Source organism: Heteronotia binoei, chromosome 8 (genome assembly GCF_032191835.1).
Source record: "Heteronotia binoei isolate CCM8104 ecotype False Entrance Well chromosome 8, APGP_CSIRO_Hbin_v1, whole genome shotgun sequence".
In the NCBI taxonomy this organism is placed as follows: Eukaryota; Metazoa; Chordata; class Lepidosauria; order Squamata; family Gekkonidae; genus Heteronotia; species Heteronotia binoei.
The window spans coordinates 7,900,709-8,189,066 of record NC_083230.1 but is presented as its reverse complement, the minus strand read 5'-3'; the positions used below and the strand labels follow the sequence as shown (position 1 = coordinate 8,189,066).

At 43.4% G+C, this 288,358-nt stretch overlaps 4 protein-coding genes and 1 non-coding gene across 10 annotated transcripts; 3 read left to right on the top strand and 2 right to left on the bottom strand.

Annotated features, from left to right (window-relative positions):
• Nucleotides 1–835: 835 nt before the first annotated feature.
• Nucleotides 836–61,718, bottom strand: CDHR3 (cadherin related family member 3). The gene is made up of 18 exons (XM_060244539.1): nucleotides 61,525–61,718; nucleotides 53,763–53,931; nucleotides 51,812–51,906; nucleotides 44,365–44,456; nucleotides 43,882–43,986; nucleotides 39,720–39,871; nucleotides 29,903–30,092; nucleotides 27,131–27,299; nucleotides 22,447–22,546; nucleotides 22,232–22,330; nucleotides 20,776–21,005; nucleotides 16,633–16,804; nucleotides 14,624–14,868; nucleotides 13,599–13,780; nucleotides 7,731–7,744; nucleotides 2,931–2,962; nucleotides 1,769–1,817; nucleotides 836–1,185 (listed from the first exon to the last, which is right to left on the bottom strand). The coding sequence occupies exons 1-18, from the start codon at nucleotides 61,714–61,716 to the stop codon at nucleotides 836–838; spliced, it is 2,637 nt and encodes an 878-aa protein (XP_060100522.1). The 5' UTR covers nucleotides 61,717–61,718.
• Nucleotides 61,719–85,838: 24,120 nt separating this feature from the next.
• On the top strand, nucleotides 85,839–246,701 carry ATXN7L1 (ataxin 7 like 1). Of its 3 annotated transcripts, XM_060244733.1 has the most exons (11): nucleotides 85,839–85,970; nucleotides 122,106–122,210; nucleotides 169,825–170,047; nucleotides 193,733–194,016; nucleotides 197,337–197,419; nucleotides 209,776–210,032; nucleotides 210,699–210,891; nucleotides 218,453–218,574; nucleotides 220,198–221,131; nucleotides 225,240–225,314; nucleotides 244,062–246,701. In XM_060244733.1, exons 1-11 carry the CDS (start codon nucleotides 85,952–85,954, stop codon nucleotides 244,101–244,103), a joined length of 2,337 nt encoding a protein of 778 aa, XP_060100716.1. In that variant the 5' UTR covers nucleotides 85,839–85,951; the 3' UTR covers nucleotides 244,104–246,701. The 3 variants fall into 3 exon arrangements, with proteins under 3 accessions (XP_060100716.1, XP_060100718.1, XP_060100717.1); XM_060244735.1 differs by lacking the exon at nucleotides 122,106–122,210; XM_060244734.1 differs by lacking the exons at nucleotides 85,839–85,970; nucleotides 122,106–122,210 and adding an exon at nucleotides 162,240–162,386.
• Nucleotides 128,821–128,891, top strand: TRNAL-GAG (transfer RNA leucine (anticodon GAG)). The gene has a single exon. It is a non-coding gene; the product is annotated as a tRNA-Leu (tRNA).
• An 8,816-nt stretch (nucleotides 246,702–255,517) lies between the features above and the next one.
• On the top strand, nucleotides 255,518–260,232 carry EFCAB10 (EF-hand calcium binding domain 10). Its single transcript, XM_060244719.1, has 4 exons — nucleotides 255,518–255,645; nucleotides 257,944–258,105; nucleotides 258,693–258,777; nucleotides 260,120–260,232. The coding sequence occupies exons 1-4, from the start codon at nucleotides 255,549–255,551 to the stop codon at nucleotides 260,154–260,156; spliced, it is 381 nt and encodes a 126-aa protein (XP_060100702.1). The 5' UTR covers nucleotides 255,518–255,548; the 3' UTR covers nucleotides 260,157–260,232.
• Nucleotides 260,233–261,456: 1,224 nt separating this feature from the next.
• RINT1 (RAD50 interactor 1) lies at nucleotides 261,457–283,558 on the bottom strand. Of its 4 annotated transcripts, none has more exons than XM_060244717.1 (16): nucleotides 283,521–283,558; nucleotides 282,703–282,764; nucleotides 281,255–281,337; nucleotides 279,794–279,989; nucleotides 276,647–276,888; nucleotides 275,794–275,967; nucleotides 275,561–275,713; nucleotides 273,820–273,976; nucleotides 273,005–273,115; nucleotides 272,687–272,912; nucleotides 270,720–270,857; nucleotides 269,722–269,921; nucleotides 268,913–269,127; nucleotides 263,461–263,641; nucleotides 262,734–262,852; nucleotides 261,457–261,686 (listed from the first exon to the last, which is right to left on the bottom strand). In XM_060244717.1, exons 3-16 carry the CDS (start codon nucleotides 281,332–281,334, stop codon nucleotides 261,467–261,469), a joined length of 2,412 nt encoding a protein of 803 aa, XP_060100700.1. In that variant the 5' UTR covers nucleotides 281,335–281,337; nucleotides 282,703–282,764; nucleotides 283,521–283,558; the 3' UTR covers nucleotides 261,457–261,466. The 4 variants fall into 4 exon arrangements, with proteins under 4 accessions (XP_060100700.1, XP_060100699.1, XP_060100698.1 ...); XM_060244716.1 differs by lacking the exon at nucleotides 283,521–283,558 and adding an exon at nucleotides 283,336–283,505; XM_060244715.1 differs by lacking the exon at nucleotides 283,521–283,558 and adding an exon at nucleotides 283,412–283,498.
• Between the last annotated feature and the right edge of the window lie 4,800 nt (nucleotides 283,559–288,358).

Here is a 288,358-nt window from a genome sequence, read left to right as displayed (position 1 = left end):
CAATTTGCTGTGAATCCAGTTTCACTACTATCTGAACTCACCCCCTCCCCGCACACACATAACTCTGTGTGATAGTTCCCGTATCTTCACCACTTCCCTTCCACCAACACAATCCCTGACATAGGAGGAGGTCCAACCTCTGCTGCCCTTGCCCCTGTGCAACTGAAGCAGGATTCATACAAAAAATTGTCTTGTGGTTGTTAGAAATCCAAGCTACATGGGGGCTGCTCAGTACAGCAGTTTTTCTGTGTGTAGCCTTTCACCACTGTTTACCACGCAATAATGCTAATAATTTTCCTTAGACTGTGTAAGACACACGCCTGTTTCACAGGATCTTTAGGAAACCTGCGAATGATCAAGACTCTAAATTTCCATAATTTTAGCAAATTTATGTATTACACAAGTATAAAAGTCATAGAATTCATTTTGGGAACAATACTTTGTGGCAACAGCAATTCCAATTTGGTTCATTGTTAAATGGCCCATAATTTTTGAAAAATATGTTTAAAAATATCAGCCAGTCTTCCAGAAATAAGCTGTAAGTCTCAAATGGAATTCATATCCAGTTTTTCTAGCTGCAGGCTAGCACCTTGCCCCTCAGGTTAGGAATGTCAAAGCAGCTGGAAATTTATCAAGCCACTCACACACCTCTTGTGTATCTCAGATCATTGCAATTGACTGCACTCTGAACATGCCATCCGAATTGGAATTGTTACCCGCAACAGGCTGTGGTTTAACAGTGTCCCTTTTAATCACTAATTCAAAAGGGTTTAATTAATAACAAGAAAAATGTGTTCACATTACCTCTCTGTTTTTGGAATATCAGTAAAGAGTTTTAAACTTGACTTTGATATTTAGGGTATATTTTAGGAGATGGGATGGGTGACCTGTATGGGGGAATTGCTGACCCATTAACCAGAGATTTTTCTTTTGGCACCTGTAATTTTTGATCATTATCCTGTTCAGAAATCTCAGTCTTCTTTTCTAGGGGTGCTGACGCCATGCTGTCTTCTCGTCCCTTCTTGCTGACAGCTTCCTTTCTGCTTAGATTCCCTCGACCAGGGTTTGTTTTAGTAGCCATTACCTGTGCCACTGGATCCTTTGCTTCAGATTCAGGAGGCACATTTATATTTTTCCATCTGCGAGCCCCAGACTTTGAATTAAATTCATACAAGTGGCCAGTGACTATGGAAGAAAACAACAATTCAGCTACTACTCCTTTTCACCGAAGAAGAGGCTGGCTTTTGTGAGCTTAGCAACAAAGCATGAGAATAATATTTGCCTAACTAAATTGTATAATTCACTGCCAGTGGAAATAGAGATGATCAGAAGCATAGATGGCTTTAAAGGGGGGGATTATAAATAGCTTAATAGAGGAGAGGTTCATCAATGGCTAGCAGTCAAGGCAACTAAAGGAAATTTCCCCATATAGAGGCTGCAAGCCTGTGAATATCAGCATGGGAGGCAACATCAAGGAAAGACCTTGGCATTTATGCCCTGTTCCTTGGCCCTCCAGGGCAACTAGTTGGCCACTGTGTGAAACACAATGTTAAACTAGTTGTGCAACTGGTCTGATACAGCAGGGCTCTTCTTATGTTCAAATCAATGAGTGGATTGGGGCCAATATGTATTATTACTACGGTGCTCCACTCCTGCTGCTATTACAGTGTGGCTTTCCTACTTGCATTGGGAATGCATCTGTCTCACTAACATTGCATGTTTCAACAGAAAGAAAAATTCTCATTCTTGTAATTGTTAGTGATAATACCTGGATCTCTTGCTTCTCCATCAAAAACAGCATTTACATTGGTCATCTCCTAAAAAGGGAAAGAAGATGTGGATTTGAGCCTCCCTGTTAAATTAGGGGGTGAGGTGCAATTGGAAATATTGATCTAAGCTGTGTTATAGCAGCGCAAGTTTAATTAAGAGTGGCAAGAAAGCCACTGATGCTTCAGAGGCATGCAGATCCCCTTTAATCAATACGATTAAATACTTAAATAAACTTCCCCTTCTTATTTCCTAGCTTAGGTGTCAGCTCCTAGAGCAGCCCTTGTGCGCATGCCACCATTTTGATGATGTCATTTCTGGGTGGTGTCATCGCACCAGCGACGCAGGGGGAGGTTCCCCCCGCTGGCCCAATGTGGGCCGGCGGGTTGGGAACCTCTGGGGTGGGGGATTCCCCGCCCAGACCAGGGGCTTGGCAGCCTTACTGTAGCAGGAGGGATCCCTCATCCAAGGAGGGTGGTGAGTCTGTTGGCATTAGAGGAAGGAAACATTTAGTTTGTCATGTCAGGGCTGTTATTTTCTTGACTATTCCTACTTTTAGTGTTGCACTAGTAATAAAACTCACATGTTTTGAGCACTTACAATAAACTTGTTATTGGTATACTGCCTGGGTCCTCACATCTCTTTAGTCCTGGATGGAAGGTGTTTTGTTAAGAGGGAAGATGGGTGTGTGGGTGCTCTGGACTTTCTTAGACAGATCCTCACCAGAGTGGTGGCAGCCAGTACAAAGCCCTTCCTGGTCCCTTGCTCTCACATGCCACCTGGGGTTCTTCTAATTTTAGGCTCTGTATATATGCAAGATTACTGCATGCGTGGATTTGGTGGGATGGTAGGCAAAGCAGCGATGCAGTGACAGTGTCTCTTTTCATTGGTGGGGATAAGTGATCATGGATGTGGCTCTCTGTGAGCTGTGGAGTGAGTCCCACTGAGTTGTTTCTCATCCTTGTAGAGCTGATACCAGCATCTTTTTTCCTAAACAGTTTCTTGTGTCTCTAACCAGCAGCATGGCAGTCTGATGTAAGTATTTCTGTCTTTCCCAACACTCTCCATGATAAAGAAGACCAAAACCTAATGAAAAACTGGTTATATTTCCTGAACCAATTATCAATTTGGTTTTTCCCATTTTTATTTTACAGAACACTTACCCAAACTACTTCTTTCTTAACTTTCTTCTTCTCTATAGAGAAAAAATACAGAGGATAAAATTGTTTTTCCTAAATATATTCCAGATTATCCATACATGATTAGTGGCTGTAAAGGCTGACTTCGGGGGTTCTGAAAGAAATCTTTTTTTTAGTCAAGAGGTGCTCAGGAGGCTTGTTTGAAAAACATTATGCTCCATTAAATGCTACTTGCTATTAGGGTTGCCAAGTCCCTCCACTGCTCTGGCAGGAGACTCTTCTCTCACGCGCAGACAGGCAGGGGAAAGACTGACTGACAGAGAGAGAGAAGGAAGAAAGACAGGGGAAAAGACTGACTGAGAGAAAGAGAGAAAGAAAGAGAGAAAGAAAGAGAGAGAGAGAGAGAGAGAGAGAAAGAGAGAGAAAGAGAGAGAGAGAAGAAAGAAAGAAAGAAAGAAAGAAAGAAAGAAAGAAAGAAAGAAAGAAAGAAAGAAAGAAAGAAAGAAAGAAAGAAAGAAAGAAAGAAAGAAAAAGAAAGACATGAAATGGCAGCCTGGGAAAACACGAAATGGCAGGGCATTTCAAGCTTCTCCCACCCCCCCTCGCTCTACTCAGATTAGCAATGGCAAGGGAGGGAGGGAGGAGGGAGGGAGGGAGATAGGCAGGGGAAAAGACTGACTGATAGAGAGAAAGAATGAATTAAAGGGAGGGAGGGGAAGAGAATTGGAAACAAATAGAGAAAATAAGAAAAAGGAAAAGGGAGGGAAGGAGTGAAAGAAAGGAGGGACAAAAGGAAGAAAGAAAGAGAAAAAAAAGGAAAAGAAAAGAAAAACAGAAAGAAACGGGATGGGAGCAACTCACCTTTTAAACTGCTGACTCTTGCCATGCAGCTGACTCTCGTGGCACAAGCAAGACTGGGTCCCCTGACCTCAGCTGGTCAGGGGGAAGGTCAGGTCTAGTTCCTGCGGCTCCTCCTTCCCCTGTGCCTCCTCCTCCCTCCCTTCCCCACCCCAGGTCAGTTTCATGCTGGTTACGGTGCCCCTCCCCACCGCCCAATCACGTGACCGGCGGGAAAACGGCGTGAGCTCTCACTCAACATGGGGGGGCAGGCCAGCAGCAGGTCAAACGAACGGCGTCCAAATAGGGTGCTGCTGCTGCTCCCTCCCAGAAGGAGGAGGAGGTGTGAGAGGGTGCAATGCCATGTGGGGGGAGGAACGGGGGCGCGATGCCATGGGGGGAAGGTGTGGGGGATGTCAGGCCACCGGGGACCCCATGACCCGGCATTGAGGCCTCCGTGGCCCAGTGCCAGGTCATGACCCTGCTGTTGGGAAATGCCGCATTAAGGTCTTCTTGTGGTTGTAGCACAATCTGTTAAAGATTCAATTTGTGTAATACCACCCAGACTCTGCCCCAGAAAATCTGGGCAGTGTTTTAGAAGCCATGTCTGGGTGGTTACAACAGAGTTGGCTGAAACTTGATCCATCAAAAATGGAGGTCCTGTGTCTGAGCCTGGGCAGGGTAGGTTCAGGAATCAGGCTCCTAGTTCTTGGTGGGGTTCCATTTGGTGCTAGCACCAAGTTTTGTTAGTTAGTTAGTTTATTCGATTTATATCCCGCCCTCCCCGCCAAAGCAGACTCAGGGCGGCTCACAAACACAAACAGTTAAATTAAACATTAAAATAAACAATTTAAAACAGTTTAAATAATTTGCTTCTAATTTGGTTCCATATGATTTAGGATGGCATTCAGTGTTCTTAGGCATCCAATTGGATCTGATATTGCGGTGGTGGTCGTCACCTAGGGGTGATCCTGGATGCCTCGCTCTCTATGGACGCCCAGGTCACCACTGTTGCCAGGTCTGCCTTTTACCATCTTCAGTAGATCAGGCAATTGGTTCCTTATCTCTCCACCCAGGATCTGGCCACAGTGACCCATGCAATGGTTACTTTCAGGTTAGATTACTGTAAATGCATATTACCATACCATACCAAACCTTTAATGGCATAATAGATTCAGATAAAAATACACAGAATATAAAAATTTAAACACTGGAGATAAAATCAAAATAAAACCGAGCTTACAGATGCATTCAAACATGGTCAGAATTAAATTTAAGGATGTCAGCCAGAAATTTTGCCACAGCCTCACTAACCACCCCCTCAGTATCACTCAATAAATAATAACAGGGTGGCAGAATGGACAAATCTGGAGAAAAAGAAAGCTTGCCAAATAAATCTTTACGGAGGTTATGGTATAAAGAACAATCAAGCAATATATGCTGGATTGAGTCAGGGGTATTTGCTCCACAGGCTTATCCTTGAATCTGATCCAAAAACTTCAGATGCTGCAAAATGCAGAAACTCGCCTACGGACTGTGATGTCTGTGCAGGCACCCATTCTGCCAGTGCTCTGCCAGTTGCACTGGCCACTAACTGACTATTGGATCCATCTCAAAGTGATGGTACTATTTAAAGCCCTGAGTGGGCTGGGACTGATATATCCAAGGGATCATCTCTCCCCATATACCTTCCCCAGAGAGCTTTGTGCTCCACTGACCAACAACTACCGATTATCCCTGGCCCAAAGGACATCCAGTTAGTCTCAACCAGGGCCAGGGCCTTCTTTGTCCTGGCCCTCACTTGGTGGAACACATTCCCCACCTTAGACCAGGACCCCGTAGGGCCTATTACAGTTCTGCAGGGCCTATAAAATGGAGCTGTTCCACCAGGTTGGGTTGGTGGACCAGGTTGAGTTGGTGGACGTCCAATCATAAGGCCTCCCTGCTGAAAGTTGCCCTGCTACATCTGCCCATGCAGAGCATTGGTGCTGTTAATCTGTTGCGATGCCTGCTTCCCATCTATCCAGCTGTTAGGGTTACCACCTAAACTATACTTTGTCATCTTTTAATTGTTTTAAAGTACTTAATGTAATGACTAGGAGCGTTTTCGCACTTACCTTAAGCCGGAGCGACGCCCCTCTTCACCGCGCAGCGTCTGCACGGTTTTTGCACTAATTGCAACGCAGCACCTGGAAGAGCCGCAAAGTCCCGCAGCTTTTGCGTCGCAAATGTAAACTGGTTTTTGGCGGTTTACATTTGCGACGCAAAAGCCGCGGGACTTTGCGGCTCTTCCAGGTGCTGCGTTGCAATTAGTGCGAAAACCGTGCAGACGCTGCGCGGTGAAGAGGGGCGTCGCTCCGGCTTAAAGTAAGTGCGAAAACGCTCTAGGTTTTTTTAATGTTTTATAACTTTTGATGTTACCCACCCTGAACCTGCTTGTGGGAAGGGTGGGATATAAATTTAACAAATAAATAATAAAAAGGGGAGACATGCAAGAAACATGCAGGGAAGAGGCATTCCTCCCCTTTGCTTCCTTCTCTCCCCTTCTCTGTCAATGTACTCTCCTGTCTTTCTGCACACACCCTTATCTCTCAACCTTCCTTCCTAAGTGCCCAGCCTGATGAAGCCTCCCCCTTGACATAGGCAATAGTGGCAGAGGCCCCTGCAGCAACTCCAGGGCCATGTTGCTAGGAGGTCTGAGTAAGAGAGGAGAAGAAGGGAGCCAGTGGTGGGACCCTAGGAGGGATCCACCAGCAGCAGTGTCTCCCGTGCAGCTCTGTGGGATACTGGGGAGGGAGCATGGCTTCTAGCCACCCAACCCATTGAAGCCTCCCCCCCAGTGGAAAGAGCAACTCCGGAACCATCTCCCTCACCCATGGCTGCATCAGGCAGGCATGGAGGGAACACAGTTCCATCATTAAGGGGACAGCCCTTGTGGTGGCTTCAACCATAGTCCTGGTGGTGACGGGGATGGTCCTCACTGCTGTGGCTTCACTGTTGGCTCTGGTGGTTTCCCCTGTAGTCCTTGAGGCAGCAGGGCTCTCAACACTGTGGGTCTGGTGATGGCGTCTGCCTTGGCCCCCTAATGGTAAATATGTTCTCTGTGCATGCACAGGGAATGCAGTTTTAGTTTTGGGAGGATTTAAGTATTCCAGGGTACTTTTTAAATGTTTCAGATTCTTTTTTCTGCCAACCTGGAGAGTCCTGGGAACTTAAAGGCATCACTGACTAGTTTGATCCCTTCCCATCTTAGTTAATTAAAAGGTACAGATAGAGGGTGTTTGTCTGCTGGGTAATTAATACCTCCTTGCTGCAGGGCTGTTTATCAAACTAATTGAAGGAGGTGATTGTTGAACCTTTTTTAAAAAATAAACTCTGTCCACCGAGGGAGCTTGGACAAACTACGGATCGGTTTTTAAGCTTCCTTCTTTGGTGGGAAAGAGTGCCGCCACAGCAGGCTCAGGGATATCTGACTGAAGCTTCTCCACTTGATGCTTTCCTGTCTGTTTTTTAGTCTGGTTTCCAACTTAGTTGGAACACTAGTGGCTTTGATAGCACTGGGGGATGATCTTTGGCTGCCGCTCTCCAGTGCCAGGGCATCCTTGGTATTATTTAGACCTATTATCCATCTTGTTGGGCCAAAGACTGAGATTGGAAGTATTTGGCATCTGCTCTGCTCTGCCATATAAGACCATCCCACTTCCAATGGCATGCAGGCCACAGATATAATGGGCGGGGCCAGTGGTGATTGATAGCGCATACATTGTAAGGGCACTGCTGTGCACTACTGCCAGAATTATATATTATTCTGATATCAGGTGCAGTCCAGCCCATTTCTATCCAATCATTTCACTTTCAATGGAACTTTAGAATGAGTGACTGGATTGGCTTCCATCGGAAAAATACAGAAAGTCTAAAAAAAATCTCTCTGATTTAACAGTGGAATAATTCCAAGGGATAAGGAAAGCACAGAAAATAGGTACATACCTGGGGTCTTTATCCTGTTAAATAATAAAAAAGAAGATATATTAATATATTTGACCAGTCACTTGGCAATGCAAGGTTATCATCCTTTAATGAAGAGCATGTCAATAATGATTCATGAATCATGACTGGGGGGAGTGACACCAGCTTACGCTCAACAACCATCGGACAGAGCCACAACAGCACAATCTGGTGCCTCTGGCAAAGAGAAAGAAGAGTGCTCCCAAGCACTATGAGCATGATATAAATGTTTATTGTGTTTTTATTCTCCAGCAAGAATGCTAGACTCAAGATTAAAATATCCCTATTCTTATCTCACACCTACTCACTTTCCCACCAGTTTTGGAGACAAGGGTTTTTCCAGGCAATTGCTCTATGATGCAGCAAAATGCTCACTTGCATTTCCTCATTGGTGCACAGGAGCCCTTCCAAGAAGTATTTATTCTGAGGGAATATCATATTTCCCCAGATTTCCAGTCATAATGTATGATTGTTATGTAGAAGACCTGCCCGAATCTGGCAGATCCTTGCCAGTAGGGAGCACTGTGCACCCTCCCACGACCTTGAACATATGAACATATGAAGCTGCTGAATCAGACCTTTAGTCCATCAAAGTCAGTATTGTCTTCTCAGACTGGCAGCGGCTCTCCAGGGTCTCAAGCTGAGGTTTTTTCACACCTATTTGCCTGGACCCTTTTTAGTTGGAGATGCCAGGGATTGAACCTGGGACCTTCTGCTTCCCAAGCAGATGCTCTACCACTGAGCCACTGTCCCTCCCCAGACCTTCAGACTGAACAAGGTTTCCTTCTCTCTCATTAGTTACTTTTCTCCTGACCCTGCTTCTGTCAACTTAAGGAGCAAGAGCCAGCAGCATATTCTCTCTGGCTAATTTCCCTTTGCCCTAGAAAGGGCTTGGCTCATCCTGGGCCCATCCCCTTTGGAAGTTTTGCCCTTCTGGAACTCCCTTGGGATATGAGCAATTCCTGTGGAGGAACTGATGCCGCCCTTGCACTCCAAGTGTAATACATCTCTTTTGTTCCTCACCCCTGGAACAGGCTGCATCCCAGGTGATCATCAGGAAGTGGTCTGTTCAAGGGCCAGTCCCTATCAATCACTGGAGCAGCATGCTTTGCCTTACAGGCACCACATAAATTACCACTTTGGAGCATGGACACGGAGGGTGGGTCCCAGGATCCCCTCAAGGTCAGCAGCCCTAGAAATTGCTCAGGTCCCCAAAATAATGAGAAGAAAACAAAAAGCCGCGCTCTTTTGGAGCAAAGAGTTGGAAAAAAAACAATGGTGCAGTAGAAAGAAAATTTTATTCCAAAATATTAATACCCCATGCATTTCACATTAACCTTCCTCCGGGGGATCTGTGGAATATAACTGCAGCTATGATGGTTTAGAGTGGAAGCATTGCTGCATTTGTATTCCACAGATCCACCTAAGGAAGTTTAATGCAAAACACATAGGGATAGTAATATTTTGTAATAGAATTTTTCTTCCAATGCACCATTGTTCTGTCTTCATCTCTTAGGGAAAAAAAACCAAGCAAGACCATCATAATTCAAAGTTCTGTACGAAATGGGCTGCTCAAACACTGTTAATACAACTGCAACATTTCCCCTCTGTTCTCCACCTTCTGAGGGCTCTGTGGGTCTCCTCTGGTGCTAGAAAGACCTTTGATTATCTGCTACTTTTTGTGTTTTCATTGTCAGGATTCCATATTTTTCTTCTTCCTCCAAGAAAGCTAAGGGGCAACCTGACACCAAGACCAAAGGCTCAGTATGTTATCAGATACAGTTTACTTAAGACTTGGGACTTTTTAAAAATGAGGATTAGTCCAGTGACTTTGCCAATCATGTCTCCATCAGATGTATTTTGTGACAAGCATGAGAGAAGACTTAATGAGTTTATAACTTACTACGAGATATTGAATTCTCAAGGGGAGATTAAATCATTGCAAAAAATAGAAGAAGGGAAATCAAAAGGTTGACATATTTTTAACTAACTTTGCACAAGAAATTACTGTTCAACATGGTTGCTGTTTTTTGTTTTTGCCACTGTGTGACATAAGAGTGTTGGACTGGATGGGCCATTGGCCCGATCCAACATGACTTCACTTATGTTCTTAACTTAAAGACTCAAGGAAGCTAATCATGACTGTAGAGGTTGAATGAGAGACTTAACTGATTTTGATACCATTTGCTGGGATGTATTTATAAACCTTTACTTCAATATAACAGAAACAGAACAAGTTAAATCATACATGGCGCACCGATACCAGAATTTTGGACTAGAAATTACTTTTCAACAATGGGAAGTTTTGTGGATGAGAGCAATTGCATTTACTGCATGTCATGTACTAAGAGAAAATTGGTATAAAATGTTCTTTTTATGGTATATAACTTCCAAAGGTATTAAGAAGATGGTTCAGAGCTACCTAGGTGCCTGCTGGAAATGTAAAGAGGTGGAAGGCTCTTTCTTTCATATGTGGTGGACTTGCAGAAGAAGAAGAAGACATTGGATTTATATTCCACCCTCCCCTCAGGGTCAAGAGAGGCTCACAATCTCCTTTATCTTCCTCCCCCACAACAAACACCCTGGTATATGATTGGATGGTGAGCTTGGGGGAATCCAAAGCAATAATCATGAGGATCCATGAGGATCCGTGGTTTGGAAACATGTTTTTCCTCTGTTGTGACACCACAGATTGGTGGAGGCCTGATTTTTCTGGTGCTGCCTATAGTCTAAGACAGGATCTACAGCATAATGTTTTTTTTTATTTCATTTCACTGTAAAAATCAAATGAATTCATGAGGATCCGTGCTTTGGAACCCTGTTTTTGCATTGGTGAGTCGCCACGAATCTGTGGAAGCATGATTTTTTATGGTCCTGCCTACAGTCTAAGACAGGATCTACAGAATAATAGTGGTTTGATTGCATTTCAATGTAAAAATCATATGAATTCATGAAGATCCGTGTAGATCCGACTTTTACCTTTTTCCCTAAAAACTTACTCCAGTGCAAGTCAATCACTGACTTCTTTGAAACTCTCCTACCAGCATGTCCACGATCTTCCCTTCGGGCTTGTTGGCTCTAAGTCTGGAAAGGGTGGAGGGACAGGGGGTGGGGATCTTGGAGAGAGCGAGCGGGTCTTGTTTACAGAAGAATCCCAGAGGTGGAATAGAGAAAGCGACTCTTCTTTTTATTCTCTGTTTCGGTAGCAGCAAATGGTCAGCCTGGATTTTTTTTCTCACCTGCTTGACTTTCTGATCTGCGGGAATGAACTGCAATTGTCAAACTGCTGGCAAAGGGCTTTTTCATGCAGAGCAGAAGCTGGGGTTTTTTGTGGGGGAGGAGATGAAAGCACTTCTGAAGGGGGAGAGAAGAAAAGTAGCCGAGAGGGAGCGATTCTTGTATTCCTGTATTGCTGCAGGTGAGGCAAGGGAAGGGATTCCAGCGAGCCGGGTGGCGGTGCAAAAGAACCCGATCTTTCTCCCCCCCTTCCTGGGGGGGGGGGGGCGCCCCCCTGGCAGCGCCAGGAGCAAAACACCCCCTTTACCCCCACCCCCACCCAGATCCGACTCTGTTTCTATCTTTGTTATTCTTCCTATGGATGTCTACCAAAGGTCCCATTTGCATAGAGTTTATTTCTTTTTATTTCCCATTTGAATAAAGTTTATTTCTTTTCTTATTTCATATTGTGCCTGCTGCATTTGAATCACCTGAGCTTCCATTCTGTTTTGGCAGTAATACAAGCCTCCTGGGGGGAGGCGATTTTTGGAAACTCTGGAAAAACTTCTCTCAGCCCATGTTTATTTTGACTGGATTAATCTGGATTTTCAATTTTTGTAGTGGTCTTTGCTGCAATCCAGTGGAATTCACAACTATCTGCAGTGGAATTTACAACTATTGCTGAACTTGCCTTCAATAGGTTCATGTTGGATGTTTGTATTGATGCCAAGTGAAGATTTGAATGCCAAGCCCTATATAAGGTAATAAGTACTCAATACAAGAACCCAAATTCTTCAATAATATTAACAAAAAACTAATGTAATATGATTTATTCTTTATGTGAAATGGTCCTGACAAGAGAGTAATTAATAAATACTAATTTTATTAACAGATTACCTTAATTTAGCATTTCATATTGTATTTAACCCTATCTTCTTTTTATTTTTACTATCTCTAACGTTTCTGTAATCCTTCTTTTAATATAACTATAAATTAGTGTTTCTGAAATACAAGTTTCTTGTTGTTGAATATTGAGATACAGTTTTATTTGACATTGTTTTATATTATAAACTTAAGGTTTAAGCTTAATTGTTTTATTGGTGTAACAGTAATTAAATTAAAAGTTTGATGTAATAAATTAATGAAAAATCTCTATAGGCTATATAGACATCAATAATGTCAACACAGATGAAAGAAAGGGAGGGAAAGTTTGAGGAAGAACCTGATTCGGAAATGCCTGAATGGTTGTAGAAACTTTAAGATAACTTGGCTACACAGTTGAACTCAATTGTAGGACACACTCTCCTTCAGTCAGTGGGCATTGTTGAGCTGTTGCCTGATGTATTGTGAACTGAAGCCTCACCAGAAAGTTTTCATTGCACTGGGTGAAATACAGGGACCAAGTGGAATTCCAACTGAGCATACTGTTACCTTATATGATTTTTGAATTGTGGAAGCTCAAGTGGAATCGACTCTGAGGGAGGAAACTTTTATTCTGAAACATGGTATATATCTGGAATACGTGTATCTATTTGGTGGATTCTTCATATGGATATATTGCCTTTATGCTGTTTTATTGACACTTTATGCTTTATTATTGAAACTGTTATATTTGTGAGATTATTCAAGAAGACTGCTATGTTTGTTACCATTTAATGCTGTTGTACTTTATTAGTGCTTTGTGATCACAGTTTATTATCATTGATTTTTTCTTGCTTCACTGTGATCTTCCTGCTTTGTATTTCACTGCCTATGGGCTATGCCAGGGGTGGCCAAAGGTAGCTCTCCAGATGTTTTTGCCTACAACTCCCATCAGCCCCAGCCAGCATGGCCAATGGCTGGGGCTGATGGGAGTTGTAGGCAAAAAAAATCCTGGAGAGCTACTGTTGGCCACCCCTGGGCTATGCCATTTTCCTTTGATAGCATAACTTTCCACTGCTGTTGGGGGATATTCCCGGGCTGGAATGGCCTACATTGACAGGCAGAAGTGGCATAGAAGTGCCAGGGCACTGTATTGGTGCATATATTACTTAAGCCAGCTAATCTACAAAATATGGTAGCATCGTAGTTAGTGGGTTCCCTGAAAACAACCTCCCCACCCCCCGCCGCCGCCCCACCAGGATTCCAGTCTGTTATGGGTCATGTCAAAATTACAGACTGCTATAAAATATAAAAGCATACATTCCATTAATTATATGAGACTCAAGATATATTTCCATGAAAGAGGAATATTGGGAAGTATCCTACTATAGGCTGAAAGATGTTCCTCCAGTTTATAGAATTTTTCTCCAGTCTAAGGAATCTTCATCCAATGGAAGTGGCTGTTCCTTCAGCAGAAGAGCCACTTAAGTTGGAGGAAGTTCCCTTTAGCTAGAAGAAAGTTTCATACATAGCTTTGTGTAATGGTAAGATATAGGATGTTATAAATAGAACAACAACAACAAAAAGTAAGTGGTTACTTGATGACAGACCTTCTTTTAAGATTCTCTTGCACTTCCACAGAACCTTAATGGGACCACTGAAGAACCAGTGAGTCAAAGGGATACAACCACTCATGTCATTTCAGGAAACTCACAAATATACTGATATATCAGGAAACAACGCTAGGTATATTGTTTCTTTCATATTACTTACAATGGCATTTTATTTTCTTTGGGCTTTGGCCAGCAGTTGGTACGGATATATCTTGCCAGCAAGAAGATCAGATACCCAAGAAGTCCAAGGAGGAGCAAACTGCCAAGACAGACGATGAAGGGCACATACCAAGCCGAAACAAAATAGACGTTTTCTCTGCTGGTCAGAAGGGTAACACCTGGCTTGTAAAATGAAATCCAAAAAGAAGTTTCTTGATGATCAGTGTTTCAGTAGGTGTGTGTATGTGTATATGTGTGTGTGTATGTATACACACACACCGATATAGGAGAACAAAATTGTAAGCAATGGCATTAAAAATTATGGCATTTGCATTTACATTTGCATTTACCAGATTTAACTGCATCTATCAGGGTTTAAACTGAGATGACTCACTGTACTTGTTGGAAGTGGAGAACAACATATCTCTTTGCACCCAGTACACCAGAAGGGCTGGGCCAGCTACTAGGTAAATCTAGGTGATTGCCAAGGGCATCAGAGTTTGAAAAGCTTGAAAATGTTGAGGTGAACCTCCTTTACTGGCTTGAAGGGGAAATTTGGCACTAACTGACTTCTACAATCTCCATATCTGTTAATTCTGGCATTCTATAGCAGTCATGGTGAAGCATATAGGACTTTCGAAGAGCTTCTCTATTTTTATATTGTTCATTTTAAATGCCCAGTAAATAAAACATGCATTCTGGACTTTGAAAATTTATTTCTATTGAATTGTGGGGGGAGCCAAAATCATAGCTTGCCTAGGGCACTAAAAAAACCTTCAGCTGGTCCTATACACCAATGCTGTGGAGGGAGCAGTAGAATTTGGAAGGTGAACAAGTCAGAGCACTCTGTATCCTTTCCTTTTGTCAGTTCTGCTTCTCTGTTTGCTATTCTTAGGGAGTTTCTTCCTTTTGGCATAATGTCCTCCTTTGTTTCAGTGAGAAAAGTGGATTATAAATAAAGCATGTGAATAAATAAATAAACCAACACCAGTCCACATTCCGTGTTCAGTGTTCTAGCAGACTTACTGTTGTTGGGATCATGGTGGTTGGATTAGGAATGACTTGGATGGTTAATGTCACTGTACCCGTTTGAACAAGGGCAGTAGATCCGTTTGTCACTGATAACAAATTATCATCTGTTATGAAGACTTCCAGCCTATATTCCCAGACTCTATCTAGTCCTCTTTCATAGTCAAATGGGGACACAAGAATCAGCCGCGAGATACTGGAGCCAGCACTTGGCGAAAAAGTGAAATGATTATTCACATTACCTAATAGTAGAGTCGGAGAAAACTCAGAGTCAACAAGACACATAGGATAACAGAGTCTGAAGAAAATCAACTGTATGGATAGATTTATGACATAATCAGTTTCCATGGGTATTATTGCATACGTTTTTTCTTTATTGAGAAATACTGCTGCATGTGAAGAAAGGTATTTCTGTCAAGCAATGTTTTATTTTACCATAACTGTCTATGTTTATCAGACTATAACTGCCATGCTGTTACTGTCACTAACCCTGAAACAAAGCTGGGCACATCAAAGTAGAAAGTTAGCCGGCACCTCTTTGGCTTTTACTAACAAATGCAGGGATTTGCTCTTTGAAAATAAAGCCTCCAGGGATATTTTCCCAGGCCAAGCCTGGACCCAGGAAGTATAACCGCAGGGAGATAAAGAAAGTACTGTTTGAATTTTCACACGTGAATACAGGACTGTTTAGTAATTGTAGCTTTGTTGATAGAACCTTTGATGTGCCATCTTTAAATATGCATTCTGCTATTACTCTGTATCAGTTCCAATTCTTGGTTCAATAGAAGCACATGGATTATCAATAAACCTATACTTTGTTTCAACTCAAGGACTGGTTACTTTGAGATCCGCTTGCTTGACAATTTCTCTCTTATACTTAGTACATTATGACAGATTCAGCTAGCCAGATGAAATTATAGTGCAAATCCTAAACCCCCCTGCATTTAGATGGGTATAACTGTTTAGGTTTGCACTGTATGGTTATCATGGGATGATTGCAGCCATCCCCTGATAATTGCAGGACTGACAGTCATATCATCCCAAGCCATTTGCCTTTGTCTATAGCGTTTTATTATATTTCATGGCTACTGTTAACAATTAAGTATGCAGTCAATTAAAAACCCTAGACAATTACATATGGCAGTCTGGAGCCACTGGAGTGTTTCTGCAGTATTTTTCACCTTCCTCCTTCCACTGCAGCTCCCAGGTACAGCTTTGGTGGAACAGTTGAAGCTGTAATGGGAGGTGAGAAAATCATCCTCTGCAGACAGAAATCCTTCTGTCCATGGAAGCACTCCAATGGGTCCAAGGCATGAGTCAGAATCTGTGACTCTAAAAGATAAGACATGACGAGGACAGTGTGGCAGTTTGTTATTCTAACGCTTAAGCTGTTACATACTTTAAATCTGCACCTTACATTTTTTCACAGACATTTAAAATATTTTACACTCACACACAGAATGTTGATGTACTAGATAGGGAGCCAAGAGTTGGATGCAATGCCTTCTTGCTTATGCAAGTGGTGGGAAAACACATTTGCCATTGCACATTTACACAATTACCATACTGTGGGGAACAGTCCTTAAAGAGAACTGTGATGTGAAATCTCTTCTTACCATACAAACCCACCCAAGGGAAAATACATGAAGCAAACCTTTAGACTGATAGATGCGAGCACCAGTAGATTGAGAGAATTCCTGTGTATTAAATGGATGATTGACATTGTCATGACTCAAGACTCTCTGTCCTTGCTGCAAGCTTATGTAAGTGGACAGAACATCTTGGAACCTGCCCACCTCTGCAACTGTACATGTAGGTGAAGGTCAGTAATGATAAGACAAGCTATTTTTTTAAAAAAATCCCTGTTACAACTCACAACCCAGGTATAATTTTGTTATACTATATACCTACTTTGCAAAAGTCTAACAACCTACAAGATTTTCTGCATCCAACAGCTTCTGTTGTGGGCCATGATAGTGAATGTCAAGAATCCAAAAGCGTAGTACCTGAGTTAATAAAGTAACGGAAAGTTCTGGGACTCGAATCCTGATCGACACATGATATGTAGAGGCCGTCGATATTGGTGCCCGAAGTCAGGCCGACAGGAACCTCCAGCAAATGTGAGCTTGAGGAACAAACTGGTTTTTCATCATTTTCTTCAAGAACATTCACTGTTACCTGAAAGATGGTTTAAAATGATTCATTAAACCAGAAGATTGCATTTTTTTATTCAGTGGCAGTTATTGATCTTCTTTTGAGCAAGAAGAAAAAGGCTTGTTCTGCTAAATCCTATTTGTTTCTTCAGATTTTGAGAGATAAAAGTTTAAGGTCTTTTAAGCCAAAGATTTTTAAACATACAAAGGAACCAGTTTTACAGAACACGACAATTAGCCATTCTGTTAAAACACACATGGGAGGTGTGGTGCCAGTGCCGAGGAAGATGGCTGCTTGAGTAGAGTAGCTCTCTCCCTCGATCTTCCCTGAACCACTGATACAGCATTTAAAATCAGTTCTAAGACTCACAAATAATGGGCAAAGGTAACTTGAAAAAAGCAGCTTCCAGTTCTGCTAGAGGTAAGGCCATTTCAGCTCCCCCCCCAACAACAACAATCTGCTGATAAAAACTTTGAGCCTGATCTCTCTGAGGAGAATGACATGGTGACGGAGGAAGCGGCCATGGGCCCAGCACTCTCACCCTCTCCGACCCAGCGCTGGCTTCTCTGCTAGCTTCTATGGAAATCCGTTTAAAAGACATTATGGCAGCCATTGATTGAGCCAGCCATTGACTGATTCAGCCATTGACTGAGCAATTTAATGATTTTAAACAAGCACTCAACATTGCAAATCAGGGGCGAAGGATCTTGGGCTTGCCCTAAAGGAAGCGTCAGGGTTCTGAAGACAGAAAATGGTGCCCTCCATGATCAGATCTTATTGCTTAAATCCACAGCACACCAAAACAATGTGAATTTTGTGGCTTTGCTGAACAGCTTACTTTAAACACTGACACTGTTCTTTTAATCACTAATTGGCTGAAATGTGAACTAGATCTGTGTAAGGACTTGCTCCCCTTTATCTCCAATGCTTACTATTTGGGGCAGTTTAACAACCTGGCAAGACAGGGGCTGCATGATATTGTGGCAGTAATCCCTGAGGCATGATTAAGAAAAACAATCCTTGTAGCGGCCCATGCTAATGGCCACTTAAGCTACAAAGGAGAACAAATCTTTGTCTATCAAGAGCTTTCCCTTGAAGTCCTTAGCTGCTGCTGGAGCCTCAAACCAATAATAGATGCTCTGCAGCAAGCTCACATTCGCTGTAAGTGGAAAAACCTTACACGGCTGCAGACTTCTTTTAAAGACAAACTCTGTTTAGTGGAAGACTTAGCTTCGGGCTTTGCTCTACTCAAATCTCTTCACATTAAAATGCCTTCTGATGCTTCCAAATCTAACCAGAAACATCATCGCCCCTCCTCTTCTTCTTCTAACGAGGGATAAATCTACAGTTTGCATATTTCACTGCCTTACCCTAATGCCCAGTATAGCCATTCAGAGTTAGCTTTGCAAATGTTTTAGTTCTGATAATTGTATTATGTCATCCTGTTCTCAGAGCTTCTATTATCAAGGTGGGGGGTGGGGGTGGAGTTCTCTTAAATTAGCCCCGTGTCACCAATAGTCTCCTTCTAAGGATTTTATTCCAGTAATTACTGGGGGGGGGGGTGTTCCTTTTCCTTCTCCTCAGGGATTACATGAGACTATTTGCCTTATTATTGTTGCACTTATGTAGAATTTTGCATTCAGCTTATAGTCATTATTGGGTTATACAGTTCTTAAAACTCTGTTTCACACCTTGCTTATTGTTGAAACTTGATTATTACACTGTTAACGTCCCAAGCAGTTTAGATTGCTTATAGTTACTGCAGCATGCATGGAACATCTCTTTTCCAATAATAAATTGTCATAGCACTACTGTTTTTATTATTGTTTTCTTACATAATTTTATTGAGACCCTAGCACTTTACTTTTATATTAGCTCTGCTATTTTATGTTTTTGAAAAAAAAATGAATATTTGGTTTTAGCTGTCTCAATTGAATAATTTTAGTGACTGTTAATATATTAATGCTATAAGAATTTTTCACCACACTGATTGTTATTAATTCATAATAGTTTGATCCAATATTTTTAGCAAATTAATTTTCTCACTTTATTATTGCATTGGGGGATATTTCAATTAATTGATTGTCAATAATTAATTCACAATAGATTGACAATATTCACAATAGCAGTCCGAGCTGCTCCTAATAGAGCGTTGCCGAAACCAGAAGCCTAAGTGTGACTGATTTCACACTCACCTTACACTGCTCTCACGTATTCTCAGCACAGCTTCCTTCCGATTTCACACTATCTGCCCCAGGACTGTAGCAAGCATCGGCGTTTTTGCGCAGCAAACAGAAACTGCTAAAAACCAGTTTCTGTTTGCTGTGTGAAAACACTGCTGCTTGCTGCAGCCCCGGGGCAGATAGTGTGAAATCAGAAGGAAGCCACATTGAGAAGACGAACATGAGAACAGCGTAAGGTGAGTGCGAAATCGATCTGAATCTCTGTAAGCTGAGAATGTCTTTCTCTCTCTCGGCTTGGCTTCGCGAACGAAGATTTAAGAAGGGTGAAATAGTCCACGTCTACTGCAGGCTCGCTGGTGGCTGACAAGACCAATGCGGGACAGGCAGGTCCGGCCACAGCGGCTGCAGGGAAAAGTCTGGTTTAGGGTTGGTGCTGTAGGGAAAGTTGTGGCTAGATACAGGTGCAGGCAAGGGGGAAACTGACAATGCAGAAACAGACAGCTTTAGGGCTGAGACAAAAAGAGGTTTTCTGATTGCAGGGAACTGTATAGAAGAGCTGTTTTGAACAGGCTGAAAATAGTAAATTTGTAACTAAAGGGCCTCAGTTGTAGGTTTAGGGCCTCATTGTAAACATTCAATTGAAGTGAAATATTATTCCTTAGAGAGAGCCAGTTTGGTGTAGTGGTTAAGTGTGCAGACTCTTATCTGGGAGAACGAGGTATGATTCCCCACTCCTCCACTTGCAGCTGCTGGAATGGCCTTGGGTCAGCCATGGCTCTGGCAGAAGTTGTCCTTGAAAGGGCAGCTGCTGTGAGAGCCCTCTCCAGCCCCACCCACCTCACAGGGTGTCTGTTGTGGGGGAGGAAGGGAAAGGAGATTGTGAGCCGCTCTGAGACTCTTCGGAGTGGAGGGCAGGATATAAATCCAATATCTTCATCTACCTCACAGGGTGTCTGTTGTGGGGGAGGAAGGGAAAGGAGATTGTGAGCCGCTCTGAGACTCTTCGGAGTGGAGGGCGGGATATAAATCCAATATCTTCATCTACCTCACAGGGTGTCTGTTGTGGGGGAGGAAGGGAAAGGAGATTGTGAGCCGCTCTGAGACTCTTCGGAGTGGAGGGCGGGATATAAATCCAATATATTCATCTACCTCACAGGGTGTCTGTTGTGGGTGGGGGAGGAAGGTAAAGGAGATTGTGAGCCGCTCTGAGACTCTTCGGAGTGGAGGGCGGGATATAATATCTTCATCTACCTCACAGGGTGTCTGTTGTGGGGGAGGAAGGGAAAGGAGATTGTGAGCCGCTCTGAGACTCTTCGGAGTGGAGGGCGGGATATAAATCCAATATCATCATCTTCTTCTTCTTCTTCTTTCCTCAGTGTTTTGTTCTTATAAATAAAAGATTTCTTGTTTAATTAACTCCATGGGCTGTGTGTCTAATGGAAAGAAGCACACAAACACACAATTTAACCATTTGTGTCTACATGCCTATATTCCAGGATATGAATGAATGGTGGTAGCAAGTGATTGGAACAGTGTTTGAGCTCCAACCCCAATAGCTCTGTATGAGTGAAGGCTGAGTATTAAAGGGGGTTTGGCTACCTTGGCTGTAGATGCTTCTGGGAGTGAGAGAAAGGACCTGAGGTGTGAGATGGTCATAGCTCTCTGTAGATTTTAAAACAGACAAGAAGGGTGACGTGTGTGACATCCTGACCTACTTATAAATCATAACCTGAAGAAAAGAGGTTGTAGAGGGAGGTTGTAGTGGATGAGGGGCATTACAGCATGTTTGCATAAGGATTGGCTTTTACTCACCTCTACAGTCTGTATCTTGCCATCGTTGTCAGAAGCCTGCACGATGAGAAGATACCTCTTAGTTATTTCATAGTCTAACTGAGCAACAATTCGTACAGTGCCCTCCTTAGGATCAATCCAGAATATTTTTGAATAATCCAGGGTGCCTCCTCCAGCCACAATTGAGTACGATATTCCAGTAGAGGGTATATCAGCATCTGTTGCGGTCACTTTTCCAATTCCGGAATTCACTAAAATTAAGCAGTATTTGAAAGTGATTGTTAGATACACAAGTCCAAAATATGAGCATATAATCCAAGTCTCCGTAGGGTATCACCGAGACAAATCATGTGGTGTGGTGATTAGAGGGTTAGAGGTCTGGACTAAGATTCAGGAACTTGCTGGATGACCCAGACCAATCATTCTCTCTTATCCTACCTTGTCTCACAGGGTTATTTTGAAGATAAAATGGTGAGAAAAGAAGAACCATGTATACTTCTCTGAGCTCCTTAATGGAAGGGTGGGATTAAGAAGAAGAAGAAGATATTGGATTTATATCCCGCCCTCCACTCCGAAGAGTCGCAGAGCGGCTCACAATCTCCTTTACCTTTCTCCCCCACAACAAACACCCTGTGAGGTGGGTGGGGCTGGAGAGGGCTCTCCCAGCAGCTGCCCTTTCAAGGACAACTTCTGCCAGAGCTATGGCTGACCCAAGGCCATTCCAGCAGGTGCAAGTGGATGAGTGTGGAATCAAACCCGGTTCTCCCAGATAAGAGTCCACACACTTAACCACTACACCAAACTGATCAAGAAGTGTTCTAGATCAGGTATGTCCAGATCAACTAATTACAAGGGCTAGAATGGTCTTAGTTGGAGCTATGCAGGCTGCAGCAGGCCCCCCCCCTTGACATTATCCAGATGAATTTATTTATTTATATCTTCGATTTCTAAGCTACCCTTCCCACAAGTGGGCTCAGGGCGGGTAACAACAAGTAGCATAAAAACATCACAAGTCATTTAACAATAAAAATTAAATATCAATTAAAATTATCAAGATGGCGACCTAAACTATTGTCCCACATAAAGGCAGATCAAATAGAATCACTTCTGCATGATATTAATAGTCCTTTGGGCAGAGAGTGGGGCTGTTTTGAACAGGGAGGTCAGATGGTATGGTGTCCACCACCTCAACCAAAGGTCTGGTGGAAAAGTTCCATTTTACAGACCCTGTGGAATTGCATCAAGCTCTACAGGGCCTCAATATCCAGTGGGAGCTTGTTTGACCAGGTAGGGGCCAGGACAGAAAATGCCCTTGGTTGAGGCTAAGATATACCCTGGCCTTGGTTGAGGCTAAGTGAACCTCTTTTAAATCATGAAGGGGATTTGAACCCAGGTTTCTCCAGTCCAGCACTCTGTAGATAGATGTGCTTAGGACTGCTGTCTTACAGAGCACATTCTCAGTATAGGCATTACTTACCTGCAAGTGTTTCTGATGCATTGAATACATATGAAGAGCTACTGAAGACCGGTTTAAAATCATTGACAGGGAGTATTCTAACAAAAATGTAGATATTATCTGTAAATATAGCAATTAAGACAAGCATTAAGTGGGAAACACCGCTGCACATCCTGTTTGAAAGAAACCTGTTCTTTCTCCAAAAGAATGTCAACAAGACTAAAAGGGATACTTGCTACGATAGAAAGGCGAAGCGATATCTTGCACTGCAATGTTCAGAATATAGTCCTCCTCTGCTCTATCAGTTCCATTTTCAAGATCCACATTTCCCACCAGCTGCATTAAAACAGATATAATTTCATTTAAATGTAAGGTTCTTTTTTTTAAAAAGTCCTTGAGCTGCTTACAGTCAACATTATTTGTTTATTTAATGGTATTCATATCCTGCCCTCCCCTTCAAGCAGGTTCAGGGTGGGTTACAGTAAGCAAGTTAAAACAAATAAAACAATTCCATAATTTCAATTTCCCTTAAAACCAGCTAATAGCTACAGGATGGCAATCCATGATACAACAGAGTCCCAAGTGCATTGTGTATAGGGTTGCCAAGTCCAATTCAAGAAACATCTGGGGACTTTGGGGGTGGAGCCAGGAGACATTGGGGGCGGAGCCAGAAACAAGGGTGTGACAAGCATAATTGAACTCCAAGGGAGTTCTGGCCATCACATTTAAAGGGACAGCACACCTTTTTAAATGTCTTCCTTCCATAGGAAATAATGAAGGATAGGGGCACCTTCTTTTGGGGCTCATGGAATTGGACCCCCTGGTCCAATCGTTTTGAAACCTGGGGGGTACTTTGGGGAGAGGCACTAGATACTATACTGAAAATTTGGTGCCTCTACCTCAAAAGACAGCTCCCCCAGAGCCCCCGAAACCTCCAGATCAATTCCCCATTATACCCTATGAGAATGGATCTCCATATAGGGAATAATGAAGTGCTCAGCAGACTCCCCCCCCCCTCCCCCGTTTCTGGCGACTATGAAGTGAGGGATTGACCTCTCTACTCACGAGTTGCAGCCAATTTCTTCCAAATAACACAGACACCCCATTCCAAGAGGAAGCCTTTCCAATTGGAGACTGGAGCCTCCAGAGGGGGAAAGTCACATGATGGATTTGGGGGCGGGGCTTCTCCCCCACCGGCCAGCTGACTGGGGGCGGGAAGGAGCCTGGGAAAGCAAAAGAACCCCCGTTGGGATCTGGGGATTGCCAAACCTAATTGTGTACATGCCCATAAACGGAGTATGTGGAAGAGGAGCAGGGGGGTATAGTACCATCTTAATATTAATTTGTAGTTCTGCTGAAAAATATTAAGTGAAACAGGTGTGAAGAGCATCCAAGGCCCAAATGGAATCCCATTATCCCAGGGGATAACGTTACGTTGCAGTCCCTATGCCACTGAAAGATACAAGAAGGTCAATCAGTGCTCACCGCTGTCAGCAAGATTTGATAACATTTGGAAATTAGGCCTTTATTGGATTTTTCAGAGTGCGATATCAGATGTTCAAAGTTGGTGGTCAGCCCAAATCTGGCCTCTTTAAAAAGTAAGTACTTTAGTTGGTGATGGATTTGAAAATATTCAAACCACAGTAAAGAGAATGGGGCTTTCTTGTCCAATTAGGTATGATGTCATGTTTGGAAATGATATCAAACAAATAAACCACTGAGCAAGGGGAAACCAGGGCTGACCCGTGAAGGACGAAAGTAGAAAGATATCTGGTGCTAATCAGCTTTGCTCAATGTCCCAAACATTTATTAAGTATTTTATAAATGGGTTAACAAAATGCCAATGTAGTCTTTTCTTCTTCTTGAGTCAAAGGAACTCATTATAAGGCATAAAATGGGCTTCTTCAATTCTTGCCCAACCAGGGAGGAGGTTAAAATAAAGCAGCCTGACCATGTTCTCCAAAATTGTGGCTTTATAGTACAGCAAAATGTCACGATAAGCTAAGCCACCTTTGAGTGTAGGTCTGCAGACATTAGAGAGCTTAATTCTAGGGTTCTTGTAATGCCATATGAATTGAGTTAGTATCTTTTGCCATTTTTGTAATAAAGAAACAGGAATGTCTGTAGGGAGTACCCTGAACAGATACAACAGTTTTGCGGAAATAAAGGATTTGATCACATTAGTGGGTTCTAACCAAGATGAAATTAGTAGGTCCCAGTGTTTGTGTTTATTATTTCTTGATAAGCTGTACAATAATTTACTTTAATAAGGTCAGTGAGCTGTGAAGGAATGAATATGGCCATGTTTTGGTAACCCAGAGGAATGAATAAAAGGAAGGCGGGGCTTGTCAGGTATTGGGAGAGATTTTTATAGGATATAGAAGTGACTTGGAATGACTAATTGATAGGCCTGAGAAACTTCTGAAAACAGAGAGAATTTGTGTCAATTGTGATAAGGAATGTATTGAGTCTGCTAAGTATAGAGCAATGTCGTCAGTGAATAACGAGATTTTGTAACTGATTTCTTGGATAGTGATACCTTGGATTATAGTGAATTGCCTGATAAAATTTACCAATGGTTCTGTAGCGATTGCAAAAAGGATTGATGAGAGAGGGCACCCTTGATGGGTGCCTCTCAAGAGTGGAAAGTCTATAGTGTTAAAGCCATTTACACAATGTTGAGCCAAGGAAGAAGAATATAGAATGCTAATCATGGTCAGAAATTTAGTCCCAAAACCCATTTCATGAAGAACAGATAGCAAATATGATGGTTCCACTTTATCGAAGACTTTTTCGCTGTCTAGTGCAAGGATACAGGAATTGTAGGGCTGATAAGTGCCATATTGTTTAATATTCAGGGTTTGCCTAATATTATCAGTATTTTCTCTGTAAAGGATAAAACCAACCTGATTTACATGGCTGTAGTTTCCAATTAAGCAATTTAGTCCGACTGCCAAGATGGAAGGTGAAGAATTTATAGTCATTATTGAGCCTGATATGAGGGGTGATATGATTTAGGATTCAAAAGGTCTTTTTCTTTCTTGGGGATAAGGACAATTTTAGCCTGTTTCCAGGTGTTAGGCATTTGACCAGAATACAAAATGTAGTTACAAATATCATGGGGTGGGAAAACAATTGGGAAGAAAATTTCTTATAAAACTCTGAGGGTAGACCATCTCATCCTGGAGTCTTGTTTAGTTTGGAAAATTTAATAGCAGTGAGGACTTCCTAGAGCATAATAGGAGAATTCAGAAAGTGTTTGTGATCTGAAGTAATTTTATTTACTATATCATTGTTCTTAAGGAAGATATAGATAGCCTCAGGGTCCGGATTGTCAGACTTTGGTAGAAATTATGAAACACCTCAAGAATCCACTTGGTGAAAGAATGGATTTTGCCTGACTGATCTCTAATGAGATGGATTTGTCTATCTGCAATCTCTTTTCATAACAAGCTGGACTGGGTTCAGAGGAGGGCAACGAAGATGGTGAGGGGTCTGGAGAAAGGATGAAGGAGCTAGGTATGTTTAGCCTGAAGAGGAGACAGCTGAGAGGTGATAGGATCACCATCTTCAAGTACTTGAAGGGCTGTCATGTAGGACATGGTGCAGAAATGTTTTCTGTTGCCCCAGAAGGTCAAACCAGAACAAACGAGTTGAAATTAAATCAGAAGAGTTTCTTGCTAAACATTAGGAATAACGTCCTAACAGTTAAAGCAGCTCCTCAGTGGAACAGGCTTCCTTGGGAGGTAGTGGGCTCACCTTCTTTGGAGGTTTTAAAAGAGAGGCTAGATGGCCATCTGGTGGCAATGCTCATTCTGTGAATTATCCAATAATGGTCTTCTTCTCTTCAATAAATTGCTGACTAAACCACTATTTCCAACTCTATATTTCTCAAAGAGGCATAATTCATATCATCTTAAACATTCCAAAAAGAGCATGTGGAATGCAAGCAACTCAGCAGGATAGTCCTTTGATCTTGGAGTCATAGCTCCCAAGCAGTATTACTGGCGCAACACCATCTTCAAGACTGAGTGATGAAGCAAGCCAGGTTGCCAAAAAGGTACAAATCTCTTGTTCTTCCTCCATGTGCTTCATTATTCTGCAGAACTTGAGGTTTCACTCCCTAATTTTATTGTCAAGGTACAAAACTTGCCATTGACTGGATATCTATTGCCAATTTAGTCTTCCCTGGGTTTTGCTTACCCATTTTCGGGTTGAAGTCAGAGGAGATATGATGGGGGTAAGAGCGATTATTGTGAGGAGGAGAGTGGGAGCTGTACACTCAAGCGTCCGTCATGTAACGCGTTGCTCTGCCCTCCCCGCTACAAAACCTAATGTAGTTCTACAGGGTCTGTAAGGCAGAGATGTTCCATCAGGTATTTGGTTGAGGGCAGCAATGGCTTCCATCTGTTCTGGTATGTCTGTTTGGTGCTCTTGTTCCTTTCCTCACCTCACCCCTCTTGCAGGGAAGCGGCACAATCTGAAGTTGCCTAGCACCATCTAATCAGGCCAATTGATGTATTGTTGTATTTTTATTGGTTTTAACTAGGATTCAATTTATGATGGTATTTCATTTGTTGTACACAACCCTGAGCCCTGTTTACAGGGGAAAACAGTCTATAAATTTAATTTAATTTAATAAATAAATAAAATGTATGATTTTGAATCCAAATGACCATAGTTTATGTTCAACCATTATATGTGTGGAAATTTAAATGAAAACTTAAATAAATAAATAAATAAATAAATCTATATCTATATCATATCTATCTATCTATCTATTAAAGAATAGTGTTAGCCCTTAGTTGTCCTCAGTTCCTGAGTGTTATCTGACCTGGAGGCTGCATCTTCTAGCACTTTATGGGGTTTTTTTATTGCAAAATAATCATCATCATGGAAATCATGGAGTATATAACTGACCGTAATTCTTCCAGAGCCAGGTGGGTTCTGTGCAAATTTATGACTTCCTGGTCCTGACAATCCAGTGAAGTTAAACAGGTTGTTTGGTGCCACAGCATCATGGTCTGAGCAGACATTTTCCAAGTCCAAAATAACTGTTCCTACACTGATGGTTTCATAAAATTGTTCTCTGTTGGAAAGAAAGAAATTACCTCTAATGGGTGTTCCAGGCTTTCTGGTACTTTACATTTGTACTTGCTATAAGGCCTGCTGTGGGGGGAATGCGATGGGCTCTTGAAAGAAGCTCTGGGCAAGTGCCCCCCACCCTTGCTGTCTTCCCACCCACCCCAAATCTTTGCATTCACTGCCCACCCCCACCCCCCGTTGCTGTCTTCCCACCCACCCCTAACTCTCTCAAATGAAGGCATTTGCTTCCCCCATCTTACTGTCTTCCCACCCACCCCCAATTCAAGGAGATCCGTCCAGAGACTCTGCCTGGCTCCCCAGAGCCACCCCTGCCCAAGGCAGCCTCCCCTCTCCTCCAGACTGCTGCCTGCGGTGAAGGCTGTCCAGGCAGGGGAGGGCAGGCATAGTAGTGGCAGCAGTGACTCGGCACCAGAAGTCGCAGCAGCCCAGCTGACAGGAGAGGCTCAGCCAGGGCCAGGTTGCTGCTGCTGCTGGCTGGGAAGGCAAGCAGCAAGATGGCTTGGAAGCCTGTGGCACTTCCACTCCTGCCACTGGGGGCTGCTGCTGCTGGAGCCGCACTGGGGATGGCAGCAGGGTAGGAGGCCATGGCAGCCTGGGGCCTGCCTGGTGGGGGAAGAGGCTGGCAGGTGGGTGTGGAAGGGTTAAGTGGGGGTGGGGTTCTGAGATGATTTCTTCTGGAGGGGGGATGAAGAGCTGGCAGCAGCGGATGGCAAGGAGGGGCCGGCCAGCCCCATCAGCCCACTGGGAACATAAGAGAAGCCATGTTGGACCAGGCCAATGGTCCATCCAGTCCAACACTCTGTGTCACACAGTGGCTACAAATTTTTATACACACACACACACATATATATATACACACTGTGGCTAATAGCCACTGATGGACCTCTGCTCCATATTTTTATCTAACCCCCTCTTGAAGCTGGCTATGCTTGTAGCTGCCACCACCTCCTGTGGCAGTGAATTCCACATGTTAATCACCCTTTGGGTGAAGAAGTACCTCCTTTTATCCGTTCTAACCCAACTGCTCAGCAATTTCACTGAATGCCCACAGTTCTTGTATTGTGAGAAAGGGAGAAAAGTACTTCTTTCTCTACCTTCTCTATCCCATGCATAATCTTGTAAACCTCTATCATGTCACCCCGCAGTCGACGTTTCTCCACGCTAAAGAGCCCCAAGCGTTTTAACCTTTCTTCATAGGGAAAGTGTTCCAAACCTGTAATCATTCTAGTTGCCCTTTTCTGCACTTTTTCCAGTGCTATAATATCCTTTTTGAGGTGCGGTGACCAGAATTGCACACAGTATTCCAAATGGAAGACCACCCCGGATGGAATGGAGAAGGTGCTGCCAGCTCTTCCTCAGCTGCTTAGCTCACTGGCTTTGCCATCCTCATCCTCCTCATCATGTTTGTCATCCTCCTCCTCTGCTTCCTCATATTCCTCCAGGCTCACTGGTGGGTAGAGCAGAACCCTTCTGCTGCCTGCCATGTCCTGCCCACTGCTGGGGTCAAGGAGCAGCAGGTCATTGGCATGGTGGCAGCAGTGCCTCTGTGGGGGAATGCCTTGTGATGGGCACAGTGGCAGAGGTCTTTCTTCTGTAATGCGTTATTGACACCTTTTCCTGTTGCATTCAACCTTGCAGCTTTTAGCATCAGCATATGCTTTTGGCCTGGCCTGGTTGTGTTATGGTATACCATAGAGAATGTACTTCAAGGTGGCTGTTTTCTGTAGGGGAAGTGATCTGACTTCAGCTTTCCATCTCCTCCCCACCCTGCAACCTCTACCTAGGAAAAGTACAGTCTTTCTCCACAGTGCAGACCAAATTGGAGGGAAGTGACCTCAGGAGGGTATAATGACACAGAGTCCACCATTTGCTCCAGGCAAGCTTATCTCTGCCATCTGGAAAGCAGTTGTAATTTTGAGTGATCTCCTGCCCTCACCTGGAAATTAAGCAACCCAAGTGGTAGCACAGTAAGAGACCTGGATAAAAAATATACCAAACAACTGTGCTAGAAAGAAGTAACTATCTCAAAATTCTAAATATAAACAATGTATAAACTACAAATAACAATAACAAGCACCGCACCAAAAATTGTGTGAAGTATATGGCTCCCAAATTTCTCCTTAATCATTTAATATTAAAATATCTGTCCATTCTTCAAGGGAGTATTAGGAGTCCAGATGGGTCCAAGTGAAGAAGTCGGCTTGAAGGGTAAAAGTTGTCCTTCATGGGATCGCTAGCTGGGTCTCATGTTTCGCTATATATTAGCTTCTTCCAAAAGCCAAAATACTTACATATCTGTATCAAAGCACAAATTCCACACGCCAGTTTCTTAAGGATTCTGGAGGGGGTGCAGCCTAATATGCAAATGAGTTCCTGCTACAAAAAAGCCCTGCTTACAACAAATGAATAGTTCATCCCTGGTTTGGCATGTATTTTTTTTTTAAATTTCTACTGGTTAATAATGCATTCTTTATACAAAAAGAACCACATCCCAGCTACTTTCTGGTGAGGAAGATACAATAGCCATAACTAGTGCTGATGTAACTATCATACGAGGAATCGGTTAGAGCAGAAAAATATTCATACCTGAAAGTGTATCTCTGGCATTCTGGTGGGTGGTCATTTATGTCTTCAACGGTTATAACAATTGTAATGCTGCTATTTCGTCCATGGCTAGGACTATCTTCAACGTGAATTTCCAAAGAAATATTGGGATTTTGGATTAATGGTACAATATCTCGATCTATCGTTCTGGCCACTTGTATAACTCCATTGTCTACAAAGACAGAAATTGAAGGAAGAATGCCTGTGAAGTAGTTCATTTGCTCTCTCTCCCTCTCCCAGCTGAAAATAATCACTGCAAAGTTAACAGTGAGGTTGTTTAATCAACATACTTGAGTTGAGTCAGGTAAAAAAATTAATATAAAGATGATGAAGACCAAAAGATAGTTTGTTACAACATGTAGTTATGCATGGGCTATCCAAGAAAGAGGCTGTGCTGGACTCTTAATCTGATCTTGGATAATCATGGGGAGTGAGGACTACTCATGTCTGGAGTGTATGTGAAGAAACAAGCAAGATTTGCTGGAATTTTTTGGAGATGAAATCTCTATTATTTGCTAAACTACTAAAATTGCAACCATTATTGATTTGGGTTGTTAGCTGGTATCACACACATGAAGCTACCTTATAGTGAATCAGACCATTGGTCCATCATGGTCAGTACTGTCAACTCAGACTGGCAGTAGCTCTCCAGGGTCTCGGGCACATGTCTTTCACATCACTCATTACCCAATCTTTTTAACTGGATATGCTGGGAACTGAACCTGGAACCTTCTGCATACAACACAGAGGCTTTTCCACTGAGCTACAGCCTCTCCCCATCCTGAGCTGACAAAGCATCTATTCAAGTCTGGAATTCCCTGTGATGAGGCTGTAGCTCTGTGGAAGAGCCTGTACTTTGCACACAAAAGGTTCTGGTTCAATCCCTGGGATCGCCAATTAAAAAGACCAGGCAATAGGTGATGTGAAAGACCTCAACTTGAAACCCTGGACATCTGCTACTGGTCTGAGTAGATAATACTGACCACAATGGACCAATGGTCTGATTCAGTATAAAGCAGCTTCCTGTGTGCTTAAATCTCTTGGCACCCATGAAAGGCATCTAGAGCATGCCCCTTCCTCAGCATATACTCAGAATAAACTAAAGAAACTACATAGTTTATTTCTTTTTAAATGAGCAATACTTGCAAATTTCAGGACACGGTTCCCAGAACTTTGGTCAATGACTGCAATACCACAAGACCTGTAGGTAAGATTCTGACTTATAGGGCTATATTTGCACTTTGGATATGGTTAATATTTTGAAACTGAGTGACTTCTTAGCAGATGACGGATATTATTTAGACTTACTCTGTTGTTTCTTTAATCTTTAAACAATATTTTTGTTTTGCTCTGGCCAAGATGCATGACTGGTAACTAACACCCAAACATTGCCTGGGTGAGGACTTAAAAGCAAGAAATCATGATGGGGGGGGGAGGGTGTGGTTTCGGTGTCGAGGAAGATAGCCACCTAACTGAACAGCTCTCTCCCCCGATTTTTCTGGAACCTTTCTAAAAGCATTCAAAATCAGAACCGGGACTGTCTGATGATGCGTAAAGGAAACCCTGAGAAGGCAGCTTCCAATTTGGGCAGTGGTAAGGATATATCATCCTTCTTTCCAAAACACCCGACCGATAAAAATCCTGAGCCTGTCATGTCAGAGGACCACAATATGGCGACTGAAGAAGGGGCCGTGGGGCCGTTACAGGTGCCTACTACTGATTCAGCTATTGTAACTCTCTTTGCCTCTATGGAGCTTCATTTGACTAAAACAATGACTGCTCTAATACAACCTTTACAAAATCAATTTAATGACTTTCAGCTAGCTCTTAATACAGTTCAGCAAACAGCTGAAGGGGCTAGAGATCTAGGGCTTTCTCTGAAGGAGGACGTAACTACTTTACAAACAGAAAATGGCATCCTCCATGATCGTGTGTTACATTTGGAATCAGCAGCGCACCAAAACCATATTAAAATTAGAGGCTTTAATGAGCAACTAACAGCAGACAAAGACATCTCCTCATTTATTGCTGAATGGTTAAAAGTGTTGGAAATATGTATCTGTTTTGTATGTCCTTTGCAATGTTCTAAAGTTCCAGTCATTATAGGGTTAACACTGTGCCTGATTCCCTATTGTCTGCATGACCTGGGAAGAAGATACTGACTGCTGTCAATCAAGGTCTAGAAGCAGGAAAACCTGTTTTGTCGGTTTGGTCAGTTAGTCAGGTGACTTCCTCTGTTCAGGCAGAGAGTTCAAGAAGGAGGAGGAAGTAGTCTTCCACATGATCTTCTAGTGTAGTGTTTGTTATTTTCACCTCCCAGTACCCTTTCCCTGTAGAAATAAATACGTTTTTGCTTTTTCATGTTTAATGCCTCTCAATGATTATTTGATCCAGTGATCCATCGCACTGTTTGAGATAAAGAAATAGAATTTCAAACAGAATTCCCTAACAAAAAGATGAACTTGATCTTGCTGAAGCCCCGGTCCCATTTATTACTGTTTTTCGGATGGGGCCATTGAATAATCCGGCTCGCCGCGAACCAAGGGACATAATAGCAGTCATCCTGGACGCAAGGATCAGAAGGGTGATTTTTGAGGCTGCAAGGGCTAATGGCCGTCTAAGCTAAAAAGGGGAACCGATCTTTATTTATCAGGACTAGCCTCCAGAAGTCCTTAGTCAATGCAGAAACCTCAAGCCTATCACAGACGCACTGCAGCAAGCCCACCTTCGTTACAAGTGGAAGGCCCTGACGCGACTCCAGTTTTCCTTCAGAGACAAACTATACCTTATTGAAGATGTGGCTTCTGGGTTGGCACTACTCAAGACACTTCACATTAAGAGTCCCCGGATGGTGCTAAGGCAAATCAGCAACGTTGTCGCTCTTCCACCTCCTCTTCTAATGAGGGATAGCCTCTGGGTTTTGAGTACTTTCACTTTTGCTTCCTATTGTTGCTTCTCAATGCTTTACCCGTTATGCCTCTGTATTGACTGGGTTTCTTTTACTAAGTGCCTTCAATAAGCTATATAATGTTCAGACTCTGCATGGTGCACTATCTTGGTTCTGGGTACGGGGGAGGGGAATGTGTGTTCATGATTTCCCCTGGTATTTGGAAGTCTCCTAAGAGGATTCAGTTCCTGTAATTGCAGGGGGGAGGCATTCTCTTTCTCCCCTGGGATTGCGTGGGACTTCTTGTTTTATTATTGACTTACTTTCATGACTTTGCTTCCAATATAGAGCCACTAATTTTATTTAAGTTTGAACAATTATATACAACGAGATTTGATTTGATAACTGATATACGGCATTGCAATTCATTTTAAGATAAGCACTTTTGCATTGTAGCTATAGTGTTAACATTAAGGTTCACTTTTACTATTAACTGTCTTAGCTAATCTTTACCAGTGCTTAGTAATTGCACACTTATATTAGTGGCCTCAATAATTACATATTAGCGTTAGATTACATAATTAAGACAAGGTGTTTATAGTTGCTTCTTGTTGCACAGCTTCTGATTCCAGTCACATTAATTGTTGTTCTTAGGTGATTATTTATTGGTTTAATTTTATTGTTAAGCTTAAGAGTCTATTTAACTATGATATAGATGATTAATTCATTCTTAATAGATATTTATATCTTAGATAAACTTGTGCTTTAGCCTTTTCCTTATCTGTCTCTACTATTTATTTTATCACTGTAGGACTATAATTAATTTGTATCATGCCTTGATAAATTTTATTATATCCTAATCAACTCTATTAATCTAAACTATTATTATGATCTCCATCAATTGTTTTATATCCTAATTAATTTCATTATTTAATCAATTTTATTATCTTAATTGTACCACCTTAATTATATTATACTAATTGCATCATATATCAATTAATTCAACTGCATTTCATTTTCAGCTGCATTGCACTAGAGATTTTAGTGTCTTATACTCTTTTTAATGCTGAAGTATATCCAATCTATTGATTGTGTACCAGATATTCTAGTTTTTCTTCATAAGTTCTGCTGTTGTTGTTGTGTCAGTCCTTTCTCCCTGTTTCTCTTCTGTATTTTTGTAATTTATTTATTTATTTATTTTAGGTGACATTCTAATTTTTTCTCTCCTTCCTAATTTTGTTTCCGCTTCTGTGCTCTTTCTTCCCTTCAACGCTTTGTCTTACTGCACTTTTACTCTGTCCTTCTCTACTTCCTCTCGAGGCTTCATCTCTTTCAGACTACACTTCCCCAGTTTGGTTCAACATGGCTCCCACCTGGAATATCACATCTCTGAACATGTGTGGCCTTCATAACCCTATCAAACAGAAACGCATTCTATCTAACCTCTCCAAACAATGCTCTGATGTTATTTTACTGCAGGAGACCCATCTAAGACACCCAACTGAAGATTTGCTGAAAGCCTCGTGGATCCAGTCTCAATTTCATGCTTCCAGTAGCTCTAACTCTAGGGGTGTTTCCATTCTCTTATCTAAAAGAGTGAAATTCCAGCTACAGACACTACAACGAGACCCTAGGGGTCGCTTTATTTTTGTCAAGGGCTGACTGGATGATGTGCAGGTCACCATCGCATCAATCTATGCACCTAACCAGGACCAGAAAGATTTTTTGGAAGACACCCTTAACTCTCTTCAAGAATTCCAAGAAAGTGTGCTCCTTATAGGTGGAGACCTTAACCTCATTAATTATTACTTTCTTGATCGCTCACATCACTTATGTAAACTTCCCCTTCACCGGAAACACTCTACAAATCAAGATGAACTATTCAGAAGATTCCACTTATCAGACATTTGGCATGCACAACACGGTAATGAACGTAACTACACATAATACTCATCACAATTTGATGTCTACACTAGGATAGATTACATCCTCCTTTCTTCGGCGGCAACAAGATTTGAGGTCACCTGATTTCTTTATCATCATTACTGAAAAAACGCGAAGAAGCTCTTAAAACAGAAGTACTATCCAGGATACGAACTCTAGAAGCTCTCCACAAGGAACGAGGTGTCAAAATATATATATATAAAATTACTTATGGAAAGGAAAATTTTGGAATCATTGGAGAGCTCCCAAATTAAAAAAAAAACCCTTTTACACTAAACAAAGACATTGGTTCACTTCATCTAAATCATTGAGGCTTCTAGCCTGGAAAGTCAAGGACAAGTTTGCTTCTCGTTATGTTCATGCCTCTTGGCCAAAGATGGCCGGCTGTATAATAAATCTATGGACATTATAAAAGTTATTTGGAATTCTTTTGGAATCCTCAAACAACCCTTCGATGAGGTCGGTCTCAGACTTTCTTTCCCAGCACTCTCAGATCCAACGTCTGTCGCATGAACATCGTGAGTTTTTAGACCGCTCCTTCAATGCTGCTGAAACCCGCAATGTCATCAAAGGTCTGAAGAGCAACAAATCCCCGGGATCCAATGGCTTCACACAGAGTTCTATAAGAAATTTGTCAATCTCCTGGATCAACCTATCACTGATGCCTGCAATGAGATTCTTCGGACAGGATCCCTACCCTCTACCTGGTATGATGCATCTATTATTGTGTTGCCCATACCTGACAAAGACCTTACTAACCCTACTTTGTTTCGCCCCATCTCGTTATTGAACTTAGACTACAAGATTTTTACAGCCTCTCTTACTAAAAGACTTAACTCCCTAATAACTGGTTACATCCATCCAGATCAAACAGATCAGAGAGATTACTGACAACGTCCACACATTGTATCCCACTGCAAACAAACCAATTCAGCAGCAGTATGACTTTCTCTTGACATCGAGAAAGCCTTTGATTCCTTAGAACTGTCTTACTTATTTGCTGTAATGGATCATATGTCCTTCGGTGATAACTTCAAACAAGCCATTAAATCGATATATTCTAGACCTACAGCACAGATCAAAATCAATGGCCAATTATCTGAAAAGTTCACGCTACAATGGGGAACAAGACAAGGGTGCCCTCTGTCCCCAGCTTTATTTGCACTAGCAATTGAACCTTTGGCAGTTTTAATACATAACAATGACAACATTAAAGGGATCGCCTGCGGTTCTCACACCCTGAAATTCAGCTTGCTTGCAGATGATATGTTGCTCTACATGTCCGCCCCAGTTTCTTCCATTTCTCCTCTGCTCGATTTACTGGCATCTTTCAGCTAAATATCAGGTCTCCACATTAATCACTTGAAATCTAATATCCTTCTGATCAACCTTCCTATTGAGGAGGAAAACCTGCTTAAACAACAATATTCCTTCAAGTGGTCCTCGTCTTCAATACCTTATTTGGGAATTCAAGTTCCGAATGATCTGTCTCACAATATCTCTTCACTGCAAAGTTCAAATCCATTTGCTCAGACTTTGTTAAGTGGGATAAATTGGCTGTTTTCTTTGTAGGTCCCATGCTCTTTAACTTGTTCATAAATGATTTTGAGTTGAGAGTAGGCAGTGAAGTGGCCAAGTTTGCAGATGACACTAAATTGTTCAGGGTGGTAAGAACCAGAGAGGATTGTGAGGAACTCCAAAGGGATCTGTTGTGGCTGGGTGAGTGGGCGTCAACGTGGCAGATGATGTTCAGTGTGGCCAAGTGCAAAGTAATGCACATTGGGGCCAAGAATCCCAGCTACAAATACAAGTTGATGGGGTGTGAACTGGCAGAGACTGATCAAGAGAGAGATTTTGGGGTCGTGGTAGATAACTCACTGAAAATGTCAAGACAGTGTGCGATTGCAATAAAAAAGGCAAACGCCATGCTGGGAATTATTAGGAAGGGAATTGAATACAAATCAGCCAGTATCATAATGCCCCTGTATAAATCGATGGTACCGTCTCATTTGGAATACTGTGTGCAATTCTGGTCACCGCACCTCAAAAAGGATATTATACCATTGGAAAAAGTGCAGAAAAGGGCAACTAGAATGATTAAAGGTTTGGAACACTTTCCCTATGAAGAAAAGTTAAAATGCTTGAGGCTCTTTAGCTTGGAGAAACGTCGACTGCGGGGTGACATGATAGAGGTTTACAAGATTATGCATGGGATGGAGAAGGTAGAGAAAGAAGTACTTTTCCCCTTTCCTACAATACGAGAACTCGTGGGCACTTAATGAAATTGCTGAGCAGTCGGGTTAGAACAGATAAAAGGAAGTACTTCTTTACCCTAAGGGTGATTAACACATGGAATTCATTGCCACAGGAGGTGGCGGTGGCTACAAGCATAGCCAGCTTCAAGAGGGGATTGGATATGGAGCAAAAGTTCATCAGTGGCTATAAGCCACAGCATATTGTTGGAACTCTCTGTCTGGGGCCGTGATGCTCTGTATTCTTGGTGCTTGGGAGGGGCAACTGGGTGAGGGCTTCTGGTGTCCTGGCCCCACTGATGGACCTCCTGATGGCACCTGGTTTTTTTGGCCACTGTGTGACACAGTGTTGGACTGGATGGGTCATTGGCCTGATCCAATATGGCTTCTTTTAAGTTCTTAAACATCATTTTTTCATTCAAGCAGGTCATCGGAATCACTAAAATATTTAGGAGTGCAGATTACAATTGGTTATCACAACAGTTCTGGTATAATTATGGCTCATTGGTTGAACATATTAATAAAGAATTGAAAGATTGGTCTAGGTTAAGCCTGTCATGGCTTAGAAAAGTGGCTACAATTAAAATGATGGTGATACCCCGCTTTTTATATTTGTTTCACACTCTCCTGATAATGATTACAAATCCTTTTTTTTTTTTTGCAAAACTAGCAGAAAAAATATTTAAATTTTATTAAGAATCAAGCCTCAGATTCAACAGGAGCTACAGGAGTGCAGCTCCTGAACCTTTCTGATCCCCCACCTCCTTTTCCTTCCCAACCATGTCCATTGAATAGTAGGTGCAGCTGCATAGCAATCCCTGGATTAGGAGAGCAGGCAGCTAGCCAGCCACCAGGGGCTTTGCCACGCCCCCAGCAGCCCACATTAAACCATGGAGAAGCCCATGCCACCCTTTCTCCACTTCTGATGTGATTTTGTGTGGTGGATGACTTGCTGGCCTTTTGACTGGGGGGGCGGGGTGGCCCAGGGAGCCCCAGGCAAGTGGGACCTGCTTGGGTTGACTGGATCTCTAGCCAACCCAAGCAGGCCTTGCTCGCCCAGGGTTGCTTTTGGCTGGTGGGTGTCACCTTGTATGCCTTGAAGTTTGCTTTATTACCTGAAGTGTAATTACCTGAAGGGGTGGTGGCATATGCTAATGAGTTATGCTAATGAGCTCCACCATCTATTTTTCTACAAAACAACCCCTGTAATAATAAGTGACTTTGAGTCCAAGCTAGAACTCTATATAGAAATAAATAAATGGGAAAATAGCAATGCCAAACTTGCTGTATTATTATGATGCGTCACAGTTGTCCCAAATATTAAAATAGGGAAAGACCAATTCTAACCCTTTTTGGACTGAAATAGAGAGATATCAGGTCTTTCCCATATCACTGGAAGCCGTCCTATGGCAAACAAAATCACAAAGAAGCCCATTAATGTATAATCATTTAATAATTGGTAATATTTTAAAATATGGGATAAATGGAGGAAATATATATTTTCAGGAACGTCACTGTTAACTTGGTTTCCGCATCAGTTATTCCATGAAAATTTGTCACCAAATCATTGTTCTGAATGGACAAAAGCTGTCCTTAAAATATTATTGGATCTGTATTGGTATAAAAAAATTACCCTGGATAAACTCCAACAATTGACAGGAGATGTGAAATTACCATGGTTGGTACAACTACAGGTTACCAGATCATTAACATAATTGTTTCAAAATGCTGAAACTACAATTACTTCAAAATTGCATAATATTCTGTTAAAAGAAACACAGAAAATAATAGCATCATATATGAAAAGACGGGGGGAAATAGCTAAAATTAAAAATTGCAGAGGAAGATTAGCAGACAATTTTCTTAAATGCTTTCAATGTATCTTTATGTGTTAATATAAAAGAAAATATTATGCCCAAACTTCTCAGTTTTTTGTATTTAACCTTGTTATTGTGGTAACAATGGTTTAACCTGGTCAAAGATTATGTTGTAAGGGATGTTCTGAAGACTGATTCATGCAAACATAAAGAAGATCATTGGATATGAGCCATGTTTTGACACAATGACAATTTTGGTAGGATATATAAATGATGGACATGTGATAAACTCTTACAGAAAAATAATCCAGAATTCATTAGCATCTCCCTGTCTTGACAATACACAGCATTGTAAGAACCAGAATCTCTATCTAAACAGAACTGAATTCAGAAAGTTTGCAACCTTATCGTTATCGATAAATTGTCACAAGACGTCAGGGAGGAAAAAAATAGAACAAAGTTTTGGAAGAATGGTGGCCCATCATCACATTTGTTGGAAGAAAAACCTCTAAATTGGGAAAAAACCAATAAAAGACAATATTTTATATTGATGTTATTAAAATATTTTGACAGCAATGTGAGCAGGCAATAGGATGCGGGGAGGACAGAACTGGATATTTGTAGTGGTTGTAGTAGATTTTCTCATTTTTCTGTTTATACGGTTAATGAAAAATGTGGGTGGGGAGTTTTAAAGAAGAGTGTATCCAAGAGTGGATCTTTGAACTTTGCTGTGAGACTTGTTTTACACCTCACCTCAATCTCCATGCTCTGCTCCACTGATACCTGAAATGGCGCTCTTACCAGAATATCTTCCGGTATATAAACTGTGGAGAGAGCATAGCAGATACATGTATTGCCATTTATTAACTTCCGGGAATTAATGCAATTCAATTGCTTACCAGGATTTATTGAGAAATAAGGAATTCCTTGAGGAGCAATAATGCTGTAGTGGAGGCTACTAAAGTCTTCTCCATCTGGATCCACAGCTGTTATTGTGGTAACAATGGTTCCTGTCCTTTGTTCTTCTTCAATTCTGAAAACTGTTTTTGTTCTGTAGTGAAAAGTAAAACCACATGTGTGAATGGCTGGTCAACTGTTCCTTATGTTAAAACTGATTTTGCTGTGAGAGTTAGAAAGTGAAGCTCTGGGTAAGTGATCTACATTTTTCCCAGTACCAGTATCCACATGGGATCTGCTCTTCAAGTTTTTCATTCTTTCTCCTACTCTCTGTTCCTATGACTTTCAAACTGATGAAATGTATGTGTCACCTTTCCCACATATTTACTCACAGCAATTTTAATGTTTATGTTATAATGTATGGTGTGCTATAATTAACGGTTTATTTTTCCTATTCCCAATATGCTTTTAAGAGCGGAGGTCTTAACATTTCCAAGTTTATTTAAGATATCAAATCTTAGGAAACTCTTAGGAAACATGCATAGCTGTAGCTGGCATTGTGGCATTCTCCATTCGACTTGACTAGCTGCAAGACTCGTAAGATCAGTAGAGAGAGTGGCACAATCCACAGAGGAAAGAGACATATAAAATCCGGTGCCAAACTCATTTGTTACAAGGGCTGGATCTGACATAAATGTCACTTTATTGGACTAGGCCATGTGTGCCATAAAACATAATGTCAGGTACCAAAGATATAAGCCGTATAAAGGACAACAGCTCGTAAGCTCTGAGTTGGTGTATCTTCACTGCAAGGCTCCATGGGCTGGGATGGGGTGTAGCGGAAAACCCACATGGATGGACTGGAAAGCCAGTGATGCAACAATGGGCAGATGCTCCCACACGGCTTGACTGTTGCAGACAAGGATGTTCCACCATGCTGAAGCTACAACCAGAGTGGTTCCACCCACCTCCCTCCCCAAGCAGTCTTCTGTTCTCTCTCTTGCACCAGTTGTTCACAGGCGGCATAAGAGCCCTAGATAGACCAGTTCTGTCCTCCAGGCCTTATGTTTGACACCCCTTATCTAAACTCTTCCCCCACTTCAGGAGGTGCTTTCCATACTTCCAGTTTGTGCTAAAAGAACTAGTTGGTGCATACAGTCAAGTGTCGCCCTTGAACTAGCAAGACGGGTCCAAACTCATAAACAGATACAGGCTGGCCTTTGGTCAGATGTTATCTCTTAACCTAACTGTACTGAGAACCAAGTAAGGAAAGTTCAATTTGCATACTCCTGTCTTTAGAGAAAGGTGCAATTCAAACGTGATCAAATAAGTAGGGAGTTCAGAAATATTAATTGTAAAAATGCTTCTAGAAAACATGCTTCATCCCCTTCTGGAGTATAGTTTTATTCATACACTAATTTCTTAAATAAATTAATTGATCAGCTACAACTATGTTTGTTTGATCAGCTAAGATTTCAGAAGAGGAGGGGCAAGAAGAGGAGGAGTTGGATTTATACCCCATCTTTCATTTGGAGTCTCAGAGTGACTTAAAGTTTCCTTCCCTTCCTCTCCCCGCAACAGACACCCCATGAGGGAGGTGGGGCTGAAAGAGCTCTGAGAGAACTGCTCTTGAGAGAACTGCTCTGAGAGAGCTGTGACTGGTCCAAGGTCATCCAGCAGCTGCATGAAGAGGACTAGGAAATCGAACCCAGTTCTCTGGATTAGAATCTGCTACTCTTAACCACAAACCAAACTGTCTGTCAGGATAAAAGGCTTCAAAACATCTCTACCACCAAGTATTTGAATAAATGATATGATATTTAATATATAAGGTCCACTGTTATATAGTAGGGTTTCCAGGTCCCCTGAAGCTAAGATTCTGAGCCACAAATAGTTGAGCCAAGAAATTAAGTGGGAGCTCCTCAAAGAGCATAATCAGTGGGCGTTTTCGCACTGACCTTACGCCAGAGCGACGTCCCTCTTCACCGCGCAGCGTCTGCACGGATTTCGCACTAATTGCTCCGCAGAACCCGGAAGAGCCGCAAAGTGTGTGGGTTTTGGTGGCTTACATTTGCGACGCAAAAGCCGTGGGACTTTGCGGCTCTTCCGGGTTCTGCGGAGCAATTAGTGCAAAATCCGCGCAGACGCTGCGCGGTGAAGAGGGACGTCGCTCCGGCGTAAGGTCAGTGCAAAAACGCCCAGTGTCAATTAAAAAAAAAAAAAAGCATAATCAGGACCAGCTTATTTGAAGAACTGTCTCTCCTGTGTACTATCTCAAATCCTCACAAGGCTGCTTTCTGGTGGAATCTTCCCTCTAGTATATCCAGTCAATCTGTCATAGTGATGGCCTGGCCTTTCTTACAGAGCAATCCTGAGCCACATCTGTACTATGGCAGCCAGCTGTGGTACAGCTGTGGCACCGCTAGTTGCCAGCCTAAGGGGATAGTTACATGCTGATGGAATGGGGGGAAAGGTGCCCCAACAGTGTTGCCAAGTGCTGCTGGGGCAGCAGCCCTGCAATCCCATCCTGCTTTGGTTGCAAGGCAGGGGAGGGCGAGAGAATGGGCTGGGAGGACTAGTGGGAGTCCAGAGTGCAGGGAGCAGGCCCACTTGGGCTGTCACTGATAGTGGGCAGAGAGGGGCAGGCCACAGGAGCGACACCTCACCCATGTCACAGCCCCCCCCTTAAAGAGACCATTTCCTGTTATGACACCAGACCACCAGTCAGCGGAGAGGAGGTATCACCCGTCAGCCTCATGGGCACCTCACAGTGGGGCTGAGCACACAGAGCATGCAGTGCTCCAGGTGGTGACGATCAACAAGAATGTGGATGTGTGGGCACCCTTTGCTCACCTCTGGCTATGGCAACCATGGTGTCAAGAGTGTCTCTGTGCCAACCCGATTTCTATCACTGTTGGAGGCATTGCCGGAGGAGGGGTGGCGGGCCCCCTAAAGAGTCTTAGACAGGTCCCCCAGCAGCTTCTTGATGTGTCCCTATCCCTCACTCTCATCCCTGGCTAGGGCAAGACGCCTCTCCCAATGCTGACAGCCCCTCCATCCATTGCTGCCTCCTCAAATTGGCTTCCTACCACTTGCAATGGCTCTCCAACTGCCCCTGCTTGATAGTCACCCACACGGAGGACTTGACAATGTCCAGGATCCCCTCCTTCCTCTGAGCCACCAGCACCCACAACACCTGGCCCGTGAGAAGCTGCTCCACCCTGTCTGTCCTCTGTGTCCTCTGCAGGTACCAGGGATTCTGGCAGACCTGTAGCTATGGTAGGGACCCCAGAGTCCCAATCCCATCAATTTTGTGCCATTGTAAGGGTGCAGGCCACACCACTTACCACCCCTGATCAGCCTCCTTGGCCTTCTCCACTGCTGCCACCAGTGAGCTCAGATTGCCAGACACTTGGTCTCTCTCCACCCTTTCCCACCCTTGTCCAGCAGTATCTGGAAGGTCAATGACATGCTCCTGGGTGCTTTTGTGTGCATGTGGCAGCACTCCTTCTTCCCAGATCTGGTGTCTCCCAGCAGAGAAATCCTTTGCTGCTCTCAAACATACAGATGGGGCGGGGGGGGGGGCGGGGAGAGCGGTGGAAGTTGCTGAGGCATTTTTGTCTCCCGCTGAGGAACTCTGTGCATCTCATGAACTGCCGCCTGTCTCTCACACTTCACCCCAGGGTCATTTCTGTACCCTGCCTTCCTCCCCCAGCCCATTTGTCAAGTTGCGGCCACATGTCACTCAACAGCAGCCACCACCACCTAGACTCCTTCCACAGCAGCCTGGTCTCTCAGGCACGGAGCAGGAAGGATGCGCTGGTCATCTCTGTTGCTGTGGTCTTGTTTGGGTTTCAGACAGGGACTCAAATCCCATGGATCTGAATTGAGGCGAGGGAAATGGAAGCTTCAGTGTAATCAGATGCCCGTTTTCTTATATGCCTCACCAAATTTGAAATCTTGTGTAGAACAGTTTTTTGAGGGAAAGGCATACCATTTCTTCCGTTTCAAATGCTGGATTGTTTGATAACTGCAGATCAGGATTTTTGTAAGCTGCTTCAAGCCATCATGGTACATGGGAAAGGTGGCATATAAATATGTTAATAAAAATAAGCAAAATAAATGATTATATATGTTTTGATGTAATGTGAATTTTTCACTTACATGGTAAAGTATGGTGATTCATCATTGATATTTATGATATTGATTATCACTGTCCTTGACGTACTCAGACCCTGTCCATTTGTAACTGTAATGTTTAACGAATAGCTGTAAAATCAAAAGACAACTCAAGAATGACTGTTTTTCATACACAATATATTTCTACTAAAGGGTAAAGGTAATCCCCTGTGCAAGCACCAGTCATTTCTGACTCTGGGGTAACGTCACATCACAATGTTTTCATGGCAGACTTTTTATGGGGTGGTTTGCCATTGCCTTCCCCAGTCATCTACACTTTCCCACCAGCAAGCTGGGTACTCATTTTACCGACTTCAGAAGGATGGAAGGCTGCGTCAGCCTTGAGCCGGCTGCCTGAACCCAGTTTCCGCCAGGATCGAACTCACATCATGAGCAGAGTTTACAGTACTACAGCTTTCGTAAAATTTGGGCTTGCTTTTGAGGAACTTATCTTAAATATGTACCTACCTATGTGGATCTTTCTCATAATCAAATTCTTTTGAAGAAGCAATGGTTCCAGTTGAAGAAACAGAGAATGGTTCTCCTGGAGCCGCTGAATACTGAAAGAAATGCCATGATTTGGGATATGATGACGCAATCTGTCTCACAACTGGTATTGGAACATGTTGAACAGTCTGCATTACATCCCAGATAATGCTCTTGATTGGCAGCGAACTGTCAGGTTTCTTTACTAGAAATCAGATTGATTATTACAGAAGTGCCGTCCTGCAATTGTTCAGTCTTAACAGGATGCACCTTACCTCCGCTAGGAAAACTAAGACATAAGGCAATAAATAAGGACAATTTTTTTAGAAAAAGTATTCCAAAGAACGCCAGTCTAGACATAACTCCTAAAATACTTTTGTGTGGACAACCAACACTCTTGTTACCTATGAGTATTTTTTCCACCTAATGCTTATTTTACTTGTGCAAATGCACTACTCAGATGTGCTGATAGCCATTAACTCTGAAAAATTCAGAGTAATGGAGGCTAAGCCTGTCAACAGCTACTAGCCATGACAGCTGCATAAGAATTCTTTAAACATCAGATTCTGAGAACAGAAACTGCTTGCAACCCATGGTGCCTCTCTCTTGTCTGGCAGCACTAAGGAACCTGGGTAAGAAAGGACCCTGTAGTGTACTGGGAGCTTCAAACCAAGACCCTTTGTTGGAGAGGCTCCTTGCAGCTGCATTCAGATTGGCCGCCCTTGCTGAGCCAGTGGATTAGGTAATATCCATTTGAGTGAAACCTATGCAAATAAGGGTTCAGAGTACCTATTTTTTCTGTTGGGTTGTTTATTGCTGGAGGTGTGTTTTGGCTGAAGTTTCTGTGTATATAGTTGTAGCTGGCCCTGAGTGTTTTCAGTTGGGTTTTTGCTAATAAAAGAGCGATGCTGGAATCTCTATTGTGTCTGACCCACTACTTTTAACTGTTGACAAAGGTGGGATGTTATTTGGGCATGCAGCCCCAAGGACAGAGCTGAATCACTGAGCAGAATCACTTGCCAGCAGTGAATTGTCACCTCGTCCAACTAGCACCGAATTCCTCAGTTGCTTCAGTAGGATAGCCAACGTGACCGCCAAGGGCCATTTCAAAATGTTCAACACTGCTGTCAAGGACTCGGACTTGTGCATCTCTGATTCCCGTTCCATCTCATGGCAAACCAGATAACTGATGCTGAGTGTGCCAAGGCCATGTTCCTCAGCGTCTGCAGGTGAGCCACCTTCAAGATTGCCCGAGCTCTCATGGCACTAGAAGAACTTGACATGGTGTCCTTTGCCATGATCAAGACCAAGCTCCAAGGCCACTTCTTGCCACAGGCTTCCAGGGTCACCTGCTGCCACGCCTTCTACAAGCAGAACTAGGCTCTTCGTGACCACACTTAGGAAAGCTGCACACCCGTGTGAGTTTTCCAATCTCAAAGAGGCTCTCGTCCTCACTTGCAACGCCTCACCGTATGGCACAGGCCATCCTCAGCCACAAGATGCCCAGCAGACAGGAGGCCCCCACTGCCTACTTCTCCAGGATGCTGTCGTCTGCAGAGTGCAACTATGCCCAGATTGACAAGGAAGCCCTTGCCATCATTGCAGGAGTCAAGAAGTTCCATGACTACCTCTACGGCCGGAGCTTCATCATCACCACAGACCACAAGCTGCTGCTGGGTCTCTTCACACCGGACTGCCAGATGCCACAGATCTTTTCACCCCAGATGCTATTTTCCTGTTGGCCTACTCCTATGACCATTTTCCTGTTGGCCTACTCCTATGAGCTTTGGCATTGGCCAAGCAAGGCGTTGGGCCATGCCAATGCTCTCAGCCACCTTTCACTTTCCAACCCTATTGTCAACCCATCTCTGGCCCACCGCATCCTCTGATCAAGGACCTGGCTTGTCCACCGCTCCACACCTCCGACATCGCGGCACACTTAGCCTAGGATTGCATTCTGGTCTGTGTGCTCAACTGGGTGTGGAGGGGGTGACTAGAAGGCCACATGGCTGAAGAGTTCCAGCCCCTCAGCTCCAGGCAGCACAGACTCTCCAAACACAAGTGCTGCCTGCTGAGGGTGAACATCATTCTGCCCAAGCTGTGGCAGCAAGTTCTCAAGGTGCTACACGTTGGCCACCCAGGCATCATGTGCATGAAGGCACTCACCCGCAGCTACGTATGGTGGCCCAGCATGGACAAAGCCGTCAAAGAATGAGTCTGTTCCTGTCAACCGTGCCAGGAATATCAACCGTCCCCAGCTCAAACTCCAGTACATCCATGGGAGTTGGTGTGTGCACCGACTTCACATAGACTTTGCTGGTCCCTTTCATGGTTCCTGTTCATGGTGGACTCTTTCTCCAAGTGGTTAGAGATAGTTCTGGTATCCACCATGTCCACTGCCATTGTTGTTTGTGTGCTCAGCCGTCTTTTTGCACAGCATAGACTTCTGGACACCATCGTATCTGACAATAGGATCCAGTTCACATCAGTGGAGTTCCAGCACTTCATGGCCGACAACATCATACAGCATATCACTTTTGCTCTGTTCCATCCCTTGACCAATGGGCAGGCAGAGAAAATGATGAGGATGATGAAAAACAGTTCCCACTGGATCACCCAGGGAAACTGGCATGCCCAATTGACTGCTTTCCTGTTACAGCAGCTCATCATACCCCACTCCACAATGGAGCACAGCCCAACAGAGCTGCTAATGAACAGAAGGCTCACCACAACTCTTGATAGACTGCACCCGGATCTATTACCAGAGGAGCCACCGCAAGCCAGGGAAGAGGTGAAGGCATTCCAGCTGGGAATGTGGTCTACGCCTGCAGCTACAGTGAAAGCCCGGCCTGGGTGCAAGCAACAGTGGAAAGGGTGACCAGACCAGTGTCCTACAGAGTGGCTACACTTGATGGCTGCGCGTTACAGCACCACCTGGATCAGCTTAGGCACAGATGGCCAGAGAGGATGGCTTTATCAGGAGGCAATCCTGTGACAAGCGCCCAGGAACTTGCAGAGGCACTCAGGACAGAAGAGACAGCCTCACAGCTGGTTCCAGTTCTGTCAATGACACTGCATCCAGAGGAAAGCAACGTTGCCAAACCTGCCAAGGCACCAACACCAGTGCAGACAGCACCACCTGATTCTTGCCCACCTACAGATAGCAATGGACTTTCTCAGCAGGTGTGGGCTCCACCTCGCTATCTGCAGGACTATTTATGTAATTGGGTTCAACCCCTGTCTTGGGGGGAGGGGTGTAGTGTACTGGGAGCTTCAAATTAAGACCCTTTGTTGGAGAGGCTCGTTGCAGCTACATTCAGATTGGCTGCCCTTGCTGAGCCAGCCAATCAGATAATATCCATTTGAATGATGCCCATTGTTTGGCAGGCTCTTTGCAGCTTCACTCAGAGTAGCTGCCCTTGTTGAGCCAGCCAATTAGGCAATATCCATTCGAATGAAGTCCATGCAAATGAGTGCCTGTTTTTCTACTGGGTTGTTTTTTGCTGGAGGTGTGTTTTCAGTGGCGTTTCTGTGTATATAGTTGTGGCTAGCCATTTATGCTTTCCGTTGGGATTTTGCTAATAAAAGAGCTATGCTGGAATCACTATAGCGTCTGACCCACTATTTTTTGAACCCTTTTCTGTGCTTGGTAGTGGCTTTGGTTTTGATGGGTGCGGGGAAAATGGAGGGAAGGGGTTCCAAAGTACCCGGGCTGCCCTTTCAACCCTGGCAGACAAAGGCATAGACCAAAGGGGGTGGCCCCTTTGCTTCCCAGAGTCTGTTCCACTGGGAGCTCTGCCTTCCCCACTTAGCATAGGTCTCTGTCCTCCGCCCTGCCCAGGACCCTCTTCCTCCTTTTCACAGCTCCATCTGAAGAACATCATCATATTTACAGGTAAAGACGTAGGCAGATGCGGACCACAGGCCCAGGCCTCTGCAGCAGGAGAAGAGTAAAGGACTAGAGAAAGGGAGTGTGGGGGGGGGGGGTCAGCCTTACCCAGCAGCTGCAATAACCCATTATTTCTGTGCCTCATTGCGGGAAGCACTAGGCTGACATGATCTCAGTCACCAGCTCTAATTGTTTCACCCACCTAGAGAGGGGCTCAGAGACTGGCACAGCTGCCAGGCTTCGCAGAGTGCCCAGAGCCATATCTTTTGGCTCTCAAGGGGAAGTTGTATGGCTAATGAGACAAAAACTTACTGGGAATGAAATGTTGTTGGTCTTAATTTAATGGAGAGCAAGTTTGGTGTAGTGGTTAAGTGTGCGGACTCTTATCTGGGAGAACCAGGTTTGATTCCCTACTCCTCCACTTGCACCTGCTAGCATGGCCTTGGGTCAGCCATAGCTCTGGCAGAGGTTGTCCTTGAAAGGGCAGCTGCTGTGAGAGCCCTCTCCAGCCCCACCCACCTCACAGGGTGTCTGTTGTGGGGGAGGAAGGGAAAGGAGATTGTGAGCTGCTCTGAGACTCTTCAGAGTGAAGGGCGGGATATAAATCCAGTATCTTCATCTACCTCACAGGGTGTCTGTTGTGGGGGGGGGGAGGGAAAGGAGATTGTGAGCTGCTCTGAGACTCTTCAGAGTGGAGGGTGGGATATAAATCCAATATCTTCATATACCTCACAGGGTGTCTGTTGTGGGGGAGGAAGGGAAAGGAGACTGTGAGCCGCTCTTCGGCTCTTCGAAATGGAGGGCGGGATATAAATCCAATATCTTCTTCTACCTCACAGGGTGTCTGTTGTGGGGGAGGAAGGTAAAGGAGGTTGTGAGCCGCTCTGAGACTCTTCGGAGTGGAGGGCGGGATATAAATCCAATATCTTCTTCTTCTTCTTAATTTAGGTGCCACTGGATTCAAACTTTGTTCTGCTGCTTCAGACTAACACAGCTACCTCACCTGGATCTTTATTAATTATTGTTAATGTTTTAATATTGTTAATTTAATAATTCAATAATAATTGTTAATTGTTATGTTTTAAGCAGGTCTTTGCTTAAAGTAAAAAATAATTAGAGTCTTATCCATTCTTGCTTTTAGCACTGCCTGCACTTAGTCCAGAGTTATGTAATGCAATTAATCTTCAGGTTTTTTTGGCTACAGTCCTGAAGCCTCTTTCTCATTCTCATTCCTTGACAATGGAGGCACAGATAGCAGCCACTGCTAAAGCCGCCTTTTTCCATCATGGCGACCTAGCAACAGTGATCCATGCAACGGTCACCTCGAGGTTGGACTACTGTAATGCCCTCTACATGGGGCTGCCCCTGTACCGAACTCAGAAACTGCAGCTGGTGCAGAATGCGGCGGCCAGGCTGCTAGTGGGACTACCTCGGTGGGAGCACGTGCAGCCTAGGTTGCGGGAGCTGCACTGGCTGCCAATTGTGTTCCGAGTTCGTTACAAGGTGCTGGTTATTACCTTTAAAGCCCTATATGGCCGAGGACCTGTCTACCTTAGGGACCGCCTCTCCCCATATATTCCCCAGAGAGCACTGAGATCTAGCTCCCAAAATCTCTTAAAAATCCCTGGACCAAGGAAGGCCAAACTGAAAACAACTCGAGAGCAGGCCTTCTCAGTAACGGCTCCTCATTGGTGGAATCAACTACCAGCCAAGGTTCGAGCCCTGTGGGACTATAATCAGTTCCGCAGGGCATGTAAAACTATCCTTTTTCAAATGGCCTACAAGATTGAATCCTAAATGACATCCAGCCATCTGATATACATCATTTTGTATTATAGCACCTTACCTGTTGTGGTTTTAATTAATTAATCAATTATTTATTGTGTTTTATTGTATTTTATCGTATAATGTATTTACTGTAATTCATGGCACTTTCCATGTTTGTGAGCCGCCCTGAGCCTGTCTTGGCGGGGAGGGCGGGATATAAATAAAAATTATTATTATTCCTTCCCTCAGATGCATGTATCTCATTCCTCTGCTTATCGACCCTTTGACTTCTATCAGCCCTGCCTCTGGCCCATTTGCTCCTTAAGATCAGTGGCTGTTACGATGGCTACAAGCATGGATGGCTTTAAAAAGAGATTAGACAGATTCATCAAGGATAGGGCCAACAATGGCTGCCAGCCATGGTGACCAATGGAACCTTTGGCATCCAGAAAGCAGTAAACCCCTGATTAGGAGGCAACCTCAAGGGGAAGCCTTGAGCTCTATACCCTGGAGAGCCAGTTTGGTGTAGTGGTTAAGTGTGCGGACTCTTATCTGGGAGAACCGGGTTTGATTCCCCACTCCTCCACTTGCACCTGCTGGAATGGCCTTGGGTCAGCCATAGCCCTGGCAGAGGTTGTCCTTGAAAGGGCAGCTGCTGTGAGAGCCCTCTCCAGCCCCACCCACCTCACAGGGTGTCTGTTGTGGGGGAGGAAGGTAAAGGAGATTGTGAGCTGCTCTGAGACTCTTCGGAGTGGAGGGCGGGATATAAATCCAATATCTTCGTCTACCTCACAGGGTGTTTGTTGTGGGGGAGGAAGGTAAAGGAGATTGTGAGCCGCTCTGAGACTCTTCGGAATGAAGGGCGGGATATAAATCCAATATCTTCTTGTTTGTTGGCCTTATCCTTATTTACTCAAAAGGGAGACAAGTCTGAATGTAAGACAACTCCCTTAAAATACATATACAAAACAAAATGTTATTGGACAAATATAATTTGTATGTGAATGCAAGATGACTGCTGTTATATGGCATACTTACAAAAAACGTAGTATTTGGATAAATACAGAACTTTTTACAGACTCTCAAAGAACTATGATAGTTATGCCTGTTTTGGCCCGTAGACTCCCTGATTTCTGGAATCTCCTGCAAGTCAGCTTTCCCATACTTAGACTGCCCTGCACAGTTCCTCCATCCATCGCGACTATACAAAATTTCAGTTCCAGCCCAAATGAAAATTCCTCTTTATAGCAAACATTAAACAAGTATTCTGCTACTGAATTTTGTTTCGCAAGTGTCTGAGGCTTCACCATCTCAAATATAATCAGAGGCGACCCATCCACGAGGCAGACCGAGGCAGCAATAGGGCTTGGGCCAGGGTGGCACTGAATTGGGCTCTCCCCCACCACCCCTGCCTCCATGGTGATTGATACCACCCGGGAGGAGAGGCCCTGGGAGCCAGGAAGAGGCCATGTGCTGCCCAGCTGCCTTTGTGGTGCCCGCCGCTGTGAGCAAAGCCGGAGGGAGTGCACGATGGCATGGCAAAGAGCAGAGAGGCTGCATGCTTCCTGGCCACCATCGCTCCACTTCTCTGTGCTGCCAGGCACACCCTCCCCACCCTCTGGCTTTGCTTGTGGGGGCAGGGGGGCCCCTAGGGTGCCAGACACCCTAGGGCTGCCCCATAATTGGTTATTGAATTCAACACAGAGAGGTTTTAACTGACTTTTTATCTACTAAAGTGAGTTTCCATCTCAGCATTATTTGAATTAAACTTACAGAGAGTCTTGTAGATGTTGAATTTTCAGAACCGACTACATGAAGCTGGTAAATAACTCCTGCTGGTGTGTTTTCCAAGATGTAGACCATGACGGCTGGGTAGACAGAAATATGATCGACATTAATTTAAGCAGGTTAGGAAACATACCATTCAAACAGATATGAATAGACGTAACTGAATGAATTATGAGTCGATACCTATATAATATCCTAATAATGTAATATTGCATAATAAATGACGCTGATCAATGCTTGCTAATAAATTTAAGGAAGAAATAATGTTTAATACCTAAGAAAATGTAGACTGAGGGTGGATTTTTATCTACATTAAATTTGACCTACAACTGCCGCTGAAAGCAATATCAAAGATACCTGAAGAAGTGAACAGTGACTCAAAAAAGCTCATACTCTACCACAAATTTTGTTAGTCTTTAAGCTGCTACTGGACTCTTACTCTTTTCTACTTCTCCTAACACAGCTACCCATTTAGAAAGCGATATATTGAGAGGTTCGGGTTTTTTAATTTTTATTCCTCCTGGTTTTCACTTTTTTCATGTTGAGGCGTTCCCATCTTCCTTATTTTTAATGTATTTATTTAAAATACTTGTTTCCAAATTCTCTAAATATTGGACTGGCTTACAAAACAAATAAACACCCGAACACATCCGCTGAAATAATTTTAAAAACTACCTATTGACAAAACATCCATAATGATTTTCGGTATTCTTACTGCTAAAACAAGCCTATAGGCAATCTTGACTGAATCCCAATTGGGGTTCAGCAGAAAAAATGCACTAAAACAAAAGTGTAATAAAAGTAGCTTTGAAAGTGAAGGTTACAGAAGTAAACCAATGAGTTTCTTGCATTGATCACTGGGGGGGGGAGGGGGGCATAGCCACCAGAAATGCCATACGTCTCCTGGAGGATAATTGTATCTCCTGAGAGGACACTTCCAACTAAAAATGTTGGACCCAGTTAGTTGGTTTCTGTGGACAGTTTGTAGTTGCGATGCAGAACAACTACCCTATATCCATTGAGATGTTCAAAAGAACAGTGGCACTGGATTTCTGTTTTGCTTTGCTCCAATGCACTAACATGGCTAACCCACTTTCCCTGCTACCATTCCACATCATTGGCCGCTGATCGTGCAGGTGGAAGAATGTACAGCCTAATGAGACCAGATTATAGGTTATCGATACAGACGGCTCCTGTTACTCTGGTGGATAAGCGCCATTTAAACGTGAATAAGGGCCGTGCTTCTTTATTATTCCTGTCAGATTTGTCTGTGGCCTTCAACAACAGCCCGTCATTGAATGCTACTTACATGCTTACAGGCTGAGGAGAGTGTGTGTTAGAACAGAATGGCATTTGTTTAAATCTCTTCTTCATGACTGTGTACTAAAGGTCATTGTTATAGAAACAGAACCAGCAAGCTGGAAACCTCTCTCATGGTGTTTCACAAGCATTATCCCCAATGCAATGTTAATGTAAAGTCTTAGGCAAAGGTTATACACAATTTGGGGTAAGTTGGTACCATTACATGGATGACATTGCCAGAAGTAGCTGCTGGGCTCTAGATGTTATATAATCAGTCTGTACTGGGAACAGGCAACCTTGCTGGGTCTCTGCAGCAAAAATGGTTGTGTGTATCAACAACTCTTAGTACATGGCACTGCAGAATTATTTGTCCTCAGTAGAGATCTCCTGTGTATATCATGGCTGAAGAATCTTCTCTTTCCAATCAGGAGACACATCCAAGTCAGTTTCATACAGAAAATATATACCGGGGCGGGGGGGAGGGGGTTTGTCCGCAGAGGGGGGCGGGTTTAACACTTATGCACTTTAATGTTTAATGCACTTATGCACTTTTCACCATGTCTCAACATTCAGTTCATAAAGAATGTGCATCAGCTATCAGCCATTTGGACAACATCATAAGCAGCTCTCTCACTTTGGGTTGCAAGATTGCCTTGAAATACCGGAGGTTCGTTTTCATCAAGCACCACAACAGTCAGTATTTGTATGGCACGTGTTCCAGAGTTGTTAAGAACAAGTATCTGCAGTTCAAATGTGTGGGGCATAGTTTCATAATCTAGAATAGGGTCTCCACTGGTGACAACCTGAAGTAAAAAGGAATAATAATCAGGAACAAATTTAAATCTGTAGTTACAGTACAAAATCAGTACTTGTAACAAATGCTTTCTAAGTTTCAGGATTCACTTTGGCTTCCATTTAATTTATCTGTTATTGAGAAGTAAAATATTTGGGCACTGTCCTGTCAAAGTTAAACATATTTCATTCCTACTGGTTTTTAGGGAAAATACTTGTTTAGTTCTTTCTCATTGAGATCAATGGGATTTAATGCTAGGCTGAGCAGTTCTCTCTAAAATTCATTTAGGACATTTATTTTATTCTACTTTTCTTCCAATGACCTCAGGACAGTGTAGGGTTGTCAGCTTCCAGGTGGGGCCTGGAGATCTCCCGCTTTTTCAACTGATCTCCAGCTGGCAGAGATCAGCTCCCCTGGAGAAAACGGCTGCTTTGAAAGGTGGACTCTATGGCATTGTACCATGCTGAGGTCCCTCTCCTCCCCAAACCCTGTGTTCTCCTGGATCCACCCCCAAAGTCTCCAAGTATTTTCCAACACAGACCTGGCAACTCTAGAGCAGTGAGCAACAGGCCTCAGTTTGAGGTGGAGCTGTCTAGAGCGTTGTTCTGGAAGCTCTAAAGCAGGGGGTGGGTGTTTTTTCAAAAGGCGGTGGCCCTGCTGGTGATAGCCCTCAATCAGGCTGCGCGGCAGAAGGGTAAGTTGGGGGTTGGGTCTGGGTGGTGGTGTGGGCCGCTCCAAGTGGGAGTCGTTTTGGGAAAAGACCACAGAGACTATGGAAGTCCTCCGTCCGCTCAGCAACTGGCCAGCGCTGCAAGATGCATGCGTGCATGCATGCATCTGTGTTTGTGTGACTAGAGTGAGTGTTCGAATGAGTGAAGAGTGGAAGTGGGGGGGAGGCCACGGGAGTCCTCCTTCCCCTCAGCAACTGGCTAGCTGGCCACTGCTGGAAGGTGCATCTGTGTGTGAACCCCTCCCTTACTCTTTTCCCTCCAGGAGCTTTTAGTAAACCAAAAAGTTTAATTTTTTAAAAAATGCATTACTTTTAAAAATTAAAAATAATTTTTTTTTCCAAGTAACAAATGGTTTATTTGTAAAAATTCTTAGTACAACTATCACGTGAAGTAATACAAAATTGCATATATCTTGATAGGTTTGAACAATTAAAATCGACAAAAGGATAAGAAACCAAAATAACAACAAGATTAAGAACAAAAAACAAATATCCAACCGTGAACAATACATTTTAACCAGCAAAAGTTATGTAACCAAAACAAAAGAAAAAAAGGAGAGGAACAAGCCAATGCCAAAATTGTGTGATCAAAAAATAATTTTAAACAAATGGCTTTCAGCCTAAAGCATATTTAAAGATATATTCCAATTCCTCTCATGCAGTACTGGAAAAAAGATTCTCTGGGCTGCTTTCTTGTATGTTTATTTACTTCATGCATTTATATTGTGCTTTCCCCAGCAATGAGGGACCACCAGCGGCTTGCCTCATTTCTCCTGTCTTCTCCAGCTCCAGGTTGGGAAATTCCTGAAGATTTGAAGGGCACTGCCCGGGGAAGGCAATGTTTCAGGAAGAACCTCCAAAGCTGCCATTTTCTCTAGGGGAACTGATCTCTGTAGTCTGGAGGATCAGCTAGTAATTCTGGGGAATCTCCAGCTCCCACCTGGAGACTGGCAACCCTACATCCAGGTTATATCACTAGCCTTTGAAAACTGTCCAGAAGTTTAAGCTGCTCCAAAACGAAGTGGCCAGGCTACGGTCACATGAGGGATACAGTGAAGCTGACACCCCATCAGTCAGTAAGCTTCCATGGCAGAACGAAGATTCGAACCTGGGTTTCTCAAATTGTCATGCTGCAGTCTAAGCACTATAGGACACTGACTCTCCCATCTAGGGCCTGGTTAGGTTGCAAGCAGTGTGTGCTGCCTTGGACTACGGGTTGTTTGTTTTTTTTACTAGCTGGGGGAACAATCCTAAGTAGGTCAACTCAGAAGAAAGTCCCATTCTATTCAGTGGGGCTTACTCCCAGGAAAGTGCTCTTAAGATTGCAGCTTCTCAGTGCCCAGTTCTGGCAGCTTTGTACTGGCTAGACATCTTAGCTGCATTAATTGTTGGATGACAAAGAACAACTCTGGCACTAGGGTTGCCTACTCTGAGTTGGGAAATGCTGGGAGATTTTTTGGGGTGGAGCCAGAAGAGAGTGGGGCTTGGGGAGGGGACACTGCCATTGAGTCCACTTTTATGTGGCCATTTTCTCCAGGTGAACAGATCTCTGTTCCCTGGAGTTCAGTTGCAATAGCAGGAGATCTCCAGCCATCACCTGGTCCGGCCCCCATATACTAATTCAGAAACAGTGGACTCAAGCCACAAACCAAATGACATGATTTTTATTTCCTTTTATCAGAGTAGTAAAATTCTGTTATCCTTCCCATTAAAAGTGAGTCAGGGGTTCCCAACATGGTGCCCTCGGGCATTTCCTGGCATCCACCAAGTGTTTTGAGAAAGAGGGTGTGGCGTATGCAAGTGAGTTATGCTAATGAGCTTCAGCACCTCTTTTTCTACAAAATGACCCCTGGTGAGCATCATTCTTTCGTCCTCCATTTCGTCCTCATAATGACACCATGGTGTAGTTACGCTTACAGGCCTAAGGTCCTCCAGCAATTTTTGTGATGGTGTGGGGCTTCCAATCTAGGTATCCCAGGTCCAAGTCTATCTTCATGAAACTTGTGACTCAAATCAGGTTGGGAATCCCCAACCTGACTTGCAGCCACATATCTGACTGGGAGACACCCTTTAAAAAATGTTTTGGAACTGGATTCTGCTCTGAATCCGGGCATGGGAGAGGACGGGCTTCAGCCTTCCTTCCTGCACCATTTTTATTCATGGGAATGGTTGTGGAGAAGCTTTGTTTGTCCTGCTGGATAGGTGGACCCTGGCAATAGGGCAAACAGAGTCCCTTGTGGCCATTTTCACTCATGAAAATAATGCAGGAAGCCCCTCCTGCCGTACATGAAGTTCTGGAGTAACTGGCCAGACATCCCACCTCACCTGTGACATACATCCTATGTAGATACCAGTGTGATGCAGTGTAAAGCCAGAGTAGTGTAGAGGTTACAATGTCAGACTAGGATCTGGGAGACCCAGGTTTGAATCCCCACTTTGTCAACTAAGTTCACTGAGGGAACTTGGACCAGTCATATACTCTCAAACTAACTTTCCTTACAAGGTTATTGTAAGAATAAAATGGAGGAGAGGGTAATGATGTAAGCTGCTTTTTTTCCCCAGTAGAGAGAAAGGTCGGTTATAACTGAAGTAAATAAGTAGGCAGACAGACTCCAACAGTCTAAGCATGATTCCATCCACATCAACAGTAAAAAATTATTACACTCCAAGGAATCGTCTGACAATCATTTCTTCAGAGTAACAGATTAAAATAAAGGGTTGACTGATGTATTACGGAATACACAAACTGGGTCTCTTTGTTGGTCTTAAAGGTGCCACTTGACTTCTACTTTGTTCTGCTGCTTCAGACCAACACGGTTGCCCACTCGGATCTATCTATTCTGGGTAACGGGAAGTTGTGAGATGTTGGCTTCCAGGTTCAATTCAAGAAATATCTGGGGACTTTGGGAGCGGCGCCAGGAGATATTAGGGGTGGAGCCAGGAGCAAGGTTGTGACAAGCATAATTGAACTCCAAAGGGAGTTCTGACCATTACATTTAAAGGGACGGCACACCTTTTAAATGCCTTTTCTCTATGGAAATAAGGAAGGATAGGGGCACCTTCTTTGGGGGCTCATAGAATTGGACCCCCTAGTCCAATCCTTTTGATACTTGAAAGGTGTTTTGAGGAGAGGCATTGGATGTTATGCTGCAAATTTGGTGCCTCTACCTCAAAAAACAGGGGGTCCCCAGAGTCCCAGATACCCACAGATCAATTCTCCATTATACCCTATGGGAATTGGTCTCCATAGGGAATGAGTGCCCAGCAGACATTTCCCTCCCCCCTCCCGCTTTCTGATGACCCTGAAGTGGGTGGAGGGCCCCCAAACTGGGGGATCCCCTGCCCCCACCAGGGGATTGGCAAACCTATGTGGATTATCTCAAATTTCTGCACACAGACTGCCTGCTTCAGATTGGGAATAATGTGAGAGAAGGGGCTTCAGCATCCATCTGAACTTTTTTCCAGACCTCAACTAGTTTGGTGGCGTGCAATGTGGTCTGTTGGGAAAGCCCATTAATTCCCTGGGATTAGGGTTGCCAGCCTCCAGTGGGGCCTGGATCTCCCCCTCTATTCCATTGATTTCCAGACACTAGAGATACTGTAAGTTCCCCTGGAGAACATGGCTGCTTTAGAGAGTGATCGCTATGGCATTGTACCCTGCTGAGGTTTCCTCCCTCCTCAAACCCCAAATCTCCAGATATTTTCCAACCCAGAGTTGACAACCCAACCTGAGATACACATGGGTTGCTCCCACAGACCAAATTGCACCCCATGGGATCTTTTCAAGTTGGGAAAACATTGCAGAGAAGAAGGCTAAGGCCTTTCTTCACATATTTAGAAGCTGTAAAAGGTAAGAAGGACTCCTTTAAGCGGTGGAAAACCAGTCCAAGTGAGATTAATAAAAGGGAACACAGGCAGTGGCAAATCAAATGCAAGACTGTGATCAGGCAGGCAAAAAGGGACTATGAGGAGCATATTGCAAAAAACATAAAGACCAACAATAAAAATTTCTTCAAATATATTAGAAGTAGGAAACCAGCCAGGGAAGCAGTGGGGCCCTTGGATGACCATGGGGTAAAAGGATTACTGAAGGAGGATGGGAAAATGGCTGAGAAGCTGAACGCATTTTTTGCCTCCGTCTTCACCGTGGAAGATGAGAAGTGTTTGCCCGCCCCAGAACCACTAATATTGGAAGGGGTGTTGAAAGACCTGAGTCAGATTGAGGTGACAAAAGAGGAGGTCCTACAACTGATAGACAAATTAAAAACTAATAAGTCACCGGGTCCGGATGGCATACATCCGAGAGTTCTGAAAGAACTCAAAGTTGAACTTGTGGATCTTCTAACAAAAATCTGTAATCTTTCATTGAAATCTGCCTCCGTTCCTGAGGACTGGAAGGTAGCAAATGTCACCCCCATCTTTAAAAAGGGTTCCAGAGGAGATCCGGGAAATTACAGGCCAGTCAGTCTGACTTCAATACCGGGAAAGTTGGTAGAAACCATTATCAAGGACAGAATGAGTAGGCACATTGATGAACACGGGTTATTGAGGAAGACTCAGCATGGGTTCTGCAAGGGAAGATCTTGCCTCACTAACCTGTTACATTTCTTTGAGGGGGTGAACAAACATGTGGACAAAGGAGACCCGATAGATGTTGTTTACCTTGACTTCCAGAAAGCTTTTGATAAAGTTCCTCATCAAAGGCTCCTTAGAAAGCTTGAGAGTCATGGAGTAAAAGGACAGGTCCTCTTGTGGATCAAAAACTGGCTGAGTAATAGGAAGCAGAGAGTGAGTATAAATGGGCAGTCTTCGCAGTGGAGGACGGTAAGCAGTGGGGTGCCGCAGGGCTCGGTACTGGGTCCCATCCTCTTTAACTTGTTCATAAATGATTTAGAGTTGGGAGTGAGCAGTGAAGTGGCCAAATTTGCGGATGACACTAAATTGTTCAGGGTGGTGAGAACCAGAGAGGATTGTGAGGAACTCCAAAGGGATCTGTTGAGGCTGGGTGAGTGGGCGTCAACGTGGCAGATGCGGTTCAATGTGGCCAAGTGCAAAGTAATGCACATTGGGGCCAAGAATCCCAGCTACAAATACAAGTTGATGGGGTGTGAACTGGCAGAGACAGACCAAGAGAGAGATCTTGGGGTCATGGTAGATAATTCACTGAAAATGTCAAGACAGTGTGCGTTTGCAATAAAAAAGGCCAACGCCATGCTGGGAATTATTAGGAAGGGAATTGAAAACAAATCAGCCAGTATCATAATGCCTCTGTATAAATCGATGGTGCGGTCTCATTTGGAGTACTGTGTGCAGTTCTGGTCGCCGCACCTCAAAAAGGATATTATAGCATTGGAGAAAGTTCAGAAAAGGGCAACTAAAATGATTAAAGGGCTGGAACACCTTCCCTATGAAGAAAGGTTGAAACGCTTGGGACTCTTTAGCTTGGAGAAACGTCGACTGCGGGGTGACATGATAGAGGTTTACAAGATAATGCATGGGATGGAGAAAGTAGAGAAAGAAGTACTTTTCTCCCTTTCTCACAATACAAGAACTCGTGGGCATTCGATGAAATTGCTGAGCAGACAGGTTAAAACGGATAAAAGGAAGTACTTCTTCACCCAAAGGGTGATTACCATGTGGAATTCACTGCCACAGGAGGTGGTGGCGTCCACAAGCATAGCCACCTTCAAGAAGGGGTTAGATAAAAATATGGAGCAGAGGTCCATCAGTGGCTATTAGCCACAGTGTGTGTGTGTGTGTGTGTGTGTATATATATATATATATATATATATATATATATATATATATATATATATATATATATATATATATATATTTGGCCGCTGTGTGAATCAGTATTTCATATCTGTTACTTGGGATGGAACTCCCAGACCTGACCTGCATACGCCAAAAGTGATTTGGCAACCCAGACTCTTTCTTGCCAGCTTTTCCAGTGATGAAAGAGTGTAGAGGAGAAGTGTCGAACTCATTTGTTATAAGGGCCGGATCTGACATAGATGAGACCTTGTTGGGCCAGGCCGTGTGTGTCATAAAATGTAATGCCACGTAGCAGAGATATAAACTTTATAAAGGACACAAACACAAAGATTTTTTAAAAGCTTAAAATAAACCATGCTTAAAACATTAGCACTCATTGGTCTTAAATGTGCTTGCTTTGTATCTCTCCCATGGGATCCAGGGAACTGGGCAAAGGAAGCTCCAGCTCTTTCCTTCCTTCCCCTGGGGACCAGGAGGGGGAGGAGCCTCAGCCAATAGAAGGGAGAGAGGCATGGTTCAGTAGCTCTGCTGTAGGATTGAGAGAGCCTCGCAAAACAAGCTGTTCCTCTCCCCATCTTCCCTAAGGCAGGAGCCTCAGCCAATGGAGGAAAATAGAGGCTTTGTAGCTTCTGTATGATTGAGCAAGTCTGGCAAAGGAAGCTGTGATGCAGAAGGAAGCAAGAGAGAGGGAGAAGGAAACAGATGACAGCCAGTTGCTCAGGGGCCTGATAGAAGCCCTTCAGGGGCCTGATTCAGCCCCTGGCCACAAGTTTTGACACATCTGGAGTAGAGGGTGTCTCATCTGACCACCGTAAAGGCTGTGCCACAGACTATAAACCTGTGAGAATGAAAGCCACATGGGAACATGGCCACAACACAGAGCGGAAACAGAAGAGATCGAGTATAAAAGCTGGAAAGACCTGACCCTTCATTTTTACTCAAGTACAAAACATAGGAGTATGAGCATATTAACTTCCCCTCAAAACCTCATTTCATATCCTATCATTAAAGGGAAATCTTATCATCCAACAGTATCCTGAAGAGCAAGGCACAAGAGTTAGTGGGGAAACGTTTGCGATCAAAACAAGGACTTACATTGTACTGAAGCAGAGTTACAGGGTTGATCCTGAAAGCCTTTGTGAGTGGGTTTGAGTTTGTAATTAGAGGACCTCTTGCCACTAGAGTATCGGATGGTGACAAAGTTACATTGAAAGTATACACCCAAACACCAGCTTGAGAATTTTCTCTAACTTTACCAGTACCAGGCAAACCTGAAAAAGATAGCATTCTTCCTCCTGCAGAGTACAAAAAAAAAAAAGATAATTTATACTGTTAATCATTCATATCATTCAAGTAATACTTAGGTCAGCAATATACACCTCATGATACTGATGTCTGCAAACAGAAAAACGGCTTTGCTTTGTCTAGACTCTTTTGTTGTGGTTGTAACTGTTGTATAAGAGTTTCTCCAGTAAGGTCTGGAGATCTCCCAGACCAATTCTCCACTGGCCTTGTTCTGGTCAGTCTCATTGCTCCTTTTCCCTCAGCGCTTCTGCTGGATTTTGCACAAGCTCCCGCAGGGCAGCAAGTCGGCCGGCCTCTTTCCAAGATCCCTCTGCAGAGGCAGAAACTGGTTTTCAGAGAATCCTGCCTGCCGTGGAGGGAACTTGAAAAAAGGTGGGCCAACTCATTACCTCAGGACAGCTTGCGCAAAATCCAGTAGAGGCGCCACGGGGAAAGGAGTAACGAGACCGAAACAAGGCGAGTGGGGAATCGGTCCCAGATTTACAACTGATCTCCAGACAACAGAAATCAGTTCCCCTGGAGACAATAATGACTACTTTGAAGAGTGGAGTCTATGGTTTTATATACTCTGCTGAACTAGGGTTGCCAATCCCCAGGTGGGGGCAGGGGATCCCCCGGTTTGGAGACCCTCCCCCCGCTTCAGGGTCGTCAGAAAGCGGGGGGAAGGGAGGGAGATGTCTGCTGGGAACTCTATTATTCCCTATGGAGACTTATTCCCATAGAAAATCATGGAGAATTGATCTGCGGGTATCTGGGGCTCTGGGGCTCTGGGGGGCCTGTTGTTTTGGGTAGAGGCACCAAATTTTCATTATAGCATCTAGTGCCTCTCCCCAAAATACCCTCCAAGTTTCAAAAATATTGGACCAGGGGGTCCAATTCTATGAGCCCCAAAAGAAGATGGGGAGGGACGGTGGCTCAGTGGTAGAGCATCTGCTTGGGAAGCAGAAGGTCCCAGGTTCAATCCCCGGCATCTCCAAAAAAGGGTCCAGGCAAAGAGGTGTGAAAAACCTCAGCTTGAGACCCTGGAGAGCCGCTGCCAGTCTGAGAAGACAATACTGACTTTGATGGACCCAGGGTCTGATTCAGTATAAGGCAGCTTCATATGTTCATATGTTCATGTCCCTATCCTTCATTATTTCCTATGGAAGGAAGGAATTGAAAACGTGTGCCGTCCCTTTAAATGTGATGGCCAGAACTCCCTTTGGAGTTCAATTAGGCTTGTCACAGCCTTGATCTTGGCTCCACCCCCAAAGTCTCCTGGCTCCATCCCCAAAGTCCTCAGATAGTTCTTGAATTGGACTTGGCAACCCTATGCTGAACTCTCCCCCACCCTCCCTAGACTCCAGCTCCAAATCTGGAGTCCTGGAATCAGCAACCTTAGTTGCAGCCCACCTCTGTTTACTAAGTGCAGAGCAGCTGGGGCTGGAGATTAGACAGTAGTATAAGCTTATATTTACTACTGCAAATTCTTACAGAAAGATTGGTACTAGTCAGACTTGAATTCAGCAGGAGCTCACAAGAGCACAGTCCTGAACCTTTCTGACTATCTTTATGTGAATTGGACCTTATGCTTTGAAGGAACAGGTGTTCCACTTTTCCTGTCTAGTTCATGTCGAAGTTCTTATGGAGAGAAAGCATTTTATCCACATTGCTGTGATTATATGATTGTATAGACATATTTCTTATGTGGATATTTTCTGATGCATATTATTTTGTAATTGTTGTTGTTTCATCTTTGCAAGGTTTTATTTTGATCCTGCCTGGAGGTTGGCAAATTCACCTGGAGAACTTTTATTTTATTTTATTTTGCTTAAAACATGGTAAAATATAATAAACAAATAAACCTGTAGAAATAGCTTTGGGTTTGACCAAATAGTACTAGGGTTGCTATCCTTCAGGAGCTGCTTCGAGATCTCTCAGAATCTTGACTGATCTCCAGAGATCAGTCCCCTGGAGAAAATGGCTGCTTTGGAAGGTGGACTCTATGGCATTATACTTCCTGATGGTCCCACCTCTCCCCAAACCCTGCCCACCCCAAATCTTCAGGAATATTCTAACTCATAGTGGGCAACCCTTGAGCTCATCTTGGTCATCCAGAAATATGTTTATCCTTTAGATCAATTAATTCCCAGCCAAACAAGCATTCAAAGCAGCTTACAGTAAAATGAAATGCACAATTAAGAATACAATTAATATCAACAGTGGATAGCAAAAAAATAAAAAGTAATGTAGCATCATTATTAGAACTGCTGATATATTAGCTTGGGAGAGAAGAAGGCAGCCTGATCTGGTTAAATCTCAGAAGCTACGCAGGGTTGGCAGCTGGAAAGGAGACCAACAAGGAAGATTCTGCAGAGGAAGGCAAAGGCAAACTACCTTCGCTTCTTGTTTGCCTTGAAAACTCCTTGCTGGTGTTGCCATATGTCAACTGTGACATGACCACACTTCATATACACCATGTTAGCTTAAAGGCATTGGAAACAGAAATACTTTTCACACTTTCTAACTTATCACAAAAGCAGAAGGGTTTTTTTTTGCGGGGGGGGGGGTTGTCCTTCAGGTTCATGTTGCTGACGGTCACTACCATAGGCCAAACAATCTGCACAATACATTGTAGTCATATCATAACAAAGGTATCCCAGCGAAAAGGGTACCTACTTTTGCTTCCCCATATTTGCAGTTGTGGACTTTGGCCAAACTGAACAGTAAGGAGTCATTTTCTCCAGGGGTGAGGAGCAGATAGGTCATTGGCCTTTTTGGACTGCTGGCCTATTTTGGGAGGAGCCCCCGGCATCTGCTGGTTGCTGGGATTCTTGCAGTGAATTCTGGACTAGATGGGGCTTGAGTTGATCCCACAAAACCAAGTTCTTTGGAGAAAACATCAACAATACTGTGTCCCATAGGTAGTACGTTAATAAAATTGCTCTCTTACCAGATATTTCTCCTAGCAAAAGAATGAGGCAGAAGCACCACATATTCTTTTTTTCTTAGAATGTGGCCATGTATGGTCAGGATTGGATACGTTTCCCTCAGCCTACATCAACCCAACTGATTAATGTCTTCCTTATCATGCAGTAAAAATCACAACTCAAACAAAGGTTTTGCTGTAGCTAAGGCAGTTTCTAAAACATCAATCTGTTTGCCCTCCCATGAATGACTCACTACAATCCTTCAACATATGAAAGTTAATACATTTTATTTAGTAATACTGAGGGGATAAAATAAGTATCTCTTTTTCCACAGATATAAAGGCAATAGTATTTAATCAAATGCAACACTAGATTTTATTTTATTTTTTGTTGATATGCCGTCGGGGGGGGGGGGTTAAACTGCATACAACATACAGCTATGTTTAGTAATAACCTTTTTGTGTAATAACCTAACTGCCTTTAACAGTTAACTAGCTTAATTTGGATGAAGTCTTGCTAAATCTCCAGCCATGAGTCAGGCTGGTTTGGATCATTACAAAATATGTGAAGTTGGAAAGATGGAAACGGAGGATCTGTGCAGGGTTACCAGCTTCCAGGAGAGCCCTGGGGATCTCCTGGAATTAAACTGATCTCCAGACTACAAAAATCAGTTTCCCTGGAGGAAATGGGTGGATTCTATGACATTATACCCTGCTGAGGACCTTCGTCTCCCCAAACCACGCCTTCCCCAGGATCCACCCCCAAATCTCCAGGAATTTCCTGACCCAGAGTTGGAAACCCTCTGCCGTAAACTAGGTTAAGGCTCTTTTCTGGATAAAGGAAATTTTCCCTGGCAGGCACTCAACTCTGAGACAATCATTAGGAATTTAAAAAGTTAAAATCTCAATCATTTCAGCTCTACAGATGAATGACTCTGAAAAGTGTAGCATGTAAAAACTATATATGCTCAACCCCTTAACAGGAACCACTATGTAAACGACCCTGCAAATATTATCTCCTTCACTCAATAAATTGGAACAGAGAATCTCCCATCTCCTGCTGATGCACTTAGTGTGGGGAGACAAAATAACTCTTGAAAGGACCTCAGTCAAGATTTTGACCAGCCCTTTTTAAAAGGTCATGTGACTTGCTCAAATGCCACAGTGTTGGAAGTGGAGTGCTGGGCTCACATTCCTAAATCCAAAACCATGTGTCTCAATCGCTGCTCTTGTAAAGAGGAATAAATTTAATGATAGAATTGCCAGGTCCTCCCACCCAGTTCAGAGGAGGGTTGGGGGGGGGGGCATTCTGAGGGTGGATGGGGACATTTCATGATGTCCCTGACATGATGGCATCACCTGGAAGTGTCATCACATCGGGATGTTGTATGAGGGATGCTCTGGCTTTTGCGTAAATCCTTTTGTTAAATTGGGCTTAAACCAGAGTGTCCCTGTTTAGGGGGAGGGGTTATCCCCACCAGCCAGCTGGTTCACAGCAAGGAGAAGCCCCTGAAATTGAGAGATCCCCTGCTGGGACCTGGCGACTGGCAGCCCTATTAATGCATGGCACCGTTTAACAAAGGCACATCACTGCACTACAAAAAAATTAATTTTATTACCATCTTAATGGAACATGAAATTTAAAACTATCCCACCCATAAGTAAAACAGTTCACCATAACAGGTAACGCACTGTTGAGTTTAGATCTTTTTCTTTAAAAAGTGGTGTGCATTTTTTCCATAACACACAGTGCAAAGGAAGGTGGGAAGCAAACTCAGTCAAAACTCTCTGCAGGGAGTTCTACTTGATGTCTCAGTCTGATGTATAACTTGAGAAGAGATTAAATTAAGTGAGCAATTAGATCTTGATTTGTCTCAAGACAAAAGTCCACTAAATGCATTTGGCAGACTGCAGAACGTATAGTGTATTTACTTGCTAGTTTACACGCCACTGTATAATTGCTCAGCCTTCTGAGTTGACAAGATTGGCTAATATACAAATGTCTGTTTGAAGTTGCAAAGGGGACAAAGGAAAAGGAGTTGTTTCACATACTGTTGAGGAAACTCTGAGGTTGCTATGCACACAAGTGAATCTATCTACAATACTAAGTTCCCCACATAATTTCTTAAAAACGAAATGATGAAATATTTTCTGGTAGTGATAGCATTGCAACACTACAGGAATAATTTTGTCCCCAACATTAAAGCAAAGTCGCAGTCCATTCCTGGTTCTGTCATCTTTGGTGGAGAAGAGACTCCCTGCTTCCACATAAGCTAGTTTTGGAGTTGAATGCATAATTTCCTCCAAAACACACTGGGGAGCTTCCATTGCAGCTTGTTATAATGGATAAACACATTTTCTTAAAACTGGGGGTGGGGGGGGGGGATCAGAATTCTTCTTAGTACTTCACCATAAGTGCTTACACTACTCTCAAATATACGAAAGCAATTGATCCATGATAAACATGGATGTTCCTGGTGAAAAGGGGCCTATACTTGAGAACATAACTAGTGTGTGGAATAAGTGTATGTTGCTGCAACACAATGGCATGTTCATGAAAAGAGTGACAGTGGAGAAATTTGTAGTGGTTGGATGACTTGGCAGATCAGAAAGGAGCCCGAGGAGAAAAGTAGTGTAAGAGTTCTACGGGGTGAAGGGAGTGACAAGGTATCCCGGGATGAATAGGTCAGAGAGGAAACTCCAGCCATGGTTCATGAGAACCTACATCAGTCAGTCAGTGGGCTAGAGTTGTTAGGCCTCTTAGTGCTCTAGTGTTGAAAGAGAATGATACGTTAATGCCCAGCTTCATCTGAGGATCATGAGAGTAATTTAAGAAAATTATAACTTTTTGGACACTGAGAGGTGCTGCAGAGTGAAGCTGAGTTCTGGAATTCCTTTCAGTGGCTTAGTGGAGCATCTGTCCCATTTAGGCTTCCCAGTCCCCAGGTCCCAGCAGGGGATCCCCCGGTTTTACAGGCTTCCCCCCTTCCCCAGTCAGCTGGCCGGCAGGGAAGCCCCTCCCCCACAGCCAGCATGTACCTGTAGATCTCTAGCAGGACCTGCAAGCAGGTCTGGTTTTAAAATGTGTGTGCGCCTTTAAATTGGAGCAGGAAGTACTTCATAGGGAAGGGTCAGGAACAGCAGACGTTGTCAGAGCACAGCTCCTCTGTTTGTTTTGCTTTCATTTCAGAGCAAGTTAGTGTGTGTGTAAAAGAGAACAGCTGTAGCCCTTGTACTTTTCAGACCTCAGTTGTGGAGGCACCAAAGACAGTTAAGTGTGTGTGTGCGAGAGAGAGAGAGGGGGGGGAGGTCTTTGTAGAGCCAGAAAGAGGGTGTGTCTTGCATTGTTTTCAGAGTCTTTGTATAGGAACCTGTTTATGTAGGGTTGCCAATCCCCAGGTGGGGGCAGGGGACCCCCCCCCCGGTTTAGAGGCCCTCCCCCACTTCAGGGTCATCAGAAAGCGGGGGGAGGGGAGGGAACTCTATTATTCCCTATGGAGACTTATTCCCATAGGAAATAATGGAGAATTGATCCGCAGGTGTCTGAGGCTCTGGGGGGGGGGCTGTTTTTTGAGGTAGTGGCACTAAATTTGCAGCGTAGCATCCAGTGCCTCTCCCTAAAATACCCCCCCAGGTTTCAAAACGATTGGGCCAGGGGGTCCAATTCTATGAGCCCCAAAAGAAGGTGCCCCTATCCGTCATTATTTCCTATGAAAGGAAGACATTTAAAAAGGTGTGCTGTCCCTTTAAATGTGATGGGCAGAATACCCTTGAAGTTCAATTATACTTGTCACAGCCTTGATCTTGGCTCCACCCCTAATGTCTCCTGGATCTGCCCCCAATGTCTCCTGGCTCCACCCCCAAAGTCCCCAGATATTTCTTGAATTGGACTTGGCAACCCTTGTCCTATTGTCCTTTGGGGCAGGGGTCTCCAACCCCCAGTTCCGGTCTGTGGCCTGTTAGCAGCCGGGCCTTGAGATGTATAATTATTTCATTATATATTACAATGTAGTAATAATAATAAGACGACATTGAATTTATATTCCGCCCTCCACTCCGAATCTCAGAGCAGCTCACAATCTCCTTTACCTTCCTCCCCCAGAGATACCCTGTGAGTTGGGTGGGGCTGAGAGAACTCTCCCAGAAGCTGCCCTTTCAAGGATAGTTCTGTGAGAGCTATGGCTGACCCAAGGCCATTCCAGCAGCTGCAAGTGGAGGAATGGGGAATCAAACCCAGTTCTCCCAGATAAGAGTCTGCACACTTAACCATTACACCAAACTAACTGAAATAAAGTGCACAATTATATCATCCCGAAACCATCCCCTCTCGCCCACCCGGTCCGTGGAAAAATTGTCTTTCACAAAACCGGTCCCTGGTGCTAAAAAGGTTGAGGACCGCTGCTTTGGTGGATTTGTGCCCATTTGAAAGCCTATGTGAGTATGCGTGTGTATGGGGGGAGAATTAATACCTGTATTGTTCATGAAGATCAAGAGATAGGAAAATGGAAAATTAAGCACCATATCAGAAGTGGGGGTTAAGAACATAAGAGAAGCCATGTTGGATCAGGCCAACGGCCCATCAAGTCCAACACTCTATGTCACACAGTGGCAAAAAATTTTATATACACACATACACTGTGGCTAATAGCCACTGATGGACCTGTGCTCCATATCTTTATCCAAACCCTTCTTGAAGGTGGCTATACTTGTGGCCGCCACCACCTCCTGTGGCAGTGAATTCCACATGTTAATCACCCTTTGGGTGAAGAAGTACTTCCTTTTTATCCGTTTTAACCTGTCTGCTCAGCAATTTCATCGAATGCCCACGAGTTCTTGTATTGTGAGAAAGGGAGAAAAGTACGTCTTTCTCTACTTTCTCCGTCCCATGCATTATCTTGTAAACCTCTATCATGTCACCCCGCAGTCGACATTTCTCCAAGCTAAAGAGTCCCAAGCGTTTCAACCTTTCTTCATAGGGAAAGTGCTCCAGCCCTTTAATCATTCTAGTTGCCCTTCTCTGGATTTTCTCCAATGCTATAATATCCTTTTTGAGGTGCGGCGACCAGAACTGCACACAGTACTCCAAATGAGAAATCATCATTACCCTCCCCCCATTTTGGAGTGCTGGGCAAGCAACTAAGAGCTTTCTAAAGCCCAAAACATAAACTCTTCAGTGCTTCATAAAATTCAGCCTTTCTATTACTTGATAAGCACTGCTGTTTCTGGACTGGGGGTGTGTGTGTCACCAAGCGTACAACTGCACACAACCTTTTTGAAATTTCTGAAGGGTGGATTCTACCACCTAAAAACCTGGGGGGGGGGGGGGTGAACAAAACCTGGGGTGATAAACATTTGCTGCATGGGGTGATGTAGAGTAAAATTTCTGGAATAATTACCCTTAGTCTGGCTCTGAGACAAAATAGTGGTCTAAATACAAGAGACCTGAGGGAGGACTGCAGTGGATTTCACATCTTATATGTCTGGGGCTGTTCTCTCTCCCACAACTTTGCTGTCCTTAGAACTGGGGAATAGTGCCACCTAGTGCTGCAAAGAATCCCAACTCCTTGTGTAGAGAAAATACAAAGCATGGCATGGAAGTTAAGAATCCTATTTTAGCAATGTGTCAGCCACCATTGCTGTTACCAGAAAGAGCGGAGGGCTATATTCTGCTTTTATTCATTTGTTACTTTTCAAGAATAAACCATAATGATAAAATCTATATTCCATCAAAATTAACGGCAAAAACTTAGACCAATTTAATGGGCAAAGATTGCACCTTGAGAGTTTAAAAGGTAAATAGTGAGGGTGTTATTTAATTCAAATAAGCATACCCTGTGATCCTTAATACGTTTTCTTGAAGGTTCTTTTGCTGGCAATACACCATATATCTAAAAGTACTAAAAACCTCATCTCAAGCAAGGGGAGAGAGGGAGCAGGTGTAGGATGCTTGCTCATGCTTACCTGTTAGTGCAAGGGTGCCCCTGTGAGCCAAGCCTCTGAAGGTGGGGTACATATGAACATATGAAGCTGCCTTATACTGAATCAGACCCTTGGTCCAAAAAAGTGAGTATTGTCTACTCAGACTGGCAGCAGGTCTCCAGGGTCTCAAGCTAAGGTTTTTCACACCTATTTGCCTGGACTCCTTTAGTTGGAGATGCCAGGGATTGAGCCTGGGACCTTCTGCTTACCAAGCAGATGCTCTACCACTGAGCCACCGTCCCTCCCCCTAAGTACCTGTTAGTGTTTTACAGTGGGAGAGGTTAGCCACACAATACAGAATTTGCTCTCTTCCTTAGATGTCAAAGTGCTTGCCCTGTAGTGCTAAGTGCCCTCTTTGTTGTTTCCCACCACCAAAGTGCCTCACCCTTCGCTCTAAGTTCACAGCATGGAGCCCAGAGAAGAGTCGTGTGCCATACGCCTTAACAACTGATCTGTATGAGGTCCTCACAGATGTTTTGTAGGATAGAGGTGGCGGCTATTGGGTGCTGGTGAGTGGGCTTGGTTACCCCAGGGAGAGAGGGGATTGGTTGAACCTGTAGTAGTAATCCTAAACTCTTCCAAGGCTAATGGACAGGGATTCAGAAGGAGCGGAGGACTTTATTTTCACATTCCATGGGTGCCTATGGGCTACGCCACATTTTTTGTTGTTATAACTTTCCGCCTCTTGAAGGGAGCATTCGCAGGCTGAAAGGACTCAGGGAGCTGACTAACTCCAACACTGCTGGCCTGGGGCCTACACTTCTGTCACACTGACGGTAGGCTACTGTGCCCCAGCGGTGGTGCCCACACGTGACAGGGTGCTGCAGCAGCCCTGTACTGTTGTAAAAGTTCCATTTATGTAACTGGAACTTATGCCAATGTGGAGGTAAATTGGCTCTCGTCCCCTCCGGATTGTTAGAGGTATTCTTTGGAAAATTAGTTTCTATATCCCAAACAGTTCAATGGATTGCTGGATCAAAATGAGATCGAGAGCCTTTTAGTATAAAAGCAAAATCATCACTTTATTTTTACAGGGATGCGGAACTGGGATGGAAAATAAGAAACACTATAACCTACATCTTATCTCTAAGAAAGTCACATTGCTAAGATGGAGATTCCTCTGTCTCCTTGACCTCTTGCTATTTAGACAAAGGAAGTCACCTGACTAACTGACCAATAGCTTAAACAAAACAAACAGTTCTTTTGCTGGCTTTCTCTTCATTGGCAGACAGCGAAGTTTCTCTCCCTAGGTCAGGCAGACAATAGAGAAACAGGTAAACATATTTAATCTTATAATGATTGGAACTTAGATCATTGCAAAAGACATGCAGGACAGGTACAGAATTGCAACACAGATCACGCTGCAAAAAACCAATTAAATGTGTTACATACCAAAGATATGCACAAGTTAAACTTTATGAAACAAAATTATTTTGAACATGCAAATAAACTAAGATTTTTTTGCTCACTGCTTAAGAAAAGAATCTGAAAGAAAAATGATAGGCGTTAAAATACAAAGTGGAGTTACACACATAGGAAAAGAAATACACGAGAACAATGTCTTTCTTTCTTTTCATAACTTTGCAAGAAGGAAAACCTAACAGAAGGAGGACTTGAAAAATATATTACAGATGCATCAATTCTAAAGTTCTAGAAATATTTTGAATTAAAATATTACAATACAAGACATCTCACAAGCAATAATAAAAATGAAGAAAGATGAAGCACTGAGCCCAGATGGTTTAACAGCAATACATTACAATTACAATGCATTACAAATTTCTGGGAAGAAGAAATAACGTTGCCACTTCAAAAGGTAATTAATAAACTAAGTTATTACCTCAGACATGGTAGGAAACACACATATCCCTGGAGCAGTTGGAATCCAGATCGGCCAAGCAAGCCTCTGTAGTAAAACTGACCGTCTCCACTCAGCAGCAAGAAATGCTACCCACCAAGCCTCAATAAGGTGGTGGCCCCATAAGCCAACAGCATTGTTTGCACAGTCATTCCTGCATGGGTCATCAGCCCATACGGGTCCCCTGGGCTTAGGGACCCCCACCAAGACTGATCTATTAGGGAATACTGTGAGGCAAAGCGGCAGTTTGCCTATATGGGGCTAAGCCATAAGATCAAGTGTGGATGCATGGCCAGTGCGTGGGAGTAGGCCAAGCAGGCAACTGCCTAGAGCATGACCTGGCCTAGGGGGCACCGCTAGAAGCCCCCTCTCCTCACACGCAGGCTGCCTTCACCAATGGAAAACAGGTTCCATGGAGCGCAGATGCTGCCTGGCCAGTTTCAAGTTCCCCGGGTCTGTTACAGATAGGGTTGCCAATCCCCAGGTGGGGGCAGGGGATCCCCCGGTTTGGAGACCCTCCCCCCGCTTCAGGGTCATCAGAAAGTGGGGGGAGGGGAGGGAAACGTCTGCTGGGAACTCTGTTATTCCCTATGGAGATTTATTCCCATAGAAAATCATGGAGAATTGATCTGCGGGTATCTAGAGCTCTGGGGGGGGCTGTTTTTTGGGATAGAGGTACCAAATTTTCAGTATAACGTCTAGTGCCTCTCCCCAAAATATCCCCCAAGTTTCAAAACGATTGGACCAGGGGGTCCAATTCTATGAGCCCCAAAAGAAGGTGCCCCTATCCTTCATTATTTCCTATGGAAGGAAGGCATTGAAAAGGTGTGCCGTCCCTTTAAATGTGAGGGCCAGAACTCCCTTTGGAGTTCAATGATGCTTGTCACAGCCTTGATCTTGGCCACACCCCTAATTTCTCCTGGCTCCACCCCCAAAGTCTCCTGGCTCCACCCCCAAAGTCCCCAGATATTTCTTGAATTGGACTTGGCAACCCTAGTTACAGATCTGGAAAACGCAAAAGCAGATGGTGCCTGCACAGTGTGCTCCTTGTTGCTCAGCAGGGAAAAATTAACCAATTGTAAAATCTGAAGAAGAGCCAATCACAGTTTCTAAAAATTGGCTCCTGTTGAAGTTGTCTGCTGCCACTCCTCCTTCCTACTCTACTTTAACAGAGCCGTGGGGTGGGAGCCATAGCTCAGTGGCAGAGCATCTTTCTTGCATGTACAAGGTCTTGTCCCTGGCACCTCCAGCTAAGAGGATCAAATAGAAATGGTCATGTGTTGTCCCTGACACCGCCAGCTAAAAGGATCAAGTAGTATTTTCACAATTTTAATTGCTTAATCTCACAATTTTTTTAAAAAAAATTAAATTTAAAATAAACAACTGCAAATTAAAAATGTAAATAGTTTCAAGTTCATTTCTCCTACAATGCTCTGGTTTTTTTTTTTTAAATTTTTTTTGGGGGGCACTAGTGGGCAGCTCGCCTAGGACACCAAAAAGCCTCGCACCAGCCCTGTGCCGTTGTTGATCCTTGGCCACAGCTGTGCCTATCAAGAACAGCTTTGGAGTTATGAGTATTCACTTAATGGAAGACATTCTGAAAAGACCTAAGGCATGGGCAAAGCTGATTGGGAGATATTCTCACCTGATTGGGAGAGGAAAGAAGTATATTTTGATACACCCTCCCACAGTGGTAATTCCTGACTGGAGCAACCAAGAAATGGTTGCCCAGGACTTCTGCCTGATAGGTTGCTGGAGGAAGGGCCATGCTGCTTGGAGGCATGAGGTGAAGAGACTTTATTTTGCTGCGCACTGATAGAAATATTGTTTTAGCCTAGCAAAGATAGTCTTTCTTGGTTTTATGTTTGCTTGTTGTTGGCCTAATGTATTTTGTTTACCTTAGCGTATAATAAAAATATATTTTATATAAAAAGTAATTGAATCTAGTCGTTTGTGCACTCTCTCCCTGAGTGACCCAAAGGTTTGGCATCTCTCCTGCTTCACAAACACCCATGGCATTTGCATCTGTACTTGCTGCCATGGCAATATGTCTCCCCGCCAAGTGATTTGAGATAATCCATGGGGCAGTCCTGCAGCTTTTGGGTCTGCAATCTGTGCTGTTAGCTGGGGGGGGATGATGGCCTGTCATGTAGCCTTTCCTTCCTACCCATTTGTATCTGCTGATGTGGCAGCATTATAGTCAGGAATGGGGCCCTGCCACTGTTTTGTGTGCAAGGACCATGTGACTTGCATGGCACCCCCACATGCTCTGACATCCCATAGTCCACAACAAACACCAACTCCTGGGACGGACACAATGGATAAGTTTTATTGAAGGGAACCTGGGACAACAGAATGGTATGCTGGGATCGCAACATTGACATTCAGATCCCTACTCGGGGGGCATGGGGAGGAAAGGGACAGGAGGCGGGTTGTGTCAACATGCTCCCAATACCTGGCTTCTGGTGCAAGGTGGGCACATGATGAGGGTTTGGCTCCATGGATGGGTGACAGCTCTCCCTATTGGATTGGTACCTGAGTACAGGGAAAACACACAGTGGAGCAGCCACGGATGTTCCTCCTTCTCAGCTTGTAGGGCAACTGGCAGTGGCAAATGCCCCATCTGGCACTCTGATGCTACAAGAGGGACCCAATGGGTGGTGAAATTCAGATCCACTACTGATGTACATACGAATCTTTGTCTTTTCATTCTGTCAGACTATGAGGCTGGAAGAGGAATTGCTACCTGAATGACTCCCCTGATCCATTGTGCAACAAGATGAGAACACTGCAACAGCCAAGCATGGGTCTGAGGGTTTGTGCCCCTCCCCCATTGGCTGTAGGCATTTCTGAATCCACTAAGAAGCTACAGGTGAGAAGGTAAATTCTCTAGCTGCTCTGGTCATTAAGCAGATTGTTTCTATAAGAACGCCACAGCCATAATGCACATCCCAAGCAGAGGGGTTACAACGGCAATGATTAAGTTTTGCTCTGCGAGGGCAAGGAAGGGCAAAGAATCTCTGTCAGGTTCCAGCTGACCTCTGCATCAACAAAACTAGAACATTAGGGTTTGTAGAGTCTTTCGGGCTCAAGTGCCGTGTTCTACTGGAGAAAGTTTTCCTTCCAGACGTTTCGCTCTCAGCTGCGGAGAACATCCTCAGTGGCGTTGCAGCCGGAGCAGGCGCTCAGACCTTCTTGGCTGCTGTGCATTGAGTGGGGCCAGGGCTGCTGGAGAGCTGCTATTTCTAGGCTGGAGGGGGTGTGATGAAAGGGCAATTGGTTTGTGGGTGTGCCCATTGTTTGGTGGGGCTTCCTGGAAGGGTAGTGATAAGGAAACTGGCTGTTGAATGTGACCATTGTTCCGTGTTAATTGCTGGGAGGGTTGGAAGGGGGCTGAAGATAAGGAAGATGGTTGTTGACTGTGCTGATTGTGCTGATGGTTGTTGACATAAATAGAGTGACCTGACCCCCTAGGCCCCACCATAGCTATGGGCCTGCTGCCACCTACCACCATGCCTTCTGGTGCACAGTTGCAGAAATGTGTCTAAGTTCTCATGGCCAAAGGTGTTCTTTACAAGCGGGCAGTGGAGAAAGGTCTGCCAGGAGTGAAGGCCATCATGCGAGTGGTGATACCCCCATGGTAGTGGGTGGCTGCAGCATAGAGGTCCTGTGTGTTGAATATCATGACTGCTGCTACCACCTGGCCCCAGCTGTGGGGACAGGTCCTGCCACCCACTGCCTTCAGCCCCCTCAGTTGTCCTGACCACTGCCCCTCCACCCTGCAGGCAACTCATAGCGGAGGATGTTGCCATGGGTCCATCCTCTGAGAATGGTGAGGAGGGCCAAGGACTCAGTAGCGGCCAGAACAGATGTATACCAACTCCTGCGTCCATAGAGGAGAGTGACTCCACCATCATGCTTCCATCTCCACAGCTGGGATGCTTCTATGACACTCCCAGGACCTCTCACCAAGAATCCCACATGCCTAGCAAGATGAAGCTGAGTGACAGGAAGAGGGACCAAGGCAGGAGCTCAAGTTCCCACCTGGGAACTCCCATGGACTGTCTGATGTGTTTTCTCCCTGTGATGTGCGCTGCTGATGTTGTGGGCCAACTACACAATATGACCCCAAATAGGTGCACAGCAATGGCAGCCTCCATGGTCCTGCAAATGCTTGGCATCATGGGGTCCTTGACCCTGGTGCCTGAGAAGGTGATGTAGAAGGCAGACTTGACATCTTCAGATGGCATCAGCCCTGCCCTGGCAGATAGAGGGGGTGGGGGCAGTGACAGGGCTGCTACCCCTCGGCCAAATGTCATGGCTGCTGGTGACCCTTAGAGGGGATTCTGCCCCTTTCCTGGGTCCCTGGGCCTGGAGCCCACATCTAGCACAGCACAATCCATTTATCATTTCCTCCATGCGGGCAGCAATTGAGTAGGAGTAGCTGGAGAGCCACTGTGAGCGGCTGGAAGCCTTTTCCAGAGGGTGGCAATGGATTGAGGGGCTCACAGCATCTGTAACCGTAGCTGCCAGGCACCTGGAGGGGCTTCTTGTCATAGTGAGGGATGTGAGTGAGGGACGGGGGAACAGTGAGAGGCCAACGGGGGACCTGAGTCCTTCTGAGGACCCCGGCACCCCTGCCTCTCTTCCTCCATCAGGAATGGCAAGCAAGTTGGTACTGGGATGCCCTTGACGGCTTGGGTTCCATGCTGCACGCTACAGTCAATGGTGAACCGGGGCACCCTCACGTCCACATTCTTGTCCATCGTCACCCTCTGGGGCCTGTGGGCTCTGGGTGTACAGCACCACTGTGGAGTGCCTGCCGGATTGGGAGTGACACCCTGCTCCCCACTGACAGTTGGCTGGGGCTTGTAATTGGAGCTGGTCTCTTTCATGTTGCTCACCCATGGCTATGGCCAGGATTTCTGATTTGGTGGAGCACACAAACATGATTTTTGCTTTGGGGGACCAGGGAGCTGCCAATAACCCTCTCCCCACAGCAAAAAACAAACCAAAAATCCTGGCTATGACCCTGGATATAACAGCATCCCCTGAAGGTTTCCTTGGAAGCAAGTAACCCTCTTGGGTTCCATGGTGTCCCCCACCCCCACTCAAGAGTAATCCCAGAGAGCGGCACTCTGCAGATGGCTGGACTCAGGGCAGACCCCAAGTATGCCACAGGCAGAGCGCCATCAGAAATCATTGAGGATCTGGGCCATGCCTCATCTCCCGGAGGTCTCCTATGCTAGTCCCACCTCCAACCTTGCAGGTTCTAAAGGAGCTGGTTTTGGGTCGCCCAGCCTGAGCCTACGCCTGTTTCCTCAGAAGTCAAGCCTCATTGTTTGGATAACCTTAGGGAGCAAGCCTAGAAGCTGAGTCTACTCAGAAGTAAACCAATGTTAATCAATGAGGCTTGCACCCAGGAAAATGTTGTTAGGATCGCTGCTGGCATGGTTCCAAAGGGCTGGGACTAGAGCCGGAGGTCACTTTGCCCAGGGTGGCACACTACAATCCTAGGCACCAGCTAATGCTCCTGACCCTCACACCAGGCCTAGACATGGGGAGCCCCAGGGGTGTCTGGCAGCTCCCGACCCTGTTACTGTACCAAGGGCAGCTGTGGGCCCCTTAAGGTCCCAGGCAGGTGGTGCACATGGATGCTGGGGCTTGGCTTTTCAGCCCATCTGAGCCAAAGGCAGCTGCTCACCCCCTTCGTCACAGCTGGGAGGCAAAGAGCCACCATCCACTGGGCCACTGCCCCTTGCTGCCTGGGTATGCCGGAGAGGCCAGGAGTTCACAGGCATGTGGCAAGGTAACAGCAGCAGTGGTGCCACCCCAGACTTGATGGGAGCAACAGGGAGTGATGGGGGCCTCGGGGGCCTGAGATTGGTGAGGCCAGAAACTCTGCACCCCACCGTAGCCACAGGCCTGGGTTCACCCTGCCACTCCCTGCCAGTGATGAATGACTCATGACACCCATTGGTCCTGCCTGCCCTATCATGCTGCCCCCGCTTTGCAACAATGCTGAACACACTGCTGATGCGGGATTGCCATGGATAGAGCTGCAGCAGCACCTGGCAACACCACTGGGGCGCCTTTTCCCCATTCAGGCACTGTGTGACTATCCCTTTAGGGAGGCAACCAGCAGAACCACTGGCTCGCTCTGTCTATCCAACTGAGTTGTGTGAATTATTCCCCAGTAAGTATGCAGTAACCTCTCATGGACTGCTGCCTTGATGTGGTGAGAGGGCTTGTGGGTTCAGTGAGGCTGTGGGCTAAGCCATGCAGGGCCACCCAAGACGGACAGGCCACAGCTGAGAACCAAGACAAAATGTGATCCACTGGCGAAGGAAATGGCAAACCACTCCAGTATCCTTGCCAAGAAAACCCCATGGACAGTAACAAAAGGCTAAAAGATATGGTGCTGGAAGATGAGCCCCTCAGGTCAGAAGGTGCCCAATATGCTACTGGGGAAGAACGGAGGGCAAGTCCAAGTAACCACAGAAAGAGTGAAGTGGCTGGGCCAAAGCCGAAAGGATGCTCAGCTGTGGATGTGTCTGATGGTGAAAGAACAGTCCAATGCTGCAAAGAACAATACTGCATTGGAACATGGAATGTAAGATCTATGAATCAAGGTAAGCTGGATGTAGTCAAACAAGAAATGGCAAAGCTGAACATCGACATCTTGGGAATCAGTTAACTAAAATGGACAGGAATGGGTGAATTTAACTCAGAAGATGTATTAATGTGGGCAAGAGTCCCGTATAAGAAATGGTGTGGCTTTTATAGTTAACAAGAGAGTGAGGAAGGCAGTAATGGAATACAATCTCAAAAATGACAGAATGGTCTCAGTCCGTATCCAAGGCAAACCATTCAATATCACAGTAATCCAAGTCTATGCCCCAACCACTGATGCAGAAGAGGCGGAAGTGGACCAGTTCTGTGAAGATCTACAACATCTTCTAGAATTAAAACCCCAAAAAGATGTCCTTCTCATCATAGAGGACTGGAATGCCAAAGTAGGAAGTCAAAAGGTAACCAGAACAACTGACAAGTTTGGCCTTGGAGAACAAAATGAAGCCAGGCAAAGGCTAATAGAGTTTTGTCAAGAGAACAAACTGGTCATAGCAAACACCCTCTTCCAACAACCTAAAAGGTGACTCTACACATGGACATTACCTGATGGGCAACACAGATTGATTATATACTCTGCAGTCAAAGATGGAGAAGCTCCTTACAGTCAGCAAAAACAAGACCTGGAGCTGACTGCGGCTCAGATCATGAGCTACTCATTGCAAAATTCAGGCTTAAACCGAAGAAAACTGTGGAAGCCATTAGGCCATTCAGGTTTGACCTTGATCACATCTCTTATGAATATACAGTGGAGATGAAGAATAGGTTTAAGGTACTAGAGTTGATAGACAGAGTGCCTGAAGAACGATGGATGGAGGCTCGTGACATTGTACAGAAGGCAGCAATCAGCACCATCCCAAAGAAAAACAAATGCAAGAAAGCAAAGTGGCTGTCTGATGAGGCTTTACAAATAGCTGAGGAAAGAAGGAAAGCGAAAGGCAAAGGTGAAAAGGAAAAATTCACCCAACTGAACGCTAATTTTCAGAGAACAGCAAGGAAGAAGACTGTAGATTTATATCCCGCCCTTCTCTCTGAATCAGAGACTCAGAGCGACTTACAATCTCCTATATCTTCTCCCCCCACAACAGACACCCTGTGAGGTGGGTGGGGCTGAGAGTGCTCTCGCAGCAGCTGCCCTTTCAAGGACAGCTCTGCAAGAGCTATGGCTAACCCATAGATCAGTTTATATTCCAATCCCAAAAAAGGGTAATGCCAAAGAATGTTCAAACTATCGCACCATTGCACTCATTTCACATGCCAGCAAGGTCGTGTTAAAGATACTACAAGCTAGGCTTCAGCAGTATGTAGATCAGGAACTACCAGAAGCTCATGCTGGGTTTCGAAGAGATAGAGGAACTAGAGATCAAATTGCCAACATTCGATGGATTATGGAGAAAGCATGAGAGAATCGGAAAAACGTCTATTTCTGTTCCATTGACTACGCTAAAGCCTTTGATTGTGTGGATCACAACAAACTGTGGCAAGTCCTTAAAGAGATGGGAGTACCAGACCACCTCACATGTCTCCTGAGAAATCTGTATAAGGGTCAAGAAGCAACTGTCAGAACGGGATATGGAACAACTGATTGGTTTAGAATAGGAAAGGGGGTTCGACAAGGATGTATATTGTTGTCACCCTGCTTATTTAATTTATATGCAGAGTACATCATGCGGAATGCTGGCCTGAATGAAGCACAATTAAGATTGCCGGGAAAAACATCAACAACCTCAGATATGCAGATGATACCACTCTAATGGCAGAAGGTGAGGAGGACCTAAAGAACCTCTTGTTGAGGTTGAAAGAGGAGAGCACAAAAGTAGGCTTGAAACTTAACATCAAAAAAACTAAGATCAAGGCATCCGGCCCCATCACACCTTGGCAAATAGAAGGGGAAGACATGGAACTAGTGACAGACTTCACATTTCTGGGTTCCAGGATCACTACAGATGGTGACTGTAGCCATGAAATTAAGACATTTGCTCCTTGGGAGGACAGCTATGGCAAACCTGGGCAGTATAATAAAAAGCAGAGACATAAGAACATAAGAGAAGCCATGTTGGATCAGGCCAATGGCCCATCCAGTCCAACACTCTGTGTCACACAGTGGCAAAAAAATTTTTATACACACACACTGTGGCTAATAGCCACTGATGGACTTCTGCTCCATATTTTTATCTAAACCCCTCTTGAAGGTGGCCATACTTGTGGCTGCCACCACCTCCTGTGGCAGTGAATTCCACATGTTAACCACCCTGCCAACAAAAGTCTGTATAGTCAAAGCGATGGTATTCCCAGTAGTAATGTATGGCTGTGAGAGCTGGACCATAAGAAAGGCCGCGTGCAGAAGAATAGATGCTTTTGAGCTGTGGTGCTGGAGAAGAATCTTGAGAGTCCCTTGGACTGCAAGAAGATCAAATCAGTCAGTCCTAAGGGAAATCAACCAAATGAGAAACCAAATGAGAAAAGGGAAACCACCAAATGAGAAGGGAGCGTTCACTGGTGAAGATCCTGATGCTGGGAAAGACAGAAGGCAAAAGAAGAAGGGGACGGCAAAAGATGAGATGGCTGGACAGCGTTACTGATGTAACAAACACAAATTTGAGCAGACTTCGGAGGATGGTGGAAGACAGGAGGGCCTTGCATGATTTTGTCCATGGGGTCGCAAAGAGTCGAACTAAACTGTGTGACTGAACAACAACAGCAAGTATGCTTAATAAATAGGAAAATACATAGTTTTCTCATGGTAAGTAAAGACAAACATTTAATATTCCAGAAGATGCTTTTGTGACCTGGAGAGCGCTGTTTCAGATACTATGAATGGATTCTTGTTGGGCAGTCATTGCATCTGAAGACTGTGGCTTTTGTATACACAACCTTTCGCTGGAATTAAATTTTGTTTAGTTTTTATGGAGCCAAAATACTCCTATTTATTTAGTCTTTAAAGGAAATCTAAGGTCCCTGTGTTTATCTTTGAAAGGATAAAGCATAAAGTGAACAGGAGTCTCACTTTAATGTCCATGAATATTTTAGACATTTTTATTCTTGCATTGTTGTTATATTACACCACATGTCTGCCAATGTCCTTTACACACACACCCAAGAATACACACATACAACACCAAATGAATTTCCTCCTCCTCCCCCATCATGGAAATGTCATTTGTACTGTATTATCAGGCGTCCCCCCCCAAAAAAATGGTTTCTCCCTCCCCCTTTCACGGGGCAACAGATTTAGTCCTTTCTAAGCTCACTGACTTCAAGGGATTGTACTCCAAGTGTGTTTATGCCTCTTTCTCTATCAAAATGAGATCTACATATGGATGGCACTCTCTGTTTAAGTTTGCATTTATGCAGGGCATGTAATTTTTTTTTATCAGATGGCAACAAAGGCATTTCCATCTCTCTGAGCCCCCTTTATGCACCTGTATGTCCTGATCCCAAAAGACACGAAGGGAAGCATGCTGCCAATGCCATTGCCCAGCACTTCCTACCAGGGGCTTAGACTTTTCAATTTCCCGGGGGGGGGGGGGGGGCTGGAGCCCAGCCAGAGACATTTGATCCAGTGACATCATAGGGAGGAGCCAGTGACATCACAGGGAGGGGCCTCCATTATCACTACCTATGAATTTATAGAGAAACTCCCTCCCCATAAATTTAGGGAGCACTCCCCCCAACAATGCCCATGGACCGGGCCAAACCCAGAAAAAGGTGGGAGTTGGCCAGTGGTTATAGCGGTATCTCAGAGGTCTCTTGCTGTGTCCTGTTTTTGAAATTCACTTTTAGAATAGTCACTTTGATCTGCAAATATACATATCATGTGCATAGGACAAACTAATGGTCACAAATTTGACAGTAAAAGGCAATACAGAAAAGCTTTAGGGGAACATTTCCCCTGAAGCACCATCTCCTTTACCCCCCCCCCCCACCACAACCCCAACAGACACCCTGTGAGGTAGGTTGGGCTAAAAGAGCTCTTACAACAGCTGCCCTTTCAAGGACAACTTCTACAAAAGTGATAATTGACCCAAGGCCATTCCAGCAGCTGCAAGTGGAGGAGTGGGGAATCAAACCCGGTTCTCCCAGATAAGAGTCCGCACACTTAACTACTGCACCAAACTGGCTGTCACCAACTATATGTTGGGTTCAGTATATGCTACAGTTTACAGCTGCTGCTGATACCGGGGCTTGACACCTAAATCATTCAGTTTTCACTTATATTCAGAAATCAAACTTTCATTTCATTTCATGTATTCAACATATCCTGCCCTACCCACAAAATGGGCTCTGGATGGCTCACATCATAAAACCAACAGCAGCAAAACAATAAATAAGATTAATAGCAAAAAAAAGGCTCATGTCAGATAAAATAAGTGTGTGTGCAATCTAAATGCAGCAGTGTACATGCACACAAAAGCTGATGCCCAGAATTAAACATGGTTGGTTCTTAAAGGTGCCACTGGCCTCAAATTTTGTTCTTAAAGGCCTCTGATCTTCATGGCCGCACTCAATCTCACTTTCCCCCAAATGTAAATTGGAACCAAGGAAGTATTTTGAATCCACCACCAAAGAGAGCCTGCAGTCTGACTGTTAGTGCATTAAAAGTGGAGGGGGGAAGGAGTGTCACTATTATCTTGACAACTGCTGCCCTATCCAAGGCTGATTGGTTCATCATCTTTTCCACCTCATGAGACTTTCAAGGCAAGAGACAAGCAGAAGTGGTTTGCCACTGTCTTCTTCTGCAGAGCAGCCTCAGCTTTCCTCCAAGCACTAACCATGGCCATTCCTGTGTAGTTTCCAAACTATGATGAGATCTGGCTAGTTTGGGATATGAGGGCTGTGACTTCTTTTTGTATTGAAGGACGTCTGTAGCTGAAGATTGACACCTGGCCTCTGGCGTGGGGGAAGCTCAGTTAGCATTTCTGAGGAGCGGAGCTTGGGTTGTAAAGTCATTCATAAAGTCATTCACTGACTTTGAAGCTCAGAGAGAAAATCACACAACAGCCTTTATCACCCCATTCACGCCTCTGAAGCCCCAAGTCCTGTGTTGATTGCCCGGAGGGGGCTTAGCCCCTGGTGGAAAAATCCCAAGGGGGGGGTGGGGCTGCAGCCCCCCAGTCCTTGCATACTTTGCGCCTATGCTTCCTGCCGTCTTTGCTTGCCAGGGAGCTCCCTTAACTTCACTGGATAGGATTGACAACAAGTTTCCCGCAGGGAGAAAAAAAAAAAAAAAACATCTGTCCCATTAACAGAGAGGCTGCATGCTATTTACCTACATGCCAGGACTAACTTCAGCCGCCCATTTCCACATATCTGTTTTCCCAGGCACGTTTGCAACCTGCTCATGGGATTTATGAGGGTGTCATCCTGTTCAGAGTGTTCCCAGCCTTTCTTTCTCTCTCTGTAGAATTGCGCCGATGCATTCATTAGCTGTCCCTCGAGCCCACTGTGCACGTGCGCGCTGCCCGGGAGGAGGCGGGACTTTCCCCCCCTCCTCCGCCTTCCCGGCGCGCGTTGAGGGCCGCGCGGCTTCGCCTCTCCCTTCCGCGCCTGCGTGCCAGGAGCCGGCGCGGCCGCTCTGATAGGGAGCGGGCAGGGCTGACACGACCCCGTGGGGGCGGCGGAACGTCCCGAGGATGACGTGCGGCGTCCTCGAATCCCGTCTCTCGCTCGGCGCTCTGGAAGGAAGCGGGGGAAGGAGGAGGAGGCGAGGCGAGCAGCAGCACGAGCCGCGAGGCGCTGCAGGGGCGGCCTGAGCAGCAGGAGGAGAGCGGCGCTGCCCCGCCATGGCGGCCCTCGAGCGGCCCGTGCCCAGCCCCGAGGCCTTCCTGGGCCAGCCGTGGGCCGCTTGGGTCCGGGAGGCCGCCCTGCCGCACAGTAAGGGCACCCGAGGGAGCGGGGAGGAGGCCGGGGCTGCCCGGTTCACACGCACACGGGTCTCCCAGGGAAGGAGGCGGCGGCTTGCGTGCCCTCCCTCCCTCCTCCCTTCCTTCCCTCCTTCCTGCCTTCTTTCTCTCCCCCATCCATCCATCCCTTCCTTCCTTCCTTCCTTCCTTCCTTCCTTCCTTCCTTCCTTCCTTCCTTCCTTCCTTCCTTCCTTCCTTCCTTCCTTCCTTCCTTCCTTCCTTCCCTCCCTCCCTCCCTCCCTCCCTCCCTCCCTCCAGCTCTCAAACATCTGATGGTTCTTCTATGTGTCTGCTATGTTAAGCCTCCCTCCCTCCCTTCCTTCCTTCTCTCTTCTCTCTCTTTTTTCTCTCTTTCTTTCTCTTTCATAAATTAGAGGAGCTGCATTCTGTTATCTTCTCTCTCTCTCTATATATATATCCTCTATATATGTATATTTATATAAAACCTTCCTTCCTTCCTTCCTCTCTCGGGTCCCTCCTTCCAGGTTGCAGAGTGCCAGAGAGAGAGACCCACCCACCCACCGCCCTCCCTCTACCCATGTGCCTTCTTGCCACAGGTCTTGCACACCTCTGGATGCATGAGGGGGAAAGAGGCTGGCTGTCAGGGGCGGGATCTGGTGGGGGGGGCGGGGTCATGGGATGGGATATTTCATGAATTGGACCAAGGCCACGTGAGGATGCTGTTGCATGAATCCAGGATGGTGGGACTAAGGAGGATGCCGTTTCCCCAGGTGGTGTGTGGTGATCTTGGGTTTTAAAAAAATGTTGTTGCCTAACTTTTCTGAGCTCTTTCCTTGTGCTCTCCCCCCTCTCCCCCATGTGTGGATATATTCACATGCACATATTGTGCGTTGCTTTGGTTTTCTCTGACTTTGTTTCTTTTCTGCAGGTATAGAGCTAGAAGAGACTGGAAAAGAGGGTGGAAAAAGCAGGGAGGTGATGAGGCTTAATAAAGAAGGTAAGGGGGCAGAGAGCTGACGCTTGAGTCCATCTCTGGTTTGGACCTTCCCACACAAGTACTTCTGGATGGTTTGGCTAAGTAAAACTACAAATAAGGCTTTTTGGGGTCAAGTGTCCACAGGTTACTGCTAAGCGTTAGCTTGATTTCATGTTCATATATCATTGGACAGCTTGCTCTTTTTAAAATCCTGCGAGTATAGAAAGGTACCTTAAATTGCTGTTCCCAATATTCATTGTAGGGTTTTTTCTTTAGCTTCTTGTTAGGTCATTACTAATTTGAATCACTGTCTCTGTTCCAACATGGACGTAAACGTATTAGTACATTTGCTTTTCAGCTTGCTAGAGAGATGTTAAAAAGCAAACAACTAATCACCTACTGCAGTTGGAAATGCAACTGTTGACTCAGCAATCCCAAATTGCCTCCTCTTTTGATTGTTTTGGACTTGAAGAAAATAGATTTTTAAAAATAACCCAAGAGTTAAAAATGGGCCCGGACTATGTTTTTAGATCTTTTTTTGTAGGGACAAAAGAGAAGAATTTAGCGCGCTCCTAGTAGAATTTAGGCATTATGCAATAGCTAAATGTGAGTTTGGTCACTGAAGATCAGTATATAATGGACATGAATTTGCGTACCACTTGTGCTGGTGGACCCGACTTGTGCTGTTTGTGACCCTACTTGTGCTGAAGAAAGGAATTCAGGCAGTTCACTTTGACAGATTTATCTTGTAAATGATTTGTAGCCTGGCACTGGATTTTGCAGCTGTGTACGTTGGATTTCATATACATTGGACAATCTGGGGGTTTGTGATGATGTGAACAGGGATCGACAAGCTCCTAGCAAACGCATGCGCTTTGATAAACGAATTCTTTGCTAGTGAATTAGGACATGATAATGGCCTGATCCCATAAACAGCTATGCAGAGGCAGTGGTTTAGCAGATCATATATATGCATCCCCTGAGGCATTGTGGGAGACCTGCTCATTCTTGTACCTTCTTAGCCCAAGCTCTGTTGCAATACCATCTGTTGGTTCATCTTTGCAATTCCACTGGACTGTGCAAGAACTTTTTCATGCTGGTGGTTGAGTTGAAGTGAGGCAGGAGGCTATGATAATTTTTCAGGGGGCTCCTGTCTATGCAGTCCTAATAATATTTACTCAGAAATGTTTCAAGCAAGTGTGCATATACAAGAACTCGTGGGCATTCGATGAAATTGCTGAGCAGACAGGTTAAAACAGATAAAAGGAAGTACTTCTTCACCCAAAGGGTGATTAACATGTGGAATTCACTGCCACAGGAGGTGGTGGCGGCCACAAGCATAGCCACCTTCAAGAGGGGTTTAGATAAAAATATGGAGCAGAGGTCCATCAGTGGCTATTAGCCACAGTGTATGTGTGTATATAACATTTTTTGCCACTGTGTGACACAGAGTGTTGGACTTGATGGGCCGTTGGCCTGATCCAACATGGCTTCTCTTATGTTCTTATGCATAGGTTTTGTAGTATAAGGGTTAGTTTCCTGATCAGGAGCTAGGAACAGCAGAGTGTAGAAATGAGTTTCTTAAAACTAATTGGGCAGAAAACAACATTTCTGCTTCAGTTGTTAGATTATGATGTCGAATTAGGGATTTTGTTTTTGTGGAAGTGAAATCAGATTCCTAAAATTGATATTTGTGTAATAATTCTTAATAACAGGGTTTCGTGTGTGTGTTGATACTCAGTGGTTTTGTGCATTGGAACTTTTTGTGGTTCTGTGCATTGGAACTATTATATGCTGTGATGTAAATGTGTGCTGAACTCACTTTTTAATTTTAGTATCTGAACAGTTTCTTTTTATGCATCTTTTAAAGACTAGGGATAGAAAGCAATTTGTGATAAGAAAAATCTCTTTACAATCTCCTGTCTTAATCTTCAGTATTTTGGCACAGGGGATTAGATCCTACCAACTTTTTCCACTGGTGTGAGAGTGAAGAGGGGTATCTGATCCAATGCTCCTTCTTACTGTAATCTATGTTGCTTTCTGTCTAAGCTATTCTCACAAATCCTGCAAAAGCCAGGTGTCAGAACAGGGAACCCCGCTTGCTCCAGTGGAATCCTGGAGAAACCCATGTAATAAATAATTGTACCAGCAACCACTTATACACAATTAAATGCTTATTAAAATTGCAGCGCGTTAGTCTGGTCCATTTCACAAGCAGCATTTGTAACCGCTAATGTGAAATTGTGAAATGGATCAGACTAACGCCTCAATTTGAATGAGCATTGGTTCCAGATATTGGAAATAAGTGTGTCAGGCGAAGGCTATTGAAACACGACTCAAACTGGAATCGTGTCACACTGTATCATTGCTGAAACATGGAATTTTTGCTGAAGAATGAATTACTAGCAATACAGTATCCTTGGTGGAATATTGGTTTTGTTACTGAAGAAAAATCAACGGCATAGCAGTGAACTGGTGTGTATGAAACCACTCAGCACTTTCTTGGACACAGCACGAATAGGGAGCTTATCGCTTTAATTTGTGGACTCTTTGCGTCGTTAGGTAGAAATCGGTGTTATTATATAATTTGTATTCAATTTTGTGTAGAACTAATGTGTTGGCATGTATTAGGTCATTATGTAAATTGTGCACAAGGGGTCGCCGGTACAATTGTTTATTGCACGGGTTTCTTCAGGACTTAACCTTACCATGTTTTTCCCGTTGTTTGCCATTGCTCCAGTAGAATAGCTAGTAGATCCAACCTTGAAAGCATGTTTTTAAAAATTGTATATTAGTTAAATTAATTGCATATTGTATATTGGTTAAATTAATAACTGTTAATCATCCCTCTGTAGAGGCCGGTTGAGGAATTTGTGAAAAGTTGTCGGGCAAGGGAAAGTCATTGTCAACCTATCCTAAATGTTTTGTTGTGTGTAGTGGTGGTCATTTTTCTGATGTTGCTTTTGTTATGGATGTTGAGGCAATCCCATCCTGAGTATTTATATGCTAAAAGACAGAATTAGCTTATTCTCATTTGGTTGGGAAGATTCACCTTGATGATCTGTTTGGCAAGGTGGGCTTTAGAACTGTGAAGTGCCACATACAGGTGCAGAAGAATCTTAAAGAAATAGTTAGAAAGGTTAACAGCATGGCAGGGAAGTTTTGCCTGGTTGTCTTGTGGGTCAAATGTTGGTCTGGACCTGACATCCTAGAACAGCAGCAGAATCAGTTCTGACATCTTGATCTGAAAATACTTACGTAATGCTTTTTGAAAATCCAGAATACATCATGTAAATTCCTAGTAGCCTTGTAAAGTAGGCCATTACCGGTATCCACATTTTAAGAGAGAGTGTGTGTGGAAGAGATGCTGGCTTGTGTAATGCCATTTAAAGGTTCAGTTCATAACACAAAACTGCAATTTGTTTTAACGTTGATTAGTTTATAAAACAAAGATTTGACTTGCAAATAAAAATTCAGATGGTTTAAATGCTGGTTTCATTGCCTGGCATCTCCGTAGCAAGGAGTGAACAAGAATAGCACAAGTATTGAGAAACAAACCAGGATATTTGCGTTCTTATATCACAAAAAATCCTATATAATGTATGGCAAGAATCAGAGTGCGAGGAAGTAAGATGGAGAAAGCAGTCTGGGTTTAGCTTCTTTCAACCACGTTCACACACAAAAAAAGATCCCGCCCCCCCTAGCTTCAGGTGTAGGAAAGGAAAGGTCCCCTGTGCAAGCACCAGTCATTTCCGACTCTGGGGTGACGTTGCTTTCACAACGTTTTCACAGCAGACTTTTTACGGGGTGGTTTGCCATTGCCTTCCCCAGTCATCTACACTCCCCCCCCCCCCCCAGCAAGCTGGGTACTCATTTTACCGACCTCGGAAGTATGGAAGGCCAAGTCAACCCGGAGCCGGCTGCCTAAAACCCAGCTTCCACTGGGGATCGAACTCAGGTTGTGAGCAGAGTTTAGGACTGCAGTACTGCAGCTTTAACACTGCGCCACAGGGCTCTTATCAGGTGTAGACATGTCTGTAAATATGTGTGGGTCTATTGGCTCTGTGGCGGATGCACAGGCTCATGGCTTATGTTAGAATCTATAGACTGAGCTCAGACTTGAGTGTGTGTGTTGCTGTTCCAGTAGAGTACAGAGTGACTCCAATTTGAATCCTATCTCATCAAAGGATAAAATGAAGGATATAAGCTGCTTTGGAGCTCTGTTGGGGAGAAAGGCAGGATATAAATTAAACAAATAAAATCAAAATGTGCTTAATGGAAGTACAGTATTTTAAAAACGCTTTTTTCCCTCCAAAGAATTATTTTGGATTTGTTATTTTTTTAATAGAAAGATCACCCGTGTACTTCAGTATACTAAAGTAGAAACCTCAAGGGGGTTGTCTGAGTAAACTTTATTGCCAGGTAGCAACAGCAAAAGCAGTTTCAACAGCTGTTCATTCATAATTGAGACCCCTGGCTGGTACAAAAAACAACCAGACAGCATTTGTCACATTGTGTACCCTTAATGCAATTACTGCTGCAAACAGATTAATACCAACGATGGATCAGTATGATAGCATTATAGTGGGTTGGAGGCAGAACAGGAATCCACATTATAATCTCACTAGGTGGCATTGGGCAATCCAGCTTCTGATACTGGCTCTTCTGCAATATGGAATCTTGTAGACCAGGGGTGACCAACTGTAACTCTCCAGATGTTTTTTGCCTACAACTCCCATCAGCCCCAGCCATTGGCCATGCTGGCTGGGGCTGATGGGAGTTGTAGGCAAAAAAATATCTAGAGAGCTACCATTGGCCACCCCTGTTGTAGACCATGGGTGGCCAAACTGTGGCTCAGGAGCCACATGTGGCTCTTTTGCACATATGTGGCTCTCAAAGCCCACACCACCCCATTGGCCAGCTTGGAGAAGGCATTTGTCTCTTTAAATCACTTCTCCAAGTCAAGCCAGCCAGTGGCTTGGGGAATGCATTTAAAGTTGCTTTTCTTCTACCTCTCTCTCCCCCATAGATTTTCTTTCCTCCCTTCCTCATCTGATGTTCATGTTTTACAGCTTTCAAACATTCTGACATTTAATTCTATGTGGCTCTTAAATTAGACAAGTTTGGCCTCCCCTACTGTAGACCTTACCTTACCAAATTGTTTTAAGGATGGGTGATGGAGACCGTGTCTGCAAAACACTTTCATTGTTCATTTATTTAACATGGAGAAGTATTCTGATATGCTCCTTAGAAGAGCCCCGTGGCACAGAGTAGTGAAGCTGCAGTACTGCAGTCCAAACTCTCTGCTTACGACCTGAGTTCGATCCTGGCAGAAGTTGGGTTGAGATAGCCAGCTCCAGGTTGACTCAGCCTTCCATCCTTCTGAGGTCGGTAAAATGAGTACCCAGCTTGCTGGGGGGGAAGTGTAGATACCTGGGGAAGGCAATGGCAAACCACCCCGTAAAAAGTCTGCCATGAAAATGTTGTGATGCAACGACACCCCAGAGTCGGAAACGACTGGTGTTTGCACAGAGGACTACCTTTACTTTTTTATGCTCCTTAGAGCAAGGATGCCGTGACATGACTTCCCTGAATGTTTTTGGAGTGCTTTACATGAAGAACTTTTAAAGCCCAGCATTGGCACAGTTATGGAATCTCTGTCTGGAAGGGCAGAAACTCACCTGTGGGTCAGTGCGTGAGATAACTGAATGGGTAGCCTCTGTGGGCTTCATTAAGGCTGGAAGGACTGATTAAACTTTTTTATATATCTGTATCGGGAACTTATGATCTAGTTGGTCCTTAATGCAAGTATGCTGTGGGGAAAAATCAGGCATATGAACTAAGGCTATAGACAACTGCCTACTTCCCCTAATAGTTTTGAACACACTTCTTTATCTACCCTTTTTCTTAAGCATCATCTTCTCATCTGTTCCCTAAAAACTAACAAACTGTTATAGTGCGGTTGCCTGTTAACTACCTGCTCAGTTATTATAATATGATGTTGAAGACTGATTTTCAGTGGAATAGATGTAGACTTTGACTGCTTTGTTACTGCTTAGAAAAATTGGACAAGTGAAAGCCCAGGCTCTCCTACCCTCTCTTGGGTAGGGATCTATTTGAAATTGGTGTTGTATAATAGGTATGGGGTGCAGGATAAGGTGAGGTTAAGCAAAATATGGACATTGTCTCTTAGGAATGAATTCCAAATTTTCATTTCAGCACTGGAAGGGATTTGGGTAGGGGACTAAAACTCCTAGTGCTTGCCAGAGGAAAGTGTTTAGGCTTGAAACTGTAACTGTGCAATTGTGGAGGGGGAGTGGATCTTGGGGGATGGTTGGATCCACCCAGTATCCCAAAGAATAAAAAAGGATCCAAGGAACATTAATGCTTCTGCTTAAACAAATAGGCTTGTAGTTATTTTTTGGTGACCATTGCAAGAAGGTATTTTGTTTTTTTAACCTGGCGAATGCGCAGCTTGTTCAGACTTGAAAGGTGAGCTCGGATATGAGAGGATATACTATGTATAGGTGTAGTGATGAGCAAAACTGATTAAGTCAGGGTATTTTTTACAATGCCTAACACTTGAATGGTGCTGCTGGACCTCTCTGTGTTTTTGAGTTGGTCTCAGTAACTTCCTTCCTTATGATTGTACAGTAAGCCCGCGTGTACCTTTGGAATCTAGCAATGGGTGAATAAGTAATGGCATTGTTTTTTAACATGATGTATTTGATGTACTTCAGTGCATCAGTATAAAGACAGAAAGATTTGAAAAGGCACGCTCTCATTTCTGTCTGCTGCACTTACGATTCCCTGGCTTGTATATTATAAGATAAACCATTTGTGAGGCAAGGGGGATACTTACATTTAACAATACAGGGGTCCACACCTTTGGAGTTAATGGCATTCTGTGATATTAAAACACATGCATGCACAAACACACACAATTTGACACTGAAACAAGGAGAAAGCAGTTGAGAGGGGAATGCCAGCATCTGCTTCTTTGGTCATTCTATGTAAACACTAGAAATAGCAAAGTTTTGAATCATTTGGTTTAGACTTTTTTCAAGTTATTGTTAGCATCTCATTTTGTGTGATTTTGTGCAGTCCTTCAGCCATGTTTCTGCAAATCAGTGAACATAATGACCGTTTTCGCACGCAGCTTACCACGCGGTCACGTTCCTGTTCTCTCTGCAGCGTCTGTTGGATTTCCCATTATCTGTGCCGGAGTTACAGGAAGTGCCGTGGCTTTTGCGTAGCAAACGGAAACTGGGTTTTAGCGGGTTACATACATATGAAGAGTGGTTTGCAATCCTGCTCCTTTCCATGTTTGGATAAATAATGGTAGGTTTTTTCAAGCATGAACATTTATATGCTGGAAGAGCCAGTTCGCTTTACTGATAAAGAAACAGGAAAACATCTCTGATTATCTTGCCGCTATTCACCACTATAAAAACTTTTAAGTGTTTCTTTTTGCTTAGTTTGCATGCAGCAATTATTCATAGTCTGCCTTAAAGGAAAGCATGGAATGTGAAAAAATGTATACTTTTAGAGAATTTTATGTACTTAGTGAAGTGATTCAGTTGAGTGGAACTGTGAAATCGCTATTGAGCTATAACAACAAAAAGCTTTCGAATTTGCTGGTAAAAGGTAAATTAGTTTTAGGTTGGGTTCTGTTTTACAGTAAAGGAATATGGCATACATCTATGATGCTCCCTTGGTTTTAATGCTTTTATTAGACATTAAAGACAAGCTTGTTGACAATAGATGGAAACTGGATCTCAATGAATCTGAAAAGCGTGTTGGAGCTGCTTGTTCTGATTTTTTTTTTCAGTAAAATGGAAAAAAGCCAAAAGAGTCCCTAGGCACCTTAAAGATGAATTGATTTGTTGAAGATAAGCTTTTGTGGGCTTCATCAGGAGCATGGAATGAATTCTTAGGCAGTTATATAAATATGCATACAATGAAGGTTAAGCAAGCTGAGCAGTGGGTTTTAATAGGCCAAGAAATGGAGGTGGTAAAATCTGTCACATGTGTGCAACAGTTTACAGAATAGACAGAACGATCATTCACAATGGTAGTAATTGGTGACAGCACTGTTATTTTATTTTATTTGTATCCCGCCCTCCCCGCCGAAGCAGGCTCAGGGCGGCTGAACTACATTAAGCACTTTAATATCTGTGGTAGCTAAGGAAGTTGCTGGCTCCATTTCAGCCCTTGTTAATTCAAAATATATTGATCCATTCAGATCCAGTAATTTCTTGCTGGAATCTACCTCAGTTTTAAAAATTGTGACTTGCAGGGAAGCAATAGAGCGTGGCCAGAGAACATTCTTCCCATTTCTGAAGGCTGCTGTTTTTGACGTCTGTGCTTTGCTTTGAGAGGAGTCTGACCCATTGTCCTGTGTAAATCACAAAAGGCTTCCATCATACTTGTAGGTGAAGGAACCCCCTGATGGTGCAACTCATGGCACTAGGTCCTGTAATGATATTGCCTGAGTGCAAATGGGGGTGGAGATAGCATCTGGGACTCATGTGAACATCTGAATCTGCCTTATTCAGAGTGAAACCGTTCACCTCTCCCAAGATCAGTCTTGTCTGCACTGACTGGCTGCAGCCCTCCAGGGTCTCAGAGGTCTTCCTCAACTGCCGTTACCTGATCCTCCTTAAAATGAAGATACCAGGGCTTGAATCTGAGATCTTCTGCATATAAAGCTGTTTCTCTCCCACAGAACCATGGTCCCTTCCCTTTTGGGTAAACTGCAGTTGATGATGATTAATAAAACAGGTTCTGTAATGCCTGCAAATGAATCACTTGTTAGGATGATACATTGTACGGTTCTGGAAGTAAAATCTAGAATTTTACATTTATATAGTACATTTTTATTTTGCCCTCCCTCTCCTTACTGCAGAGTGATGTATGTGGTTCTCCCCACCTCTTTTTAAAATCCTTGTGGTAAACCCTGTGAATTAAGTTAGGCTGAGAAAGAGTGACTGTCTCAGGGTTGCTCAGTGAGCTTTGTGGCTTGAGTTGGGAATGGAATCTGGGCCTCCCAGGTCCCAAGCTGATATTCTAATTACCACACCGGCTGATAATTAGTAGCACACTATGTATTAACAAAGCAGAATGTCTTGGTGTGGATGTGCTAGGATCATGAACAGAGTAGAGAGCAGATTAGGAAATGTTTTCTATTGATGGTAGAGACCTCTTACCTTTGCAGTCCCCTCCCCGCAGACTGTGTGTTGTGTAACAATTCTTGCTGCTTCCATCCTCTCCAAGTGGTTCCAGCATTTGGTGACACATCTTTCACTTATCTATACTACCAGGTAATATTCCAGTAATAGAGAGATAATCTTGAGCGGATATGGGTTTGTGGGGAGGGGGGGAGGCTGAACCCTCCCTTTATGTTCTGAAGTAGCTTGTAGGACTGGATGAACTTGGCTCAGAGGCCAAGAGCTTGTGGACTCAGATCTCTCTTTCTCTCTGGGATGAAGACAGGCTGGGCTCTCCTTTGGGCCTTTGCAATGATGGTAAGTCTGGAATAGACAATTGGTCGTAAGAGAGTCTCTTGGGCTGCTTCCTTCCCCAAAGCAGTTGTTATTGTATGGGGTTTGGAAACTGCAGAGGAAAAGATTGGGGAGAAGATGCTTTCCCCCCTTTTTCTTTTCCTCAGTGGCTTAACCTTCGATGAATTTTTGGAGACCCTTCTTAGCCTGTGTTTTTGTGACTGCTACTTATATGTGATTTTGGAGTGATATGTGAAGAGCATAATGAATTCAAGTGTTTTAGATTTAGATGGTGATTTAACCAGTCAGTTCAACTCTTGAGTATTAGTCAGAGTTACGAGTAATGTTTTAAAAGTGTTGGATGTGGTGCTATAAGATGCCAAGTTGATAAGTAAATGAAATTATGTTGTGTTTGAAATGTGAATTACTTGGGAGAAAGATAAAGTATTAAATTAAAGCATTGTAATCTGTTAACTTTCTCATCTAGTTGTAATTTTAACTTTTTAGGGATGCCCACACAGTGAAATGTAATTTAAAGAGGCATGCAAACTTTTATCAAATGATTCTTAGTATGTAAGTGGCTTTGGCATAGCATCATTCTTGTGTTTTCTGCTCTAGTTGAAGAGGGGTAAGAACAAAGGAACTACTGAGTGCTGGGGAAAGCAGGCCTCACTTGCCCAGGGCTCTCCTTTCCTGCATTGGGTTGCTTTTGGCTGAGGAGGGGGCGGCATATGCTAATGAGTTATGCTAATGAGCTTCGCCACCTATTTTTCTACAAACCCCCTGGCTGCATTAGTCTGTTTTAGCTGAACTTTCATGTTCCAGAGTTCAGTTTCTTGGTGGGTTTTGTTTCACGAAAGCTTGTGCCACAACACAATTGTAGCGTCAGGGTTCCACTGAATTTTGTGTTGCTTTGGCTAATGTGCGTAAATGTTCAGAACTGAAAATGTTTCTGATGCTTTCCAGAGCAGCTGAACCCAAGATGTGCCTTTATTTCTACAAATTATGTACCTTGAATGACTTGAATTTGCAGGTACCATTGGACAGAACTGAGGGATCCCCCCATTTTGTGCAGCCACTGCCTCATTTGCCTTTCTGTCTTGGATGCTTGCTTGGGGTGTTTATCACTATTCTGCCTGAGTGCCTCACAGGGTTTAATCTCTCTGTCTCATTTACTCTGTGAATGGGCACTTCTGAGGTGTTGTCCTGGGCAATGATTACTGAAGAGCTTGACAGGTGTCTAGTGGTTTGTATTTGGCTTGAGTATAAGGCTACTTCCTTGTGAGAAAATGATGCACTAGAGCCCTGAAACAAACATATAGTAACCCTTGTAGTATTGCATCTTCACTTTGGTTGAAGATGGTAAACCCTGGCATCATCCCCTGAAATTATAAAAAGAAGCAAGATATATGAGACTCAAGTATATAATAACTGATCATTTCGTTCTTATCCCTTTATGGTAAATTTAGTGGAGGCGTGATCATCTAAATGCTGACTTTTCTCTGCTGTTGCCCTGCCTTCCTCATGAACTGTTCATTTGTCCTTATCAAACGTGTAGCATAATCAATGTGGAATACTATAATTACATGTTTCGTTTTATGTATTAATCCTATAAAAATAAATCACCCATAGCATCACCAACATTTAATTATGATCTTGAAACTACCAATAATTATTTAGAAAAAAAGTTGAGTGGTTGTACAAATCAGTAGTCAAATGCAGTCCTTCCTCCAAAAATCATAAAAAGTCCCCAGGGTTCTGAAAAAAACTTTTTTAAAGTTTGGTCCTCTATCAGCCTAATTTTGAAACCTTAGTCATTTCACAGATTTTGTATATCCAGAATGCTATAAACAGTGATCCAGTGCTTTCCCAACCTTTTGTGACTAGCATTTAGCTACAGCCTTTTTTGTCTTTGTGAACTGTTCCTGTGGGCTGAAATTCTGAGTGATGCATGATATGTTGTGACAGCATGCAAGGAGTTAACAACTTTGCCTTTGTTTGGGAGAAGGCTATAAAGGGGGTCTCTGGTGGTACAAAGGATGAGTGTCCCTGGGAAAGCAGTGGTGCTTAATTTTATATATATATAAAATTATATATATATGAGCCCCGTATATTATATATAAATATGAGCCCCGTATATTATATATATATATATATGAGCTCCGTGGCGCAGAGTGGTAAAGCTACAGTACTGCAGTCGGAGCCCTCACAACCTGAGTTCGATCCCAGCAAAAGCTGCTGTCAGGTAGCCGGCTCCAGGTCGACTCAGCCTTCCATCCTTCCGAGGTCGGTAAAATGAGCACCCAGCTTGCTGGTGGGAAAGTGTAGATGATTGGGGAAGACAATGGTAAACCACCCCGTAAAACGTCTGCCATGAAAACGTTGTGAAAGCAACGTCACCCCAGAGTCGAAAACAACTGGTGCTTGCACAGGAATTGTTCACTGTTCTACTGCAGCTATTTTCTACTCTTGGTAGGGAGGAAGATTGAGGGAAAGCAGCTGTTACTGCATGATATGGGAACTAATTTGTACAAATTAAGCTTTTAAAAATCCATGGAAGAATGGTCCTTGAACATATATTCAGTATTGCTTTTCTGTTTCCTTTTCCTTTTGCACAGATTTCATAGTGTTGTATTTACAGTCTGAGACTTTTTTGAGGTGGAAAAAATGCTAAGGCTTTATTTTAAATAATGTAAATGCGATCTGTAGAAATAGTCTGATGGGGCAGTACTTTCAAAATAAAATCAATGGCCTTTTTTTTTTGATTTTGTCATAAACAGTGGCTTGGATTCATTCATGTGGAAGCAGAAACATAAATGATTTAGTGTGGTTCCGCTTGCACGAGATATTGCACGATATCTAGAACTTTCTTCCATATATATTATAGTGCCCAGAAATTGTTTGCACATCATCTTGTACAAACAAAAACACAAGTGGGTGTACAAGAAGTTTGAATTAGTGCAGGCAGCTTCCACAGTCTTTTTCCTGTGTTTCCTCTTGCATGAGAGTTGCAGTGCAAGTGGAAATCTTTGACTGGATTCAGACCTATATCAGAAACACAAGCAGTGGTCCCTCATCCTGGATAAGTGGCCTTTCCCTTCTGTCTCTTCTGTGATCCCTAATCTTATGTAGTCTTGGCGTGCAGTGTGGCTGATGGTTTCAGATTGTGGAAGGTGGATCTTAAGCATTTTTCTCCATGCCATTCCCATTATCTATCTCAAAAGCATTTCCCCTTCAGCCTGTTTCTATAGATTCCATTTTGTTTCTGAACTTTGTAATGTGTGCTCCTGAATGTGCAGAAGTGCTCCCCAACTTTCAAAACAGACCATTGTTGGCATCCGTGTTAAAGAACATTCAAAGCTACTCATACAGTTCCAGGTATGGTTTGGTCATGGTGTAGCCATTGTGGTGTAGTGGTTAGACAAGAATCTGGGAGACGTGGGTTTAAATCCCTACTCAGCCCAGAACTCATTGGGTGACTGACCCAGTCATGCCATCCTTCACCCTTACCTGCCTCAGAGGGTGGTTGTGAAGATTGGTTAGGAAAGGAGAACCATGAGTGCTTTTCTGAGCTTCTTAGAGAAAGGGCAGGATGAGATTAACTGATGCCACACTTAATGCCTTCTAGATCCATTCCACATGCACATTTTCACAGATAGGGGCTTGAACATATGAACATATGAAGCTGCCTTATACTGAATCAGACCATGGGTCCATCCAAGTCAGTATTGTCTTCTCAGACTGGCAGCGGCTCTCCAGGGTCTCAAGCTGAGGTTTTTCACACCTATTTGCCTAGACCCTTTTTTGGAGATGCCGGGGATTGAACCTGGGACCTTCTGCTTCCCAAGCAGATGCTCTACCACTGAGCCACTGTCCCTCCTAAACTTGAACTTTTTAAATTGAGGACAGAGCTAATCAAAGTGCCTAAGTTCTGGATGTCTTGATCAAATGTAATGAATACTTGGCTTTTGAGAAAGAGTTTGTTTGCAGCAATGGATTATGGAGATTGAATGGGAAAGGAGGTCAAGTTTAAGAATAATAAATGGCTGCCTGCTTTTGCAGGTAATGTGTAGTCTTTGCTAGAGCACCTGCAACATTATGTTGCTTTTGGAGAGCCCGCAAGTGAAATAAAGGAAGCCCCCCCCCTTGCACTAACAGTTCTAAATATGAAACAGCATGGCTTTAGAAACTAAATTAACACCCTTCTGCTAGAAAATGCTACATCCCATTGAATGCCATTGTGCTGGTCACAGAGGCTGTTCTAATAGGGTCGGAGGGTGGGGAGACAGTGGGTTCTGCTGGCAGTTTTCCACATTGGCCTCACAGTCTGAGTACACTGCACAGCAATGTGAGGGCTGCTGGTTTTTGAAATGGGGCTACAAGGACTTTAGATGATGATGTCACTGTTTCAGGTTGGAAATTTTTTTTTCTAGAACTGAGCTCTGGCCCGTCCTGGTTCAACTACATCCCTACCTTTGGGATGGAGTAGGACCCACGGATCCCAGATGATATCACTGTTCAAGGTTGGGATCCTGAAACTGAGCTCTGGCTAGCTCTGTACAACGGCAGCATTGCTTTTTGGGTACAGCATGACAGCCACTGTGCACATTTGCTATGGATTGCCTGTGTCGTTTAGTGCATCAGCTGTTGAAGTTTAAGGGTGGTGATACTATTGAGAATGCTTGGGTGTCTGAAGCCTCGTCTTCACAGAGGTGGCAAACTTGATGGTGCCACTTAGGATTGTAGGCAAGAGCCCACGGGAGGTGAATAATAATAATAATAATAATAATAATAACTTTATTTTTATATCCCGCCCTCCCCCGCCGAGGCGGGCTCAGAGCGGCTAACAGACATGGAGATCCCATGATTCATGTAAAACAATGTAAACAATTTTAAATATATCAATTGCATAATAAATTATTTAGAATAGATAAAATGTATAAAATGGGTGCTAAAAACTGTAATCATAATATCCTCAAGATGGCTAGATGTCCACACGTCAGATTAATCGGGTTCTATCTCGAAAGCAAGCTGGAAAAGAAATGTTTTGCAAGCCCTGCGGAATTGGTTCAGGTCCCGCAGGGCTCGCACCATCTCTGGAAGGTGGTTCCACCAACGAGGGGCCATCACTGAGAAGGCCTGCTCCCTAGTAGCCTTCAACCTAGCATCTCTTGGCCCAGGGATTGTTAGTAAGTTCTGAGAGCTAGATCTCAGTGCTCTCTGGGGCACATATGGGGAGAGGCGGTCCCTTAGGTAGGCAGGTCCTCGGCCATATAGGGCTTTAAAGGTCATAACCAGCACTTTATAGCGAACACGGCACACAACCGGCAGCCAATGAAGCATGCTCATGGGGACAAGGCAGATTTTCACACACATAGAATAGCATATGAGGGAGAAGACCAGGCTGCATCCCTATTCTTAGGCCTACAGCTGGGAATTTTTCTTTATAAGATCACCCAATTTGATTAACTGTCTTGCAACCTAAAATCATACAGACAGGGTTATCACTTCAAGCGTGAATTAGGCCTTAATCTCCGAATGTGAAATCTGTCTATAGTTTGTCAGCAGCAACAGCTTTGATTGCTGAATGCAAGATATATCTCTGTTGCAGCTCTTTTCACTTCTCTGAGCTGCTGAAGAAATCCTGAAGGCAGCTGCTCAGAGTGCTAACACTTCTGTCCAAATGACTAGATTGCTTGAGGCTGCTGCTGAAGAAAGCTGAAGGGACTGGTAACTGTGGGATGGGTGGTGGTGGTACTTGTCTGCCGGCCGTTGAATACAGCAGTCTCTCCCCATAATAAAATTCCTGCACTCGGCAAGCTAGCAGACAAGCCAGCAAAAGGGGACAGGAGGAGAAGGATTGAAAACATGTAGTATGACACTTTAAATTCTCTACTGCAAGGCACCCTGTATACTCTTCTTCTTGAGTTCCTTAATAGAGATGAGATTGGCCTTATTTGTATGTTGCATCTGTGGCAAAACTCACTAAGTGTGTTAAGTGATAGGGTTTTTTTATTTATTTACATTTATATCCTTTCTCCACAATGGGGACCCGGAGTGGCTTACATAATTCCCCTTTCCTTTGCTCTTATCCTCATAACAACCCTGTCCAGTGGGTTAAACTGAGTGTGTGTGACTGGTGAGTTTTCATGGCAGAGTGGGGATTTGAAGTTGGGTCTTCCAGATCCCAGATTGACACTCTAACCTCTATACCACACTGGTTTTCATCTATGATGGCTGTGATAGTTCTTAAAGCTTAGGTGGGGTGAGCATCCTTTCTAGGGTTAGAAATGAGCCACCTCTTCAGATTGTGGAGTTTTGCAAAAGGAATGTGTGTGTCACAATCAGGAGAAAGTTCATCTTTTCCTAGTAAATGAGAACCATTTCTTGCCTTAATCAACTAGATTAAGAGCCAGTTTGGTGTAGTGGTTAAATGTGTGGACTCTTATCTGGGAGAACTGGGTTTGATTCCCCACTTCTCCACTTGCAGCTGCTGGAATGGCCTGGGGTCAGCCATAGCTCTTGCAGAGCTTGTCCTTGAAAGGGCAGCTGCTGTGAGAGCACTCTCAGCCCCACCTACCTCATAGGGTGTCTGTTGTGGGGGAAGAAGATAAAGAAGATTGTAAGCCGCTCTGAGACTCTGATTCAGAGAGAAGGGTGGGGTATAAATCTGCAGTCTTCTTCTTCTTCTTCTATTACTTGAGGTGTCTTAAATTATTTTGCAGCTTTTCTCTCCCAAGTGAAATTTCACCATAGCTCCATAGGTAAAGCAGCTTTATGTGCATTTATTCACACCATTTTGGTGGTTTGTTGCCAAATGATATTTGTGATGGAAGTAGATTTATTGTGCAGTGTATTCTTTTGAAGTAGCTTACATTCATGTGGTATTGGATGTATGGCTCGTTTGCTTCAATAATTTTCTTCTTTCCTTCATAACCTCCCTTTATCACAATGTATTTCAGAAGAGAACACTTCTTCCCTCTCATAGTCACAAATAGGGATATGCATTCAGATCTACCAGAGCTGAAAATATACTCGAAAAATACCTTGTCAGTATTTTTGAAGTATTTTTCAGCTTCCCAAATATATCTGAGTTTTCTCAGGAAAACTGGGAAAAAATCAGAAAATCCTGGATATATATTGGGGATTTTGGGTAGATCCGAAAACAGCTGAGAGCCATGAGCAGATTGCTCCTGTCTCTCAAATGTTTGTTGGACAGGCTTATGTAATTCCTTGATTGAATTCATTACAGTCATTTGACCATCCATGTACATAAGAATTGTAACAGTCTTATAGAATCATAGTTGGAAGGGACCTCCAGGGTCATCTAGTCCAGCCCCCTCTACAATGCATGAAATTCACAAATACCTCCCCCCCCCCACCACCAGCGACAGCTGATCCACCAAACTAGAGAGCCAGTTTGGTGTAGTGGTTAAGTGTGTGGACTCTCATCTGGGAGAACCGGGTTTGATTCTCCACTCCTCCACTTGCAGCTGCTGGAATGGCTTTGGGTCAGCCATAGCTCTCGCAGGAGTTGTCCTTGAAAGGGCAACTGCTATAAAAGCTCTCTCAGCCCCACCTACCTCACAGGGTGTCCTTTTGGGGGGGGGGGGGAGGAAGGTAAAGGAGATTGTGACTGCTCTGAGAGTATAGGGCGGGATATAAATCCAATATCATCATCTTCCATGCCCAGAAGATGGCAAACCCCCCCTCCAGGATCACTTAGGTATACAATTTTTTTTAAAAAAACCAAATGGGCCACATTATAGTATGTACAACTGATGAACATGTGCTCTAAGGACTTGAGATCCTTAGAGAGCATGTACAAAGCCTTTCTGAATAGGGTTTTTCTTGTACCTGCCCTCCAGAACTGCAGAGGGGAGTGTAAAACTCCTTGCCAAGGTGAATGCCCTTCTAAAATTATTTACTTCTAAAATTATTTTATTTCCAAAGAAGCCAAATAAACTGCCAGCTCAGCAGTATTTTTAACATTTAGGAATGCATCAGAGTTGGAAATGTGGGAGATGTCAGATTGTCGTTCTGTGTCCTCCGCTCTCTGTTTGACCAGCTTTTTCCACAGGATAGAAGAATCTAGGACAAAAAGCCAATTCATCAATAAACGTTTGAACAGCTTTAAACCAACTGGATTGAAAGTTGTCTTAAAATATCAGGGAACAAGCCTTGAGGGTTGTCACCTTTTAACCACATACAGATGGAAAGAATGCATACCCAGGCTTCAACCTATATAATGCCTGTCTCAAGTCTTATCCAGGTATTTGATATACATCTGGGAACATGTAAAATAGCTCTTAAAAACTTAGGTAGTACTTTTTCATGGGGTGTAAAGCATGAGAGAGATGGGCCTAGTTCCATATAGCAGGGGTGGCCAACGGTAGCTCTCCAGATGTTTTTGCCTACACCTCCCATCAGCCCCAGCCATTGGCCATGCTGGCTGGGGCTGATGGGAGTTGTAGGCAAAAAACATCTGGAGAGCTACTGTTGGCCACCCTTGCCATTTAGCAATTATGCCAAAGTATTGGCCTTGTACAATTTTAAGGCTGCAAGAATAAAATGCCCTCATGAAGTCAATGAAACTTCACTATGGTGTTTGCTGATCTTTCTTCTTGTTTGGCAACATATTTGTTATTGATTACCCCAGAACCTGAAGCCTGTAAGATTACCCCAAGATTTTTAAAGCTATTAACTTGCTTAATTTGCTGGCTGTTTATCATCCATGTCCTGGATTTTGAGCTATTCCCAAAAGCTACAATTTTAGTTTTCTGGCAGTCGATTATGAGGAGCTTGTCATCACAGAACATGGTGAGCTTCCTGAGGGCTCCCTTCAAACCAGCAGGGGTTTGTATCATCAGCATGTAATAGTGCTGTTATATGATAATTTACAAATTTAGGAGGGTGAAGTTATCTGTATAAAAAATAAACAAAACATGCTAAAAGGCAACCTTGTCTAACACCTCTGGAAGTTTTAATAGGATCAGTTAGATGACCTTATCTATTGCATCTAACTCTTAGAAAAGTTTGGTCATGCAAAGCCCGAATTAAATACAGAAGTCTTCTGTAAATATTTGAACTGAAGAACTTGAACCAAAGCCAGGGTCTAGACCACAGATGTCAAACTTGCAGCCCAGGGGCCAGATCAGGTCCCCAGAGGTGTCCTATCAGGCCCGCAAGCAAATCAAAAGTAGGTTTGCAACTTACAGATGCCCTCTTGAACAGCACCTGAACAGCATACTCAAGATTGCTACCGCACAGACATTTGTCTTCCCTTTTTGATGCAGTAATTCCGAACAAGAGATGTCCGTTATCAGAGACATAAACAAAATATTGCAAGAGTGCTAATGTTTCAAGGTTGTTTTATTTTAAGTTTTTAAAAAAATCTTTAATTGTGTTTGTGTCTGCTACCTGGCATTACGTTTTATGACACGCATGACCCGGCCTGACAAAGTCTCATTTGTGTCAATTCTGGCCCTCATCACAAATGAGTTCGACATCCCTGGTCTGGACGCTGAGTTAAATGAGGATTTAAGATCAACAGAAGCAGCATAAAGTGATATTACACCTCTTACTGAATATTTCTTAATATGGTGTTATAGAGTTAGGCAATGGTCATGTAGATTTTCTTGCTCTGAAGCCCACCTGCTCAACTGTCAGGATATTTTGTAATTCTAGGCAATCTAATAATTTGTCCAGATGTCTTGCATAGAGTTTGCTTATGATATTCAGAAAGCTAATTGACCTATAGTTAGACTGATCCTCCTTTTTACCCTTTTTATGAATGGGAACTACTGTGGCCATATCCCAAGACTTGAGGATATGGTCTGAATTATCAGTGCATGTAAAGAGAGGGGCTAAGAAAGAGGCCCACCAGTTCTTATTCACTGGAGTCGGTGAAGTAGGTGGCCACCTGGGGCGCCACTTCGCTGTGGGGCGGGGGCAGGCATCCCCTCCCCGCCCCGCTGACCCAAATGTCCCTTGCCCAGCCCTTGCCTGCTTCAGAAGGAGCTGGGAAGAGGCAAAAAAGGACACGACCTCTTTCCAGATCCCTCTGAAGCGGGAGAGGGCTGGGTGAGCTGAGCCACATGTTCTTGAAGAAAGAACATGCGGCCTGCCCCCTCCCCTCGCCTGCCCCTCTCCCACTTCAAAGGGAGCCAGAGAAAGGCCGCTTTCTTCACAAGAAAGAAGGAGGTGGCCGCTTTCCGGGTCCCTCTGAAGCAGGAGAGGGCCAGGCAGGGGCAGGCCGCACTCTCTTTCTTCAAGAACGTGTGGCTCGGCTCACCCGACGTTCTCCTGCTTCAGAGGGACCCAGAAAGAGGCCACCTCCTTCTTTCTTCGCAAGAAAAAAGGACGCAGTTTCTTGCCAGCTCCCTTTGAAGCAGGAGGGGGCAAGCTGAGCGTTTGCAGGTAGCTCGCACAGCCCAATAACGTCACTTCCGGTGACATCATTGGTCCTCAACGCTCTTTGCACACATTAGAAGAACCATGCAGGGGGCACAGGCATGGGGTGTGGGGTGCCAGAACCCTTAGTGCCGGGCCTGTCTGTGTTGTATCAGCAGTTTGTACTCTTTTTTTATGGATCATCAATAAGGAATGAACCTCATGTTTAACCTTCTCACCAGCAGTTCAATATTGTTGGAAAATCCTATTCAATATGTTTTTTGTTATGCAGTTCCTTTAAACTTTAAAAGGACTACAGACGTTAGCCTGAGGATAAGCCAGGGTAGGGGGGAGCTGAGAACCCCATGCTGCCTTGGCTGTGGCTGGCTTCTCTTGCAGTGCAGCAGGGGAGAGCAGCCCAGCCAGGATTGGCTATGTCCATGGGGAGCCAGTCACTGTCTGCAGGTGCAGTTCTGCTCTGCCTTCTCTACTGCTTGGTGTAAACAGGGCAGCAGGAGAGGGCAGCCCAGCCTTGGACTGCTGTGCTTGTGGGGGGAGGGGAGGGGAGGACAATCTATCACTCCCTGCAGGTGTAGCTCCGAGCTGCCTTCTCCTGCAGCTTGGTTTAAACAGGGCTGCAGGAGAAGCCAAGCCGGCCCCATGATTGGGCTGATATTTTTTACTGATATTTTATTTTTTACTGTTTTTTTTTCCTTTTGTTTGGGTCTATTGGACTCTAAAAATTTTGGGGGTTTGATAAAATTCCAGATGTGAGTACCATACTGGTGTTTGGATCTGGGATTTTTTGGGAATGCCAGGACTTTTTAGGGTGCAATAGACTTGAACCAAAAAATACTGGTTAAAAAGAAATTGCACACCACTAGTCACAAATGTATAGTTTTCTGAGCCCTCTTACCCTTGTATAAAGTGCTTTATTAATACAGTACTGGGATTAAGAAGACCCCAGTTAAGTTGTAACTTTAAAATGAAATGTGTCATATCCAGTATACTGTGGATATGAATGACTTTAATATTAGTAACACAATAACTACTTTATGTTGGTGCAGTGGTTTAAGCTGAAATTATTGAACTTTAATACATGAGTGTGGTATGAAAGTTCATAGAAATTAACAGTGGGAGTTCTGTATTCCAATCCCTGTTATACCCCATCATAAACAATAATCCTTTATACAATTTCAGATTTTTACATTGAATTCAGCACATTGTCAGACTCTCATTCCTTCCCCCCATTAACTTTAATTGGGGATTAACAGGCTACACTGTTGTTCTAATGAAACCCTCAGGTTTTTTGAGAGGAGAGGTTTCTTTTGGAATTTATAGGAGAAATACCTCAGCTTGCATTTTGTGGAAATCTCTGATTATGGAAGGATTCCGGCCAGTTTAGTGTGGTTTTTCTGTCCTCATTCCCAGAATGCCCTCTGAAATGCTGTTCCTGGGAGACAGGAGACTGGCAAAGATTGGCCTGCCCATCATATTTGCAGGATGCACCCGATAGATAGAGTATGAAATTAAACCGGTTGGAGGAACAAGTTTGTTCCTTTAATGATGTTCTGCAGTAAGACAGTGAAAGGAACAGAGCCCTCTGTGAAACTTTGCCTCTCTGTTGAACTGTTTTGACTTAATCTGTCATTGTCTTGCATACATACTTAAAAGAGATTTGGGTTTGCCACCCTTATTGAGCATGTCACATTTTAGTGTGGATGCATTCTGGCATCTTTCTGCTAACAAAAAAATCTTGTGCTAGGCAAAATGTGAAAATAGGAAAAGGGGGATAAACTTTGCAAGCCTGCAGATTACTTGGAAGAAGCTAATATTTTGTTTTAAAATGAGACGGCACGATTTACTCTGTGTGCTTCTAAGCATGTTTCCTTTGACGGCCTGGCAACTTGTGTAGGGTGAGTTTTTAAACACTTGTGTTTAGGATTATGGATTTGGTTTGCTTTGTTGTACTATTGCTTTTGTAACCACTTTGGTTTTCAGATACCAGAGCTCTTTTGACATTTTCATGGAGTAGATGCCTGTGAATACATATGCTTTAATTGTGACACTCTCTAGGATGTCACTGGGCTATCTTGAGCCCTCATATGCTGTCCTGTACTTTGCTTTGCGTGATCAGATACACTTTTGCCGTTTATTGAAAAGCTCAGCCCATAAAGGAAGTTAACAGTACAGTTTTTAAAGTACATGGAAAATTCTGTATTGCCAGAGTCACTTTACACATTATGTCTTTCTTTCTTTCTTTCTTTCTTTCTTTCTTTCTTTCTTTCTTTCTTTCTTTCTTTCTTTCTTTCTTTCTTTCTTTCTTTCTTTCTTTCTTTCTTTCTTTCTCTCTCTCTCTCTCTCTCTCTTTCTCTCTCTCTCTCTTTCTTTCTCTCTCTCTTTCTTTCTCTCTCTCTTTCTTTCTCTTTCTCTCTCTCTCTCTCTTTCTCTCTTTCTCTCTTTCTCTCTTTCTCTCTTCTCTCTCTTCTTCTCTCTCTCTCTCTCTTTCTTTCTCTCTCTCTCTCTTTCTTTCTCTCTTTCTTTCTCTCTCTCTCTTTCTTTCTTTCTTTCTTTCTTTCTTTCTTTCTTTCTCTCTCTTTCTTTCTTTCTCTCTCTCTCTCTCTCTCTCTCTCTCTCTCTCTCTCTCTCTCTCTCTCTTCTTTCTTTCTTTCTTTCTTTCTTTCTTTCTTTCTTTCTTTCTTTCTTTCTTTCTTTCTTTCTTTTCTTTCTTTCTTTCTTTCTTTCTTTTCTTTCTTTCTTTCTTTCTTTCTTTCTTTCTTTCTTTCTTTCTTTCTTTCTTTCTTTCTTTCTTTCTCCAATGATGTGTGCATCTAAAAATGCAAAGTGTGGAAGTGACAAGCCAGTATTTGCATAGCTGTGAATCATGAAGGAGTAATAGTCAGGGGGCCATGGTTGGGTGCAGTTTTGCTGTTGAGTTTATGCCCTGTAATGTGCGAAATGGTCCACAGAAAACCTGTTTGAGTCCTCCGTCTTTTCTTGGTGCAATTTTAGCTTTAGTGCTTTGCTGCTTTGGTTGGAATTCCTTAGTGAATGTTAAGTAATTCAAACACAACTCCTAAGAGAATATATTCTTTTGCCAAAAGTCTTTTAGAGACTTGCTGTGTTTTCTTATGTTCCAGGTGTGATTTTAACTTAAGAGCATCCTTATCTAAATTGAATTATTTTGTCTGGAACAGCCTCGGGTTATAGTTGGAGGGGTTTTTTGTACTGATGACAGTGGCTGGTATGCTTTCTTCCTCTGATACCCAAGAAGACACCCCTGTACTTATTCCCAAGCCATGCACCCCTGGAATGTGATATTGCAATGTAACCCTAGAATATTAATTGGATACAGCAATGCCCATTTGAATTGGAATGGTCTTTCTTGCACATAAGGAGACAAATCCAGTTCCTTCTTGACCCCAAAGCAGGTCTGTAATGTGATTCTGGTTCACAGGCCAGAACAACATGATGCCAGCTGAAAGGTTGAGAAGCGTCCATCTTTCTGCTCCTGGGAGTGAAAAAGTTTCGAGCTCAGAGAGGTGGTGTGGGCAGTGCCATAAAAATTCCTTCACTTTTGGCAGCCTTTAAAAGTCCTGTTATCAAAGCATAAGGAAATAAGAATGACCCAGGAAACCTCCAACACAAATAAATGGCTTGTGTCTGTCTGTTAATCCTCAGGACAAGACAGCAGGAAGGTTAGAGGCTAAGCACTCCTTTTGTTGTGAATGTGTGGTATAACCTGTAAACTGATCTCACATTCTGACTTTTAACAAAGTTTCTATTTTTCTTTAATCAATTGCTAAGGCCATCAAAGTCAGCCAGTCCCTGACCACTTGATGGATGCCCATCCATGGTTGACACTAAGAGAGAAATCTATCACTTTTGGGAGCTTCAAAGGAACCAGTTTTGGAAAAAAAGGCCATAAAGTCATTTGGCCAGTGTAATTAAAATGCCTATGTTGGGGTATGGATCTATGATACGAATGGTCTCTGATTGGATATTACACACATGACACCCCGACTTTCCATTGGTGTGACACTCTGCCCCCTCATTGGGTAGGTTAATTGAGTGATGTGACGTAATTTTCCCTAGAAAACAGACAACCCAACCTGTCAGGTTAGGAAAAAGCACAGCACAGGAAAAAGGGGCAGCGCAGCGAGAAGCGTGGGAAAAGAACAGGAAAAAGAGAAGCGAGGGAAGCACGGGAAGAGAGGGAAAAAGGGAATCCCTTCATCCTCTCCTTCCTCCACCCCCTTCCTACCCCAAACACCCCCCCCCTTCCTCTCAAGAGAAATCTCCCTCCAGAAGCCTTGCATTTTCCTCTGACTGAGTCTACCCTGCAAAGATCTAGGTATTGTATCACCCTCCCCCATCCTGCTTATTCAGCTAACCTCTTGTAATTCCTCTTGTATGCTTGAAATTGTTTGATTGAGATGTAACTATTTGAAACCCTATGCTATAATAAAATCCATTATTAACCAAAGGATTTTCAGTGGTCTATCTCCGTAGACAAAGACATAGATCCCATACACCTCACCTCTCGTAGGCCTACCATTTTGAGCTAAGAAATATTAATATTCCCCAATAAAAAGTTGTTTGAGGTGTAACACCTCTTCCCTTGCAAATAGAGCAAAGTTGTATTTTTTTTTTTAAGAAAGTCTTCAGTATACTCACAGTTCTAATTTCTAAATTCAAGCACTGTAACTCTTGAAGCTTCCCCCTTCACTTTTTTTTTTTTTCACACCAACTGTAATTTTAAAACAGGATTAAATGTAAGACTTCCTTAACGAGGTGGACTTCCATCTCGGCTGTTTGCCCGAGTGAAGGAAGGCAGGGACGGCATGTGCTTGATGGTAAACTAGACTTGTTCTCACCTGGAACAAACAATTGACTTGTTTTCAGTGTCTGTTGCCTTGTTAGGGTACCAAACAGCTTTGTGAGGTTATCTGTCATAAATGATAGTGTCCACCTGTCTGCTTGTACACATTTACCTCACTGTACTACTGTGAGATCTCTTTCAAAATCAATGAATTGGAGCAGTCAGTATATCACAATTTTAGTGGTTCGGGAATTTTCTACTTGGAAATTTTAATTCTGTAGGGTTGCCAGGTCCAATTCAAGAAATATATGAGGACTTTGGGGGTGGAGCCAGGAGACTTGGGGATGGAGCCAGGAGCAAGGTTGTGACAAGCAAATTGAACTCCAAAGGGAGTCTGGCCATCACATTTAAGGGAGCGAACACTTTTTAAATGCCTTCCCTCCATTGAAAATAATGAGGATAGGGGCACCTTCATTTGGGGCTCAAGAATTGGACCCCCTGGTCCAATCTTTTGAAACTTGGAGAATATTTTGGGAGAGACCCTGGATGCTATGCTGAAAATGTGGTGCTTCTACCTCAAAAAACAGCCCCCCCCCCGAACTCCAGATACCCATGGATCAATTCTCCATTATAACGTATGGGAATCAGTCTCCTTAGGGAATAATGGAGTGTCCAGCAGACATTTCCCTCCCCCACCCGCTTTTTTATGACCCTGAAGCAGGGAGAGGGCCTCCAAACTAGGGGATCCCCTGAACTGACCAGGGGTTTGGCAACCCTAAATTCTTGTGATTATGAGTGATTCTTGCTAATGTCAGTGGAAAATCATACAGCTAAATTGGTGTATTTCTCTTGGCAAACCTTGACTTTATTTAGAAGACAATGATGGGATTACATAATTCCATTTACTGAATTTTAATGTTAGGCCTGGATGTGTTCTTTCTGTACATTTGTGTACGATGATACTACTTTTCCGTGCAATCTTTACTTAAGTTTAGGATTGTGAACTTTTATTTCATTTCTCCTGAAAGTGCTATAGTTTTATCTGGGACTAGTAATGTTTAAAAAAAAAAAAGATAATTCCTGTGTTGTTCAAACTTCCCAGGGAAAAAATCCCCATAAATGACCTTGGAATGTAAACACCATTTCTGAGTCAGCTGTCAGAGGGGGGGAAATCATATGTATTTGATAAGTTTTAAACACTACCTCTTTAAAACTTTTCTTGGTAAATTATTGCCAACATTTTAACATGCTGTCTGTTGTACTCTCCCTTTTCAAAAGTCAATGTTGTAAGTTTCTCATATAAGCAGTTGCCTAGTCTGCTATTCCTCTGTTTTTACATGCTGTCATCACCTTTTCTAGACCAAATTGCAAATTTTGGTGGTGGTTGATAATTTGGTCTGTTGCCAAGTAGATGCACAGTGTTGGGGGAAAAACGGGATGCTGATCTCTGGTGTTTCAAAAGTGATCTGGAGCTTTTATAGTCCCACTTTTCTCCCTACGACTTTGAATGAAGATCATGTATCTTAAGGCGTAATAAAATCTCATGGATTTGGGTTAATAGAGTAGGTTGCTTGAATTTGAGTTTAAAATTCTTTAATTCAGTTCAAAGACCTTTATTGGAATATCTACAGCCAAAGTAAATAAAGCATTGTAACATAGCAATAAGGTCCCAGGAAGATTAAGTGCATTTAAAAGTAGTACTGTTGGGAATTTTTAAAATTCCTAAGAAAATTGGCAGCATATAAAACATTGAGCCGAGGGAGTCAGATCTAGGATTCCATACAGATAAGTATAGTAAAGAACATTGCTATCTAAAATTTTGAATTTTAAGAACTTCTATAAGAAATTTGTCATCATCATTAGTAATCTCAAGGACCATATCATTTAAAAGAAATTAACATTTTGACTTAGTATTCAGATACCTTTTGGGATAGAGCCAAGTTAAGGGCAGTTTTTCATGGGGTAACTCATACAGAGGACATTCCACAATTATGTGCTCTATTGTGTCCAGACAGTTAAGACTACAAGGACTACAAGTTCATGTCTTGAGATCTGAAGGTATCTGCCTTAGAGCATTCTAGAGGGGAATGCGTTAACCCTTGCCAGAAGAAAGACCCTGCGTTGGAGAGGAATAGCAGATTATAAAAATATTGGGGCATTTTCCCAAAGTGATTAGTGAGACCGAGCATAGCAGGAGAACAGATATGGGTTAATAGAGTAGGTTACTTGAATTTGAGATTAAATTAATAAGCTCCCATCATAAAGGAACACAAAATTCAACCGTGCACATGAGGAGTAGCCATTTTGGATATGTAGGTCAGCATAAATTGAAGAGTTGTGGCAAGACCTCCTGTCAGATTGGGTGCTGAAATTCCTTAATGTTGTGTGGTGGAACATGCAGTTCAATGACTGATTCATGTGTTTTGATTCTCTTTAAGGTTTTAAAAAGGAATGAGAGACTGTTGTTGAATGTGGAATAACATTACACAAAGACCACAATATAAGTACTCCTCTGTGGACCTTCCAAGTGTGAGTGAGATTGAGGAGGCTTTGCTCCCCTCTGATCAAATCATTCCTTATTCTGAGTTACATTTTGCAGACAAACTGGTAATTGAGTAAAATGCATTTTTTAAAAAAACTATTTTTCTGCTTTATTTTTTGTTGTAATGCAGCTGTGTGGTAGAGTTTTCTCCCCCTAAAAAAAGCTAAAAATTATTGTGTGTTTTAACAATTTATTAATAACATACGGTTACAATGTTTAGTTATATCTTTTCTATCCCTAACCCATATGATATTTTCAATCCCCCACCCTCCATTATTAGACTTACCCCGAAGTTATGTATTTAAATCCGAATATAAAGGTAACCCAAACCCATCAAAATACAATGTCTTTTTCTTCTCATTCATATTAAAAAATTGTCCAATGTCTTTTTACGTTCCACTCTAACTCTATATATTTTTTAAATTTCTTCCACTCCTTTTTAAACACTTCCAAATCATAGTCTCTCAAAGTTCTTGTTAATTTATCCATCTCACTCCACGATAAAACTTTCACAATCCAATCCCATTTCTCTGGTATTTTTTCTTGTTTCCACAACTGCGCATACAATGTCCTAGCAGCTGAGAGCAGATACCAAATTAAAGTCCTATCTTCTTTTGGAAATTTTTCTATTTGTAATCCTAGCAGAAAAGTCTCTGCAACTTTCTTGAAATCATAACCCAGAATTTTAGAAATTTCTTGTTGTATCATCCGCCAAAAGTTTTTTGCTTTTTCACAAGTCCACCACATATGAAAAAAAGAACCCTCATGGTGCTTACATTTCCAACATCTGTCTGACATCTTTTTACTCATCTTTGCCAGTTTCTTCGGAGTCATATACCACCTATACATCATTTTAAAACAGTTCTCCTTGATATTCTGACATGTTGATATCTTCATCGAGTTCTTCCAAAGGTACTCCCAAGTATCCATTTGAATTTCTCTGTTTATATTGATTGCCCATTTAACCATTTGAGATTTTACTATTTCCTCTTCTGTAGACCATTTCAATAGTAATTTATATACTTTTGATATTAATTTTTCATTGTCTCCAAGCAGAACCTTTTCCAATTCTGTTTGCTCACGTCTAATTCCATCAGATTTCATATCATTTTCCATCAGACTTTTTATTTGTTGCATTTGAAACCAGTCATATTTATTATTTAGCTCTTCTGCAGACTTTAATTCAACTTTCCCACCTTGAATCTTTAACAATTGATTATATGACATCACTCTTTCTTCCTCAGATTCAGCTGTTATTTTTATTACTTCTGCTGGCACTATCCAAAGCGGTTTCCTCTCATCACCATATTTCTTATATTTTATCCAAGTATTTAATAAAGTGTTTCTAATATAGTGATGAGAAAAAAACCCATCCATCTTGTGTTTCCCATAATACAAATACGCGTGCCAGCCGAATTTATTCCCATGAGCTTCCAACCTTAAAGGTTTTTTATCCAACAGCATTATCCAATCCTTAATCCACGTCAAGCAAACGGCATCATGATACAGTCTTAAGTCCGGGAGCTGAAAGCCTCCTCTCTCTTTTGCATCTGTTAAAAATTTTCATCTTAATTCTTGGTTTCTTCCCGGCCCATACAAAGTCAGAGATCTTCCTTTGCCACTTATTGAATTGTTTGCTATCTTTCACAATCGGGATAGTTTGAAACAGATACATTATTCTTGGCAAAATATTCATCTTAACTGCAGCAATCCTGCCCAACAAAGACAAGTTAAGTCTGTTCCATTTTATCAAATCTTTGTCCATCTTGCACCAGAGCTTTTCATAATTGTTTTTAAATAAATCAATATTCTTCATAGTTATTTCTAAGCCAAGATATTTAACTTTAGAAGTAACCTTACACCCCGTCAATGCCTGCAATTCATTCTGTCTATTTGGTTGCATATTTTTACATAAAAACATCGACTTCTCTGTATTTATATATAGTCCTGAAATCTCTCCATATTCTTTTATCTTGGTTAAAAGCAACGGTGCTACTTGAATCGGATTCTCTATAATAAACACAATGTCATCTGCAAAAGCTTTATATTTATAAGAGCATCCTTTAATTTTTAATCCTTCTATTTCTTTGTCGTCTTGTACTTGTTGTAATAAAATTTCAAGAGTCATTATAAACAACAATGGTGAGAACAGACATCCTTGTCTTGTACCTTTGCTTACCATCAATTCTCTTGTAAGATCTGCATTTACACACAATTTTGCTTGCTGTTCCATATATATTGCTTTCGTCATTCTTATAAAATGTTCCCCTAAATTAGTTTTTTCCATTACTGCAAACATAAAGTCCCAATTCAAATTGTCAAAGGCTTTTTCCGCATCTACAAAAAATAAAGCCGCTTCTTTTTCTGGATGCTTTTCATTATATTCCACAACATTAATGACAGCTCTTACATTGTCTCTTATTTGCCTTTTAGGAAGAAATCCAGCTTGATCTTTTTTATAAAGTTTATCAGATATTGCTTCAGTTGTTCTGCCAAAATTCTTGTGTAGATCTTGTAGTCATTATTTAATAATGAAATTGGTCTATAATTCTTTACATTTGTGACATCTTTATCTTCTTTAGGGATCAATGAAATTACAGCTTCTTTCCAAGTATTTGGATTTACATCTAAATTTTATAAAACCCTTAAAGATGAGATAACACCCAAACTGCAGAAATTGATCAATATAATAAGAGAAAAAAGCTAAAAATTGTTGACAGTTCAGTGTTTATTATATAGTTAATTCTGAAGCTGATACCATGGTGCAGATCCAAAACTATGCACAATGGGGTCATGTACAAATAGAGACGATTTCTTCAAATGCGGGAAGCACCATGTTTGCAGAAAAATCTTAAATCATGAGAAGGGGTTAAACAGACATTGTAAGAGAAATTCCTGTGCTACATTGCAGCTGTAAAAAAAAATGCAAACACATCTTGTGAGATTGACAGCCATTTTGGAGTTGCTAAGCAATGTAAAATAATGTTGCCAGTGGTAGTGGGGAGACAGAAAAAGATAAAAAAGAGGGAACAAAATAAGGTAAATGAGGCTGAAATTGGGACTGGAAGTTATGCTGAAGATGGGGTGGGGGCAGAAAAAAGATGGGTGGGAGAGAAGGAAAGTGGAGAGGCTGCTAGAGTTGTCATGTTCAAAAGAAAGTGAAGACAATGTGAATCCTGGGGGGAAATGAAATTCTTCCCTGTAATCTACGGAATGATCCAGTGCTATTCTGATTTCTTACTTGGCCCTGGAAAATCCATCAGTTGTTAATCACTTCCTCTTCCACCTGCAGTGTGTGATCTTGCAGTGTGGCTGTTCACTTATAGTTTTGTTTTCCACAAAAACTGTAATTAATGGGAAATTATCTACATTCCTAGCATCTCTAGCATTTTAAGATCTAATTAGCTTGTGGACCAGTGAGGCAACATTCCATTCTGATTTGTCACTCTAGTCTTTGTTGCCACCAATGTCAGCCACTTGCAGCTTGTTTCTGCCCTTTGAGACCTTGGTTTTCCTGATATGATAGCATCTGTCTACTAGAACTAGGAATTAAAATTGACTTCTAACCCACATCTTTGCTTCACTCTGCATAGGGCCTATCACAATCCACAATTGAATTATGAAATGCATCGATTAGGGAGGAGAGAACCCTGTCATGGCATTAGAGTTTGAAGGCTGAGGTTCCAAGGTCCTGAGTAGAATGGTTTTGATGTCGCTAGTTTTTGGAATGGGAAAACTTCCTGTAGCCATGGGAGTGTCTGTGGATTGTTGCCTTCCTTATAGGAAAGCTGCATGCTCATAATCCTTACAACCTGAGTCATTTATTTTAATATTCTGGCATGAATCAAACACACCTATGGTCTTAGAGAAAATGGTCAGTCATGGTTTTTATTGTATGTTTTGTGACAGGAAAGACTTGGCTCTTTATATTAATCACTTTGAACATCAGGGGGAAAGTATTGTAGAACAGTTTAAAAAAAAAGTGTAATTCTAGAATCTAAAATTATAAAACAGCCATTCTGTCCGGTTGTTTTCTTGCACATTAGCTCATGTAACAGTATAGGTTTTTGTAACAATGAGTTAGCTTTTGTACTTCATCTAAATAATGTTGTTTATTTTTTAATCATATGACAGTCTTCTTTTTGATTGTTGTCCTGTTATCTTTAATGCTTCTGCTTATCCATGTGTTAAGGAAGTTCATTAAAAACTGTTTGGTATCTTTGCTCTTAGGAAATGGATGTGTTTATTATGTGATACCTGCACTGTGAAATAGAAAAGTTTGGGATCTTGCTCTGCCAAGTGTATAAGATATGTGAGGCTCATCTTTTGTTATGTGTGTACATATAAGTTGACATGATTACCCCATGGGACATGGGAGAACGTAACCTGAAAACCAGGTGGAAATGAGAGTCAGCAATCCTGATACACAATAGCAATTTTATCCAACTGCTGTTGTATGAATTGCTGCAGAGTTAGAGTCGTGGTTTGCTTGATTCACATGAGTGCAGCGTGGATGCTGAGAACTTTGGTAACTGCTTACACGTGCCAAAAAAAGTTTTTTATATTTTGTTGTAAGTGCTGAAAGGACAGATGTTGTAGTACATGTACTTGTAGATGCTGGCAGCACACTGCTGGCTGAAGTCACTGAAATTTGAGGCATCGAGTGTGCATTTTGATCTAGCCAACTTTCTCCCATTTCTGCTAAATTCAAATGATGACTACATCCTGTTCTCTTCCCCACACCTTGCATCTTATCCTGTTTCTTTAATTATGGGATGGTGATCTTTTTATTCAAGATGAACTTAAAGAGCAATGTAGAAGACTTTGTAATTTTAGTTCTGTTGACAGCCACCATCTTGCCTGTTCCTTGGTTTTTAGCAATAAACTCTATTTTCTCTTGTCCTCATTTATAATGTGCCAGCTCAGTTTCCCCTGGCCTGCCGGATCTTACAGTGGAAAGGTGCTTGGGCACTAGAGTGGGGAGGAAGGATAAATCTTGTTAGGAGGAGCATTGGAGCCTGAAGATGAACTATAGCATGGCATATTAACCTGTTTGCTGTGCCTCACTTGCCTACGTTGCCAAAGGAGGCCTTCCAGTCACCAGAAACAAAATAACATATACAGGCTTATGGAAAATGATGGATGTGGTTACTTATATGTGTTCCCCAGGACCAGAATTGCCATCCACCAATAGACTTTCAGACCTCAAGGAGTTAGAGCATCTTGTTAGTTGTTGGGGCTGCTGATGGTTCCTAGTTTGGGGGAAATAGAATCCATTGTTCCTTCAGGTATCTCTCTGTTGAGGGTATTTATCCTTTTTCTGGCTGGGGTGGCTTGTTACATTGTCAATTTCCTGGTGGGCATATGCATGCCATAACTGTACTCGGTACAATCCCTTCTCCTCCGCCTGTGCCTCAAGCTCCCAAATGACTTCCCTTTCACTAGCTTTGCGCAAAGCCACTTGAAAGGTTCCCGGGTGGTACAAGTTGATAAACGAAATGACATAAGTGAATTTGCTTAAGCATTTCTTAAAATGATAAAAGTAACTTTCTAATTACTTTATGCGTAGCATGCTCAGATTGTTTAGCTGTTGCTTTATAGTGCAGATTATACCGCGCTTTTTCTGGGAGGGATTAAGTGGGAGGAGGATTCTTCAAGTTGTTTGTTGTTGAAGTGAACCTTGTGCCTGTGTTTGCCTGAAAAATAAAATCTTATTCTGCTACGTTGCTTGCACATGTCACTACACCATAGGACTCTGGGGTGCATGTCACTGTTTTCTAAACTTAAAACCTATTCTTTCCCCTTAGCGTATTTTCTAACATGCAATCTAGCTATGATATAAAAATTTTATATAAGTTAAGGGCCATCTAAGTTTCATTGTACTCAGTAGGATTTCAGTGTACACTTAAGTTATTGTCCCAATACTTCTCTTGTGTAGTAGGAACGTTCAGCCCTTTCTGGATCCCACTTTTAGTATGTTAATTTGCAGTTTATGGCAGTGTATTTAAGCCAAATAGATGTATGGGATTGTCAGAAGATCTGATGGTATGTCTGATCAAAGTATCACTCAAAAATGCCTATGGACTAATGCAGCAGTATCAACCATGGGAAAGGTGATTTCTGTGTTTGCGGGACCCACATGAGTTGATAGCCATGTGGCTGGAGAGAGGTGTCCTGAGGAAAGGGAGAGGGTGCTATTCTCCCCCTCTGTCCTCTTCGTGCCAGCTCCACAGATGTCTCTCCTTTTCCTCAAACTCACATAGCTGTTAGTCCACAGAAGCTCAGGAATCAAATTTTCCAATGTCTGAAGGAACTGCTGGGGATAGGGGAATGCAGGAAAGATCCATGACTGTCCGCACATTCTGCTGACAGCTCACTGCCTCCAGCCCCACAAATGTGCAGTCATATATTGCATGCGTTGAGTGACCACACTGATAGCTTCCTGTTCTACCTCTGCAGCTATTACATTTATTGCATAAGCTTCCATTGGTAGGAGGAAAAATAAGCATTTTGGAATGAGTGGTACTGGCCAATAGGAATACATCTATGTAATAAAACAAAAATGAGGAACATATTGCTTAAATTAAACTTGTTCTTCAAGGATTTTTACTTGCGTCAATGGGATCCTTCTTTCTTCATATGATAGCTTTTCATGACATTCTGATCCAGCTCACTACAACTCATTATCGTGGTTGCAGTGTTGCAACTTGTCTGCAATTGACTGAGTCTTCTGGATCTTACAGCATTGCTTCTTTATTGACCTTTTAAATGACAAAACGTTCTCTGTTTGCCTATCTTTTCCTTCAGTTTCTTCATTAAGAACTGCTAAATAACTCTAGTTGTGTTGCTCCAATTTATTAGTTCACCACTTCAGGTAGCACTGAGTGATTCAAAAATACAACCACCACCAAGTTGAGACACATTATCAGACAATGATTTTATTTGTTCAGTATGGAGGAACAGTGTTGCTGATCCTTGTACTCAGAGAGAGAGCCCGTTTGGTGTAGTGGTTAAGTGTGCGGACTCTTATCTGGGAGAACCGGGTTTGATTCCCCACTCCTCCACTTGTACCTGCTGGAATGGTCTTGGGTCAGCCATAGCCCTGGCAGAGGTTGTCCTTGAAAGGGCAGTTGCTGTGAGAGCCCTCTCCAGCCCCACCCACCTCACAGGGTGACTGTTGTGGGGGAGGAAGGTAAAGGAGATTGTGAGCTGCTCTGAGACTCTTCGGAGTGGAGGGCAGGATATAAATCCAATATCATCATCTTCTTCTACTGAAACAGCTATTTCATTTTAAGTGAAATAGACTATCTGTTTTAAAAATTACAAATATGCCCACAGGGTTTTTTTTTTTTATTTAAAGTCTTACGAGACAGTGAGCTCGCAGATATTTAGACTGGCTTGTTCTGGTGTTAGTATTGTGCGTAGCTTTTTAAATGTCAGATAATTAGACTAACAAAATTAGTGGCAGTGTATGAACTTTCATGAATTACTACTTACTTCTTCAGATCTGAAGAAGTGAGTAATGACTCACAAAAGCTTGTACCCTGCCACAAATGTTGTCAGTTTTAATGTGCTACTGGACTCTTGCTCTTTTCGACAGACAGACTAATGACTACTCATCAAATAAAATAATGGTCTTCCGTTATTGAGACTAAGGCTTGTAGTTGACTTCTCTTTCTCCTGATGTAGAAAGCTGGGAGTGAAAGGAGCTAATTATTTCTTAAATAGGTCAGGAGTTCCCTTAGATTATTAATGGGAAATATCATGCTGGGACATGTCATGTTGATTATTGCTGTTCTTCATCCCTAGGATGGAACATTTAATGAGCAAAATGGGGGCTGTTCCCTAGGAGCCTCTGCTTTGCAAACGGACAAGGAGAATTGGCCAAAAGGTTTGCTGCAGAAGGCCTTGCACAGGAGTCATTCTTGATACGATGAGGGGTTCCAGCTAAGGATAATCAGTCAGCATCTTATGTTTCCCATGACCTCATTCCCCTCCCCAACATGTCAGGTGGCACTATTGGTGTGGTTCTTTTCCCTTTGTCCCCCCCCCCCTTCCTGTTTAAAAAAGGCCGTTTTCCCACTTACCTTACCCCGGAGCGACGTCTTTCTTCACCGCGCTGCGTCTGCGCGGATTTCGCACAAACTGCTGCGCAGCACCAGGAAGAGCCGCGTAGTCCCGGGGCTTTTGCGTCGCAAATGTAAACCGCCAAAAAGCAGTTTACATTTGCGACGCAAAAGCCCCGGGACTGCGCGGCTCTTCCTGGTGCTGCGCAGCAGTTTGTGCGAAGTCCGCGCAGACGCAGCGCGGTGAAGAGGGACGTCGCTCCGGGGTAAGGTAAGTGGGAAAACGGCCAAAGTCACTAAACATTTGCAAGCTTGCCATCTCATTTAGACTCAATAAAGGCTTCATTAGGAGTGAATGTTTATGACTTGGAAAATTACAACAGATTGAATGGAGGAATATGATTATTTTCCTCCTCACCCCACTCTGTTTTTACTTGAATGTTTGTTACCTACAATCCCAGAAAACCAGTGGAAACCCATCCCTCTTCTGAATGGAGCTTTCTCTGGAGGCAGGATGTTCCGTTGGTGGCAGAAGAGCATCTTGTGTTGGGGAGAAGCTGTTTCTGCTGGAGGAAAGTAACTCTTCTAGAACAGTGGATCCACTGGATCCAACAGAGATGAAAAATTGTTTCTTGTGTTTTGAGTAGTCCACATAAGATGTCCCATTCTTAGTTTATACAAAAAATGGTAGGCAGAGTTGGAGATGCATATTCCGTTCTTCTTTGTAGCGACTCTGACTTTTTCTTAGTGTTTTTTAAACTTTTTGAAAAATATTTTTTTGAAAGGACAACTTCTAATACTTGTATATATATATTTTTAACTCTCCCACAGATATGCACTTATTTGGCCATTATCCAGCTCATGATGATTTCTATCTAGTAGTGTGCAATATCTGCAATCAGGTAGTCAAGCCACAGGTTTTCCAGTCACACTGCGGTAAGTGAAAACTTTTGTTCCTGGATTATGGCTCAGTGTACATGTCCCATAAGAAATGGTGCGCAAGGAGTAACGTTCTTTTAAGACAAACTTTTCACCTTGGAACTTATTAGTTATTTTCCTGTGAAGACTAGAATGTGAATGCACTTATATTTGTAAATATACACACACCTGTCGGCCTTCCAGGTGGGGATGTAGATATGTGTTCTGTGCCTTTTCATTCTGTTCTAAGACCAGCCAAGACATTTTGCCTACCATCCAAACGGCATCTCCCTTTCTCTAATATGTATAGGCCCTAGGAGATTACCCTATGCAACCCACATCAAAAGGAATGGTAGGTAAACAGTTTCCCACTCCAGTGTGCCAATTTTGGATAACTTTCTTATTCCTCCATCCTCTTGGTGGGAAAGACTGCAGCCTCCCACCTGTCAGGGATGCTTCTGGTTCAGCGAGGTGTGCAAACATAGAACATTTGCAGTGGAAATGTGCATGCAAAATCCAATGCATGTAGGCCTGAGCTGTACAACTGATATTGTGCATACAATCTAGGAATCTACTTCATGATTCATACTTACATGCATTTAGTTTTATGCAAATAATACACCTATAAGTAAATGTTTTATTACCCAGAGGTGAGAAAGGAGAACCAAGGTGGGGGTAGGATAGTTCTTCTGCTTCCATTACAAGTAGCCCCCTATGCAGAACAAAAATTATCCAAATGGGCCTCACATCACTTTCTCTCCTTATCCTCAAGGTTATGACTGCCTTTGTTCCCTCTAGAATTGGTTGGAGGCTGTTTACTATGTTAATCCACCTCTCCACCTATCTTTCCATACCACAAGGGCAATGGGAGCTTGACTAATGGAAGCCTGAACAGTCACATGATCGGAGTTGAAGTCTTTGCGCCTCTGAAAGTGCTGCTGTATTTGCAGTACTTGTTTTAGCACTGTGTTTTAGAACAACAAGCATTAAATCAAGACCATGGAAATTCCCATTCAGGCCACTGATATTTACTTTCCAGTAAAGCATTTAGTTTTAAATTTTTTTGATATACCCATAGTTATAGTTGTAATCAGGAGAAAGATTCAAGGAAAAGTCTTACTGAACTTATAGTCAGTAATATGAAAGGGAACCCTGCTAGGAGATGCATTAATACTGAAAATACGTCATATAAATACTGTCTATATGCAGCTTTTCCCGAGAAATGCCTAGTTATATGTACTTTTCACTCTGATAATGCTGTTCGCTCTACCTGAAGGTAAATTTCTTTCTAAGGTATTTGTTGTGATCTCCTGGCTTATGTGCATTGGATCTCTCAGCACACTTTGTGCTGATAGCCATGAGCATTTGAACACAATTCACACTGTTGCGGCTTGTACCTTTGAGTTATGGGTTAGCAACCCCCTCCCCTTTGGGGGCACTGCTACCATGAACACTTCATGCTACTTTGACTATCTCTGATTGAACCAATTATTAACTGCTGATTTATTAACTATTCTAATGTGTGAAATCGAAGGAGCATTTGCAGGATTCAGTTGAAATGCTTTTGTCTTCCTGCTTTATCTGTATTCAGTGCAATTAAACTAGATTTTAAGACGACTGCTAGTGACTGTAAAGTAGTTAATGTTCAATTGTAGGTACTGAGTTTTGCAGTGCGCTCAGAATTACTGTTGCTTATCTGACATTCTGGTCAGTCTTTTAGAAACAAATGGTGTAAGAAAGTTTTAGAGTAAATATATTTTCACAACAGGCAGCTGACAGGTAAACATTTTATCCAAGAAAACAATATGAGAGAAAATTGACAGTACCATCACTAGAATACTAGGTACCGGCTTTGAGTGTACTCTTTGCTTGAAAACACTGTAAATGGAAGTCTAAACATCGTAAATGCTCTAGTCTAAAACTTGGGTTACCAAGAAGAAAAAGTTCTAATGCAAAAATTCAAGAGGGACAGTGGCTCAGTGGTCGAGCATATGCTTGGGAAGCAGAAGGTCCCAGGTTCAATCCCTGGCATCTCCAAAAAAGGGTCCAGGCAAATAGGTGTGAAAAACCTCAGCTTGAGACCCTGGAGAGCTACTGCCAGTCTGAGTAGACAATACTGACTTTAGGGAGGGACAGTGGCTCAGAGGTCGAGCATCTGCTTGGGAAGCAGAAGGTCCCAGGTTCAATCCCTGGCATCTCCAAAAAAGGGTCCAGGCAAATAGGTGTGAAAAACCTCAGCTTGAGACCCTGGAGAGCTACTGCCAGTCTGAGTAGACAATACTGACTTTAGGGAGGGACAGTGGCTCAGTGGTAGAGCATCTGCTTGGGAAGCAGAAGGTCCCAGGTTCAATCCCTGGCATCTCCAAAAAAGGGTCCAGGCAAATAGGTGTGAAAAACCTCAGCTTGAGACCCTGGAGAGCTACTGCCAGTCTGAGAAGACAATACTGACTTTAGGGAGGGACAGTGGCTCAGAGGTCGAGCATCTGCTTGGGAAGCAGAAGGTCCCAGGTTCAATCCCTGGCATCTCCAAAAAAGGGTCCAGGCAAATAGGTGTGAAAAACCTCAGCTTGAGACCCTGGAGAGCCGCTGCCAGTCTGAGAAGACAATACTGACTTTGATGGACCGAGGGTCTGATTCAGAATAAGGCAGCTTCATATGTTCATACGTTCAAGAGCTCACAAATAGAGAGCATTTGTTGATCTAGGGGGAGTGGCTGTCTCATGCATGGGGCATTCAGGCCCTGGCTAAAAATACGTGACAGTTGGAGGTTTGTTTGATTTCCTCAGTATGGAGAAATACAGTGTCCTTGGGAAGTTTTGGCTATACAGAGCCTTTACCTTTAGCGTTAACAAGTTTTTCTCTCTCTAGCAGAGAACAAACAGGAGGGGAGAAATCAGTTGCTTTCCAGGCTTCAACCAGCAAGGCTTTAGAAATGGTAATGGCCTTTCTGGACAATGGAGTGTCAGCTCACACCTCCAACTTAGAAACTGACACCTAGAAATGGACAGAAACTTGGGAGATATCAGAGGCTAGAATGCACCTTCCGAGAGACTTCAGGAAAGGCTTCTTTGATGCACGGGTGCGTGTATATGTGTGCGGACTAACAAATGATAAAATCCCTTGGCACAAAGTTTTTTTGGTTGATTCAAAAGAAATCTCACGTTTGGGCTCCTGCTGAAGGCTGCCATTTGCCTGTGGAGGTCTGTCTGCCGAAACAAAGACATCAAAGTAATGGGAAGCTTTTAGATCAGAACATTGTACCTTCTAAGTTAAAAAATGTGAAGGAATAAGATCAGCAAGGGCATATACAGAATGAAGGAGAAAAGAACTGCATTAATCTGTTGCTATGCTGAGTATGCGTGTGGATATCTTATCTTTAATAAATACTTATAATTTTGAATGCTGGTAGTCATTGTCTGTGTCACATTAGACCTTCACTGTTGGAACATGGTATTTAAAATGGGCACCAGGAGAAAGGGTGTGGTCAGTTGGCAAATTGCTAACCCCCCAGCGGTGCACAAGTGCAATAAGCTGTCCCCCTCATAACCAGTCATGGGTAGCAGGAGATGCAGACACCAGGTGGGGCCTTAGAACTGCAGTTCAGTGAAAGGAATCCAGGAGCCATGGTTGTCTGAGTGGCTAATTCCTAAAAAGGCCAGTTAGTGACAGTGGTACTGAAAGAGGGAGAGGAAATCCTTCTGATGGTCAGGAAAGCTGGGATAGTGACATGTTGCCCGGTGGAGACTTGGATAGCTGCTGACCGCACTGTTAGATCGTTTTCTTGTTTTAACTCCTGTAAATTATTCAATGTATTTTAATATTTATTAACCTTATTGTTTTGAATTTGTATGTTGTAAGCCGCCCTGAGCCCGCCTCGGTGGGGAGGGCGGGATATAAATCGAATAAATAAAATAAAATAAATGCTTCAGAGGTCAGAATGAGTAGTGACTGTAGGTCATTGAGGCTGTTCCGCCACAGCCAGCATGATAGCATCAGCTGCTGAAGAGACAAAATAGGAATTTGGTTCCTCTTTTGGGTAACATCTATAGTAAAAATGGCAAGTGAAGTTTTAGATAGTTTGGTTTTCCCTTTTCTGGACCTTACTTGGGAGATTTGAGAACATGTTGTTGTATGGTAATCTGTTCTGCACTACTTGTGGTTTACCTCTGTATACTTTGGGGTTGTTGTACTTTCCAGGCACCAGTCTTGAGGCTGGAATAAACGCCACTGGCCATATTCTTTACACACATCATGACCATCTAGAAATTATTGCTTCACAAGTTATGAAACCCACATACTTTAGTATTGGTCATTGGCAAGAGGGGCATGGTGTTGGAAAGATTTCTTTTAAAGTACGTGGGTGTCTGTCTTTTGTCCTAGAATGTGTGGTGGTTGTAAATAGTTGTACATAAACACAGAGAATCATTACTGCTGTTGCTTATATGTAAAACTGTGAGGCATTTTTAATCACTCCATGATTGATTTTTTTGGTGTTGTACCAGGTCATGTGCTTCACTGGAACCATAACAGAACTATGAGGGATTCATCATTGCTGTCTTAGTTCCATATGTTGTTTCAGTGCTCATATCACTGCCCCACCTGCAAGTTGTGTGGTCAGCTGTGCATAGGGTTGCCAAGTCCAATTCAAGAAATATCTGGGGACTTTGGGGGTGGAGCCAGGAGACTTTGGGGATGGAGCCAGGAGACACTAGGGGTGGAGCCAAGATCAAGGCTGTGACAAGCATAATTGAACTCCAAAGGGAGTTCTGGCCATCACATTTAAAGGGACGGCACACCTTTTCAGTTCCTTCCTTCCATAGGAAATAATGAAGGATAGGGGCACCTTCTTTTGGGGCTCATAGAATTGGACCCCCTGGTCCAATCTTTTTGAAACTTGGGGGGTATTTGGGGGAGAGGTGCTGGATGCTATACTGAAAATTTGGTGCCTCTACCCCAAAAAACAGCCCCCCCCAGAGCCCCAGATACCAGCAGATCAATTCTCCATGATTTTCTATGAGAATAAGTCTCCATAGGGAATAACAGAATTCCCAGCAGACATTTCCCTCCCCTCCCCCCGCTTTCTGATGACCCTGAAGCGGGGGGAGGGTCTCCAAACGGGGGGATCCCCTGCCCCCACCTGGGGATTGGCAACCCTAGCTGTGCAGATCATTATCAGCACAAATACTGTACAAAGCTACTGGAGAATCAAGGACATGAATGCATTATTAATAGGTTGGCTAAACTGAAGTAGCCTTTTACACAGCAATTGCCTTGAAGATCATGGGATTTAAAAGCTATATTAATTGAAATGCAGAGCCTTAATACAGAATTTTGGCAGGCTAGCGGTCAAAATGTGCACCCTAGAAAAGAACATATTCAGTTAGGCTATGTTTGGAAATGAGATAATATTTCCAGCTTTTTAGTTTGATAGGTGGCTATCAATCTGGCCCTGGACAGAACATTTACATCATTAAGTCTGGATGAGTGGAAGCAAACTCTGTTAAGCCACTAGAATTCATAAGACTGATTTTGGAACATTTGTTTTACTTCTTAGGTAACTAACCAGAAACAATGGAATCTTCTTGGTAGGAGAAGACTTTTGCGTATGAAATCATTACCCTGTGTCTGGAGCTTGCCTGGACTCCTCTGTGCCTCCACTGTCAGCTCCAGTGCTGGAGAGGGTGCAGTAGCTGGCAAGGGCACTTACCCAGTTGAGACCAAGGAGGAGATCCTGGGAAACAGTCCCAACTGTGGCTTCAGAAGTAGCAGAGGGTCTTGCACACTGCAAGATGCTGTGGCCAGGGTGGCTCTGAGGGCAGGGGAGTCGCTTGGCACACAGGCACCAGTGCATATGGCCCAATGAAGGGGGGGGCCTATTCCCCCTCCAGGTCTGATGAATCACCCAGCGGCCCAGGGGACTGGCCTGACACCAACAGAGGTGAACCCGCCTAGGCTGGAAGATGGGGAGGTAGCTGAGGGCCCCACCTTCCCCCCTCCCTTTTATCTGACAAACTATCTGGAGGTGACTGCTAGAAGTGGGGAGGGGAAAGGGGAGCAGATGGGCTGGTAGGGGATTGAACCTGCATTAAGTGGAGGGTGGAGAGAGGTCTCTTAAAAGAGAAACTTTCATATGGCCAGGGAGCAGGAGGATGGTTGGAGGTTCCTTAATGCTAGAAGAAGTCCAGCCAGGCTGAGGGAGGGGTACTGGTGCAGTTAACCTCCTCTCTGGACTGTGTCTGAGGCCCAGGAGTGTGACAGGCAAAGGAAGAGTGCAGCGGTGGAGGGACAGCGCACATGTCCCAAGGCGGAGCCTCACCCCCTATATACATTTATCTTTGTGAGCAGAAAACTGTCATTTGGCACATTAAAGAAAAATGGTAAAAAAAACCCTTTTCTTTGCATCCCTCTAGTTTGTTACCTTACTATGTTGAGTAGAAACTACTGTTTGCCTTCTTCTTGGGGAGGGACGGTGGCTCAGTGGTAGAGCATCTGCTTGGTAAGCGGAAGGTCCCAGGTTCAATCCCTGGCATCTCCAAAAAAGGGTCCAGGCAAATAGGCGTGAAAAACCTCAGCTTGAGACCCTGGAGAGCCACTGCCAGTCTGAGAAGACAATACTGACTTTAGGGAGGGACAGTGGCTCAGTGGTAGAGCATCTGCTTGAGAAGCAGAAGGTCCCAGGTTCAATCCCTGGCATCTCCAAAAAAGAGTCCAGGCAAAGAGGTGTGAAAAACCTCAGCTTGAGACCCTGGAGAGCCGCTGCCAGTCTGAGAAGACAATACTGAGTTTGGTGGACCCAGGGTCTGATTCAGTAGAAGGCAGCTTCATATGTTCATATGTTCAAGACCTTTCTTATGTTGCTCTGTCCGCTGTCACATGAGTCTGAAAGTTCTTTTAAGCATAAGCTGGTTCATATGCTATGTAATTGTCTCCCTTCATAAGACAGTTGGTTGGATTGTGTATATCCAGTCCACTAATTGTGTTGCCTTCCAGTGGTGCGAGGGATAAGGTGCTACCATTAGTGGGATCCTACCCAGTGCCTAACCCTCTAATACCTTGCATTCATTTTGTGGCAAACATATTGTGTCCGTAGAGATGGTAACATTCCTACATGTTTATAGATCACTGTATTTCTGTGGAGTGTCCTCATGATAGCAGAAACCATGGCTGGTAGCAGCTTCCAGTCATGCATGTGTGTGTGCATAGTGTGTTCAATGTGTTGCGTTGATTCCTACATGGTAGTGCCTTCTGTATAGGAATTTTGTACTGTCTAGAGCAACTCCTGTAACTTCTACTGCTCCGTTGCCCTGACAACCATGCACCATTTCAGCAACGGAAGACTGCTCTATTATGAAATTACTCTCTTCTTTTAATAAAGAGGCAGTATTTCTTGCCTCTTTTTGCCCCATGGATTTACTATCTGGGAGGCATCCCCTCCCCCAGTTTCTCTGGTTCCCTCTTCCTAATAGTAGATTGCTCAGTGTTTTCTAAATAATAAGCAACTATCATTACAAATTTAAGAAATGTATATTTATGCTAATAATAAAATTAGAGCTTTAAATGCTACTCCATTGCAAGCAGACAAGAATAATTCCATAGGAATCATGAAAATGTTCTGGCGGACTGGAGTTAGATTTCATTATTCAATTCTCTGTATCAGTTCTACACACATGAATATTTGTATACAGTATAATGTTGAGATATCCCTTCTCTGTGTTTAGGGTTTCTGAACCTCATATCCACTAGATATCCAGCCTCTGATTTTTAATAATAAACAGAACTTGGGTAGTACTGCTTTTGTGTCTGAAGGGCCTTTCTGGGAGCTGTGGATAACTTTTACAGTTTCTGAGTTTTTTAGGATGTTCTTTCTTCTGAAACTTAGCTTCAGCTAAAGAGTTTCAAAAACTGTGTTATTTTCAGTGCCCAAAAACTTCTGACATATTACAGACTTGTTAGGATTACTTCTTAAATAACATCTACCTTTTACCTAAAAGCTGAAAGCTCTTTAGATAGTTTGCAGTGACTCTGGCTAAACCTGATTATTTGTTGGCAAAAAAATTGAGGTTGTTTTCTTCCTTGAGAAAAAAAGATTAATTAAAATTTAAAATCGTATCAGCTCTTGTTTCTATTTCTGTATATATGGTGAGCAAAGTCCACAGGAGCTTATTAAAACTGTTTGTATGTCCCCAAGGACAAATACGTTTTTAAAACCAGCTTGCTGTAGTGATCAGAGTATCAGACAAAGGTCTAGGAGATCTTAGTAAAATCTCCATTCTCTCATGGACGCTTACTAGGTACCCTTAGGTCAGGCCACGTGCTTGCAGTCTAACCTACTTCACAGGGTGGTGGTTGTGAGAATAAAATGAGAAAGGAAACCCATATACCAGTACACCCGTTTGAGCTCCCTGGAAGTGTAGTGGCATTAAAGTGTTTGGGATGCAAAAAAGTTAACATGCTACACAGAAATGAAGTGACCAGGATATTTGGGCAAGTCTTGCAGTTTGTTTGGTATGGACTAACGCTGATCATAAAGATGTTTATATGGGACTTGCTGCCACATAAACGGATTGGAATGTAGATAAGGAACCCTTGCAGAATGAGAGGGGAATTAGTGGGGCCTAATGCAGATGTGCCTTTTCAAACCAAAGGCATGGATACCAGGATGAAGCTGTTTTTACATGCCTCTAGTAGACAATTATATTGCAGTTATATCTGAACATTTATTGCTGACTGTGGCTATCTGATGTTTTGTTCTGGGATTTTTAATTGTATTTTGTTTATTGTTTTTAAGAGAATGCAAGCTGCATTGAAAGATTGCAGTGGGCTGAGAAATAGGAGCACAGATTTTAGTAATAATAACTGTATATCAGGAATGCGTAATGTAGGAATTATTTTATAGTTCCCAAGCTTTTTTTTAAAGTTTAAAACAGTTTATTGATATCATAATAAACAGGTACGGTATAATCATCAATCATATTTTCAGCGTCCTTACTTAAACATACAAGCAGGATTCTTACATGAAGACACTCATGTATCCAGTTATAAAACACAACCAAACTGTACAACTTCATAACTGGCAGCGTAAGCAAGAAAAGAAAGCATACTAATCACAGTTTCATTACATTAAATTAATAATATCAAAATATCTGCTGGGGATGTGTGTCCTTGCAAGGTCCAAATTGCTAAAAGAATATTCAAGAAAAGGCAACCACTTATACATTGGAGAAACGTCACCATCCAAATCAGAAGGGTATTTCAAGCTATCTGCGATCTTATCCATTAAATAGATCTCCCATATTTTTGCATACCAAGCTTTTAAGGGTGGGGAATTAGGAGATCTCCAGAACTGAGCGAGAACTATCTTGGCTGCAGCAAACAGAAATTATATTAGGGCTTTACTAGATGTTTGGATGGAAATACCAACCCAATAATCTAAGAGTATAAATTCCATTTTGACAGGGAGAGTGTAACCTGTGATATCCTTAATCCTTTCCAAAATTCGAGACCAAAATGATTTTACCACTGGACAGGACCACCAGCAGTGGATAAACAAACCCTCTCCCCCACAATTCTTCCAGCATAAGGATGAAGTATGCGGCAAAATATAGTGCAACCTTTTGGGCATCAAATACCACCAGAACAGAATTTTTTTGAGTTTGTAGTTCAATGTTCAATGCAGTCGATGAGTATGAAGGTGAGGTCCAAATCTGTTGCCAAGCAGCCTCACTTAAATTAGCAGAACAATTCCTTTGCCAAGCCTTCTGATAAGAAAGAAGTTCCTCATTGTCCTTCTCCAGCAATCCTTTATATATGTAGAAAATCAGTCCACGAGATTTAGAGGATGGAGAAGATAACAATTGTTCAAAAAATGTGAGAGCATGTCCAAGATTATGATTTTTAGAAAAAGATGTTAGCAGGTGTTTCACCTGCAGATACTAGAACCAAGATAATGACTTCTCAGCCTTTTTATCTAAAGTCTGTTTATCAAGCAAGGTACCTTTTGACGTAATGTCTTCGAAACTACAGATGCCAACATGCCTCTAAGCATAGTAAGAATTGTACGGATGTCCCAGCTGAAACGAGGAAAGTCCTAGAAAGTAAGAAACAGGAGATATTGAAGGAGCTAGATGACTACAAAGTTTGTCCCAAATCTGAAAGACAGCTTTAAGAAAGAAATTAGATGCTATAGCAGATGGCCTACATCTTGGGATTTCCCAAAGTAAAGTATTAAACGAACTACAACCAAGATAAGAACTTTCTATGATTTTCCAATCCATTTGTTGCGAGGAGTCATAAAATTTAATAAGTCCACCTAAAATAGCCGCTTCATAATATTTACGAAGATCAGGGGAGCCAGGCCGCCTGAAGATTTAGGGCAAATAAGAGTAGGATAAGCAATTCTGGGCATGCCTGCATTCCAAATGTATTTAAGGAAGGAGCGCTTCCACCCTTTAAACAAGTCATCAGGAATGATGATAGGAATAGCTCTAAATAAAATAAAAATTTTGGAAAAATGAAGGATTTAATAATCTGAGTTTTCTCATTCCAAGGAATAAAAGAAGAATTCCTATTCTTTTGCAAGCTAATTATATCATTATTTAAAAGATGGTGATTGACTTTAAAAATATCACTCAAGTTTATGGGAATATTCACCTCTAAATATGTCCAATACTTATCAATCTTCTTAAAATGATAATTAGAATAAATAAAGTCTCGAAGAGTGTTAGATATTACCATGGGGTATAAAATGGATTTAGATGAATTAGATTTAAGCCCAGAAATAGAAGCAAACAGAGATAGTAAATTTGCTATAGTCAGTAGTGAAGAATCAGGATTGGTTACAAAAAGTGTCAAGTCATCCGCGAACAAAGAAAGTTTAATATGCTGGTTATTGATATGTACCCCCACAAATTCAGGAGTGTTATGGAGAGCATTGGCAAGAGGCTCAATTGCCAGAGCAAAAAGGAGGGGGGGAAAGGGGACAGCCTTGCCTGGTGCCACGGGATAACTGAAATTCTTCTGAATCTAAATTATTGACACGAATAATAGCAGACAGGGAGTGGTATAAAGCTTGAATAATTTTGATAAATACTGGACCAAATTTCTTTTCCAACAGTGTGATAAGGTAAGGAACTTCAACAGAATCAAAGGCTTTCTGAAAATCAACTGATAAAATAAAAGAAGAGTCTACATTGAGTTTCCTACAATATTGTATAATATTGAGAACCTTTCTGGTATTATCAGTTAGTTCACGGTTCGGGATAAACCCAGATTGGTCTGGGTGAATGTAAGTCCCAATAAAGGTATTAAGACGTGAAACTATAGCCACTGTAAAGATTTTATAATCGCAGTTGAGAAGCGAAATAAGCCTATAGGAACTAGGTTCCAACAAGTCTTTGCCTTTCTTGGGGAGAACTATAATTTTTGCTTGAGACCAAGTGGCAGGAAAATTATTCGAAGTTACAAATTGATTACAAAAATCAGCTAGAGTAGGGGCCAACAAAGTGCTATAAATATTGGTCTCTTGAATTTCAAATGCCGTGGATGGTTGCTCCAAGAAAGATCGAATTGCCGAAGAAAGCGGTTTAAGATTGGAGTGAGTATCTAAAAAAGATTTAATAAGGTCAGGTGAGGGATGCCGAGACAAATATAAAACAGAATAATATTATTTAAAGGCACCCACAATGTCTTTAGCTGAATATTTCAAGGAGCCAGATTTAGTCCGAATAGAGGGGATCGTCATCAAGGTTAATCTCTTTTTTACTTTCCTTAAAAGAAGTTTGAGAGATTGAGGGGTTCAGAACCAGTACTTTTGTTTGACAAATGCTATTTGTTTCTGAATCTTGGAGACCTCTAACGATTCTAATTTTTTCCGTTCTATAAGATTTGAGTATACTTTCTTACTTCTGAACTTTTTAAATTTTTCTTCCAACTTTTTGATGTTGGACAGCAATTCAGATCTAATTCTCTCTTTTTCTTTTCTATATGAAGAGGCAATAGCCATGAACCTGCCCCGAATAACAGCCTTGAAGGAGTCCCAAACAATATGTTGGGGAACCCCACACTCCAAATTAAATTGAAAAAATTCCTTAATATCGGCTTCAATAGAATCAGTAACAGATTTCCTTGAGAGAAGTTTTTTGTCTAGTCTCCAAGCAAATGAAGTCGAATTTTGGCCCATTATGTTCAAACCTCCTTCCACCCAACCATGATCAGACCAGATCATAGGACCAATGTCTACTCGAGAAAAAAGATTAGAAATGGAATCAGAAACTAAAAGAAAATCAATCCTACAATAAGTCTGGTGCCTAGAGGAAAAAAAGGTGTAATCTCTCTGTCTGGTGCGTAAGTCTCCATATATCACAAAGATTGTAAAATTGCAAAATATATAAAGTGTTATGAGACATCAATCCCGGGGAATGAGAACAAGATTTACCTGGAGAGGGTAGGGGACCATGGTGAGATCTGTCAAGAGAAGCATTAATTACATAGTTGAGATCCCCCCCCAAAATAATAGGACCAGTATGAAAGTTCCTCAGTTTTGAAAAAGTATCCTCTAGAAACATGATCTGACCCTCATTCGGCGCATATACTGATGCCATTATATATTGATGTCCATTAAAAATCCCATTGACAAAAACATAACGTCCGCTTGGGTCAATCAGCATATTTTCTAAAACAAAATGAACTGATTTGCTAATCATAATGGCCATTCCTCGTGCCTTAGAAGACCCCAGAGCCTGAATTTGGTGAACAAAAATTTTTGATTGAAAAACATTAAAATGACTATTCTTGACATGTGTTTCTTGCAAAAAGACTATGTCCAGTTTTTGGCAAGAGATGGCAGAAGCAATGTGCTTTTAAAAATTAAATTATTTAAACCATTGCAGTTCAAAGACAGAAATTTCAATTGACACTCAGCCATTTAAAAGGAAAAAAATAAGAATATCACAAATCATAACTCTTACACAGTAAGAATTCAGTAGCCTCATGTTGGCTGCCAAAAATATGCCTTTTAAATAACACATGACCTTCAAAGTAGTTGAAAAGTCCATGAAGGACTTGCCATGTAAGCCCTTTCTGCCAGCAAAAAAAATAAAATAAAAAATGCACATGTAAGAATTAAGAAGCACCCCCATAAATATTCCAAAATGTTGCAATAAACTCATGCTGCCCATAACTTGAAGAAGTAACAACCAACTCCAGTGGCTTAACATGAAAAGCCACTAACCACGAAAAACATCAACACTTTCTGCTAACCCCAAATAGGGGAAAAAGTCAATATTTGCAAGTATGTATGTAATTGAGCATACAAAAAAGTGAAGACTCCCTTCAGGAAGCTCCACTTAAAAATTAACAACAAAGTGAAGCTGTAAGAAAAGCCGAAACTCAATGTACACAGGTATATTTAAATTTGAACTATAAAAAAATAGAGACTCCCTTTAAGCAGCTCCACTCAAAAGTTAACAGCAAAATGGAGCTATAAGAAAAACTGAAAGTCTCCGTTTCCCCTCCCTCCCATACCATCATATACAATTAATACAGATGTAATTTTTTACAGCCCAGCTTTTACATGTTTTAAAGAAAAATATACATACATTTCAAACTGCCACCCCCCCTTCCTTTAGCCGTGTGGACCTTTCATATAAAACCTTTTCCAATTATAGAACATTTCCTTACATGAAGAAGCAAGAATCACACAACCAACTTCCCATTGCTAACATAGTTGGACACAAACATCCGTACAACAACCTGAGTTCCCAGAAGCCTATATCTTTCCACAAGAAATTTCTAACCCCAAACTGAGTTCATTGGCATAACCATACCCACTCACCTCAAAATTTCCAAAGATTTCATACCAGCTGAAAAGAAAATTCATCACACATCCAAACTCCTAATCTTCCAGGTTTAAAACAAATTACCAGCATCCCAAACACTCTCTCTCTAGCATGCATACCAGACAAATAAATAACCAATAATAAATTTCATTATATTTCCAGACAAAATGCTATCTCCTAACCATTCTTTCACACACAGAACATTCATTCCAAAGATTTCATAAAAGTTAAAAAAAGGAGAGTTTGACACACACCCAGACAGTCATTCCTCCAGTATCAGACAACATATTCATTTGACTTATATTACATAGTTAATACCATACATAGCCTCAACATACACAACACAGACATAACATACAAGGTACACCAAGAGAATTTGCTGTCATAATCACTCCGTTTAAGCATACCAGAGAACAAACTTGGAACATATATAGCCAAACAAGCCAGCAAAAGTATATTCATAACTGTACTGTCGCATAACGTTTGAAGAGGAAGAGTCTTTATCTGACACGAAAACAGATTCAACAGTTCAACTGCTAGGAGATGCAGGACGAATAGGTCTATTCATAGGGACACGTCGCCATCTAGTGTCGGAAGACAGTGGGTGTTCCTGGGAGGCTGCTTCCAACAGTTCTTCAGGAACGTGGAGGTTCAAGTCACGTAGCAAGCCTATTTCCGATTCCAGGCCCCAAGCCATAAACATTTGATCTTGAATTATTACTTGCAGTTTATAAAAAGCAATCCAGCGATACCGAATGTTCTCCTTATTCAGAATCTCAATAACTGGTTTCAGAGTCTTACGTCTCTGCAGAGTTTCAGCTGACAAATCTTGCAAAATTTGAACGTTATGATCTCCCAGTTTAAATGAGCAGGAAGCGCAGGCTTTGCATAGAAGCTTGGCTTTAGTGGAAACCATTGAAAAGCAGACTAGAATGTCTCTGGGCATTGAAGTTTTCTGCCTATGGATGGGGCTGATTCTATAAGCAGCTTCTGAAGTACCCAGTTCTAACTCGGAGAAGCCCAGCTCTTTTGATAGCCATGCATTAATAAGTCCTTTCAAGTCATTAGGAGAAGCTGAGTTTTCAGGGAGCCTGCGAATTTTAACGTTCCCCGCTTTTAACTGGTTTTCAAGCGCGATGATTTTATCAGTAGCCCATTCTTCACGCTTGTAAAAATATTGGCCATCGTCTTGAGACATGCTCGCTATATTAAAAGCAGAGTCGTCCATCTCCACGAAGCTTGAAAAACTACCAGTTGGGCAGAAAGTGGCTGTATCATTGCAGATATTTTATCAGTCATATTAGTTTCCAAGTTTTTAAAAGCTTCCATTACCTCTGATCAAAAAGCAGCAAGTTCATCCGATGCGGTTTTCCCGCCTCCCGACGCCATTTTCTCAGCTGAATTGGATGCCGCTCTCAGGGCCTTAGAAAATAGTCCTTCACGGAGCCTTTTTGGTTTCTTTTTGCCTTTGCCTTTTGGCCTTCAGTCATTCCCATGCTATTTGCAAGTATAAATCAGTGTAGTAGATGACGCTGGGTGCTGTGGTGGTTAGGACTACGGGAGGCAAATGTGGAGCTTCGCTTTCAGGCGTCCATCTCCTAAACCCGTGATGCCACGCCCCCCCCCCCCCCCCCCCGATCACAATCTTTCAGAGATCACTGAATGACAGATTGTGGAAGCAGTTTCCAAAATAGTAGCCTGTTCTGGAAGGTGGAGAATGTTCTTGTTGTTCAAGTGTCTTCTGTCAGTGGTCTGAGTTAGAGTATCTGTGCAAGTTCCTTCTGTCTGTGTTCCACTTGATTTTCCTAAAGCAGATTCCTACAGTATGACTGTGAGACGTGTGTTGTGTCTGTCCTGTCAGCATGCCTTCAGCTGTCATCTCAGCTCTGACTTGGGGAGGCTTCCCAGGCCTCAGAATGTGTGCAGGAGGGAATTAAGCAGCTCTTTTACCCCAGCTGGCTACTTCCAGCCTTCTTCCTCTCCAGCCACTTGGGAAACTTCCTTATTTAAAAGGAGGTTTCTCCACACCCTTTCCTTCTGGGATCCAGCAGGATCCTTGCTCCCAGGCTCCCCTTTCCCCTTATTCCCTCATGCTTCTGGTGCTGCTCCCCCGGTATCATCACGAGTATGTGAAAGACCCACCCATTGTTCTTACCTATGTCCCACTTTTGCACGCCCTGTCATGCCCTGTTCAGTCCCTGCTGTGCTCAGGCGGTCCAGTGCCTGCATCCCCAACCAGGTCCTTTCAGCGGCCTCCATCTCTGCTGGCTTGCTGAGGCTTGTGTTTGCATGCACAAGTGGGGCCAGCATCTTGCTGAGCTTCTGCTGCAATGTGTCTCCTTGTGACCCTTGCCTGATTGATGGTTGGATGTGTGTTGGGCCTGCTTGACTCCCCCTTCCCTGGAGGACATTTCTCCCATTTTCCCAGAGGAGGAGGAAGGCCGTCCTGCATGGTCTAGGGCAGGGATGGCCAACGGTAGCTCTCCAGATGTTTTTGCTTACAACTCCCATCAGCCCCAGCCGTCAACCATGCTGGCTAGGGTTGATGGGAGTTGTAGGCAAAACACATCTGGAGAGCTACCGTTGGCCACCCCTGGTCTAGGGTACCAAGTGACCCCAGACAATCGCCTAGTAAGAGAGAATTGTTGGGATATGGCAAGATTTAAATTTCAGTCATTATAGCGTTAACATATTTGTTATGATTCTAGCAGAGACCTGACTTGGAAGTACAACCTGGCTCAGTGCCAATCCTGGGTGTTAATTGGTGTGTTTGCTAAACTGAGCGGGTGGTTTTAACTTATCAGTGTTTTGGGTTGGCTAAAGCATTGAGTTTCTTCCTATTAAGGTTGTAGAAAAGAGGTTAATTCCCTATTAGCCTCACCTTCCTACCTATCTGCCGGTACTCCAGTACCTGTTGTGGCCGCTGCCCTCATTTTATTCATTAGCCTACTTGTAGGTTAAATATGTAGGTTTTAGAACTTTGTTATTTTCCTAGGACCGTTCTGTGTTTCCCACTTCCTAATAGACTTAGATAAAGAGCTTAATTTAAATAACGATCCATCACCTCCGTACCTTATTTACCCAACAAATTTGGTACTAGAGCACGGTTATTTTGTGGAGCTGCTTTTTGTTTTGAAAAGACATTGAGCTGGTTCTGTGTTTTTGAATTTTTTTACTTTATTCCTTTGAACTTCACACAGCAAAGCAGAGGGTTGTTTGTTTGTTTGTTTTTGCAAACGTTCCTTTTATTTTAAATTGAGGAACACGTCTTTGCCTCTGGCTACAACCAAGAACAAAAAAGAGCTGACTTTTTGAGACAGCAAGAATTTTTTCTCTCTTTGCACTGAGAAGTCATAGACGCTTTAAAAGAGACAGAGGAGTGTTTATAAGCAGCCAGCAATCTTCAGTGGAGTTGAGAAGGAAGAGAAAAGATTAACTCTCATTACACCAAGAAAACGTTTTAAAGTAGCACAGAGATTTACAACAACAGAAGCCACGTCTACTCACAGGTTCCAACAGGGTGTAAGAAATAACAATGGCATATTTGCAGTTCCAAAGCTAAACCAGAACAATTTTTAAATGTGAAATGCCAGATTAAGAATTTCTCTTCAAGTTCAGGACTGTTCGACATTATAGACCAAGATACGCCTGAAGGTCAGCAAGAAAAGAATGAATATAAAAGGAAAGAAGCAAGAGCTTTAACGACAATGTATTCTTCCATAGAAGACCACGAGGCTCCATTAGTAATCAAGAGTGAGACAGCTAAAGGCTTCTACGATGCCCTTAAAAGAAAATATTTCACGAGGTTAAACAAGAATGTGATATTTTTGAAAGAAAACTTACGTAGTATAAGAATGAAAGAAGGAACTAGTATTGATGTGCACTTAAATGAAATGTTAAGACTTGTTTCATAGCTTCAGTCTGCAGGAGCAGAGACATCTGATTCTGAGTTTCATGCATGTATATTACTCAGTTTACCACAATCTTTTGTAAATCAGAAAGGTATGCTTGAGTGCACTTCAAAAGTAGATTTGGACTATACAATTGCCTATATGAGAGATTCTGGACTTAAAAAGGCAGTAGATCTAAAGGTGGACGGTCAAAAGTCCAGCGGTTCATCCAGATATGGATTCTGTTAAAGTCTGCAAACGATTAAGAAACTCACAAACTGGAAAGAAATCAGAAAGTTACCTGTTTCAAAAAAAGAAAAATGGATAGAAGCCATGGAAGTAGAATATCATTCTCTACAGGAGAAAAATGTTTGCACTCTTACTGAAGTACCTTCCAACAGACAAGCTGTTGGAAGTAAATGGGTCTATAAAGTCAAATACATTCCAGATGAAAGCATGGATAAGTATAAAGCACACTTGGTTGCAAAAGGATTTTCTCAGAAATATGGGATTGACTATTTTGAAATGTTTGCCCCAGTTATCAACTACACAACGCTCAGGACATTTATCCTCATTCAAGAAAGATGTATGTGGAACATCTAGCTGTTAAAACAGTGTTTCTAAATGGAGATCTATCAGAAGAAATTTATATGGAGCAACCTGAGGGAGTTCAATGGACAAGAAACTCTTGTTTGTAAATGTAACAAGACATATATGGACTTTAAAGTCTAAAAGCTGGCATGATAAGTTGACAAATTTCCAGTACAAACAAGGGTTCAAACAAGGATAGGCTGAAACTTGTCGTCTTATGAGATTTAAAGATGGACAATAGCAATACATTCTGACTTGTAGATGATTTATTGATATGTTGTCATAAAGAGGATATTGAAGAGATAGCTGATAAACTGAAAAAGGAAATCGATATTAAACAATTCGGATAAGTAAAACACTATCTGGGAATGGAAATTGAAAAACTTAATGATCGAAGTTTTCTTTTAAGTCAGAAATGTAAAATCATGGATTTCATTGAATGCAGTTAGTATGAGTACTCTATTAGAACCAGCCTATTTGAAGGTGAGTGATGGACATCCAGTTTCTTATTTCTAACAGTGAATATCGAGAAGCTATAGGAGAACTAATTTAATTAAGTGAGACTACAAGGCCTGACATCATAGCAGCTGTTAACATTTTAAGTAGAAAAGTGAGTTCACTGACCCATACTGATTAGAGTGCCCTAAAGAGAGTAGCAAGATATTTGAAAGGAACAGAGAATTTACAATTGAAGAGTTCACCTTGCCCAAACCCTAGATTAATTGGGTATATGGATGCCAGTTGGGGAGAAGAATCAACAAACTATAAATCAACTAATGGATATCTGTTTTATTATGGAGATGGTCTAATTGATTGTATTAGTAGAATGCAGACCATTGTGGCTTACTCGTCAACAGAGGCAGAATGTATATCAGCAGCAAGTGCATGTAATTAGAGTGGATTTTTCATCTGTTAAAGGATTTTGCAATTAATGAGCCTGTACCAATAGTAATGTTTGAGGATAACCAAGCCTGTATTACAAGATGTAAAGGAGAAAGTACCAAAGCTAAAAGCAGAGCTACATAGAGCAAGGGTGTTGAACTCATTGTTATTAGGGCCGGATCTGACATAAATGAGACCTTGTCAGGCCAAGCCATGTGTGTAATGAAATGTAATGACAGCTAGCAGAGAGATAAACTTTATAAGCACACAGATAACCTTAAAGATTTCTTTAAAAAAAACTTAAAATAAAACATGCTTAAAACATTAGCACTCATTGGCCTTTCTTTGTATCTCTTCCATGGGATCCAGGGAACTGGACAAAGGAAGCTCTGACTCTTTCCTTCCTTCCCCAGGGGACCAGGAGGGGGAGGAGCCTCAGCCAGTAGAGGGAAGAGAGGCTTGGCTCAGTAGCTCTGCTGTGCGATTGAGAGAGCCTGGCAAAGCAAGCTCTTCCTCTCCTCCTTCCTCCCCAAGGGAGGAACCTCAGCCGATGGACAATATGGAGGCTTTGCTCTGTAGCTCCTTTGTGATTGGGCAAGCCAGGCAAAGCAAGCTGTGATGCAGAAGGAAGCAAGAGAGAAGGAGAATGAAGCAGATGATAGCAAGTAACTTGGGGGCCTGATTCTGCCCCTGGGCCACATGTTGGACATCCTTGATGCAGAAAATGCTTAAGCTTCTGACTCTGATTTTGAGACTTTAAGATTGTGCCATCCAATACTAGATGTTAATGTGTTAGCTAGAAATTAGCTTCCTTATTTTTCTCTGTTGCAATGACTTTTAATTCAATAAACTTTATATATATATTATCATAGTTTGATTTTTGTATGCATCTGGGAACCCATGGGGGTCAGATTTGGGCTCTTTGACACTTTCAGGGTTACCCTGTATCACTGTGTTTATCCCAGCAGCAAATAGAAATCCTTTCTAATTAGATTGTGTTATCAATAATCCTGGAAGTATTCTGACATCTGAAATACTCAGCCATATCCCTTAAATGGCAAAGACTTTTATTTCTGAGTCCCTAGGATCCCATCACTAGAGATCTTCAAATCTAAGCACCTTCTCTTTTTCTCCCACCTCAAATCCTAGAACAGTTGTGATTTTTAAAAAATGTCATCTAAATTTCTTTTGTAAAGTGGGTGGTAGTTCTAAATTCTGTACATGCTGAGAAATTTCAGAGTTGGGGTATTCCATCTCTGCAGCAAAAGACTTCATGCTGGGGAGAGAATTGTTGGACTAGTGGCAAGGTCAGAGGGAAAAATACTTTAAAGATTGAAAGATGTAAAGATTTCCATGTAATGTTGATCACTTTCATTTTAAGTCAACTGTTTGCATAGATCTGGCCAGTAGAGCGAGCTCTTTTATTGTAGAGGCAACTTCCTTCTCTTGATTTTCCTAAATTGATCTTTATAGTATGACCTAGCAAGAGAATGAAAGTTATTGTGATCATGTAGCTGCTGGATTTTGACTGGAGGACACAATTAAAATCTCTGTTCCATCATGGTTTACTTTTTTCATGCCCTGTCTTTCTTTCCATTGAGGACCAAAAGCAGCTTACATTTTATGCTCAGAACAGCACTGTGGTACGTTAGCCTGAGATTGTGTGAGAGACCCACGATCACACAGCAGGCTTCCATGGCAAAGTGGGGATTGGGTCTCCCAGATCCTAGTCCAACACATGCATGATGCTCACTGGTTGAACTTCAGCCATTGAAGGGATTAAACACCACGACTCAACAGCAGATTTGTGTACTGTTGGCAAGGTATAATTGGGGAGGGGGGGTGGATTAGACACTTCGTGTGTATATGTTAAGTGTCACTAAGTCACTTCTGACGCAACAACTCTTATGAATAAAGAATTTCCAAAACATCCTATTGTTAACAGCCTTGCTTCAGTCTTGCAAAGTAAGGGCTGTGGTTTCCTTGACCGAGTCAATCAGTCTTATGTTGGCCATTACCATTTTAAGACATCTGTTTAAGTCAGCTGGTAGGGAAAGCTCCTATCATGATTTGTGTTTGGTTCCCCACCCCCATGATTGGTCTTTCTGAACCCTGGGAAAACATGTTTGCAACAGATTCTTGGAATCAGATTGTCTCTTCGCTGCGGTCTTATTCTTGCCATCTCACTTGGAAGTTCAGCCCACAGACTGACAGGAGGATATCTTAGACTATTTAAAACTGGATTCAGACTTCAGTTTAAATTGGTTTGCTCTTTTCTGTTTATGAGTGCAGCTTTTGGGGAGGAACAGCAGAAAGTAGGCAAGACTTCCACCACTGAAGGTATGCTTAGATCACGGTCTGCGTATTGAATGTATAGTATAGATGAGCAAAAATGTATAATGGATATATTCCTCTGCCTTAATCCCCTGATAGTTTTCCCCCATATGAACAACATATCTATATATTTTGCTCAGGGGCTTGGTTATTGTGAGAGATTTTCATGAACATGACCCCACGTTATGAACATGACCCCAGGTTAACCATTTTCCCTCACCTTAAAGCACATTAATATTCTGTTAATGGAATGCTTTTCTGAGATTAGCAGAAAAAAACACTTCCTTTTATAGTTGTGTCCACATAATGAATACTTTCACAGAGGCAAGAGAGGGGACAGCCCAACTCTTGTTCTAGTGATGAATGTTTATTTATTTCATTTAAATAGTTTCATTTAAATACTTTATAGTCCACCTTTCTCACAGGGACTCAAGGTGGATTACGCAGACTGGGCTATTAACTAAACAATGCATAGGATTGTTTTAGAGTTGGTAGCAGAAGGCTTCACTTGCCAGGTACAATTAAAGCTGCATTTGGGATGAGAAATACAAGTTATCTGCTGCGGGCTGCTTTGTTGTCTGATGGAAGCTGGGCAAGGAGCAGCTCATTGAGAAATTCATCTTCCCCAAGCTATATTTGCCTAACTGTTGCAGAGGGTAAGATTTGCATGGGGAAAAAACTGTGGAAAGTAGTGATAGCTAACTCCTTCACCCCAGCTCTGCAGTCTGGCTGAGAGAAAAATAGAGAGGGAGGGGGAAGGCAAAAAGTTTTGAGGCTCTCTGGGTCTCAGTTTCTCCCCTCCCCTGTTAGAGCTGCTTCTCAGACATGGGCTCAGAATACTTTTTTGCTGAAGTCAAGACTGCCCAGTTGCGCAGTTCTCTGCCCTCCTGCCTTCTGTATCCCTCCATACTGGATAGCTGCTTTTAATTTTATTTACAAACAATATATAAACAAAGTTCAGTGTATGTTACATTGGTGACTTTTTCAATAGCGATATATGAAACCATCTAACATTGAAGGAACTGTATTAAATTGTTCCCGAATAAAAAATAATCTTGCCAGCTGCCATAATTTTAACAGATCGGGTACTGAGTCTGCCATCATAGTTTAATTTTCCCAATGTCCGTATTTAAATATATTTTAATACTTTTTTGCTGTAGACGATCAATCCAAGGCCGCATCAGCATCACGAACCGAACCTTTCTAATCCATTCTTAGGCTTCAAGTGTCTTGGATGAGTTCTGAAGCCCTAGTTCCTATCAGCTTGTGTAACACTAAACCATGGGTTGGATCCAGACTGCTGATTACTCCTTGGTGCTGTAGACCAACCTCCTCATGACATTTCTTGAGGTATCCTCTTGCCCACAGGAGCAGTATTTTGCAGAGATTTGTGGGCTGCACTGGGATGGGGGGAGGCCAGAAAATTCCATTGTGACGCTGGAATATTTACCTGGGATCCAGCTCCATCAATTTTGGCTTCCTAGCACTCTAGACAACATATCAATCAGTGCAAGCCCTGGGCACTTACTAAGATAGACTCCCGTAATCTCAGACACTACAGCAAAGATCTTCCTCCAAAATTTCTGCCTAAGCAGGCAGTTCCACCAAAAGTAGAATAAGGTTTCATTTGCTTTTCACATCTTTAACAGACAATAAACTTAGAATTTGTCTTGGAAATGTGGGCTAGCTTAACTGACAGATAAGGCCCTGACCTTGCCATCGCAATACTTTGTGCTTAAGACTCAGTTGCACCACCTTATCACAAAAAAGAGGCACAATTATATTAAACTCAATGGGAAGAGCTATACCATGCTACTACTTTAAAAAATTCTAATAAATTCTGGGCCATAGTCTCAGGTGCATTCCAGGCCGATGACCCATCTATGTCTGCCATTTCCTCTTATGTTTGGTTTCAGCACTTCTCAGTTCTGTTCCATCAAGCTCTAACTTGTGCGGAACCATCTGATTTTCCTCTAGCCGATTTACCTGACTGGCCTCCTGTCCCTCCAGAGGAAATAAAATAATTAATTACACAACTGAAATTAGGAAAGGCTCCTGGCCCGGATGCCATTTCCTCCGAAATCTTAAAATGAGACCCAGACTGGTGGGCTTCTCCCCTTGCATCTCTGTTTACAGTTGTAGATCGAACTGGCATAATTCCCTTGGCATGGTTGAATGCAATAGTGGTCCCGCTATACAAAAAAGGTGATCACACTGACCCTGCCACTTACAGGCCGATTAGCCTACTCTCCATCATTGGCAAGCTTTACTCCAAACATCTATTAGTCAAGCTCAATCTCTTGGTGTTGCAGGAAAAAATTATAGGCCCTGAACAGTTGGGCTTCTGCAAAGAGAAGACCACTTTAGACCATTACCCTGTCCCATCTAGTCAACAAGTACACTGTGCATAATAACCAGAAATTATTTGTTGCATTTTTAGATTTAAAAGGTGCATTTGATTAGTTGACAGGGACCTCCTCTGGATTAAGCTAGATAAACTAAACATGGATAAAAGACTCCTTATGCTTATTAAGAGATTACAGACTTCTACCACCTGCCAGATCAAATGCTCATTAGCAGGCAACATAACATCGAAGATTGTTCTGTATTTTACTAGTAATAAGCTCCAGTTCAATTATGAGAAGTCCAAAATCTTAGTTTTCTCAAAAAAGTGGAGACTTTACACATGGGTTATTGATGGTAAAGAGATAGAGCAAGTCAAGTGTTTGAAATACTTAGGTGTTTATTTTCAATAGAATGTGACTTGGTCTACCCATCGGAAGTATGCAGTGAAGATAGCTAACATCAGTGCATCTGCCATAGCTTGCTTTTTTATGGCAGAGGTAACCAATTTGTGCCAGCTGCCATAAAAATATTCAAAGCCAAAGTATATTCACAACTTCTGTGTGGCATCCCAACCAGGATTGGATCTTATGAATGTGCTATCGAACGTGTCCAATCCAAATTCTTGCATAAAATTCTAGGCATGCCAAAATGTGTCCCATATGCAGTTATCTGCTTAGAAACTGACATGTCTTTAATGGTTACTAGTGCCTGGCTCATGGGCTTCAAATTCTGGCTACGCTTGCGCTACAACTCTGAACCGGGGAGCTATATCTCTCAAATGCTCTCTGAATTTAATTTGTCAAATTGGTCAGCACAAATTGAGAGAAAAATCAAAACAATGGGTTTATCCCTAGAACTATTGTCCATGCTGTCCTTCACCACTGCAGTCCATCAAATTAAAAACAGGTTGCTAGATACTGAGCGCCAAGACCTATACAGTCTGGCTTAGAAAACTTGTTCGCCACTGAGTTTTGAGATCTCTCTCTTAGTACTGGGAAAATGGTCTCAAATCTATCCGTCTTGCAGGTGCCACGGCAGCGTAGAGCTTTTTCCCTTGCCAGATGCAACGCCATGCCCTCTGCCATTCTTTATGGCAGATTTAACAAGACAGCCTACTCAGTCAGATACTGTCTCTGTAAGCAAAAATGTGTGGAGTCAGTTACTCGCATTCTTCTTTATTGTAATTTGTATACCGATCTTCGTCACAAGTATTTAAATCCTCTTTTCGTTAGCATGGTTGATTGTTCTGATGCACTTAAGGTCTATAATCTTTTGAACGATACTTCATCTAGTGTCACTGAGAAAGTGGCTAAGTTTCTTTATTCTGTTTTAAAGGCACATCAGAGGATCTCATAGAAATAGTTTGTTTATGCTTTTCCTGATGTGTATGTATGCACTCGTTCCATTTTATCTTTTTTTTAAAAAACCAATTTGCTCTGATATATGTATCTATATATTTTATGCCAATAAAGGCTAACTTGACTTGACAAATAATACCGCTTGTATAACAGCTTGAAACTGTTTTCATGGATAGAAACATTCAGTGAAGCATTATCTTCATGCCACTTAAGCCAGACAGCATCTGGGATGATTACTGATCAATCTTTGCCCTATTTTAGACTATACACTCTCCTTGTCTGGTTGCCTATTTCCTTCAAGGCAGCATTTGACTCCAGTGGCAGTTTTGCCCACAGTACTCTTATTTCCTAGGACTTCTACTGCTTGCTGGATCCAATATTTCTGAGAAAGTAAGTTTTTGTAGCCTTGAGCTTACTTTCCATACTTTCACATTTAAGCAAAAGTTAATACATTTGCAAAACTCTGAGACATTTGGTAGTATGTCATGTGCATTTGAACGATGTTGCCATATATGCATCACAAAGTCTGTTGTGAAGATAAATTCAGGTTTGTAGTCATGTTGGACTGAAACAGCAGAAGAAAGTTAGAATCCAGCGGCAGAAGGTTTTATTCTGGGGATAAGCTTTTACATGCACAAACACTTCTTCAGATACACTGAAACAAAAGTCACCAACCTTTACATATAGCTAGTGAGTGAGGATGATGTTGCCAGGAAGAGTTTAGATACATAAATAACTGAGCAGTAAATATAGCTAAGACTGGGTGAACGCAATTGGTAAGACTTGTGAGTAGCAACAAATTAGCATACAGCTTACAAACAGATGTGAGAACTGAATAATGGCAACAACATTCAGTTCTTGCATCTGTAAACTACTTTATTACACCTTTATCCACTCTTAGCTATGTATACTGCTCAGTTATTTACTGTATACATCTTTAGTTTCAAGCAATTTTTATTAGTAACATATGGCAATATATTCAGTTTCTTATATCATTAATAACTATATTTTTTCTCTATCCCATCTATTACTTTCTACCTACCCCTCCCCCCATTACTTGACCCCCGCCGGTGTACTATATTCAAAACATCATTATAAAAAGTACCCCTAATTAATAAGAGCCAAAGTTCATATCCTTCTCCCGCTTATACTTCATCATTATCAAAAATTGTCCAATGTCCTTTTATTTTCCATTCTTTTTCTACATATCTTCTGAACTTCTTCCACTCCCATCTTAAATACTTCTAAATCATCTTACTGTATACATCTTGACTCTTAACTGGCCCTTCCTGGTAACATCCTCTTCATTCACTCGCTCGAGGTAAAAGTTGGTGTCTTCTGCTACCTGAAGGGTTTGTGCACATGAAAGCTTACGCTCAGACTAAAACATTCTTGAAACATGTTCTTGAAGGTGCCACTGCACTCCGCTTCAGACCAACGTGGTTACCCACCTGAATCTACCTTCGCGAGAGGCACCACGAAGAAACCTCCACAAGGGCAGACTGGTATTTCCTTTCTTACAAAATGCAAAAACTTGGATATTATACTTAAGGGACTGAGAATTTATTTTATTTGACTCGTATGCCATGCTCCCCTGCAAGCAGGCTCAGGACAGGTCACAACACAACGTAGATATAAACAACGAAACGATTTCTTAAAACCGTAACAACAAGAATTCTGAGTAAAAAAAAATAGATGGTAGGCTGGCAATAACTGATTCTGTAGCTTGTGTTGAAAATTAGGCCATCAGAAATACGATAAACAGTCCCATTAAATTAGGGTTTGTAGAATCTTTCGGGATCAAGTGCCATGTTCTACTGGAGAAAGTTTTCCTTCCAGACGTTTCGTTCTCAGCTGTGGAGAACATCCCCAGTGGCGTTGCAGCCGGAGCAGGCGCTCAGACCTTCTTGGCTGCTGTCTGGAAGGAAAACTTTCTCCAGTAGAACACGGCACTTGATCCTGAAAGATTCTACAAACCCTAATGATGTTACCAGCCGTGAAAACCTGAAATCTGTGATAAGTCCCATTAAAATTGATGGTAACAACTGCCAGCTGCGTCATAGGTGGTTTGAGGGCAGTTTGGGCAGGACAAGCTTAAGTGGGTGGATGGACGCCCTCTGGTTAGCTGAAAGCCTGGCAGAACTCTTGTTTTGCAGGCCCTTCAGAACTGTAATAGATCCCACAGGGTTCTGATCTCAATTAAGAATCCTCTACAATCCACTTATCCTAAGAATTATGCAGAAAGACTATGTCTTACGTTCTTCAAGAAGCTACTCAAAAATCTTACCAGTGTCCTGAACTACTGATCCAACTGCTCCCAGCCACAACAACACACACACCCTGGCAGAGCCAAGCTGCCATTGATACCTCAGTGGAGTGGGTCACTGAGAAACTCACCTGTGAGGCAGCCCCCGAAGGAAGAGAGGAGCTGACAGACAAGCCAGCTCCAGGCTGCCACAGCCAGCCAGCTGAAGAGAAGACACAGCTCCGCCACGAAGGAGGGACTGGAACCCCCTCATGGGACCACTGAGCAAGACCCCGGTTGCAGGCAAAACAGTGCCCCACCATCAAAAGGGTGGAGAGAGAGAACATAGGCCCAGGGAAGCCTGATTGCCCTCTGGACGGAGACGGAGGTTGAAATATAGGGTGAGTCAGTGGCTCCCAAGCTGCAGCAGGCTTTGAGGGCCTGCCATGAAGAGGGGGAAGGATGCCTCACTAGCTGAGAACAGGCCCTGCGAGCGCAGCTGTGTTTGGGACTTTGGCTGGTCATTGATGCTTATCAGGGTGGTAGAGTCCAGGGAAACGGCCAATGGAAGAAGGACTAGGGAGCTGGAAGGGAGTATAAAGGAGAGGCCAAGACAGAGATTGGGGACGAATTGTTGGAGCAGGAGATCAACAAGGCACAGAGAAAAGGGCGATTGATCAGTGTCCAGCCGAGGGCGAAGTCAAGAGGGTGAATGTAACCCAGACTCCCCCCCCCCCCCATTCTGAGACCTCTGGCTGCATCCAGGAAGGGGCTTGCCGCAGGATGGAGCAACGGCCTCCGGTAGGGGCGAGGTTGACTGTGGGAGCAGGGCTCAACGACTACAAACAGAAGCTGATCAAAGAGAAACTCTGAACTGGACATTTCTGTAAGGAACCAACCTGCTTGGCATAATTCTCACAGGAAAGTGCAAACCATCTAATGCTCTCAACTGGAGTTGCTGAAGAAACAAAAGAAAAAATTCTCTAACCTGCATGCTGCTAATCAAAACAAGAACTTCTCCAATGATATTTCGGCCTTTCACAGCAGTCTTAGCCCAGCACAAGAATCAGTTATTTCACTTGGGCTGTCATTCTACCCCACCAAATCCACCCAGATGATTCAGTTCTGCAGAAACCTGGAAGCCTTTTTCCACCATCTGTACCTGAAGAAGTACTTTCAACAAGCCCAAGATCAGAATAAGAAAGAGCAGACAGCATCTTAACATACCATCACACAGTCTACTGGGGAACAGCTACCATCCCTCCAATCCATTAGTGAACAAGACACTGACCACTAACTGCCATCAAAACAACATTACAAAAAGACTCCACATGGACCCCTCCTGATGGTCACAATGCCATGCTGGATCTCTACATTGAATGCTTTCACCACTGAGTCCAAACTTAGGTGATCAGCAAGCACCATCATGTTCAACAGAATCTCAACCACGTTCAAAGGAAAGCCATAGGTACAATCTAGATATTATAATTAAAGAGGCAGACAAAGGTGAAGCCATTGTCATCATGGATAGATCAGACTACATCCAGGAGGCCCGAAGGTAATTTTCAGATACTGCTTTTTAATAAACAGCTGTCTTCAGATCCCACACAGGAATAAAAAAAAGAACTAAACACGATAATAAAGGAATTGCCCCTACACATTCAGAAACAGATTGTTTCAGACACACCAAAACACACAAACCTGGCAACCCAGGATACCCCATTTCTCAGGCTAGGCAGTAACACCGTGGGGGTATCTAGACACCATTCTAAGACCCTATGCCATCAACATTCCTACTTATGTGCACAATACCACAGATTTTCTGAGGAAAATACACTCTCTGAACAACAGCCTTCCAGAGAATACTATTTTAGCCACCATGGATGCAGAATCTCTGTACACTAACATCCCACCCAAAGATGGATTACAAACCATCAGGAACATGATTTCTGAAGATACCATGGGTGACTTTGCCATTTTGTTGTCACTCATAACCCCAGATTTGGTGACAATCTGTTCCTTTAGATCAATGGTGCAGCCATGGGCACCTGCACTGCCCCACAGTATGCTAACATCTTCATAGCTGACTTAGAACAACACTTCCTAAACTCCTGCCCGCTCCTGATATCTGAGATGTATTTTTTTTAATATGTGTGTGTGCATTTGGAAGTCATGGCAACCTCTGGTGACTGATCCCTATTGGAGCATGGGGGATATTCACAGAGGTGGCTGAATAAAGCCTGCCCTCCTGACTTCTGGCATTCCGAGAAGGTCACCCATCCATGTACTTGCCAGGGTCGATCCTGCTTAGCTTCTGAAATCTGATGAGATTGAGCTTGCCTGGGCTATCTAGGTCAGGGTTTATATCTGAGATCCATTGATGACATCTTTATTGTTTGGACAGATTCCACCAGGCATTCAACGACTTTCACCCCACCATCAACCTGACAGTGAATCAATCTATGCAAGAAATACATTTTTTAGACCAGGGGTGTCAAACATGCAGCCTGGGGACTGAACCAGGCTCCCAGAGAGCTCCTATCGGGCCCCCAAGCAACTGGCTGTCATCTGCTTCCTTCTTCCTCTCTCTTGCTTCCTTTGGAAACACAGCTTGCCTTGCCAGGCTTACTTAATAGCACAGGAGCTACAGAGCAAAGTCTCTATTTTTTCCGTTGGCTGAGGCTCCTCCCTTGAGGAGGAAAGAGTGGAGGAATAGCTTGCTTTGCCAGCCTCTCTGTCACACAGGAAAGCTACTGAGCCAAGCCTCTCTTCCTTTTGGCTGAGGCTCCTCCCCATCCTGGTCCCCTGGGGAAGGAAGGAAAATTCGCCCAGTTCTCTGGATCACACGGGGCGATACAAAGAAAGCACCTTTAAGACCAATGAGTGCTAATGTTTTAATCACGTTTTATTGTATTTTTTAAAAAAATATTTCATTATGTTTGTGTCCTTTATAAAGTTTATCTCTCTGCTACCTGGCATTACATATTATGGCCCAGCCCGACAAGGTCTCATATCAGATCTGGCTCTCATGACAAATGAGTTCAGCACCCCTGTTCTAGACACTGCTGTTCAAATACATGATGGATGTGTAGACACTACCTTGTACTGGAAGCCTATTGACCAACAAACATATCTACATGCCTCCATCCTAAATATACAAAAAATGCATTGTATTCATTGTGTACACTACAGCCGCATCTATTCCAATTGTACAGACAGATTCTTACCTGAGGGATCTACAACAAACCTTTTTTGGAACTAAAATATCCACATGAAACGTCGACTGAGGGGTGACATGATAGAGGTTTACAAGATAATGCATGGGATGGAGAAAGTAGAGAAAGAAGTACTTTTCTCCCTTTCTCACAATACAAGAACTCGAGGGCATTCCATGAAATTGCTGAGCAGACAGGTTAAAACGGATAAAAGGAAGTACTTCTTCACCCAAAGGGTGATTAACATGTGGAATTCACTGCCACAGGAGGTGGTGGCGGCCACAAGCATAGCCAGCTTCAAGAGGGGTTTAGATAAAAATATGGAGCACAGGTCCATCAGTGGCAATTAGCCACAGTGTGTGTGTATATATAAAATTTTTTGCCACTGTGTGACACAGAGTGTTGGACTGGATGGGCCATTGGCCTGATCCAACATGGCTTCTCTTATGTTCTTATGATAAGTCAGGAAACAGATTAACAAAACCAGAATGGTACCCAGAGAAAACCTGTTGTAAGACAGACCCAAAAGAGACAATAATACCATTAGTGAGCACATACAGCTCTCAACTGAACACAGTTCAGTGCATCTTCAGCGACTTACAACATCTCCTGGATAATGACAGTTCTCTTTCACAAGTACTGGGAGGCAAACCTTTTCTTGTGCCCAGACAGCCCCCCAGTCTTAAACAACTCCTCACCCCCAGTAACACAACATCTTATTTAAACATGGACACTGGTATTAGAACTCATAAACCCAGATGCCAAAATTTGCTGCCACGTATACCTAGAGAACACAATCAGTGGACCTAACAACATCAACTACACTATCTCAGGCTCATTCACTTGCTCATTTTCTAACATTGTATTTGCCATTAAATGCCAGCAATGCCCTTCAGTTCTTACATAGGGCAAACAGGGTAAATGGGCACAAATCTGACATCAAGAGTCACAAGACTGAGAAACCTGTGGGGGCAGACAATTCAGTCTTCCAGGACATTCAATGAGGGACTTCAACGTAGCTGTTTTACTACAAAGGAACTTCAGAAACAGACTAGAATGGGAGAAAGTTGAATTACAAGTTATTAAAATGGAATCTCAGGGCTTAACAGAGGATATTGGTTTCTTCTCTCAATGCACATGATAATGTCCTTCAGTTCTCACATCTGTTTGTAAACTCCTTTATTATGCTCTATGCTACTTTGCTGCTACTCACAGGTCTTACCAATTGCCTTCATCCAGTCTTAGCTATATTTATTGTTCAGTTACTTTTGAATTTTGACTCTAATTGACCCTTCCTGGCAACAGTCTCCTCACCTGCTACCTATATGTAAAGGTGGTGACTTCTGTTTCAGTGTATCTGAGGAAGTGTTTGTGCATGCAAAAGCTTATACCCAAAATAAAACTGTTGATCTTAAAGGTGCCTCTGGACTAAGTCCTCCAGTGATCTTTTGACTCTTCAGCTGCCCAGCCCACCCTAGATACGGAAATTGAAATGACCTCTATGGAAGACAGTTGTATCTGAATTAACCCTAACATTTCTTAGTAATTCATGTTTTGAAAGCACAAGTAGCTAGGAGATTACTGTTTCTTCTCCTGTGTTGTCAGACTTTATTCAATGCATACTTAGCAAGTTCTAGAACTAGTGGTTGAAGAGACCTATTGATAGCTGTTATCCCACTTGCTACATGTGGATAATTCTGGCAGGAAGCAGCTCTTAAAGATCTCTAGAAGACCTCTCCTCTTCTCATTGGAGAGCCTCAGGACTGAGGATGTTCTGCCTTTTGGCAGAGTTCAGGAAATAATCCAGTCAATGCTCTTAATTACTGAATTCTGCTGAAGACCTAACGCTTAGTACCATGTTGATATTGCTATTGTTAATTTTAATAATTGTAAATTGTTTTAACTGTGATTTTATAAGTAAACTGATGTATAATGTATTTTATGTTGTAAGCCGCCCTGAGCCTGCCCGGCAGGGAGGGCGGGATAGAAATAAAAAGTTATTTTTATTTATTATTATTATTAACACTTTGGAGTTTGCCTTCAATGAATTTACTGCAACAGGGTTTTGCAAAAAAACAATAATTGGTTGCAGGCCATTAATGCAACAAAGAGGTCTTCAGAGCAGAAGCACTAACATACCAACACACAGCAGAGAGAGAAAACGAGGTTGGCTGAACTGCACAATAAAACATTCACCCTAAACACTAGAGCAGGGGTGTCAAACTCATATATTTTGGAGGCCAGATCTGACAAATCAGACCTTGTCGTGCCGGGCTGGGCTGGGCCACTTGTGTACCTATTTAAGATTAGGTAACAGAGATATAAACTTTTTAAAGGACATGAGCATGACTAAAGTTTTTTTTTTAAAAAAAACACATGCTTAAAACATTAGCACTTTTTGATCTTTGTATTTTTTCCATGGGATCCAGGGAATTGGGCAAAGAAAGCTCTGGCTCTTTTCCCTCCAGCCCCAGGGGACTAGGAGGGGGAAGAGCCTCAGCCAATGGAGAAAATAAGAGGCTTTGCTCTGTAGCTCCTGTGTGATTGAGAAAGCCTTGTAAAACAAGTTGAGATACAGAAGGAAACAAGAGAAAGGGAGAAGGAAGCAGATGACAGCCGGTTGCTTGGGGACCTGATTCAGCCCTTGGGCCAAATGTTTGACACCCTTGCACTAGAGAATGCTCCATGGCTCCCCCTAGAGTACAAGTGGTCTAACTATCTGCCATATGTACAGTAATATAGCTCTTAGCAGGCTGTTGCTTCTCCAACACCCATTCTCGACAGCATGTGTACTATTCCACCATGTTTAATTTTGCTAGAGGGTCCAGAGATGGTCTCCAGGCAGTGGTTTCATGACAGCATTAGCGGTTTTGAGGCCTGGTGGCAATTTGGTGAGTGTCCAAGTCTTATTCTTGTGAAATGATTGTATCTCTTCTGCAGCTGCCTCTGCATTTTCTACCTTCACTTTTAGGCAACTTGGATATCTTCCCAAGCAAGGACTCAGGTATTTTCTCAGCTTTGGCTATATAGGATAGTCTGCGAGGTGGTATACCTTTAGCTGCTTGTGTTGAATGTCTGAAGGTTGTAACTTTGCTTGGTCCAGTTTCCTCTTGAAACCCAGACAAGTATGTGCTGAATTCCACCTCTACTTTGCTTGGTCTTGCTTGCTTGTTAATGAGTTTTCTTTAACTTCTACGGGTTGTATCGGATTTAGTCCTGGGGTCTTCTCAAAACATACTGTACGACTTATTGCAACCTTGTCTGTCTTTGGGAATAGAATTCTGTACTCTTTACAGAGATCTTTGTAACCCACTAGTATTCTTTCTGTGACTTCATTGTCCAGCTTTGAATGTTTTTCACTGGGAATGAAGGCATAGTCTTTGCATCCAAACACTCTGATGTGCTTGATGTTTGGCTTTGATCCATGCCATTAATTCACATGGAGTGCTGTTAATTGCTTTTGATGGTAATCTGTTTTGTAGATATGTTGCCATCGCAATGGCTTTGCCCCAGTACTTATTTGGCAGTCCAGCATCCAGAAGCATGCATCTGACCATTTCAGCTGAGGTGCATTTCTTCCTTTCTACTGTTTCATTTTATTCATGTGTATATGGCACTGTTGTCCCTCTGTACCCTGTTCCTTTAGGGTACTGCTCCACTCCTTTACTGGTATACTCCCCCACGCTGACTGTGCCAAGGTTTGTGGCTTCCTTTGGAAATTATTGCTGGCAGCTGCCACAAACTCTTGGAGTTTCCTGAGCACTTCACTCTTTTGTTTCAGGAGTTATGTGACAGTATACCTGGAACAGTCATCAGGAATTTGTTTCCTCCTGGCATGACAGTTCTCTTGAGTCCACAAATGTCACTGTGCTATCTGTAGGGGATGTGTAGCCTTGCTTTCACCGCCTTTAGGGATCAAAGCACATGCAGCTTTTGCCTTTATGCAGTACGTACACTTCATATATGTTTGGCATGACAACATCTTCATGTCCTTGGTTAAGTCTCGATTTTCAAGCTCTTATACGGATTGCGGATGAATGTGCCCTAGATGTCTGTGCCACAGGTGAATGTAGTTGCCATGACAAACTTGTATAGCAATTCTAGCTTATACAGATGCACCTTCACTATTCCTTTGAGTATAACCTCTTTCCCTTTCTTAATCTCACACTGGTTTCTTTGAAATTTCACTGTAAGATCATTACTGGTGAGGCTTCACATGCAGAAGGCTTCCTTCCAGTTCTGGAACTTACAGGATATTGTTCACAAAGAGTTCCTTTAGATGGCCCACAGCACTTTTAAGAAGCCATACTCCGTTCCCTCTGCAGTGATGCTTTTTCCATCTGCAAGGAAGATCTTCTTTGTACTGGGATCAAAATTTGCGAAGAATTCCTGGATCTTCTTTGTGGTCTCTGCGTAGGCCACACACTGGGTACTGTGCCTGTGCTGTTCTAAAGCTAAGATTTTCAGTGGGCTTTCCCTCAGCCCAGGGAAGCAGCATCCAACTGCACATGCCTGGAGCTGCAGGAAAGCCCTCCCCACCTCAGTTCCTTCCTCACCGCCTGCTGACTGGATGGAATTTCTCCCTCCTCCAGTCTTCTCTTTCTCTTTGTCAATGTTACAGATAAGACTAGCCTTTTTTCCTTGTTCACTTTTCATTTTTTCTCTTTTTTCCTTAACTGGAAAAAAAAAGTATGTCACGTTTTTTAATTTTCCCCTCATTTCCTACTCCCTGCCCCTCTCCTTCCCTGTCCCCATTTTCTCATAACAATTTTTGGGGTATTGTATGGAAGGAGCCCCGTTTTTTAAGTGCTTCACTTCTTGCAATGCCATGATCTCACCATCTAATGGCCACGACAAGTGCCTCTTTTGCTTGGGAGAACACCATAAAGTTAATACCTGTATTCACTTTGCACATTTTGGCTGACAAGCTCGTAAAAGTAGTTTGGTTTGTCTCTGAACACACCTGCTGGAGTCCACACCAAATCCAGCTGTGCAGCAACCCTCTGGCACTCAATCCCTGCTGCTTCCCTGCCTAAAGTATGAGGAGATTCAACGTTGAAGTCGCAAGGGGACTGAATTCCAACCCCCTCAAAGTCAAAGGGTCCGCTGACCACCATGGACCCGAAAAGCACAAGACTTGCAATCCAACAAAGTGACATTCTTCCTCAGAGTCGATGCTGACTAAACCAAAGAAACATGCCAAACAAAGAGACGCAAGTTCAGTTGTCCCTGCTCCAGAGCTTCAGAGTGTACAGCTCATAACCGGTCTGGCCTCTGCAACACCCACTGGGCGGTCAGCTCCTCTAATAGAGTCAGGCACACAACCTCCAATAGGAACCTCAGGAGGTCTTCGTATTGGCTGATGCTTCGGTTCCTGTGGTCTCCAAGGAAACCTCCCTTACAAATCCTCCAGAACGAGGACATTCCGGAACCAAGACTGGTCCTGTACTCTTCAACACAATCACTTGTCAGGGCTCCAAGAGATAATTCTCTGGCCCCCTTGCAGCATTCAGAAGCCAAAGTTTTCTCAGATGCGGATCACGATCATTCTCCATGGTCCTCTGTTGACCGTTGCCCTTTTCGGCCGCTATACTGGCGTTTTCTGCACCAAGACCTGTCAAGTTCTGCACAGTCCTCCTCAATAACGACTCCTCCATTTGTGTATAGAGAAGTTTATTCAGAGACTCAGACAGGTACAACAGACATGACTTTTCTTGCTGAAACTAAGGCTTAAGGCCCAGTCCCCCCTTCCCCCAATATAGATTCAGGCCCATCTGTTACACATTCAAAATGCTAAGTGCCCGAATCTACCAATAGCAAGCCCCCCTTCTCCTCCCATACATTCATCTGTGAGAAAGAAACGAGTGCATTCTCCAAGAGTCAGATAACACCGTGTGACCTTGGTACCAATATGTCCATTCTCTCAGTGCAGAAGAGATTACTTGATGAGGTGCAGACATAATAGGTGACCATCCAGACTTTGATTCACGTTTAAAAAAAAAAAAAACACCTGTCCAAATGGCCCGCACAATACAAAGACGCCTCAGCCTCATGACCTCTACATTTTTTGTGGTCCCCTTTGCTCGATTGAGGATGCGTCCACTGCAGCTGTGGTTCCTCCACACATTCATGCTCAGTGTCGACCCCCAGTCCAACCACTGGCAGTTCCATCAACTGTCCTTGCATCTCTTCATTGGTGGACCAATCTAGACAATCTCCTGGCCAGTGTACAATACACACTTGGCACTCCAAACATGATTATTCGTACTGACTCCTTGCTGTGGGGTTGGGGAGCCCACTGCGGGACTCTTCATGCGCAGGGCTGCTGGACCCAAGCTCGGCAGTCTCTCCATCATATCATCAAGCTGGAGTTGCTGACTGTGTACCATGCGCTACTGTCTTTTGCTCCAGCTATCCAAGGGAAGTTGCTCCAGATTGCTTCAGACCATATTACCACTGTTTTTTACATAAAGCAAGGCAGCACTAGCTCTCCATCTCTGTGTTGCCTGACTCTGCAAATATGGGACTGGTGTATCCCACACAACATCTGACTTTGTGCAGTCCATGTTCCAGAAATCTTCAGTTCTCAGGCTGATCTTTTGAGCAGGGAGGGCTTAATAGAGCACAAATGGACTGTGGCTCTGAATTATCTGCTTCCTGCGTTCAGGGCCTTCAGTACACCAACCATCGATGCTTTCGCAAATCACCTCAACACAAAGTGCACTCAATATTACAGCAGACTGGACACTCTCCCAGGATCTCTGGGAATTCTTTTCTTTTCTTTTTTTGTTTTTGGAGATGCTTTTCTTCAACACTGGACAGGTCATCTGTTCTATATGTTCACTCTTCCTTCTCTGATTACCCGAGTACTGAAAAAGATACAGTTCGACAAGACATCTTGCATTCTCCTAGCCCCTTGGTGGCCTCGACAGCTGTGGTTCCAGATGGTCCTGCACCTCAGCAGTGGAGTTTATAACCAGCTGTCTCAAGCTCTGGACCTACTGTCACAGCAGAAAGGTTGGCTTCTCCATCACAACTCAACTTTCTACAAACTCACAATGTGGAGAATCCAAAATTAGCTTTCATATCTGAAGTGATGGAAATCCTTCTACACGCTTGCAGCCATTCGACCTGAATGTCATATGCTCTGAAGCTGGAAGCATTTCATGGCCTATTTACTAGTCATGAACTTTTGCTAACTCAGATGCCTCTTCCCGAAGTCCTATTGTATGTGGCAAGCCTCCATCAGACAAGTCTTACTGTGTCTTCAGTAAAAGTCCCTTTATTGGCCAGATTGGCTGTCCATGACACTGTTGATCATTCCACTCTGTTCTCTCACCCTATCCCCAAGGTGTTTTTGAAAGACCTCCTTAATTTATGTCCTCTGGGGCAGAACTTAGTTCCTGCTTGGAGCCTAGCATTGGTTTTATCCCAACTGGTGACAGAGCCATTAGAACCTTTGGCAACTTACTGACTGCATTTATTGACATGGAAAACAGTGTTGCTGGTTGCCCTTAACTCCACTCGTCATGCAACTGAACTGTGTGCTCTGAGAGTTTATCCATCTTTATTGTCCTTCATTCTGAGAAGGTGGTTCTACGACTTGACTTGACTTTCCTCCTGAAAGTTGTTACCACGTTTCATGTCTCTCATCCTGTTGTTTCCTGCTTCCCCACCCCCAATCCAGTTGATAATGGACAGAGAATTTTGCATGTGTTAGTTGCTAGACAGGCTCTCTCTTTTTACATTGCCCATACCAAAGGATTCCAACAGGACTCTAGATTGTCTGTCTCATAGGCTGCTCCTAATAAAGGGAAACCAATTTCTCCTCAATAATTGTCAAAATGGATCTCACGAGCCATTGCTTTATATTATGAGCTTATGGATGACCCTCCCATCCTTACCAAGGGGTCATTCTACCATGGTGGTGTCTACTTCCTTTGCCTTTTGGGCTGGGGTCTCCCTTGAAGACAGTTGTGCAGCAGCAGTATGGTCCACTCCATCCATGTTTGACAGTCACTATGCCCTCGATATAAGAGCTCGTACAGATGCAGCCTTTGGCCAGACAGTATTGTAGTCCATTTTCCATTGCTAACTTTTGGTTGGTTACTCAGTGGGTTTCGTCATTCCTGGGTTTTATCCATCCTCCATGGTATGATAAATCTGAAAGTAAGAGAAGTATCTGCTGTTGTATGCCTTATTTCTAATACAGTCTGTTGGTTAACTTACCTTGTGCCTGTTGTTCTTTACCTGTTGGCAGAGTTTATAATCCAATGGAGTTTGCTTTCAGTGAATTTACTGCAACAGGGTTTTGCAAAAAGGCAAAAACTGTCTTCAGGCCATTAATGCAACAGAGAGGCCTTCCGAGCAGAAGCGCTAACACATGCCAACACAGCAGCAGAGAGAGAAAACCAGAGGTCGGCTGAACTGCAAGAGAAAACATTCAGTAATCCTGAACACTAGAGAATACTCCACAGCTTCCACTGGGGTACAAGTGAACTAAACTACTCTATCAGCAGTATTTTCAGTAACTTGACTCTTACCAGGCTGTCACTCTCCAACACTACCCACTATGGTAGGGCTCTTCCATTGCATCACCTTCCTAACAGTGGGCTCAATCTAGCACACTCAAGGGAGCAGGGAGGATGTGAGGTTGTAGTTTTTTTATTGCATCTGCCCAAGGTGCTAGCAACAGGCTGCCTGTCATCCCCAGCTTGGTAACCCCTTTCTCCATTTGTTTTCTGCAAAACTAATTTATTTATGATTCTATTTGTTATTTGGAGGTGAATGTAGCCTTTGTAAACAGCTTTTTCTGTAAAGAAAATGTAGTAGTTTGGCATTAAATGCTGGTTTATTCCTGCTAATCTCTGACTGTTTGGTGGGCAGAGTAAAACCTGTGCAGGGTGTGTGTGTAAACAGTAACTGTAGTCAAAACAGTAGATCTAAGCACAGATTTGCTGTTTGTTGTATCAGTTTACCGCCTCCTCACCAGCAGAATAGCGAATTGTTTGAACCATTTCATATTTCAGCCCTGCAAGTGGTCTGCAGTTGTTTTAGAATTGGATTAATTTGACAGATCTAACCTCCATGTAAATCCTTTCAGCTCACATATCTGTCCAGATGTTTTGTACAGTTTCTTCCTGATTTCCCCTTGTCAGAAAAGAAGGATTTTTAGGCTTTTCTGTTTGGAAGGCAAGATTCTCCTTGTGTTGCAAATACATAAAAGTGCGACATGGTCGTTATTTCAACATCTCATAGTTTTCCAGTGATGTCACCGGAGTTAGCAAGTTTCTTAGGCTGCTTTTTATCAGAAACATCAGCACTTTCCTTCAAACTGGCTGCTCACTTCCTTTGTCAGTTTGCATGAAGAAACTGAGAAAAGCTTCTGTGCCTTTTCCTTTACAACAATGCAGATACCAGCGGGATGGATACAGTTTGAAGACTGTTCAGAAGCTTTTTCAAGCAAGCTTGAATCTTTGGTGTGTCCAGCTCTCTCAGGTTATACAAGTTTCTTTGAGATATTTTCTACCACTCCTGGAATGTACTGTACTTGATTGGCAGATTTTGTTAGCCTCTTCTTTTCTTTTGAAATCTATTTTATAGGTTACAAAGTGTGAGGAGGCAATACTTTGTTGTCCTGGAGAAAGTGAAAGTGCTTAATAAAGTGTTTACTTTCATTGCTTTACTGCCTATTATACATTAATCGCACAGTGACTCCTTTTTTTTTGGTTCCCATATAAGAATGTTTTCTCCCTTTTAAGATATGCTTGGCATGCACATTAATTTTTAACTATTCTGTACTAAAACAGGAGACATTGTTTACTAAGATCTGTGAAGCTGCTGAATCACAGAGGAATATCAGTATGAATAAACTACTCCAGAGTTTAGAGAGCATAGATTCAGCTATTTGTAAATTTAATGACAGTTCTGTGAGAAGCAGATCACTCTATGCAGTTCCAATATCTTGATTTTAAAAGTGCATAATGCATTTGTAGTCATATAACTACTTCAAACGTCTACATTGATTGGAGCCTTTGTTTTCAAGCATTTACATTTTTTTCAACTTTTTTTCAAGCATTTAAAGCATTTTTCAGTTTTTGCCATTTTGAGTTGAGAGAAAATTGGTAGTTTGAGTAAGAAAGACAATTTGGATTGAAAAAAAAATACCACTTTTTAAAAGGTTTAATACATTAAATGGAATGTGGGCCAAGCATTGCTTTGGTTTTCCTTTCCGCTTGATTGGTAACGTTTAACTTCCATTTTTAAATATATTGCTACTTGTCCCTTTTTAATTTTAGTATTTTTATCTCTTTTATTTTTATAAACACTTTAACACTGGGCAAAGGGGTTTAAAACCAATCTTCCTAAAACGCCCCCCAGTACTTTCTGTTCTTTTACGTTTTATGCCTTTTTGTTTTTCTGGTATGCTGCTTTTTTAAATAAATGTGAAATGTTTCTTTGCCTGATTCCAGGCATTAAGGAATCATATTGTGAATATGTTGACGTCACAGTACTGCGTAGCCTGTTGGCACTGGCTGTGTGATGATGCCACTGAAAAATAATTAAACCCTCCGCTCACTCCAGGCACTGATTTTATTTTTATGGGCAAGAGCTAACTGGTGCCTAAAGCTATGAAGAAGGTAAAACGACGGTAACAATTTGGGGCTCTTAACGCCGACCTTTTGGCTTCGTCTCAGAATAAGTGACACTTATAGCTTAACTTGAGTAGGTTGAAGAATTCAAAATTCAGTGCAAGAAAGCAATCCCACTTCATATGGCATTTTAAAATTATTGTTCAGAAAATTACACCACCACTCCAGAGTCCTGCTTCAGCTAGTGCACAAAGATAAAAAACAAACTGTGAAAAACAGCATAAGTATTATCGTTAACACAAGCCATAAAAACATTGTGGTGGTCCGGTCCCGTGTCTGCTAGCTGGACCCGGACCAGCCCACTCCCTTTTGAGTTGCCAACTCCTGAAGGGAGCTAATCATCTTCCTGCCACTAGGGCACGCTGCCACCACCAGCTCAATTTAGGAGTTCCTGACTGAGAGGAACAGGACTCCCAATCCCCTTGGCCAGTTCTGAGGCCTGGCCTCAAGGTCCTCTGCCAACCCAGCACCTGGTTAACACAGAGACCAAAGTCCTTCTTTGGGAGACCCCTGGAGGATTGGCACCCTTGCCAACTGTATGCCTTCCCCCTTCCCTGGACTCCCCTCTTGCAGTAGCATGGTCTAAGGTGGTTGGGGAAACTATGTGGTACAGAGGGACTACCTTTTAAAAAGACAAAATATTTATTTAAAATTTACAAATATATACAGGCATTTTAAAATAGTGAACAGAAGAAATAAATCAAACTAGAGGAAAAAAGCTCCTTATTTCCCTATTGTACAACTTGCTCTCATTGGATGACCATACCTTCAGAACTCACCAGTCTCCAAGAGTCAAATCAAACTCTCTGTACTCAAAACCCAACTCCAACTGAAGGCTTCCCACCAAAAATCACTAATATAGAACCCAGTTCCCACCTAGGAACTGGTTTTCCCTCCTGCAGCCTTCTGGGAGACCAGCCTGAAAGACTTCCTGCCTCTCTAGGAGGCCTCCTCAGAATTGTTGTTTCCAGACTGGAGGGGAGAGGGGGAGGAAGAAGAGACTAGGCCGAAACCTGAGTCCAGTTTGATGACATCTTCCTGCCAACTCCCAGATAACCTAAGCCTAAAATGGCGTTTCTCCACAAACATCATAAAACAAAATTCAGCTGCTTAAAATGATATCCATAAAATATATCCATAAAAAATTATATCCTTAGGCTAGAAACAGATCATTAAAATCTAGAAAAAATGGGATTCCCTCAGTTAAAAATCTGGAATGAAGGAGTGTGTTCCAAAGGCGTGGTGCCACAACAGAAAAGGTTCTTTTCTCTGGTTTTTCCACCTATGTCTTATATGAAGGTGGGGAGCTTGGAGAACAGAGCTTGCAAAGGTGATTTAGAGCTGACAGGCTAGATAGTGCAAGATGAGGCAAATGAAGAAAACATTGTCTGTCTAAATATAAGTTTATATGCTCAAAATAATAGCATTGAATGTTCAATCTAGAGTATTCCCTTCTTGGTCTAAATAGAAGTTTATATGCTCAGAATAATCGCATTGAATATTTAATCTAGAGCAAGGGTGTCAAACTCATTTGTTATGAGGGCCAGATTTGCTTTGTAGCTTCTGTGCAACTGAGATTGCCCCCCCGGTGCCCTCTCCACCCTAGTGCCAGAAACGCTCCATGGTGTAACCTGGAGCTCTGTGGAATGAACCGAGAGCTGAGATGGCTAGAGTGAAAGTGGCGGCATATCCATGACGAAGCGTCAAGAACATCTTATATGACACTTATGGAACCCTATGAAGTGGCAGTGAAGACTGCAAAAAGGTATTTTTACGCAGCCTCCATTGTGTCTGCGAACTCGCGCCCAGTCCAATTATTTAGGAAGATTTGATCATTAACTACCTTGCCACAGAGCAAGCAAAAAAGTAAGGAATTGGACATTGGCTGTGAGGCTTTTGTGAGATATTTCACAGATAAAATCATGTCACTCCGCTGGGGTTTCCTGACCACACTTGATGCAGTAAGAAAACTGAAAGCCCCTTGTCCATCTTCTAGTCCTTGTTTGGACCATTTCAGTCAGCTCTCCTGGCAGTTGTGAGACCTCCCACCTGCCTCTTAGATCCGTGCCCATCCTGGCTGGTCAAGGCCTGTGGGGATGGAGCCCGGGTCCCCCTGGAAGAGATTGTCAACTTGTCCCTTTTATCAGGGGTTTTTCCAGTGGGATTGAAAGAGGCAGTGGTACGGCCACTCTTGAAGAAACCATCATTGGACCCATTGGTTCTATCCAACTACTGCCCAGTATCGAACCTACCGTTCCTGGGTAAGGTAGTTGAGAAAGCAGTTGCCAGACAACTCCGCGCTTTCCTGGATGAAGAATCTGTCCTGGGCCCATTCCAGTCTGGTTTCTGGCCTGGCCATGGGGTGGAGACGGTGTGGGTCACTCTCACAGATGACCTCTGGAGACATCTGGATTGAGGCGGATCAGCACTGCTGTTATTGTTAGATCTGACAGCAGCGATCAGTATGGTTAATTATGATCTTTTGACCTACCGCCTTGCTGATATAGGAGTGAAGGGGGCTGCCTTACAATGGTTTTCTTCCTTCCTCCAGGGTCAGGTACAGAGGGTGGCAATTGGTGACACGGTCTCCAGCAGTAGCCATTAGAATGTGGAGTGCTGCAGGGAGCAATTCTGTCACCAATGTTGTTTAACATCTACATGCACTCCCTTGCCCAGTTAGTACAAAGGTATGACTTGGGTTGCCATCAATATGCCAATGACACCCAGCTCTATCTGTTGATGGATGGCCACCCAGACTCTGTCCCATAAAATCTCAGCTGTGTGCTTGAGGCTGTGATGGGGTGGTTGCAACAGAGCCGACTGAAACTAAATCCATCTAAGATGGAGATCCTGTGTCTGGCCTGGGGTGGAATAGGTACAGGAATAAGGCTTCCAACCATTGAAGGGGTACTTCTGTTGTTGATGCCAAGGGTTCGGAGCCTTGGGGTGATCCTGGATACCTGAACGGCTTGGGACCAGCATATCTGAGAGGCTGCCTCTTCCCATATACCCCCTGGAGAGCCTTATGTTCCATGGATCAAAACTGCTGGTAATCCCTGGCCCAAAAGAAGTCCACTTAGCCTCAGGGCATTTTCTGTCCTGGCCCTACCTGGTGGAACAAGCTCTCATTGGAGAGTAGGGCCCTGCAGAGACCGTTGCAGTTCCACAGGGCCTGTAAGACAGAGCTGTTTCACCAGGCATTCAACTGATGCGGTGGACATTTTGTTATTCTGTGGCCTCCCTTCTGCAGGAACCCTGATGATATACCGTAACTATGTTGAGCCATTTATCTTATACCAACTGGGGGATGTATGGAAGGAGTGGAGGCAACTTATATTACCAACTGCAGAATTGGAGTTTGTTTTAAGACTGTTATATTGCTTTTAGATTGTATATGTTTGTATGTGTTTGATTTTAATCTTGTATTATTGATTGTTGTTTCCTGCCCAGAGCCCATTTGGGAAAGGCTAGGCTATAAATTGAAAATAATAAATAATAAGACATAAATGAGACCTTGTCGGGCTTGGCCATGGCTGTATTTATTCAAGATTAGGTAGCAGAGATATAAACTTTATAAAAGACACAGAGAAAGGTTTTTTTAAAAAATATGTTTAAAATGTTAGCACTCATTGGTCTTAAAGGTGTTTTGTTTGTATTTCTCTCATGGGATCCAGGGAAATGGGCAAAGGAAGCTCTGGCTCTTTCCTTCTTTTCCTAGGGAACCAGGAGGGGGAGGAGCCTCAGCCAATAGAAGGAAGAGAGGCTTGGCTCTGCAGCTCTGCTGTGTGATTGAGAGAGCCTGGCAAAGCAAGCTCTCCCTCCTCCCTTCCTCTCCAAGGGAGGAACCTCAGCCAATGGAGAAAATAGAGGCTTTGCTTTGTAACTCCTGTGCAACTGAGCAAGTTTGGCAAAGCAAGCTGTGATGCAGAAGGAAGCAAGAGAGAGGGAGAAGGAAGCAGACAACAGTTTGGGGACCTGATAGGGAAATGCTCAGATAAGAGTCGCCGGGGGGGGGGGGGCTGATTCGGCCCCTGGGCCGCATGTTTGACACCCCTAATCTAGTATTGGTCTAAATAGCCGTTTATATGCTCAAAATAATAGCATTGAATATTCAATCTAGAGTATTCCCTTCTTGGTCTGAAAAGTATACAGAAATATTCAATCCTCCAAGGCTCAATTTGGATTGACAGCCTTCGATTTCTAAAGCTGGTACTCTTTACACCTTCCTCTTTAGCTTAGTTCACCTGGTGGTCTTTCTCTTGCCTTCTCTAGTAAGAACTGGCAGTCCATGCTAACATTCATCTTTCCTAAGGCTCTCTAAAAACCTGATGTTACCTGATTTTACAGTTTTAATTATAGTGAATGCAGACTTATTTTATAACTGGGAATTGGTGCTCTTCTGCATGAGAGGACACAGCATGTTTTATCGCAGTGAGTGAAATCAGTTTCAACATCTGATATTTCTGTGTTCAAGAATTAAGGGAAACACTTGGCTAAGGTGACAGACCTTGATCTTGACACTTGACGGAACTTTTGCCTTTGATCCCTTTGTGCTGGCTGGACAGAAGCTGACTTTGGAGGGCCTCGCTGTCCTTTTGCTGCACAATTAGAAAGGATGAAAAAGGGTCAAATGGATTTTATTTTTTACAAGTCATGTGCATCGATTGAAATTATAGTCATTTTTAAAGTATTGACTTTGTAAGCTGTTATCAAAGTTTATTTACCTCTGCCTGGAGGATGACAAGTCTGAATATCCGCTTTGCTGTCTCTGTGTGACTTGTGCTGTCTTTTCGGGCTGCTGCTTGTAGACTTTGAGCCCGGATGAAGAAGGGAAGGGGGCCGTGGCTCAGCACTAAGAGCATATGATTCTAATGCAGATGGTCCTGTATTCAGTCCCCAGCATTTATGCTTTAAAGGCTCTAGAGTGCCATGGGTTAGGGGATGCCTTTTTCTCTCTGAGAATCTGGAACATTGCTGCCAGCCAGAGTAGATAATACTGAAGGTATTTGGACCAGTGGTTTGTCTTGGTCTTAAGACAGCTTCATGTGTGGTAATTGGCATCCCCAGCGAGATTTTTTTTTTAACCAAAGCACTGGATTGAATCATAAACAAGAAGGCTGAAAATGTTCACTTGAAAGGTGAAGGATTTATGAGATCTGAAGAGAAACCAGAGTATATAAAAGGGGAGGTTCAGGATCATAGTCCATTTGGTTGCATGTAACACTAGTGATAGGAAATGGGGGCATGAGGCTTAGAATCAACCATTGTACTTGAGCTTGCCACACCCTCTTAAAGCTGGTTTGTGTGTTTGAGGCAGCAGCTTGATTTTTTCCAATGGGGATAGCATGGAGAAACCTTCATCATAAGCTGGGCGGTATGCAGTTGTAGGCTGTTGTAACACCCAGAGGCCATTTCTGCAGCCTTGAAAAGCTGCTTGTTCTTGCATGAATTGCTTTGTTCCATCTTTATGTGACATTAAACCTGTGACATTATCAATATTAGGATTGTCATTCAAATGAGACCTGATAAAGACCAGTTGTATTTTGGTTAAGGAAAATTAGCTTCTCTCCTGAGTATTTTTGTGTTTAAAAAAAACACACACACACCTGAGGTACTCCGTCAACTGAGCTGAGTGCTGAGAAGGAGGGTTTACATTTTCTGGGATATATGGAGGGTTCTTCTGGCAGTCCATAAGAACATAAGAGAAGCCATGTTGGATCAGGCCAACGGCCCATCCAGTCCAACACTCTGTGTCACACAGTGGCAAAATTTTTTATATATACACACACACTGTGGCTAATAGCCACTGATGGACCTCTGCTCCATATTTTTATCTAAACCCCTCTTGAAGGTGGCTATACTTGTGGCCGCCACCACCTCCTGTGGCAGTGAATTCCATACTAGCCAAACATACCTGAAAGCCTGGCTCTGCAAGTCGCCAGTCTCAGAGTCCTCTTGGGAGCACTGGAATACAACAGACTGCCACATACATGCCCCAGGACTAGGTTCCTATAGTAGCTGAGTAGCAGTTAGCATTGCTTCTTCAGGCACTGCCCTGCCACAGTGAAGTGATGCTCCAAAGGGGCTCTTATACCCACTGACTTTTCTGCATTGTATCCTAAGTATCTTTTGATATAATATTTGCAACCAATCAGTGCAACATAGAGTAGTTTTGAGTCTGTTTTGTATATTGCTGGTATTCTGGTTTTTTACCCTCTTATCTAAGTACCTTTATTATGTCTACTTAATGTATTTTTTTTTTGTACCTTTCCCCTCCACTACAGAACGACGACACAGTTCAATGTGTAAACCTTCCTTGTCTCCAGCATCTCCACCGTGCAATTCCCGGGCATCACTAATACAGATGAAACCGAAATTGTGTATCAGTGGCCATAGCCCTGTCAGCAACAACTCAAAGCCATTCAAAACACCCAAAGACAATCTACTTACCTCCAATAGCAAACAGCACATGGTTTTTTCTTCAAAGGTATCGAGGGATAAGCCTTGGTAAGTTGGTAATTTGGTGCTTGATTGATTCCCTTAGTATTTCTCACAGAGATGTTTTTTATATGTAAATAATGGATCTCTTCTCAGGCTGAAATGCCAGATAAATAGATTTCCAAAAATACATTATCTTAAATAGGAGACTGTATCACAAAATGGTATCTCCTTCAGGATTGTGGTGATCTGTATGAAATTAGAATAGTATGGCCTTATTTTAAATAAAGTGAAGCGCTTTGAAAATTCTCTTGAAAGCTACAAGTATGTAGCCAGTTTGGTGTAGAGAGCCAGTTTGGTGTAGTGGTTAAGTGTGTGGACTCTTATCTGGGAGAACCGGGTTTGATTCCCCACTCCTCCACTTGCACCTGCTGGAATGGCCTTGGGTCAGCCATAGCCCTGGCAGAGGTTGTCCTTGAAAGGGCAGCTGCTGTAAGAGCTCTCTTAGCCCCACCCACCTCACAGGGTGTCTGTTGTGGGGGAGGAAGGTAAAGGAGATTGTGAGCCGCTCTGAGACTCTTCGGAGTGGAGGGCGGGATATAAATCCAATATCATCATCTTCTTCTTCTTCTAAGCCATGCTGATTTTAGTGTAGTGGATGTTTAGGTTGGCGTGTGTGTGCTTCCATTCCACTGAGCAAAGTATGAAGCCATCTGCCAGCCTAAGGTGCCTTCTTCCAAGTTTTGTTGGAGGAAAGCTCCTTAGGTAAGAGTAAGATGCATACCATTATGTTTTGATTTCAGCATTAAGATCCTGCATAGCCTGATGTAGATTAATTCTAACTAAATGTAGATTCTAACTAAATGTAGATTAATTCTAACTAAATTAACTTAATTCTAACTAAATGTGTGCCGGCGCTTGTTCGTAATGTTACTTCGAATTTATTTCAGTGGAAGGCAGGAAAAGGACAGATTGTTTTCCTGTTTGCACAATGAAACTGAAGCAGAAGGAAGAGAAATAGTTATTTTAAAGTGCAAAAAAGTACCTTCGCATTGTGACATCACTCTTGGGGTTACACAGGCCCCGCTTTGCAACCCCAAATATGACAGTGTCCCTAGGATTGGTGGTTGCAGGTTGCTTACTGCACTTTAGTCTATCTACCCTGCTCACTTCCAGCGGTATAAACATGAGTGTGTAGAGCATAAAGAAATCCAGATAGGAACAGAGAAATCCAATCTTTTTTTTTAAAAACAACAACTTTTCAGAATATGCCAAAATAATGTTCTCAATGTACATTGTACTTGTCAGAAGAATCCATCCACCTTCTCTCTCTCCAAATAAGGTGTGCTTGCACACAAAAGCTTATACGTGAAATAAAGCATTGGTCTTGAAACTGCCATGCGACTCTCTTGCCTCCCCCCTCTTCCTCCCCAAAAGAGAAGGAACAGCCCTGGAGAAAGAAACAGGAGAGGCTTGTCTTTGTATCTCTCCCGCATGAAACAGAAAGCAGCTATGGAGTGTGTGCTCTCTCTCACTCTCTCTTGAGGGGAGGCAAGAGGCAGGAAGCAAAGAGCCATTGAGAGGCCTGGAAAAAAAGCAAGCTACCATGACACCCTGGGAAAAGTAGCAGAAGAAGGAAGTTGCTCAGGGTATGGATTTGAGCACTGTGCAGGCTGGATCTGGCCTGTGGGCCACATGATTGACACCCCTGCTATAGAGCATCAAGGATGTTATGTATGGATTTAAAAGGGGGTTTTTTAAGTCAAAATTGTATTTGTTCCTTTCTGCCACTCTAATTGGCATGCTCAAGAAAGAGTGAACATGAAATAATGACAAGATGTGAGAGAAAGAGTACTGTACCAGATCTTAATCCCTTGATTGATGCTGTTAATGGCCTTTATTCTCAGTGGCTGCAAAATCTTGTCAAGTCAAAATTTCTAGCAGGCGGTTGCAGTCTAATCCCACCACTTCAAAAGAATCAGACCTTGCCCAAACTCTGGAGTGCAACTTCCAGGTGGGACCTAGAAGCCTCCTGGAACTACAACAGATCTGTAGACTCCAGAGATCAGATCACCCACAAAGAGAGGGGGAAAGAAACTAGATCAGCCAAGCAAAAACCTCCAAAGGAAGTTTAGAAAACAAGTAAGGGGCCAAAAGTTAAAAGCATCAATAGTTATAGATAAAAGTATACGTGTTTATTTCAAAAACATAAAAACCTAGTTGCTGCTCAAGACTTTTTAGTATCCTGAAGGGGGAAGAGGTTTGGGGGGGGAGGGAAGATTTCCCAGTTTTAACTGTTCTGTCCCGCAATAATTCTTCAAAGATTATCAGCTTGTTCAAACATAATTAAGAGGTATTTCTAAAGCTATAAAGTCAATTATAGGTTCTATGATGGCGGCCTTCTCTCTGTATACTATAGTTTTATCCTGCAAAGTAGGATTGCAGACTCTAAGTGGGAAAATTTCTGGAGATTTGGGGCAGAGATTTAGGAAAGGTGGGCTTTGGGGAGGCAGAGGATTTCTGTTGTCTGGAGATCAGTTGTAATTCTGGGAGATCCCCAGACCCATCTGGAGGCTGGAAGCCCTGCGATTCTTCCCTGCCCTGCTGCTTCTTATCCTCACAACAACCCTGTGAGAGAGGCTGAGTAATAAGCCCAAGGTCACCTGTAGTGTAGCCCTAAGCAGAATTCAGGCCCGGCCCTCAGTCCCCACGCCTGCTGCGGGCCTACCCGCGAGTAGGCAGCAGGCGTGGGTGTTTTGAAGAGACCTCTTTCTTCGGAAGAAACTTCCTCCAGAGGTCTCTTCAAAACACCCACAGACCTCGGAGCTGGTATGACTGGGTGTCCTCGCGGCAAGCGCGGATGGGAGCGAGCGGAGCCCGGGGGGGGTTGGGCCGGCAGGCGTGGGCCTACTCGCTAGTAGCCCCACGCCTGCTGCCTACTCGCTAGTAGCGCTGAGCTTCTTGGCCTGGGCAGGAGCTGGCAGTGGAGGCAGGGTGAGCTTGGGGGGGGCTGGAGGGATGGAGCTGGCAGTGGCAGGGCAAACTTCGGGGGGGGGACGGGAGGGAACTGGGTGTGGGGGTGGCAGGGCAAGCTTTAGGGGGGTGGGAGGGTGAGCTGGCAGCAGCAGCAGGGTGAATTTCAGGGGGACAGGAGGGAGCTAGTAGTGGGGGTGGCAGGGCTAGCTTCGGGGGCGGGCAGCAGCAGGACGAGCTTCTGGGGGGGGGTGGCCGGGAGCGCGGCAGGCGGGAGGGAGCTGGCAGCGGGGGGGGAGGCAAATTAGGTGGTTGTCTTGGGCACCGGGAGTGGGGGGGCCCCGATTCCTGGCACCCTAGACAACCACCTAGTTTGCCTAGTGAGAGAGCCAGCCCTTGCAGAATTATACCCATCTGAGCCCATTGACTTCAGTAGGCTTAGAACAGTGGTACTCTGCTTAAGATTCTATTGCCAGTGAGCCCCATGGCTGAAGAGGCTATCCGTCTACCAATTTCTATCTGAATGCTGACGGACAGAAATTGGCAGAGGCGTTCCATAAACAAATACAAAAAAAAAATCACAGAATGCCGGGAGATTTTGGCACTTCAAGTCCACTGAACCCATAAACATGACAAGACAGTCCCTTGTATATCTGAAATGAAATTGGACCTGTTCTTTTATCATTGGACAGTAGTTATGTTTTGCACTGGACAGTTTTTCAACTGCATTATTATATTGTATCTTTAAGCCTATTGGAAATTGAAGGTGATTTGGTGAAGACTGTTTAATTATACTGTATTACTTTGTAAACGGAGAGAGTTTGCTATTTTTCCAGCACTGGTAAATGGTCAGGAGGGGCTTGCGGAAAGTCAGTTGAAACCGGGGAAGGCATGATGATGCCCTGCAACCTGAGCTATGCCGCTATAGTTCTCTTTGGCAGCAAGGGATGTCAGCAATTAAAACTGGGGGATTCTAGGAGGCTGTGCTGTTCGTCAGACAGACAATGTGGGACTCCATGCGTAGTCCATGAGATCTGTTGTGTATGACATAAACATCAGAGTAACTAGTTGTGACTCTCTAGAATGGAATTTGCAGCTTTAGGGGGGGAAATCAGAATGAAAAGCTGGTCCCATGAAATTCTGATGATGGGAGATTCTGCGACTTGAACTGGGGACTTCTGCATGCGAGGTGCATGTTCCAACACTAACCTTTTATCCCTTTAAGTTCTTGAAAAGGGCTTCTAATTGGCACTAGCTCATAAGATCTAGCACAGAACAGAAACTGTAAAAGTTGAAGTTTCATTCCAAAAACGTATTGCTGATTTCCAATAAAATGTCCACATTTTTGTTTCTGAGGAAATCTTCCAAATATCTCTAAGCAAGACACAGACCAATATAATATAAGTACAGTAGCAATCACGGTCCACTTCCAGCTCTCTATCTTTTACTACTACCTTATGTATTCATTCGGCTTTTTATGAAAAGTGAATGCCTAGCTTAACAATACAAACTGGAAACAAGACTACCAACTATTGTACCTTTTAACAAAACTATATATGAAAAACAGATGTTTATTTCCCAGAAGAACACTACATTTTTTAATTTTTATTTTTATTAAATATGCATAATATACCAAAATATACCACAGTGTAGCATTTATAAAACCTTATCATGTGAGCCCTGCTTTTGTAAATAACAAACATTTCCTATAACAATTCATATTTAATGTTTATTAAAATACATAAGAAATTTCAAACATTCTTGCTAGGTTACTATAACTTTAAAGCTTTTGTTCATTTGGCCATTAGGACAAATAAAGGTATAATATGGAGCATAAGAATTCTTGCTTCCTTGATCCTGTTAACCCCCATTTTCTCTCTCTTTTTTTAAAAATGCTGCTCATGTATATAAAGTACATTTGTTAGACATAAGACTGGTTACCATTCCCAGCACTTCAGATTATGTATTTGGAAGCACACTGCCATCAACAAGAAACACTTATTGTAGAGTGTAACAAGTTGCCTGCATTGGAAAAGTAACTTAAGTGTGCACAGGTGCTCGCATGCACACATCAAGGCAACACTGTGACTGGACCTCTTTCCCTCCCATCATATTCTTCATCCTTAGAAACTCCTGTCAAATAGTTTTTAGATCATTGTATTTATCTTATTATATGCTTTGACATTCCATTGTATTTTGCGTTTTCCTCATCCTTTGATTAATGCCTAATTGTATTTGATACCAAGCTTTAATAAAACTTTTGAAGAAAAGAAAAAAAGAAACTCCTGCCAAAGTTCCTGAGGCCTGAGGAAATCTTATGGAACACCGCAGGGAGTGATTTTGGAGGGATAGCTCCAGAAGTCTGATTTAGTCTCTTAGATCCCAGCTAATATCTTCAAAAAACACTTTAAGATCACTATTGTGGTATGTGTGTTAAGGGCCATCAAGTCACTTCCCTATGAATTAATAACCACCCAAATGTCCTGTTCTTAACAGCCTTCTTTGCAAACTGAGGGCTGTGGTTTCTTTGACTGAATACTACCATATTGCTGAATATTTTGTGTGCTATCTGATACTAATACTATCCCCCCCCCCTGAAAAAAAAAGCTGGTTAACAGTTAGATCCAGACTGGAGGAACTACATAGGATTGTTATTTTATTATTTGGCTATTTATAGTCTGCTTTTCACACTCAAGGTGGATTACATTGGGTAAATCAAGCCAAATCAACAGGATGAACAGCACAACCAGATTTGGACAACAGAAATCTCAAAACAAACAAATCTCAAACAGCTGAAATGAACATGAGCTTTGAAACATGATATGTTATAGCTATCTACTTTGCAGCATAATTACAGCGATAGATAGCAATACAGTAGTATAGACCACAGTCTCTATCTCTTTACCAATGCAACTTTATGATCATTTCTTTACTGGAAAGTCTGTTCTGTAAAAAAAGCTCTCCTAAATAATTTCATCTTGCATAGTTTGTGGAAAGCTAGGAGAGTGGGAACCTTCCTAACCTTATCAGGGAGGCCATTCCACAAGGTGGGGGCCACAGCAGGGAAAGTACAAATGTGGGCAGTTTTGCCCGTTTGCAGGATGGTAAGGCCCTGCTGGGATGATCAAAGCTGTCATGGCAAAGGGATAGGGAGAGAGGCAATCTTGAAGATACTAGGGAGCAAGGGCCTTGTTTTTAACAGTGTTGCTTAGTGGGGGGAAAGTAATGTGGTGATTGTGTGTGCAAACAGACATCCAATTGGCCCAAAAGCTACTCACTTGGGGTAATGAAGCAACCATAAAAATGGCTGCTTAAACCAGCCATTCCTGTTGAAATGAATGAAGCCATCTGTGATGGGTGGACTGCATGTCTAGTGGCATGGCCAGCAGGAAGCAGCCATTCCTCAGTGGCTGGTATTAAAAGGAAGCATATTTGTTGTGCCATGAAGGGTTGCTGCCTCTCACAGCTCCAAAGATCCCACCTTCCTGACTAACCTCTGTAAGGAGCCTCGTTTCATTGCTGTAGTCCACCCCCCTCTCTCCTGTTTTATACTTGACTGAATCAGAAAGGCAGGGAGCTGAGAATCTTGGTCTTAGGAACCCAAAAGTTCCATCTGTCACTTGCTCTCCTTCAGCAGCTCCCTTCCTCCATTCAAGCAAGAGGAGGAGGAGGTAACCCACAGCATGTGGGTAGTCAGGATTGTCCTCAGGCTATGTATCTTGGCTGAGAGCAGCACCTGAGAGGTAGTTCTCCAGTGGTCCTGGAGTGGGACAGCCCTTCACTCTTGGGAATAGGTTCCTCCCCTGGAACAGGATTGACCCTTTGAAGCGATCCAAGAGGGGGAGTGGCTTGTCCCCTGGGAACATCTTAGTCCCACTGGTTGCTGCAGGAGCAGGATATCTCTCCAGAGAGTACAGCGATCCAGACATGAACTCTGAACAGACAGAGAGGCTGACTGTCAGCTCTATGGAAGAGAGTGGGGCAAAACAATTCTCCATCTCACTTATTTGTGCCGTGATTGGCAGCAAGCAGCAAGAAGCACCAGCGGCATCGGGCTTTGCCCAGCAATTGCAGCAATGGTTATGGACTCCTGCGGGCTTCTACAAGCAGTGATCTTGTAGAAGTGAGCCAGTTTGGTTGTAGGGGTTAAGTTCACAGACTCTTATCTGGGAGAATTTGGTTTGATTCCTCACTCCTTCACATGCAGCTGTTGGAGTGACCTTGGGTCAGTGATAACACTGTCAGAGCTGTTCTCTCAAGAGCATTTTCTATCAGAGCTCTCTCAGGCCCACTTACCTCAGGGTGTCTGTTGTGGGGAAGGGAAGGAAGATCGTAAGCTGCTCTGAGACTCCAAGTGAAGGGTGGGATATAAATCCAGTCGCTTCTTGTAGTTTAAACCAATTTTATTATTGTGCAATATATTATAATAATACTCATCACCTATTATTAAAAAGTTAATACAAATACATTACATTTTTCTCCTCCCTTCCCCCCCTTTTCATGACCCCCGACGGTGTATTTTAATTAAATTGCTAAAAATAAAAGGTAATTTTATCAATTAAAGAATCTTCATTAAAAAAATCTTAAAACAAGAAAATAAAAAGAAAATTAAAAACCATATGTTATAGTTATAATCCATCTTCATTATAATCCTTTAGTCCTTATAAAAATTGAAAAAAATATGTTCACATAGTCTCGTTTTTTTACTTTAGTCCGTTTATTATTCCTCAAAAGTTCAACTGTTGTCAAAAATCACCAAGTATCCTTTTACCTTCCATTGTTTTTCAACATATTTTTGAAATTTTCCCCACTCATTTTTAAATTTCTCTAGATCATATTCTTTTTAAGATTCTTGTAAGCTTTTCCATTTGACTCCAATGCATAACTTTTAGAGTCCAGTCCCACTTTTCTGGTATTTTATCTTGCTTCCACATCTGCGCATATAATGTCCGTGCAGCTGAAAGCATGTACAAAATTATCGTTATATCTTGTTTCGGAAATTTTTCCATTTGTAATCCCAACAAAAAGCTGTCTGGTGCCTTAATGTCTACCTTGACAATGGAGCAGCCACTGCTAAATCCACTTTTTTCCATCTTAGGCGGGCAAGGCAGTTGGTCCCCTTCCTGGAACGCGGCAACCTGGCAACAGTGATCCATGCAACGGTCACCTCGAGGCTGGACTACTGTAATGCCCTCTACATAGGGCTGCCGTTGTGGCGAACCTGGAAGCTGCAGCTAGTGTAGAACGTGGCCGCCAGGCTGTTATTGGGCCTCCCCAGCACATACAACCTGGACTGTGGGAACTGCACTGGCTGCCAATAGTATACTGGATTCGTTACAAGGTGTTGGTTATTACCTTTAAAGCCCTATATGGCCTAGTACCTGCCTACCTTAGGGACCGTTTCTCCCCACGTTCCCCAGAGGGTACTTAGATCGGGATCACAAAATCTACTAGTAATCCCTGGGCCGAAGGAGGCCAAATTAAAAACCACTAGACAGAGCCTTCTCGATTGATTCTTTTTTGGTCTGGGGGGCAACTGAGAGGAACTTAACTCCCTCCCTTCATTAGGAATCAATCTTTTAGTCTTTCTGCCCCTGGTTTGGGGAAAACCATCTGAGTTTGTTCTTATGTTGGAACTCTGAGCCAGCCCTCTAAAGCTTTTCTTCATTTCATCTCTAAAGTACTGTAGCAGGTTAGATTTGGCATCTTGCCCAGACAGGTCTAACTTCTAGTTTTCTGAGGAACCTTGTGTAGATTGAGATGCTGAATCTCTGGGCAGATCACAGTCACCTGAGATGCCACTCCCCACCCCCCCACCCCCCCTCGTGACAAGGAACTGGGGTTTCTTAATTCATCAGCCACTTTGGTTCAACACACCCAGTAAGCTGAAAACAAAAGTAAAGAGAGAGAGGATCTACTATGAGCTACCCTGGGATCAAAATGGCCACCGCTATTTCCCTGTGTTTATTAGGTTATTCCTCTGGCCTGTATGGCCCACTTAGGCTACCCTCTCTGGTTGCATCTGCAAGTAACACAGAAAGAAACAAATGTGGGGAGGTGGAAGACTTGTCACTCAGCCCCAGACCCCTCTACAGTAGGACAGATGGATACCTCAGGACTTCCTCTCACCCTCTTTTCCTTCCTTACGGCCACGGCTTACCACATCCTTGTGAGGGAACTGGACTCCCAGCTTGTGCAGAAGAACAAGAAGAGACTGGATTGGACTTCTGGGTTTGGGTAATGGAGGACTGAGCTGCTTCACAGAAGAGGAGCAGACCAGAGCCTTTGTTCTGGGCAGAGGAGGGGATCATAACGCCTGCCGCCTACTTCTCCCAGGTAGGGAGAAGGCCAAGACATGCATATTAAATTCTGAGGAGATTTACTTTGGCTGACGAGGAATTCCAGTGGGGTTCCTTTTTGGCTTTGAAGAGTCCCTAGAGAAGAATTGCATTCCAACGTCTACAGAGGACTTCTGGGGTCATTAAATTGACTTAAATTCACCAGGATTCAAAGCTTCTTTGGAAATGTTTAACATCTATCTTTGAAGAGAACGGTGTTCAAAAGGATAACGACTTTAAAGGTAAAAAGATCTTTATCTATCACTCTGGGACTAAAATAAGACTTATTTGAAATAAAGACAAAGGTCTGGATTCAAATATGTTATTTTAAAGTAAAGAAGATAAAGGAGGGAAGTAAATTTGGGACTAATGAAATTCGAGAAACAAGGTTAAAAGAGGAAAAACAACTTTTGTTTTGAATACCTGTGGTCGGGTCAGACAACCCCTTCTGAAACAGAACTGCTGACTTGATGGACGTCACAGGAAATGGTGTCATAGAAATATCATGAGACTTCTCAACCATCGAAAACGAGACTTCATGGCAAGAAAGGAAGGGAGTAGCCATTAAGAGAAGGGAAAACTGCAAGCCTCCTAGCCCTCTCTAGGACCATAAATCATAGAGAAGTACCGGCGGCCATTAAAAGAAGGTCAAAAGTTTAAAAACTTTTAAAAAGAAAACGAGACTTTAAAAAATAGTGGAGCCAGCAGATATCATCATTGAAAGGTGAAATCTATTGGACTATATGCTTTGAACTAATTTTGAAGCACTCCAGGAGAAAAAGGGAAAAAAAATTTAAATGGGGCAGAAAAACCACGGATGCCATTTTTGAAGAAAATAAAACTTTTAAAAATTAATATCTCGACTTAGGAGCTTCTGGGAACGGCGATTTTGGGCTCATGTAAAAGGGCATGCTTTAATCTATAAGACTGTGTAATTGAAATTTGATTTGGTGACGTCAACTTCAGAGCCTATTTTAGCAATGGGCAGGCAGTGATGTCTGTGCATAAATCAGGAGCAAAGCAGATTCGTACGAGGGCCAGGTCACTTGGAAGAAGCAAAAATGTCTAAATGGCAGAAGGCAATAGAAGCCATGGAGGCAAGACTGGCAAAAGTAATAAAAGATTCAATAACAGAGTAAGAAGGAATTTAAAAAAGATATTGAATCCAGTGCAGAGGCGGTTAAGAAAGAAATCAAAAAAAAAATTGAGGATCTCAGGAAAGACTCCCAAGCAGCGTTAAAGAAAGTGCAGGAAGTAGAAGAAAAGGTGAAAGGCCAAGACTCAAGAATTGATACAGTGGATTCCATTATAAAAAAAATGCAGGAGAAAGCAGTACTACAAGATTGTAAACTAATGGAAAATCAGATACTTCTGAGAGGGGTGCCTGAATCTGTTGAGACTGATTTAAGGACATATATAATAAGAATCATTGCTGAGTTTTTGGGGGATGACCCTGACAAAATCAGTTATTTTTATGACTATATCTACAGGGTTAACTCAGTCTATGCCAGAAAAAAACAAATTACCAAGAGATGTGGTAGTAAGATTTGTGACAAGAGATATGGTGGGAAAGATTTTAAGTAAACAATTTGAAAATACACTGGAGGTGGATGGCAGTAGCGTAAGAATTATGAAAGAATTGCCAAGAAAAGTCATAAACGACAGGAGACTGTATAAAAAAATGACTGAAAAGCTGAGAGAAAATGAAATGAGATACAGATGGATACTTCCAGGGCGTTAAGTTTTGAATGCAAAGGAAAGGAATTACAAGCACTCAAGAAATGACAAAGTTTTTGGATGAACATAAGGAATTTGGGGGTACAGCTGTCCAGAATCGGCAGGTTCCAGGATTCATGGCAAGACATCAAAGCAAACAGGTGGAAAGAGTAGACACATTCAGTTATGCTTGGCCTCACATTTTTATACGCCTTTCCACCAATCCAGTTGATCCCAAAAGTGATGCAAAAAATGATAGAACAGAAGACTGAACTCATGATGATTGCCCCCTTCAGGAATGGAGGGCCTGGTTCCAGGACTTGAAGAGGCTGTCGCTAATGGAACCATGGCACCTTCCACCACAGGAAGATCTCCTGAGATGGGTCGATCTGTCATCCACAACCAGACCTAAAACTAACATCTTAGAGGTTGAGCAGACACAGTTAGAGGGCCTGGAGTATTCAGAAAAGGTTATAGACACTATATTAGCTTAGAAAGGGCTCAACTAATAGAGTGTATAACACAGCTTGGCAAGTTTTCCCAGGTGGTGTTTAGAACATGGTTGGGACCTGCTGAAAGTATCTGTTTGGGGTGTCTCCAGAAGGGTTTGTCTGCTAGCACCTTAAAGAGATAAGTGGCAGCCATATCAGCAGTGAGGCATGTCCAGAATGGAAAGTCTTTAACTCTGCATCCTCATATTAAACATTTCCTGAGGGGCACTTCTTTGCTAAGACCACCCCAAGTTCATAGGTTTCTGACCTGGAATTTGAATATGGTCCTGAGAGCCTTATGCAAAGGCACCAGTGGCATCCTGTAGTTTGAAATAGTTAACCTTTAAAACTTTGTTCTTAGTTGGAACAACTTCAGCACATTAGGTGTCTGAGTTATGGTTTCTGTCAGAGGATAAGGAGCTGTGTATCTTCCACAGTGACAGGAAGGTCTTACAGTCTGACCCTGCCTTTATCCCTAAGGTTAATTCAGTTTTTCAGTCTTCAATCCCATACATGATAGAGAAAAAGATGGCATTGTTTAGATGTTTGGTGAGCTCTCAGTTTTTATATAGATAGGACTAAACAGTGGACGAAGTCAGATTCTCTTTTTCTTTCCGGAAGTCCTTCTTGGGTCAACAGGTGTTGGTGTCTACCTTGACTAGATGTCCCAAAGGATGCATTTTGGTGGTATAGAAAGATCAAGGCTGAGATCCTTCCAAGAGAGTTACAGCTCGTTCCTTCCGGGAGGGGGAGCTACTTCAGTGGCTTATCAGTAATTTCTGTCTTTAGAAACTATTTGTAAAGCAACTACATGGAAGTTGGTGCATTCTTTCACTAGGCACTACACAGTAGATGAGTGGGCCTTGGCAGAGACCACCTTTGGCTGCAGAGTGTTTCAGCATATCATCTAGATGGGAAGCTGACTCCCACCCTGGGGCACAGTGCTTTTTTATGTCCCAGGAGCAGGGGTGGAATTCTAGCAGGGGCTCCTTTGCATATTAGGCCACATAACCCTGATGTAGCCTGTCACGGCTGGGGCCGGGTCAGGCAAAGTCCAGAGGCAGTCCGAGGTCTGTAGCCAGTAAGCAGGAGGGTCTGAGGCGCCAAATCCAAATCAGTGTACAAGTATCGCAGGTCCGAGGTCCAGAAGCCGAGGTCAGGGAGTCCAGAAGTCAAAAGCCAAAGTCAGGGAGTCAGGAACCAAAGTCAAGCCGGAGTGGATGCTAGGATGTCAGGGAGATGACTAGTTGCTTCCACAAAGCCTCCTCCCAAAGCCCACAGCTATATAGCCCTCTGCTGGCTGTTGCCCGTTTGGGCTAATTGCTGGCTCAGGGAGGCAGCCAGGATCCTGTCATAACTCAAGCATCCTTGCTCTTAGGAGGGCCAGAATCCTCTCAGAACTCAGGGCTCAGGGAGCGTCTTGCTTGTGAGCGTGCCGCCCTCCTCCGATCCCTGAGGTCCTGCCGGAGGCGGTCACGCACACGAGCCACCCGAGAGGGCGAGGCAGGGGGGCTGGGATCTTCTCCAGCAGGAGGCAGGGGCACTGGTGCAGGTGGCAGGGGCACAGTTTCCTCGTCAGACTCAACTTCCTCTGCAGGGTCCCCAGCACCCATGACATAGCCAATCCTCCAAGAGCTTACAAAAAAGAGCTTTGTAAGCTCTTGGAGAGTTGGCTACATCAGGGGTGTGTGGCTTAATATGCAAAGGAGCTCCTGCTAGAATTCCACCCCTGCCCAGGAGTGAAGGACTGTCCCACTCCAGAACTACTGGATAACAAAAGATTTGTCTTCACTTAACAAGAAGCTTCCTTTCTCAGTGGTCCAGGAGTGGGGCAGTCCTCCCCACCCAGTTGTTTTTGGGGTAGCTTCCTTAGGATGATCTGAAGAGTAAACAAAAAAGTCAGAGCTTAGGCCCATTATTTGGGACAAAGGGTGTGAAACAGTACCTGTTCGATGTGCTTTTCCTGTCATGTGTTGTTGCATTATTAAACATGTTCAATTTTAGTACAGCTGGGAGTGTATGTTTGGCATTCCTTAAGTGTTGATGTAGGGCATTCACAACTTGGAGATGACTGGGGTGTTCCCAGGAGACAGGCCATTTCCCCTCTTGGATCACTTCAAAAGAACTGACCCTATTCCATAGGAGGAGCCCGTTCCCAAGAGTGAAAGACTGCCCCATTCCCGGATCACCAAGAAGGGAGCATCATGGTAAGTTAAGACAAATCTTCTGGTGTCTCCTACTTCTGTCCAGTGAGAGTTGGCAACTGTTTCTCTGTTGTACAGCTGGTTTCTGATTTTTCTTCTTATCATCTTCAATGGGCAAAGGATGGAGTCAGCAACAGTGGTTTTTGCTTATTGTCTTATGGTGGCATTATATAAAAATTGTGTTTGATTTTCTTAATTGGAGGATCGCTGTACTAGGAATCAGTAGTAATGGTAAAAGGAATAGCTTTACTTTCTACTGTGCCTATTCATTCCCTTGTGTGTATGCACAGGAACTGTAGCTGTTTTGCTTTCCTAGAGATGCTTCAGTCTAATTTTACCTCTGTCAGTTCATATAAGACGACACCACCATTTTCAGGCAAATGTGCAATTTATTTAGATTGCTGATTAGTTCAGCTAGAGCCATCGCAACATTTTTTGTACCACAAGAGAATATTATGTCCTAACTGTAGTTTGTGCTTTCAATGCTAAGGCTTCTGGACTCTTAACTGTGTTCAGGAGGCATTTGGATTACTTTGGTAACAGGAAATATTGACTGCTCTTTGTTACGCTTTTATGCAGCATTCTGGGAACCTCAAAATGTGTTGCCTGGATAATTTTGCTGCAGAACTAGGAGAAATGTCTTTGAAGGCTAAAGCACGGCAGCGTTTAATTTAAAAATCAAAATTTTAAAATCTAATAGTGAAACAGACTTTTTGAGTCTAACTAGAACTGATCCTTATAAATACAATTGGGATAGAATGGTGGAGAATAAACCTAAATATAACAAATGAAATTATGGTTGCCCTGGGGAGACAGAAACTGAGCAATTTGATAAAATGTAGTCTTGAAGAATCCAGATTACAAAAGCACGACTATTAGTGCCCAGAGAGTGTGTTCTATTTTTGCTATTGGCATTACCTCTCTGATGAAAATGTCAAAATATTTTCTTCTGCTGAGAATATTAAGACCTGCATTTTTATTAGCATGTTTGAATGCATTGCCGTCTTCAGTTTTAATGGGAAGATACCAAGATAGACCATTTTCTGATAGATTATATTTCTGTGGTTCAGACTAAATAGACTCTATTGACCATATAGTGTTAAATTGTCCTGTGTTTTCGGATTTAAGATCAAACTTAATTATCCCCTTATTTGAAACTGTCTGACTCTGCGGATGAGAAAATTTCTTGGTTACTAAGAAATGTAGAAAACCAAGTCACTGTGCAGGTGGCCAAATATTTGGCAGCAGTTACAGCGCAGTGTATTTAAAGAGCCACCTGCCTGCCTTGTTTCATCTGATTGTGTTCTCATATTCATGACGATAATTAAAAGAACAGGGGTTGGGTTGCGTTGGGTTGGGTTGGAGTTAGATTACTGAGATTTCCCACCTCCTCCTCTGAATAGAGGAGAGAGTCTTCTTGGAAGTATACTGTTTTCATAGTTCATACCAGTTTATGCAGGCCAAGTCTCCTAAATGCTCACTTTACAAGTGAAATATAAACTTGAAGGATACAGGGGTTTTGCTGTTGAACTGTAAGCATTGCAAGTAACATGGGCATAATCAGTGCCTGGCAAGGAAAAGCAGTAACAAACTTCACAATGATCTGACTGTTCTGCTAAGTGTGCTGTGGATTATGGGTCTGACGAATATGTAAGCTTCTGAAAGCACTTTGACAAGTTCACTTGTGGGGTCCTTGAAAATTCTACAGTTTGGAACGTGATGAGTATTCCTTCTTACCATGCAATAGAGGGAGCAACTGTTACCTGATCCAACTGTAAGGAATTAAAATACTGGTAAACACACAGCAGCAGCGGTGTTTCAGCCATGGAAGATTTCAGATGGGTAATTGGTGTGACTTGGAAACTGATACCTACCTCTACGTGATACTGTCAAAGCAGAATATATTGATGGGTGGCACGACCAAGTTATGAGGCCTCAATATCTTCAGCCTATGACAACTTCTCCGTCCCGTAGTAGAAATGAGATTGCTTAAAAATGCCTAAATACAGCTGAAGTAACAAGAACAAAAATACATGAAGATAAGAACTGGTAAATACATGGTACTTGAGGCAGTAATGCGTAATGGTTGAATTTATAATAAAACTGATCTGCATGGCTGTTAAAAAAAATTCCTTTTCAAGTATACCAGTATGGCCTTATGCCAGCCATTTCATTAACAGTTACTCCAGTCTAAACCAATTATTTTAATAGGCTTAAACTGGAGTAACTCTAGATAGGATTGCGCTGATGCTGTGTCCTATGAATCTGGGGAAACCAAGTAATCAAAAGAGTCCTTTGTCAAGATTTACAAAGTAACTGCAAAACTTTATGCATAATTTCAGAATTCACTGATTAGTTAAGTCTATAGTTAAAGTATGGAAATATTTTAAACAAGGAAAGAGTTTCTACCCTAACAGGCCATTTTCACCCATGACTGTCTTCCCTCAGCTTTACTATGAATGTAAATACTTTTCATTGTCTGCAGCAGGGGAGTCAAATGTCCGGCCCACCCAGGGCATTAATCAGGCCTATGGGGCTCTTTTCTCCCCCCCTCCTGTCCTCACACTTTGAAGTTTGGAGGGTGCCTGCTGAAGTTCCCAGCTTCTTCTCCCTTGTCTTTGCAGACTGAAGCAGGAAGCAATTCTGGGCTTGCAAAGCTGCAAGGAAAATGTGGAATGGACTTTCCATTAAGGTCTCTTAATGGAGACCTTAATGGAAAATCCATTTCATGTTTTCCTTGCAGCTTTGTCTGTGCTGCAATGTATTTTAATAGAGTGTAGCTCAGTTTCACTTTTTAGTGTTTATATGGCCAGTTAGAAGCTGTTCCTTTCTGGAGTTGTGTGACCTTGCAGATAGAATTGATGCTTTGAGCCAGCATGTCTCTGCTTAATGGACCTTAAAACTGGTGCCTAGTAAATACTCTAACATGGAAACCCACAGCCAAAGGGGGATATTACACTGAAGAGCCATTGCCAATTGAGTAGACCTGGGGGCAGGAGGAAAAGTTTGCAATGCTCAGCCATTTCATGTTTTCCTAAGCCCAGAGCATATTATATTTTTGGTTTATATTTTTAGTTTTTGCTGTGATGCTTGTGCTTTTTCTTGATGTTTAATTGTAAAAATTGCATTGCCAAAGCCCACTATTCCCCCACCTTTCCATTTTAGACAAAAGATCGCAAGAGTTTTAAGCATGTTTGTGTTTTAAGTAAAAAATAATTGTGTTTCTCTGTATCCTTTATAAAGTTTCTATCTCCACTACCTGGCATTACATTTTCTGATACACAAAGCCCCACAAAGTTCCATTTATGTCAGATCTGGCTCTCGTAACAAATGAGTTCGACACCACTGGTCTACAGCTTGTTTTTTGATACAGCTCCTGAACATGGGTGCCCCTATTTCTGCTGTGCTGTTTACAAGGTAGATAACATAAGTGTGTGTGTATGTGTGTGTAAAGTGCATTCAGAAAACAATAATTGAAACTTCAGCAAAATAATTAAAACTAGGGATGGGCACAAGCTGGGAAATCCTGGTTCAGTTTGGGGTTTGTGAAACGGGTGGCCCCAAACTGGTTTGTGGTCTCCCTCGTGATGCGCACATATAACTTCCAAGTGGCATCAGGCAATGTCCCATGTTACCCCAAAGTGACATGAGCATGTTGGGCAGCATGCTTGTGCCTCTTCTGCACAATACAGGCGTGCTGGGGGCAGTGCCCAATGCTGCCGAGAAGTGGTACACATACATGGTGGGGGGAAACACCTGAACCATGAGTGTTCAAGGAAGACTCCTTCCTGAAATCTGTCTGGGACTAAACTTTGGCTCAGGTTCGGGTCTGTGCCTATCCCTAATTAAACCATTTCTAAAGTGCTGGAGTGCCTTTAGGCCACTGGAGCTAAAAATTTCAAACAAAAGTGTTTTGACTGGGCATCAGAATGAACTCCCAGTAGGTGCTTTTGGATATTCCGCACTGCACCTTGAGTGCCACTGCTGTCCGTAGTATCCTGCCTGATTTTATAAAGTAAGGAAATACCAGGTAAGGCCTCTGATCTCAGTAAATGGACAGGTTTTCTCTTCCTTTCTGTCCTCTATCCACAAGGCTAATACAGAATAAGAGCCTGCCTCCAAGTACTTTTATGTAGTGCTTTGAGTGAAAACTCTTTCTTGAATTTGACGATCTAGGAATAAGTCCAGATACAAGTATTAACCATAAGCCTTCCTACTGTCGCCTGCCCCTCCAAGCACAAGCATATAGAGCATCACTGTCCCAGACAGAGAGTTCCATCTATACCCTGTGGCTAATAGCCACTGATATACCTCTGCTCCATATATTTATCCAATCCCCTCATGAAGCCATCTACGCACGTAGCTGCCACCACCTCCTGTGCCAGTGAATTCCATGTGCTAATCACTCTTTGGGTGAAGAAGTACTTCCTTTTTATTTTTTATTTTATTCAGTAAATTTATATTCTGCCCTTTCCCGTGACGGGTCCAGGGTGGATTACAAACACAATAAAACAGTTAAAACTTACAATAAAATAATAAAACAGTCAAAACTCAACAAAAATAGCAAAGGTGGTGCAGGCACATTTTATAGATTAAAAACATATTATAGATGTTATAGATTTCGACCCAAAATCTAGTAGTCCAGATAGTAATTTAGTAGATCATTGTAGGGGAGGACAATAGATGGTATAAGCAGTGAGATGAAGACGCCTGCTTGCCTCAACCAAAAGCCTGGCGGAATAGCTCTGTCTATGGAATGGTAGTAAATCTGGTAGAGCCTGGATCTCCATGGGGAGCTGATTCCTCCAGGTCGGGGCCAGGGCCGAAAAAGCCCTGGACCTGGTTGAGGCAAGGCAGACGTCCTTTGGGCCAGGGATAACCAAAAGATGTTGATTGACTGATCGCAGTAATCTCCTGGGCTCATATGGGGAGAGGCGGTCCCACAGATATGTTGGTCCCAGGCTGTGTAAGACTTTAAATGTCAGTACTAGAACCTTGAAGCGGATCCGGTACTCAATTGGTAGCTAGTGCAATTTGCACAGCATCAGCTGAATGCTTGCCCTTAAAGGCAATGCAATTAACAGCCGTGCTGCTGCATTTTGCACCAGCTGAAGTTTCTGGATCAGCCCCAAGGGCAAGCCTGCATAAAGCGAGTTATAGTAGTACAACCTGGAAGTGACCATTGCATGGATCATTGTAGCTAAGTCCTGGGGAGTCAGATAGGGTGCTAGTTGTTTGACCTGCCAAAGATAGTAAAAGGCAGATTGCGCAACTGCTGTGACCTGGGCCTCCATAGAGAGGGAAACATCCAGTATCACTCCCAGACTCCTCACCTTCTGAGCTGGCACAAGAGGTGCACCATCCAGGGTGGAGAGGTGATGTCCAATCTTAACTTCCCTCGATTCAGGTACAGGACCTCCGTCTTAGTTGGCTTTAGCTTCAGCAGTTGTAACCATCCAGCCACGGCTTCTAGAGCCCTGGTCAGATGGTCTGGGGCGGAGTCTGAATGGCCGTCCATCAATAGATAGAGCTGGGTGTCATCTGCATACTGGTGACAACCAAGCCTAAAACCTCAGGCAATCTGGGCAAGGGAGTGCATATAGATGTTAAACATCATTGGCAAGAGAATAGCTCCCTGCGGTATACCACATTCAAGTGGATAGTGCAGGGAGGTCTACTCGCCAATCACCACCCTTTGTCCCCAACCACGGAGAACGGAGGAAAACCACTTTAAGGCTACCCCCTAAACTCCAATGTCGGCAAGGCGGTGGGTCATTAGGTCATAATCGACCATGTCAAACACTGCTGAGAGATCCAAAAGCAACAGCAGCGCTAACCCACCTTGATCCAGATGCCTTCTGAGGTCATCTGTGAGTACAACCAAAGCAGTCTCCATCCCATGACCAGGGCAAAAGCTGGACTGGAAGGGGTCAAGGAAATGTATCCTCCAGGAAAGTTTGGAACTGCTCTGCTACAACCTTCTCAATTACCTTTCCTTGAAACTGTAAATTCAAGACTGGGCAGTAATTGGCTAGGACCATTGGGTCCAAAGATGGCTTCTTCAAATCAGACAAATTACTGCCTCTTTAAGCTTAGCTAGAAATGTCCCTGATGACAGGGACAAGTTAACAATTTCAGCTAAGGGACCCTGGATACCATCTCCACCCGCTTTAACTGGCCAAGATGGACATGGGTCCAGAGGGCAAGTAGGCGTCACTGCAGACAAGATCCCGTCAACATCTTCCCAAGAAAGTCAGCTGAAGTGTTTCAACATAGGACCAGAAGACGGACAACGGGCTTCCAGGTCCCGTACTGTATCAACTGTGGAAGATTTTAGTGAAGAGTTAAGACCTTATCTGCGAAATAAGCTGCAAAAGCCTCACAGTCAGTGTCCTATTCCCTAACTGTAATCAAAGATTGAATTGTTCTAAACAATTGAACTGGGTGCAATTTCGCAGACGCAATGGAGACCACATAGAAATAAGAACATAAGAGAAGCCATGTTGGATCAGGCCAACAGCCCATCAAGTCCAACACTCTGTGTCACACAGTGGCAAAAAATGTTATATACACACATACACTGTGGCTAATAGCCACTGATGGACCTGTGCTCCATATTTTTATCTAAACCCCTCTTGAAGGTGGCTATACTTGTGGCCGCCACCACCTCCTGTGGCAGTGAATTCCACATGTTAATCACCCTTTGGGTGAAGAAGTACTTCCTTTTATCCGTTTTAACCTGTCTGCTCAGCAATTTCATCGAATGCCCACGAGTTCTTGTATTGTGAGAAAGGGAGAAAAGTACTTCTTTCTCTACTTTCTCCATTCCATGCATTATCTTGTAAACCTCTATCATGTCACCCCGCAGTCGACGTTTCTCCAAGCTAAAGAGTCCCAAGCGTTTCAACCTTTCTTCATAGGGAAAGTGCTCCAGCCCTTTAATCATTCTAGTTGCCCTTCTCTGCACCTTCTCTAAAGCTATAATATCCTTTTTGAGGTGCGGCGACCAGAACTGCACACAGTACTCCAAATGAGACCGCACCATCGATTTATACAGGGGCATTATGATACTGGCTGATTTGTTTTCAATTCCCTTCCTAATAATTCCCAGCATGGCATTGGCCTTTTTTATTGCAAACGCACACTGTCTTGACACTTTCAGTGAGTTATCTATCATGACCCCAAGATCTCTCTCTTGATCAGTCTCTGCCAGTTCACACCCCATCAACTTGTATTTGTAGCTGGGATTCTTAGCCCCAATGTGCATTACTTTGCACTTGGCCACATTGAACCGCATCTGCCACGTTGACGCCCACTCACCCAGCCTCAACAGATCCCTTTGGAGTTCCTCACAATCCTCTCTGGTTCTCACCACCCTGAACAATTTAGTGTCATCCGCAAAATTCTTCTTGGTGGACTTCACTGCCTTCTCATAGACCTTCATAAACATTCTATAAGAAGTTCTGGACTCCTTGCCATAGGATCACCGCCACACTCACTCTCGCTGTCTGAGCTGCCGCTTCACCCTCTGCAGCTCCAGGGTATCCTATGGGGCCGCTTTGGTATGGCAGCAAAAAGTGTGCCGGGGGGGGGGGCAATGTCGTCAACGGCAGCAGAGAACCGGGAATACCAATAATCTACTAGCTCATCTAATGACCCGCCAGGAGGCATTAGATCCTGCAGAGCCTCCCGAAGCGGCTCTGGGTCCAGTTGGCTCTGCAGGCGAGCACAAATCTGCTCGCTGCCTAAACAGGAGGAGGGCTGCAGGTCCATTTGAACTTCCGGGTCATAATGATCTGACCATGGAACTGTATCAACAGCTATCAGATCTGGTGTTATCCCAGCCCCAGAAATCAAATCCAGCATATGGCCGGCCGGGTGCTGGGGACTGATATAATCTGACTGAGTCCTAGTGTCTCCATGGATGACACTCGGTCCTGGGCCTCCGAGGATGCCGCATCATCGACATGAACATTGAAATCCTCCCGGATCAGCAGCCTAGAGAAGTCCAATGCCCAGGTTGATACTGTGTCCAGCAGGGCAGGCAGGCTCTCTGGGAGTGCATTAGGTGGCTGGTACACCACCCAGATAGCCAAACTCTCCTCAGCCTCCCGTACCAGACCAACATTCAATGCCAGCTATGTTCGGGGCAGGGAGCCCCCTGAAAGAAAACGACTCATGAATGAGCACTGCAACCCCACCCCCACCCAGTGGTCTGAGATTGGTGGAGGACCAAGAACCCAGGTGGACCAAGCTGGTTCAGGGTGATAGTCACACATGCCAGATATATTTGTTGCTCTACAAAATATCCTTTTTATCTGTTCTAACCCAACTGCTCAGCAATTTCAGTGAGTGCCTGCGAGTTCTTGTATTGTACCTTCTCTATTCCATGCATGAACTTGTAAACCTCTATCAAGTCATAGCCCTCAGTCACCATTTCTCCAAGCTAAAGAGCCCCAAGCACTTTAACCTTTCTTCATAGGGAAAGTGTTCCATCCCTTTAATCATTCTAGTTGCCCTTTTCTGGACTTTTTCCAATGCTATAATATGTTTTTTGAGGTGCGGTGACTAGAACTGTACACAGTACTCTAAATGAGGCTGCACCATCGATTTATACAGGGGCGTTATGATACTTGCTGATTTGTTTTCAATTCCCTTCCTAATAATCCCCAGCATAGTGTTGGCCTTTTTTTTATTGCAGTCGCACACTGTCTCGACATTTTCAGTGAGTTATCTACCACAACTCCAAGATCTCTCAGTCAGTCTCTGCCAGTTCGAATCCATCCATGTGTTTTTATAGTTAGGATTTTTAGCCCCGTTGTGCATTACTTTGCACTTGACCACATTGAACCTCATTTGCCATGTTGACACCCACTCACCCAGCCTCAACAGATCCCTTTGGGGTGCCTCACAATCCTTCCTGGTTCTCACCACCCTGAACAATTTAGTGTCATCCGCAAACTTAGCCACTTTGACGCTTACTCCCAACTCCAAATCATTAATGAACAAGTTAAAAAGCACCAGACCCAGTACTGAGCCCTACGGCACCCCATTGCTTACCACCCTCCGCTGTGAAAATTGTCCATTTATACTCACTCTCTGTTTCCTATTAGCCAGTTTTTAATCCACAAGAGAACTTGTCCTTTTACCCCATGACTATTGAGCTTACTTAGGAGCCTTTGATGAGGAACTTTATCAAAGGCTTCACCTCCTGCTACCCCCCACTTTCAAACCCTTCTTTGCCACTGCAATGGCAACAAGGCTGTGTTAAGCTAATCAATGAGTTTGTTTATATATCAGTGTACAGTAGTAGCTGAGCAGCACGAGCAAGAAGAGACGGGATGACTCAAGGGGCTAACACTCTTGAGGTGTTGAATTGTCTGCTCAGTACCACATTCTGAATGTCCACAGGCAGGGGAATAACACGTATGGGCTGGGTAACATCCAGAGATGGGAATTAATCTGAGTGGACAAACTGTTGATTTGTATAGATAATGAATGCTCTAAGTGGTAGAGGTAAGATATGTTTATCATGTTGTTTTAAAAGGCTTATTAGAGAATTATGACTTGTAGTCACAGGACTTTGAGCTATATACTTCTTTGCATATTCAGTGTTATGGTATGATTAAAGAGGGATTGCTAAAAGAGACTTACCTCTGTAAAGCTATTTAATTTGGGTAAAATGTGTCGATATTATTTTTAATTCTGTTGGTAGAGTCCTGCAGTGTCCAAACCACTGGTCCTAGTTGTGGGGGGGGGAGGGGGGGTAGAAGTGCTTTAATCCATTGGTAACTTATTTTTTTAAAAAAAACAACCAAACAAAACCCTGTTTTCAGATTTTATGGAAATACTTTAAAGTGTGAATGCACAGGCTACTGAACATACCAGCTATAGGTTGGTTTCAGGTGTAGTGTATGTAGACTGATATCATATCAAATGTGGAAGCAGATCAAGAGACTGTATGCAGTATGGAAAAAGAATTATGTGGTGCAGAAAATACATCTTGAAGACTTTTTCCCTTTGGTTTTTCAGTGTTCCCGTTCCTATAGTCAGTCTAGAGAAAATCCCTAACCTAGTGAAGGCAGATGGTGCGAATGTTAAAATGAACTCTACAACCACTACCACCATCACCACCTCCTCAGCGTCATCATCTGCCATACCTGCTCCAGCCTTGGTTAAATCTGCTTTGACATCTAAATCAGTGCAACCATCACCAGAAAAGATTCTGAATGGCAAAGGAGGCCTAGCTCCGTCAGTAGATAAGAAGCACCAGAACAGCACTAAAACCAGTAACAAGCCTTACAAGAGACTTTCAGGTACGTGGCTGTTGCAGCATGACTCTGAATGAGATCCTCTTGTTCTTCATTTAGTAGCATTTTGTTGCTTAGCAATTCCACATACTGCCATATTGTTTAGTGACTGGCTCTTTTCCCCTCTCTATACCCAGGCCATGAGTGAGACATCCAGGCTACATAAGCTTAACTGAGCCCCAGATTTCAAATTAGTGGTCTGTTCTTAATTTGGCTGTGGGTGCATTCACACGCACCAAATAACGCACTTTGCAACTGTTTTTTTACTGTGTAAGAATAGCAGAATCCACTTGCAAACAGTCACCCTGTGAAAGCACTCAAAGTTTCATCATAGAGTTTTTGAGGTATAAAAAATCAGAAGTGGTTTAGCATTGCCTTCTTCTACGCATTGCTCTCAGGGTTAGCTGAAGTGTCACTGCTATTGTCTGCGAAAGACCCTCCACCAGGGTCACTACCGCTGTTGCTCGGTAGCTCCCCTTCGAGGATTCTTTGGCCCCCTCACTTTTTGAACTCTCCGTTCTCTTCTGCTGATGTGATTGATTCCTGCATGGGACGGTTGCATCTTGATCTGGTGATTTATTGACCATTCTGCTTCAAGTGACTCTGCTAGGAGGTTAGGCTTGATGGAGTCGAAACTAAGGACAAAGTTAGAGTCCACTGGCACCTTTAAGACTAACAAGGTTTTATTCAGAGTGTGAGCTTTCCTGTGCAGGCACACTTCCTCAGACAAACTGGAAAGAAGCTTGCCAGTCCATACATATAAGACAGAAGTTGAACAGCAAATTAACATACAATATTATTAACTATTTTAACAGGTGCAATAACAAGCTAAGTTTATAAGATCATCCTTGTTTAAATTTAATTCCAGGGGAAAACAGTGAGGCAAGTAAAGATGTCAGAACTGGCGACAGATGTGTAAATGATCTTTCTTAACTATGAAGTGTTAAGAGCAATCAGTCTGACCCTGCTGTTACCTGTTAAGGTTCAAAGGGAGGGAGGGGGGAACAACATCGCAAGGACATGAATGTGTCACAGTTGGAGAAGTGTCCTTGATTGTGAGAGTCTGTCATTAGGTTTCTTATTGTAAAGAATGAATGATTATAAATTTATAGTCTGTTGTCATGCTCCATTCGTCTCCCCTCAAGCATGGGTTAAACAAACAACATCTTTTCCTGAGAGGTGTTCTGTCAGAGATCTACTCTGATATGTTGCACAGTATTACTATGCATTAATAAAAATAATACGTTAGAATACAGTGGATGTATAGTTCTATTTGGTGAGAATTTCCTTCCCATAATGGAAAGAATAGTGCAAGTTGCACAGGCCCTGTGTGTGTGCTCAAATACTTGTTGTCTCAAGGAACATTAACAGCTGCGTAATTTCTGTCCATGAACATTGCTTTCAGTGGATTGGAGCCATGTTCTTCGGAGGGGGTGGTATTAGCATGCTGCTTCAGAGCTGCATTCGTTATTGCCATGCTATCCATATTGTTTCTTGTTGTTGTTTCCCTGTTGAATTGGTCAAGCCCAAATGGATGGCTGTTAAATGCCATTTTGAGCCTGTGGGCACCTTCGGAATTGTGACACAACATGGTGGGTGCAACCACAAAATGGCTACCATAGGAGACAGACACAACATGGTTGCTGCCGCTTACTTGAAATCACACAGTGAAGACGCTTGTGCTGTGGTAGCAGCTGCTGCCAAAGCAACATTTTTAAAATGATGTGAAGCCAATCTCCAATGGCCAGTCAGAAAACTTGCTGGGGAAGAAACCCCAGCTGGCCCCAGCCACTGTCTAAAAACACTTGGTGGGTGCCAGAAAAATTGATGGTGGGCACCTTGGCACCCACAGATTCCATGTAGGCGACCCCTGCTCTAGATATTTTAAAAAAAAAATAGAAAAATCTAGATCTGTTCCAGACAGTGTAAAACAAAATGTCTCTTCTGTTTATAACATAGGGTTGCCAATCCCCAGGTGGGGGCAGGGGATCTTCCGGTTTGGAGACCCTCCCCCTGCTTCAGGGTCATCAGAAAGCAGGGGGAAGGGAGGGAAATGTCTGCTGGGAACTCTGTTATTCCCTGTGGAGATTTATTCCCATAGAAAATCCTGGAGAATTGATCTGCGGGTATCTGGGGCTCTGGGGGGGGGGCTGTTTTTTGGGGGTAGAGGTACCAAATTTTCACTATAACATCTAGTGCCTCTCCCCAAAATGCACACCAAATTTCAAAAAGATTGGACCAGGGGGTCCAATTCTATGAGCCCCCAAAAGAAGGTGCCCCTATCCTTCATTATTTCCTATGAAAGGAAGGAATTGAAAAGGTGTGCCGTCCCTTTCAATGTGATGGCCAGAACTCCCTTTGGAGTTCAATTATGCTTGTCACAGCCTTGATCTTGGCTTCACCCCTCATGTCTCCTGGCTCCACCCCCAAAGTCCCCAGATATTTCTTGAATTGGACTTGGTAACCCTATTATAACAGAAGGTGTGATCTACTGACTGCACTGTTGAAGTTTAAACAGGAATCCCCTTTTTGTGAAAATAACTGATTTTTTTCAGCAGCATTATTTTCCAGACTCGGGTGTATTTGGCGGGTTCACTATTAACTCTTTTTTTTTTTTTACAAACATCTGATGTTACTCTTCTCAAGGAGGTATAAAACCAGTGGATACCACTAACTAGTTTTGTTAGCTTAGTTCAAAGGCAGCAAATTACCTTAAGTCTTTGTGTAAAATGAGTGGCTCTTAGCATTCAGTGCTGTGATTCTTTACTGAAACAGCAAAAGCTTCTCTTTTTTAGATAGTTAATGCCCCAAGAAGGAGGCTTAAGATCCGCCCCTCCATATACTTGTTTTCCTGAACTGAAATGGCCCTTGGGAGTTGTGGAAACCTTTGTGAACTGATGGTGCAAATAGTAGCTCCCTGAGGCAGATTCAGCTTGGGAAAATGGTGTGTGTGTGTGTGGGGGGGGGGTTCTTTAGTTCTCTGCCTCCATTTTGCATGGTTTCAGTACAGATTGGTTCCCTACCCCTAAGAGACATGAGTTTCACTGAGAGGTACCAGTGCACATCTGCTTGACAAGACTGGGGGGTAGACCTATAAATAGTGTAACACATAGTTAGGTTCTGAGTTGATCATCCCAAATATATTCTGTAACTTAACTACTTGATTGGGAAGGCTAAGCAGTCCCATTTATGAACAAAGGCTAGTGTCTTTTAAGGATAGGCATAGTTAAAAGTTGTCTTCTACATTTCAGGTGCTCCCTCTTCTTTACATGGTCGAATGTGACTGAAGCATATTAATCTGTGTTCACTATATTTATTTTACGCAGAAAGAGAGTTTGACCCAAATAAACACTGTGGAGTATTGGATCCTGAGACAAAGAAACCCTGCACAAGATCACTCACCTGCAAGGTAGCTTTGGTTCTTTTCTGAAATAGGTGATGCTAAGCCATTTTTTGGGGGGTTTAGCCAGTGTTGATCAGAGTAGTCCTCCTTCTGATGGAGATATTAACCAAGTAGTGAGTTGCCATATATTATACCAAATTGAGCATTTTGCATCATTACTATTCAGCAACTCAAAGTGAAGCCATAACAAGGTAGACTAGATCCAGACAAACTTCATAGCAAGTGTTTGGTCTCTCTGTAGTTAGTAGTCATCAGGGCTTTTCTGGGGGGTGGGGGGGAGGGGGGTGCGGTGGAATGGAGTTTCAGAACCTCTTTGTAGAAGCAAAATTCTAAAAAAATATATGTTTAAAAGTTCATGAGGTGCACGTGTGTTTTGCTTCATTTCCCTCTTGAGCGTTCCAACACGTCTTTTTCCAGAAAAGAAAAGGACTGGTAGTAATTGAAGGTTGACAGCTGATTGGCATTCCTTTAGCAACAGCGTCTTCCTTCAAGCAGAATTAAATGAATCACCCTAAGCACTGTCGCTTAAATAAAGAATCACTAAAGGGGATTGGCTCTGCTGGTTCTGCCATTCCAGACAGTGAACGTGTGGCGTGTCCAGCGGCACAAGTGGAGTTGGGAGTCACTTGCACCTGCCCCTGTTCACTCTTCCCAGCTCCAAGTAGCAGTGGTTTGAATTGGATGGGACTGCACACTTCCTTCTGATTCCGGCTGACCTGGCCCCAAAGGGCTGCAGAAGATGCCTGCTGTAGCCTCCTCTGTGAGGACCATTCCATCTTAGTTCCCTGCACAGTCGCTTGGATCAACCGGACAATGGAGCAGCCCTGATCATACTACAAACTCCATTGTCTTTTTTTCTCCTTTCCAGGGAACTCTTAGTGTGTGAATATCAGCATTTCGAATTTATATACTGCTTTTACAAGCTTGCTGGGGGGGAAGTGTAAAAGACTGGGGAAGGCAATGGCAAACCACCCCGTAAAAAGTCTGCCGTGAAAGCATTGTGAAAGCAACGTCACCCCAGAGTTGGAAACGACTGGCGCTTGCACAGGGGACTACCTTTACCTTTTTATATATGTATATCTTGTAAGAGCCATTCATTGATTGCATATATGCCCCTAATACACTGGTTCAGTAGCAACTTTACCAGGCTCTTTCTAATCCTGCTATATCTAGTTTCCTTCCACTGAATTTATTGACAAGTTATCAACCTGTTTGGAAGAGGAGGCAATTCTGGATCAAAAACAGGCCAGATTCCAGAAGGGAGCTAGTGCTATTAATCATTGCTACACCCTCCAGTACTTGATAGACAAATATACTGATTTTAGAGGCCATGCTGGTCTCTAAAGCAGCCATTCATGGACCTCAAGGCTGCTTTTGACTCAGTACCTAGAAAGAGACTGTTGGAGAAGTCAAGGAATGCTTCTGTGGACAGAAGGTTATTATTTTTGATTGCTGCTTGCAGGGGGAAAAGAACCCCTTAAATGTTATTTCATAGCAAGAAGAGTATTGCCAGCACTTACAGTCTATGTTGCAGTTTAATTGAGTGTATTCTGCATAGATGATAAGTATTATAATTGTTTCCTTATAGTCTGTGTTTTTCACTTGAGTCAAGGAGGATTGCACAATTAAAGACTACAATAAAAACAATATAAAACATATAAATCACTATGAATAAAACTGGATTATAAAATTAGAGAACAATGCGCTAAAAAGTATTTTTATGTACAGTAAGACAGTATAATACAAGCAATGAATGCAACAGACCAAAAGCACAGTGTAATACATGCAAGGAACAAAACAATAAAAACTACTATACAGACACTAACTACAGCATTTTCCCCTACTGAGAGCCAGTTTGGTGTAGTGGTTAAGTGCGCGGACTCTTACATGGGAGAGAACCGGGTTTGATTCCTCACTTAAATGTGCCACTAGAGTTGTTCTGCCAGGCTTACAGTTGAGAGCAGTGACCGTTCCTCCATCACTGATTGGCCTCCCACCTTCTCTGTCTCCCCCTTCCCCTCCCCTGCCCCCTTTTTTCTATTTCTGATAGATTCAAGCCATTGACTCCCCTCTGAGATGCTATGCCATCTTTAGCTGAGTTTCCGGGTTGTATTTTATTGTATTTAGAATGATTAACGTTTTAGATTCTATAATATGTTTTTACAGTGATCTAACCTGATGGATATAAAGCCAATGAAACAAATAAATAAATTTGTTGAGGCATATGAACAGTGAAAATTTAGCTCCTTCAAACAATTATTGCAGGTTTACCAGTCTTCTTAAATTTCAGGATGCATTGAACATGTTCTGGATATGCTATCGAAGTGGAATGTATGGTGCTTTAGAAAACAATAAGTAAACAATTCTTGGTGATTAGCCATGTTAGTCTGGACCAGCAAAATATAATGGCAGCTTAAAGTCCTTAACAAATATTTATTCTGGCATGAGCTTTCATTCAGAGCTTTCTTCATTGGATGCACTTCTGTGCCACTTGACTGAATTTTGCTTTACTAAAGAGAGAATTTCATGGCAAGAAGTCATTAAGCTTCATTAAACAGTACTGAGAGCCGTTGTGGTGTAGTGGTTAAGGTGCTGGACATCTGGGAGGAAAGGAAGAAAAGGAAAGGTCCCCTGTGCAAGCACCAGTCGTTTCCAACTCTTGGGTGACGTTGCTTTCACGGCAGACTTTTTAGGGGGTGGTTTGCTATAGCCTTCCCCAGTCATCTACGCTTTCCCCCCAGCAAGCTGGGTACTCATTTTATCAACCTTGAAAGGATGGAAGGCTGAGTCAACCTCGAGCCGGCTATCTGAAAACCCAGTTTCCACTGGGGATCGAACTCAGGTCGTGAGCAGAGCTTAGGACTGCAGTATTGCAGCTTTAACATTCTGCGCCACGGGTTCAAATCAATGGTCCCCAGTGGAAGCTGGGTTTTCAGGTAGCCAGCTCCAGGTTGACTCAGCCTTCCATCCTTTCGAGGTCGGTAAAATGAGTACCCAGCTTGCTGGGGGGAAAGCGTAGATGACTGGGGAAGGCAATGGCAAACCACCCCGTAAAAAGTCTGCCGTGAAAATGTTGTGAAAGCAACGTCACCCCAGAGTCAGAAACGACTGGTGCTTGCACAGGGGACCTTTCCAATGGGTTCAAATCCCCGCTCTGCCATGAAAGCTTACTGAGTGACCTTGGGCCAGTCACAGGCTCCTCAGCCTAGCCTTCCTCACAGAATAATACTTGGTTGGTCTTAAAACTTTGTTGGTCTTAAATGTGCCACTAGACTCAAACCTTGTTCTTCTTCACAGGGCTGTTGTAAGGATGAAATAGAAAAGGGGAGAATGTTGAAAGCCTCTTTGGATCCCCATTGGGGCAAAAAGTGGGGTAAATAAAAAAATGAATACATTTATATGGCTGACGTATTAGCCAATATTAAATAAATTACAGAATGACAGTTTCCTGTTATCGTGGCAAGAAGTGATCTTTGTGGTCTCTGTGCATCACACCCATGGGATTAGGGCACCTGTGCCAATCCTGATCAGTACTCTGTCACGCCTAAGGGATATCCATGCTTTTCCCCAGGTGACATGCACAGAAGCCCCACTGTGCTTGCCCACCAGAGTGGGCACAGGCATCCTGCCAGTTCTGATTGGTTTATCTCTATTGCCATGGTTAGTATCTTCATTTTTCTTCAAGCCTTTGATCTTCTTTTGTTTTTTTTTTATCTTACTTTCCTAGTCCGCTCCATCTTTAAGAAAGAGAGAGAGAAGAAGGGTGAGGGTCAGAGAGACAGTGATTCCATATAGCACCCTCCAGGGCCTTCCTCTCCTCACCCTTGCCCCCAGCTAGTACCTTCTACTCGCTTATGGGAAAGCATTGGGGCTTCTTCAAGCACTGCATGAAGTGCAGAAGTAAAATTCCATTGCTTGACAGCCACCCCTTTTGTCTTCTCTGCCTTGGCAAAGCACATCAGATTGACACTTCCACTCACCGTGCTAAATTCTCTAAACAGACCCGGAAGAATAAGAGCGGCTCATCTCTAGCATTGCTAGAGTCAGCCCTCTCCCCAATCCCAATGGCGTTGACATCCTCACCACAGACTAACGTACCTTCGCAATTGGTGGCCTTGACTTCAGCTGGCATGTCGACTTTGGGAGACCTCATTTCCCAGGGCCATACCCATTCCAACGCTGACTACCCCCTGAAATTAGCGGGCTTGATATCTAAGTCGAAATTCTCTACACCTGCTAAAAATGAGCAGGGAGGATAAAGGTCAAAGACTGGCAAAACCAAAAAGCACAAGAGGGACTCAGAGAAACACTGGAAACATGATGGTTCACAGTGCACCGAGCCTACCAGAAGCCTCTACCTCAGAAACCAATAATCTCTCTAATCTCCCTTCTGATACAACTCTTTGCATTACCAATTCATTAGCTAAGCCACTCTGAAGACAACCTCGCTTCCAATGCAGTTGATCCACGTTACTGAGTCAGAGCAAGAGATGGACCTAACACAGCATTCTCCCTGATCGTGATCCCAATCCTGAAGTGGGGAAAGCACTCTTTCAAACTGACCATGCAACTCCAACCCATGGCTTCAGGCTGAGGGACTGTTCTCCTCAAGTTCCAAACCATTCCCGTCAACCAGATCACAACAAGAATCGATCACCACCATTTAGACCACCATTGATCCCATCTGTCCCCTGGGACCAGTGGCAACTACAGTATCTCTGCAGTGCATATCTGCCCCAGCTGCGCAGTCCTTGGGATTTGGACCAATATTTGTGTTCTCTCATCATTCACAAATGTCCCATTATGCACAAACCAAGTCACTTCCACCAAACATCGGCACCGCCAGTTCCACACTGAAATACCCATCCATCCAGACCTACCTAACTGGCAGACAAATCTCTGCTGACCACATCTCCGATTCTGGACCCGAACTTGCTGCCAAATCCTCACCCGTCAGAGTCCTCCAAAGCTGATACTGCATCTTCCGCTTCAAATGCCGACTGCTCTGACTGACGATCTCCCAACACACCAGCCACACTACAGTCACTGAAGTCTTCAGAGGATCTCAAATCATATGGTGAACTTATTAAGAGAATGACACACACTCTGATGTTATCTACAGTTCAACCTCAACTCACTTTGACTGATACAGAGTTTGAAACAGTTGGATATCTTCATAGCTATCGCTCTGCCAGTTACCAAAGTTTTCTGAGACAAGCGACCAAAGTTTCCTGAGACAAGCCAGCATCCACATCTATCTCTTCTAGGAGACTTGACCGTATGTACTGTGTTGAAGAGACTGGTGTTGAGTTTCTTTTTTTGCATCCGAAACTGAACTCTGTTGTGGTAAACTCATCCTCCAAAGCCTGCCGGTTCCATTCCACTCCATCAGATAAGAAGGGTAAAAAGTTGGACGCCTTAGGCACAAAATTCTACTCTGCTGGTCCCCTTGGGATCAAGGCTTCTAATTACTCTGTCTGTATGGGCAGATACCAATAGGGCCTTTGGGAAACCATAGCTGCTTTACCAAAGGACAAGCCAGCTGCAGCCAAGGGTATTCAGAAGGAAGGCATGCTTCTCACTAAACACCAACTAAATTCCTCCAAACACATCATGGATGTCTTTGCCAAACATACCTGTAGACTGTTTTCTGTGCTTTGGAAAAATAAGAAATTGGGATGATATTCCCTCCCTCCATGAAGAAAGTCTTGACATTGACTGTAAAGCTGGCAAGATCCATTGAGGCGGTTCCTGATACGTCCTCTTTTGATTCCTCGTTGCACTTTGGAAATTTGTGGACTTTATTGATGATATTGATTCCTTTGCACGAGCACTTTATTGTAGTGAACCAATCCGAATGAACAAGATTCACTCTTGGCATTGTTTTGAAAACAGAAAATATACTTTATTAATTTCCTATGGATTTGTTGTGCTAACATTACTATCATTTAATTTGTTGTGTTTAGTGATTTCTTCATAGTTTGTTTCGGGTTGTCTCTGGAATGGTAGCAACAGGAACATGACCTTCTCTCCAGTGCCCCGTTTCACCACCTAACCCCTTCAGCTCTGATCACTACAGATGATTTTGTGCGTGGGGACAATGGCCGTCCCTCTACAGTCAGCATCACATAAATTTCCTCGAGTTACTGACCATAAAACATGCACTACAATCCTTCATCCTCTTATCTCCCTCACAGACATCATCCTCACAGACAACACCACAGCTCTCAGTTATGCCAACCATCAGGGAGGGACAGTACCTAGGGGACTCTGCACCCTGGCTATGGACATATGGTTGGATGGCTTAGTGCACAACTCTTTTCTCCCACCTCCTAGGAGCCTCCCCACACAAATGGGAAATCAACTGGACTTAATTTCCAACCAGCCTTTCACACCTGGGGACAACCTGAACAGGAAGTATCCACGCGCCTGAACAGGAAGTATCCAGCATTCTGTTTTAGAGGAGGATCAGACTCCACTTCCCTAGGGTGCAGTCTTCTCTTTCCATGGAACCAGCAACACCTCTACATGTTCCTACCACTTCCATTTCTCACCGAGTTGATTCACAGGTTGATGAGAGAACATCCAAACTGCATTCTACTGACAGCTTGGTGACTGTGTCAACACTGGTTCCCAGTAGTTATCCAGCTTTCCTGGAGAACCTTCCATCACTTTCCTCCAGCCACAGACCTCCTCCTAGCTCACAAGGGCAAGGTGCTACACCACGATACGCTCCATCTCAACAGGATAAACTTGTCTTCTTCACAGAGAGAGTACGATATGTCTTACTGAATAACAGGAAACAATCTACTCGTAAATCATATGAGTACAAGTGGGTTAAGTTTGTGGCATATGCCACTTCCCTTTTGACTTCCCAAGTTCAGGCAGGCCTTCAAGTTATCTTTGAATTTCTACTTTCCCTTGTAGACTCTGGTTTTAGCTGCTCTTCTCTTCAGGAATACCTTGCAGCTATTTCTTTATACCATGACATGATAGATGGTCATTCAGTTTTTTCTCATCCGGACATTAAACATTTATTGAAAGACCTACTTCAACTCCCCCCCCCCCCCCCCGGTCAAACAACCATCCCACCTTGGGACCTTCAGGGTTTTTTTACAGGCATAGCAGAGCATGGAGTTTTGATTGGATGATCATTCTGAAACAAGAAAAATAGATCAAACTGGCATTCTGAACAAGATTCAAAGTTGTTTTTTAATAGGATAAAGGTCAGGGTTTAGAATTCCAGGAGAAAGTTCGCTGCTGGGATGCAGTGCCAAGGTGGCCCAGGTAGCAGGGTCCTTTTCTAGGGCTGCTTTTTCATCCCAGGCTGTCCCTGGCAGAGACTTGGAAAGGGGAGGAGGAGCAAATGTATTTCAGTTCTTTGACATTTTTATTATTAAACAATTGGACAGAACTCAAACACTTTCATCTTGGGACTGGATTAATCTTGCATGGAGTTCTCTCATCTTGTATTTCTATTGTCACAGCACAGCTGACCCGAAGCCAGCCTTTGGGCTCTGAGTCACTCTGGCTACCTATTGAAAGATTAACTCTGCATTACCAACTTGCGCGCAAGATAGTGTTCCAGAGGAAGTGGTTTTCTCACATAACTTCTTTTTTTAATCAAGACAGGTTTATTTAGCATATTCTACATACATATCAATCCACACAAAAAAGAGAAAGAAGGAAAAAATGAAATATTCTGGGATGTGGAGTAAATTTTAACAGTAAGATTCATAAATACAAAAACTTACAATCCAGGGAAGTTTCAATAGAAAATCAGGGAATGTCAACATTACATCTCAATTTTGAGCGGAAAACTGCCTCCATATAACATTTTGGAATCTACGCCATACCAAAGTGGAAGGATTTCTACTATGCCCTCCATCCCTGAAATACCCGGGATATACCAACAATAAAAAAGAAAAATCTCCAAATTAACATGCAAACTAAGGAGAGTGGGGGAGGAAGAGGCCAGAGCAGTGGACTCACCATCCCAAATTCATATACATACTCTACAAAAAAAAAAATTGATTTTTTTTAATATTCTGGGAGATGGAGCAAATTTTAACAATAAAAATAATAAAAACAGAAAGTTATACAATCAAAGGAAGTGTCAACAAAAAATCAGGACAGGAGAGGTCAACATTACATCTCAAGTTTGTTCAGAAAGTTACCTCCACACAATATTTTGAAACCTACCCCATACCACAGAAGGAGGACCTCTTCTACACCCTCCTTCCCTGAAATACCTGGAATCTGCCAGCAGAGGGAAAAAACACTCCAGAGTCACATACTGATTATGAGAGTCAGAAGAAGAGGCCAGAACAATGGACTCACCATCCCAAATTCATATACAGTCTATGGGGAGAAAGGAAAAGGCCAAAGGCAGAGGGCTCACCTTTCCAAAATCACTTCACAGATAAAAATGACAAGTAACTGACAAGCAAAACCAATGACACTACAAGACAAACTTACCAAACCACTCCCTACCACAGTGCCATCATAACAGAGGGAAAGAAAGATAATTATTCAGGAACAGTTTTAATATTAACTGTATAACATTTCTGTTAGCTAACTGTATTCATGGCTGCTACCTTTTTAATTATAGTGTATGTGTTTTGGAGCAACAGAGCTTAAAGATTTCTGCTATAGTAGTTGTCTTATCATATTCATATACATACATGCACACGCACAAACACATGTACACATACCCCCATGGAATTGGCCAAATCTGGTGCTTCCATTGGCTGTGGTGTGTGCATCAATGATTGGCACATGAATTACCAGTCAATTACTCTCCCGTGCCATTCACTGGTTCTGCTACTCTCACTCACTACCAGCTCCAGGACAGACAAGGATTGGGCCACTGGGGAAGCTGCTAGGCTGTGGCTGTCGCTAGGCAACCAACCTTGGTTCTCTCAGTAAAAAGCAACCAAGCATGGTTCTGTCACTTAAAGGTGAGGGGAGGCCCTTTCAAGGCCAATTTTGGCCTTTGAGGGAGAACTCATTGGGGCCAGTCCTGACTAGGGCTGCCAGTTCCATGTTGATGGGAAATTCCTGGAGATTTTGTGGTGGAGTTTGAGGAGGGGTAGGGTATGGGAAGAGGAGAAGCCTCAGCTGAATATAATGCCATAGAGTCCACTCTCCAAAGCAGTTAGTTTCTCCAGGGGGAGACAGATCTGTTGTCTGGAATTTAGGTGATCTTCAGGTTCCGCCTGGAGATTGGCTACCCTAGGCCTGGCAGCACCCTTTGGGTGATGATGCCACCAGACTGGCATGACTTAACTAGGCCTGGCTGCTTGCTACAGTTCAACAGTAGTCCGCCCCCCAATGACAGCCAACGTGACATACCAGTTACCACTTCAGAGCAGGGTCTGCCAGATCCAGGTTCTTGCTGTGGAAGCTCTGGGTGATTTCGGACCAGTCACAGATATGCAGCCTAACCTACCTGACAGGGTTGTTGTGCAAATCAAAAGGAGGAGAGGTGAATGATGTAAGCTGGTTTGGTTCACACTGTGGAGAAAGACTGTATTTTTTCTAGGTAGAGGCTGCAGGGAGAGGTGAGATGGAAAGTTGAAGTCAGATCAATTCCCCTACAGAAAACGGCCACCTTGGGGGGGGGGGGGGGTAGGAAGACAACAAGTGTGGGGGGCCCACTTGCCCAGAGCCTCTTTCTAGAGCCCATTGTATTTTTCCTCACAATGGGCCTTATTCCTAGTTCCTATATATTTCTACTCCTAGACTTTTTCTGATTTTTATTAGTTCTTTGTATGTTCTGATTGCTATACTTACAATGCTTCCTCAGGAGGGTTATATTGGATTTTAAAGTTCCTAATCCATTCTTCCTGCCGTGCTATAAGCTTCTTCGTGGCCTTCCTGCATGTCTCGGCCTTCAATTTTCTCTTCATTGTGTCAGAGCTTTGAGGATTTTCTGGATGTTCAGAACTATTCTGTTGCTCAAGAACCACAAGTATCTCTTCCAGGAACTGTGCTGACCCTTTAACCTCCAGATTGTTTTCTTGCTGTTCATGCATCATTGAAGATATTTTCATAGCCACCAAACTTCTGTCAAGTCACTCCCTCATCTCCTCCTCTTCCGTGCCCAATTTTTCCTCCTCCTGTCCTGCTGCCCCTGCCATTCTCTGGGCATCTGAGGCTCTACCAGGCCTGCCTGGAGAGATCACCAACTCAGAAGGATGGAGTGGTTTTAACAGTTAAGAATGGATTCTTCCATCTATAAAAACCCTGTGAGCTGCAATTCCATAGGTGGCAAGAAATCTTTACATTCTCAACAGCATCATGGGAATTTTTGGACAGGCAAATTCTAAATGCAGTCTATGTTCACTAAAGTGGTAGGCAATCTGTCAGCTTTTACAAGGTTGATATATTGTATCTCAGTTCTTAAATGCTGTCTTAAAATAAAGAATGGCATGTTTATTTCTCCATCGGCCACAATTTTTGTGGTTGTAGGAGATATGCAAAACCACTTGGTTTGTTTAGTATCCAAGAGAGGGATTTTCATTTAGTTTCTCACATTCAAAGGGAGAAAGTCTGAATCTGGTTGCAGTAATGACCTCTCCTCTGCATTCCCCTCCTCAACATTCAACATAGCAGGTGGGTTTGGGGTTAAGTAAGAAGATCTACCTGTATTTTCTTATTTTCTATACGTTGGTGTTGGGTTGTTTTCAGAGGAGAGTAGGAATCAGATGGTCTACCTCACCTTTTCTTCTCTATTGTTGCTGGAAAGCTCTGAAAAACTAATTAAACTGTTCTTGATACTTCAATGTTGTAGCCACCATGTTATCAGAAACTGGGCGTTTGGCCAGTAATTGAATACAAAAATAAGCTTAAGAACATAAGAGAAGCCATGTTGGATCAGGCCAATGACCCATCCAGTCCAACACTCCATGTTACACAGTAGCCGAAAAACCCAGGTGCCATCAGTGGGGCAGGACACTAGAAGTCCTCACACTGTTGCCCCTCCTAGCACCAAGAATACAAAGCATCACTTGCCCCAGACAGAGAGTTCCAACGATATGCTATGGCTAAGAGCCACTGATGGACCTCTGCTCCAATTTGAGCTGTTCCAAGTTCACTAAAAGTCCAAATATTTTAGTTGAAACCAGTTAAATATTTTTTGAATGTAAATAGATAAAGCTGCAGGCTAATGGTGGTGTTATCTTGTCACCATCTTGAAAGTCCTTCGCCAGGAATGGAGGGTCCTCGTATTATTTCTTGAATTCACCGGGACCTTCAGTTGATTTTGAATAAGCTAACATGGAAGCCAGCTTTTATCTTGGAAAACAGCCTTCTTGGTGGCCATCACTTCAGCAAGGTAGGTGGGGGAACTCACGGCACTTTGTTGTGGCCCCTCCCCTTACCTTCCGTTTCATAGGGAGTGAGTCTCCTTGCTTCCAGATGTGAATTTCCTTCCAAAGATGGTTTTGGAGTTCCAGCTGCACTCTGAAATTTCGCTTCCAGTATTTTTTCCTTTGCCTAAAGATGACAATGAGAGATCACATTCTCTGGATATCCATAGGGCTCTCCTCTTTTTCCTATGGACCAGAGACTTACACAAAGACCCTACTTTATTTGTCTCATATGCCCCTTATAAAAGAGCATGTAGAATATCAGCACAGAGATTCTCTAAATGGCTGGAAGAGACTATTAAACTGTTCTATCTTCTAGCTAAGTGCCCACTCCCAGGTCCAGTGTGTAGCCCGAGGGCTTTGGCCATGTCCACAGCATTTCTCTGAGGCATGCCACTGCAGGAGATCTGTGGGGCCACCAACTGGCCCTCACCACATACCTTTGTGAAGCATTATGCTTTGGACATCTGTCTTCACCAACACATGATGCTGGGCAGTTGGGTGTTAATCTGCTTGCCCCTGAGCTCCCACCAGCATCCTCCTCCAGGTATGCTTGAGCTTGCTATTTCCCCAAGGGTGTGATGCACAGAGATCACAAAGAAGATAAACAGGTTGCTTACCTGTAATGGATGATCTTGGAGTGGTCATCTGTGCAGTCACACCACCCACCCTCCTTCTTGCTGCTGTTGGTCCTCTAGTTCTTGGGATCACATAGTGATCAGAAGAAACTGGCAGGATGTCCACCCCCACAAAGGTGGGCATGCACAATGGGAAAAGGTGTAAAAATCCCTTAGATTTGATAGTGCCCTAATCCCATAGGTGTGAATGCACAGATGACTACTCGAAGATAATCAGTTACATGCAAGCAACCTGTTTTTTTTTAAGTGGCTGTTCTGTTAGTCTCTTAGATTATTATTTTTTAGAGAAAATGAGTAATGATTTTTATGTGCGCATCCATCTCCTCATGCTTTAACCATTCTGATTTTTAAGACTCATTCACTGAACCATCGGCGAGCAGTTCCGGGCCGCAAGAAGCAGTTTGATGTCCTTCTAGCGGAACACAAAGCCCGGTCCCGGGAGAAAGAAGTCGCAAAAGATAAGGAGCATCCACAGTCTGTAAAGGAAATGCATCAGAACCAACCTGTACCAGCACAAGACCCTCTATCAGGAGCTTTAGTAAACTCTGGGCAAGAACCCAAAGGAGTGTCGCCTGCAAAATCTAGACTGCCCAATTCAGTATTTCCTAGGTGAGTGGCTAGGTTCAGGCAAAGGTTCTGGAATGTCTGGAGTGTTAACTGATGGGACTTTTTTTGCATCTGGCTGAGCAGGTGCTAGAACTTCAAGCAAGGTAATAAAATAATGCAACTTGGAAATGGAGGATATTAGTATGAGATAGACAATTGCATAGCTACGAAGAGACCTCTTGGATTCATATTCCAGACTCAATCCTTTGTTACTAGAAGGCACCGCAGGATGGAATCTTTCTACCCCTGCTCCCCTACAACACTCCTCTAAGCTCTCTGAAATGCTTGTCCTGAGGGAATGGGGGGATTTCAGGGAGCCAAATGGCTGTAATTGGTGGCAGCAGGGCCTTTTTTGTAGAAAAAGCCCAGCAGGGACTCATTTGCATATTAGGCCACACCCCCTGACACCAAGTCAGCCGGGACTGCATTCCTGCTCAAAAAAAGTCTGTGTTTTTTAAAAAAATTGTAACATGTAAAGTGGCCCTTAGATATTTGTTTTTACAAAGACCTACTCTTATCAAGCAGCATAGCAGAACAGAACTGAATACTTGGTCTGAATGGTGTTACTTCCTATAAAAAAGCCCTTGGAATTTGTTCTTGAATAAGCATGTGTAGGATTGCACATCACTGTTGATAATACAATTTGCCTTTAAAAAAACTCTCTTTTAGATCCTCCTTTACAAACAGCATAAATTGTACCAGTTCTTCAAACCACAGCGGGTATGCACAGGAGCTTCCTTTGCCTTCCCTGCCGGGAGATTTGTCTAGTCGATTATCTAGTGATGAAGGGGAAGTGGACGTATCTGAAGAATCTGAAAAATTAGACTGCCACTATTCTGGACATCATCCGCAGCCTCTTGGGGTATGTCTCTTCCTTTCTTTTTCTTTAGTAGCTTTTATGACTGGCTGTACGTACCTTTGTGGGGGGGGGAAGTAATTTTATTGCCAAAAGCTTTAGCACTGTATAATAACATCACTCATTAACAAGCATCATTGTTCAAAAGATAGGAAAGGGAAGAAAGAAGAGGGGAAAGGAAAACACAACATTTGGTAACTCCATGTCAAACCAAGTAAAAAATAAAAATTTGAGTTGAAATTTCTGTTGTCCAGAAACGTTTCATAGAATAGCAAGTGAGATGTGTTAGCTGGTTCCCAGCATTCTCTCTCTGTCACACTGCTGCCTTCAGCTTTTCTTAGCATTGTCTTTTCTAGTCACTCTCGTCTTCTCATAATGTGATCAAAGTATGACAGCCTCAGTTTAGTCATTTTAGCTCCTAGAGAGAGTTCAGGCTTGATTTGATCAACAGCTCACTTATTTGTCTTTTTGGTGGTCCACGGAACCTGTAAAACTCTCCTCCAACACAGCATTTCAAAGGACTCTACTTTCTTCCTGTCAGCTTTTTCATTGTCCAACTTTCATGCCCATACACAGTAATGGGGCATTAACTTGATCGTGGTTGCCAGCAACACATCCTTACACTTAAGGATCTTTTCTAGCTCCTTCCCAGTCTCAATATCCTTCTGATTTCTTGGATGCAAATCTATCAACCAAGGAATATAATATCTTGAACAATTTCAATTTCTTCATCATCAGCCTTGAAGTTGTAATTCTCCAGTAGTCATCATTTTTGTCTTCTTGATGTTTAGCTGTAATCCTGCTTTGGCAATTTCTGTTTTAACCTTCATTAAGAGTTATTTCAAGTCTTCACTGTTTCCTGCCAATAATGTGGTGTCACCTGAATATCTCTAATTTTACTCCACTTTCATCCAAATGTAATCCACTCTAGTACTTGACATTATAAACATAGGTTTGAACTACACATTCAGCAGAATTGCTTGTTAGAAACCGAGGTCATTTCAGAGTCTACATTGCTGGGGAGGGAATACTATTTGAAATAACCACCTCCCAGTGAAAAAAATTCCCTGCAGATGAAAACACTACTTTGGAGTAGTGTTTCTAGTCCAGCTGATGTACTAGTTTTCTTCTTGTAAGAAATTTTTTCACCTGGGAAAAACCATAATTCCCACACTTGTATAAGCGTAGTCCTTTTTGCCACCTGTGTAGATCATTGCTTAAGAAACTGGACAAAGTGGAGAATCTTATGCTGACAAAGAGGCAGAAAGAAATTGGTGGATACAAACGTGCTTGGCTGTCAGTAGGACTCATTAAGTTTTGCCTGTCAAAAGACCAACTAACAATTTACGTGCAAATGAGTGTCATAATAGTCAAGTGGTCCCTTTTAAAATGGAAAGTTGCTTCTTGTGGAGGGAAATCAGGAACAGAGAGGCAGCCGGGGAAAGGAGCCCTTAATCTTTTCCCACCTGGGAATGCAGCATATTAATATAATGGGTGTTTTATTTTGGGGAGCTGTGAAAGCAGGAAGAGAGGTTAATGTTTCTGGAGAAAGACAGCCCTTTTTGTATTAAACATGAAATGCAACATGGTGCCAAACTCACTGATATTTAACAAACAAAAACAAATGTTTATTCTGCCAGCTAGCAATCTTGAATCATTATAGCTTACGCTGAAACATTTGAGGTTTTGTAAGCATTAATTGTGTGAGTGTGCTTGCATGCTGAATCCATTGTATTGTTTAGGCCAGTAATGAAGAGATAGTTCAAGCACCGCATTAGCCATCTGTTCTAGAAACTGACTGCCTTGAGTGTGAGAGCCATCTTGATTGGTCCAGTTTTCCCTCCCTGTGGATTCATTTTTACCATTTTTTTAAGTAACTGAAGCTAAATCAGTTCCCTGTGTACACTGTCTTTGGATAATCTGAGCACTCTGAGCTGACAATTTTGACCAAAATGTAACAAACAGAATGAATTCATGGCACCTGGACGTTTTAATTAGTGCAGGTTATTGATGGAAAACAAACCCTTGGTATAGATCCAAATAGACCTTCTCCCATGCAGTGGAACTTCCCTCCCGCCTCCTTCCTGCTGCAGCCCCTGAAAAGAAATCCCTGGGATTTTAATGGGCCAAATGCTTGCATGGCAATCTCAGTTGCATATTGTGTGTCATTTCCATGCTGTGGGCACAGAAGCAGCAATTGGGGAAGTTTTAGGGCCTCCTCCAAGTTAGAAGGAGAAATCAAGAACGCGGTCTACGCAATGCATTTTATTAGGACCAACCAAATAACACATAACAATGTACAGGGCTTTTTTTTGTAGCAGGAACGCCTTTGCATATTAGGCTACACTCCCCTGATGTAGCCAATCCTCCAAGAACTTACAGGGCTCTTCTGACAGGGCCTACTATAAGCTCTTGGAGGGTTGGCCGCATCAGGGGGGGTGTAGCCTTATATGCAAGAGAGTTCCTGCTACAAAGAAAGCCCTGACAATGTGTAAGTATTTGACATTTTGCAGAACTCTTCAGGCTGGATATTACCTGCACACACAAAAAAGAAGATGCTTCAGGACGTTACGGGATTCTGGTGTAGAATGCTGGTTTTGCTATCGATGTTAGATGCAGAGCTGATCCTGTGAGCAAGCAGACTGAGAAATGGCTACGTTCCACAGAAAACACAAATAAGTTTAAATGGCCTTATTTCTCTCTGCCTAGAAAGAATGGATTTTTTTTCCAGGAGAAAATAAAGAAAATACTTGGCAGTCCACTGTATTAACTTTGGCGATAAATTTAAGATGTTGCATGAGATAGAAAATCAAATTACAGATCGACAATTAAATATTTGCAGAATTCACCATTGGCAGTGTATTACTCATGCACTTCGCCCTTTGAACTGAGGTATTCATTGTTTAGGTTTACAGAAGTGAAGCCTAGATCAGTTATCACTACAGGGCTTTTTTGCTAGAAAAAGCCCAGCAAGAAATTGTTTGCATATTAGACCACACCCCCTGAGGCCAAGCCAGCCGGGACTGCATTCCTGTGCGTTCCTGCTCAGAAAAAGCCTTGACTGCAACTTCCAGAAAACCATGATCTTACAATCTGACTTACCTCATAGGATTGCTAGGTAAAACAAGCACTGTGAAATGCTGTGCATACCTAAGTCCTCGAGTTCTTAAGTTACCTGGAATTCTACTGAGGCAGTACCACGGTAAGACCATTTCACCTTGAAGACCCGTCTGAGTAGCCTAAACCCTCCCTGTTTAGGCAGCAAGTAAATTTATGTTCACCCAGCTCTGCGGGATCTGAGCCTTGGTGATTTGTTAGATGAGCTTGTGGAGGATTGGCATAGCCATGTGACTGAAACCATTGGTGAAATCACGCCTTTGTGCCCTCTCTGCCCTCATGCCACACTGGCCCCATGGTATAACCGGAGCTACAGAGAATGAAACGAGAGCTGAGACAGCTATAGCAAGTGTGGCAGCAGGCTCATGACAAAACCTCAAGAACATCTTATAGGATGTTTATGAAAAACTATGAAATGGCAGTGAAGACTGCCAAGAAAACTTTCTATGCGGCCTTCATTGCATCTGCTAACTCTCACCCGGCCCAGTTATTTAGAAGAATTCCATCTTTGACTTCATTTCCTCAAGGCAAACCAAAGGATAAGGAATCGGCCACTGGCTGTGAGGCATTTGCGAGCTTTTTTGCAGATAAAGTCTTGTCGTTCCACCAAGACCTCCCACCTGGAGGTGACCATTGCATGGATTACTGTGGCTAAGTCAGGGCATGAGAGTTGCCACGCTTGACATAGATGGAAGAATGCCAGCCTGGCAGCATTCCTGACCTGGGATTCTGTGGATAAGGAGGTATCCAGCACTACACCCAAAGTCCTGACAGTTTGTGCCTGTATCAGCGGTACCCCATCAAGGGTGGGAAGTTTATGCTCCAACCCTGAAGGGCCCCCACCACCACAGAACCTCTGTCTTTCTTGGATTCAGTCTCAGTTGGCTCTTTTTAACCATCCCACCATGGCCTCCAAACCCACAGCCAAATTATGCAGGGTGGTATCCAGGTGGCCATCTATTAACAGGTATAGCTGGGCACCCCAGCCTGAAACTTTGCACTAGCTGGGTGAGGGGACGCATATAGATGTTAAATAACATTGGGGAGAAGATATCCCCCAAGGAACCTCACACATTAAGAGGTACCTAGTTGACACTCTTTCCCCCAGTGCCACCTTCTGTCCCCAACCAAGGTGAAATGAGGAAAGCCATTTCAAGGCCACCTCATGAACTCCCACTTCAGCGAGGTGATGGCTTAATAGATGGTAGTCGACCATGTCAAACGCTGCTGTGAGATCGATTAACAACAGCAGTGCCGATCCGCCTCGATCCAACTGACTGTAGAGATAGTCTGTCTCCATCCTGTGGCTGGGGCAAAAGTTGGACTGGAATGGAGCAACACCAGTATGTCAGCCAGGAAACTTTTGGAGCTGCTCAGCTACCACTCTCTCAATTACCATACCCAGAAGTGATAAATATGAGACTGGGTAGTAATTGGAATGATCAGTGGGATCCAAGGATCGGTAAGATCCAAGAATGAAACCAAATAGGTATAAGGTAGAACCCAAGCAGTGCTGGATTACTAAATTGGCCAACTAGGCAACAGCCTAGAGGCCCCGACACCTTTAAAGGGCCCTGCACCATGCCCTCACCTCAAAGAAGGGAAGGGTTGTCTGCAGCAGAGCCACGGTAATACTGAGTAGTTTCAAACATCCTTCCCATGAACCAAAAATGACCCATCAATGGCCTCAAACCAGCCTGCAGGTAGAACGCAGTCCCCCCACTCCCGTGAGTTGGGGTCAGCTCTTTTCTCTGATCTGTAGCTTCCTCCTCCCCCATTCCGTCATTCTGCCCACCCTGAAAGGGAGGCTACCTGTTTCACATGACCAGTAGCAGCACCACGTGACCCTGCAGGTCTTCTCAGTAGGTTTTGCTGCCTCGTGTAGTGTCCTGCTGCTGATTGAGCTCCATTTCTTTCCACAAGGGAACTGATCACAGTGTCCTTCTCAGTTGCATCCCATCCCTGATAAGTGTGAGTGTATACATATAAACATTTTCTTTTTTAAAATAATGCTGTTATTTGGGGGGGGGGGCAGGGACAAGCGGGAAAATGGAGCCACGTGCACAGTGGGAGGGGGGCAGAGTTCCTTAAGCCTGAGGCCCCAAGAGAGAGCAGCTTCCCAGCCTCCTTCCCTCGCAGAGCGGCAGCCGAGGTGTTTGGGTGGGTCAAAAATGTAATGACTGTGTGTTGTTGGAGAGGGAGCCTGTGGAAGTGGGGTGGATGGGTGTGGCAAAGCCCGAGGCCCCAAGAGAGAGCAGCTTCCCAGCCTCCTTCCCTCGCAGAGTGGCGGCCGAGGTGTTTGGGTGGGTCAAAAATGTAATGACTGTGTGTTGTTGGAGAGGGAGCCTGTGGAAGTGGGGTGGGTGGGTGTGGCAAAGCCCGAGGCCCCAAGAGAGAGCAACTTCCCAGCCTCCTTCCCTTGCAGAGCGGCGGCCGAGGTGTTTGGGTGGGTCAAAACTGCAACAGATCCATGGGTATCTGGGGCTCTGGGAGTCTGTTTTTTGAAGTAGAGGCACCAAATTTGCAGCATGGCATCTAGTGCATCTCTCCAAAATACCTTCCAAGTTTCAAAAGAATTGGACCAGGGAGTCCAGTTCTATGAACCCCAAAGGGAGCTGCCCCTATCCATTATTTGCTATGGAGGGAAGGCATTTTAAAGGTGTGCAGTCCCTCTAAATGTGATGGCCAGAACTCCCTTTGGAGTTCAGTTGTACTCGTCACCCCCAAAGTCTCCTGGTTCCGCCACCAAAGTCCCCAGATATTTCTTGACTTGGACTTGGCAACCCTACAGTTTTGGCTGAGGGAGGGGAGGGAGCCAGTGGCCTGGCCGGATGCGGGTCTTGCTTTGGGCTGGAGGAGCAAGACGCAGAGCGGCTGCCTGTCCGTTGGCTTGCTGAGGTTCCTTGGCAGTGGATGTGTCCACATGAAGTTGGGTATCCCACAGTGCGTCTTTACTGGCTTGCAGAGTTATGAAACATGGGTAGGAAAGGACTGTTTTCTGTGCTCTTTTGTTGCCTTGGTCTGATGACTGAGGAATGGAGGGAAGGGCTTCCACCAGATATAGGCATGAGGATATAGCCCCTTTGCTGTCTGTCATCTGTCCAGTGGGAGTTGTACCCTCCCAGCTTAGAGAGGGTCTCTCCGCTCTCTGTCCTGCCCAAGGCCCTGTCCCCCCTCTTTGCAATTTCACCTGAAGAATATTATCATTTTTGCAGGTGGACAGGTAGGGAGATGCACCCCGGCCTCTGTAGCAGAAGGAGACTGGGGGGGGGGGGGAGAGTGCCAGCCTTCCCTAGCAGTCATAATATCCCATTTAGATAGATCCATGTTGGTCTGAAGCAATAGAACAAAGTAGGAGTCCAGCAGCATTTTTAAGACCAACGGAGTTTCATTCAGAATGCAAGCTTTCGTATGCATGCCTACTTCATCAGACAATGGGATGGGGTACAGTGAGCAGAGCTACATATAGCTGGTGGACAGTGATTAAGAATGCAACATGGAACAAAGTTAAGAGTCCAATGACAAAAAGTGAAATTAACAAAATGAAAGAACCTTTGGTCTGGATAGCATTTGCGTGGGAAACCAATAAAACGGTACCGTCAAGCAGGAGTATGATGGTGAGACTGTCATAAGGCACTGAATACATTGAAATACTGCGGATTAGTGTTCCCTCCAAGCTGAGTTAGTGTGGGCTAGCTCTCAGTTTTTTAGCTTCCAGCTCACAGTTTTGTCTTAGCTCAGGAAAAATGGCCCCGGAGCAAACTAATTAATGTAGTAGCTCACAGCTTTAGTGCCAGTAGCTCACGAAGTAGAATTTTTGCTCTCAGGGCTCCATAGTTTACAGGGAACATTGCCACCCGCTTAGAGAGGATCTCAGAGACTGGCAAAGCCGCCATGCCTCACATGACACCCAGACTGGGGTGGGGAGTCAGCCTTACCTAGCAGTCATAATAACTCCGTCTTTTGGCTCTCAGGGGAACTGTTATGGCTAATGAGAAGTACTTGGATGAAAAGGCCATCAAGGAAAACTTGTGAATAATAATAAACCTCCTCTGTTCATCTCTAGCCTTGAAAAGCCCATGGGCCTGAGGTTGCTATGAATCACTGGGAACACAGTTGTTTAAGACAGTGGTAGCCTTAGGGGAATGTGCTGCCCTTAGGCGAATCCAGATACAGCTGGCTTGCATCAGAGTGCATACTTGCAACACTGTTCTGCTCCTTTTGGGGATCCCCAAAATTTGTGATCCCCAAGATTTAGAGTGCCTAGGGGGCCTCCACAGGGTTTAATCCGGCACTGAATCCAAGACTTCAACTGGTTTAATTCTTTTCAACTAATTCTGGTAACTGGCTGAATTATTTTAGCAATTCCAAATTCCTAATATGTTAATCAAGGATGTTATTTCAAATTTTGCAGACTGAAAGAATTTGACCTTTTTCTTAACCTGTTTAGTTTTGTTCATTTGGAAGTCATCTGATGGGAAGAGGATACTATGTATTTGATAGAAGATGGGATCATTTCCGACTGGCGTTAAATTCTATGGTAGAAAAACACTTGAATTCACAGATGTGGAAGTAAGTGAACAATTTATGCTTTCTGAGTTTCCTACATTTCTGACTTTTTCCTCATTGTGAACAATGTTGATCAAATTGTGAAAAAGAAAATGTTCTGTAATAGCGTAACATTAATATGTTAGTGTCAACAATTCAGAAGTAGCACAATTAGTAGAATGATAATCATAATTGTGTTGTGAAGCAAAGTTGTGGTCAACTGTGTGGTTTGGCTTCCTTCCCCACTACATCCCTCTTACCCCAGGAAAACTAGAATATCAGATTCTAGGACATCAACCTACCTTTAGCTATAGCTTAGAAATGGAAGCTGTGTCTACTGAGGTGTTGTGATGCGTATTTCAGTGGAAACAACTCTTTACATGGTAGCTGTCCCACAGAATGATACGATGACGCTGATGGTTTTACTTTTGATCCCTTTTCTTCATAATCCTCAGCACAGAATTATCTTTTCACTACTATCATTCAATAAGGTGATGTTTGCTCCTTCTCCAAAAGGCTTTTATAGAGATGGGAAAAGTACAATAAAGACTAAACAAATAAATCAGAAACAAAATTTTGGGTTCAGTCAAGTTGAGGACAGGTAGGCCTTGGAGTGCAAGTAAAATGTGGTATAGAGAAACTGAGGGAATGGAAGTGGTATGGGAGATGTCCATTGACCTCCCATTCCCTGCTAATGTCATCACCCCTAGACATTAGTCCTGTTCACACATTACAGAGATTACTTGTACACAGGGGTCGTTTTGTAGAAAAATAGATGATGGAGCTCATCCAGGGATTATTATGCAGCTGCAATACTATTCAATGGACAAGGAGGTGGAACTCTCAGAAGGGGGAGGAGGAACTCTCAGAAAGGTTCAGGAGCTGTGCTCCTGTGAGCTCCCACTGAATCCGAGGCCTGCTTGTACATCCTGGCTGCTTATGTGCATCTCTATCAGCAAGAAACAGCCAACACATGTTCACTTCAAATAAAAGTGGGGACCAGTACCTGAATAAATGTGGGGTTTAAATACATGCATTGAATATAACATAGAATTACACAGTAAAGAAAAATCAAGCTTGCACTCTCATAGGTTGTGCATGCATTCACCTGACTTGTGAACAGACCTATGATCTCCATGGGTGTTTGTGTACTCATGTTGCAGAAGATGAAAGGAAATTTATGTTCTGTGGGCCTTCTCAGTGCAGTGTGGAGTGTGATCCGCCTGACTGGATTGTGTCTAGGATTGGGATATTAGGTACACAGCTATGTATTTGTCACGCTGATCACTGAGTTTAGAAGCATACTGATTTCATTTTAACTCCTCTTGGCTGTGGGCACGTACTATCCAGAACCTAGACAGAAAGTAGAATTTGCATAGGTTTCAGCATTTTCTGTTACATATGTAGGACTTTAGGAGCAAATCTATATATTTTTAAATGTCACAGACTGGACATCGCATCCACATAGGAACTGATGAGTATATATATTTGGGGGGGGGGGGTTGTGGTTGGGTTTTAATGTTATTGCTCAGGCCTTCTAGAAGGGTTATTCTTTCCTGCATAGCATTTGACAGAAGGAATGTATATGACCTGGTAACAAAACATCTCTGAACCTCAATGTGTGTGTTTTTTTCTTCTACATTTTAGGAAAATCCCTCCTGCAGTCGATAGCCCTACTCCCTCTCAGGCAGCGCATATCACAACCCCTTTTTCAGCATCAGTTCTGCAGCCTTTCAGCAATCCCAGTGCTGTGTATATTCCTTCAGCCCCATTGAGCTCAAGAATCCCTTCTTCCTACATAATGACTTCAGCCATGGTATCCAATGCAGCTTTTGTGACAACTTCTGATACAAACTCTGTTACATCACACGCCACTACTTTCCCCCACGTAGCTGCCAGTCTGAGTATCATGGACTCTACATTTAAGACTCCATCAGCCGTGTCACCGTTGCCATCAGTCGTACCTTCCTCATCCCACAAGCCATCCAAAGCAAAAACCAGCAAATCCTTAAAAGTCAGAGATCTGTCATGCCGTGATGATGAGTCTTCAAGTAACAAAAAGAAAAAACTGCCTTCTTCCTCCTCCACATTATCCTTGCAGAATTCATCATCGTTGTTTTCAGGGTCCCACAAAAAGAACTGTGTCTTGAACCCTAGTTCAAACTTAAACTCTTTTCAGGCTACATCATCTTTTAACAGTATGTCTGTGCACAGCACAAACAATGGAACAGCCCCTTTCAGTGCCAAACTGGAGTCCTCAGGACGAACTGTATTATCAAGCAGCTCGACAGACTCAGTGAAACATATGAGCATTGTAGTTAGCAGTATTGACTCCTCTGGTTTGTCGATACCTTCCCTTGTTCATCATTCTGGGGACCATTCCCTGGCAGCACACAATGCAGTGTCTTCTGTGCCCCTTTGTTTTGACAAATCAGAAGGGAAAAAACGTAAAAACTCTAGTTCTAATAACAAAGCCTGTAAAATCACTAAATTGCCTGGTATGAATAGTGTTCACAAAAAGAGCACTGCCAACCTTATTTCCACAGTGCCAGATACTCCAAACAGTTCCGTCTCTCGGCAGGTAAGGAATTCTTCCATTTCTCTTAATGTCAGATGTTGCTTTCTATGAGCAAACCGTGGCAACACAATTTGGCCAGGTATATTAATTTGTTTACTGGCAGACATAATTTGAGTGCTGGAACTGCTATGTGTTTTATTCAGACATGCATTATTTATTTATTTATATGATTTATATCCCGCCCTCCCCACCGAGGCGGGCTCAGGGCGGCTCTTCAAGCTTAGAGGAAACCTGATGTGACAAATTGTAGCAAAAATAACTCTGCATAGCACTGATTGGCTTGTTTTCATGTAACCATGGATCTGCCTTTTACCTATCTTCCTACCCCTATGCAATGTTTCTACTAAAAAACCCCAATCCTGTTGATAAATAAAATAAGGCAGCAAATACATTTCTGAGTGGGCAAATGTAAAAGCAGTGAGTTTTTTAAAACGTGAAATGACTGAAGAAGGGTATGTGTGTAACAAAAATGAACATGAAGTCAGTGATTGATCTGGAGACAACCTCTCCCGTTTTTCACTGCCATGGCATGAAGCAACCAGGCTCACTGTGAAGGAAAGAAGGTATACAAACCTTAAGGTTAATCTGTATTTCATATTGAGTTTTATATCTTCCTTCCTCCCATGAATTCAGGGTGGTATACAAGGTGGTTCCCCTAATTTTATTCTCAGAACTTCCCTGCAATGGCTAACTGAATGTTGACATGACATTTTAATAGTTTAACAGAGATTTGAAACACTCTTGCTAGTCCAACCAATCTATTTCACTGTGCTAGTTCTGCATAATAATTCTAAGCTTCTGTGATCAGGACCGCAGCAGTGTCTGCAATATCACCACTCCCAAGCCCCGTTAGGCTGGGAATATACAAAGCATCCCAACCTAAGTATTGCGTTCAATGAGGCATTGTTTATATCCTCTTATTTTTCCTGAGCTTCATTTAGCTTGGGAGGCTTGCACACATCTCCTGAGCAAAGTCACTACTAGTGTTTTATGTCCTCTACTTTTTATACCGAGCGAATTAATTTTTTGTCTGTGTATCTAATGTAAGGCATGGGCACTGTGGGTCCTTGTGAATTTCCCTGTGGATAACAACGGACCTTCTGTGTTTCCCTCATTCATTTCTGGTATTCCTGAGTCCATTGTATTTGGATATTGGTACTGCTAGATTTGGATTTTGCACACTCATGGACTCAATGTGAAAGACCTCCTTTTGTCTCTGTTTGGAGCTAGAATAAGTGTGTTCTAAAATGTTGCATGTAATGTGAATCATTATGAATTTGTAATGTGATATTTCTTCATGGTGATAATATTTGATCTGTAGTTTTTAACTTTCCCCCCTTGTTTCTGAGTTTGTTTTGGATTTTTCATAGACAGTGGGAGCCTGTGTTTACTTTTTCCCTAGAGAACCCTGGCAAAACCAGCTTAAACACACACTCACTGTAGCAAGACAAAAAGTTCTTACTGTCAGACAATGGAACTTCAAATCAACCAGACTTCGATTTGATACAAAGTATAGGTTTTATTAGAGAACCCATAGCATCTGACCAAAGAGAAATTGGAACTGATACATTGTTGCACATGAGCACATCTCTGAAAGAATTCTACATCAAAGCTTGCTATGTAAAAACCCACACATCTAAACATTGCTAGGTCAGGGTGCTAACTTTCACACGGGTACTTCCTCTTATCTCTTTGTTTAGCTGCTTCACAGGGATGGCCGAATTGCCAGCCCTGAGGCCCTTATCTTCAAAGGAAAGTATCTTTTGTTAGTTTGCAGGGAAAGGAATGTTCACAGCGACTATTAGTAACATTCTGTGACCTCTACTTTGATATGCAGCAAGCTTTCTCATGGTTAGTATCAATGCTAAGAAAATGGAGTCAGTTATGCTAAGCAGTTACTGTAGTTGTATTCCAGTGTCTGACACTTACCTCAATTAAAATTGTGTTGGTATTAAAGGTGATTTTTGTGTTTCTCCCCTGCGATGCAACTGAGCAAAGGAGCCTCCCACTTATTCCCCCTTCCCCAAGGGAGAAGGAGCCTCGGCCAGTGAAGGAGCTTGGCTTTGTAGCTCTGCTGTGAGATTGAGAGAGCCTGGCACAGCTCAAGCTTTGATTGAGAGAGCTCTAGCTGTGCCAGACTCTCTCAATCACACAGCAGAGCTACAGAGTCAAGCTCCTCCCTCCCTCCTCCTCTCTTAGGGAAAAGGAAGGGGGAAGAGGGAATGAGCTAGAGGCTGCTCTGCTCGACTACATCATACAGGAGAAATACAAAAATGGTGACTGAAGGAACCAGGAGAGGAGGAAGGAAGCAGGCCATGACCAGTTGCTTGCAGGCCTGATAGGAGCCCTTTGGGGGCCAGATCAGGCTTGCAGGCTGCACATTTTATACCTCTGCTTTAATCACTATTTAGCAAGAAAGGATCACAGTATTATAAAGGTAAAGGTAATCTCCTGTGCAAGCACCGGGTCATTACCGACCCATGGGGTGACGTTTTGTTAGCAGATTTTGACAACCTTTATTATAAAATGTACTGTAATAACAATGTGATACAAATAAATCACTGGTGTGTATTGTTTATATACCAGTGATTTATTTGTACAGCATTGGTATCACAATACATTTTGTAATAATGGTTGTTAATCTCTGTCCATGCAATAAGCTGAAAGGAAGTCCTGTACTGTCATATGCATGTTAGAAAACTGAGAGCTGGATGTGACTTCACAGCCAAGGGGAGATTTGAACTGGGTACCTTTGTGAGATTTTGCACTTTCACTGATTTATGTGACACTTAAGGCCCTCTCTTCAATATATCGTTAAAAATAAGAAGAGCTCTACTGGATTAGGTCCATTTCATCTAACATCCTGTCCACGCAGCTGCCAACCAATTGCCCTGGAGGACCAGCTAATGAGACATAGAGGCCAAGGCCCTTCTCCTGATATTGCCTGCTGGCACTGAGTTTCAGAAATGTACATCCTCTCAATACAGAGGTTCCTGTTAATAACCATGACTAGTAGCCCTTTAATGGCCTCTCCTCTTTGGATCTATCTAAAACGGTAAAGGTAGTCAGCAAGCTGGGTATTCATTTTACCAACCTCAGAAGGATGGAAGGCTGAGTCAAACCTGAGCCAGCTACCTGAACCCAGCTTCTGCTGGGATCAAACTCAGGTTGTGAGCACAGCTTGGACTGCAGGACTGCAGCTTACCACTCTGCGCCACGGGGCTCTTTCGAATCTATCTAACCTTATTTAAAGTCATACAGTAAGATTTTCCTGAAATTTCTAAGTGAGAATAATTGATCTAACCTGATCTTGTCAGATATCTAAGCAGGGTCAGCCCTTGGTTGGTACTTGGATGGGAGACTGCGAAGGAAGCCTAGGGTTGCTCTGCAAAGTGAGGCAATGGCAAATCACCTCTGAAAGTCTCTTACCTTGAAAACATGATGGGGTCGCCATAAGGCGGTTGCAACTTGACTGCACCTTTACACACACAGTAGACGCAGATGGGCAGCCATGTTGCTCTGAAGCAGTAGAATAGATTTTTAGTCCAGTGGCATCTTTAAGACCAACAAAAGTTTATCCAAGGTGTAAGCTTTCACCTGCAGGCACGCTTCCTCAGATACATAGAAATGTTCAGATATATATATATATATATATCTCCTACTTTCATATATATATATTGCTCCACTGGTTTTCCTCCATAATTAAATCCTAACATATTGTGACCTATAAACTTAGCTTGTTATTGCTATTTGCATATGTCAAAACATCTTCATCAATTTGCATATGTCAAAACATCTTCATCAATTTGTATGCTAATTTGCTGTTCACCTACTAGAGGCATCTGCCTATATTTATATATGAACTGTTAATCTCCATTTCTACGTACCAGAGGCAGTGTGCCTGCACACGAAAGGGCAGACCTTGAGTCAACTTTTGTTGGTCTAAAAGGTGCTACTGAATTCAAAATTTGTTCTACACACAAGAAATATAATTGATTAGGTCAAAACAATTGCTCCACTTAGGAGATTTTAAGATTAAAATAAACTTTATCTTGCTACAGATTTCCTGTTTTGATACCCTGCATCTCTAAATATTGTTTCTTTCTCGCAGATTGGGAAAAACAGCAGTGTAGCTTTGTCTCAACCCAGTCCTTCAAGTGCAACAAATCCAGTGCACAACAAACAAGTGAGTTCTGATTTTAAAAACAAAACACAAGCCAAATTTAATATATTGTTTTGTTTTAATATGAGCAAGAAAACCTAATCTTGCTAATGATATGTTGGAAAGATTTTTATCCTGCCCTTCTCTAAGAAGCTCAGAGTGGTATCCTGTGCCTCCCCTTCTACTCAGAACAACTGTGTGAGGTAGATTAAGCTGAGGAATGGTTTCAACATTCACTCAGGGAGCTTCATAGTTGAGCTGGGGAGTTGAACCCAGGTTTCTGTGATCCATGTCTGACACTATAATCCTTTATATTAATAGGTAGCTTAATTTCAGGCTTCCAGGTAGTCTTTCTGTTGTGATGAGTAAAAATTGCTTCTAGACAACCAGACAGGGAGGTTTTGGTTACCTGGAAGAAACTAGTTTTATTTTTCTCTTCACTGCAAGTATTTCGCAAATGACTTTCAGTTAGTATATGTTTGCGGGCCCTTAAACCATTATAAAGATGCCTTAAGAAACTCACTTGATATTTTGGAGCAGCTTACCAGCAGTTTGATTTACTGACCCTGTATTAACACAGAACATCCATATATGTGTGTGTGTGTGTGTGTGTGTGTGGCCTCCCATTGGCTGATGTCCCAGTACATCCGCCTACTGTAGGCCCTGGGAATATTGAAGAAACCACCAAAACAGTCTTACCTCAGAGACAACCACAGCTCCAATTCATCTCTGTGTCAACCTCTGCCGCCCCATCAACGGCCCACACAGATGGCCTCCCAGCATACACAGCCTCCAAAGGCTGCAGATATTGCCAGGGAACTGCCGCCACCATAATGCCTGACCCTACTGGGAGTGTTTCCTCAGAGGCCATGGCTGCCACCTCTTTCCTGTCCTTCCCTCTCTCCCTCCTCCCCTCAGCCTCGCCCGTAGGCAGAGGCTGTTGCTAGGCAAACAAGGCTGCTTCTTTCAGTAAAGGGAGATGCCTCAGGTGAATAGAATGGCATTCAATCCACCCTCTAAAGCAGTTATTTTCTCCAGGATGGGGAGAGAGATCTGTTGTCTGGAGTTCAGTTATTATCTCAGGAGATCTTCAGGCTCCACCTGGAGGTTGATTACCCTAGAATGGCAGCATCCTCTGGGCAACTTGATGCCATCTGACTGGCGTGACTTAACTAGGCCTGCCTGCTTGCTCCTGTTCAGCAGCAGCCCCCCTACGACAGCCAGTGTGACTTAGCAGTTGCCAACTCAGGTTGGGAAATTTCTGGAGATTTGAGGGGTAGAGCCAGAAGAGGGTAGGATTTGAGGAGATATGGGACTGAATGCCATAGACTCCACCCTCCAAACTGGCCATTTCCTCCTGTGAAACCACTGTTGCCAATCTCCATGTGAGGGCTGGAGATAACTCAGAATTACAATTGCTCTCCAGATGGCAGATTTCAGCTCCCCTTGAAGTGGGAGGGGGAGTGAATGCCTTCACTTGGGTGGCTGGGAAGACAGCATTATTGAGGGCACACTTGCCCAGAGCCTCTTTCCAGAGACTGTTGTATTCTTCCTCATAACTGGCCTTATTCCTGGTTTTTCATAATATGCTTAAGAATGCCTTTTAATGTAGAACATGCTGGTTGTGAATGTTCCACTTTTTACAGCACAATAAGAAGTCATTTTATTTTATTTTTTAAAAGGTCAATGTCTCTGCCAAGAGACATTTTAGAGTTTTTGCTTTTGTTTCTTTTGGTGTTTGGTTTGGTTTGTTTCTTGGCAGATGCAGGAAACAGAAAATTTTAAGTGAAAACAGTTTTGGAACCATTCATACATTATTATTTTTTACACACATGTCATTCACTGATCAAAACTTTTCCCCTTTCAACCCAGGGGGCCATGGGGGGGGGGGGGGGGAACCCTCAGTAACTCTGGTATTTAAGAAGATTGAGGAACTTTCTGCGGTACAATCTGTGCTAGTCTCCCTCCCACATGTTCCAGAGTTCATGGGGGGGGGGACACTTAAAGGTGGCTACCCTCCCACTTTGCATACAAAAACTAGGACATAGATCACCTCACAGGATTGAAACTATAGTCATTTTCTAGCTAATAGGAAAAAACAGAGAATTGTATCAGACAGTGTTCAGGTGAAATCAATGTTGGTAGTGATGTTTATATTCTGGCTATATAAAATATTAAGTGTTATCTCCACAGTCCTCATAACAGCCATGAAAGTTAGGTCAGTTGTGTATCTACTTTCCCAGAGGAAGTTCAAGGTGGAGAAAGAGGAGGGTCTAAAGATATATCTGTGCACACACTTCTCTTTCGTGCATTTTGTGAATCAGAAAATATGTTGTTCCATCATCATATATATGGGTTCCATATGTTACTGGAAAAATACACTAGACTTTTTTTGTCCATTTATGGATGGGTTAATTTATTAATCTCTGAAAATGCACATATGTTTCACTAGTTGAGTTATCTAATGTTGGATTTAATGTTTCTTATGGCAGTTTAATGATGATGGTTATTTGCATTACCACTTTTTATTTAATACATCATGGCAGGGAGGAGGTCAACTGAAATATACATTCTAATATCTGCTTTAAAATTCTCCATATATCTCAGACCTGTGTAGTCTAATTTTTTTTCACAGTTCCACCATATGTGGAAAAATGCTACCCCAACATGACTGAACTAGCAGTCAGAAACGTTAGGGCAGGGGTCCTCAAACTTTTTAAATAGGGGGCCAGTTCACTGTCCCTCAGACTGTTGGAGGGCCGGACTGTTGTGGTGGCTGCCGTTACTGTACAAGGCCGCGGGCCGTCAGTTCTCCATCTTCTGCATCTCTCTCCCTTCCCCACACCACACACCCCGGCGTGGGAACTCACCTCACCTCGGTATCGCCTCACACTCTGTCTCTGCCGCCTCAGCCCAGTGCCGGAAGTGTGCGTTGCTAACACGAGTTTAGGTCGAACGTCACTTCCAGTCTGATTTTACTATAACCCGGCGGGCCGCATAAACGTCCTCAGCGGGCCGCATCTGGCCCGCGGGCCGTAGTTTGAGGACCCCTGCGTTAGGGTAATTTCCCCGCCCCTTCCCAGTTTTATCTGGTGTCAGATACATATGAGAGAAGCAGTTTGTAAAAATGCTTTTCTCACTGTTAACATGTGAAATCTTTGGAAATGCTTACAAGCAGGTGACTGTCATCCGAAGCAAATACCTTGATTTAAAAATTTGTTTCCCCTCATTTGCCTTTTAAATCCGTGATCGCCTGCTATAAGTCTTGAAAAGTTCTGTACATTTTTCAGAATGGGCTCTGATTTTAAATACCAGAAATTTCAGAAGAATATATCGAGATTTTGTCTAGGTATGCAAAGTACAAATGAAACAATATCCTGTAAACGAGGTGGGCGGGTAAGGGCTTGGATCCTGCAGTAAATTTAGTGTCTAGAGTATCTTGGATCCTGTGGCAAATCTCTGTGGATGATACAAGCGATTATTCCCATAGCTTCAGTTCTGCAGCAGGAGGAAGGAATCAGCAGACATCACGCCCACCCCTTCCATTCATGGAAATTTTCCACATGATCCAGCAATTTTCAGACACGCATTTTCTACTGCCCTGTGACATCAAATGTGTCACTGAGTTTGCTCAGTGTGGAGATTTTAACAGAGACTGAATGGTTGTATATTTCAGGTACTCAAGTGCTACGGGTGTTGATAACTGGGTCTCTTGTGCAACTCTGTCCCTAAAAACTGCTGTTGTGCACAAGGGGGATCATACTTTATTTATTTGTTTGTTTCGGTAGATTTATATTCCACCCTTTTCCGAATGGGCTCACATCCAAGTAAAACAAATCAAATATAATAAAACCAATAAAATGCAATTAAAACGCATTTTTAATTGCAACACAAGACAGTGCTATATAACAGGTGGACGGGCTCATAGTGCAGGTTGGAATATAATCAGGGGCCCATATATAATAATTCAGATGACAGATCACTCTGGGGGAGGATAGCAGATGTTATAGGCAATGAGGAGAAGGACGCCCGCTTGGCTCAACCAACACCTGGCAGAACAGCTCCATCTTACAGGCCCTGTGGAAAAGTAGCAAATCCAGTAGGGCCCGTATTTTCATAGGGAGCTGATTCCACCAGGTTGCCCTGGCCCTGGTCAGGAATGGCCAAAATATGTTGGTTGGCTGATCACAGCAACCTTCGGGGCTCATATGTGGAGAGGTGGTCCCGCAGGTATGTTGGTCCCAGGCCACATAAGGCTTTGAATGTCAATACTAGAACCTTGAAGCGGATCTGGTACTCAACTGGTAACCAGTGCAATTTGCACAGCATTGGTCGACTGCTTGCCCATAAAGGCAATCCAGTTAGGAGCCATGCTGCTGCATTTTGCACCAGTTGGAGTTTCCAGATCAATCTCAAGGACAAGCCTGCGTAAGTGACCGTTGCATGGATCACTGTAGCTAGGTCCTGGGATGTCAGATAGGGCACCAGCTGTTCGGCCTGCTGAAGATGGTAGAAGGCAGATTGCACAACTGCTGTGACCTGGGCCTCCATGGAAAGGGAGGCATCCAGTATCATCCCCAAGCTCCTCACCTTCTGAACTGGCACCAAAGGGGCACCATCTAGGGTGGGAAGTTGGATGCCCGATCCTAATCCCCCCGACCTAGGTACAGGACCTCCATCTTAGTTGGATTAAGCTTCATCTGGCTTAATTGCAACCATCCAACCACAGCTTCTAATGCCCTGGTCTGATGGTCTAGGGAGGTGTCTGAATGGCCATCCATCAACATATAGAGCTGGGTGTCATCTGCATATTGGTGACAGCCAGCCCAAAACCTTGGGCAGTCTGGCCAAGGAGGCGCATATAGATGTTGAACATCATTGGTGAGAGAATAGCTCCCTGCGGCACACCACATTCAGTTGGGTGCCACAGAGAAGTCTGCTCTCCAATTGCCACCCTTTGTCCCTGACCACGGAGGAAGGAAGGAAGCCACTGTAAGGCTACCCTTTGAACTTCGATGTCAGCAAGGTGGTGGGTTTTTAGATCGTAATAGACCAAATCATATCATACCTGATATGAAAAAATATATTCAATGTACTTCTGTGATGGACAGTAAGTGGTTAATGCTGTAACCAGGTTTGAAAACCTTGAGTGACAGGGAATTCAAGTGGAATTGTTCAGATCTTCTTCGTGGTCTCTGTGCATCACACTTGTGGGATACTGCGCCTGCGCCGGTCCTCGATCGGTATCTGTAAGAAAGCCCGGGAATTTTCCGCGGTCGGCGCCACTGGGCATGCGCAGGCGTCCCATTGCGCACGCCCAACGGTGCCATCGCGGCAATCCCGCCAGTTCCTTTCTGACCGCTGCGCGAAGAAGCTGCCTTTCCTCGTGTTCCCGGTCGGTGAGCTTCGGGTTTTCCCCTTTTTTCCCCTAGCCTCTGTATATATTAGCCTGTTTGTTGTTTTCCTTAGAGTAGTAGTTAGTTCTTAGTTAGTTAGTTAGTTTAAAAAAAAAAAAAGACTTTGTTTTTTCCGGGCGGGTCGTCCTCCGGGGCCTCCCCCCCCTGTTGCTCCCTAGTTTTCCCCTCTCAGAGGACTCTGAGAGGACCTTCCCAGCGATGATTGTTTATGGACAGTCGCTGGGGTTTTTTTAAGAAGTGCCAGGCCTGCGGGAAGAAGATCGCCCCTCCCGACGGCTATTTCCTGTGTCTTCTCTGCTTGGGTGAAGCGCACCGTGTGGAGGCCTGCCCACACTGCCTCCGCTTCTCCAAGCAAACCAGGAAGAACAGGGCGGCAAGGCTCTCGGCCGCACTAACTGCCTCGGCACTTCGTCCTCCGAAACCAACGGTGGGCCCTTCGGCATCGGTACCGAAAATGGCGGCCGCCCAACCCCCGACAGTCCCATCGGCCGATGCGACCTTGGTCGAGGCGGAAGCTCCGAGGGAGCAGCAACCCGCGAAACGAGCCCTCGAGGCGTCGGTCGAGAGGCCCGCGAAGAAGCAACGGGAGGAAGCGGGGCGGGAATCCTCCAAGAAGGCGAAGAGCAAGGAGAAGCGAAAGCGACCACGCTCCACTTCACCTTCTCCCGACGTGTCGGCACCGATCGCCACCGAGCCGCCGAGAAGGGTTCCTCCCTCTCCGCTCCGCAGCCCCCCGACTCCAGGGGCCAGCGCGCGTCGCCCGCGCAGCCCTCCAACTCCAAGGGCTAGCGTCCATCAGCCACGCAGCCCTCTGACTCCAAGGGCTAGCACTCATCGGCATCGCAGCCCACCAATCCTCGGGCCCAGCGCTCATCGGCCGCAGCCTCCAGCATCGGAAGTGGAGATCGACCTAACCCGTCGATCCCCATCGGTGGCATCTCGTCGGCGGAGTGTCGACTCGGCATCGGACGTTGAGGCATTGGCACCGGCCGACGCGGCGACGCCTGCAGCGCCCAAGCGCGTGAGACGAAGGGAGCCGTCGGTCGAGTCTCGCCGCTTCCCACCGATACCCCCTTGGGAGCAGCATAGATGGCAGTCCACCTACCCCTGCTGCCCGCAGCACCATTGGTACCAGCCAACGGAGCACCCGGAGTGGGAGCATCGGTCCGAAATGTCCTCGTTCTCCAGGACATCGCACCGATCCAGACGACCATCGGCATCGGTCTCGATCCCACTGGAGCGACGCGTCGCACCGATAGAGCCCCCGCACCGACCACCGACGCCGATCCAGTCGCCGCAGAGGGAGCCAACACCACCCCTGTCGGAGCGCTCGGAGCACAGAGAGTCTTCGCCATCGGGGTCGGAGAGCGACGAGGAGAGAGCCTGGGAACCCTCGCCGGATCCCAACACAGCAGAGGACCTCCCAGTCTCGCCCTCTGAAGACCTGCGGTCCTATGCGGAGATGGTTAAAAGGATGGCAACCACCATTTCTCTGCCCATCTCCCAGCCCAAGCCAGTGGTGGACGATAGCGTCTTTGATATCGTCCAGCGGGACACCTCCACGGCCGTAGCCCTGCCAGTGACCAGGGTCATACTTCAGGCACTCAAGGACCCATGGAAGAAGCTATCCTCGGCACCAGTGTCCTCGAGGAAGCTGGACCACATGTACAAGGTCCAGGAGACGGGGGCTGAGTTTCTCTTCACGCACCCAAAACCAAACTCAGCCATCGTCTCGTCTTCCTCGAGGTCGCGCAGGGTGCATTCTGCCCCTCCTGACAAGGAAGGGAAGAAATTGGATACCATGGGCAGGAAGATCTACTCGGCAGGATCCCTGGGCGCGAAGGTATCAAACTATGCGGCCTGCATGGCGAGGTACCAGTACGCCATGTGGGAACAGCTGTCCCCCCTCCTGTCCTCCCTGCCCGAGGACAAGAAAATGGCTGCCAAGAGACTGCAAAAAGAAGGCCTTGCGGTGGCCAATCAGCAGCTAACAGCAGCGAGGCACATGGTGGACGTGTCTGCATCGGCCATCATGTCCGCCGTCTCTATCCGGAGACACTCCTGGCTGAGGTCTACCGCCCTACAGCAGGACACCAGGGCGCTCATCGAGGACTTACCCTTTGAAGGGGACGGCCTCTTTAGTACAAACACGGACAATGCCCTGCAGGAGCTAGACAAAAACCTGAAGATCTCCAGGAGCCTGGGGGTTCAGGCACCCTCCAGACAACCCAGAGCCAGGCAGTGGAGCAGATCCTGGACTAGGAAACCCCCCCCACAAGCCGCCCTCAGATCACCATTGGCGCCCTCGTTCCTCACAGCCCGACAAGCAGGCCTACTCGGGTAACAACAGAGGTCGCTACAGCACCCAGCCCTCAGGCAAACCTAAGGGTGCCCGCCCCTCCAAGCAGGGACTTTGACTTTTCTGTCCCACGCATCGTCGCCCCCACCCACTTCACTATCTGCCTCCGCCCTTTCCTGCCTGCCTGGGAGCGGGTCTCCTCAGACAGGTGGGCCCTTTCCATCATCAAAGAGGGCTACAAAATAGACTTTGCTCAGATTCCAAACCAGTCCGTAGTGATTACCACTCCTCCCTCCCCACCTCTGCTGGCGGAGGTGGCCACCTCCTACAGAAACAAGCCATAGAGAAGGTACCAGCAGGGGACAGGGCGGGTGGGTTCTACTCCCGCTACTTCCTGGTTCCCAAGAGGGATGGAGGGCTGAGACCCATTATGGACCTTCGGAATCTGAACAAATTCATCCTGTACCAGAAGTTCAGGATGTCCACACTGCAATCATTCCTGCCCCTCATCAACCAAGGGGATTGGATGGCCACCCTAGATCTCAAGGATGCCTATTTCCATATCAGCATCCACCCAGAGTTCAGAAGGTTTTTAAGATTTGCGGTGGGCCCACAGCACTTCCAGTTCACGGCCCTACCATTCGGACTCTCCACAGCACCCAGGGTGTTTACAAAAATGATGAGCGTAGTGGCTGCCCACCTCCGGCTGCAGGGGGTGATAGTCTTCCCATATATAGACGACTGGCTCCTGGTAGCCAGGTCAAGGGAAAGCCTGTCTGCTCACATCACAACCACACTACGCCTTCTCGATGCCCTGGGTTTGCAGGTCAACCTGGAGAAATCAAAACTCACTCCATCAAAGACAGTGCAGTTCATAGGGGCAGTACTGGACACAAACCTGCATCGAGCGTTCCTGCCCGCCCAGAGGGCAGAGGACATCATCAACACAGTACAGTTGCTCCAGAGACAAGGGTGGGGCACAGTAAAACAGCTTCAGCGGATGCTGGGGCTGATGGCGGAGACGACAAGCGTGCTTCTCTTCGCGAAACTGAGGATGAGAGACCTGCAGCTATGGTTTCTCCGTCAGTTCCACCCAACCAAAGACTCACCTCGAAAGAGGTTCACTATTCCTCCTACGACGCTCCAATCGCTCCAGTGGTGGGAGTCGAAGGACAATATCTGCCAAGGAGCGCCCTTCCACCTCCCGGCCCCCACAGTGACCATCACCACGGACGCTTCCCAGTGGGGTTGGGGCGCCCACATGGACGGACTGTGCGTGGGGGGCCAGTGGCCTCCCAAGCTGGCCTTGCACCACATAAATTACCTGGAACTGCTGGCGGTGCACTTTGCCCTTCGTTCATTCCGCCCGAGGCTGGCGGGAAAGACGGTGGCACTGCTCACAGACAACACCACCGCCCTAGCTTACATCAACAGACAGGGTGGGGCGGTGTCCCGTCGCCTCTGTGCACTGGCGATGGACTTGTGGACGGAATGCATCCAGCACGACGTCTTTGTGAAGGCCGCACATCTTCCAGGGGTCCTCAACATACAGGCGGACTCCCTGAGCAGAGGGGGGGCCTCACCACACGAGTGGGAGCTCCAGTGGCGCTTCCTGCAACCAGTTTTCCAGCTTTGGGGATACCCACAGCTGGATGCCTTTGCCACAGCAGACAACAAGAAGTGTCCCATGTTCTGCTCCAGAGGGGGGGCCGACCCAGCATCCCTGGGGGACGGGCTCCTCATCCCCTGGGAGGGCCGTTTCCTTTACCTGTTCCCGCCCCTCCCCCTGTTGATGAGAGTAATCAACAAGATAGCAACGGAGAGGCCACGTTGCATCCTGGTGACCCCCTGGTGGCCTCGCCAGAACTGGTTCTCCTCCCTACTACACCTGTCGGGGGGGAACTTTTACCACTTCCCAGCGGAACCAGACCTCCTGTCATCTCAGGGGGGGCTAGTGCTACACCACAATGTGCCACACCTGAAACTGACAGCGTGGCTCATAGACCCTTAGAGTTCTCGGGCAGGGTCCAGGAGGTCCTACTAAATAGCAGAAAACCCTCCACCAGGGCGTCCTACGATAGGAAGTGGAGGAAGTTCTCGAACTTTATGGCTGACCGGCCAGGCGCACCAAGGGAGGCAGGCCTGCCGGCAATCTTTGACTTTTTGCTGTCCCTAGTCGACGCAGGCCTAGTCTTCTCTTCCATTAAGGTCTACCTGGCAGCCATATCTGCCTTTCACGAACCTGTGGGCGGATACTCAGTTTTCGCCCACCCCCAGTCCAAAAAGTTTATGAGGGGACTATTTAGACTGCATCCACCATCTAAGCCTCCCACTCAGTTGTGGGACTTGACACTGGTCCTAGACATGCTAACCAGGCGTCCCTTCGAGCCTATGGCCACATGCTCCCTGCAGCTCCTGTCCTGGAAGACTGCCTTTTTGGTGGCCATCACCTCTGCACGTCGTGTGGGGGAGCTCACGGCGATGCGTTGTGACTACCCTTACCTAGCCTTTAGAGAATCTGGTGTCTCCCTGGCCCCAGACATCAACTTCCTCCCTAAGGTGGCCTCCCAATTCCACCTCAATCTAGAGGTTTGGCTACCCGCCTTTTTCCCTAATCCCTCCTCGGACGAGGAGCGTAGATTGCACGCCTTAGACGTCAAGCGTGCCTTACTCTTTTACCTAAAGCGCTCTAAAGCCTTTCGCAGGGACCAGCAGCTATTCGTCTCATACACTGCGCCCAGACTGGGCTCCAGGATCTCGTCACAGAGATTCTCGAAGTGGCTGACGGAGACCATCAAGATCTGCTATCTCCTAGCAAAGAGGCCGCTGCCAGGACCTGTCCGTGGACACTCCACAAGAGCAATGGCGACATCGGTGGCGTTCCTGAAGGGCATACCCTTGACGGATGTCTGCAAAGCTGCTACCTGGTCTTCCCCGCATGCCTTCATGAAGCACTACGCGCTGGACGTGCATGCTCAACAGAGGTCTCGGTTGGGGACTGCGGTTCTACAATCTGCTGTTTCCGGTTGACCGTCTTCCCACCTCCAGGTATGCCTTGCTTGCTAATCTCCCACAAGTGTGATGCACAGAGACCACGAAGAAGATAGACAGGTTGCTTACCTGTAACTGTAGATCTTCGAGTGGTCATCTGTGCATTCACACTACCCGCCCTCCTTCCCCACTGCTGACGGTCTCCCTTCTATAGGAGCTTTCAGCAGTCATGAAGGAACTGGCGGGATTGCCGCGATGGCGCCCTTGGGCGTGCGCAATGGGACGCCTGCGCATGCCCAGTGGCGCCGACCACGGAAAATTCCCGGGCTTTCTTACAGATACCGATCGGGGACTGGCGCAGGCGCAGTATCCCACAAGTGTGAATTCACAGATGACCACTCGAAGATCTACAGTTACAGGTAAGCAACCTGTCTTTGAGAGGGTCAGTAAAAAAAGTGGTAGAAGAGGCAGTTAAATTTTAAAGTTATGAATATTGTTTATTCACCTGCTCTGAGCCCTGTTGTACAGGGGAGGGAAGGCTATAAATAAGAGAACTGAGAGGTGACTGTGAAAGAAGGCTTAAGAAAGTGAGAGAATCAAGAAGGATCCCCATTCAACGCTGAGGGAGATAGCTCCTAGAAAAAGGGAAGGTGATTCCCTTTTCAGTCTGAAGGAGAGGATCAAGAAGGATCCTGATTTAGGGAAGCTTAGCCCATTCTCTAAGAAGTATGAGGGAAATAGCTCCTTAAAATGGAAATGGTGTGTATGAATTAGGAAGGAAACTGCCAGTGAATTAGGAAGGAAACTGGAACTTGTATGAATGTTCCTGCCTTCAGCAACTTAAGTGTCTGTGAATCAAAAAGCTTGTGTTTGTGTTTGTGTAATCAAACACTGCCAAGAAATCTCTGTCCTCAAGTTTTGAAGACCCAACTGAATAACAGAAACAGTTACTTGTTTCTGATAAATTATCTGGCATTTATTTTTATACAAATTTACTTCATTCCTGTTGTCTATTCACCTTATAAGTCCTACACCTGATTCCAACCTGACCATTTCCCCTCAAATTTATATAAAAGTTTATTTTTGAACTACGGTCAGCCTCTCATGTGTGATTTTCAAAACAGGACATAAGGATTTTAATCTCTCCCTTCAATTCCCTAGGCTGGGTCAGCATATATCTAAAGACATTCAGATAATTGTATGGGACAACCAGAAAAACATAAAAGGGGCTGCTCAGCCAAAAAAAAAAAAAAGATAAAGGGAAACCTTTTGAGGGAGAGCAAAATCATCATAATCGGTGGCGGCATCCTGATCTAGGGGGAGAAAGCCAACAACCAGTTAATCCCACCATAAACACAAAATAAGATAAGATAAAATAAGGTAAGAAAATATCTTGTAAATTTGGGAGAAACTTCATATTAAGGAAAGAATTACCCCAGAATTCTTCAGAAATGGCATTACCACACGGTCGAGGTACATGGGGATTGTCAGGGAGAGGAAGAAACGAAATTGGGGAAAGTCCTAGTCAGGAGGCAGAAATTGTGAGAATGAAAATTGAAATGGATAAAATAGAAGCAGAACAAGAAAAAAAACAGGACTGAGGCAGAAAAAGAACAACAAATACAGTTAGCTAAAATTAAGGTCCTAGGCAGGAGGCAGAAATTATGAGATTGAAAATTGAAATGGATAAAATAGAAGCAGAACAAGACAAAACCAGGACTGAGGCAGAAAAAGAATAACAAATACAGTTAGCTAGAATTGAGGTAGAATGGGAAAAGGTTAGAATGGCGCAGCAGGAGAGCAAACCTGAGAAAGAACATGAAAACATGAAGAACATATGCATTGAAGATAAAGGAAATGCAGTTGAGGGCAGAGTTATCACTTCCACAAAGAAGTGGAGAAAATTCCACAGTGGAATAAAAGAAGTTTCCTCAGTATCAGAAAGGGGATTATGTAGAGGCATTTTTTTCAGCTTTGGATGAGCTTGTAGAGGCTCTGGGGTCCAAGATGAGGACGGGATGATTTATTTGCACCCACAGATTTGTGGAGAACTGAGTGAAGTTTATTCAAATATGACAAATGAGGAAACCTCTAATTTCTTTTCAAAGAACATGTGAGAGGTATGGACTTTCAACTTTCAGACAAATTAAAAGAACACAGGGAAATATACTCACAACTGGATTGTCACTTAAATAGAGCCTTAACCAGGTGGGTTGAGGAGAGCAAAGTGAAGACATTTGAAAGGCTAAAGCAATTAATAGGTCTGGAACAGTTTTATTAGCAAATTCCTTCACAGTTAAGATGGGACCTTAGAGATAAAAGATTAAAAACTGTAGATGAAGCTGCTGCTGTATTAGATGAGATAGAACTTGGGAAGAAGAAGACTGTAGATTTATACCCCGCCCTTCTCTCTGAATCAGAGACTCAGAGCGGCTTACAATCTTCTATGTCTTCTCCCCCCACAACAGACACCCTGTGAGAGCTCTCACAGCAGCTGCCCTTTCAAGGACAACCTCTGTGATAGCTATGGCTAACCCAAGGCCATTCCAGCAGGTACAAGTGAAGGAGTGAGGAATCAAACCCAGTTATCCCAGATAAGAGTCCACACACTTAACCACTACACCAAGCTGGCTCTCTTTTCCAACCCATTATAAAGAAAAACAAAGTTTGGGACTCTGCAGAGAAAACTGAGCAACCAAAAACCAACCCTGAGAGGTGGAACACTCTGGAGCCAAATAGGAACAAAGGGCTGGTTTGTTTTAATTGCAAAGACAAGCGACATCTCTAATATAATTGCCCAAAATTAGAAAAAGGAAAGCAAGAAATCTCTGCCAAGACTGTTAATGTGGTTAAAAGATCTGCAAGAGCTATGGTACTACATCCAGGTTCCACCACCCAGAGTTTTACAAATATGGACAGTACAGGAGGATTTGAACAGGGAATTTATGGGGTTGGTAGAAATTAACAGTGAGGAAGTATCAGGCTTGGAGATACACGGGGGCAGAAATTACATTGATCACACTTCGCAAAGAAAGAACGAACAGTACCTATCTGGAAAAACATATAAAATCAAGGGAATCAGTGGCCCAGAATTTGAAACAGACTTGACAGAAATCACAATTAAATGTAAAGGATTTCAGGGGAAGTGGATAATGGGCATGTGGGGAGAACTTGGAAGTTACTATGATCCTGGGGAATGACTTGGCCTCACAAGACAGAGTGGTTAATGTAATGACCAGGAGTAGGCCTCAAATTCAGGCTTCAGAATTGCCTACTAGACAAAAAGCTAGAGTGGTTGCTATGGAATAAGAATATAACAACTCAGCAGAACAGATCCAGGCAGCTCCCAGTGTGAGTGAACCTGACACTTTGATGGAGACTACTCCTACTGTATAATTTTCAACTGAACAAAGGCAAGATGATTCTTTACAGGAACTATGGCAGCAAGCTGTCCTCACAAGAAACAATGATAGAGAATCTTTGTTTAAGATCATAGACCAAAGACTTTATTAAGTCTCTCATAAATAGATCCCTCTTGGAAGGGCAATTTCCAACATCTCTGAAAGAGGCCATGGTCCGCCCTCTCCTAAAAAAGAGTACAGCAGATCCGGCCGAATTGGCAAATTATCGGCCGGTCTCGATAAATGGCTCAGACTGAGTGGGCTGAAGTTGAATCCAACGAAGACAGAGGTCCTTTGCTTGGGTCGCGGTGCCCTGGGAAGGGAAATCCCCTTGCCAGTCCTTGACGGTGTGCAGCTTAAAGCGGCACATAGAGTCAGGAGCCTGGGGGTTCTTCTGGAGCCTTCATTATCAATGGAGGCACAGATAGCGGCTGCTGCCAAGTCCGCGTTTTTTCATCTTCGACGGGCGAAGCAGTTGGCCCCCTTCCTGGAGCGCCGTGACCTAGCAATGGTGATCCATGCTACGGTCACCTCGAGACTGGACTACTGCAACGCCCTCTACATGGAGCTGCCCTTGTGCCGAACTCGGCGGCTGCAGCTGGTGCAAAACGCGGCGGCCAGGCTGTTGCTGGGGCTCCCAAGGTGGGAGCACATACAGCCGGGGCTGCACTGGCTGCCGGTGGCGTACCGAGTTCGCTACAAAGTGCTGGTTATCACCTTTAAAGCCCTATATGGCCAAGGACCTACCTACCTGAGGGACCGTCTCTCCCCATATGAGCCCCAGAGGGCACTGAGGTCATCTGGGAAAAACCAGTTGAATATCCCTGGGCCAAGGGAGGCCAGACTGAAGGCCACCCGGGATCGGGCCTTCTCTGTCACCGCTCCAACACTGTGGAACCAACTCCCTGAGGAGGTGAGGGCCCTAAGATGTTTAGATCGATTCCGTAGGGCCTGTAAGACCCACCTTTTCAAGATGGCCTATAACTAATGACAGAATTAATGATAAAGCTAGGTATGCTGCTGGAAATGGTTTAATTATTTGAAATTTACTAAAAATCTAATGTTATAACGCCATATTGTTAAATTAATTCTAATATTTAAAACTGTTTTTAACCATGTTTTTATACTGTAAAATTGATGTAATGTGTATTTTATGTTGTGAGCCGCCCTGAGCCTGCTTCGGCGGGGAGGGCGGGATAGAAATAAAAAATTATTATTATTATATTATATTATAAGTGTTTATGAGGCAAAAATGTGCTGCTGCATGGTAGAAACATGAACAGCTGGTTATCTCAAGAAAATATAGATTACAGCTTCTACATCTTGCCCTTGAAACACCCATGTCTGGACATTTAGAAATTAGTAAGACTAGAGAGAGGTTGCAACCCAGATTTTATTGGCCCAATATGGGAAAGGATATCAGAGCTTTCTGCAAGTCTTGCCAAGCATGTCAGCTGGTGGGCATATTGGAGCTCTGTGATGCTCAGAAGAAACAGCTGAAAGAGCAGCAAGAGATTCAACAGGAGAAGCAGATCATGTGGGAAAAGACAGTCAAAGAGGACCAGCACAACTATGACAGCAGTGAGGAGGTGAAGCTTGGCACATGGGAACACCATTTGAGGGAGCTGGATATCCTCAAGGAAGCATGGGCAGGTAGAACATTGAAAGCAAAGAGGAGCTATAAGAGAATCTTCAGGGACTGAGAGCTGCTGCTTCAGACAACATGTATTGAGCCCAGCTGTAACAGACTGTTCTTTGAAAGCTCTTAAATGCTGTATTAACATGTGACAGACTGTGAAGGGTTAATGTCTCATAGAGCCAGAGAACCTTCGAGTGACAGGCTGTTCAAACAGATTTCATTGGATAGAGTCTGTTGAGAAGAAAGAGTTGGAAATTGACTGCTGAAGAGAACTCAATTTAGCAATGACTGAGGCCTGGGAAGGTTGGCAAGGAGGACTGGGAGAATTGCAGAAGACCCCATTCGGACCAGAAAAGGAACACAGTTCCTAGCTTAGAGAAGTAATTCCCTTCCCAGTTGGAAAGGGAGATAGCTCTAAAGATTGGAGTGATCCTTTATTTGTTCAGAGGAGAATTGTGAGTACTTGGCAGCAAATCCCTGCCTTCTGAAACTTGAAGAGTCGGTTAAGATCAAAAACGTATACTGGAATGTCTAGCAGACACTAAAACCAAAGCATCTCATCTCAAAGCTGAAAAGCTTAAAACTCATACTTGTTGGAAACATATTAACTGGAGTTTGTGAAATTACTAAGTTACTTCAGACATTTTAGTCCTGATTTCACCTGACCTTTTCCCCTCTACATTGAAATTTTATTTTTGAACTTTCAAAGTCTCTTGTGTGCCATTTTCAGAAGTATAAGTTAAAAAGATATGAACATATGAAGTTGCCTTCTACTGAATCAGACCTTTGGTCCATCAAAGTCAGTATTGTCGTCTCAGACTGGCAGCAGCTCTCCAGGGTCTCAAGCTGAGGTTTTTCACACCTATTTGCCTGGACCCTTTTTTGGAGATGCCGGGGATTGAACCTGGGACCTTCCGCTTCCCAAGCAGATGCTCTACCACTGAGCCACCATCCCTCCTCAAGATGGTCTTGTCTCTTCCTTCAAGTCCCTGGGCTGAGCTGGCATCAAAATATAATGTGACAGGGTGGGAAAGCCATAAATCTTCAAATAAGAAGAAAATAGATTAAAGGGGCTGCTTAGCTAAAAAGGAAGTAAAAATGGAGGGAAAATCCTGCATGTGAGGGAGGGGAAACGGCAAGATCACCATTAAGGGTGTGCAGTCAGTATATACCAAGCAGAATAAATACCCCAAAATACTTTATCAGTATTTTCCAGGTATTTTTAAATTATACAGGTTAGACAATCTGATTAAACTACCAAAATAGCCACACCCAAATAAAAGCCGATATTATTCAGCTCTTATTCAGGGGCAGCTAGAAGGCATTTAAAGAGACCACGGTCTCTTTAAATGCCTTCAGTCGACTTCACAAGTCATGCCACCACAGGCAGTGCAACTTGATGAGTGAACTGGAGACATTTACACTTTAAAATGGCAGCATGACTCAGGGAGTGGAGTGCCTCCAGTTCACTTGCCAAGTCGCCCCACCACAGCGGCGTGACTCGGCAAGTGACATTCTTCATTATACCCCATCAGGACAGTCCCCATAAAGTATAATGGAGCCAAATAAACTAGGGTTTCCCAAATTTTTACTCAAGTACAAATGCAGTACCAGTACTGGTATTTGGGAATATTCAGGAATACCAATATTTTCCCAGTCCAACAGACCTGAATTGGGGGGGGGGGGCTGCATACCCCTATTCACCATATTTGGTGGCAGCAAAAAAACTCAACCCAGTATGATGCCAAGGCCAGAGAGAGAATCTTCAAGCTAGGAAAATTCTAGCTGTTTTGAAACCTCAAAAAACAAACAAACAAACCACAAGCTGGTAGTGGCATGGGAAGGACTTTTTAAATTGTAAACCAGGTTTCTAGTGTAAATTATATAGTCAATGTGAATTCTCAAGGGGGGGCATGTAAGTTATTGCATTTAATCATGTTAAAACCTTGTCATGACAGAGGTAATCTTGTCCTTATGGCCAGGGAATGACAAAAGGACAAAATTGAACTAATTGTTGGGGAAAGATAACCAAGGTTAGTATAGTGCATGAAGTTAACTCAGCATCAACCCTTACCAAAGATCAACAATGCCAAGTTAAAATGGTTTTAACAGACTATCAGTCCATCTTTTCAGACTTCCCAGGGAGATTTCCATTAGCTTAGCACAGGACAGATACAGGAGATGGCAGGCTTTCCACCTTACAGAGTCACTGGCCCTAATGCCACCAGTATTGAAAGGGAGGTGAGAAAGATGCAGAACGTTGAATTGATTGCACCCTCAGAAAGTTACCGGTTATTTCGGTTCTAAAATCAGATCAAACAGTAAGATTTTGTGTGGACTATAGAAAATTGAATAAGGTGTCTTTCCCTGATGTACATTCTAGGCCCAGAGTGGACAAATGAACTGCGACAATCAGGGCTTTTTTTGTAGCAGGAACGCCTTTGCGTATCAGGCCACCCCTGATGTAGCCAATCCTCCAGGAGCTCCCAGGGCTCTTCTTTCAGGGCCTACTGTAAGCTCTTGGAGGATTGGCTACATCAGGGGTGTGTGGCCTAATATGCAAAGGAGGTCCTGCTGCAAAAAAAGCCCTGGATACAATTGGTGTTCCTGCTACAAAAAAAGCCCTGGAGACATTTTATTTCCACATTAGTCTTGACAAAAGAGCATTGGCATGTGGCCATGAGTCCTCAAGACTGTGGACTTTCCTTTGTTTAAAAAGTTTCATTTTGCAGCACCAGATGCGCTATTACAAACTAATGTTGCCACACAGTGTATAGTGGGGGGGCGGGGGGGGGAGAAGTCTTCCATTCTGAAGTTTTGTTTTTTTTATGATTTATATCCCGCCCTTCCCACAAGTGGCTCAGGGCGGCTCACAACAATTAATTGAACATAATTTAAACTAGCATTTAAGATATAAAGATTTAAAACATTCAAGAAATTAAAACCTAAAAACATTAAACAGTACAACAATGTGCATAACAGAGCTACATGGTAAAGTTGGTTCTCTCTCTCTTTTTTTTCCAGAAGACATTAAACCGGACGGGTAGGATAAGGACTCTCCCATAACGAGGGAATGCAACCAGCCAGCAATCTCTAGCTCTTTAGCAACCCTACTTCTGAATTACTTGTTTATTGACTGAATCCTGCAGATGGTTTTAATTTACATATATTTGTGGTTTTTACATTGATCTTTTAAAAAAAAAAATGAAATCTACATGAAGGTTGTAAAATTGGTTTATTTTAGTTTTGTTCACACATTGGCCTCTGATCCGTGCAATCTGATTTGATTTGTATTGATGCTTTTTAAGCAGATTGTTGCATTGTTTGATTGTTTCTCTAACACTAACAGCAATGACATTCCAAACTAAAGCCATGTGTGGCTAAAATGTATTTAACCCCCCACTTTATTTCAGATTAACAGTAACTTCTGTATTTATTATTGTCCTATGGATAAAAAAAATTGCCAAGTGCATTTCTCAGCAGTATCTAACAGTTGGGGAAGTATTTTGTACCCACAAATTTCACTAACTCCTGTGGTGGCTTCAGTGAGCAGCGCCTCCTTTTTATTATGGTGTTCCTAAACTTTTCAATGCCTGGAAAAGTTAATGCACCTGGCTTCCATTGGTGGGATCACCGTGTGAAAATTTTCACATGTAGATGGGGGGCCTTGAGGAATCCATGCTACTGTCCTCCCTTATGAAACAATTTGGGGGTTTTGCAAAGACAAGGTTTGGGCATACTGAATTTGCATCAGTTGAATTGCACTGACAATGTTTTACAAGAATTACTGAATAATTTTTTAAAAATAAAAAAGATTTTGTAATCAGAAAAATCAGTAATACTAGGGTAACTGCAAAATTATTACAGAGGAGCTAACTTTTATTTCTACAGTGTTAAAAAGTGCACTTATATGCTCGTTTATTTACATCTTGTGGGGAAAGAAGAAAGAATGCAAAAAGGGGAGTGGTTACTTTTTTCTTTTAAAGAAAAGCCTAAGGCAGATTTTAAACCGTATAAAATGTTTAACACTTGTAAACACAAATAGGCCCTTTGGGGGGGGAGGGATAGAAGATAAAGTAAATGTTATAGTGTTAATTTTGTAATAATTTATGTTTTGCTATATTTTCAAGCTGACAGGAATAGTTTCATGAATCATATGAAACTTAGGAAAGATAAAGCAATGTTTTATATTTTTGTGTACTTTGAGTTATGTTTTAATTGTACTTTTCTTCAGACTGAAAAATGTGTACGTATCTGTTATTTTTGCACAGTTTTTTTCTTTTTTGTCTTCAATTTTAGGAGCAAAGCCTTGTTTAATGTGGGGTTTTTAACCTAATTTATTTTGTGCTGTAGAACTGCAGGAGTTTTAAAATCTCAGTAATACCCTCTAATTTACTTCCAGAGGGAAAACAGTGGTGGTAAGATTCATTGGCTGTTTCTGAGAATTTATGGCAGTCTCACTGACTGAAGGAGCAAATTCAGCTGTATTAAGAATTTTTTTTGTAAAAAATTCTTAACATGCTTTTTTATTGTGTAGGAAGCTGGACTTTGGTGACTGTGGAGGGCTTTATTTGAATGCTGCTCACATTTGTATACTTTCCTTTTAACTAGCTTAGGCCTGACAGCATTTTGGAAATTAAATATCAAATGAAACATCCTATCCCTTTAGTTCCCTACATTGGAAAAAAAAACCACTATATAATTTTATGCATATAAAAGTAAAATGCATTTTTTAAAATGGATATAAACTGGACTAGCCTGTAATGAGTTTTAGCGTACCATTCATTCAACAGGGTTTTTTCCCCTCCTCTGTTTTTCCCCTGAAGACTTTGTGGTTCATTTCTAGCAATAGAGACTCAGAAGCTTCAGTTGTTAGACATACGCAATGCATAGGCCTGTCAGCCATATTTAAAATTTTTAAAAGTGCGCAACTTGTATGCCTTCTTTTGTATCAATGTTAACGATTGTACATAAGTGTTGATCAATCTTTGTAGAGAATAGTTTATACAGCAGATTCTATTATTGCTGATTCTCAGTGATCTATTGTTTAAAACAAGAAGAAAATAATTTTTTTCTATTTACACCTTATATTTTGTTACGCTGTTGACCCATGGCACTTTAACAAAACTCTGTGGGTTTTGCATAGCTGGTCAGTCATGGGGAATATAAACAGTTGCACAGAAACGAATTTGCACCTCGTCCGTTGTGCTTTCCTACTACAGATTTTAGAATCTTTTTCCAGAAAACTTTTGAAGAAAGCATGTCCAGTCATTCTGAAAGAAAAATGCCATACACACAGTCAACTTCTTTTCTACAAACCCATATTTTGTAACACTTAAGTATTTTCATTCTTCTGCACCTTTTATGTATTAGCAGTATCAGAGAGAACCCATTCCATGCTTGTGGTAATTCTAAGTGTTGAAAGTAGGTGTAAATAGCAAATTTAAGGCTTGCAATTTTGAAAAAAGGAACAAAACAAAAAAAGAACAAATATGTATCTGACTGATACTGCCGGGGTTCAACACCAGGCCTGGAGATATTCTCTAGTGAACGATTGTATTTTTTGTTCATTGTTTTTTTTTTTTTCGGGGGGGGGTGCTTTATTATTATTTTTTGTAACATGGCTTTGTAAATAAAATAATTTATATGTTTGTAAAAAAAAAACTTGCACAATTTTTATTGCCTTTCCATAGGAAAAACAAATTTTATCATTTATTTATTTATTTACCTTAAATTTCAGGGAAAGCTCCAACCTAAATAGGGTATCGTACAGTGTCTTATTTAATTATTATATTCTCCTATTTAGTATTTCTATTGGTGGTGGTGGTGGTAAGTGCTGTCACGTCACAGGATGTTCAGAACATTGTTTCTTCTAAGCTGTGCATGTGAGCATCCACTCGTTAACACAGGAAGCCCTGCTCAGCAGCCATCTGGAGCCACACATGGTTTTGCACTGCCCGTTGCCCACATGAAAATTGCAGTAGTTACATTCTGCTCAGGATGTGAACTGCTCTGCTCAGTATTGGGAACAAAAAAATAGACGGAACATTGGTTCAGAGGTGGTTTGGCACTGTCTGCCGCCACATCACGACCCTGATATTCTTTGGAGCTCTCCCATCCAAGTACTTGCCAGCCTGAGTAAACAATACTGATTTTGATGTAAGTAAGTAAGTAAAATTTTATTTGTATCCCGCCTTCCCCACCTAGGCAGGCTCAGGGCGGCTAACAACATTTCATACATATACAGTAATAAATATAAAAACTTTAAATTTAACAATGAAAACTTTAAACATCATTTAAAAACCAGTTAATGTATTTAAAAACCATAATTTGAATTGATCTGGCAGCAATGGTGGCGTTCTGACGCTAGTTTCTGCCAGTTTGAATAGTTCCATGATGACATAGGTCCTTAGAACAGGACCGTGTTGGCGGGTCCTTAGTTAACAAGAATTCAACAGTCGATATATGCTCGTTTAAAGAGGGCAGTCTTGCAGGCCCTGCGGAACTGATCAAGGTTCCGCAGGGCCCGCACCTCCTCAGGAAGCTGATTCCATAGGGCAGGGGCCGCGATTGAGAGGCCCGTGCTCAGGTATTCTGAAGCTTGATCTCTTTCGGCCCAGGGATAGTCATTTTATTTTTCCCGGCTGACCTCAGTGCCCTCTGGGGTTCATATAGGGATGGACTGATGGTTTGATTCAGTATAAGATAGCTTCGTGTGTGCCTGTGCACAAGACATATACACAGAGAGCATAGAATGGTGGGTGAGAAGGGAGGCAATACAGATGCCCCATCCCCCGTCGCCATAGATTATCTATATTTTGGAGGTGAAACACCAGAGGTTATGGAATGCATACTGTTGTAAGCTGGCACAGTACTATTTTTCACTGGCTTGTACTGGTGAAAATTTTCTGAGGCAGTTGATAAGATAAACAGTTGTTTGTTGGCCAAACAGCTATGTGTTTAGGTAGACACTTCAAGCCCAGGCCCATGTAACAAGACTGTGCAGACATGGGATCAATCTGACATTTGAAGGGGGTATACGTTTTAAAATGGGGTCCTACCCAGTCTGAATGCAGCAGGTGATTTCATTCCTCTTCCATTACTTCTCGTAGAGAGTAGGAGGAAAGAGCTACTCAGGACCAAATTAATGAGAGGAAACAGCTGCCCATTCTCTCCCCTCCTTTCAAGTGGGACACGGCTGACAAAATGCATTTTCTCATGTGCAAGGGGTACAGCTCCAGCTGTTGTGTTGACTGTCACTGTCAGACTAGGAACAATGAGAATTTGGTTTCTGTACTCCCATGGAATTTGTTAAGTGGCCTTGGACAAACTGTTCTCCTACTGAGGAATCATAGATTCATATAATTAGAGTTGGAAGGGACCTCCAGGGTCATCTAGTCCAACCCCCTGCACAATGCAGGAGCTTCACAAATACCTCCCCCCTCAAACACATACATCCCCAGGGACCCCTGCTTCATGCCCAGAAGAGGGCAAAAACCACCAGGATCCCTTGCCAAACTGGCCTGGAGAAAAATTGCTGATCGGCAAAGTGGTGATTGGCAGGCCTCAGAATAAGTGGGAACTCACAGGAGCACAGCTCCTGAACCTTTCTGAGAGTTTCACCTCCTCCTTCCCACCTTATCCATTGAATAGTAGGTGCAGCTGCATAACAATCCTGGATGAGATTCACCATCTATTTTTCTATAAAATAATCCCTGGCAATCAGCATTCCCCTGGGCGTGTAAGAAAGGGCCACAAAAACTGAGCATTGATGCAACCCTTCCCACCCGCCTTCTCATAATCTGCCTAATTCACAGAATCAGTATTGCTGTCAGATGGCCATCTAGCCTCTGCTTAAAAACATCCCAAGGAAGGAGAGCCCACCACCTCCCAAGGAGGAAGCCTGTTCCAAAGAGGAACAGCTGTCAGGAAGTTCTTCCTAATGTTTAGCTGGAAACTCTTGGTTTAGTTTCAACCCGTTGGTTCTGGTCCAACCTTCTGGGGCCACAGAAGACAATTCTGCACCATCCTCTATATCAGAGGTCCCCAAACCCCAGTCCGTGGACCAGTATCGGTCCATGGCCTGTTAGCAACCAGGCTGTGAATTGTATAATTATTTCAATGAAGTAATAATAATAAGATGACAGCATTGGATTTATATCCTGCCCTGCACTCAAAATCTCAGAGTGGCTCACAATCTCCTTTATCTTCCGCCCCCACAACAGGCACCCCGTGAGGTGGGCAGGGCTGAGAGAGCTCTGACAGAAGTTGCCCTTTCAAGGGCAGCTCTGCGAGAGCTTTGGCTACCCCAAGGCTATTCCTCCAGCTGCAAGTGAGGAGTGGGGAATAAAACCTGGTTCTCCCAGATAAGAATCTGCACACTTAACTACACCAAAATAAAGTGCACAAATGTATCATCCCGAAACCATCACCCCCAGTCCATGGGAAAACTGTCTTCCACAAAACCAGTCTCTGGTGCCAAAAAGGTTGGGGGTCATGCTCTTTATGACAGCCCTTCAAATACTTGAAGACAGTGATCATATCACCTCTCTGTCCTCTCCTCTCCAGGCTAAACATACCCAGCTCCTTCAACCTTTCTTCATAGGACTTGGTCTCCAGACCCCTCAACATCTTCGTTGCTCTCCTCTGGACATATTCCAGCTTGTCTATGTCCTTCTTAAATAGTGGTGCCCAAAAGTGAACACAGCACTCTAGGTGATGTCTAACCAGAGCAGAGTAAAACAATACCATCACTTTGTGTGATCTGGACACTTCATTTCTGTTGATACAGCCTAAAATTGAATTTGCCATTTTTAGCCACAATATCAGACTGTACTCATGTACAGTGTATGGCCCACTAAAACCCTTAGGTTCTTTTCGCACAGGCTACTGCCAAGACAAGTCTCTCCCATCCTATGATTATGCATTGGATTTTTCCTACAGAACTTCACATTTATCCCTGTTGAAATTCATTTTATTGGTTTCAGCCCAGTTTTCCAGCCTGTCAAGATCATCCTGTCTCTGCCTTCTACTGTATTTATGACCGATCCCAATTTAGTATTGTCTGCTAATTTAATAAACATTCCCTCTGTTTCTTCATCCAAATAATTTATAAAGATATTGAACAAAACAGGACTTGGGACAGATCCTTGAGGCACTCCATTTGTCACTCCTCTCCAAATGGATGAGGAATCATTCACAAGCACGCTTTGGGTGCTACTTGTCAGCCGGTTACAGTTCCACCTAACAGTAACAAGATCCAAACCACATTTTACCAACTTATCAAAAGCCTTACTGAAATCAAGATAAACTATGTCTACAGCATTCCCCTGATCCAGCAAGGTGGTAACTTTCTCAAAAAAGGAGATCAGGTTAGTCTGACATTACTTGTTCTTGAAACCCATGCTGGCTGTTAATAATCACAGCCATCTTCTCTAAATGTTCCAGGACTGACTGACTGATGATTTGTTCTAAAACTTTTCCAGGTATAGGCATCAAGCTGATGGGGTTGGTAGTTACCCGGATCCTTCTCTTTCCCCTTCTTGAAGATGGGGACAACATTTGTCCACCTTCAGTCTTCTGGCACCTCACCTGTTCTCCAAGAATTCTCAAAAATAATGGACAGAAGCTCAGAAGTTACGTCTACAACTAAGTGTTTATGTACTACCCCTCTGCTGATCCTAGGCTGCAACTCTCTTTCCTGGTCATATGTACTTTTTTTTGCCATGTGGAGCACAGTTTCTCTCACAAGAGGCGACAGAGGCAAAGTAGGAATTAAGCAGTTCTGCCCTTTCTTCATCACCTTACAATTTCATTCTCCTGTTCCTGCAAGGGGCCTACCACGTCCTTGCTCTTTTTCTTACTTTGTACACAGGGCTCATTTTCAGCAGGAATGCACCGGAAGGCTGTTCTGGGAGAGAAGCAACAAAGTATTTCTTTCTTTATTACCTTATAAGGCAGCAGCACATGGTGAAGTCCTCTGTGCCTGTTTTTGTGCTTCTCTTGCAGTCAGCTGGAGCTTCAAAGGCTGCAGTATTGGCTCTTCAAAGGCAGTATTGGCTCTTCAAAGGCAATATAGGAGAGCCAGTTTGGTGTAGTGGTTAAGTGTGTGGACTCTTATCTGGGAGAACCGGGTTTGATTCCCCACTCCTCCACTTGCACCTGCTGGAATGGCCTTGGGTCAGCCATAGCTGTGGCAGAGGTTGTCCTTGAAAGGGCAGCTGCTGTGAAAGCCCTCTCAGCCCCACCCACCTCACAGGGTGTCTGTTATGGGGGAGGAAGGTAAAGGAGATTGTGAGCCGCTCTGAGACTCTTCGGAGTGGAGGGCGGGATATAAATCCAATATCATCTTCTTCTTCTTCTTCTTTGGAAATCTGGCCCAACCCCCTCAGCCCTGCAAGGGGAGAGACTGAGGCCTTGCTTGGAGTTAATGCCTATCTTGCGATCCTGCTGGACTGGCTACTGCTCGGTAAGTTGTGAGGAGGAGGGATGGACTTCTTTGGATGGGGGAGGGTGGTCTTCAGCCCACACTAAAAGGCAAGCCTTGGCCTCACCCTGCTTGGCTGGTGCACTTGACCTCGAGGGAGGGGTGATGGTGGGGGGCGGGGTGATCTTTGGCCTCCATTGCAGGCCTGGCCTTCTTTGCCTTGCTTGGCTGGGCACACTTGCCCTCAAGGGAAGGGAAGCTGCGGAGAAGAGGTGGCAGCTGCGCAGTGGCGTCGCCCACTCCGCTCTGAGGTGAAATCAGAGAAGGGGAGGGTGGAGGGAAGGAAGGCATTTAAAAAGTTGTGAGGTCCCTTTGTGATGGACAGAACTCCCTTTGGAGTTCAATTGTGCTTGTCACACCCTTGCTCCTAGCTCCACCCCAGTGTCTCCTGGCTCCACCCCCAAAGTACCCAGATATTTCTGGAATTGGACTTGGCAACCCTACTTCCTCGCATTGCTTGGCTGGGCACACTTGCCCTCGAGGGAAGGGCAGCGGTGGGTTGGGGTGATCTCTGGCCTCCATTGCAGGCCCAGCCTTCCTTGCCTTGCTCGACTGGGCACACTTGCCCTCAAGGGAAGGGCGGTGGTGGGGTGATCTCTGGCCTCCATTGCAGGCCTGGCCTTCCTTGCCTCCTTGGCTGGGTGCACTTGCCCTTGGGGGAGGAGCATTCCTCTGCTAAAGACAAGTGCAGTATCCCAGCACAGCAGGACAAGGCTGAGGCCTGCCCTGTCAAGTGGGCATTGGTGGAGGCAGAATGGGGGGGGGGGATACCTTCAGCCTACACTTTGCCAAGCGAGCAGGCATCTCGGGGAGGTTTTTCACCTTTCGGGTGGGGGGGCGCAGGAGAGTTCCCCGGCCATGCAAGGCCTGCCCAGCCATCCTGGGCAACTGGGTGTGTGGGAGTCTTCTGTTGGAGGTGGCAGGGGGATTCTGTATCTTCCTTTCCCACCCCTCTGTCTCAGCGAAGGAGCCAACCTCTGGGTCTTTTCTGGAGATTTCCCCACAAATCAGGTCAGTTCCTTAGGGAAGAGGACTGAAGGCTTTCCCCTCACACACTTTTTGCAGGAAGTGCACTGCTCTTTCTCTCCAAGAGATAGGTCTCTCCCCTGCATCCTAGCAGGCAGTCTCCAGGACTTTCCTGGAGATTTCCTCACAAATCAGGTTGTTCCCCAGGAGAGAGGATGGAGGGCTTTTCCCCCCTTTATGGAGGAAGTGGGCTGCCTTGTCTCTCAAAGAGGTTACCCAGAGCTTACAAGACAGTTGTTGAAGCAATGTGAAATGGTAAAGCAGAAACAATAAAAGGAGCAGGGGGGAAAAAACAGTGTGATAATCAGTATGAGGAAAGGGCAGACTAAAAAAGCCCAGTCTTGTTACTGGAAAAATAAAATTACAGAAACAATAATAAAATCAATGTAAGGCCTTTTACTGGACCAATCAAATTAGTGCAAAATAAAATTAACCATGAAAGAAATATGGTGTAAGCCAGAAAGAAGTGACAAGTCTCAGTTACTACTAAAAAAACTGTCCAGAAAAGAGCTGTTGCAAACTTAGCAGTCAGATAATTTCCCTGTGTGTAGAGTACAGACTGAGAAGCCTCTTTCCCCTCCTTTTTCTCTCCTTCCTTTTTCTATCTCTCCCTGTCATCTGTCCCCCATATTTCTTTCCCCCAGAAGTAACTTGACAGGCCATGCATGCCCTCTGATAAATGTTTGTGATATTGAAATCATTTAACATGTTGGCTGTTTTCTTTGTGCTTTTGAAGTAATTTTTCTCCAGATTGCCAGCTCTGAGTTGGGAAATACCTGGAGATTTTGGGGTGGAGCTGAGCAGTGGGCTTTGCCTTCTGACACATGTCCGATGATGTCAGGGAGTGTGGCAGATGCTAATAAGTTATGCTCATGAGTTCCTGGGAAGCTTTTTCTACGAAATGGCCCATTTGTACATTTGATTCTATACATTTTCCCCATTCCACCTTGGGTTGGGAAGAGGTAGGCTTTTGATAGTGAGTGATTTGATCATTATGCATAAAGAGAATGGGATCTGTGACAGGTGTTTTGACTGCGTAGGGACTTGCCTGCCTGGTGTGAAGGATCCAAACATCACACGCTGTCTAGATAGGTTAATAGATGGTGCTGGGGTGAAGTCAACGGTCATGGTGCACATTGGCACCAATGATGTTTGGAAATGTAATTGTGTGGTCCTAGAGGGGAAAAAAAATTAGGTTACTAGGCAGAAAATTAAAGGCCCGCCAACCTCAAAGGTGGCATTCTCAGAAGTGCTACTGGTTCCATACACAGGGCCAGCTAGACAGGCACAGATCATGAATGACAAAGTGGTGCTCGGAGGAAGGGTTTAGATTTGGTAGGCACTGGGGACAAGCTAAACCTGCACAAAAGAATTGGGCATCACTTGAACCAAAAGGCAGCAAGGCTGATGACCATTAATAGCAAAAAATGTGGCAGAGCAGAAAATTAATCCCTGGGTGAAAGCTAGCAGCAGGAGGAAGAGAAGAGCATTCAATAAAGCTGATGGGCAGTCGGCTCAGAATGGGCAAAAGGAAACACTTTTTTACACAAAGTGATTAAAAATGTGGCATTCACTGCCAGATGATACAGTGATAGCTGCAGGCATAGACAGCTTTAAAAGGGGATTAGATAGATTTGTGGAGGAGAAGCCTACCAGTGGCTAAAGGGGACCTCCACATTCCGAGGTAGTCAACCTCAATCCCAGTGCCGGGTGGCAGCATCATGGGAAAGCTTCAGCATCTGTGCCCTGCTGTTCACAATTCAGGGGGACTGGTTGGCCACTGTGTGAGACAAGATGCTGGACTAAAAGGATGACTGGTCTGATTCAGCATGGCTGTTCTTATGTTCATCTACCCAGCTCAAACAACCTTACAGAACTCTTGAAAAGATAAAATGAAGAATGGGGAGGATCACACATGCCCACTTGGCTGTAGGGAAGAAAATGTGCTTGACATATTTCTGGTCATTTCAGGAGGGAGGCCCCATCTATTAAGGAGCAAGATAGGCACAGCACCCTCAACAGCCTTTTGGAGTCTAAAAAAATGTGGATAGAATAATATATGTAGGATAAATGTTATTTTATTTTATTTTGGAAGATTTATATTCTGCCCTTTCCCCCTAACGGGCTCAGGGCAGATTACAGACATAATAAAACAGTTAAAATCCAACAATAAAATAATCATATATGATCAAAAACAAGCACAGCTAAATAAAGTATAACATAGGCAGAGCAAGCACATTTTGCAGATTAAAACATAAATATCAGCCCGAATATAACAGTCCAGATGGTAAGTCATTGCAGGGGAGGACAATCGATGGTATAGGCAGTAGAGGAAGGACACCCCCCCTTGCCTCAACCGGAAGCCTGCAGAACAGCTCTGTTTTACAGGGGCTCCAGAGTGGTAGTAAATCCAGTATGGGCTGACTCTCCAGGGGGAGCTGATTCCACCAGGTCAGGGCCAGCCAGGGCTAGTCGGGTGTCATTTGGGCCTGGCCAGGGATGGCCAAAGGGTGTTGGTTAGTAGCAGATTGCAATAATCTTCGGGGCTCATATGGGGAAAGGTGTGCAGCACCCTACAACGGTGTTAAACCTATAACCATACCATACCAAACCTTTAATGGCATAATAGAATCAGATAAAAATACACAGAATATAAAAATTTAAACATTGGAGATAAAATCAAAATAAAACCGAGCTTACAGATGCATTCAAACATGGTCAGAATTAAAGTTAAACCTATAAAATGCCCTTGGGTTCCTGTACATGAACGCGTATAAAGACGAGTAAGTTTATTTTGGCATAACAAAACATCCATTTTGGGACTCTGGATCTAGAACACCCTGCAGAATCTCCCCGAAAGCAGATTATTTGTAAAATCTTGAAGGGGAGGGGGAGAGTGAGCCCAGAAGCCTAAGATCGCTGCTAATTGGCCAGTCTTTGTCACATGACCTGCTCCTATAGGGGGAGCTGGCGTTGCCTTTCGTCTCCTAGCAACGGCGATGGAGCGTGAAGAGGAAGGTCGCAGGTATCTGGAGCAGCACAAAATCCCAGAACTTTTCCATAACCTAAGTGCATTGCTACTCTATCACCGCCCAGGTAAGGCTGTCTGGAGGGAGGCCCCCAAGCTCTCTGCATGGTGCCCTCTCGTATTCTTTGGTCAGGCGGGCTGCCTCGCCCTTCCTAGAGAACAGGGTTGCTAACGGTCACTTGTCAGGAACGAATATGAGATGATGAAAATGAAGATGATGTTGGCACAGAGTGTTAAAGCTGCAGTCCTAAGCTGTGCTCGATCCCCGGCGGAAGCTGGGTTTTCAGGTAGCCAGTTCGAGGTTGACTCAGCCTTCCATCCTTCCAAGGTCCGTAAAATGAGTCCCCAGCTTGCTGGGAGGAAAGCGTAGATGACTGGGGAAGGCAATGGCAAACCACCCCATAAAAAGTCTGCTGTGAAAACGTGAAAGCAACGTCACCCCAGAGTCAGAAACGACTGCTGCTTGCACAGGGGACCTTTCCTTTCCCTCCACTCCGAGCGGCTCACGATTTCCTTTATCTTTCTCCCCCACAACAGACACCCTGTGAGGTGGGTGGGACTGAGAGGGTTCTCACAGCAGCTGCCCTTTCAAGGACAACCTCTGCCAGAGCTATGGCTGACCCAAGGCCATGCCAGCAGGTGCAAGTGGAGGAGTGGGAATCAAACCCGGTTCTCTCATATCAGAGTCCACACACTTAACCACTACACCATACTGGCTCTCTGGGTGGGGCTGAGAGGGCTCTCACAGCAGCTGCCCTTTCAACGACAACTCTGCGAGAGCTATGGCTGACCCAAGGCCATCCCAGCAAGTGCAAGTGGAGGAGTGGGGAATCAAACCCGGTTCTCCCAGATAAGAGTCCGCACACTTAACCACTACACCAAACTGGCTCTCAGGTAAAAGTAGTCATCTGCCCAGCTTCTGCACTCAGGGCTGAAGTATATATAAGAATGAATGGAACAAGGCAGGTCGTGATGGGGTCTTACAACAGCATTTGGACAGCCTGACCTTTTCTCCAGAGGCCTTTTCTGGTATGACAAACCTTGGAGCAGAGATTGCATCTTCTGTGAGTGCGTGCGCCCCCCTCCCCACACACACACACACACACAGGGAGGCAGAGTGGTCACCAGAAAGGGGAGTCTTTTACACAGAAGGCCCAAAAAAATAGCAAATAGGCATTTTTTAAAAAATCATAGAAATGTATGTTGGAAATTATATTGCCATTCTTGTTGTGAGAACAACTGTTGTGCATTATAGAAAAGGCCATAGTGATTTTAATGGTTATTGATATTTAGAACATTTTAATGCTATTTTTCCACCCAATTTACATTCCCAGGGTAGTGAACAATCAATAAGCTTTTTATATACCCTTTTTTTAAAAATTAAAGTACATAAAAACACATAAATGGGACGGGGTCACTGAGGGAATCCCATACGAAACAGGTCAATCTTTACCCACCAGCAGAAGACAGTAATCAAGGGGGGCAGACTTGGTGCCACAACTGAAAAGAACCTTTAACACACCACTCTATTCTCAGATGAAGAGCACACTCAAAGGGCCCCTGAAGTGATTGAGTAGGTATGTTCCAAGCCATATAGTGTAAAAAGGTGGCTTATGAGTAGTGTGTGTGTGTTTAAATACATGCATGAAGTTATTGTTCAAAGTAGGAGCACTAATCTCTTGCTTTGGTTTGCACTCGTCTTAGTACTATGTTAAACATACAAATACAACAAGTACAAAGGAGGAATACATTTGCTGCTGGGGGGGGGAGGAGTCTTCTCAGAACAAATTCCACGAGTCTTCTCAGAACAAATTCCATGAGCAGCTGCATTTCCCAAATGCAGCTGCTAGGCCTGCCAAAACCAGCAGGAGGGAGAGGCTTTTTAATTCTTGTGTCGTTTTCTCACCCCAAATAATCTTCCCTAAGCTGCTTCTAGGAATATTTACAGGCATCCACTTTGTGTGCGGGAAAATACTCTTGAGCCAAGTTCATACACCTTGCATTTCTCCCTTTGAAAGAACAGACCAATGGCTACTACATTTGAAAAAAGAAAAAAACCCTGTCAACACCTCATAAGTATGTGCTGTAACATTCCAGGCCAGTTGTGATATTGATACTAACAGTGCCCAGCCTTTAGGCAGACAACAGAAGACAAAAAGAAGACAGCATTTCTTTGGCTCTGCTTGTTGGCCGATAGCACTGCTAGTGTTTGGACTTGGGTTTTTGTACTTCCTGCTTAGAAGCATGAGAAGGTAGACAAGGGATAGTTTAGCACACAGAAACATTTCTAGTATCTGATATTTTAATGGAAAAAGTAAGCTTAATTTAAATTGTGTAACAATGTGGTCAATGTTCTTTTGTGACAGAGAAACCAAGAGAGTTCTTGATACAGACACTGGAAAAAATAAAGCTTGCAAGAGTTACAAATGACTATCCTTATCTTATGGATGAATCAAACTTGAATGCTATGTTCGATATGCTAGATACTGCAGGCCACGGCTATATCACCTTACCTCAGTATAAAGGAGGTAAGTATTCCTTAGATTTCTCATTTTTATATACCTGATAGTCTTGAAAATACAAAAACAGTTAACATTATAGAAAAAACAAATTAAGGTCACTTCTCTACTGTATATTTTCATCACGAAGATAAGCACTGGGAAAGAAATTCCATCATACCTGCTCTCCCACTCCCCCATTTGTAATTGTTGTTGCTTTAGAAGCATACCTCCTCAAGGACAGAGATGTGAAAACTTATTAAAAATGGGATTGGGAAAGACTGGCTTTGCTTCCCTTTCCCCCCTCAAGTCTTTCCCATTTTCCCAATGGGAAAACTGGGAAATTAGGGGAGCTAACCCCCCCCCCCTATATTTTTCTTATAGAATGAATGAAATGTATCTTAAGACAAGAGTTTCCCTCCTCAAAATGTATACTGCATGAAAAAAATCACAGGACTTTTTTCAGTTTTTCCAATGAAAAGTTGAGAAATGGGGGGGAACATGGGGGGGGGGACTCCGATTATCTTTCTTTTGAAATGAACAAAATAAAAGACCAACTGTAGATTTAAATAGCAGATTTATAAGCCTCTTCCTTAACCCCCTTTGCAATATTTTAGCACTTCAAAGCATGGGATTGAGTAGTGATCATGGAATTTATTCAGATGAAGACAAAATTACATCAGATGTCTTCAAGGAAAATGTGTAAGTTAATAATTTAAGTTGTCTGAATTTGATAAAGTATTAGGGACATATGTATCAAAAGAAATGGTTCTTCCCTTTCCTGAATAATGTTAGGACCCAGATATTTTACACATCCTCTGTCCTAGCGTTTTTTTAACGTAAGATAAATTGTTGAAATCAGCTCTTTTGAAGTTTTCATTTAGTTGCAGCTAGAAACACTTGATTGTGTCCTGCCTTTATGTCAATGCTTAGGAAAGACTGCAGTAACTAAAAATGTTAAATTCTAGAGAATTAAATGTTTTAATTAGAATAAAACAGCCAACCACAAAAAAGCTGAGAGTATGTGGCTTGGACCAACTATTATTTACTTATATTAGAGTCTAGAGCCACATATCTGGGTGATTGACTATTTATTTATTTTTCATATTTATATCCCGCCCTCCCTGCCGGAGCAGGCTCAGGGCGGCTAACAACATTGTATATCAGCAATAAAACAATAAAAACAATTACAATAAAATCAGTTAAAATTAAACAATTTACAATTTAAAATTATTAATGCAATTTTAAAACAACTAGTTTAGCCTTATCTCATCCTTCTTGAAGGCCCATTCTTTTCCTGCTAAATTCTGGCTCTGTGGAAAGTTTTCCCCAGACCTTTTTTATTCTTGGCCCCTTTTCTCTCTCAACTCCCTGCCATGTACCACTGCCCTCTTCACACAAGGTGTAAAGCAAAATGGGAAGTGACCCCAAGGTTAGGGTAGAAGTACTCCCAGAGGCCTTGCTTTGTTCCAGCTTTTCCTCAGTCCTCCAAAGTAGGTTTTTGGAAGATTATTGGAATACTTTTGTTTTTACTGTTGTATATACAGGAATACTTTTGGCTTTACTATTGTATGTACAGAGGTAGAATCCCCTTCAGTTTAGAGGAAGAGTTAAGCACATATTTGGACTCCCTTGCTGAAGCTTTCCAACTATATGCTGCCCACATTAGTAAGATCTCTACTGCTTCTTGGTTCGTGGCCTAGTTGCTTCCAGCTGTTAGGATTGTTGAACGAACCTTATTAATGAATTGTAGTACTTGTCTTTTTTGGTTTAATAATTTATCTGTTATAATTGTTTTAATAATTTAATAATTTATCTGTTATAATGGTTTTTGTAAAATTAATGTTGAGACCTGCCCTGAGCCTGCTTCCAGGTAGGGTGGGATATAAATAGAAATTAAAAAATAAAGTAATTGCTGAAATAAAAGAACACTGAAGAAAACAGTTACAAATTCGTTTGCAGAAAGAATTAGGCAAGCACAATCTTTGCGGAGTAGGCACAGTTTCTATGTATTCACTATAGCTCTTTTGCCTCCCTTCTACAGGATGAAAAAATTTGCAGCAATGTGGGCCACATTTTAATTGTGAGTGTTCTGCTCTAAACACTTTGGTATCTTACTGTAGAAGAACCAAGAGTTCCATTTACATTGTTGAACCAAGAATTTCATTTAAATAAATGACCTTTTGCGCAGTAGAGCTGTTCCACCAACACAGCAGATGTAGAATTTCATATTCTGTCCATAAAAGTAATTTCAAAATAATATTTTAATTGCCATAATCCCTGGGTATAATCCAACTAAAATGAACCTGTTTGTAATTCCCTTTCATTTCAAAGGGAGCCAAAGTTTGTTTGTTTTTAAGTCTTCCCCATCACGCATGCTCAGTGATCCACATTTGGTTTTGCTGTCTAGTTGCAGCTGGCTTTCAAGGCAAGAGTCATTCAGAGGCGGTTTGCCATTGCCTGCCAAAGACTGAGCAGGGCAAGCTCTGTTTATCTCCTCAAATCTTCTGAGAGGGGGCCAGCCAGATCAGGGTCGTCATTTGTTACTTGCTTATTAACCTCACCACTCCATATCTGTTCCATATGCTAAACAAGGATTCTATCTTTCCATGTTTTATACTCCAGAATTACTACAAAATCACACAAGTACAACTGTCTTACCATAATAATCAACCAGTCAATTACACGGAATGTAAAGTTGTTACTCATACATTTCTTTATGCATTTGTAAAGTTAACACCACCGATATTATTGCAGGAAAACAGAGCACTTCTGCTCTTCAATACAAAGCTGTTTAAGATTAACGGACCTGTATCTAGTCAGGTTTCTTTTTTCATGAGGAGAATGGCTAGCAACTACAGTGCCCCTGCTGTTTCTTTGCAATTTACTGCAAACACGCGTGGCTGCTACGGTGGCTGGCTCAGTTTATGCAAAAGCATAAAGCCTTTTGGAAGCGGAAAGCTGAGGAGATAATACAGTAGGAATCAGAGCAGTGAGTAGCAAAACAGCCAGAAATAGAGTGTAATTCAACTTCATACATATAATGACATCTCAAACATCTAACATTCACATCCATAGGATCATTTTAAGGAGCTCTGCCGCCTTGTCTTCTAATGTGCAGAGAAACTTCAACTTGAGAAAATGGATTCTGTCATGCTACCTAGCATGATAGAGCATCTTGGCCTATGAATGCTACCTGGAGGTAGTTAAAAGTTTTCATTGGGCAGCTGGAGTTCACCCACTCTTTAACCATAAGCAAATTTAAAATGGAAATAGGCGATTGTTATATTGAAAAAGTTACAGCTACTTTTTACAAATATATTAATTATAAAATGGTTATGCTTCATAGAATGCAATAGTCATTACTATCTCTGTGTGCTGTTGTTTTTGCTTATTTCCCAGTATTAGGCCAGTTCGTTCTCAAATTAAGAAGAATCTCAACATCCTGCGGAGCTAATTTATAGATTCCAAGTTCATTTAATGCTGCCGCTGCAGTAGGCTGATTCGAATTCAGGACTCCTGATCTGTTTTCACCAGCTGACTGTAACACGTCTTTCAGAAGCAAGGCTGAGCCAACATTTAAGTTCAATACAATGCAGGCCTCCTTTATACTGCAGGGAAAAATAGGATAATTGTGATTTCAAGTTTGTGGCTTGATTTTATGGAAGAAGCAATGGCTAGGATCTAACGAAATGTATCCATTCACTCACCTGAAAGAGATTTGGGGACTTGTGTCTTCAAATAGTAATCCCACTTCTATAACTGAACAGCAGGTTCCCATGCCAAACTGCTTCTACAAGCAACCCACTAACAGCTCTCTTTATCCCATAAAACTAAACTGTAGCATGTCTAACCAGTTTGTGAAAACTGGAGGAAAGGAGGTAACCATGTTCACTGTTACTCAACTATCAACTTTTATTTCGCAAGAAGTGTAATTTTATGTTGTCAACCCTCAAAAGTGTTTCCTGAACTTTTCCATATGGTAATAGTGTACCATTAAGGAAGCGATAAAGGGTCTCTAGCGGGGAAAAACTGAGATACAGAAAACTAATGTACTGCTTAGATTTGAGATGTCCCTTTTTAAGAGGAAAAGTCAGGAACAAAAAAAGCCAGGAAGAGATACCTTTAGATCATGTCAGAGGAAAAAAAGGTCAAAGCTGTCAAATTATTTATTTAAAATGCTTATATGTTACCTGTTCAGAGAGACCTTCTCAAGGCAGCTACTATAAAAACAACCTTTAAAAACCCAGCTAATAAAAAAAACCCAAAGCATAAAACATTTAGCAGCCTACATGATACATACAAGTCCTTAAGCCAGAAGCATATTTTAAAAACAATTTTGAAGGTCAAAACCATAATTAAAGGCCTGTGTAAAAAGCAATGTTTTGGCCTGGCTGCCGGAAGAGAGTCCTCTAAGTAGCAGGAGAGTTTCAGCAAAGAAACCTTTCCACAGGCAAGGTGCTGCCACTAAAATGCTGTCTCTGGTTTTCCACAAGCTTCAACGCTGCAACAGAGATCAGGGCTTGTGAGAAGGATCGTAACTGGCAGGCTCGATGGAACACGAGGCACCTGTCTTCAGGCAGCCTGGCCCCCACACTGTTGGGGCCTTCTGAGCAAGAATGACCACATCTGAAATGAGCCAGAACTTGCATACTTACTGTTTGAAATAGTTTTCTGGCCGCTTGCAGTAATGTGAAAACAAAGGGAAAAGATTCCTAGTCATGTCAAATTGGAGTTGCGCTGCTCCTCCTTCATTGAAGTGATTGGCCAAAATTATCTAGTACATAAACACACATTGCACCTTTTAAAATCACTGTTTAGTACATCATTAGTCATGCGCTTCTTATCAGGGTTGCCAAGTCCAATTCAAGAAATATCTGGGGACTTTGGGGGTGGAGCCAGGAGACATTAGGGGTGGAGCCAAGATCAAGGCTGTGACAAGCATAATTGAACTCCAAAGGGAGTTCTGGCCCTCACATTTAAAGGGATGGCACACCTTTTCAATGCCTTCCTTCCGTAGGAAATAATGAAGGATAGGGGCACCTTCCTTTGGGGCTTATAGAATTGGACCCCCTGGTCCAATCTTTTTGAAACTTGGGGGGTATTTTGGGGAGAGGCACTAGATGCTATACTGAAAATTTGGTGCCTCTACCCCAAAAGACAGCCCCCCAGAGCCCCAGATACCTGTGGATCAATTCTCCATGATTTTCTATGGGAATAAATCTCCATAGGGAATAACAGAGTTCCCAGCAGACATTTCCCTCCCCTCCCCCCGCTTTCTGACGACCCTGAAGCGGGGGGAGGGCCTCCAAACCTGGGGATCCCCTGCCCCCACCTGGGGATTGGCAACCCTACTTCATATACTGGTATGCCTCATATACTTACTTCCTGATAGATGAATAAATCCACTTTCTCTGCAAGCATTTGCCAGAAGACTTTGAACAGTGGGTAACAAAGCTGTTGTTCTAGCTGCAGCAGCCAGTCTCTCAAAGTCAGTAGCAGAGGACATGCACTGCTTGACAAAGACATCACTGCCTGTTCTGTCTGGGACGGTAAAGAGAGCCACCTAAAAGAAACAAACATCATTGCAAAACACCTCAGGAGCCACTTTCACTAACTTGAAGTTTACCCATTTTGATTTTGATCCTGTTGCCCCAACAGACGTGAAAGAAATCATGAGAAGTTCAGTGGCAGCCAACTAATTTTATTTATTGGATTTATATCCCGCCCTCCCCACTGAGGCGGCTCAGGGCGGCTTACAACATATAAACATAGAACAATAACATTAATAATTATTAAAATACATATTCAATAATTTACAGTAGTTAAAGCAATTAAGACAGCAGAAACAGAGACAGTATATTAATTCGGTGTTCCTCCGAAGTTCTTAAATGCCAGTCAGTTGTATGCTAACCGGAAGAGGACATTCTTGCAGGCCTTGCGGAACTGCCCAAGGTTCCGCAAGGCCCTCACTTCATCCGGTAACTTGTTCCACCAGCAGGGGGCTGTGATTGAAAAGGCCCTATCTCTGGTCGATTTCAGTCGGGCCGGCCCGGGGATTACTAGCAGATTTTGTGATCCAGATCCAAGTACTCTCTGGGGAACATGTGGGGAGAGACGGTCCCTAAGGTAGATAGGTCCTAGGCCATATAGGGCTTTAAAGGTGATAACCAGCACCTTGTAATGAACCCGATATACTATTGGCAGCCAGTGCAGTTCCCGCAGTCCCGGCTGAATGTACTCCCGCATGGGAAGCCCTAATAACAGCTGGGCCGCAGCGTTCTGCACTAGCTGCAACTTCCGGGTTCGGCACAGGGGCAGCCCCATGTAGAGGGCATTACAGTAGTCCAGTCTCGAGGTGACCGTTGCATGGATCACTGTTGCCAGGTCACCGTGCTCTAGGAAAGGGACCAACTGCCTTGCCCGCCTAAGATGAAGGAATGCGGATTTAGCAGTGGCTGCTATCTGGGCCTCCATTGTCAAGGCAGGCTCCAGTAGTACCCCCAAGCTTCTGACCTTGTGTGCCGTTGTTAGTGGCGCACTGTCAAAGGCCGGGAGGGGAAATTCCCCTACCGGCCTTTGACAGTGCGCAAAGGCCACCGCAACCCAGGCCACCGGACCACCGCAACCCAGGCCAAGGACCTCTGCCTTCAGTAAGACCCATTGTATTCCAGTGAAAACATCTCAAAGAGCAGACCCTCATTGAGACTACAAGATCTGTAAAAGTTATTTCTTGCACCACTTTAAATTACAATACATACAATTTTTCACACCAGATAAAGAGGCCAGAAAAAGGGGGCAAAAGGAGAGCCAATTAGAGAGTTCTTCTCTGTCAGAAGTCGTGGCCATAGGCATGGCACAACAGCTCTGTTTTGCAGATCCTGCAGAAGTGACAGATCTTGCAGGGCCCAAGTCTCAGCTGGAGGAGCATTCCACCATGCAAGAACCAGGGCAGAGAAGCTCCTGACTCTGGTCAAGGCTAATAAAACATTTCTTGGCTCAGGAACCATCACTAGGCCTTTGTTCTGTGAGCGTAATGCTCTTGTAAGGGTATACCAGGAGAGGCGGTCCCAAAGGTATGCAAGGTCCCAGACCTTGTAGGGCTTTAAAGGTTAAAACTGTTGCAGAATTAGGGCCTGGATCGAGCCTGTCCTCTGCTAAGCCTATGCTATTTCAGTTTCTATAGTAATTAGCTTCTATAGTGGAATCTTTGGTTCTGTTCCCCAGGAGGCTTTAGGATGCTTCTGGTGATGAGACCTTCCTCGTACAGATAACACTGCACATGATTTTTGCCTTACACAACTTTTGCCTTTTGGAATATTTACATACAATCAAATTCCAAACAGATAGGGTATCTGAAACTAGCTTCCTTGACTCTGAGTCAACCTTCACTCTGTCAATCTGGCTTTCCCTGACTTTCCTGAGCCCAGAAACAGAAAAGGCTGAGATTTGTCGTGTATGTTAGGTATAAATCAGATGCTTAGCAACAGACTTGACTGTTACATTAGCTCCTATGGATGTAAAAAGGTACTTAATGTCTGACTTTAGTCTTGATCAGGGTTGTATGCCAACCACCTTGCATTGTGGATCTTGGCAGGCAACCAGGATACAGCCTTTATAAAATTACAGAGCACTCTAATTAGGTATTCAGTTAATTGGATTAGCTTTGTATACTACATACCAGATTCTTATATGTTTTAAAGGGTTTTACACATTTGGGTTTTAAGTCAAATAAATAAGAGGTGTTTTGAAACAACTCTCTCTCAATGCAGTTGGGAAGCCAGTTTCTCTATCTACTCAATGAATACAGTGGGGATGGGAGTCCATTAAAAGTCTCCTGCACTCCTTATTTCCCCAGCAAAAACCTTGAACTTGATCCGATATTCAATCTGGAGCCAGTGCAGCTGGTGGAACACCAGCTGAATGTGGGCTTTAGCTGGAATTCTAGTGAGAACTTGCACCACCACATTCTGGACCAGCTGAGGTTTTCAGGTCAGTCTCAAGGGTAGCCCTGTGTAGAGTAAGTTACAGTAGTCCAGTCTGGAGGTGACTGTTGCATGGATCACTATAGCTATATCAAGGAAGGATGGGAAAGGGGCTAGTTGCCTGATGCACAAAATGCCAGTCTGGCAAGATTTGTGATTTGGCCCTCCACTGAAAGGGAGGCATCCAGAATCACACCCAAACTCTTCACCATTAGCGCTGATGTTAAAGGCACTTTGTCAACATTCAGAAGTTGAGACCTCAGACCCAAAACTCCCTGATTAAGCCACAGGACCACCGTCTTCACTGAATTCAGCCAGCTGTTTCAGCCTTCCAACCAAAGCCTCCAGACCATCGGCCAGATTTTCAGGGGTGAAACCTGGTTGGCAAGGGAGCACATACAGATGTTGAATAACACTGGGGAGAGAATAGCCCCTTGAAGTAACAGCAACTATCATGGGTGAAGTTCTCTCCCTAGCGCCACCTTCTGTCCCCGACCTTGGAGGAAAGAGACAATCCACTACAGGGTTGTCCCTTGTATTCCCACATCAGCAAGGGCTGGGTCAACAGATCATGACTGGCTGTGTCAAATGCTGCCATCAAGTTAAGTAGAAAAAACCCAAACTGTGTATCAAAAATAACAATAAATAATGTTCAAAAAACCATGGCTCTCTGTATCAATGCCTATTAACAATCAGAGCTTGTGCCTGATGGAAATGTCCTAAGTATCTTTGCTTGATGTCAAGTTGAGAATATTTCAGAACAGCAAAAGCATTTCAGAAAAGCAAAAGCAAAAGCATTTTTATGCGAAACGTGATCCTGTGTCGACTGACGTGTAAAGGAGAACTTTTGCCTTTGGAATCTTATCTCTTCATGAGATTGGATTCCATACAGAAAATGTTGAAGAATTTCCATAAGACTGAATGCTTTGTATGAACTTTTACATATGAGCTTGGACTGGATTCCTTTGTTTCTGCAGTGGGACTCTCCCTAATGAATGAAATTATTTTCTACTGTGTTTTGTGGTATCGCTGATTGTTAATAGACATTGATATATAGAACCACCATTTTTTGTACATTATTTATAGTTATTTTTGATACACAGTTGTTTGGGTTCTGCACTGTGTAGCCACTTGCTTTTCCGCTACCCAGTCAAGTAGGAATAGCAGGACTAACCCACCTCAATCCAAGTGTCTGCAAGGATCATCTGTGAATGCAAGCGGTGCTGGCTGGGGCAGAAGTTGGACTGGAATGGATCCAGGACTAACGTGTCATCCAGAAAAGTCTGGAGCTTTTCAGCTGTTGCTCTTCCAACTACCATACCCAGGAACAAAAGGTTCAACACTGGGCAGTAGCTGACTTGATCAGAAGGATCTAGCGATGTTTTCTTTAAGAGCAGCTGTACCTCTGCCTCCTTCAAACTCCCTGGGAAGACTCCTGTACCCAAGGATAGGTTTATAACCCCTCATTCTGTCACCACTGGTCTTGACCAGCTCTGACGGGGAAGGGTCCATGAGGCAAGCGGCAGGCTTCACAGCACCCAGGACCCTGTCAACATCGTCCAGGGAGAGTCAGCTGAATTGGTCCAATCCTGGACCTGAAGACTGCCAAGGGGCCTCCATATACTGTATCTAAATTTGTTGGCAGATCTTGGCAGAGTAACAAGATCTTATCTGCAGAAAAAACTTACAAAAGCCTCACAGCTGAATGCTGAATTCCTAATATTTTGAGTATTCTACAAAGAAGAAGTTAAAGACCTAATTACCCTAAGATAGCTGTGCCAGGCATGAGCCAGCAGCCACAATGGAGGCCGTACAGAAATCTTTATCGCCTTCACTGCCATCTCATAGGATCTCATAAGCATCCTATAAGATGTTCCCGTAGCTTCATCAAGAGTCCATCACCAAACTCACTCAAGCTGTCTGAGCTCCCACCATATCCTGAAGCTCTGCGGTATACCGTGGTGCCAGTCTGGAGCAAGAGTGAGGAGGAAGCTGGAGGACAATCTTACCAATGGCTTCAGAAAGACAGCTGTGCTGATCTTCTGTCAGCGGATCCAGCGAGTCACCAAGATCCCGCAAAGCATTCTAAAAGCCAACTGGGGGCAAACATAAATCTGCTCTCCACCTAAGCAGGGTGGGGGTGGGGTACCTGGAGGCAGGGGAGGACTTAGACCACAAATGCACAAAACAGGAGCATCACCGTTCTATTTAACCCTCTCAATTTAAGTATTAACGCAATTTTCCAAAGCAGTTTTATAAAACGTTTAGTATTCCAAAAAGGGTAATTGTAGTGAAGCCAAGCCACACAACGGATCAGAAGAGGAAGGATTATCCTGTCTTCCCCCCCACTCAATAACAATGTTGTAAATGGATCCACTAAATGCAAAGTTGAAAAACACTAGACTTTTTTCAGGACATGATAAATAGCCATTTTTAAGTAGAATGCCATCACATTGTGCATATCCCATCTCAAAACAGTTCCACGAGCCACTCTTTTCAAAGGATAAAGCATACCAAGGGACAATTTACAATTCCATCTAATACATCCAGCTGTATAGCAGATGCTACTTCTGTGAGGCAAAGATTTATTTAAAAGTTTTATTTTATAACATGTTCCAGGAAGAAGAATGTGGGTACATTATTAAGTAGAGTGTATTTTTATTTATTTTAAACATTTGTATCCTGCCTCTCCATTCTCTTAGAGCCCTCAAGGCAGTTAACAATAATCAAAAGGAAATTTCAGATCAACTTTTAAAACAGTAGATACATATAAAACTAGCATTTTTTCACACTCTACACTCTCTTCTTTGAGTCTGTGTATCTGAATGAAAAGTTCACCATCAAAAACTCACCGTTCTTTTTTGTACATCCTGGCAGCATCTTTGACCCCCCGGAAGACATGGTCTTCTTGCCGAGTCAGCATGTCATGTTTTAGCCGCTCAAGAAGATTAATCATGTCATCAAAGACGGATGTCTCCATTGAAGCCAGCTGCCCCAGCTGGAGCTTGCTTAGTGCACTGCCATCTGCACAGACTTCTAGGGCAGCCTGCTGAAGCTGCAGGAAGAACTAACAGACAGAAAGACCCAACTATATGCACTCCCTTCAAAAAACCAAAGCATCCAAGTATTTTTAAAAAATAAATAAATAAAGCGGTACACATTATTCCAGGTCCCCTAAAATTACAGCAACACAATTGTTTTTTTAAAAAAAAATCCATTTTTTAATGTTTTATGCTTCTCTATTAAAAAAAAGATAGTCCCCTGTGCAAGCACCAGTCGTTTCCGACTCTGGGGTGACGTTGCTTTCACAAATTTCACGGCAGACTTTTTACGAGGTGGCTTGCCATTGCCTTCCCCAGTCATCTACGCTTTCCCCCCAGCAAGCTGGGTACTCATTTTACAGACCTCAGAAGGATGGAAGGCTGAGTCAATCTGGAGCCAGCTATCTGAGCCCAGCTTCCACCAGGATTGAACTCAGGTCATGAGCAGAGAGTTCAGACTGCAGCACTACCACTCTGCGCCACAGGGCTCAAAATTACAAGTATTTTTAAACTTCACTAGAGGACACAGAAAGCAGTTTTGTACTGTGAAATGTCTTTAAGATATTTTATTTAGTCCCAGGAAACTGGCAACTATATAATTCGGTAAAATAATTACTTACAACATTGTCAGCCAAATCTGCTAGAACTGTTGCTACGTAGTTAACAGCATTTAGGATTGCACAGTACCGGAAGGCTAAAGGTGCTCTACTCTCTTCCTTCATAACTTGAGTCAGTCGTATCCTGAAGTCATCCACCAAATCTTTTTGCAGCTCTAGGAACTGTAGCTTTCTAGCAGCTGTAGGAAGGTTCTTGTATCTGTCTATTTGGAAAAATTCACAATATCTTAATATGCTCATGTAGGAGCTATTTCCAATAGTTTGCAGAGATTTTCATGCCAAGCAGAAGCTTACCTTAGTCTTGCTCAGTTAATCAGAACAATTTTAAAAATCTAGCTTTGAGATACCTTTGCCCAGTACCATGCTATTTCATACACTATTTTTTTTTTCATTTTACAGCCTACCTACTGTCAAGAGTGTTTTAACAGTTGTGATGCAGCAGCCAGATTTTATTCCCCTAGACAGCACTGGAAGCCATGTGGTTTTCCTTGTACGTTCTTTTGTGCTGTTCCTCTACCATCCTCTTGAACCACAACAGCTCAACAAAGAATTGACCACTGACTTAATAAATTAATGGTATCAGCCTAACATACATTGTTAGGTTGCTTCATGTTACTTTGCCTAGCTGTTTGTCCTATACTTAAGCCCTTTACAAAATGAGTAGTATTGATCAGTGTTTTTAGGCTCCTCAGGATTCCTGTAAATATAAATTTTTGCTGCAATCATTGTCAGATGTTATGCTGATAATCAGGATGAAATGATGCCTATCTGCTATGGTTATAAAAATCTTACCATTGTCTTATGCACAAAAGTTCAAAAGCCATAAAAATTAATAGAAGCAGCATCTGTTTGTTCAAATGCAAACCCCATCCCACTGACACCCACTATTCTTTGGTAAACTGCAATTAGTGACAAAACGTTGTTTTCCTTGTTCATTATACATGTTACCATTCTTGAATTGTTGAAGAGCCAAAGCCTAATACCTGATATTTTATACTTACCTGTGATGACCAGTAACAAAGTCATAAAAGTTTCAGCGCAGTCTGGGACTTTCATTTCATCTACATCCGTGATATCTTTGTATTGTGATATCCAGGCACCTTCAGACGAAAGCATAGAGTCCATCTTTTGAAGAGCAACTGTCAGACACACAAACACAATACGGACCTTAACTATGTTTCTGCTTAGTTGTCTTGCTATTCAGAGGCAATTTTCTACTCAAAAGGAAACTATAAACTAGGTCCAGACTAAATTAGCAGTTTCCACTGGTTCCCCCTTCCTGCCACAAATCTTCCTCAAGTCATTACTCCATGTCCCCTGCCCCCCAAGAGCAGCATTTCACAGAGATCAGAGGGAGGGGGTGGCTGGAAAGTTCTATTCTGCCGTTGGAAAACTGAGTGTAGTTCCAATCTTACGTCTTTAAAAGTAAACATGAAAAATACTGCAGAACAAATAGAGCACTCTGAATTCAAATAATAGAAATTAAGTTGACATCTAGTGACAATTAACATGAACCATCATGATTACATTAAATAAACATTCCTTTACCAAGCCCAAACTTCAATTACTGTCATACAGCTGCTTTATCATCTCTGTACTATTACTGTGTGTTAATTTTTTTTACAATAAGTCATCTAAGAACTTGCCACTGGAAAATACAGTTTACTGCTAAATAAAAATTATTCTTTAAACAAATCTGAACAGAGCAGCTAACTAAATATCTTTCAATTTGACCTCCAGCTTACAGAAATAAGAAGAAGAAGAAGAAGATATTGGATTTATATCCCGCCCTCCACTCCGAAGAGTCTCAGAGCAGCTCACAATCTCCTTTACCTTCCTCCCCCACAACAAACACCCTGTGAGGTGGGTGGGGCTGGAGAGGGCTCTCCCAGCAGCTGCCCTTTCAAGGAGAACCTCTGCCAGAGCTATGGCTGACCCAAGGCCATTCCAGCAGCTGCAAGTGGAGGAGTGGGGAATCAAACCCGGTTCTCCCAGATAAGAGTCCACACACTTAACCACTACACCAAACTGGCTCTCTGAAATGTAGTTCACAGCAGAATGTAAGAAGAGCGTTATTACAAATAATACATTTTATACCAAATTACTTTTCCTACATTCCTTTCTTCTCATCTTTTCATTGCCGCAAAGGACAAGAACACAGGCAGAAAGCAAACGCAGCACAGAAATTTCCAGTCTGCTCTATGGTGATACAGTATGTTAGTGCCCATCCCCCGTTATCAGGGAAAGGAAATGCTAGTCAGTTTTGCAGCAGAAGAGCCATTCTAAAGTTCTCAGATTTTGCAGCAGAACAGTTTCAGATGTCCTGTATTTGAAAGTCCACCAAACCAATGTAATTAATGGATACTGGTAGCCTAGTCCTTTCCCGGTGAGGCAGGTTGTACAGTGATATATTTGACAACAAATATTCAACTGTGCCTTACCTTAATACAATGGCCATAAAACAGGCCTCAAATAAGCCCCAACCTGTAGCTTGCACTAAGATTTTTTCTTACATGCACACTAGGGTTGTTCATTTACAAAATTATTGTTTACATTATTTATGAGAAAGTTGGGAATAGCAGTATTATCATTTTTGTTAAATGGCAGGAGTTAATGTTCTAGAAATTCATTCTGGAAATATCAGAACACTACCCTTTCACAGTACCGTACATTGCTGATCCAACACAGGAAATAGCAGCAATTGTATTGGATCAGTGGTGTCCATTTCACACTCCTAATGCAAACCCTTTGGTTTCATCTTCCATCAAAAACCCGAGTACCCAAAGAACTGCGGGACTGTTGGAAAGTATGATCAGCAGCTATCACCAAAAAAAACCCAAGCACACCAAACCCTCAGATTTCCTATCCCAAATGCAAGCATAATTTTATACTTCATAGCTACGAGACGTGTTTGAACTTCACAAAAGTAAGTGGTTTGGGATTATTTGTAAATCAAGCCAAGTCTTACACTTTCTTTCCACAGTTATCCATCTTTGAAAACAGGTTTCTTCTGATAAAATGTGCATACAACTGGGAAAGCTGCTGAGATATCCATGAACAGTGTGCAGCTCCCTCTCAAACAGAAGCACTTCATCTACCAGATGGCAGAAGAGACTGTCGTCATATAACAAACAAGGAATATCAGCAGCCAGCTTCTCCAGGATCAGCATCACCAAAGCTCGGGAAAATTCCAGCTTAAGAGAGGCATAGAGATTAATTAAAATTGCAGATACAGATTTACTGGATTTACTAATATCAATATATTAAACAAAACCGAGATACTTACCTTTGCATTCACTGGAGAACCTGCTTTATCCAATATTGGCTGGATTCTGTCTTCAAGAAACTTAGCATGGTTTCCAATCCACATAAGTATCTGTGTTAGGTACCATTCAGGCTTTCAAGGAAGAAATGAAAATAGCCTATGTTTTCTAGGACAAGAATACAATCGCCCTTGCCAGATCTCTATGTATCTTTTCTATGCCAACATGCATTACAGTGGATTCACTGGACACTTTCTGGCAGCAGCCCTCATTAAACCCCAAGGTTGTTTTTCAGATTCCAACAAAGGAGGATGTATGCTTTGGTAGAGAAATTCTTACTCAAAAGGGGTCAGGTAAATACATGTGTATCTGTTGGCTTTTACACAATTTGTTCTTGGTACAGCTAAACAGGAATCAAATCTCCTGGGATGCAGGCCCAAACATATGAATGCAAACTTGCAAAAACCTAAACTCGGCTGTTGTACAACGTTAACATTAACATTATTTTAAATGAATATAATCTGGGATCATGTTTACTACTTCACATGCACAGATCCCACAGATCTGTTCTGCCAGTGAAGGTGTTTTTCACCAGTACAAGGTGACTTCCCCTGCCACAAGAGGCTCCTCCACTAGCAAAAGCCAACCCCCTCAGATCTTCGTAAATAACAATGCTAGAGATGTTTTTCTTTTTTCAAAAGTAAATGCTGAAAACTTAAGGAAGAGACCAAGGATGCCTGACCAAGGTAGCCTTCCCTGGTTCCACCTCTTCTTCACCTTTCAAGTCACAACCTGTATCAAAATGTTTGTATTAAAAGCTTGTTGTACACCACTATACCTTGCTTAAAACATTTGTTTGTCTGTTTCCTGAAAAATGATACTTGAATCTTTTCTGAAGCGGAGCCAGCATAATCTGTATAGGCAGGATGACAGGTAGAGTGTGAGGCAGAGTATATTTTTCTGGAAGCTGCTTTGGTTTGGTTAACAGTTCATCTCTGAGATTTTAAGAGTCAAAGTAAAATGTCTTAAGGATACACATACTGGCTTAATACAGAACACACAATTCTTGTGTTCACTTATAAAAGGTATTTTTGTGTTCATAAAATTGCTTTCTTGAAATGTCAACATTATTTACTAAATGCAGACATTCTATCCATTGCTGTGTTTTACAGAAATATTTAATATAATACAATAGTAATTCTAAACAGTAACAGCATAACAATTTTACAAACATATTTTGATCAGTTTATTACAATGGTGAAGGTATTCCTGATACCAGTTCATGGGTGCCAGTACCATAAAGTATCAGACTGTTATAATTGTTTGTATTAATAACCGAAGGAGAAAATCCACACGATTTATGCTACACTGTCATTACCTCCTACAATCTATGCTGCTTTGCCCTCATCGGGAGATTTTGCAAGATCTGAAAAGTGTCAACCCCAGCATAAGCTTTGGCTTAATTCTCTCCTGTAAGAGCCAGTTTGGTGTAGTGGTTAAGTGTGCGGACTCCTATCTGGGAGAACCGGGTTTGATTCCCCACTCCTCCACTTGCACCTGCTGGAATGGCCTTGGGTCAGCCATAGCTCTGGCAGAGGTTGTCCTTGAAAGGGCAGCTGCTGTGAGAGCCCTCTCCAGCCCCACCCACCTCACAGGGTGTCTGTTGTGGGGGAGGAAGGGAAAGGAGATTGTGAGCCGCTCTGAGACTCTTCGGAGTGGAGGGCAGGATATAAATCCAATATCATCATCATCTTCTTCTGTAGGAGAGGCCAGGGCTAACTGGTAGAACACCTGCTTTACATGCAGAAGGTCCCAGGTTTAGTCCCTAACAACTCCAATTTAAAAGGATCAGCAAGTAAGTGACAAGAAAAACCTCTACCCAAGATTTCAATGAGCTGAAAGTCCTGCAAAGTAGACAATATTGACCTTGGTTCTGCCAAAGCCACTGCTGACATTTGCTCTGCCGAGGAAGGTATTAAAGAGCATTTTGCTTCTGTCCTTGAATCAGTACCTGAGGTGTATTAAAAAAATGTTCTGCCAAAGCTTTAGTTGCTGTTTGCACTAGGCCGGAATGGATTAGAGCATCTTTTCCTATATCTCTACTTGTATAGGAGAAAATAGTTAAGATGCACAGTTTCGAGTATGGGAAGAATAATAATTTGGGATCAGAAAGAAAATCTCTGAAGATTGCACTGGACTCACTATTTCTGTGTCTGTTCTGAATCTCATGATGCTGAAAATAATGTACAGAAACAATGGGAACCTACTCCACAAAATTCTTTGCACCAATAATTTTGTATGAATTTATATCATCTAGAGTTTCCAAATGGTTTCTTTTTTTACTGGCACCTCAGTATGCCTGCAATAGTAGACTGATTTGCAGACATCTAGTGAATCTTTATGCTGAGAAAAAATTCGCCTGCTGATGGCAAAGGGACAAGTCAGGCCATTTTTTTATCCTGGTCAGCTGAGAACACTAGAATTTCAGAATCAGAACAGTTTTGCAGGATAATCCTGCATTCCCTTGGTATGTATGCATATGTCCAGTAGGAAAAAAATTACATATTTTTAAAGGATACGAAGTTTGTAGTTTCAAAAGTTGAGAAAACAGAGTCTCCAAGTTATCATATGCTTCCTGTGCACTGGCTGGGGATGTAGCCAAGCCAAAAGGCTGGGATTGTGCTGGACCAACAAATGGCCAATGAAGGTGAGCTAAAGTCTCCTCAAAATCACTACAATAAATGACCATATAAGATTATCACAAATCAGCTGTCCAGTGCAAAAATAAGCAAACTATGTTTTAATTCCTTACCTGGACAGTTTATCTTTCAGGATTTTATGCCAGAACTGAACTGTAGATCGGAAAAAAGTAACAAGATGGGAACAAGATGACTCCTGAAGCTTGATGTCCAGTTCAGCCATGGAGGCCAAAGTAGTTGCAGCCGCAGGCACATTGTTGGTCATGAGATACTGTTGAATGTTGTCACTAGAAAAGAAAAGAAAAGACCTGGGCTAATGAGCAAAGCAGTTTTGGACACCCAAGAAAAAATCAATTCAAAATAATTTTTCGAAATCTGAAATCTAACTGTAAAATCAAAGTTACATATCAAGATGTTACAGAAAACATTACAGAAATCGAGAAGTGCTACAAGATTCTAACAGAAACTAATCACATCATCCTGTCCCACCAGAACTCTGCACTCTCCTTTTCCTGAAGAGGATACGGTCAAACACTTAAAAATACAGAATGCAAGCCAATGGATAGCTAACAGAAGATTAAGCCCATTAATTTCAATGGGATAAGCATGCTTGTCTGACATGAATTATAGGCATACTATGATGATAAGGATAACTAAAAAGTATTTTGCAGGTGGGAGAAAGGACAGAGTTCTCAAAGAAGATCTAAATTGACAAACTTGCTCATCAAGCTCAAGTCATAGTTCAACTAATTTTGCTGTTACTCTGAGCTATCTAGTAGACTGTAATTCTACAGAGGAGTAACTGTGTTAGTTTGTTATAGCAAAAATGAACAGGAATTTAATCTCATTAGTCCTTAAGGTGCTCCTCAACTGTAACTTTAACTAGAAAACAGCACACATTGAAAACAGGTGTAGAAACTGCTTGTGTAAACAGGCCTGGAAAGAATAATTAGGAGTTATATTGACCTTAATTCCTCTATTTGTGAAATCCACTTTAAATAGGCAAGATGTCGTTCAACTTCTTTTATCTGACTTATTAATACACCAAGGTTCTCCATCCATGGCTTAGACATTAACAGGTGATTGTTAATTGAATCATGCAAAAATCTTTCATCCTTGAGAAGCTGGTTGAGAGACTCCTTAGAGTTTTCTGCATTCTGTAAGGTCTTCTGAATTCTTTTTGGAACTTCCGACGACACCGTAAGCACCTGTATCGGTCAGATATGAAAAAGCAGATAACCTGTAACAACTGACAAGGCAACAACTCATCTCCACTCACCCGCTGAATTCCTCCCTCTCACAGCAACCACTCTAGAGAACTAATGCCAGTCAGAATAGGTAGTGCTGACCATAATAGGCCAACGACCTGACTCATTATAAGTTGTGGGTGTGTTCAACTTGCACCTATTCAGCGTTGCTTCCTTGAGTATGGATTTAAATTGCTTAACAGTCTCCTAGAAGAAACATGAAGCCTTGTATTTGAACCCACCATAACAGACCAAAGAAGTGTTTAACTTAGTATAGAATTGGCAATGATCCTACATTGAATGGCTTCTAGGATAAATGTACTACTTTAAATAAGACACAGCTAAAATAAAAGACATTTATGAAGTGACTAGGAGACAAGAAAATGAGATGCTTTAAGCAACTAGCAATTCCTATATGTGTGAGTGTATATACATATATAGAAAGAGAAAGTGTCAAATTTCCTCAAATTATGTTAGAAAAGCCAATCATAGTTTATTGTGTGTACCTTTATAATACAAGATATATATACAAACGGTCAGTATCCAAAATTACAGGACAGATTTTAAAACATAGTGAACACGATCTTCCACTGATCCTCCATACAAACAGATGTGTTGATTAAACACAATTTTAAGATATCGTCCCATAAGCAGTTCAGTTGGCACAGTCTGAAAATGTAGCAATATAAGTGCCATTCTTACATTGTATGATGTAATGTGCACCAAATAAGAAGCTCTAGAGTGGTCTTTTTTAATGGTTGACTACAACAACAAACTATGGGGCATATGTAAATTATGGTTTTATATGTTTTATCGGATTGTTTTATAATGTTGTAAGCCGCCCTGAGTCTGCTTGCGGAGAGGGCGGGATATAAATGAAAAGAAATAAATAAATAAATTTCTGCTGACTGATTAAAGATTTGTCAATTATGGTATCTTCTTTATATACCCATTCCCATGGGTTCAAATTGATCCCCAAAGAATGAAGTAAATCATCAAGGATAGTATATTGAGAAATAATGGGTAATTAAAAAAACAGAAGGGGCTTTGTCATTATTTTGCCATAAATAAGAACTAGAGTTGCTGAGAGAACCTGTACTTATTTATTGGTTCTTCTTCCATGATTTTAGAATTTGTAAAATGGCAAGACCAAGCTTGGCCTGCATCAGAGCCACTGACATCTATTTTGGTAACGCTAAAATCTCATAAAGAGATTTTAAATTGTTTCTAGTCCGGTGTGTATTTGTTCTTGCCAGCCCCATACTTTGACACCATAAAGTAAATGGGAGATGACTTCACTAACAAAACGTTTTAAAGCCAGACCGCCTCTGGTGTAATAAAATCTCATCATTGTTCCAATAGTCTTGAGAGCATTAATTACAGATATATGAGCATTCCAGTTCAAGGATTCACTGTAAATTATACCCAGGTATTTATTGGTTTTACACTGCTTGTATACTCCAGAGGAACTTTTTTGGCCTCTTACAAAACTTTAGCTTTTGTATAATTTATCTTTAATTTCTCTTCTGTACAGTAGTCACCCAGGCTTTTTAGCAACCTTTTAAAATCAATCCTGGTCAAGGAGATTAAAACCATGTCATCTGCATATAATAGTACTGAGATTTTCCAATCACCTATTGAGGGTGAGATAAATTCTGAGCCAGTTAGTCTTACCACAGTGTCATTAATATACAGATTAAAGAGCATAGGGACTCATACACTTATCTCATAACTGCTTAGCTCCTTTTCCTGTTGGAATTCCTCTGGGTAGAGAGCCTAAAGTGCCTATTTTGATTTTTACATAGGTATTGGAGTACAGTTTGCATACAAGAGACAGTAGTCTATTATCCATATTTGTCTTTCTTAATTTTCCCCACAAGCGATCTCTTATCTATGGAATCAAAAGCTGTGGCTAGATCTACAATAACCACAAACAGGGCTTTAGTTGAACCGTTCATAGTTGTATAAATTAGCTGATGGAGTGTATGGCAATGATCTAGTGTCCCCTATATGTACTATCTTATCATTCCACATTACTGCAGAGCTTTTTTGTTTGTAAGACTGACCATTACACCCAGGGCTTTTTTTGTAGCAAGAACTCCTTTACATATTAGGCTACACCCCCTGATGTAGCCAATCCTCCAAAGCTTAAAGTAGGCCTTGTAAAAAGAGCCCTGTAAGCGCTTGGAGGATTGGCTACATTAGGAAGGTGTAGCCTAATATGCAAAGGAGTCCCTGCTACAAAAAAGCCCTGATTACACCTACAATGATTTTGCAAGGGAGATTTTTGAACAGACCATACACTGATAGAATCTGCCCTTGTGGCCTCAACAGGATTGATACATCATTTCATGCTCTGCTAGAATGCAGATTTTTTTGAGATTACAAGGGATTACTATATTTATTCAATCAACCATCCCCCCATACTCCAGAAACCCTGGCTTTTTTGCTTACTGATAAGGATCCTAGGATCACTCTAGCAATTGCAAAATTTGTCTCAGTCCTTTCAGCTATTGCACCAAAATATATGAAATCATTGTTTTCTGCTGCTCAAGATTTGTGAATCAATGAGCTTCTAAGAGTACAAAAGGAAAGAAAAGGAACGATCTAGTGTACTGTGACCTCTACTAAAGCCTGCTTGGTGGATTTGAACTCTGATTCTCTCACCTCAGTCCAGCACCCGAACTACTACAACATATTGCCTCTGGTACAGCCGTTCATCACATGCAAGCCAAATCTACAATTTAAAAAAATAATACCATTCTGCTTATCACATATAGACACTACACACCTGCACATTTGGGTAAACAATGCTTTACTTCTTCTTTCATGTGTGAAAACAAACCAACCAACCCATTCAACTCACCTGTTCTTCTAATTTTAGTTTATTTTCTGACAGCTTTTCAAGAAGTCTGCCAAGCTTGCTTAAAGAGTCATAATCATTTCCAAGCTCCTTTTCCAGAAATTCAGACACGTAGAAAGGGATGTCACAGGTCTCTGGATCTCTAGGAATCCTCTCTTTTCCAGGGTTAACAGCTTCCATCTTTGAATCACCTGCAAAACTGAGTTTTAAAAACCATAATTAACCCCTGGCAGCTTTTACAAAGACTGAGATATGATACATTAATTAACTGAATTTACAGGAAAAGCCGCAGCGATCAACAGTCATTAACTATGGAAATATAAGAGTCTGAAAGTTAAAGCATACTTAAGGCACGCTTTTCAAAGGAACAAAAATCCCAAAGTTTCTCTCAAGGTAATGCCTACCATATATGTACTGTCAGTTTTAATGGGGGGAGGAAATTCTCAGCAAAGCTTTTTCACGATTGGCATGTGCTTCTGGTCATGGCTAACAAAATGACGACTGTTGGCTTCCAAGACACTCTGAGATAATGAAATATAATACTTTCAAGACTGGGGAAAGAATCCCAACACAGTCACCATCCCCCACGATTCTTTACTCTGGATGGGGTGTAGGCTTCTTCCTGTACCTTTTAGCTTAGTTTTTTTTTTTTAAGTTACCATTATTCCTACATCTGTGGCATTCACCAGGCCATCTGTTGCCCAAAAGGCCAGATTCCCCCAGCAAGGAAGCTGTACCCACCAAAGCATACTGGATACACCAGTTGAATTGCATTTCTCCATATGGACTGAATAAGACCAATGATTTGACATGTTTTTTATGAATGGTCTTCTTTATAATATGAGTGCTGTGCATAATTTGGCTGTGTGATAACACATTTTTGTATAAATTATGTGATTTGACATTCTTTGTATGGAATATTTTGTATGTTGTATCTGCTGTGGATATAGTTTGTGGTGTTTGTGTCTTTTAGCATGTTGCATTAGAAATATGTTACTTTACCTTTAAGAGGTTTGTGTAATGGCAGCTGTAAATGAGATGTTTGCCTTTTAGTTGCACCATTAGGGTGCGCAAGACGCCTCATACTGAGCTGTAGCTGATGTGAAATTGCCGTTGGAGACGCTCTGCGTCCCCTTTTTTAAAAATTATGTAAAGAATCTATATAATTGAATCAATATGCAAGTATGATATTTTTCCACTGGAAGAGGGTTGGTGGTGTCTGAATGTCCTTCTGATATTTTTGTATAATATTTTCTTTTATTAGTGGTCCCAGATCTGATGAAGACTGGAAAGAAACAAGTACTTAATCGATTGGCTTGTCACCACACTACTTGAATGTACATGTTTTGGACATTTGGACTGGTTTCTATATATTTCTCAGTAAATTGGTCACTAGCTTGTATTTTTTGTTGTGTTATCCATTATAGTGACCTCTCTCGGATTGTATTCTATTCTCGCACCCACCAAAGCAGCAGAGGCTTTTCCTTCCCACTGCAGTACCTCTGGTTTTCTGCTTCTCCTGTGGGGCTTTCTTCCTGGCTCATCTCCTGCTGAAAGGAAGAAGGGGGGTATGAATCAGCCTCTATGATTTTGTGCTCTGCACCAATTTTCAAAAGCATGGTAAACTATGTTCCACAGCGTGGAGATGTGAACATGGCTCTCCACGCTGTCACCAGCTCTGACCGGCTTGGAACAGATCGCTTTGTAATTGCTCCAGCAATTCTGACATTAGCCACCAAGTTGTCAGTCTTAATACTGAGAAACAAGGGTCATGGCTAGTAACTAAGGATGGGAACAAATCCATAAATGAACCCTGATTTGAACAAGAACTGGGCCGGTTTGTGGTTCCTAAATTGGGGGTTTGGGAGAATGTGCCTCCCACAAACCTCCATGCAGTTTGTGAGGTTTGGAGAGGTTTCATGCAGGCACCAAAGACATTTAAATACCTTTGGAACCCAATTGAAAGTGAGCTCTGAAAGGCATTTAAATGCCTTCGAGTCCACCTCTGGGTCAGGCTGGCCTGACTGAGCTCCAAAGACCTTTATAGGTCTTTATTTAAATGCCTTCAGAGCTCACTCAGGAAGGCGTGAACTCTGAACCAGATAAAGCACTAACTAGTTCATCCAATGGAGTTCATTGGAAGTCCGTGGTTCATGAAAACCCTGAATCATGAACCTCCAACAAACCTCAATTTTCCCAGTTCGTGCCTATCCCTACTGGTAACAGATTCAACACTTACTGAAGTTAAATGATGATGATTGTAAAGCAAAGGTAGAAAACTGACAAGGAAGTTTTCATTATAGTATAGATTAAAAAAAAAAAACTTATCTAAAACTACATTTGATATTTTCTTTAAAAATGATTTAATTATGCAGGTTTTTAAAAATTTAGTTTCCTTTTATTATTAATTTTTATCATATGTATAATGGAAATTCTTTATGGTGCATGTTTTTATTTTATATTTGATCACCTGTAAAATGGCTTGTTATTTTTAAAAATTTATGACCTGGCTCTCAATCACATGTCCCAAGGCAGTTAGCAAAAAAAGAATCAACCATAAACATGTTTTAAAATCTTCATTAAAATATTAATAAAAGCAATTATATAAATAATAATAGAAACAGGAATTAACAGACCAATAAAATATTTAAATGTACAAGAGACCCGGGGGGCAGTTTTCTCAGATCACCACAAATAACCAGCCAACGTTTTGCATATTCACATCTGGAGCTACATCATCGCCCAAATAATTCTGGACGCTAAGAGATGACAATATACACTGATGTACATTTTGTGTTGTATAGCAGCTAGAATGTTGGACAAAGATCTGGGAAACCCTGGTTCAAACCCCCACTCTGCCATGACAGCTCACTGGGTGACCTTAGGTCAGTCACTCTGTCAGTCTAACCTACCTCAAAGGGTTGTTTTGAGAATAAAATGAAGGAGCAGGAATCCACATACACCACCTGAGCTCCTTGGAAAAATGAAAAGCGCAGTAAAGAAATGTCCCCAATGATATATTATCAGTGAAATTATTATTAGCAATAGCATAATGATCAGAATGCCTTACTAAGCTCTGAGAGACACTGTCCTGCCATTAAACTTGTCAAGTGACCATAGACCACTCACTCAGTCTCATTCCAAACTACCTTGCAGGGCTGTTGTTGGGTTACCATGAAGCAGAGAACAAGAAAACGCAGAACCCTACTAGTAATTCTAAAACACACACACAGCAAAAACAGATTTTAAAAAAAAGTACTATTAGGGCTTCTTTTTTTTTAGCAGGAACACACCAGAGCGCAACTCCAGCTGGCTTGGCATCAGAGGTGTGGCCTAATATGCAAATGAATTTCTGCTGGGCTTTTCCTACCCAAAAGCCCTGAGTTCTAGTAACCCTAAAACCTTTCCTGAAAAGCCCACAGAGGGATTCTTGAAGACCAGACCTCTCAGTGAGGAGCTGCTATAGCTGAATAGGGCCTCCGTGTTCATAAACCGTATTCCTCGGCACCCCACCCCAACGCATCCCCTTCTGCTGCTCCTTCTACCCGTATCTGCCTGGTCTCCACTGGAAGCGGAATGCTTGGCTAGGTGAACCCTGAGGGCGCAGCACGGCCTTCTCACCCGCCTCACGCAGCTCGAAAGAGTCCGCGGGGTCCCGCTGGACCCAAAACCGACCCAGGAGAGAGAGAGAGAGACGCGCGCGCAGCCAACGACAGCCCCATCCGCTCACCTGACACGCGGGCCACGCCCCCTCCCCTGACGCGTCTCCGCCCACCCGCAACGTCTCCCGAGACCGCTCCAAGCAACGCGAGAAGACGGCGTCAGCGGCGTTACGGCCGAGATAGCGACGAGGGGCCGCCTCTTGCCTCGAATCACGTGGGGAGCACTTCCGTTGGAGGCCGCGCTCCGCTTCAGATCTCGGCGGGGGATTACCGGAAGGGGCGGGCCGGGTTGTAACGGTTTTTCCCTCGTCTTCCTGTTTCCCGAAGGGTCTTCAGAGGAGTAGAAGGGCCTTTATTTCGAGACGCTGCGCGGCGGCCTTTCTCTCGTGAAGCCGGACTCGAGGCGCGCGGCGGAGATACAAATCGCACCACTGCATTTAGCGCTTCAGAACTCGCCCCTGAGGGATTTCCTCTTTATGGCGGCACACGCTGTGGACTGGAGCCCGCTTCCTTCGACGCAGGTCTCCGCGAGGCAGGCGGCGCTAATTGACTAAACAGCTGCCTCTGAAGGAGCGTCTTCGCCCGCGGGAGTAAAATCTTGTCGGTCTTTGAACTATCTCAAGAAGCCTCGTTTTTATTTTAACTGGTTTAACGCCAGAGGTCTCTCAACAGGCAGCGGCTGCTAAAGAGGGGCTGGTGCAGTCCTTAGAAAGCCCAGCAAAGAACAACACGAACGCTCTGCTGCTGCTGGCGCCGGCTGCGGAACCGAGGAGAGAGTGAACGAGAACGAATGGGTTGTGCAATGTATGTAAGAACATAAGAGGAGCCATGTTGGATCAGGCCAATGGCCCATCCAGTCCAACACTCTGTGTCACATAAGAACATAAGAGAAGCCCTGTTGGATCAGGCCCATGGCCCCTCCAGTCCAACACTCTGTGTCACATAAGAACATAAGAGAAGCCCTGTTGGATCAGGCCAGTGGCCCATCCAGTCCAACACTCTGTGTCACATAAGAACATAAGAGAAGCCATGTTGGATCAGGCCAGTGGCCCATCCAGTCCAACACTCTGCGTCACATAAGAACATAAGAGAAGCCATGTTGGATCAGGCCAGTGGCCCTTCCAGTCCAACACTCTGTGTCACATAAGAACATAAGAGGAGCCATGTTGGATCAGGCCAGTGGCCCATCCAGTCCAACACACTGTGTCACATAAGAACATAAGAGAAGCCCTGTTGGATCAGGCCAGTGGCCCCTCCAGTCCAACACTCTGTGTCACATAAGAACATAAGAGAAGCCCTGTTGGATCAGGCCAGTGGCCCATCCAGTCCAACACTCTGTGTCACATAAGAACATAAGAGAAGCCCTGTTGGATCAGGCCAATGGCCCCTCCAGTCCAACACTCTGTGTCACATAAGAACATAAGAGAAGCCCTGTTGGATCAGGCAAGTGGCCCCTCCAGTCCAACACTCTGTGTCACATAAGAACATAAGAGAAGCCCTGTTGGATCAGGCCAGTGGCCCATCCAGTCCAACATTGTGTGTCACATAAGAACATAAGAGAAGCCCTGTTGGATCAGGCCAGTGGCCCATCCAGTCCAACACTCTGTGTCACATAAGAACATAAGAGAAGCCCTGTTGGACCAGGCCAATGGCCCATCCAGTCCAACATTGTGTGTCACATAAGAACATAAGAGAAGCCCTGTTGGATCAGGCCAGTGGCCCCTCCAGTCCAACACTCTGTGTCACATAAGAACATAAGAGAAGCCCTGTTGGACCAGGCCAGTGGCCCATCCAGTCCAACATTGTGTGTCACATAAGAACATAAGAGAAGCCCTGTTGGATCAGGCCAGTGGCCCCTCCAGTCCAACACTCTGTGTCACATAAGAACATAAGAGAAGCCCTGTTGGACCAGGCCAGTGGCCCATCCAGTCCAACACTCTGTGTCACATAAGAACATAAGAGAAGCCCTGTTGGATCAGGCCACTGGCCCATCCAATCCAACACTCTGATTCACATAAGAGAAGCCCTGTTGGATCAGGCCAATGGCCCATCCAGTCCAACACTCTGTGTCACATAAGAACATGAGAGAAGCCCTGTTGGACCAGGCCAGTGGCCCATCCAGTCCAACATTGTGTGTCACATAAGAACATAAGAGAAGCCCTGTTGGATCAGGCCAGTGGCCCCTCCAGTCCAACACTCTGTGTCACATAAGAACATAAGAGAAGCCCTGTTGGATCAGGCCACTGGCCCATCCAATCCAACACTCTGATTCACATAAGAGAAGCCCTGTTGGATCAGGCCAATGGCCCATCCAGTCCAACACTCTGTGTCACATAAGAACATAAGAGAAGCCCTGTTGGACCAGGCCAGTGGCCCATCCAGTCCAACACTCTGTGTCACATAAGAACATAAGAGAAGCCCTGTTGGATCAGGCCAATGGCCCCTCCAGTCCAACACTCTGTGTCACATAAGAACATAAGAGAAGCCATGTTGGATCAGGCCAGTGGCCCATCCAGTCCAACACTCTGTGTCACATAAGAACATAAGAGAAGCCCTGTTGGATCAGGCCAGTGGCCCATCCAGTCCAACACTCTGTGTCACATAAGAACATAAGAGAAGCCCTGTTGGATCAGGCCAATGGCCCCTCCAGTCCAACACTCTGTGTCACATAAGAACATAAGAGAAGCCCTGTTGGATCAGGCCAGTGGCCCCTCCAGTCCAACACTCTGTGTCACATAAGAACATAAGAGAAGCCCTGTTGGAACAGGCCAGTGGCCCATCCAGTCCAACATTGTGTGTCACATAAGAACATAAGAGAAGCCCTGTTGGATCAGGCCAGTGGCCCATCCAGTCCAACACTCTGTGTCACATAAGAACATAAGAGAAGCCCTGTTGGATCAGGCCAGTGGCCCCTCCAGTCCAACACTCTGTGTCACATAAGAACATAAGAGAAGCCCTGTTGGATCAGGCCAGTGGCCCATCCAGTCCAACACTCTGTGTCACATAAGAACATAAGAGAAGCCCTGTTGGATCAGGCCAATGGCCCCTCCAGTCCAACACTCTGTGTCACATAAGAACATAAGAGAAGCCCTGTTGGATCAGGCAAGTGGCCCCTCCAGTCCAACACTCTGTGTCACATAAGAACATAAGAGAAGCCCTGTTGGATCAGGCCAGTGGCCCATCCAGTCCAACATTGTGTGTCACATAAGAACATAAGAGAAGCCCTGTTGGATCAGGCCAGTGGCCCATCCAGTCCAACACTCTGTGTCACATAAGAACATAAGAGAAGCCCTGTTGGACCAGGCCAATGGCCCATCCAGTCCAACATTGTGTGTCACATAAGAACATAAGAGAAGCCCTGTTGGATCAGGCCAGTGGCCCCTCCAGTCCAACACTCTGTGTCACATAAGAACATAAGAGAAGCCCTGTTGGACCAGGCCAGTGGCCCATCCAGTCCAACATTGTGTGTCACATAAGAACATAAGAGAAGCCCTGTTGGATCAGGCCAGTGGCCCCTCCAGTCCAACACTCTGTGTCACATAAGAACATAAGAGAAGCCCTGTTGGACCAGGCCAGTGGCCCATCCAGTCCAACACTCTGTGTCACATAAGAACATAAGAGAAGCCCTGTTGGATCAGGCCACTGGCCCATCCAATCCAACACTCTGATTCACATAAGAGAAGCCCTGTTGGATCAGGCCAATGGCCCATCCAGTCCAACACTCTGTGTCACATAAGAACATGAGAGAAGCCCTGTTGGACCAGGCCAGTGGCCCATCCAGTCCAACATTGTGTGTCACATAAGAACATAAGAGAAGCCCTGTTGGATCAGGCCAGTGGCCCCTCCAGTCCAACACTCTGTGTCACATAAGAACATAAGAGAAGCCCTGTTGGATCAGGCCACTGGCCCATCCAATCCAACACTCTGATTCACATAAGAGAAGCCCTGTTGGATCAGGCCAATGGCCCATCCAGTCCAACACTCTGTGTCACATAAGAACATAAGAGAAGCCCTGTTGGACCAGGCCAGTGGCCCATCCAGTCCAACATTGTGTGTCACATAAGAACATAAGAGAAGCCCTGTTGGATCAGGCCAGTGGCCCCTCCAGTCCAACACTCTGTGTCACATAAGAACATAAGAGAAGCCCTGTTGGATCAGGCCAGTGGCCCATCCAGTCCAACACTCTGTGTCACATAAGAACATAAGAGAAGCCCTGTTGGATCAGGCCAATGGCCCCTCCAGTCCAACACTCTGTGTCACATAAGAACATAAGAGAAGCCCTGTTGGATCAGGCCAGTGGCCCATCCAGTCCAACACTCTGTGTCACATAAGAACATAAGAGAAGCCCTGTTGGATCAGGCCAATGGCCCCTCCAGTCCAACACTCTGTGTCACATAAGAACATAAGAGAAGCCCTGTTGGATCAGGCCAGTGGCCCCTCCAGTCCAACACTCTGTGTCACATAAGAACATAAGAGAAGCCCTGTTGGATCAGGCCAGTGGCCCATCCAGTCCAACACTCTGTGTCACATAAGAACATAAGAGAAGCCCTGTTGGATCAGGCCAGTGGCCCATCCAGTCCAACACTCTGTGTCACATAAGAACATAAGAGAAGCCCTGTTGGACCAGGCCAATGGCCCATCCAGTCCAACATTGTGTGTCACATAAGAACATAAGAGAAGCCCTGTTGGATCAGGCCAGTGGCCCCTCCAGTCCAACACTCTGTGTCACATAAGAACATAAGAGAAGCCCTGTTGGATCAGGCCAGTGGCCCATCCAGTCCAACACTCTGTGTCACATAAGAACATAAGAGAAGCCCTGTTGGATCAGGCCAATGGCCCCTCCAGTCCAACACTCTGTGTCACATAAGAACATAAGAGAAGCCCTGTTGGATCAGGCCAGTGGCCC

Coding starts and splice junctions, on each gene's coding strand:
- CDHR3 (XM_060244539.1), bottom strand. CDS start 61,716: ATGCTATCTTTTTCAGGTTTGCCTGGTACTGGTAAAGTTAGAGAAAAT. Junction 44,457..51,811: donor CAACATCTACAAGACTCTCT/GTAAGTTTAATT, acceptor CATTTCTTTCAG/TATTCAGCGGCTCCAGGAGA. Junction 1,186..1,768: donor TGGAGAAGCAAGAGATCCAG/GTATTATCACTA, acceptor TTTCTTCCATAG/TCACTGGCCACTTGTATGAA.
- ATXN7L1 (XM_060244733.1), top strand. Junction 210,892..218,452: donor ATCATCCGCAGCCTCTTGGG/GTATGTCTCTTC, acceptor TAACCTGTTTAG/TTTTGTTCATTTGGAAGTCA. Junction 221,132..225,239: donor ACAGTTCCGTCTCTCGGCAG/GTAAGGAATTCT, acceptor TCTTTCTCGCAG/ATTGGGAAAAACAGCAGTGT.
- EFCAB10 (XM_060244719.1), top strand. CDS start 255,549: ATGGAGCGTGAAGAGGAAGGTCGCAGGTATCTGGAGCAGCACAAAATC. Junction 258,106..258,692: donor CTTACCTCAGTATAAAGGAG/GTAAGTATTCCT, acceptor GCAATATTTTAG/CACTTCAAAGCATGGGATTG. Junction 258,778..260,119: donor GATGTCTTCAAGGAAAATGT/GTAAGTTAATAA, acceptor TCCCTTCTACAG/GATGAAAAAATTTGCAGCAA.
- RINT1 (XM_060244717.1), bottom strand. CDS start 281,334: ATGAGCCAGGAAGAAAGCCCCACAGGAGAAGCAGAAAACCAGAGGTAC. Junction 279,990..281,254: donor GAAAAGCCTCTGCTGCTTTG/GTGGGTGCGAGA, acceptor TTTAAAACTCAG/TTTTGCAGGTGATTCAAAGA. Junction 261,687..262,733: donor CCAGAAAACTATTTCAAACA/GTAAGTATGCAA, acceptor TTTTCCCTGCAG/TATAAAGGAGGCCTGCATTG.